Genomic DNA, 229,526 nt, shown 5'->3' on the forward strand with positions numbered 1-229,526 from the left:
TTGAGCTGCATTATTTGTATGAAAATGTGCTATAGAAATAAATGTTGTTGTTGACTGTGAGACGTGGGCAGGAGAGGTGTTGAGGGATACGCAATCCAATTTACGGTTTGTCAGAAGTGCGAGGATAAAATATGTATTGGAGTCAAGTGTAGTCAGCAGGTGGCAGGCGTGACTTTTTTTTGGTAAAAAGGGTGTGAAAGAGGTACAAAATGTTGGTGTTGCAAGTTTAAATTAGTTCTTAGCAATGAAGTTGTTTTGGAGAAAGTAGGGAAGTTTTGGAACTTGTTGAGGACAGATGGAGATGATAGCAAGGATGGGAAGGTGCATGGAAGACATTCTGGGAGCTGTCAGCCGTTCTGGTTTGTAAAGGATCCTGTCTCTCACTGAAGAATAAAGTTTATGAAAGCTGTGTGAGCAGCAATATGCTGTATGTAAGTGAGATGTAGCTGAAGGAGAAAAATGATGCAAAACACATGAATATGACTGATCAGAATTATGTCTGGAGTGTCATGAATTGAGAGCAAGATGAATATTGAATTAGGAGGAAGGTGTGTTGTGGAGGTGTTGCACTAAGTAGAAGCAAACTAAGTTAGTCTTGGGATGTGGAGTGTAAGTCAGAGGATGATTGGGTGAGCAGGTGCAGCAACACAGAGGTGGAGAGAATGAGGTTCAAGGAGGCCAATCAAGATTTGGCTGGAGGTGGCGCCAGATGATATGAAAAGAATTGGTCTCATCCTAAAGGTCTATGGGGAGAGGAAGAAAAGGTTTTGGGGGCAACCAGTAAAAGTTAAAAAAGTTAAAGGTCAGCTTTTTAAGATGGTGATATGTCCAGCCATGAAGCTGACACACGGACAGTAAAGGAAGTGCAGGAGAAAACATTAGATGTGGTAGAAATGCAAATGTTGAGATGGATATGTGGAGTTACAAAAATAAGAATAAGTCATGGGACAATCAGAGGTACAACAAGGAGAGATATTTAAGAAAGTATAGGAGAGTAGGTTACAGTGATAAAGAGAGACAATGAATACGTATGTTGGCAATTGTGAAATGGGAATGGAAGTACAGGGGAAGTGAAAGCAGAGGTGGATGAGTAAATTAAAAGAAGATCTAAAGGAAAAGGGCCTGACTCGGAAGGAGGTGCAGGACCGAGCTGTTTGGAGAATGAACTGTTTGTGATTAATCAAGCACATCAACCCCACATAAAAGCAGGAAAAGAGGAAGAAGAAGAAGTGATTTATCATGACAGCGCCATGGACATTTCAAGGTGGGATCCAGGCATCTATCTAGCATGCCCTCCACAAATTTGTTCAAGACAATCTGTAAATAATTATTTCAAAAATGAACTAAAAAACAATCTTTTCAGACCCGGGCATGTGTCATATGTCTGGGGATTTTCCTGTACCAATGCTGCACTAAATATATTGTATTAATAATGTAACAAGCAGGACATTACAATAGCAATATTATACAAACATACATGTACCCAACACACAACAGTGTCTCAAATAGCAGGAATGGGAGAAACAGAAATTGGTTAAGGACTTTTCTACTGTTTCTTGGACTGTTCCACTTGTTAAGGGATTATTCAGTAAATTAGCATACACAGCAATAAGGGGATATTTTCAGCAGAAACCTTTCAGCACGACACAGACATTCTGATATTAATTTTATAGTTATTTTATGCTGGTTATATTTAAGTTGAAGCATGATATAACATATCTGAAGTTGCCCCAGATACCTGGCATGGTATGTTCTAATTAATGGTTTTTGCATTGACTGTTTGTAGTGTCTTGACAACCAGTCATTTATGTTATTTTCTGTGGACAAAATTAACCAATATGACAGCATCCTCCCCATGTTGGCTGATCACAGTACAAAATCATCTTCAGTTTTTTGGCTTCACTTGCTGTATCATCTGTAGCCTTAAAAATGCCATGTATTTCATTAAGACACATTGTGCATTGTAATCACACAGTAGCAGAAGGAGCTGATTCGATCTCCACATGTATGTATGTGTATATCTAGATTTTTTTTATTTTCTCTCTTTGTTCTGTGCATTAGCCTATGCACTAATTAGTCATTATATATATATATATATATATATATATATATATATATAAAGCAGAGCCGATGTATGTATGTGTGTGTGTATGTATGTACAGTTAGGTCCATAAATATTTGGTCAGAGACTTTTTTCTAATTTTGGTTCTGTACACTACCACAATGAATTTTAAATGAAACAACTCAGATGCAGTTGAAGTGCAGACTTTCAGCTTTGATTCAGTAGGTTGAACAAAAAGATTGCATAAAAATGTGAGGCAACTAAAGCATTTTTTTTAACACAATCCCTTTATTTCAGAGGCTCAAAAGTACTTGGACAAATTAAATAACTGGAAATAAAATGTTTATTTCAAATACTTGGTTGAAAACCCTTTGCTGGCAATGACAGCCTGAAGTCTTGAACTCATGGACATCACCAGATGCTGAGTTTCCTCCTTTTTAATGCTCTGCCAGGCCTTTACTGCAGCGGCTTTCAGTTGCTATTTGTTTGTGGGCCTTTCTGTCCGAAGTTTAGTCTTCAACAAGTGAAATGCATGCTCAGTTGGTTTAAGATCAGGTGACTGACTTGGCCATTCAAGAATTTTCCACTTCTTTGCTTTAATAAACTCCTGGGTTGCTTTGGCTGTATGTTTTGGGTCATTGTCCATCTGTAGCATGAAATGCCACCCAATCAATTTGACTGCATTTAGCTGGATTTGAGCAGACAGTATGTCTCTGAACACCTCAGAATTCATTTGGCTGCTTCTGTCCTGTGTCACATCATCAATAAACACTGGTGTCCCAGTGCCACTGGCAACCATGCACACCCAAACCATCACACTGCGTCCACCGTGTTTTACAGATGATGTGGTATGCTTTGGATAATAAACTGTTCCACACCTTCTCCATACTTTTTTCTTGCCATCATTCTGGTAGAGGTTGATCTTGGTTTCATTTGTCCAAAGAATGTTTTTCCAGAACTGTGCTGGCTTTTTTAGATGTTCTTTAGCAAAGTCCAATCTAGCCTTTCTATTTTTGAGGCTTATGAGTGACTTGCACCTTGCAGAGCACCCTCTGCATTTACTTTCATGAAGTCTTCTCTTTATGGTAGACTTGGATATCGATACGCCTACCCCATGGAGAGTGTTGTTCACTTGGTTGGCTGTTGTGAAGAGGTTTCTCTTCACCATGGAAATGATTCTGCGATCATCCACCACTGTTGTCTTCCATGGACGTCCAGGTCTTTTTGCGTTGCTGAGTTCACCAGTGCTTGCTTTCTTTCTCAGGATTTACGAAACTGTAGATTTTGCCACTCGTATTATTGTAGCAATTTCTGGGATGGGTTTTTTCTGTTTTCTCAGCTTAAGGATGGCTTCTTTCACCTGCATGGAGAGCTCCTTTGACCGCATGTTGTCTGTTCACAGCAAAATCTTCCACATGCAAGCACCACACCTCAAATCAACTCCAGGCCTTTTATCTGCTTAATTGATAGTGACGTAATGATGGACTTGCCAACACCTGCCTCTGAAATAGCCTTTGAGTCAATTGTCCAATTACTTTTGAGCCCCTGAAATGAAGGGATTGTGTTACAAAAATGCTTTAGTTGCCTCACATTTTTATACAATCTTTTTGTTCAACCCACTGAATTAAAGCTGAAAGTCTGCACTTCAACTGCAGTTGTTTCATTTAAAATTCATTGTGGTAATGTACAGAACCAAAATTTGAAAAAAGTTGTTTCTGTCCAAATATTTATGGACCTAACTGTATGTTTGTTTGTCCACCATACAAATCTGCACAGGGCGTCCGATTACCACCAAACTGGGGATGGGGCTCCTTTGTGACCAGGAGGAGGTCATGGGGTATGTTTGGTTGGGAAAAATGTTCGTGGTGAAGCGCAGGGTACCTTTTCACTGACACAACGTTCAGCACACGGGTTGCAATAGATCTAGCGGCACGTTTGGTCCCTGTGTGTTGCTCTTTACCCATGTTTTTTTAAATTGCCAAGAGATGGCACAAGTGTTCTAGTATGAGAAGGCCGACTGGTTTGATCGGGTGAAGGGGAACTGCCATGTGAATGTAAAATGTGAACGATCCAGTGCGCGTGACCGGCTGACACACCTGCGTTTCCACGGTCACCCTCCCACACGCACTGATAGTGCTGTATTTCATTCGCCAACCTCCGTTATATCGCAACACGTTTGAACAGACACTCACCTTAAAAAGACACCATCCTTCCCCCACCATTTTCCCCAAACACAGCACCGGTTTTATATCAACACAGACACTCCTTACAAAGAGAGCGTCCCTCACCGCCATTTTTCCCAGTACAATTTCAGTGCTACTCTTTCTCACTGGCTTTCCAGATTGGTGGTGCTATTTGCTTGCTTTCCGACTGACAGTACAATTTCAGTGTTGCTCTTTCTGACTGACTGGTGCTATTTGTTCGCTTTCTGACACATTGTAAATAAATTCATCTCACTGTGGTGCTTATTCCATACGTAATACCATGTAACACATTATAATTGTCCTGCTTTTCGCTAACATACTCATGCCACCGAAAAAAAGATGTAGAATTAGAAGGTCCACTTCAGATACCACAACAAAGAATATTTCAAGGGTGTCTGAAACGCCACAGCACACAGAATCCAGAGTGGAGGAACTTACAATAAAATGTCAATCAGAAAAATGTTTGTTCTATTTCTATGTTCTGTTTCTTTCATTTGGGAAATTCACCAGTTATAGTATATATATATTAAGCTGACTAGATGGGTGAAGGGCTATACATAAGAGATGTATACTGTATGTTCTACCTCTGACCAGGGGAATCTTTGCCTGCTTTAATATAGTTATCACTACTATGTCATGGGTTTAGCATCATGTGTTTGAATTCTGTATGTGGTCATTATGTGTAGAGATTACAAATATTTTTCATCCTGTGTGGATTTTTTTTCTGGATTCTCTGTTTTTCTTTCCATCCCTGAAGATGTATGTATGTGTACATTAGGGGAACTGGCAAATCTATCTTGGTCCAGTGTTGGAACTAGTGTTCGTGTACATGTGTGAGAGAGTGCAATGATGGACTGGTAGCCTGCGCAAGGCTTAACTGTCCACTCAAACATGTCTTTGTAAATTTGGTGTCATTTTGTCTCTCACCTTTGATGCCCATGTTAAGCCTCTCAGTCATTGTTGTTTCTTCTATCTGAGAAACCTTTCTAGCCTTAGAGCTATGGTCACTAAGATGGAGACAGAAATGTTTGTCCATGCTTTTGTCTTGTCTCACCTAGACTATTGTAATTCATTGTTTACATGATTGAGTAAGAACCACCTTGAACCACCTGTAAATTGTACAAAATTCAGCTGATTATTATATATGTACAGTATATGAAGCCATAACAGAATTAATTATTAAACATAAGAAAAAGGATTGCATGTGAATTATGAATTGTTAAACATAAGGAAAAGGACTGCATGTACAGTACCTCAAGGGATAACTAAATGTAACTTAAAGCTAAGGTGTTTGCCTTGTTCTAGAGAAGCCACCAACATAATTTTCCAAGATTAGAATGAGGTAAATGAGTAACAAACACTCCACCAAAAAGCAGGGATATCGATGGTAAATCCTATACATCCTATGAAGCCGTGCAAATATATATATATATGGGATGATCTGCTGAACACCCCTCTTAATGAAGTGGTGTTCAGAATGGGACAATCGACATGAGTCAGAAATTACTGCTGGTGTTAGTTGATTAGAGGAGGTGATAAAGTTTTGCATTTGAAAAGTCAGATGATGTGATGTATTAAATGAGGTAATGGTAATCAGAAAAAAAAGTATAAAAGCAGAAGAATTGTTCAGTTGATTGCTCACTCAATGGACTGATATCTTTGTGCACACAGTATGGTGTTCTGCATTCTCATCTGGGCTTTGTGACTGCCTTCTTTGAAGATGTAGGAAAGTTTATTCTACAAAATCAGGCTTTTCACTAGATTCAACCAGAGGTCTCATATGACACCAGTCTTCTCTCCATTGGCTGCCAGTAGAATTTAGAATTCAAATTAAAATCTTGGTTCTTATTCGTAGAGCCTTCTATGTCCAGGCCCTCCAGTACATTAGTGACCTTGTGTATCATCATCATATTGCTGTCTGTGTTCTAAGATTTGGTGAACTGAGTTTCCTTTATGAACCACGCAGTGGACTGAAGCTACGCGATGATCATGCTATATATTCTGTTGTGCCGAAGTTATGGAATAATCTTCCCCTGGTTGTGCGCCAGGGTCATTCCATTGAGACGTTCAAAGCTCAGCTTCAGACACTGTTATTTAGGGAAGCCTTTGCATAGCATTTTTGGGAGTCATATTGTTTTAAAATTTGTATTGTCCACTTATTTGATTGTTTCACTTTTTTATGTATGAATTGTTTAAATAACTGTAAAGTGCTTTACCCCTGAAAGCCGCATTATAATAGATGGATGGATGGACTTGCTTTACAGAAGTTCTTTAAATAAATAAACACATAAATAGATACGGTATATAAGTAAGTGCTTAAGTTAAGGAGATGGAGATTTTACTACTTTTTGGCAGGGAAATGTGAATATTTTGCATCATTATTTTTCTTGGGGCTGGCTATCATGCTTTTTTTGCAGATACATACCCACATACCAAGTGTACCCTTGCTTTACTCACACAATTTTTTTTAAATCCATGTTTAACTCATCAGTTCCCCATTAATAAATAACACCACCACTAATTGTTAAATATCTAACCATACCTCTGTTGAAAGCCATATTGAAAAAGCAGCCGAGTGAAAGATTTGTGTATAGAAGAAGCCTCATTTTTTATTAGTGTCTAGTCCTCCATGGTGGAGTTCTATAAAACAGTCACCTTAGTATTGCCAAGCAGGTATGTATTGTTCTTAAGTTCTCAATATATAGCAATATATATAGCATATATATACAGTATATATGCTGGTAAATCACACTTTTCAGTATGAATGAGTGTGGGTGTGTGAGTGAGTAGCCCGACCATAAAGGGCTGACAAACACCTTGTGTTCCACAATATCGTGATGACTTGAACAGCATAATACTTTATAAGTGATCAGATGCACATATTGCGGGGAGTACTAGGTGTGAAGTGGGACTGCTTTCTTGATTGCCCATCAAAAACTCCAATGGGAAGTCAATTATTAAAATTTAGTTTCTTCTTCATTTTTGCCCTAGCTATTTCTGCACCTTTTTTTATCACAGATTACATTACTAATTATGGTTTTTAACACAGGAGGACCCAAGTTTAACTTTGATTTTCACCTCCCAGGGTTTTTCGTTAGGTTAGAATTGTTTCACGTCTTACCATGATGCCATTTTTTGGAAACTCCATGTACAGCTGCCAGGGTGTTGCTATCCCAGGATGTTGCGATTGTGCGGTATGTGACATCATCAGCGCTACTTTATAAAGGGTGGTGCCTTGAATTTCCCGATAAACAGAGATTGTGGACGGATATCCTTGAAGTTTAGGTTGTGTTTTTTTTTTTAAATGACTTTTGCACATTTGTGCTACAAACTTTCTACTACAATGTCAGCTTTCTAATCTTAGTTTAGACGAAAGATAGGACTTTGCTGTCAAACTTGCCTTATGTCCTCAAACACTTCTCACTGCCTCTTGTCATTGTGGCAGTACATCTGTATGGAGTCACCTTTAAGAATTGGCCTTCATTGCAAAACATGAAATCCTGCAGAACTGAGAGAATTAATAATTATCATTTTATCCTTTTGCTTATGTGTTATGTTTGTCTAAAATCTTAATACAGGGGGTACTCGGGTTACAATGCCTCAACTTACAATGTTTCGAGTTTACAATGCTCACTTACCATAAAAACTTAAAAAAATTGAGACGTAAGAGTTTCGGCTTATGCTGTTAGCGTCGTACTTACAGACTACATGGGCAAACTAGTTTGGTTGCATACAGCGGAAGAATACGCAGTAACGCGGCGTATGAGTGAGGGAGTTGGCGAATAGTTTAGTTGCACGCAGGGTAAGTGTTCTGTTTGTGTTGCTTTGTTTGCCGACTTTTTGGCCCCTATCATGGCTCCTAAACAAAAGTCTTCAGATGGTAGTGCTTCGAAGAAGAGGAAAGCCATCACAATGGAAGTGACATTGGACATTGTAAAGAGATCAGAAGGAATAACGGTAAGGAATTTTTTTACACTCATTTTTTGTCATTTTTTTCTGTCACCACAGTATGTCTGTAGGCATTTTAAGATCACTGAAATTCAGTTCAAGGTATCACAAAATAAAGTAGCTCATATTTTCAGTGGTACCGCTTGTCCATTTTAGGGTTTCTTGAAAAGAAGTTGAGATATTTCAAAACAAGCAAGAGCTTATTTCAGCATATCTTGAAATACATTTCAAATGTCAAATACACCTCACATACCACCTAAATGATCTGGGTGTTATTTTAATATATGTGGAAAATGTAATCAAGATATTTTAAAATGTATTTCTGATATCTTCACCTTGACTCATGCTTTACTCATTTTTACTTATCCGAAATTTATTTCATGACATCTTAAAGATGTGTCTCTGCTCTGTTTCCTATAATTAAAATATTCTTGAAGACATGAGGCGCAAGAACCAGACATAAAACAAGTTTGTGGTGTGTCTGTGACCCCTGCATAATGTAAATAAATCAAAAAAAGGAATGATCTTTTGACAAAGATAACATTAACATCTTTCCAGACAAGAGTCCGATGTAGAACTGACTCCAACATGGCCAACTTTCCAGTCATATGGGAACCAGGCAGGAAGGGGCATGTCCGGTGGTGGAATTGCTGTCAATCTTCCTTTCTGCAAAGGTGGAAAGAGAGAGAGAAGGCATTAGAACACAGCACCACCTCCTGGCTCTGCCGGTAATCACCATCACCAGAGCCCTTAAGCTGCCTCCCGAGTACACGCTTGTGACAAAAGCTAAATAAGAAAGTAAAGGCAATTTGAAAATTACTTGGTAGCCATAACAGATACATGCAACGTAAAACAACACATTCACAATGGCTTATGGGTTTTTCGGACATGCACAGCACTCTGCTGTTAGTGTAGCAGAAGCCAAAGTCAAATGAACATGGATGCACCATTGTTGAACAACGCGATGTAGTGAGAATAGTTTGGGCAGAGGGAGTGAAACCTTCTGAAATTTACAGAAGGATGTTAGCTTGTGCAGATCAGTAAGCTGTTTAGGTACCTTTGTTGGACAAACTTTATGGTACCCCAAGTCATCATGCACTATGGCACGTCCAGACCCATAACTGATATCCAAATGTGCAGCAACAGCAGACAATGTAATCCATTGGTCTTCTCTGATGAAGGCATTTGCCCTGTCAACGGGGGTTTGTGTGCGCGATGTTGATGGTCAAGCAGATTTAGCTTCATCGGTTACACTTGTTCTTCCCTCTTAAAACCTTTCAACCCCTTCATAAACTTTCTCTTGGGTCATACTGTTTTCACTTCACTACTTAGCTAACATCATTTGGTGAATTTCAGCAGGATTCACTCCCTCTGTGTTGTTCAATGGTACAAGCGTCCACAGCAAGCGTTCATGTTCATTTGACTTCAGCTTTAACTAGACTAACAGCAGAGTACTGTGCTGAGAATGTTGAAACCACCCAGAAGCCATCGTGAACGAATTGTGTTTAGCCACCTTCTACCTGTTGCAATGACTACGTAATTTTCAAATTGCCTTTACTTTTTCATTTCCCCACGTATCTCAAAGTTTGTTGTTTTGGACTCCATAAACAGAAAAGGCACTCATCTGTCTGATTTCTGGTGTTTTAAGTTTTAAGAAAAAGAACAAACAGGGCAGGGGTTTTAACTGAAGTTGCTGTACCTGTAAAGCCTTCACGTGGCCACCAGATCCACCATGTGGCATGTGAGAAGTTGTGTAATGTGACATTGGCCTTAGACTCACACTACATGGCTCAAGTTCATCCTCAACAATTGGAACTTAAAAGCCTTTATCACTGAAACAACCAGTGATTAGATTAGATTTGATTTGATAAACTTTATTTATCCTATGGGGAGATTCACATGTATACAGCAACTGAAACATAAAAATGATACAGACTCACAGGACAAATAATATTACCAATTAATCAATCGATCTATAAAGAAAAATAAATAAATGTATATTCAGATATTTCAAAATGGCATTTCAAAATAAACTTAAAAAGTGCTCTGGGAGGAAGCATTGAAATGCCTGACAACACTGGGCCAAAAAGACCCCCAGAGGCACTTCTCTTAGTATACCATGGTGGAATGAGCTTGTGGCTAAAACTATTCCAAGAGAGCACCTCCTGGAGGGGATGGAGGGGATTTTTTATGATGGCATCCAATTTTGCCACCATCTTCTTTTCTACAACAGCTTCCAATGTGTCCAGGTTTTGCCCTGGGATGGCGCAGACTTTCCTGGTAAGATTTTTCAGGCATTGTGCCTCTTTTGAGCTCAGGTTGCTTCCCCAGGAGACTGTGATGTAGAACACCACACTGGCTACTATAGGCTGATAGAACATTTCCAGCAGCTTGCTGCACACATCAAAAGACCTGAGTTTCCTTAATAAGTACAGTCTGCTCTGGCCCTTCTTGTCCAGAACCACTGTGTTCTCACATCAGTTCAGTTTATTGTTTATGTGAACCCCCAGGTACTTGCAGCTCTGCACCACTTCTGCATCCTCACCCTGAATGATGGCTGGTCTCAGGGACTAGATCCCTTGGCTCACCTGAAGTCCACCACCAGCTCTTTTGTCTTGCTGATGCTGACTTTCCTACTCTGACTTGTCTCCATTATTAATGTGGCCTATGATGGAGGAGTCATCTGAAAATTTCTGTAGATGGCAAGTGCTGGTGTTGTGTCGGATGGATGTCTGAGGGTGGTGAGGATGAACAGGAAGGGAGACAGCACAGTTCCCTGAAGTGTTCCAGTATTACACCCCACCATGTCTGACACACAGCTGTTTTTTCAGGTAGTCCGTGATTCTGGGGATTGTGGAGGCATCAAGATGCAAAGCCTTGAGCTTTTCTCCCAGTCAATAAGGCAGAATGGTGTTAAAGGCACTGGAAAAGTCAAAGACCATTATCCTGACTGTGGTGTTGGCTTTGTCCAAGTGGAGTATATTCTCTGTGGAGCATATAGATGAAAGCAACTACTACACCTATACTGCATGTGTCTGATAGACAACCTGCAGAGGATCCAGATTTTCTGAAACCAGGGGCCGTAGCTGTTTTAGGACCAGCCTCTCAAAGGTCTTCATGATGTATGAAGTAATATCAACTGGTCTTGGGATCACTGGAGTGACCTTTCTTTGGCACTGGGACCACACAGGATGTTTTCCACAGCTGGGGAACCTTCTGCAAATTCCGGGAAAGAGAGAAGTGAAGGACCCCACAGAGCTGGCTGGTACATTTTTTCAGCACTCTGGGGTTGATACCATCCAGTCCTGAAGACTTGTTTCCCAACTCTCTCCTCACTTGATCAGCAAAGACACACAATCCAGGGAGTGTGGGGGAGCTGGGGCTGGAGACCACAGGCGCGATGTCATTGTGGGGGAATGTCATGCAGGGTACAGATGGCAGTTGGAATTCTAGAACTTCCTCAGCTGGCACACAGATGCTAGCATTGTTGGGCGGTGGCCATACTGACAAGAATGAGTCAAACCTGTTGAGGAACTGGTTCAGTTCATTAGCTCTGCTGTTGTTTCCTTCTTCACCATGTTTTACAGCCTGCTCATAGCCAATGAGAGTCCTCAACCCATTCCACACTTCCTTCATGTTGGTTTGTTTTAATTTGTGCTCAAGTTTGTCTCTGTAGCGGGCTTTCCCCTTTCAGTGCTGCGTCTTCAGTTCTGACTGCACCTGCTTTATTTCATCTTTATCTCCAGACCCAAGCGCTCTCTTCTTCCTATTCAATGGGGCTTTCAAGTCTTTTGTGCTCCATGGTTTGTTGTTGGGGAAACTGTGTATACTGTATAACTATACTATAATGTTAAGGAAGGCTAATAAACTATGAGTATGCTTAATGTTTAATATTGGCAGGGAAACTATACAGTGTATAAAACATATATAGCATTTTAATAGTTCCATTTAAATTGCTACATTATTTCCTTATGTATGAAAATATCCATTAGTATAATTACACTGCATAATAATAAAAGGTATAAAATGAAAACATAGACCATAAAGCGGTTAGCACTGCTGCCTTACAGCTCCAGATATGCATGTTAGGGTGATTGGCACAGTGTGGGGGATCTGCATGAGGTGGTCATGCCTGAGGCTGCTGGGATAGACTCTGTGTCCCCCCAGACTCTGGCCTAGATTAAGTGGCTTTGTGACTGTCAAGTTAAATGAAAATGTGTGTGATGAACCCATTTAAAATATGTAGCTTGGAGGCACCCACCACACGATGAACCACCTAGATTGGCAGCGGGGGACACCTCGGCACCACACTAGACTAGACACTCTTTTTTTTTTTACAGTGGCTGGAGTGCCAATCCTGCCACCCTAAGTCATAAACCATCCTTTTTAAAATCCTCTGAAAGACTAAATTTTTCTGCTCTATCTTTTGAATGGTTACTAGGCATATTCATAATAATAATCTTTATATCAGATGCATTTAATTAGTTATAAAATGCATGCATCCTATTCTTCAAAAAAGGATGTGACTAAAGCATCCTAATGACACATAACTGTCACATTGTTTTTCCTTGTAACCATTTTAGAACTTATTTGTTATGCACAGAGAAGCAGGTTCATTACCATTCCCCAATAATGCTGGTGACTCTGTGCCCACTGTCGTGTTTTTAATCCTCTTCATGATGGCTGCTGCATGTTTACTGCACACAAGGGGTCAGTAAAAACCTGCAAAGACAGAAGAGCAATTGCTCCAGTATTTCTTCTTTTACAACCTTATCTTTAACAAAATATTCTTTAGTCTGGAAAAATAAGATCGGGGCAGTGCCTTAGTTTTTTTTCACCACTACCAACAAATACATTACTTATTACCATTTTTGAACAACAACAGAGCTTCGTACACACTTTATTCAGGTCAGTTTGTTATAAACCATAGACATCCTCCCCTTAACAACTTTATGTAATATGTAAAGTTCATTCATTATTTGCAATGCTGATTTACAATGACAACATAATATTACAACAATGACAATGCCAATAAAGGCTTTCTATTTCTGTTTAAAGAGAAATGCAGATATATTGTTTATGTTTCAGTATTTCTGTTTCCCATTAGACAGTCAAGAGTCACTGAAGTAATCCACCCATTTTCTGATGGCCACCAGAGGCCCACTCACTCACACAGCCACAGTTCAGTCACAAGCCGAGCCGCACATCTTTACACTGTGGGAGTAAATGACTGCATGTAAAGGAGACATGGGGAGAGCATGCAGACTCCACGAGGACAGTGACCCGGCCACAGTCTGCACAGGAGAAACAACAGCACCAGCTGGCACACATGACATGAACGTCAGACTTTACTGACACCTGGATGGCTGGAGCGTAGCCCGGTCAATGATGATAAGCCGTTTAGGTTTAAGTTGGATTTCTGGAGTTTTCACTTGTTTATTAAAATTATAGTAAGGACACTTGTTAAAATATTTGTGTTTTTCAGGTAATGTTTTACATTGAATTTCCAAGTGAATCATTGCTAGACTGGAATCACTGCTCATGTCATTTAGGCATTAGTGAGAGACACTCTCATCTTCCAGGTATCCACTTTCACATCTGCTTATTTCAGTTCTGAATCCTTCTTGAGTTTCCATGAAGAACAATGCATTCAGTCTGCCACAGGTGGACTCCAGTCAAGTTCTAGAAACATCTCCACTTTAATTAGTTTTCATTACAGAGGCTTCAACAGCAAACATGGCTTGGGCAGATTTGTGGCAGATGAAATTTAATGTCAGTAAATGTAAAGTATTACACATAGGAAGTAAAAATGTTAGGTTTGAATATACAATGGGAGGTCTGAAAATCGAGAGTACACCTTATAAGAAGAATTTAGCAGTCGTAGTGAACTCTATGATATCAACTTCTCGACAGTGTTCAGAAGCCATTAAGAAGGCTAACAGAATGTCAGGTTATATAGCACGATGTGTGGAGTACAAGTCCAAGGTGGTTCTGCTCAAGTTTTATAATGCACTGGTGAGGCCTTGTCTGAACTGCTGTTTGCAGTTGTGGTCTTCAGGCTACAAGAAGGACATAGCAGCTCTACAAATGTCCAGAGAAGAGCAACTAGGCTGACTCCAGGGCTACAGGGAAAGAATTATGAGGAAAGATTAAAAGAGCTGAGCCTTTTCAGTTTAAGCAAAAGAAGATTAAGAGGTGACATGATTGTTATTTTAGAATGAGCTCATTAAGAACATAGGGACAAAGTTGAAAACTTGTTAAGGAAGTTTTTCTTTACATAGAGAACCATAGACACTACCAAGTAGTGTGGTAGACAGCAGGACTTTAGGAACTTTCAAAACTCGACTTGATGTTATTTTGAAGGAATTAAATGGAATGGATTGGTCAACTTTGTTAGGCTGAATGGCCTGTTCTTGTTTAGATTGTTCAAATGATCTAATTAAAGCAAACAGGACACGCCTGACCACAATTTGGAGGGCCACATCAGAGGATCTGAATATTTATGGACATGAGAGATTTCAGTTTTTGATTTGTAATAAATTTACAAACCTTTCTCAAAACGTGTTTTTATTTTGTCATTAGGGGATTCTGAGTGTAGATTGATGGGGAGAAAATGGCAAATTTGTCCATTTAAAATTAAACCTACATCATGGTAAAGTGTGAAGAGAGTGACGGGGTTTGCCTACTTTCTGAATCAAGTACAGATATCTGAAATTTAAACTTTGACCATTAATAATATATTTTAGACATCCAAATTAAAAGACAAATATGGAAATTTGGAAGGTATTGTGTTTGGCTCTGCCGGTTCCATGTCCTGTAGTCCCAGTTGTTTTGTGAGTGGCTGTGCATGATTGTGTCCTATGATGGACTGGCTTCAATGACACTGTTTTGGACAAATTAGTTAATAATGGATTATTATTTGTATTTAAGCCAAAGGCAGCAGCAAAGCTAAGTGAAACAATCACAGAGTTCTAATGAGAGCGAGCGTGAAGAAGTTAGTATCATGGTGCAGAGAAATACGACTTCATTACTGAAGCGAGTCCACCCTGGAGAAGCAGAGCCTGAAGACTTGGCTCACGTCTGCTCCTTGGGAGTCGCCTCTTTACTGATGAGGAACTGAGTGATGAAATGAAAACAACTTTACTCAGACCACTTTGGGGTTAAGAGCCACACATAGGCAGAGGGCCACAGTACACGTTCTTGAGCAAGTTTAAAATTAAAAAGCCTGTTCCTTCGGTTAATAGAGCATCCTGCTTAGTTGGATACTTTGGTCTTTCTTTTGTTTTGTTGCACGTGTTTTAATTTCCTGAGAATTTAAAGAAACTGTGTATGGAATAAATTAGATAAGCAAAGAGACCCACCAACTCTGCCATTGGCACAGGGCAGGAACGACTTAAACAAACACTGAGCTGAAATCCCAATCATGGACACATTTTAAGTAGTCCTACTTTGGAAAGGACTTTAATGTTTTGTGAACTTGTAATCCTTCTCTATAAAAGAGGTCGGGATTGTCCTTCCATCCCGTGAGTGCTACGCAGGCGCGGAGTTTCACACACGCCCCGTCCATTTTGCAATGCATGATGGGATTTGTAGTTTCGTTTTTCCAGGTAAAAGATGATTTTCTACTCCAGACTGTGCGATGTCTTCTTCTTCTTTCTTACTATATAAAAGCGGTCGGGATTGTCCTTCCGTCCTGTGAGTGGAAAGCATAGCAGTACTCCGCTTATCACAGACTTACTACTTGCAGCTTGCGGTACGAAGCGACATGATGTGAGCAGAGTTCTGGTTCTCCCATCATTCCCTTTCTTTTGTGCGCGATGCGCTGGAAAAATAGACAAAATTATGTCTCTGGAAATAATTAATGTTGATGGAGTACAAATGCCTCACCGTGTAGTAAATATCAGGGGGGTTCAAAAGGGTGACCTCAATATAGAAAAAAAGTTTAAATTTCATCACAAAAATAACAAACTACGAGTATTAAAGTAATACCGCTCAAATGCAATATAACCAAATTAATGAGTTTGTATAAAATATCAAATTGATCTACATATTGAATTGCCTTAAGAAGTGGTCAACTTAAAAGTCGGTCGCCTTAAAAGGCGGGTCAGCCTAGTATTAATTTATTGGTTGTGATTATGTATATTTGTCTTTTGTGTTTATATATTTTGCATATAATGCTGTAGTCAAGATGGAGGTAAAGAATTTAGGGAGTAATTTATGACTGTGACCTGAATTTTAAATCACATATTAATCAGACCACTAGGACAGCATTTTTTCACTTAAGAAACATAGCAAAACTTAGACCTCTTATATCATTGTAAGATGCTGAGAAATTAGTTCACGCTTTTGTTTTCAGTCGGCTAGATTACTGTAACGCACTCCTCTCAGGACTACCCAAAAAAGATATAAATCATTTGCAACTAGTACAGAATGTAGCTGCTAGAATCCTAACTGGGAAAAGAAAATCCGAGCACATTACTCCAGTTTTGATGTCACTACACTGGTTACCTGTGTCATTCAGGATTGACTTTAAAATTCTGCTTATGGTTTATAAAGCCTTAAATAATCTCGCTCCATCTTATATATCGGAATGCCTGACACGTTATATTCCAAATCGTAACCTTAGATCCTCAAATGAGTGTCTCCTTACAATTCCAAAAGCTAAACTTAAAAGAAGTGGTGAGGCGGCTTTCTGCTGTTATTCACCTAAAATCTGGAATAGCCTGCCAATAGGAATTCGCCAGGCTAATACAGTGGAGCACTTTAAAACACTGCAGAAAACACATTACTCTAACATGGCTTTCCCATAACTTCATTTTAGTTTAATCCTGATGCTCTGTATATTCAATTAATTATCATTACTATTCATGGTGGCTCCAAAATCCGTACTAACCCCAACTCTCTCTTCTGTTCTTTTTCTGGTTTTCTGTGGTGGCGGCCTGCACCACCACCACCTAATCAAAGCACCGTGATGTCCCTACATTGATGGATTAAAGGCCAGAAGTCCACGTGACCGTCATCATCAAGTCCTTCCATGAGAACCCTGAATACAATGAGGACTGATCATTTATGTTAGGTAGAATGCCTAGCAGGGGCTGGTAGGTCTCATGGTCTGGAACCCCTGCAGATTTTATTTTTTCTCCAGCCATCTGGGTTTTTTTTTGTTTTTTCTGTCCTCCCTGGCCATCGGACCTTACTTTTATTCTATGTTAATTAACGTTGTCTTATTTTAATTCTTACTTTGTCTTTTTTTCTCTTTCTTCATCATATAAAGCACTTTGAGCTACATTATTTGTATGAAAATGTGCTATAGAAATAAAGGTTATTGTTGTTGTTGTTGTGGTCAGTATGTGCATTGATTATTTGATTTTGTAGCGGTATTGCCATGTAAAGTCCTAGAGGTTGTGCTTAATGACAACAAGGCTGTAGTTCAGATAAAGATACTCTGTGGACGCTGGTCCAAGGTGGCAGATGTTCTTGGATGTTGTTTTTTTTGTCTCCCAAGCCACATTAGCACAGTCACCAACACACTGCTTTGCTCTTTAACAGCTGAGTGAAGTATCTAAACCCACGCTCGCGTCTGCATCACCTACCATACAGCATGGCGAGGTACCTCCTGCAATGAAACTGGCCATTCCGAAGGAAAAAAAAGATCTGCTAAAGAAGAGGACTGGATTATAATATTAGATGATAATAATGCAAGAAACAATATTTATTACGCAAATTATATTTTATTGAAGTAAGCCATGTTACATATTTTTAATCCCCCATCACACATACTTACACAAAATAGTATCATTTTGCATAATTTTTATATTTTGGTTCATAGAGAATATCTCTAATCTCAAAGGACAGTTTCTTAAAATACTGCTTTAAAGAAAATAATTGTGCAAAATCAACAATCGTATTCAGTTTAATAGCAGTGCTTGTGTTACTCGTTCATTTGATTTGTGGCCTCTTGGACAGCATACATGGTGTAAATAGTCAGTCGGCCGCTGCATTCTGTGCTGTTGTATTAGTAAGCACATGAATGTAAAATGCTAATGTCATACCGCATAGATATATTTAGTTAGATACATGGCCTGTTTGGCACTTCTTAATTTATAATACATATATATGTAACAGATTTTTAAGCCTGTTCAGTTATCCTCTGCCCTCATTCAGAAATGAAACCCAGTGAAACACTCTGGAAAGTCCAATCATTACATCCATTCCATGGCGTGTTTTCTAAATTACAAAGTGGGCTCCGATTTTTGGGTCAAAATGACTTTCTGGAGTTGTGTACTGGTCTTTGTATAATTCTGGAATTGTGCTGAGCGTCTGAAGTTTGTGCACCTCTGACGTTTAAAACTGAAGTTGTTACTTATCATTAAATAACCTGCTGCAATATACATGCAGTGCCCTCCATAATGTCTGGGACAAAGTCTGCAATGTGCACTCTAATTATGATGTCTGAAGTTTTTGATTTGTAATTTTAAACTGTAAAGCAGAGGGGTAAATCAAGAAGAAATGTGCCTTTGTCCTAAATATTATGGAGGGAGCTGTATATTCTGTAGTTTACTTTTAGAAAATTAAGCAGCCGTAAGAAGAAGAAGAAGAAAAAGCATTCACAGTGCATCATTTGCAAAACTCCCACGTCAGCCCAGTTCTTTGTTTAAATATTTTTTTCAAACAATATTCACGTGGAACAATTTTTCTTTTCAAATTTCCTTTTAAGACCCTCAATCTCATCTCATCTCAATGAGATATTGGCACTAATAATAATGTTCTCTACAGAACTGTAGGATTCCGCCATTTTAATTGTATTAAATCGTGAAGAACTGGCACACACTCATGTGGAGCATTTGCTTGAAAAATGTCCTACAACAATAATTGTGATTATTTTAATGAGTGGGTAAACTAGAAAATAAATATGCTAAATGTAACTGTATATAGAAATCCCCATAGTGGTTCAGAGGTGCATGCTAATGAATAAATATTCGTAACAAAATAACAATAGTAAAAATCCCTGAACCAGGTAGCACGTTTTTAAAGTAAAATGCTAAAACAACAAAATAGTCCAAAAAAAAAATTAAGAAACGTAAAGTCCTTTTATCAGTGCAATAGAAGGAATGGCATCCTCAAACTCTGTTCAGTATACAACTTTAAAGTGAACAGCTGAAAAATCATTTTTTTTAAGAAAAATGTACAGCATTTATAGTCAGCAGATGTGATTCAAAAATCAGCACCTTTAATGTCAATTTGTTTTAACTTTTTTATTCCTTGACACATTGTCTATAGCAGCATACATTGAAACACCCGAGTCCACAAAATAAGGGAAGGTTTGTGCAAAATGCTTCGATCACCGAGAATAAGCAGACCAAGCAGGCTAGATGGAAGACACTGTGATGCTCTCGGTAGTCTTTGGTTCAAGTGACCTGTTAGACACAGAAAGCTATGTGATTCCACTTAGATGTTACCTGTAAAGCTGTTATGAATCCGTTCTCTAAACCCTTTCTCTTCACTGCAGAATGATGGGCAGCTTGGCTTTTTCCTGGCATCAAAACAGAACAGGCAGGATGGCACCCCATCGAAGGACCCATTTATACACACAAACACACATGGACTTTACAATGGAAATGGGGACCTGTAGGGGCATGCAGTGCACTGGCAAAGCCCACCTTCTAGCGTAGACAGTAATGCGACCCTTGCCCAAAAACGCTTGTTAGTCAAAAACAACTCAAAGCATAGTGCAATTTTAAGTGAATCTTTTTAAAATCATAATCCACTTGCCTCAGGTAACCAAACTATCCAGTTCATATTTTCTTTATTCTTACTGACCACTGTTTTACCCGTAATGGCTAAGGAACACATTCAATGTGATCTATGAGTTTCAATTCATGACATACAGAGCAGAATTTAGTGCAAATGTCAAAAGTGCTCCTATGAAAAAACTATTCAGATTACTGTGTAATCATGAGATTTCCATTAATATCAGCCCAGACAGAAGGTTCATGTCCAAAATCTTCAAATAAAAAGATGAACAAAAGACCCCTTTCTCTGTGGCTCTTCCTTTAGTGATTGCAGTTGTCACGTTTAGATCCACGTTTCTTTTCCACAGTAAAAAAATAAATAAATGAGACAATTGTCATCCTGCTCTTCTCTCCCCCACTGTCAAACTTTCTGGAAAACTCATCCTATTTTGTGTTTTGTGTGCAAATTTTGTGTTTTATTCTGCATTGCCTGCCCTTGTATTTAGAAACATGATGTTATCCTACTAAATGAGTGACTTGCTTCAGTGCAACTGGATTAGTAATAGAATTTCTCCATTTTGTTAAGCTCTCTAGTCCCTAAAGGACATGCAGGAGAGCAGTTGGTGACTATGAGGCAGCCAGCATGGGCACATTGTCAACCACAGGTGCTTTATTTGGCTCATTTATGTAGAATGTTTCTCCCCCCCCATTTTGATTTAGCACCCCATCTTACTTTTGCGCTTGTTACAGAAACTTAAATACCTAAAAGTCCACTTTTAATGACTTTCCAGTTACATTTTAGGCCCCTTTCCACAATTACCTGAGATGATCTACCTGAATTTTTATTCTGCATTCTGTTTATGTTGAGACAAACCCTTAATTAGCGGAATTTATCAATTCCTTGTAGTGCAGACCATGTTTAGAGAGCTTATAGTTCATCTTTTAAACAGATGTAGCTACTAAATCTAAAGTTTCAGGAATGAGGCTGTGCAATCCATCTTGGTCAATCCTGTCCTTCGGCAGCAACTAATATGGCTCGGAAATGTGAGTTTTCATTAGATAGGAGAGCAGAGGGGGTATCGAATTCAAGAACCTGCAATAAATGACAAAAAAAAAGGAGACACCTTGAGATTATCTGAAAAATGCATGTATTACAGTTTTTATTTTAGAAATTCTAAAGAGGAACAATAATACATATTGGTTTGTTTATTTGTTCATTCATCCATTACTGGCAATTGCTAAATCCAGCAGGGGGTTGTTGAGACCCGAGTGTGGAGGACTAATTGTATTCATTTTCACTGCTTTTTGGATGCAGAGAGTAAAACCTAAAGGGTTATATACATAGTACCATATGCAAGCTTATTGACCTTAATGGCAAAATGTTTTGCTACTAATCATTATTACATAGTTATGTTGTTATACTACTAAATAAGTTACTTGTTATGGTATGCTTGGGTTGTTAAATAAAATGATTCAATTGTGTTAAATATACTAATCTGTAAAGGGCAGATAAGGAGGGTATGTTGTACAAAAGAATTCTGTTTTTTTCTGGCCCTTTACTAGAGAGACCACCACTTCTAGGTTCTTGGAGAACACCTTCCATCTGGATCTGAATGTTGAGACAGATGGGGTCTCGCAAATAAAACTAGGAAGAGTGTTCCAGGGAATGCACTGCTATCGCCAAAACCTTAATTGGGCTTTATTCTTCACAGCCTCTCATTTTCTGGTTTAGCATACATTTAATGAATGCTTGAAGACTTTTATTTCTATAATTACAGGTTGTCTGTCCAATTTAAAATCTAATTTGCAAAACACATGTTTTGCATTGAAATTTCTAAATTGCCGGGGATGAAGGTCCAGCCCAAAATGAAGCAGACTGACCTGACCACTGAGTTAAATGGCTGGGAAGCAGCACATATGCATCACGTCTAGGGCCTGCCAAATCTTAGTGTCGTTTTTAATCAAATTCCACTTACAGCATATAAGGGAATGGTGTTCAACCAACATCATTCCAAACGTTTGGGACACAGCAGCCAGAATGCTGAAGGATCTGTAAGACACTTAAGGAGTTATTCAAGTCTAACTATCAGCTAATCTCATTTAATTTAGTAATAGCCTACACTGGCTAAAGGATTAAAGCACACAGTTCTTACCTCTGCACCAGCTTAGCAGACTTATTGGATTTGTGTAGATTGATATTTGGGCTTGGGTTTTTACTCATTGACAGCACCATGCAAACTGAATGAATTCTTTTTCTTTGGTTATATTCTTGAATAAAAGCGCACTTGTTTTGTTACACCTTTTCTGAAAGTGTTTATTTGATATTTTGACTTCAGTCTTCACGCATTATACACTTCATGTCGGTATTTTGTCATTATTAAAGTAAGATGATATATTTTAGTTGTGCTTAAAACTTCTTGCCTCACATTTTCTGTCTTCCTACATTTACCCAGATTGTTGTAGACATGGAACACACATGAAATGTATGTATTCCAAATAACAATATATTATTTACCCAATACACTTCTAGACCCCTCACACCCAGACGAACAGACTTCAGCGTCTGAGTTGACTTCAGCTGCCTCCATGGGAGGATGAGTGAGCAGGCTGCCTGCTGCCAATGCTAAACAACAGATTTGCAAGACAAAGATGCTGATGAGAAAGTGCAAAGGAATTTAAGGTGGCCCAGCATTACAACTTTTTTCGTAGGCTTCAGGGATTCTAGCGTTATACAATTGGTATTTCTGTTAAAAAAGAAAAAAAACTGAAGTGTCAAACCCAGAAACAGAATGAGAAATCCTTTTCCAAAATTAAATTGTTGGGTGTCAAAGAAATGTAATGTTAATTTATTTTAAATGATAAATTCACATAAAAAAATTATATTCTATTACATCCTGTTTCTGCGCTAATGGTAAACACAGATATTAGAACATTAGAACTGTCTAGACAAGAAATGGCCATTTAGCCCACCAAAACTGGCCATCCCTATCCACTTAATTCCTCCAAAATACCATCGGCTAGTTTTGAAAGTCCCTAATGTCCTACTGTCTACCACACTATTTCCTATATATGGTTCTCTGTGTAAAGAAAAAAGTCCTAATGTTTGTGTTTAATTTACCCTTAACATGTTTCCAACTGTGTCCCTGTATTCTTGATGAATTCATTTTAGAAATATTACTACATTAAATGACAATGGATGAGCCCTTAAGAGCTTAGGCTGACATAATATTCTCATGTCAAGAATGTCCGGAAGCAATAAAAAAACTAATATGCATGCTTGAACTAAAGGCCAAACCATAACCCAATAGGTTAAGAGAAGAAAGCCTTTTTAGTCTTGAAGAAATGCATCTGACAAGTTCATCAGCAGATTGACTCCACTTAAAAATGTAAAGCATAATAGAAAGAAATTCATACAGAAAAGGATTTGAGAAATAACTTAATTTTGTAGCTGAAGTAAATATCCTGAAGGATTTAAAAAACTGAATGGATGAAAGATTAGCTATCCAAAACAATGTGATGGACTGTGTGGTGTTCTCCTTATTTAATAAAGTTTCTTATTTTTTATGCTGTTAGACTGATTGATTGGATTTACATTTGCTGTGTGTGCATGTGTGTGTAGCAGTCACACAGTTTCTAGTATTCCATATCTTATTTTTTTTCTCTTGTAGGCTTGATTGTTTGAATAAAAAAGGTTAAACTGATAATGTGCAGTGCATTTATATAGAAAGAGAAATAGAGTGAGTGTACAATACAGAAGTGCTCTATTTGGAAGAGTTTTGTAATCAAGTAGCCACTGGCATGGTGTGGTTTACATTCATTTTAATTTTATTGCTATTAGAGGACTAGCATACTTCTTCATTCCACCGTGAACTCTGCACTGTAAAAAAAAATGAGCCTAAATGACAAACATACTATTTTTTAGAATACATGCAAAGTTCTGAAAATCAATCACTCATATGTTATTGTTTTCTTTACACAACCAGCAACCAGCTTAAGTCAAGAAGTGTCCTCATACAGTTATTTGCCTACAGTGAACAATTAAGATTAAAAAACATGTTATACAGTCATGTGGTAAAAAGAAATTCATCCTTTTGCTTCATGACATACCCCATTCTTATAAAAACATGGTTACATTCTTCATGGATGAGACAACTACAAAATAAGAATCAGCTTTCTCTAAGATTATAAATAACAATGCTAGTAATCCCAGAGTCTTATTCTCGACAATTGATCGTCTGCTAAACCCAGGTAACTCAAAGGAATGCCTCCTAAGTACTTCCAGTAAAAACTGTGAGGCTATTGCTGTATTTTTCAACCAAAAAATTAATGATATTAGAAATAACGTAGTATATCTCCCCAACACTAAGGATCCTCCTAAACCCCAGCATTCCATTATAAACAAGTTAAACTCCTTCACTAGGATAGATTTACCTGATTTACATAAAATTATTTCTCTGAAACCCTCCACCTGTGTCCTTGACCCAATACGAACAAATTTTTTCAAAGAAGTATCGGGCGTGCTAATTGATAATGTTCTTGACATAGTAAATTCGTCATTAGATACGGGGGTCTTCCCAGACTGTCTTAAGACTGCTGTAGTTAAACCCCTACTTAAGAAACATAATCTCAACCCCTCGGCTCTTGAAAATTTTAGACATATCTCTAACCTGCCTTTCTTAAGTAAAATTCTGGAAAAGGCAGTCATATTAACTACAAAGAGGCCTATTTCATTTATGTTAGGTAGAATGCCCAGAGGGGACTGGGCGGTCCCGTGGCCTGGAACCCCTGCAGATTTTTTTTTTTTTTCTCCAGCCGTCTGGAGTTTTTTTTTCTGTATTTTCTGTCCATCGGACCTTACTCTTTTCTATGTTAACTAATGTTGTCTTATTTTAATTTCTTATTTTGTCTTTTATTTTTCTTTTCTTCATTATGTAAAGCACTTTGAGCTACTTTTTGTATGAAAATGTGCTATATAAATAAATGTTGTTGTTGTAGAGGAATAGATTTTTATTCTCTGTTCTTGGACAAACCTGTACCAATTTTTTCATTAGATGTTTAACATCAAAAATGCATCAGTTACAGTGTAGGCCAAACCAGCATTATCCATTTTGTGTTATCTTAGCAAGCCACTATCAGACACTCTTATTGCCAGCTATAGTCTCCATGGCAGAGCCCCGCACTGAAATGTAGCTTTGTGCCTTATCTGATAAGATGATCAATACCAGACCTTGTAGCATCAGCAGGGACATCTCCCAAAGGCATCAGCCAGACAGCCACACTCTGAACAGAGGACCATAAATCAAGGATATTCAACATGACAGACAAAACTTTGCACCAGTATTAAAACAAGAGGATGGGCTTACCTGTTTGTGCATTCAAGAAGCTAATGGCAAGACCTCTCTATTTCTTCCTTTAAAAACATCAAACCCTAACAAACTGCTCTTCTCATTAAGGTGCAGATTAACCTTGCCGCAACTTTGGCTTCCCATAGCCAGAACTCATAGCTGACAGGGTGCGGCTGAAACAGAGAGTAAAGCAGTCTCTTTACTGAAGAGGGCAACTGTGCTAGACAGGAGGGGTCTTTATGACTGAACGAGTCATTTGAGATCTCCTTTCATATCTGTTCTTTCCTCATATAAGTAAATTAAAAAGAATACAAAGTTCTGATGCCTGTCATAAATGGAGTGAAACTCTGCTGCAAGCTTAAGGCTGTATGGTTATGCCCTAGCAAATGGCAGTTATTTTTATTGATACTGTCTCTAGCCTCATTTTTTTGACACAATTCTAGCAGAATCTAGAAAGCGTACTAGCAGATGTTTTAAGAATAACAACATAAGCCATAACAACATGTACATTTCCATTGCAAATGAATCAATATAATTTATTTTAAATCAGTTATACACTAGACATTTTAAAATAAAATAGTGCACAACAGCAAAGTTTAGAAGAGGTTAAACACCTACCTCCCCTTGATGTAACACCAAAATGCGATCGCAGTTCATAACTGTGTTCAGTCTGTGTGTGATGATCAGAGTTGTGCATTTACTAAAAGAATTATGGATTGTTTCTTGAATGAGCTTGTCTGTCTCCAGGTCCACTGCAGCTGTAGCTTCATCCAACAGTACAATCTAGAAACACACATTATATTCTGTTGCACACAGTACAGCTTTTCATACTTAAATTTAAGTGAAAATGACATTGTCCTTTCATAAAGTGTCAGGCACCTTCAAAGGTAACAAGTAATCAAAGACACCAAAGGTATGCATTTAGGATGCTTTTGATTTAAACTATTACTCTTTTGTTATAGGGAACACCATAGCCAAAGCCCTTTATAGAAACCATATGCAACTCCTTTATTTGTTTCATTGTTTGATTAGTGTAATTATTTTATTTTTGTCATTTATACATATTTATAAAATTTGTACAGCAGTATGCTAGGTGACTTAAGGTTTCACTGTTAGCCAGTCATAGTCACCTGCGAAAAAACTATACATTCTTACTATAAAGAAGTGTTGCTTTTGTAAAGATTCAAGTATAAAGATAAATATATATTTTATTTATCCCAAGGGGAAATTTAGATGTCTCAATTAAACTTAAAGGTTGCTAGGCTAAACCCAACCTTCCTTGACTGGCAAATGCAGTATAGAATGACAATGATAAATAAAATCTGCAGCTCTTTTAATATTAACATAAAATGATGTGTAAAGCCCATGCATTTATTCATCTTCTGTGTTGACAGCACAATGCCTCCCACATATCTGTGATTAGAGCTTCACCACCGATGATCTAGATACATAATCAGGCAATCCTTGAGAGGAACGTATCTTTTATTTTGACAGAAAAAGGCCATGAGATTATTTTGTTTACATTTGTTTACATACCCTGCTTAACGTGCAAACAGAATGCACAGTCATGAACTTCAAAACAAGCTCAGTGCTGGCCTCCCAGGTTGTGATCTCTATAATGCAGCTCTGCATTAATTTGCCATCCCTCTCAAGGACATGGCCTGTCTCTTCAACTTTCATCTGAACATCTTCAAGGCACACTTCTAACATACCCAGTGGGCATAAAACTAAACAAAAGAGGTGTAGAGAATGTGCAACCAGAATGCAGTAATTCTGCCATCTCTGCCAAGTTTTACTCTTTTGAGGAAAAAGGCAAATTGTTGAGTACATGAAACAAAAGCTAGACAATGGAGCATTTGGGAAATGAGACATGTAATACAGGGATAAGGAGTACATCACATTAGTTGGTATGTATTTTGTATTAAATATAATTTAGTTATGTATTTTAATATACTCTTGTTTATAATAGTGCTGGGGAGTGGTAACATGTTGGTCGGGCATTAAACTGTACTCTATACTCCGTACTACCAGTACCTACAACATATTATTCTCCACTCCTCTTAAACCTTTCACTCAGAGTGGTATCTGTTAAGATATAAAGGACTAGCTGCCTCTTACCTTGCTTTGCCGGAGCAGTGCTCTTGAAAGGCACAACAGCTGACGCTCCCCCACTGAGAAGTTCTCCCCATTCTCTAATACTTTTGACTCCAGCATCTGAGGTAGGTTTGCAACCTGTAGTGGTTAAAGTTGAGTATTTAGGAAAACAAATCACAATAATGACAATGAATAAGTATTCTACTAAAAGTTTAACAATGAATATTTTGATAGCCCTGCGGTGGGCTGGCACCCTGCCCAGGGTTTGTTTCCTGCCTTGCGCCCTGTGCTGGGTGGGATTGGGTCCGGCAGACCCCCGTGACCCTGTAGTTAGGATATAATGGGTTGCATAATGGTTGGATGGATGGATATTTTGATAACTGAAAAATAACAATTTGTTCATTCTGTTGCTTTAAAATAAGTTATACGTGTGATATTAGACAAAAGTCAGTATGATAGTGTATACAGTAATCCCTCCTCGATCGCGGGGGTTGCGTTCCAGAACCCCCCACGATAGATGAAAATCCGCGAAGTAGAAACCATATGTTTGTATAGTTATTTTTATATATTTTAAGCCCTTATAAACTCTCCCACACTGTTAACATTATTAGAGCCCTCTAGACATGAAATAACACCCTTTAGTCAAAAGTTTAAACTGTCCTCCATGACAAGACAGAGATGACAGTTCTTTCTCACAATTAAAAGAATGCAAATAGATCTTCTTCTCTTCAGGAGCAGAGAATTTCAGAGGGAGAGAGAGAGCTCGCGCTCGCAAAGAAAAGCAAACAATCAAAAAATCAATACTTGTGCTTTTAAGTTTGCCGCAGCATTTTTTAGAGGAGCGTTAGTATCTTCTAAGCAAACAGCCTCTGTGCAAACAGCCCCTCTGCTCACATCTCCTCCGTCAGGCGCAGAGAATGTCAGAGAGGGTGAGAGAGAGGCAGAGACAAGCAAACAATCAAGCACTGCGCGGGAAGCATATCTTACAGCATTGAGGAGTTTTAGTTAATATGTAATACATGCTCTGATTGGGTAGCTTTTAAGCCATCCGCCAATAGCGTCCCTTGTATGAAATCAACAGGGCAAACAAACTGAGGAAGCGTGTAGCATAAATTAAAAGACCCATTGTCCACAGAAATCTGCGAACCAGTGAAAAATCTGTGATATGTATTTAGATGTGCTTACATTTAAAATCTGCGATAGAGTGAAACCGCGAAAGTCGAAGCGCGATATAGCGAGGGATTACTGTAAACATTAACTGAACTAAAGAACTGCATGGTGGTCCTATGGATAGTGTTGCTGCCTTTTACCATGACTCGTCGCCTAGTCTCTTGATCTTTTAAGAACTAGAACCTTCCCTGCCATGTTTGTGTTCTCACATATCCTAGAGATATGCAGGTTAGGCTGCTTGGCTCCTCTGAATGGACCCAGTATGAGTGGTTAATTGTGTATCTATGAGTGTGCCTTGTGAAAGACTTGATGTGGAAAGGGCATTCCTAGTTTGTGCCTGATAGGGACAGATCCCAGTTCACTTAGGGATGCATATCTGATTAAACAAATGAAGAGGCTGGATCGATGAACCGAGTAATACCTCATACAACAGAATGATCTTAGTCATGCCAGAACTAAAGGACTTCTCATTCCAAACTGCTCTTACATTCTCCTTCATGTGCGCCTTCTCAAGTGCATCCCAGATCTGTGCATCTGTGCATTGACTCCAAGGGTCTAAATTTGATCTGTAACAGAATATACAGAAGGCTCTTTTGAGTTAACATAATATTCTTAGATTTGACTAATCTAATTCTGGAGCACAAGGAACTAACTACATTTTTTTTTTTTTCAAAAAAAGGAACTTACCTAATGGTCCCAATGAACATCACTGGCTCCTGAGGAATTACTGACAATTTCCTTCTGAGTTCTTCAAGACTAACCTGTGCAATATTGATTCCATCTATAGTGATGGAGCCATTAGAAAGCTCAACTAACCGAAAAAGGGCCGTGCCAAGAGAAGATTTACCTGTGCACAGAGAGAAGAGAAATCTGAGGAGATGCACTAGTGATGGTATACATTGCCAGACATTAAAAGGGAAATTTGTTAAAGATGTAGATGTTTTAGACATAAGAAGCATGCAGCTTAAAGCTGCAGCCTCTCAGATCCACAAGCCAGGTTAAAGTACATGTGAGAATTTTCCTTTCACATCTTAAATACTTAGATATTTGTTTAAACTGGCCTTGTACGAGTGAATATTAGCATATGTATCATTTTGCCTTCCAGTGCCTATTGTGTTTTATCTTGCTTTTGTTCCTTCTTTGTCTCCAGTTTCAAAGGGACAGGCACTGTCACCTTGCAACACCACGGACTGTGGTTACACTGACACAGTAGTTGGATGGGTTGATGTTTCAGTAATGGGTGGCATTGTTGTACAATGATTAGGGGCTTTGCAGCCCAGTCATTGAGATTGAGATTGTATGACCTCCTGGGGTCTACTTTGGGTATTTTAGTTTCAGGCCATAATTTAAAGACATGAATCCTGGGTTAAATGGGGTGTCTAATTTGGTCCCGCAGTATATCCCTTATTGTGTCCTGCTATGGACCAGTCTTACTGCTCAGACTCCTGACTAGTGCTGTTGATAAAGGTTCTGGCTACCTGTAACACTTTAATGGAACAGCTAAGTTTAGAAACTGTACAGAAGAAATGCTGATTTTTTAAATAAAGGGCCAACAAACCTTGCCAAAGAATAAAATATGAGGAACTGGGATATCAGCATTCTTTTTACTAAAACATTTGTTGATGCATATAAACAATCAAATACAAGTACGAGTTAATCATAATTAATACAATTTTGTCATCTATAATATTTAAAATATAAGTTTGGTATTTTTAAAGTCAAAGCTATTTATTTACCAACATGGTGTATATGCATTTGTCACATGAAACTGAGTTCTAAAGTTAATTGCTTTATAGAAATTCAAAAAACATTCTTGGTGCTTTGCAACAGTGGGCAAGGGGTAAGGATAAGGATACATTTCTATATTCACTTGTGAGAATTCTCACGTAAATAGAGAAGTAAATTAAAACAAAACCAGCCATTGCCTTTTTCTGTCAAAATAAAAGATATGTTCTAATGTGGCATGACAAGTTTACTGTGATTTGATCTGTCAGGAGGAAACTAACCCCAGGGAGTGAAAGATTATTGTGGAAGAAGCCAAACATTGAGATGGCATGCACAGCAGTCTCCTTTTAAAATGGCTGAATCTCATAATATTGGTCTTTTTTTTTTTTGTTCAAAAATAACATGTTTAAACTATTTTACAGTATGTGAGTATCAGAAGATATGGATCAATACTCGACAACTGTCGTGGCTTGACTTGGCTTCCATAGACTGCAATGTAAAAGGCCTGTGCGAGCAAGATATTTTTTTATAGAAAGCAATCAACTTTAGAACACAATTTTGCATGGCAAATGCATACAGTATATAGCGTGTTTGTGAAGAAATAATTTTGACTTGAAAAATACCAACCTTATCCTTTAACTGAAAAACAAATTCATAATTTTTAAGAAAAATAAATAAAAAAATTAAAAACTTGTAATACTATACATTAAAAACACAGCAATTGTGTTTAACAATAGCAACAAATATATGGTACATAACTATGAAACAGAATCTGATGTATAATAAAATCAATTATTATACAAATCCAAACATGCAGTATTAATTACACAGAACAAGTAACAATCAGACAGTACAAGGAACTTAGTGAGCAATGGCTGGTTGGTAGTATCATGGGCCCAATCCAAACAGATGACTCTATGTAAGTGAATATCCTGAAAGTAAATCTGTTCTGAATCTGCTGGTATGAAAGTAAATTTGTCAGTATCACCTGTTGGACAGAAGGAGGGGAAACAGTTTATCACTAGGACGTGGGGTCTGAGATGATGGAAAGTACTTTCTTCAGGTATCTCTTAATACTGATGTCTTGTATGAATGGAAACTTAGCTCCAGTGATGAAATGGGCCATTTGAAATACCCACTCCAGGACCTTGAGATCTAACTCAGTGATTTGGACTCCTAAGAAACTAAATGTGAGAGGTGATGAAGGCCGAAGTCATCTCAACAAATAAATTAGTGCTCTACTGCTTAACAAAATGCCTTAGAGTTAACTCAGTTAACATGGGGAAGCATTGTTGCTTTGTTGATGATGCATAGTGAGATGGCAGAAATTACATCCACATTGATTTTATGAGCAAAGAGAAATAGAAGCAAAACACAGCAGCAAGTCAGCAGTGTGCAAAGGCAAATGCACAATTGGGAAATAACTGAACACATGCTTTTCTAAGACTGACACCTTGTGACACTTGTTTCAAAATCAAACTCTGTTTTCAATGCCATTTTTAAAAATCACTTGACTATTATCTGCTGTGTAAACCTGTTTCTCTTACACAAAGAACACAAGATGGTGTAATCCATGACTTTTCACTTTCAATATTATTGAAGTACTTGGGGGCAGCACGGTGGCGCAGTGGGTAGCACTGCTGTCTCACAGTGAAGAGACCCGGGTTTGCTTCCCAGGTCCTTCCTGCGTGGAGTTTGCACATTCTCCCTGTGTCTGCGTGGGTTTCCTCCGGGTGCTCCAGTTTACTCCCACAGTCCCAAAGACATGCAGGTTAAGTGCATTGGCGATCCTAATTTGTCCCTAGTATGTTCTTGGTGTGTGTGTGTGTGTATGTGTGCCCTGCGGTGCACTAGCGCCCTGCCCGGGGTTTATTTCCTGCCTTGTGCCCTGTGTTGGCTGGGATTGGCTCCAGCAGACCCCTGTAACCCTGTGTTAGGATATAGCGGGTTGGATAATGGATGGATAGATGGATGAAGTACTTGATTTAAAACAAATTTGCAGAAAGTTATTGCCATCCATCATCAAACGTACTTATTTCAGTAGAGAGTCCCTATGACAAAAGTATTTTGTGTCAATAGTAAGTTTTAGGCAGGAACTTACCCTGTGAAGTATGCCACCTGCAATACATCCACACTTAACTCATAAGGGACGAATTTAGAGTTGCATGTTTTTGGAATGAGGGAAGGAAGTTTGTTGACACAAAGAAAAACAAATGCAGATAGTAACTGTGCCAGAATTTGAAGCAAGAGTTTTAAAGCTGTGAGGAAGCAGTGCTAATCAATGTCCCACTGTTCTATCTGCAAACAAAATGGCCAAAGATAAACACATTTTTTGTTTGAGACACCTACCTGAGCCAGTCCGCCCTACGATCCCAATTTTTTCCTCTGGTAAAATATTTAATGTCACTTTGTTGAGGACAAGTGGTAAATTTTGACGGTATTGCACTCCTACATCCTGAAACTGAATTGCTCCTTCATTGGGCCAGTTACTGGCAGGAACAGAGTCTGGGATTTGTCCTTGGGCTTCTGAATTGAGGTTCTATATAAAATAACATAAGACATACTATAAACAAGTGAAAACTATTATTCCATCGAGAAGGTTTGGATAAAAGATGCCCCAATTTTTTCTTTCTCATCCTGTGACTTTTAAAAAATGATCAGTGCCTCTGCTTTGGCTGAATAGTTTGAATGTCAGTTCCAACTTCATATGACCGTTCATTGAATGAGTGTGTTTCCTGGTTTTTGCCTTGAAATCACTTGTTCTTAGTTTATATCTATTCTAGTATGTCTAGATTGGAATATTTCTGCTGAATTAACATTAATGATATGTTCAACACTTATGCACTGCTGTTTAGTCCTTTTCGGGACTGAAGAAGTTAACTTAGACAGAACTTTATTTGTCCCCAGTGGGAAATTTGACGTTTTACTGACGCTCTTTAAATAAATGAAATGCATTAAACTTCCCACAGCCTGTCAGATTAGGACATGTCCTTTAGTTTTTAATTATTTTTACATTTTTTATAGACAGACATTGGTCATATTGCATTACCTGGAATTAATTATTATTATTATTTTTAAAGTCACACTTTGTTTTTGTCTGTATCAAATTTCATTCACTATACTGTATGTCTGACCAGCTTTTAAGATACCCTGTTTTTTTACAATTATTGTTCTCAGCTTTTGCTGACTCTCCAAACTTATTGATGACATTTGAGATGCTAATCTTTTTTTTTGCACTGATGTAACTAATATACTAATATAAGTCTGAAGCACAGATTCTCAAAATATTAATAGATGAGACATTCCTCTTAAGGACTCTTTGTTTTTGCATATGAAGCAGCAAATAATACATTAGGCTTTGGCATTATCTGCTGCATTATTTATCTGTTTAAAAAGTCAAATAACTTTGTATTTCAGGATCTTCCTTTTCTAAATGCACGACTGGCCTAATAAGAGCAGAAGGCATTTTCTTTCCGTCCTGTGGTTTGAAATTGCATTTGCTATTTTTCAGTCATTAGGTTCTTCTCTCGTCAAAACTTATTCCTGAAACAGACTTAACCAGCTCAGGCTTTTTATTTCCTTTACCATTACTGATAATCTTATTTATTGCAGTTTGCTACATTTATAAGATTGTTAAAATTATCATATTAATGCTGTAAATAAACCTTTTCAAATAACTGTTAATTATGTACTCATAAAAAATGAAAAAACTGTAAACTTCCTTTTCCAAAATATTTCTTTAAAGCAACAATTTAACACTGTCTAAAACTGATTATATCTTTTGGCAAAATAAACTGCATAGCCACATAGGCTGAATGATTATGCTCATGAAGTTAAACCTGGAAATTCATTATTTTTCTTTGGTGGTGTTTATCTTGATAAAATACATAATAGTTTTACATTTTCTACATAGGAATGTTGTTAAATAATAATACAAATGAAGGTTATACAGTTTTTATTTGACTTTTGATTTCACACTTTACTTCAGCTTTGCAGAATATAATAAAAAAATGAACATTTTAACACACTAACTTGGAGAGAGGACCATTAGAATTGTAATATTTATATTATACATACTATAGTAGTAGTAGTGGTAGCAGTGCTCTGCTGTGTACAGAGTACAGTGAAATTGTTACCTGCATGTCTGACCAATAAGCACCGCATCACTACTCGTACTTATCAATTAAAATAACACCGCAACCTAACAGCTTATGTCATTACTATGCCAGATCTTCGATTTCTCTGTTTATACTTGTGGCCTATCCATGATGCAATTACCAGGCATTTTAAAAACAGAATAAAGTAGGACTATACCTTTATGTAATGGTTGATCCTCTCTACTGATGTAAATCTTGCTTCTGTCTCAGCAAGCAGACGCACAGTGAACTGAAACAGTCCTGTCAACTAGAGAGAAAAGAAAATTAAAAAAACTCTGTTTAATTTTCTTTGTTGTTTAAATCATTTCTAAGAATAGAAGTGTAGCCAGTATTTCAAGGCCCTATTTTCTCCTTTAAGGAATGGCTTCCTTAGCGCCACTCGCCCTGTCAAACCTGCAGCATAACGTCTCCTCTTCACAGCAGAAACCAAGACTTGCTTTTTACAACCACTGTTAAGCTGTGCTTGAAGCTGTTGTGCTGTCAGGCACCTGTCACACAAACTTATCTTCTGATTGGGTTGTGACTTTGGGTTTATCAGATCTCTTCCTATCAAAGTTTCTTCCAGTTTCCAGTTGCTTTTGGATTGTGTAGGACACCGTTCACTTTGATTTGTTTTGTAATTTCTCTAAATGAAAGGCCTTTATATCTAAGGGTAATATAGTGCTCTGTCTCATTTCATTTGTTAACAACCACTGGAATTTACAACTTTCTACAGTGTAATATTGTCCAAGTAGTACTTCAGAGGGTGTATCAACAACAGTCCTTTGCAACTCTGCTTAAAGACAGACAGAGGGTTTTTAATTAATCAACTGAAGTCGGGATACCTGTACAAATTGTTTGCTTCAACTTGCAAGGCGTAATTTACTTTAATTGGTGCAGAACATCAATAGATTATAACCTGTTATTTGTTCCCTGAAGAAGATCCATTTGTAATATTGTGAAAATTCCTTTTTTTCAGTTTTTGCTAACCTAAACTTTAAATTTAAACCTCTGGTAGTTTACTGCTTACTTTTTCCTCATTCTAGGTCATTCATTGTATTTCAACTCAATAAATGTAAAGAAAAACTGGGGTGTTCTAAAAGTTTTGACTGGAGTGTGTGCGTGTATATGGCATGGTGGCACAGTGGTAGGGTAGCACTGCTGCCTTGCAGTAAGGGGACTGGGGGTTCGTGTCCCAGGTCCTCCCTGTGTGGAGTTTGCATGTTCTCTCCATGTCTGCATGGGTTTTCTCTGGGTGCTCTGGTTTCCTCCAACAGTTCAAAGGCATGAATTGGTGATCCTAAATTGGCCCTAGTGTGTGGTTGGGGTTTGTGTGTGGGTTTACCCTCCGATGGACTTGCACCCTGTCCAGGGTTTGTTTCTGCCTTGCTCCCTGTGATGACTGGGATAGGCTGCCACAACCCTGTTCAGGACTAGGCACTGTGCAAAAGTCTTACAGCACCAACGAAAATTACTTCTAAAGGTGATTCAGTGTTTGCAGTGTGTTTATGTCATTATTCTAAAAATGACATTTTTTGCAGATAAACTGCATTGTCCAAAGCTAGAGTATAATTAGTCAAAATGTTTATATTTCTCAGCAGTCATCATTCCATCAATTTTGACCAGATCCTCAACACTATTACCTGAAATGCCTCTCCAGATCATGATACAGCTGCCACTGGGCTTCAAAGAAACTACAGACTGGAATTAATGTACTTCTTTTATAATTTGGATTCATTACTCCATAATACTTTCTTGACATTAGTCAGCGCTCCCTGCTTTTTGTCTTTTTGTATCTCTTCTGTATACTGCCTTTTCTCAAGAATGGATTTTAGTTGCAACAGTCCTTACAAGACCATTTCTATTAATAAGTTTGGTATTTTTATAAGTTGAAGTTGTTTCTTCACAATCAGGGGTATCTAACCATATGAAACTGTGTTCTAAAATGAAGCATTTTTTTAATAAAGTGTACAAGGTCTTCTGGAGTCATGGTCAATTTTGACAGCAAGAGGTATAGGCAGGAACTAATTCTGGATAGGTTTGCAGTAAGTTGGAGGGCATGCTCACAACTGGTCAGCTGTGACATACCCAATAGAGCTGACAATATTCTTAGAACATTAGAGAAAGCCGGAGTCTCTAGAGAAATCCATGCATATTTGGAAAGAATGTGGACAGTAGATTCCATACACTCTATCCATGACTCAAGCTTGAAGATGTGGAGGTGCCACTCATTATATTCATGTGAGTTAATGATTTTAGAAAATACAGCAAAATCCAACTTTTCTATCTATCTATCTATCTATCTATCTATCTATCTATCTATCTATCTATCTATCTATCTATCTATCTATCTATAAACCAATAAGCAATAGGTTTAGGAAGTCATGCAAGAACTGAAAGAATAATTGATTATTTAATATATATGAAAAGCAGAGTAACTTGTTTACCTGTACAGCATATGAAATGGCCAGCCCTGCATAAGAGGGTGGTATCTGTCCATGCATGACAATGATGAATATGGAAACCAGGGTAATGATGAATATGCTAATGAGGTCCATGCGTAAAGCAAGCCAGCGCATTCCACAGGAGAACAGGTAGTGAGCTGCCATATTAGAGTCCAGTAGGTCCTGGTACCTGCCAAAAAGACCCACTTAGACAATATGACAAAATTCATTCTGAATTTAGCATCCCATTTAAAGGCATTTCTAAACTTTTCAGTTAATTACACACAATTTCTTCAAGCAAAACAACTATTGCATTTATTTTCTATATAAAGAAAAATACAGAGTGTAGATATTTTTTAATAAACAGTGCAATTACAATGCAAATTCCTTTGAATCCATCTCTGTATAAATCTCTGGACCAATCAAGAGTAACTCAGTACAGTATGTTCCTTCAAGCACACAGCAAACACCTTAAAATAAATAATATGCTTAGCATTTGCTGGTCCATGGTTTTATTTCAGGTAAAAACAAATCACTAAAAACAGTAGATGTAGTCATCAATAATTCTGTCACTTATACAGTGAAATATACAACTATCTGGTCAGTTAATCTATAATTCTAAAAAAACACTAAGGAGAATCTGACATGTGGCTGGAGCTCCAGAAAGAAAAGCCGTGGAAGATGTGTGTATATAGCACATAAACTGATGATTTATTATTTCTGCAAATATTAAAATGATTAGTCAATGAAAAGGCATAGACTAAATCATCCATACATTATCCAACCCGCTATATCCTAACTACAGGGTCACTGGGGTCTGCTGGAGCCAATCCCAGCCAACACAGGGCGCAAGGCAGGAAACAAACCCCGGGCAGGGTGCCAGCCCACCACAGGGCGCGCACACACACACACACACCAAGCACACACTAGGGACAATTTAGATTTGCCAATGCATCTAACCTGCATGTCTTTCGACTATGGGAGGAAACCCACGCAGACACGGGGAGAACATGCAAACTCCACGCAAGGAGGACCCGGGAAGCGAACCCAGGTATCCTACCTGCGAGGCAGCAGCACTATCCACTGCACAACCATGCTGCCCGCTTAAATCATGGCCCATAAATAATTTTTAGCATTGTTGTGTAGCTATATAGCTTCATTGAATAAGAAAATGAGAAACACCAAAAGTGGAAAATGTTCGACTTAAATTATTTAACTTCTTACTACATTCTTCACCACTCTTAAATATTTAGATATGCAATGAACCATTACATATGGATTAACCATAACTCAGCTCTAAACTTAACCAAAGTTTTAGGTTCTTCCTTAAACAGAAAATTTGGCCTATTCTAGTTTTAAGTAGAATTTGACACTATTTTCCTGATGAGTTATGGAGAATCGAATAACATCCTTTTAACCAAGTAAGATGACAACAAGCAAACAGGGTATTTTAAGATAGCACAAAAGATTTTATTAGCTATTTTTTATCCATATAATGCCATCAGGTGATCTGGAGTAAATGTTAAACCAAAACTATCAGACAAATAAGCTGTTTTTTTGCATTTGATTTGGGTGTAAGGCATTCCAAAAACAAAAACCTACTAAGACAGATGCTTTATAAAACCATTCTGAATACTGTATATATTTTGCATAACCATAATCAAAATCGATGCATTTAATATACCATTTTTAAAGAAATGGAATTATTGATATCTCTTGTTCTTATTAAAGCTAGGTCTCCATTGAAACCCATTTTATCTGGAATTTTATGATCTCTGTTCTCCATCAAAATGTAAGATAAAGTGTTTTTCTCAGCCATCACTAAAACCAACTCAGGGTGTAAACATATCAGTTTTTTGGTGGAGGAGGATTTCTCTAACTGAAGCAAATTGTGGTTACACAAATGAATGCAAAGTGCATCTTGTTGGTAGTTAATTTCTATTCATTATCTGAGATTCAAATTAAAAGGTTTCATTCCTGGGTCATCTAGGAGTGTACCCTCTCAGATAATCTGGAAAAGCTTGCAAGTGTTGCCTATATTTTCATCATTACTCAATAGTACAGTATAAACCAGGCATATAAACACAAGATGAAGACAGTCTGGCAGATGTCTTAGAACATTTTCCTACTTGCATACAGTAAAACTAGTGTATTGCTGAGATGTTGTATTTGAGATATAATTGTTCAAAGAATGCAAACCTATTGTCGAATATATATTGTCTGTATTGGTCTAAATACCAAGTAACTTCAATGAGTTAAACACTGTGTAGGTTAAGGATGGCTGCATTGACAGTGTACAAGGCACAAAGGAAAGATCTGGCAGGTGATAAAAAGATATTATAAACTGATACTGTAAACCAAGTTGTCAAACCTGGAAAGTCCAAAAGATTGTTACACTAAAACTGATAAAGTGCTAGCCAAACACAAAGTAAAAAAGTATGAAAATTCCTGGCTTCCTTGAAATATTGTCACACTAGTTATTGCATGCAAAGTTTTTTTAATCTTCTATTTTCTAGATACCATGGATTTATTTTTACCATTGGATTTATCTTTGCCACTCTTGTCTAATGCTGTGACTGGTATAGCACATGGGTGACATCTTTTGACAATCTTATTCACTGTAGCTTTGTAACTCCTTCACCATTATCACAAGTCTCTTGGTGGCCTCCATCACTAATCTTCTTCTTGCACAATCAATCAGTTTATTTTGGATAGTTTGCTTTAGGTAGAGTGACAGCAGTGCCATACTCTAATTCTGTGACTTCAAAATATAAAACGGCTGCAACAGTGATTTCGGTGTGTCATATTAAAAGGATGCATACTATTGCAGTCACGTATTTTATCTATACAGTATTTGTAATTCATTTAAACCACTTTGAAGAGATCTGTTTTTAATTTTGCATTAAGGAGTATTTTTCTTTTGATCAATGACAAAAAAGACTATATTAAATTTATAGTCAATCAATGTTGTATAACAATAAAATGTGGAGAATTCCAAGAGGGTGAATACCTTTTATAAGTACAGTTTAAATGCAAGCAGTCACAGGTCACATGACATGTACAGCACGTGCCTAGTAGCTACACTGCACTATAGAAAATGGCAGCCAAAATCTCTAAAAAATGATTTTGTGATCAGGATATGGGTTTTCTGTAATCAGAGTTAAATGCCAAGTGTTGGGGAAATTAGCAAAAGTTCAAAAAATAAAATAAGTAAACTTGGTCAAAAATGAAGGGCACAAAATGTTTTCAAAGAACAAAATAAAGCTTCTAAACTTGGTTTAAATCCCTTTCTCTACCTTTCTATGAACATTTTAAGATTTTATTTTAAGAATTGAATCCAAAAGTCTGGACACATGGCAATGCATGCCACCATTTTAAACAGCAGTGAAGCGATAAAATCGTAGTCACATCCTGCAGCACGGCCATGTGAGCGGCAATGGGAGTCATTTATCTATACAGTATTACTAAACGAAGGTTGTATATATATGCACTGATGCCAGACGAACTGAAAGCGCACGCGCACTGCGCCTCAACGGCCCAGAGTCAAACCCAGCGGCTTCCCAGAGTCAGTAGGTGGCGTCCAAACAACACAACACGACCTTTAAACTAAACTTGAGGTAAAGCGTGCACGCCAGGTTGTATATATGCACAGATGCCAGAGGCCACAAGCAGGCCGTACACACTACCAACGCCGCATATACCACCTTCGTTTAGTAATGTAGCCCTCCAAGCCCGGATCAGTCGCCGTCAGCAAATGACTTCTAGCTAACGACACGGCCATAGAAAAACCAAAACGAGACCGCAGGGATATAAACAATGGACGCAGGCTCCTACAACGCGCTTCTGAAACACCAGAACCAGATAAGTCACGGCTCCAAAAAGAAACCGCTTTACTACAAATATGTTTATTTAATTAAATGAAAACATTCCCAGGACGCACCCACCCTCCATGATTTTTCTTCCCTCCAAATATCGGAGGGAACAGAAAGTGATTGCCATTCTTGGATTTGCGATTTTTTCAAGAATCGCGGGTTTGCTGGTATTATAGAATATACAGGCAAGGTTGAGCAAAGCAATCTGGGAGGTGAAAGTGGAAGATGGAAAAACTAAGCGAAAGACTGTAACCAGGAAGACTACTTCTGCAAATTCTGGGAAAGTGCCCCCTAAATGACCATTAGTTAATATCTTATTTGATATTTTCCATTACAAAAAAACTGCGGTGGGCTAGCGCCCTGCCTGGCGTTTGTTTCCTGCCTTGCGCCCTGTGTGTCCAGCAGACCCCGTAGTTGGGATATAGCGGGTTGGATAATGGATGGATGGATTACAAAAAAAATGAATTTTTAGGTAAGTATAACTCACAGAGATGTGTACTGGTATTAGACAATCAAAGGAAAGTGAAGCAAGTTTAATCTAACATGAATGAATCTCAGCTGGGACAAATCTTGCAGCGTTTTGTCCTATAGCTGCAAGTTTACTGGGTTGATTTCAGTCACTAAATTACTGTGTGAACCTAAAAAAAGCCACTAAACTTGTCAGTTTAAAGTGATTGTAATAATTATCCTCTGGAGAGGTGCAATATAAATAAAACAATGTTTGATTTCTGAAAAAATATGAATTATAGAAATGCATTTCTCAATAATGGTTTTATATTGTGATCTTTAATGAGGCAGTATAATTCAATGGACTAATCCTATCCTGAGCCTAATTTAAGTCTGTTATTTGTTTAATTTTTTTATATACACATCCTATTTAGTTGTACCTTAATGAATACTGCTTTAGCATGCAGAAATTGTACAATTCAATGTTCTTAATTTTAAAGTGTACAGATGCTGTTATCACTCAGCTAATAATAATAATAATAATAATAAACCTGCTTAAAGTTCCAGTTTGGCTCAGTAAGGACCTACTGACCCACTTATATGGGCATGATAAATATTGATTAACATCCATTCAATGAAATATGAACTGAAATGAAAATATGCCACTTAATGTAAATCTTTAAATGATAAAGACTGTGTGTTTAAATCTTGAGGAACTCATTCTTGACAGGATTAAATGTTTTTTTTTCATCATTTTTTACTAACCTGTCCTGGAATTCCTTCTCTTTTCCATAAGCTTTAATAGTGTCGAGTCCTTGTAGACTACAAGTTACAAGAGAGACTAAAGGAGACAAGCTGATGTTATCCAGTCGTTTAACTTCTCGGATCATCACTCTAGTGGGAGAAAAAAGCAAAAGAGAAATCAGAACATTATGCATAATGAATATACACAGTATATATTTGGTTTTACATATAATATAAATCCAAAACAGATAAAGGATATTTTGTATGTTTGACTTAATGTGGTATTTTATACCTTTCCATTCTATATCTGCTCCAGAAAGGAATATATTTTATTTCTGTATGAAATCACAAGAAAAATGTAAACCTTCAAAGGGTTCTGTCTCAACTGATTCTTCTGTGATAGTACTGTATACAGGCAGACATTTTGAAAACATTGGATTAAGGAATAAAAATAAAACCTGTGCATTTTATTGGAAGTTCTTTGTTTCCTGCTTTGCCTTTAATGAAATTATGAAACTTAATAAGCAAGTTTTTTTCATTTATGCATCACCCACAAAGCTGGTGAATGTATCATCCAGTATAATAGACAAGAAATACCCAGAATGTTTTAACCTCCCATCAGACACCTCAAACATATAATTTATTTGGCAACATCTTGCATTTATGCTGAATTAAAAAGCTGTCATTCTTCAAAGTGTTTTATTCTTTGTCCTGTAGTAGTAGGGTGTTGTACCGTATTAGCCATTATGGATGAAATGAGAAGTCAAGCAAAGTGACACCTTTTATTGGCTAACTAAAAAATGACATCTTGCCTGAAAAAAGGGTCTGAGTTGCCTCGTAATCTTTTTAGTTATCCAATAAAATATGTCATTTTGCTTGACTTCTCATTTTATTCTTTGTCCTGTAGGTCAACTTCCTGTCAATTCTCTGCCCATCTGTAATTAACTTACTTCACTTAAAAAGTTTGGTTGATTTGTTTTTTCTCTGCATTCTCTGCTGAGACATACTCTAGCATCTTGAAACTCAGATCAGGATAATGGAATCAGAAAGTGTTTGGATGGATGGATGTTTAATTGCCTGAGGAAAATAAGTGTGTGTTGATGTACTTTGCGTGCTTTTCATTCTCTCAAGGAATGTATGTTGAATAACACAGAACAGAATACAAGAGTGATCTTGCATAATAACTTTATTTTACAGATTGAGGATAGAGTCTTTATAAAAGGGTGTAACAGATTATGACTTTGATGACAGAAATATGTTGACATCGTGTGGTGCTTTCTTTCTGACAATATGCTTTTCTCACTTCTCCCCACATCCTCTGCAGAAACTTAAGCGTCTGTAAAACCTGTTGAGCACCGAATGGATAATCTGCCTTCTCATTTATTCTCTGTGGGTAGCTACAGTTCATTAAACTTGGTACTCGAGTAATGGCAGTGAGATCAATTACTATTTCAAAGTTCCCAAAAGGCATCCACTTTCTGGTAAGCAGGCAAATGCACTCATCCATCACTACTGTATCTTCTTTTTTTCTGATAAATACATTAGAAAATGTAACATTGTTTACTCCTGGGTCTTCACATCAGTAATTTGCTAATATACATAATTTCTTCAGAAACTAAAATGGAGAAGAATACATGCATTTTTCACATATGTAAAAGAGTAACAATGAACAAGTGAGACGCTACCTCATGGAGGAAGACATTCTGCAAGATCATGTTAAAACTACATCATTCAGATAAAAACACAAACAAGTAAATTATATTTTACTCAGATAAACATAACACCTTATGCAATGCAAGTCCTCTGCCCTTCAGGATTATATCTGCTCATTCAATGTTAGGCTTCTGTGTGTCAAAGAGATCACGTGGTTGCATGTTCATGCCTAATTCAATACAGTGCCTATAAACTGTTGACTTTCAACTAATACACATTTGACTTTTTTGACACTAATCAGCCGAAAAAAGACTTTCCTAATGTCAAAGTGAAAACAGATGTCTGCCATGTGGTCTAAATGAGCTACAAATATAAAACACATAATAATTTATCACATAAATATACACCTGATTTAAGTCGGTATTTAGTAGATGCAATTTTGACAGCCATGATTGCGTCTGGACAGGACTCCATCGGCTTTGTTCATCTGGACACTGCAGTTTTTCCCCATTTTTCTCTGCAAAATTGCTCAAGCTCTGTCAGGTTACATGGAGAATATGAGTGAGCCATATTTTTCAAGACAAGCCACAGATTCACAATTGGATTGACATCTGGACTTTGAATCACCCACTCCTGTACATTAACATTATTGTTTATAAGCCATTCCTGTGCAGCTTTGACTTTATACTTGAGGTTGTTGTCTTACTGGAAAACAGATCGCCCAAGGTGCAGGTTTCCTGCAGGCTGCATTAGGTTTTCCTCCAAGAGTTCCCTGTATTTTGCTGCATTCATTTCCCCCTCTACTCTTAAAAGCCTTTACAGGCCTGTAGCCAAGAAGCAGGCCCACAGCAGGATGCTACAATCGCCATGCTTCATGGTAGGACAGATATGCTTCTGATAATGTGTGTGTTCAAGCATTGTTTTTAATCTGAGAACCAAAAAGCCTCCTGGCAAACTCTAACTGAGAAGCCATGTGCATTTTTTTAGTTTTTAGTTGGGCTACAGTAGTTGTTTGTGCGGTACAAGCCATTGTAGCTTGATTTAACTGAACAACAAAGGCCTATTCATGTATATATTTTGTGTCCATTCCCTGAATTGTGCTTTTTAACCATCCTTTTGACAGAGTTGCTTTGAGTGTTCTTTTATTTTCATTGTGTAGGTTCATTCACCTCGTACTGACTCACCACAATTTGGACCTTCTAGATAGGGTGCATTTATGACTATAATCATTTGAAACTCCAGACAAGAAATCTCCATTGAGATAATTATATGATGTCTGAAATCATTTGGCTGCATAAAGCAGAGGAGACTGCGTGGGGACCTAATCCAGGTATTTAAAATCCTCCAAGGCACTGATAACGTAGATCCAGTAACATTCTTTCAGCTTAAGGGTGAGTCACGTACTTGAGGACATCAGTTGAAATTAAGGGGAAAGTGTATTTAGGACTGAAGCCAGGAAGCATTTCTTTACACAAAAAATTGTGGGGCCATGGAACAAACTACTAAGACATGTAGTTGAGGGCAGAAACTCTGAGAAGATTTAAGAATATTCTGGATGTGATACTGGAACAGCTTAGCTATTAGCTAAATAAATGACTTGATGGACTGAATGGTCTCCTCTTGTTTGTCTGCTTTCTTGAGCTCATATGTTCTTATCATTGATGATATTAGGTGTGTCATAGTAAAGGGGGTGACTATTTATACATTCAGTTATTTTGTGTTTTATACTTTTAATTCGTTTAGACCACTTTGCAGAGATCTGTTTTCACTTTGACATTTCAGAGTCTTTGCTGTTGATCAGGGTCACACAGACCAAATGAAATTCACTGTAATTCATAGTTGTATAAAAATAAAATGCTAATACTTTTTATAGACACTGTTTTATTCACCCACCCTTTCATTGTTTAAACCCATTTAATCCAGTTACAGGGTCACACAGAATAAAGTGCTTCCCAGCAACATTGCATGTGAGGCCGGAACAAACCTTGGGGTGTGTGGCTGGTCCATCTTTTAAAAAATGTACAGTATTAGTAAGCCAGCAACAACATAACAACTACTTGTATAAATATGTTTTTGTAAACTCAAATCATCCTTTTCTTATAATTAATTTATAAAACATCTCATATCAACCAACATAACTGAAAGCAACAATGGTCACGGTAAACTGAACGGCTGTGTTACTGTTTTGATAGAATTTTACAGATATCCAAATAAACACCATTTTCCTCTCTCCGTTCTATTATCAAAGTTTTAGAAGGGAGTCTAATGTTTATCTCATTATCCTCAATGTATTCCATAAAATTTGGAACTGGACTAGAAATACTCAAACAAATGTCACATTTAATTATTAAGCAGCTATATCACATCTGATTAAAATGAAAAGTTTGCACCTTTCATAATTATCTCTTTCACATCTGACTGTTGACATGGCAGATATGCAATGATGTAAAATTGTGCTGCTGTTGCAGCCAGCCCCATGTGTTTCAGCTTCTGTGTTACAGCGTAACAGTAGTGAGACAGTTGTTGTAGTCAATCACTTAAACTGAAGGAGAATATCTTCAGCTCACTTGTTGAGACCAAGTAGATAACATCTGTTGTTTGATACATTTTAATATATGATTATTCCGATTCCTTTTTTGGGCCTTTATGTTAGGTCCATTGAACAGATGCTTTTATATTTATAATTTAAAAATGTAATTTGTACTTTGCCTGTATATTTGTGTACAGTAATTCTCGAAAATGACTTAAGGACTTCTTAGATTTTGTATTGTGCATTTATATACAGTTAGATCCATAAGTATTGGGGAAGTGATACAATTTTCATAATTTTGTCTCTATACACCATCACTATAGATTTCAAATGAAGAAATAATTATGTGACTGAAGTGTAGGCTTTCAGCATTAATTCAAAGGGTTTGGCAGAAATATCGTATGATCATTTAAGGAATGACAGACATTTTTATACATGGTCTCCATAATTTCAGGGGCTCAAAAGTATTTGTACAATTGACTGACAAGCTGTTCCATAGCCAGGTGTGAGCCGGTCCTTCATATTTCATTAACTGTTAAGCAGGTAGAAGGTCTGGAGTTGGTTCTAAGTGTGTTTGCATTTGGAAGCTGTCTCTGTTATCTCTCAATATGACGTCCAAAGAGCTGTCCATGCAAGTAAAAACAGACCACCATTAGGCTGAGAAAACAAGACAAACCCATCCAAAAGATAGCAGAAACACCAGGAGCGTCAAATCAACCATCTGGTACATTCTTAAAGAGAAGGAACACACTGGTGAATTCAGCAACACCAGAAAGCCTGGACAACTATGGAAGCCAAATGCGCAAGATGATCAGAATTCTTTTCTTAGTGAAGAAAAACACATTCCCGACATTTAGCCAAACCAAGAACACTCTCTGGGAGGTAAGCCCATCATTGCCAAAGTTTACTGTCAAGAGAAGACTTCATGAAAGTAAATACAGAAGGTTTATCACAAGTTGCAAACTATAACCCTTAAGCATAGGAAGGACAGATTAGACTTTGCCAGAAAATATATAAAAAAAAGACAGTCCAGTTTTAAAAGCAGTTTTTTTTGGACAAATAAAATTAAGATCAATATGTACCAGAATGATAGACAGAGAAGAATTTGGAGAAGAGAAGGAACAGCTCATGATCTGTAGCATACCAGATCATGTTTAAAACATGGTGTAGGCAGTGTTGTGGTATGGACATGCGTGACTGCCAATGGAAGTGGGTCATTGGTGTTTACTGATGGTATGACTGCTGGCAAAAGCTGTAGGACAAATTCTGAAAAACTGATAGGACGACACTTCACAATACAGGTGGACAATGTGCCAAAACATACTGTGACAGCAAACCAAGTGCTTTTCAAGGAAAAGAAGTTTAATATTCGTCAATGACCAAGTTAATCAACTGACCTCACCCCAATTGGACATTTCAATTGCTGAAGACAAAACTGAAGGCAGAAAGTCATATGAACAAGCAACACTTGAAGACAGCTGCAGTAAAGGCCTGGTAAAGCATCAGTAAGGTGAAAACCCAGCACTTGGAGAAGGTCATGGGTTGCAAACTTTTTTGACGGCAAAGGATTTTCAACCAAATATTGAAAATAATACAGTAGTTATATTCATGATTATGTTAATTTGTCCAAATACTTTTGAGCCCTTGAAAATGGGGGGACCATTACTGTATATATTTGTCAAACATAGGCAATAGTATATACTAGGCTCACCAGCCTTTTAAGGCGATCGACTTTTAAGTTGACCACTTCTTAAGGCAATTCAATATGTAGATCAATTTGATATTTTATACAAACTCATTAATTTGGTTATATTGCATTTAAGCGGTATTACTTTAATACTCGTAGTTTCTGTTATTTTTGTGATGAAATTTAAACTTTTTTTCTATATTGAGGTTGCCCTTTTGAACTCCCCTGATATTTACTACGCGGTGAGGCATTTGTACTCCATCAACATTAATTATTTCCAGAGACATAATTTTGTCTATTTTTCCTGCGCATCGCGCACAAAAGCAAGGGAACGATGGGAGCACCAGAACTCTGCTCACATCATGTCGTTTCGTACCGCAAGCTGCAAGTAGTAAGTCTGTGATAAGCGGAATACCACTACGCTTTGCACTCACAGGACGGAAGGACAAGCCCGACTGCTTTTATATAGTAAGAAAGAAGAAGAAGATATCGCACAGTCTGGAGTAGAAAATCATCTTTTATCTGGAAAAATGAAACTACAAATCCCATCGTGCATTGCAAAATGGACAGGGCGTGTGTGAAACTCCGCACCTGTGTAGCACTCATGTATAGGTTTAATTATTTTCATATTTGTAACTTTGTTAAATAATCAATATTAGCCTTCACTTTTGAAAAATAATCTTTTAGTAAAATTACACAAATGTGCAGAGCCTCTGTGTATTTAGTCAAATATTTTTAAGTATATGTAAGACCCGAAGATTAAATCTGCTTTTTGGTTACCTGAATATTTTATTAATAGGGTAAAGGAAAATGCCAACTGGTACCAAGGACACAAGGAACCATGGAAAGACAGCACTGATTGTTCCAAGGAAAAACACAAGAAGACTGATATTCTGAAGAAGTAACTCGGCCTGCATAGCCAGCTTCACATCCACTGTGGAGAGCACAAAGAACAGGAAAAAATATGTTATCAGTACATAGTATGTGCTAACAAAATAAAAAAAAAATATCAAATTGTCAAAATATATTTTATACCATTTTTTAAGTATTCTATTTAATAATGCTTTAAAAAAATGAAAGAGGCAAGAGAGGGAGAAGCATTCTAGTGTCAGCTTAATATCAGATCCATTAAAGTTAGTTACAGTAGCTGTCACTGTAACAATAATTATAAAATATTTTTTTAATAAAAAACTTTATATAGCAGTTAAAGTCCAAATTCAGTTTACTTGAATAATATGGGAAGTTATTATTAAATCTGTCAATTTCAGTTAATGCATTTTAGTTGAGGATACATTCATTTTTATAAATATTGAAACTTTTGTCTATGAAGTTGAGTCTGTATTGTTATTATTATTATTATTTACTATTCCAAATGCATTGCTACCGCTAAATTGGACCTAGGCCCAAGGTTTGGACAGTTTTTTGTGGTGTGTGTATATGTGTATAGGTTTTAGGGGATTGTGTTTGTGTTAAGGAATTTCCTCACTCTGCCACATAAATTTAAAATGCTTCTGCAGTTTTATATATATGTGTATTTGCTGATGACATTGTGTTGTGTAGTTCCAAAAAAGAAGAAATAGAGAAGTTGATAGAATGGAGAAGGGCTTTGGAACACACTGTTAAAGATAAATAGGAAGAAGACAGAATGTAAGAGGATTCATGATCAGAATTCAGAAGTTTGCCTGCAGGGAGAGCTATTGTAAAGAGTGGATACATTTAAATATCTAAGATCATTGGTAGCTCGAGATGGGAAGCTAGATGCAGAGATAACCTGTAGAGTGCATTGTGCCTGGAACAACTGCATGAAGGTATCAGGGGTATTGTGTATCTGAAGAATTAAGGCAGAGATTAAAGGTAAAGTCTTAAGGAATTGTTCTGTTCTGTGTATTGTATTGTATTGACCCCCTACTTTTGACACCCACTGCACGCCCAACCTACCTGGAAAGGGGTCTCTCTTAGAACTGCCTTTCCCGAGGTTTCTTCCATTTTTCCCTACAAGGTTTTTATTGGGAGTTTTTCCTTGTCTTCTCAGAGAGTCAAGGCTGGGAGGCTGTCAAAAGGCAGGGCCTTTGTGATTTTGGGCTATACAAAAATAAACTGTATTGTATATGGAATGACACCAGTAGTGGATACAACAATGGGCACAATGATCAACTTGTCCATTCCCCACATGTGTCATATTTCTTCTGTCAGTTCTGTGCACTTATTTGACTGTGTATTTTGTAAATTTTCTGTGTTTAGTATGGAAATGTCAATACTCTATGCAGTTTTATTTTGTTTGTCTACCTCTATTATGTCAGGTCTGTGATGGTGGATAGTTCTGTCCCAGTAAACTTTGTGTGTGGCATTATCTAGTACTGTGGTGGGGGTACAGTTATAATCTGGTCTGTATGTGTCTGCCTTTTGTGTTGCAGTGCCAGTTCAAGATGTCTCATGTTTGCTATCTGATTATGTCTCTGCATGTTGTCTGTCTGTGTCAGTAGTTTACAATATGATGCAAGGTGTTGGGCTGTTTCTTTCTGTTTGTGGTAGTATTTGCATGTATGTTCTGTAATGTTAGCATACTTAAGATTATATTTTCTGTAGTTTGTAGTGTTTTTAACTATGTCTGGATAGAGTAAACCCTTTTGTTCTGCCAAATATACAGCATCACCATAACTTAGCCAGTTATTTTATGCAATCTTATCCACACAAGGCCAATCAAGCTCAAAAGGATGTCTGCCAATAGAATGTTTTCTGGGTCTATGCTTGTGTTTTAGGCCATGTGGTTTTGTTCTCTGTGCTGTTGTCTGTAGTATGTAGGTTAAGTGGTGTTTAGTTGGCTTTTGTGAAAACTATTGCTTTGTGGAGTGTTGATGTATGCTTTTTTGTGTGGAAGAATTAAATTATTAATCTGCGTGTTTTGTAAATTAATTATAGCTATGACAGCCATTCCTTCCTTGGCATGTGGAAGAGTGACTTATTCTATGGCTGCTTTGGGGTGATGGTGTTTGTGTTCTGTGTGTAGTGTTTGTGTTTTTAGTGTTTGTGAAAGATGAGGTGTGTACTTTTGTGTAAGAGTATAATTAATGCGTTTTATGTGGTATATTTTTGTTTCTTGGAACTTGCCATTTTTGTTTAGTTCACCATCTACCATGGGTTCTATTTTGATGCATTTTCAAGGGTATACCCAAATTCTCTAACAATTCCTTTTTCTACATGAATTGTTTTACATTTGTCCTGTCCAAACCTTACATATATGTGTAGTGAATACATTTCAGTTTTTTCTAGTAATTGTTGCAATTGTTTGCTTGTCCCTGCATATATCTTTTTTTTTTTCAATATGAAACCAATGTAATAGGATGTATTGCTGTTGTTGGTTTTTGAGTTTGTATCCATATTATGTGTTGTTTAATCTTTTTCATAATGGGCTGTGAGCAAGACAGAACCAGAGAGGGAACTAAGAGAGATTCCATGGAAAATGCTGCATCTTTTTTGTACTGAGTCTGTTTGTATTAATGTGTAGTTGATACATACGTGTAGTGTTGTCTTCCATTGTCCCAATAGTGTTTGTAAGCAGTGTACGAGTATGGGGGAAAACCTTGTATAAGTTTATTATTTGTAATAGCCATGAGTGTGGGACACTGTCAGATTCTTTTTTTAGCCATTATTGTTATTATTATTATTATTATTATTATGGCTGCCATGGTATTTGTCTATAATGCTGTCTTTTTTTTATTCACATCTATTACATGGCGGTCACAAAGAGGCAAGTTTTGATTTTTAATTATGTGACATTGGAGTTAAGCTAAAGTTTTGATTATTGCAGATGGAATACAGTTAAGACAAACTTTACACTGGAATTCTAATGAATCTATTCAGCATCTCATGTAGTGATAACAAAGATAAATGCATTTTGTTCATTCAGACTGTTAAATGTTTTAAAACTAAGATGAATGTCAGCAATATACTGTATTAATATTATTATAATCTAACTGTTAAAAGATGACTGGTGTTGAAATATAAAGTTAAAATAAGTGCATGTCACATATTTTATGCCGATAATGAGATCTAACATTTATTTAAAACTCCGCATAGCCATACATTTTAAATATGCAATCAGATCTACATTTTCCAGATCATTACCACACACAGAATATCGAAAAGTGTTTAAGTGTTATAGTAGGTGTACAATCTCACATGGTTCCAGTTTTCATATGACTCTACCCTGGAAAGTGTAAAATTAACACTTTTGAAATTGGGTAGTTAAACTTTTCACACTACCAAAGTGTAACTTATTCAACACTTTATAGTGTATAAATAGCAATGAACAAGCACATTTTCAAAAGTACTTCATTGCATTTAGTGTTGCAGGTGGTCAGAGCAGAAGAGCCACCCTTGCCAGCACAGCATGTCTTTGGGAATTCGGTTATAAGAAGGAAGTGCAAATGCAGAGCAGGCAAAAAGTTGTAGGATTCAAGGCCAGGATGCTGGATCTGTAAAGTGTCATTCCTACTGAACATGCTGTCTTGCCATCTAAATTTCACTACTTAGTTTAGCAATAACTGCTAACTGTAGCACTTTTTGGTGTGCATTTAAAATGTGTTAATAGTCACTTTAGCTTCCTGTTAACTTAAAGAAGATATTTAACAAAATTTACTTAAAATGTCAAAAATATAATAGAAATCAATGCAATAACATCACTCTGCCTCCACACCTCACATAGGAGAAGCTGCTATTTCAGTGAACAATAAAATGTGATACTACTTTTTATTTTATAAAATACTTGATTTGCAATTAATCTAACACTGTATAAAGTATAGCAGGAAAGATTAATATGAAGATCACCATAAATGTCAATAAACAAATCAACACTAGGATTTTAACTCTTTGCAGTTTGCTGTGCTAAGATGCCATATCAGGTGATTCTGGCTGCTAAACATAAAATAACTACAGACACTTCATTTGATTATTTTTTTGTATATGTAAAATATTGCAGATATATTTTTCTTTTTCTTTTAATGATGTTTAGTTATTACAATCAAAAAACATGAACTATCCATCCATCCAACTAGCTTGATTTGCCCAAAATAGGATTTTGAGATATCAGGGACTATCCTAACAGCAACTGGCACAGGGCAACAATCTGAAAAAACTCTGAATAGGCCTGTCTGATACAGGACACACTTTAGAAAATCTAATTAATCTAACAAATATCTTTGGAATGTACCATTCTGTTGGTTTAAAAATTGATTGAGTTAAAAAAAATAGCACCAACTTTGCTATCACAATTACAAAGCCTTCTTTAATATCCAACTATCATTTAAACACAATTAATTAAGGAAGAGCAAAGAGAGTTTATCATTTGGACACAGGACTAATGGCTGCTGAACATTAGGCTTTCAGTCATATGTTAATAAGTTATAAATTAGGGCTAATGTACGATTAAAAAATTTATTTATGATTAATTAAACATAGATAAAAAGTATAGATTTTAAAACTCCACTCATGATGCCCACTGCAGTCAGACAAGCAAGCAACCTTTCTTCACAAAATAGTACCAGGAATCTGTGATAAAATGTGTTATTTCCAATTTACATTTGTTGTCAGAAGCATGCCTCAGAAACATGGAAGTCTCCTTTTCTTAAATCGAAATCTTTCCTGCTTCAAAGGGAACATATTCGGTAAGTTTTACATTAGAGAGAAATGTCCTTTTTAGAATTTCCATACCTTCATCCATGTCCTTAGAGAACCTGTTGAGAATGCGCCCAAGTGGAGTTGTTTCAAAAAAACTCATTGGACTGTGGAGTATCTTTTCAAAGAGTAAATCGTGTAGTCTGGAGGTGGCCTTCAGGGTACTCTGCAAGTCAAAGTAACACAAAACTGCCTATTTTAGCTGTAATAATAATAATTATAGGAAGGAACTTTTAATATACTTATTTGTATTTTGGACTGGATTCTTTCAATTTCATAAGCACATCTAATCTTTGCAACCTGGTAGGAGCTATACATGTGAAAGCTGTTGTAAGAAAGAGGATGTTTTCCTGGTCTAAGTCAAAGATAGGACAAAAAAGGATTTTATGTTATTATAAAGCATACATATACAGTGGATGTGTCAAACAGTTGGAAAATAAGAAGCTTGCAGGAATACACAAAATAAGGCCACCACTAGTCCTACATGCCTATCACCTCTTTCTTCTCTCTCTCTCCCTGTCATGACCATGGCCTATCCTTTACTTCACAGTAAGCCTTTGCTCCAACAATCTTCTGCCCTCTAGACTCAACTTAGTGCTGGCCAGAGGTGGCTTTAAAGTAACTCCCAATGTCAGTTCCATGTTAAGCTTCAGAATCAGTTCCTAGTTTAAGGTCTTGGGGTTTGCTAGGCTAGAACTACCCAATTTAAACTCTCCTTGTGTTTTAGAATCAATGAGTCATGTGAAGCTCTGAAATATCAAGCTTGTCTAGGTAGCCAACAGTCTATCTTCTCAAATGAACAACACAGTCCTGCTCTTTGTAGTTAGAGACATGTGTTACCCTACGGTGGCAAAGCAGGAGAGCAGGAAAGTACTGGCCCCTGGACCTTTATATCGTCCACTGTAACAAAGGTGCTATATAGGCACCGACCCGACACAGACTGACACCGGAGGCACATATAAAAGCCAATAAACTTTTATTTTTCTTCACCTGTAGGTCAAGTCTTCCCTGTGTCCCACAGGCAGCACACAGTCCCAAAAGCACCACAAGCACTACACAAAACACACTGGTCTCCACCACCATTCGTTGTCCCCCTCCTCCTAACTCAGGTTCCTGGAGTGGTGACTGCTGGCCCCTTTTATAGTTCGCCCGGAAGCGCTCCAGGTGCTTGACCATCTGCCTCCGATTGCACCTCCATTTGTGGCTGAACTACGGCCCAGACGGGCCCAGGAACCCCTTCAGCATCTGCTGGTGGCCACCCCTGGATCCCAACAGGGCTGTGGAGAACTCCATCTCCCATGGAACCCTGCGGGTATCTGAGGCACCACAGTCACCCAAAGGGGCTGCCACCAAGTGGTCCAGGGGAGGTTCTGTGCAGCCCATGGTTGCTCCCCTGGAACATACACAGAAGGGGCGTCCCGGCCGGGCATGAACCCCGGCCATCTGTTACACCACACTGTACTGTTTTCACTGTACCTGCACCTATAGGCCAGGAGATCTGTGTGGTCTCTTGTCTGCTCTTTAAGGCCCCTCTGGCTCTATGCTTTCCGTGTCTAAGATAGGGGTCAAGCAAACTTAGCCTTTGCTGTGGTGCTTGCACTCTTACATCCTAATGAACTCATTGTAAAATCCTTCAGAATTCCTGTTGTTGTAGCCCTGAAAATATTATTCTCCGGGCATAGATTGGAAGGACAGAATCAACCTTTCCCTGGTGGCCTCTGTTATCCTATATCACAAATTGTTTATATCTCCATGACCTTTGAAAGGCAGATCATATGATTCTTGCCAATCACAAATGGGAAAAGAACAACTTAAGAGTCCCTTTCAATGGAAAAAAGTGAACATACAGATAATATAGACAACTATACAGAATATGGAATAAAGTTGTTTTTTTTTTTAAGAAAACCATAGATACCCCATCTTAGACCTGAGAAGTGACTCATGAGCACATTTTTTTCTTTGTACAATAAAGAAACAAGACTTAACTGTAAAGACTGCCTATTTAAAAAGTGTGGCGAAACAATCTGACATTCAGAATTGACATCAAGTCATTTAAAAAAGACCATTATCCTCCTTGCAATCTAAGAAAAATAAACCAAATAAGACTCCAAATATGCTAATATCTCTCAGGAAGTCTGAGCCCACATTATGGAACTGCATTTCAGGTCAATTATGTTTGATGAGTGATATGATGTTTGTTAGAATTACATTGGATTAGACAGATAACCTGCATGTTACACAGGCCAACCAGGGTTGTTTTATTTAATTTTGTTTTGTTTAATTTTTTTGTAACTTTAAAAAAGCCAACCAGTAGACAGACCCAGGTGCTAAGAACTATATGGACACAAAAAACAACACCACGTGATGACAACAGTGATCGTACAGCACCATTTTACATTTTCAGAAGCATACTACAGGAGCAAATGAACATGCAAGCATCAAGGGCCTAGTGCAAAAATGTTTGGATATAGTTAACAAGAACTAGTGAAGAAAAAGAAAAAATAAAGTGTTAGAGATGGCTGGAGTGGTGACCCGGCCAGGACGACTAGGAAGACCGGAAGAGGGCTTACGTCCACCTCAGACTACGTGGGGGCGACCACCCTGGTTCTTTTGGGGGCCATGGGTACAGAGCTTTGAAGCTCTACTCTGTAGGGGCCCATGATCACCACCAGGGGTCACCCCTGTGCCTTGGGAGCCCTGGATCTCGGCACTTCCACCACACCCGGAAGTGCCAGAGGGAAGACAAGCAGGGACACCCGGAGTGCTTCCAGGTACGCAGGCGGCACTTCCACCACACTGTTCTTTTTGCTTAACAGTGGTTTGCGTCTTGGAAATCTGCCATGCAGGCCGTTTTTGCCCAGTCTCTTTCTTATGGTGGAGTCGTAAACACTGACCTTAATTGAGGCAAGTGAGGCCTGCAGTTCTTTAGACGTTGTCCTGGGGTCTTTTGTGACCGCTCGGATGAGTCGTCTCTGCGCTCTTTGGGTAATTTTGGTCGGCCGGCCACTCCAGGGAAGGTTCACCACTGTTCCATGTTTTTGCCATTTGTGGATAATGGCTCTCACTGTGGTTCGCTGGAGTCCCAAAGCTTTAGAAATGGTTTTATAACCTTTACCAGACTGATAGATCTCAATTACTTCTGTTCTCATTTGTTCCTGAATTTCTTTGGATCTTGGCATGATGTCTAGCTTTTGAGGTGCTTTTGGTCTACTTCTCTGTGTCAGGCAGTTCCTATTTAAGTGATTTCTTGATTGAAACAGGTGTGGCAGTAATCAGGCCTGGGGGTGGCTACGGAAATTGAACTCAGGTGTGATACACCACAGTTAGGTTATTTTTTAACAAGGGGTCAATTACTTTTTCACACAGGACCATGTAGGTTTGGATTTTTTTTTCTCCCTAAATAATAAAAACCATCATTTAAAAACTGCATTTTGTGTTTACTTGTGTTATATTTGACTAATGGTTAAATGTGTTTGATGATCAGAAACATTTTGTGTGACAAACATGCAAAAGAATAAGAAATCAGGAAGGGGGCAAATAGTTTTTCACACCACTGTAAATTACCAAGGGGAGACAGTTACTTTTTTGCATATTATCAGCTATGGCTCTGCCTCACTGGCCTTTAATGCAGAATTGCACTGATGGTGACTACTACATTTGACTACCTTACCTTTATGAAAACAAAGCCTCGAAGTGTTTTAAGCAGGATGATGGCACCCAAAGATAGGGCATAGACAATGATATAAAAATTCTTCTCTGGATTTTCTCTCATGTTGTTGTTCTTCAAAGTTCCATTTTCCATACTGATAGATGCATTCTGTAGAAGAAGAATGTGACTGCATTATAGTAACTGCTTGCGTAAATTTCAACTGCATAGTATAAAGCTAAAGGGAAAAAAATCTTTGGAAAGTGTTCCTTTTTGCTAGTGAATATTTGAAAATCTGCAGCAATCTATTTAGTAGAGAAAAAAGCGGACTTTCTAGTTTAATGTAAATAATGCACTTTTAAAGTATTGTGAACTATTATCTTTACTGCATTCATTTTTTAAATATCTGCTATAAATTTGCAAAGGAGTTTACCTAATTACTGGGCAGATTGCAGTTTTACCAGTTTAAAATTATGTGCCTAAATATAGATGCTTGCCACCCACAACCCTCTGTTGCATTAAGACGTTTTGGAAAATTGATGGGTGAATTTTTAGTTTAACTATATGATTTAGTAATGTAAGAGTTTTGAAGTATTTAATACATTTTTTTATTTGTTGAATAATGCTAATTTAGAAACCCTTTTGTTTGCATTGTCCATATTTTTTTTTCTTACTAAATAATTACTAAGTTTATAAGAAATGTAAATATTGTCAGTCAGTCAATGTCAATCACTGTCCAAGGTCTGCAGGTAAATATTGTTTGTTATGAAAATATCAACACTAACAGTCTTCATAGTGATTTTTATGTATATGAACATAAATTGAAAAATAAATCACAAAAACTTAATTGAGCCAAGATAACAAAATTAAGTTTGAGGGGACTTACTCCACCACCCTGCTTGATCCAGTAGCTCAGCCACCAGGTACTAAAAACAATGCTTCCCGTAGTCATCAGGAACACAATGACATTCAAGATGAAAACCAAGTAACCCCCTGCTGCCTGAATGTATGCTTTGTACACAGAAAATGGCACTGCTCCTTTCCCTTTGTCTTCATCTTTCATTAGATGATCTGCAAGAGGTAGGAAAAAAACTGTTAAACTTTCTGTTTATCATATTCCATTTTGCTTGTTTTAATTTTGCACATCAAGAATATTATGTAAATAAAAATTCTGAAACAGGCAAACTCTAAAGGAAGCAACAAAATCATCAGATACGGTACAAGAGTACGTTACTTGGACACCCTGGGTCATGAAGTGCAGTTTTACCACATTACCACAAAACGTCAGTGACTACTGAGATTTACTACTGTAGGCTCCACATACTCTTTAAAAACTTAGTAGATTCATACTATACCACTGCTCTGTTTGGAGTCATTTTGGAATACACCCATCTCAAATAGCTTAACTGTTTAACTAAAATCATTTAAAGCAATGATCTTTTATCAATAACTACAGTAATTCTTATATCTCATATAGGAGTCCAGAAGCCTTTGATTTTTAATAGAATATTTGGCATGAGATCAAGATTACATGTTCATTTGTATATTTGTTTCTTTTCTCTATCTGTTTCAAATATTTTTCATAATATGAGTTGTATGTACAAATTCAGGATATTTTCTTACATTAACTATGTGTAAGCTTTTAACATATACATTAAAATCCTTTATCAAATTAAGACATTATTTTAAAATGTTAAAAATATTTCATATTTGTGACTCAGGTCAACTCATAATTCGAATAATAAAGACATTATATTTGTGTTCTTTGATCAAATTGAAAAGCACTGCACATGCAAAATTTTAGTTGAATGTTCTCATTTTGAAACACACTGAATTTTTATGCATCTCTTTAATTTATCCATGATTTAATTACTTTGTGAATCCTGTTTTTTTTCACAGCAGTTATGTGGCCATGTGTGCCTTTGCTGGCAGCAAGGGAGCCATGGACAGTCAGAATAATTTCAAAGTGCATCCCCAATCATACATGTCAGGTCACGTCAGAGGGCATCCACTTGTACAACGCATTGCTGCACCTACCACACAATGAAACAGCTTGGGATGCTGTTTGGCAACCCCTGAGGTAGACATGCAGTCCAGTCCCATACTCCGGAAATGACCACCTATCTACCATAGCCTCTGATTTCTCTCATACACTTGCAACTCATTATTAACCTAAACTTAACAGTCAACCTATCAGAATAATGTAGGACTGTGTAAGAAAGACCCACAGAAAATATGCAGATCCCACATGGAAGATCCCTGACATAAATTGAATGCTACCTGCTGTCTGACCAGAATGGTCTCCTGCCCCTGCCATTACAACATCCTGGTTCTACATAAAGTGGGTTTGAGAATGGTGTTTTGTTACGCTAAAATTTAAATGTGTACTAGTGTGTTCAAGTATATTTGTATAGTACTGTACATCTTTAAAAGTAGCTATGGGACTTTGCACCCTGCTTGTGCTAGCCTCTGAGCGGTTCTGTCACTCGTATATTGGGATGCAGATGTACAATTTACTAACTATTTTACATTACAGCGAGTAATTAACCATATTAAAATGTAATAATTTGAATGTAAATTATGTTTCATGTTGTGTTAGAGTTATTTGTGGTGAAATACAATTTCGTTTTGTTTGGCTTTGAAATTAATACGCAAAAACATTTACTGTAAAACTTAAGTAAAAACAATTTTTGAAAACAATTTTCATCAATATCACATTGAATTGTGATTCTGTGTTTGGGCTTTCATCTTGACAGCACCACATATAACTGCACATGATTGGATTTTGTTTCTTTATCTCTATTAAATAAAACAACTTTTTTGAAAGTTTGTCTCTGAGATTTGTAAATTGTCTTTGCAAAAGCTATTCTAACAGGAAACTGTTAACGTTTTAATATGAATTGCTTATTAAGATTTTCTTTGTTGTCTAATATTATCCCCTGAAGATGTACTACATTACCTTTCTTGGATACATCCTTCTTTCTACAGTAATTTGTGTGGAGGAAGACACGACGGTGTTAACGGTTGATATTCTACGGAATATTGTAAGTTGATGTTTTCATCTTACGCACGATCACCACCAACTGTTTCACCATAGTCTATTGATACGCATTTAACCAACTTGCAATGTAACTGGCCATCATTTTTGGCATTAATTTGTTTGACTTCATCATTTCTCTGTGCTAGAATTGCCCATGTACTTTACTGTTGATAACCCTTTGTGATGAAATGTCTCATCTCGTCGGAGCAAAAACTTCGTCTGTCAAAAGCATTCACATGAATGAGAGGTGAGGGTACCGTGTGCATGGTTTTATATGGTTGGGAGGAGGGCGTAACTTTAAAACATCTCATGGTCAAAGTGTCAACTTGCGAGACTTGAAAAAATCTTCCAAAAAGTCTCATCTTCCAAAGAGTCTCATCTCGTTGCAGGAATTATATATATATATATATATATATATATATATATATATATATATATATATATACACTTTATATTTATACTAATAAAAGGCAAAGCCCTCACTGACTGACTGACTGACTGACTCACTCACTCATCACTAATTCTCCAACTTCCCGTGTAGGTAGAAGGCTGAAATTTGGCAGGCTCATTCCTTACAGCTTACTTACAAAAGTTAAGCAGGTTTCTTTTTGAAATTCTACTCGTAATGGTCATAACCGAATCCTACTTACGTACATATATACGGCCATAGCCTGCAGCTCGGTCGCTGTGTGAGGCGGAGTTGCGTCACCCATTACCACGTAGTTGGCTGCCTGCCTATGTTGCGTCCTCCATACCCACTCCTCCCACGTAATTGAGTGCCTGCCCAGATAAGGCCATCCATCAGCAGCAATCCAATAGACACGCTGCTGCTACGAGGCATTTGTCATGCCTAAGACGAATACGATATTCGCGAGATACAAGTTTAGTGAGAAGACGCAGGGTATAAACGAGACTTTTGATCACTTTGTTAACAACCCCCTCTGCTACTTAACTGACCAGATTAATATCCCATAAGTTTCATTGACTTTATGCTATACTCTGATTAAAAAGTGTTTCTTTAATTCTTTTGAGAAGTATATATATATATATATATATATATATATATATATATATATATATATATATATATATATATACACACAACCATAAAATAAAAATTTTGACATTGCGAGGAAGCACTGCTAACCAGTGTGTGAAAACCACTCTGAAAAGGTGTAACAAACCTGAAATATTATTTATACTCAAAAATGTTTTGATTTAAAAGGAATTTCTGCTGATTGCCAAAATGTTTTGTAAATGGTTAGCTGACTAACCTTGCTTTGACTGGCATTCAGTCCCCAGTGGATGCCAGTTTAAAAACCTGTTGTCAAAACAGGATCTGGAGACCTTAATAGGAGAATATTAAACCAAATATATTAAGCACTTAAATTTAATCTTAAAATTAATTTAATCCAACTCAGAGATGTGTGGGTGGCTAGAGCCTATCCTGGCAGTATTGTCATACAAACACCACCTTTGGGGGCACTTTTGAGTCACCAATTTTAACTTATCATGATTGTCTTTGAGATGTGGAAGGAATGCAAGAGTTATTGGAAGAAAATCTACACAGGCCTCAAGAGGACATGCAGAGCGAGTAAGAGTTAACCAAGGCACTGATTTGAATTCAGAATGTTGGATCAGTGAAGCAGCAGTGCTAATCACCTAACCAGTTTGCCACCCTCTGATATGTAAAAGCTCATGTTTCATCTTAATGTTCTAAAATAAAGCAGCTATAAAGATCACATTAGTACACAATGGTTCTCTAAACTTTTAGAATTTCTGCCTACTTCCAGGAAATCTTCAAATACAAAACATTCTGCACCAAACTGAAAACACTGTTAATAGTACAGTATATCATTTTCATCTTATAATATTTGAAATTTTACATCCAATAAAGCCTGTCTTCTCTGTTTTCAGAAAACTTTGATCAACTGTAATCTGAATGGACCTTCATCTTTCTAGAGTTCCTTCCTCTGGTGTTTGATCCTATCGTCCTTTTCTTACATTTAACAAATCATTTAAAGTTAAACTGACGGCATGTTGTTTGCATCCAAAAAAGGTGGAGTGGTGGCTCAGAGGCTAGGGTTCTGCACTGGCAATCGGAAGGTTGGCGGTTTGAATCCCGTAAATGCTAAAAGGGACTCTGCTCTGTTGGGCCCTTGACAAAGGCCCTTAACCTGCAATTGCTGAGTGCTTTGAGTAGTGAGAAAAGCGCTATATAAATGCAAAGAATTATTATTATTATTATAATGTCTTTTGCACTCAATCTTAGATTAGCATCTTCACTTCTTAATTCATTCAGCTTTAACAATTGCTTTTCACTCAAGTAAATACTGACATCTATTTTTTGCATTATGTGTTAGCATTTCTAACCATTATGCTACCACGCCGTCCATGTTGTGCTACATTACTTTGAGTATCTAAAACAAATCCTAATTTACTGTGTTTGTGAGTTCAGTTCTGAATAAAAGACAAAGCAATCAACAAATTAATTTATAAAATAAAATGTTTTATTATATCTATTAAATGAGTGAATACCCTTAAATGTATCTGTGCAAGCAACATAAGAGCACACTATGAAAGCCCTCTATATGGCAAAGAGAATAATAGAAGCAAAATAAAAAAAAAAAAATGGGATGCAAATATGAGAAAACACACCTTTTCATTGGTTAGTATCAACAGGAATTGTACCAGAAAAAATTAAAACAATGCTTTGACAATTTCTGCTGCTGCTTTCATATGACTTAAAAGTTCTTCTTCCAACCCATCTTTCTTTGGAAAAGATTTTCTAGGACACTGTAAGCTTAGTCACCATTCATGCTTTAAAACCCCGAAGTCAAAGCCCAAAAGTCGCTATAGTAATCAAATACTTGTCCGTCTATTTTCAAATCTCTCAGTTGGCTTATTTTGTGGGTGCTAAAATGCATTGTTCCAGTCAGGATTGATTAAAAGGCAGGAATAAGTTATGAATAGGACACCAATCTATTGCAGGGTTTACTTGCACCCTTCAGGATAACTTGGTGTGCGTAAAATGTAGATATAAGCTAGAGTTGCAGGAGGAAATCCACAAAGACAAAGGAGATCCTTAAGTCTCCACCGGTAAAAAAAAGCATAGCTGTGAAGTGGCTTAATACTGTGAGGAAGGAATACTGCCGAGTATGCCACTTTGCCACATGTAACAAGTTAACCAGCCACTACTCAGCACATGCTTCATATAAAGTGAAGCACACAGGGTATACTGTATAAAATGGTGTCAGGGTTTTATTTATAACTCTGAGGTATGTGTACAGTACAGAATAACCTTTATAGAACTGAATGCTAATCTACAGTCACTTGCAGTAATACTATCCATCCATCCATTTTCTAACACGCTGAATCCGAATACAGGGTCACGGGGGTCTGCTGGAGCCAATCCCAGCCAACACAGGGCACAAGGCAGGAACCAATCCTGGGCAGGGTGCCAACCCACCGCAGGGCACACACAAACACACCCACACACCAAGCAGACACTAGGGCCAATTTAGAATCACCAATCCACCTAACCTGCATGTCTTTGGATTGTGGGAGGAAACCGGAGCGCACGGAGGAAACCCATGCAGACACGGGGAGAACATGCAAACTCCACGCAGGGAGAACCCGGGAAGCGAACCCAGGTCTAACTGCGAGGCAGCATCGCTACCACTGCACCACCGTGCCGCCGCAGTAATACTATTTAATGTATATTTCTACAAGAGACAGCTGCCGTTTACTAAGTAGTATTTCATTTCTAATTTTTTTTCATAGTAGAACCTAGTAAGTTCTGATCATAACACTCACTTTTAAATCAACATGTAGTCAATGTAATTTAAAGCACCTGTATTTACATTCTGTCCAGAAATGCACACATTTAGTTAGATTACCATTTTGCACACTGAATAAGAAATACACTCTTTAAACAAAATGATTGTCATTTGTTGTGTTTGATTCAATGTTTAACAAAAAATACATGTAAAACATCTACCCCATTTGTTGGCGGCAATGTGCATTAAGAAGTGCACATGTAACATGTATAAACTGTACCATAAGCGTCTATTTTTTCATCTTCATAAAATGTAAGGTAGTAAAGATGGCAAAACATGCAATATGACCAGCACAGTTGCTTTACGGTGGCTATGAGGTTTCTCAGTATTACTGTTATGCCATCCTATCATAGTTAACACTTAGAGTCACACATAATCCATAATAACGATTGTCAAACACAATCTTATGAACTCTGCTATGGCAAAGGGTCAGGGTTATAGCTAACAGTGTCTTGTAGTAGTGTTAACAGTTAAAACTGGCTAGTCCTACAAAAGCTCACATGATAACTCGAGATATTCTGGGATTTGATCTTAGTGTTTGATCAAATTCAAACTGGTTTATCTTGAAACGTACAAGGAAGTGAGCATAGGCTCATCTTATTTTTAAAGAAATGATTAAAAGGCTGATTTGTTAGATAAGCTAGCAAATATGCTGTTTCAACTCACCTTCACCGTATGAAAATTCATTTACATTGATTTATTTTCATTCAAAATGATTAAGCCATTAATTACATTAGTACCTGCTTGATTATGCTTTAGCAAGATTTTGGTTGACGTCATACTACTTAACACATGGTCATCCACCTTCTTTGTTTTCTGCTTCATGTTTTGCTTGGCTTTCTGGATCAAGTCCTACAACATGATTTCACATGTAAAAAAATGGTTTATCTCCTACTTGCAATAAGACTTAATTTTAAAAATGTTAACTTTTAATAATAATAAAAAAAAAACTTGTTTATAGCTCATATATTGATTTTAGGTGTCTGTTATCTAAAGGCAGTTTCAGAGTGTCATGTTTGAAACATATGAAGTAATATGTTATTGATCTGTATCTGTATGGAGTTTTAAAGGTTTATTTACACTTGTGTGTGGCCGTAAAAATTAAAGGTTCTTGTTTTATGGGTTAATCCACAAAAATAGTCTCACCTTTTGTTGCATATTATGAAAAAGTGCAGCATATTCCCTTTGATGGCTCATCAGGTCCATGTGATTTCCTTGCTCTGCAATGCGGCCTTCTTTCATGAATATGACTTCATCACAATCCACTAGATACTGCAAAAAAATGATCTTATCAACAAGATATTCATGCAAGCATGTCTGCAGCTGGGCATTTATAGTTATTAGCTTAGGGAAAACAAATCTAGCACTCAAGCAGCTACTGTACTTCTATGATTTTGAACTAAAATATACTAAACACATCACTTGCACCAAATATAACATTTAGTTTGTTGAATGACATTACAACAGAAATTAAAGGTTTGGAAGTGTTTAGATATAAAGAGTCAACTTCACATTATTAGTACAATTATTTCTATGGTCTGCCAATAGACATTTGTCAGCTCTCTCTATGATAGGTTAAGTGCAGCCAGCAGTACAAGATATCTGTCTTCCCCAACTAATGTTTTATAATTACAAGATCTTTAGCTTGTTATTGTTATTTGATGGATAGAATTATTTAATTTTGTGTTAGTAGTGGTGTACCCTTGACACTTCCGATAACAAAAAGAAGATCAACTTGATATTAGGTGGGTGTACCCAAATGCTCAGAGAATTGAGTACAAAAGTGGATCAGTTAATTCAATGCCATTTTTATTTGTCTGCCCATTTGTAAGAACCACATCTTAATGAGCAGAGTAAAAATAGCAGTGAAGTTATTGGTCTCCTTAACCATTTAATGTTTTTTGCTCCTGCTTCTACACTGCTTATTGCTTAGGATTTAATGAAGGGAGTAAAGCGTAAATTAAAAAGAAAACAGAAAAAGAAATAAAAGCATTTAAATACTTGTAGGCCAGATAACTAAACAATTGGATCAAATAAAGAAGATCAGGGATAAACACACTGATTGATTGGAATAAAAATCACCAGGGGCCTCATGTATAAACGGTGCGTACGCACAGAAATGTTGCGTAAGAACTTTTCCACGTTCAAATCGCGATGTATAAAACCTACACTTGGCGTAAAGCCACGCACTTTTCCACAGTACCTCATGCCTTGTCGTACGCAAGTTCTCCGCTCGGTTTTGCAAACTGGCGGCACCCAGCGTCAAATCAATGGTACTGTTCTTGTGTGATTACTCATTATTTTCCTGACGCGGCTTTATAAATACACAGAAACTAACCGCATATTGTTTATTAGTGTAATGCATCTGATTGTAATTAACTCGTAACAATATAATGGTCCAGGGAACAGCCATAGTATTCCAAATACCATAACTGCTTTAGCGTTGTTACTCTCACTTCTTCTTCTTCTTCTTCTTCTTCTTTCAGCTCCTCCCGTTAGGAGTTGCCACAGCGGATCATCTTTTTCCATATTACTCTCACTGCACGACTCGGAGTATTTATATCACTGTATCTGAGTGTGAATCACAGCAGCAGCTGATCGGAAAGAGAATTATCGGTATACGGCATTAAGCACACGCTGTCTCAGCCACTGCAAAATGTTTTAAAGCCTTTCCTGTACGGACCTCACGGTTCAGAAACAGTTTAATCCCAAGAACTTTAAATGCACTCAATCAATTGCTCCTTGTAGAACGGTTTGTACTTATAAGTACAATCACCCACTGTAAACTTGCACTACAGTTATAATATCTCACAACCTGGGCCACTTTATAAAGCGCGTATTTACATATGATGACGATATCATTTTTAAGGTGAAATGCAGCAAAATATGTTTGTTAAATTATACACATAAAACTTTAACTTCATTTAAATAATCTATATTCTTCACTGGGAGTGTCGTGAAGGATAGAATAATTAAACATGTACTACGAAGATATTTCAATGTTCTTTAAGCGTTTTGAAGAATCGGCGCTAAGCTTACAGATGGCTTAACGTCTATTACAGAGCTGATTGTATGGCGATCGGTTACTTGGGAAAGAAAAGCAAGGACTCTTGGGGCTACGCCAATATATATTGAATATAAAACAGAAAGAAAATAACAACACAGCTAAAAAGCAGCGACAAATTTCGACAAAAGATAAATGCTTGTCATGAGCACGAGGCTCATGAAACACATGTTTAATAATGTGCTTTAGCTCCTATCATCATGAAAATGACATCACATATACATCTCAGTATTTTAGTTATTCAGAGAGCTGTAATATCACAAATGTAATGGACTCTGTGTCCAGTTGGAGGAAGAGAGCCAGTTTAAGAAGCAAGTAGTGATTCACACACATAGATCACATACGAGTAGAAGATCAAATACAAAACAAAGCATTTAACGTGCTACTTTAATTACGATGTAATTTTGAGAAACTGGTTAATTAAACGATTTTAAGATGAAGTTTATAATGTTCTACTAAATGACAAAATAAACTACGTGATTAAAGTGGAAAATTCGAGATTAAAGTTGACATTTAGTGCTTTTTCCCCACCGTGTGCCTTTTTCTCTGTACCCTAATAAACTTTCATATGACACTCAGACAGTGGGCTTACAACTCTTCTTTTCACGGCAACTTTGATATGTGACTTCTTTTTATTTCCGGCACTGTGCGATTTTGTGAATGTGAGCTTTCAAGTTTCTCCAACACGCTATGTCACTCGATCAACTTCATTTTGTTGATTATACCACGGTTTATTTGAACAAATAGTATGTTTTTCCTTTGCCTCCACTTGGTATTCGCTGAAATTCTTATATTTTCCCGTGCTTTTCCCATTGTCTTTTCACAGAAGGCTGCGCTTAAGGGCGATTTATATTGATTTGCATATTCAAATAGGCGTAATTCTGGGAGGATTTGGGGCGTTACATAATCTTGGCGTGCACGGCGTTAGTTTTCACGCTGATCGGGATTTATGTAGCGGAAGGCGTGGAAGTTGAGTACGCACAGATTCCTGCATCTGGATTTTTCTGTGCGTAAGCACATTTCGCTTTTGTGCTTACGCCATGTTATAGTGCGAGTTCTACGCGCGGCGTTATACATGAGGCCCCAGGGGAATACCAAGTGGAGGCAAAGGAAAAACATACTATTTGTTCAAATAAGCCGTGGTATAATCAACAAAAGGAAGTTGATCGAGTGGCATAGCGTGTTGGAGAAACTTGAAAGCTCACATCCACAAAATCGCACAGTGCCGGAAATAAAAAAGAAGTCGCATATCAAAGTCGCAGTGGAAAGCTGAGTTGTACTCCACTGTCTGAGTGTCATATGAAAGTTTATTAGGGTACAGAGAAAAAAGCCACACGGTGGGGAAAAGCACTAAATGTCCACTTCAATCTCGACATTTCCACTTTAATCACGTAGTTTATTTTGTCATTAAAGTAGAACATCATAAAATTCATCTTAAAATTGTTTAATTAACCAGTTTCTAAAATCACATCATAATTAAAGTAGCACGTTAAATGCTTTGTTTTGTATTTGATTTTCTATGTGCTCTATGTGTGTGAATCACTACTTGCTTCTTAAACCGGCTCTCTTTCTCCAACTGGACACAGAGTCCATTACATTCGTGATATTACATATCTCTGAATAACTAAAATACTGAGATGTATACGTGATATCATTTTCATGATGATAGGAGTTAAAGAACGTTTGTGCTCATGACACAAGCGCTTAACTTTTGCCAAATTTGTCGCATGCTTTTAGCTGTGTTGTTATTTTATCTTTCTGTTTTATATTCAATATATATTGGCGTAGCCGTCACTGCAGTCCTTGCTTTTCTTTCCCCAAATAACCGATCGCCATACAATCAGCTCTGTAATAGACGTTAAGCCATCTGTAAGCTTAGCGCCGATTCTTCAAAAGCGTAGTACATGTTTAATTAGTCTGTCCTTAAAGACGCTCCCAGTGAAGAATATAGATTATTTAAATGAAGTTAAAGTTTTATCTGTATAATTTAACAAACATATTTTGCTGCATTTCACCTTAAAAATGATATCGTCATCATATGTAAATACGCGCTTTATAAAGTGGCTCAGGTTGTGCGATATTATAACTATAGTGCAAGTTTACAGTGAGGTGATTGTACTTATAAGTACAAACAGTTCTACAAGGAGCAATTGATTGAGTGCATTTAAAGTTCTTGGGATTAAACTGTTTTAAACCGCGAGGTCCGTACAGGAAAGGCTTTGAAACGTTTTGCAGTGGCTGAGACAGCGTGTCCTTAATGCCGTATACGATAACACAGTGATATAAATACTATAAATACTCGAGTGGTGCAGTGAGAGAAATATGGAAAAAGATGATCCGCTGTGGCAACTCCTAACAAGAGGAGCTGAAAGAAGAAGAAGAAGAAGAAGTGAGAGTAACAACGCTAAAGCAGTTTCTTATATTTGGAATACTATGGCTATTCCCTGGACCATTATATTGTTACGAGTTAATTACAATCAGATGCATTACACTAATACACAATATGCGGTTAGTTTCTGTGTATTTATAAAGCCGCGTCAGGAAAATAATGAGTAATCACACAGGAACAGTAGCACTGCTTTGACGCTGGGTGCCGCCAGTTTGCAAAACCGAGCGGAGAACTTGCGTACGACAAGGCATGAGGTACCGTGGAAAAGTGCGTGGCTTTACGCCAAGTGTAGGTTTTATACATCGCGATTTGAACGTGGAAAAGTTCTTACGCAACATTTCTGTGTGTACGCAACGTTTATACATGAGGCCCCAGGACTGAACATTTAAAATGATTAATGTCGAAGAAAACGAAGATGGACTTTTATCTACATACAGATTTGTTAAAAAAAGCAGATTTATCGTAAAGGGATAACATTTTACAACAATCAATACAAATAAAACAAGCAAACAAAAAATCCACAGGTACAAAAGAAAAACAGATTACAATTACAAAAAAGGAGAATTAGATAAGCAAGGGTATATCTATAAGTACATAACACAAACAATAGAAAGAGCTTTGCAAAATGAACTCTTGTGAATATTTCAGTTTGAATACTGAATGCGATTTTCTACCTCAATCTGATGGGTTACAAACAGTACTGTCTTTTCCTTGGTAGCAGCACGGATAACATTGTAAAACAGTTGTGCCCCAACATGAATGTCTACAGCACTGAGGGGATCATCAAGAAGCAACAGACTTTGGCTGCTGTACACTGCTCTAGCCAGGCTGACCCGCTGGCGCTGGCCACCACTGAGGTTTGCTCCACGTTCTCCAACCTGAAACACATTTTCACATATAAAAAAAGAATAAAATAAGTAGACTTAACTATTTAAAGGCAACTTCATTTGAAATTTAACATTTCGGTTTTTAGATTAACGGTTACAGAGTGTTGCTTTTTACATTATGTAAGATTATTTGTTAAATTGCAACTTAAACAAACGCTCTACTACATGAAGTTAATTTTAAAATGTAAAAGACTGTTTCAGCCTCCAGAATGAACATCTGGAAAATCTTATGAAACTGTAAAATAGATTACTAATTCTAGGCAAAACTTTGTGTATATCAGTTTTGGCAGTATGAAAAAGCTATGTGTTTGTTAAATTATTTTTCTGCTTAACAGACTGCATTTTTAAAAATGATCAAGATACATTTTTGCAAAAACAAACTAGAATTAAAAAATATCAAATTAAAAGGTAGCATATTATTGATTATTTACCTCTGTCATGTCCCCATGGGGTAAGTTATCAATGTCAGGAATCAAACAGCAGCTCGCTAAAACAGCATTATACCTAAAGATGTAGATTATGAGACACGTTAACATTTCTAAGTGTAAGTAAATAAAACAAACAACATGAAAAATCTCTGGACACGGTAATGTTGGCATACAGCTACATCATTAAGCTTGAATTATATACTCAGCAAAAAAAGAAACGTCCTCTGACTTTCAACTGTTTTTACTTTCAGTAAACTTAATGTGTAAATATTTGTATGAACACTAAAAGAGTCAACACCATAAGACATAAACTAAAAATGTTTCACAATGTGTCCCTGAATGAAGGGAGGCTTAAAATCAAAAGTACCAGTCAGTATCTGGTGTGGCCACCAGCTGCTTGAAGTACTGCATTGCCTCTCCTCCTCATGGACTGGACCAGATTTGTCAGTTCTTGCTGTGAGATGTTACCCCACTCTTCCACCAAGGCACCTGCAAGTTCCTGGACATTTCTGGGGGGAATGGCCCTAGCCCTCACCCTGCGATCCAACAGGTCCCAGACGTGCTCAATTCCTTCGACGATAAACACGAATCCGTCCATCACCCCTGGTGAGACAAAACCGTGACTCATCAGTGAAGAGCAATTTTTGCCACTCCTGTCTGGTCCAGCGAAAGTGGGTTTGTGCCCATAGGCGGCGTTGTTGCTGGTGATGTCTGGTAAGGACCTGCCTTACAACAGGCCTACAAGCCCTCAGTCCAGCCTCTCTCATCCTATTGTGGACAGTCTGAGCACTGATGGAGGGATTGTGTGTTCCTGGTGTGACTCGGGCAGTTGTTGTGGCCATCCTGTACCTGTCACGCAGATGTGATATTCGGATGTACCGATCCTGTGCAGGTGTTGTTATACGTGGTCTTCCACTGCGAGGATGATCAGCTGTCCTTCCTGTCTCCCTGTAGCGCTGTCTTAGGCGTCTCACAGTGTGGACATGGCAATTTATTGCCCTAGCCACATCAGCAGTCCTCATGCCTCCCTGCAGCATGCCTAATGCACGTTCACGCAGATGAGCAGGGACCCTGGGCATCTTTCTTTAGGTGTTTTTCACAGTCGGTAGACAAGTCTCTTTAGTGTCCTGCATTTTTAGAACTGTGACCTTAAATGCCTACTTTCTGTAAGCTGTTAAGGTCTTAATGACCATTCCACAGGTGCATGTTAATTAATTGATTATGGTTAATTGAACATGCATGGAAAACATTGTTTAAACCCTTTACAATGAAGATCTGTAAAGTTATTTGGATTTTTAAAACATTAGTGTTGAAATACACAGTCCTGAAAAAGGGACGTTTCTTTTTTTGCTGAGTATAGATTTTAAAGACAGAAAAAACATTAGACTTAATAACATTTTTATACCTTGTACATAATTACAAGTAATATAAAATAGTATTTTAATAACATACTTTTAATAAAATTAAAATTATAAAGTAAACATTTGTTATGCATTGTGTCTGCATTTCAAGATATCTCAAATGAATTTTCAGATATCTTAAATTGACATTTCATGCATTTCAAGATATCTCAAAATCATTTCCTGTAAAATTGCCTATTATTTCAATGGGACTACTTGTTTATTATAAGATATCTTAAAATGTATTTGAGATATCTTGAAATGTGCAGGAAGTCATTTTAAGATATCTTGAAATGTATTTGAGATATCTGAAAATGGACAGGAAGCTGTTTTAAGATATCTGGAAATGTATTTGAGATATCTTAAATTGTATTGTAGATATCTGAAAATGCTATTGAGATATCTTGAAATAATTGAGTGTCCTTTTAAAGATATCTTAAAATGCATTTTAGATATCTTGAAATACAATTTGAGATATCTTGAAATACATTGTTAGATATCTGAAATGGAGCAGAGACCCATTTTAAGATATCATGAAATTAATTTTAGATATCTAAAATGTATTTCAGATATCTGAAAAAATGAATTTCAAGATATCTTGAATGCTTTTTAAGATATCTAAATTATATTTCGAGATATCTCAAAATAACTTCCTTCTCATTTTAAGATATCCCAAATTCATTTTGAGATATCTGAAATAGACAGGAAGTCCCATTGAAAGAATAGGAAATGTTACAGGAAGTGATTTTGAGATATCTCAAAATGTATTTGAGATATCTTGAAATGCACAGGAAGTTATTTTAAGATATCTCGAAATGTATTTGCGATATCTCAAAATGCACAGGAACGTATTTCAAGATATCTCGAATTGCATTAAAGATATCTTAAAATGCATTTCAGATATTTCAAAATGTACAGCATATCATTTCAAGATATCTTGAAATCTATTTAAGATATCATAAAATGCTTTTAGATATCTTAAAATAGATGCAACATTTGTAGTAGTGATAAGAGAAGCTATTTGCAGTAAAACGTGTGAAACAAATGGTGCTTTGCCACAAGTGAAATACGTGCCATTACCACATATTTTTTCATCTCACCTGCAACCTTTTCTCCACGTGCAAAAGCATGGCAAAACTTATTCCAGAGTGTAGAAAGAAAACCATAGCTAGAGAGCACTTATGTGCAAGCATTTCAGAAGTTCGGCCTGGGTATGTAGTTACCAGGGAGCCTCCAAAAGGATCCTGGCTTGGACTGCATTACAAAGTCTGAGATTTTGAGCGTAGGTCGTGTTACCTTTGACCACAAATGACTGGTGCAACGCAGAATCGGCAGTGTGAATGTGCAGTTACAGCCAGGGTGTGCTCCTTGTCTTATATTTATTTTCCCTTTCTGTTTATTCTTTGTTTATTTTAAACAATTATTTTTTATGTGCTTATTTTATTTATGTATATTTTGGTACTATTGTTCTGTTTATTTATTTTATATTATCTAGATATAATGTGTTCTCCTGTGGTGCTTGTGTTTTGTGGGTGGAGCCTCCTTGACATCACAGTTTCTGGGATCACCCTAATTCTTTATATTGAAGTGAAACAAGATTTGAAGCAATTCTACTGGAATGCCTAAAACAACTCATGTATTTTATGGTTAGTCTTTTGAAATGCAGGAAACAGGTAAAGTATTAAGATTTTAAACAATCAGCTTCAGAATATTTACATTTACACAATACAGCAACTTAAATCCTTTGACTATATTTTTAAGAGAAAAATTTTTCTGAGAAATGTGGACGCTGCCCTTCCGTGCTTAACGGGCAAGGTCCAAACAATTCCCAAGTCCAAAACTTAACATGAAGAGGTCGGTACATCTTCTTAGATGTAAACCCTCCATCGTCTTAAAAGAATTCATCACAAAAGCAACCTTGAATGTTGCAGGGTTTTAGTGACCTGAACTCACCTTAAGGGACAGTAAGTAGTCATGCAGTGCAATTTAAAAAGAGAGTTTTGCTTCGATGGCACTGATCACAATCATTCGCAAAGATTTCCACTCTACCATGAGCTGAGGGTTACTCGAAGTGTCACAAACAGTGCGAGAAGAGAGGACACCGCCAGAAACTGTGAAAATATCGACCCGGCAGAGCAGCCCAACATTCCGCGCCTCCGAGCGTCCACTTTGTTCTCATGACCCCTCACCGCTGAAGCCGGTGTTGTCTTTATATTGTTTACAGATTGGTGCAGTTAAAAAGTAGAAACACGCAAAGCTGTTTTCCTCATCTCTTCTACTATCAAGTATTGCCAATTAAAAAAAAGTTATAATGTGGCAGTTTCCGCGACAGTCACGTGGACGAATAAATAAAACTTCTCTGTCAGAACGCTCCTGGCTGAGGACGGCTCAGCTGGAGTCCAGAGAGGAGGGCTGGGAGAGGGCGACGTGGGGGCGCACTTCTATGGGATAGATCGGCATGTTTGTGTTTACTTCTTTTCAATATTAGTAAAATAACTCTCACACAAATAATAACAATTCGTAAAGACGATATAAAAATAGCGTCCACAAACGAAGTGATTAGTTCCTGTATTATGATATGTTCTGTGGTCATATGTAATTTCCGTTTTGCGTGGTCATACGTAATTTCCGTTTCAAAAGCGAAAAGAATTTTATATATATTGATTAGAGTGTAGTAATAAACTAACATTTATGAGTTACAATTAAAAGCATTAGTAGTGCAATAAGACCAGATCTGCAGGAATAAACACAATTATTCTCATTACCTCTCTTCATTAAAATCTTCTCCAAACAGGATATTGTCTTTGAGAGTTTCATTTAGAATCCATGGCTGCTGGGCTACATAAGATACCCTTTCATTTACTGCAAGTGTTCCTTCAATTAGGGTCATCTAGAAAAATTATAGAGAATCAGCCTAAAATTAGACATGGTAGCAAGAAAGACTTTCAGACAGGTAAATTGCAAAAGTCTGCGGACTGAAATCTTGGCAATCCAGAACCAGAAAACAATGAATGATTTTAAATATACTGTAAAGTACCTCATTTATCTTATTGTACAGTAGATTATCATTGTAGCACTACTACAGGCAAACAGACAGTGTAGAAAAATAGTTCCCTTATTTCTATACCCACAGACTAAGACAGGAACATAGTGAGTTGAGTTGAGGTAAAGGCTGAACCAGTAACCTTGTGACACACTTATCTGCATAACAAATCATAAACTTGCCCCTTTTGGCTCTAACTAGTACCATCAGAATCATCTGTCTGTGCCTGGTTTCTCCACCTCCATTATCAGTGTTGATCCATTCCTTCAGCTCTGTGAACTTGGAAGTGATGCCTGACTGCTCCATGTTCTACAGCTCATTCTTAGTATAGTAGTATAGTATAGTATAGTATACCAAAGTATAAATTTGGTATTTTTCAAGTCAAAGTTATTTCTTCACAAAATTGTGCTCAGAAGTAAGTGTTTTCTATACATTTTTAAAAATATCTTGCCCTTACTGGTGCTTTACAATAGAGGCTAATGGGGAATGGGGCATTACCGGAAAATAAAAGCTTAAAAATGTATAGAATACATCCAAGATAGTTGTCGAGTATTGATCCACATCTTGCAATTTCACACATATCTCCCTATTATAAAAGAAAATCTTGAGACGAGACTATTGCCAAGAGATTTTTTCAAGTCCTGCCCTCCTCTCGACCATTTTCAACCACTCCCATGGTCTTCCCACCTCTCATTCATGTGCATGATTTTGTCAGCCACAATTCCTGCACTCTCAGCTGTTATACATTTTTAGGATTTCCTCACTTTAAGTTCCCAATTAAAGAGGACTTATTATGTCCAAATCTTATTGAAGAATTTCATCCCAAAGGGTTATCAACAGAAGAAATGAGTACATGGGCAATCCTAGCATCAAGAAACGAATTAACATGAAAATTGTCGGTCGATTACATGGCAAATTGGTATCAATAGACTATGCCGAAACAGTTGGTGGTGATGTAGCGGAAGATGAAAAACATTAACTTACAAAATCCCCTAGAATATCTACAACCGCTAATACTGTCCAGTCTTCCAACGGCCAAATTACTGTTGAAAGAAGGATGTACAGTGAACAATCGTTTATCACGGTTAATCCGTTCCAGACTCTACCGTGATAAATGAATTTTTGTGAAGTAGGATTCTTTATTTATAAATCGAATATTTTCGCAGTTAGAGTATAGAAAACCTGTTTACGACCTTCTAAATACGCTTTTTATCATTATTAGAGCCCTCTAGACATGAAATAACACCCTTTAGTCACCATTACACTCTCATTACCCAATATATAAGACAAAATAAGAGAAAATAAGACATATTAGGTGTTACAAATATCATACAGTATTACTAGGCGCACTCACCTTTAAAGGTGACCGACTTTTATCCTCAATTTTTGTGCGCTCCATATGTACATCAGGCATGTAAGTGTAAGGAATGAGAACATCAAAGTGCCCATTCATAACATCTCCCGAAAACCTAAGTTTTTTATCCCCTCAAGTGCCTGTCCAAAGTCGTACAATGTCAGCCCGAATCTGTACCGCTAAAGACGGAGTTTCATGCACTAAATAAGCTATAGATGAGAATAAGCAAGCACCATCTCCCCTGATATTTACTACGCGGTGAGGCATTTGTACTCCATCAACATTAATTATTTCCAGAGACATAATTTTGTCTATTTTTCCAGCGCATCGCACACAAAAGCAAGGGAACGATGACAGCACCAGAACTCTGCTCACATCGCGTCGCTTCGTACCTCAAGCTGCAAGTAGTAAGTCTGTAATAAGCGGAATATCGCTATGCTTTGCACTCACGGGATGGAAGGAGAATCCCGAACGCTTTTATATAATAGATTATTATACTGTACATTTAATTGCACACAACCACTAACCTAAGAAGGCACGACCTCAGTAGGAGAGTCTACAGAGGTGGTGCAGTATCTTCAGCAGGTGCGTTATTGTCTTCAGTGAAGAAGTACTAGGCAGTGGGTGTCTGGGTGCGCGGCTGAAGAACATTTTGATAGGCAATTACTGGTGCTGTCTTTTCATATGCGTGAGGAGGCTTTTGTAGGGTATTGCCATCTTTAATCATATCCAAGAGTTTCACCTTCTCCTGGATAGTAAACATCTTCCTCCCGCGCTTAGTTTTATTGTCAGAAGGCTTAGAAAAAGCAACGCGTTTAGGAGCCATCATAGGGCTTAGATAAAAGTTCTCAGAAAGCGCATGCGTAGTGACGTAAGCGTGTATGAGAAAAAAATCGCAATAGAGTGAAGCCGCGAAAGTCGAAGCGTGATATAGCGAGGGATCACTGTATCGTAATGTTATTGTGTAATTCATGATTGAGTGATGGCCTATGCAATGGGGCAAGATTAATTGTATTCAAAATTGCTTAAACAATTCTGACATGTAAAATTTTAACAGGTGACAAGAAAGGTAATGTAGTACATCTTCCACAGATAACATTCGACACCAAAGGAGATCTTGATATGCCATTCGTATTAAAACGTTTACAGTTTCCTGTTAGAATAGCTTTTGCTATGACAATTAACAAATCACAGGGACAAACATTACAAAAAGCTGGTTTATTTATTAGAGAGAAAGAAATGATATTCACTCACTGGCAATTACTCGCTATAATGTAAAATAGTTAGTTCTATTATGCATATGTATCAATTCCCATGAAAATAATCTGTTTAAATTGTGCAACTGCTTCCCCATACGTGAGCGGCAGATCTGAGAAGTGGCTAGCGCGTAGCACCCGCCAGGAGGTTAGCGTGTGAAGCCAGCAGGGGACCGAGCCCTATAGTTTTATACATGTTATACTTGAACAAAAAAAAAATAATAATATTATGAGATTCAGCCATTTTAAAAGAAGACTGCTGTAATTGAAATCTCAGTGTTAGTCTTCTTCCACAATAATCTTTCACACACCCGGGGTATGATTTCCTTTTGAAAGATAAAATCCTAGTAAACGTTTCATGCATTATGGTTAGTGTTGTTTTGAGTTACCTCTGCATTTATGTGAGAACTCATAAAAGCGAGTAGAAAATTATTTTAATCGCAATAAAAATAGTACCAGGAAACGCAATAAAATGATTATTTTCAGGTCCTTTTTTGTTCTCACAAACAGGTCAGAAAAATGGAAGGCATGTTTTCTTATATCAAAATTTTCGCCAGTTCATCTGTAAGTTCTTAGGGCTTTTATTTTTCCGGTACTGCCCCATGCCCCAGTAGCTCTTGTTGTAAAGAGTCAGTGAGGGAAAGAATTTTTTAAATTTATAGAAAACACTTAACATTAGAACACAGTTTTGTATAACAAATGCATATATACCCTGTTTGTGAAGTAATCACTTTGGACTTGGATAAATGTCATTTAAGATCAAATTTAGAATTAAATTGGTGAGATTTGCATGAAACTTTCATGAGAACTCTATACAGCCCCATAAGTTGGTCATGCACTGCTACTTAGCCACCATTACATGTCATTCATAAAATGTCATTTAAGGAGCTGAGATTTAAGGTAAAACTTCGGTGGCTGCCTAAATATAACATCAACATATTCCTAACACGTTTATTTCACAAATTCAAAAGTGGAGAGGGACAAATGGGGGATATCAGGGAAGATCTGTAGCAATCTGCACTATATCCAGATTATTCCCTGACATTGAAAGGATACTTTTCCCACAGTGGCTTCTTCATGCCAGAACCTGTCATTAAAGATGTTCTCCACATGCGGTCTTTACACTAAGACCTTTGGATAGGATTGAATTATCCCTCATGGATCTCACAGCTAACCAAGGACCCTTTCACAATATTTTATTGATAAAAAGCATTGAAAGTAAAGTGTATTTGACCATGTGTGTCAAACAAACAATGTGTTTACCAAAAAGAATCACTATTTTTTTTTTTTTGTTGAGATGAACGCTATACTGGCTAAGTATGATTCTGGTAAGTGATGTAGATGAACAGAGACTAGCCAACACTCATTATTAAAGGTTCCTACATACCTGCCCCAGGATTGCAGAAAGTAACGAGCTCTTCCCACTTCCAACTGCTCCACAGACTCCAACTAATTTACCCTGAAATTACATGAAATTCCCATTTTATTTATTAACAGAGTGAAGCATAATTCCCATTTTGGGAGAAAAAGGTAATGAGACAGAGATCAAACATACACCTTAGATATAACGCCACAAAATTTTAAATTTGAAGAACTATATTTTATGAAATATGTTAAAGCAACATTAATATTTAAAGCATATGGAATTTTTGAAGTATCTCATTTAAGTTTTTTTTTTTTCCTAGCTTCTTTTCTGAATATTTAGTACTTCATGATGATGGTAGTGTAATGTCAGACTACTTTTGTTCAACGTTCATGTTGGTGCAAACATGCACATTGAAAGGAGGGGAAGTGTGATAAACAGTAATAGTTTTCTGCTAGGGGGCAAGGTGAGCTCTCTAGTTTTAAATGCTGGAGTGTTGTGTGAAGTGTTAAACTACTAGAGAATTCAAAGTGATGTGTGATTGTTAAGAGTCTGAATTTCAATTAGATTGTTTTGCTATCTGCATTGATTAAGCCTCCTCAGTTGTGGACTTTAATAAAATATACAAACTGTATATGAACTTGTCTATCACAGCTTTTCTATACACCTACAGACATGTAATAAAGCTCGCTTATGGTTTTGTCAAATCATTGCAAAAAAGTTGAAGTCTGAACTTTGACCTGGCATTCCAAAATCTTGACTGTTTTATCTTTCACTCATTTGCTTATAGATGTGCCGGTGTGCAGTTCCCGTGGCTGCAACACAACTCCAAATTATCACCTCTTCAACCATCACAGCTGACAGCCAGCAGAATGTTTTTGTGGTGATGTTCTCTCTTTGGTTTTCCGAATACATGACATTGTGCATAATAACCAAATAATTCCATATACTTCTGGCCTGTTCAAAAGATGTTGTTCCAGAAATTTTATGGGTCGTTTAGATGGGAAGATAGGTTTAAAGTTCTGCTGTTTCAGAATAGATGGATTTTCTCAATGTTTAAACTCCAAGTTATATTTTTGCATTATAACAAATAAATAAGTAACTTATTAAAAGAATTAAACTGATATCTTACATAACTAGTTTTGTCATTATTTGCTTTTGTCAACAAGATAGCTTTGTAACTATTAGGCAGCCTTGTTAGCTTCCTGCACTTAGCAATGACATTTGGGTCAAAAATCTTGCTGTTATTGTCACATTCTGCGCTGCATCTGTCAAGATACACGTGATGAACAAATATGATGTTTGTCCAGTTCTGATCTATATGCTAAATTTAAAGCATGCAATACAAAGCACTTCAAAGAGAAGTATTCAGCAGAATAGCAGGATGTATCCTTTGTGCAATTCAAGAATCTGGCACAGATTCCCAGCCAGATCATTGAGTGCATGGGGTTTGGATATTCTCCCAGAATCTCTTGGGTTTTTTGGATACCAGAGTTAGTTTTTTTTCACTGGCAGCTGTTCTAAAAACTTTATTTCATACAATTACCTACCAAAGAGGTAGGAATCAAGTAAGGCTTCATCGATGTTGATAGGCTTCAAAGTACCACCAGCACAACACAGTTCAATTCCTCTTATTTTTTTATAGCGTTCTTCACTGAGTGCAGGCTCGGGGGTGCTGTAACAAGTTCACAGTCAAATGCAATTACCAGGTTTACAAATTACTAATTACAGAATGCATATGCATGTAGAACAGATTTATTTTTAGATACAGGAAAACAAAGCAGTTATAAACTGATTAAAATAAATGGAACTTAACAATATCTGTCAATTGACAAAGAAGGAGAGCTGTAGGTTAGCTGCTTATATAGCATTTCTGTTTGTTAGTCATTCGTACAAAAATATAAATAATACATTAATCATTCTCTATACTGCTCCTCTTAATCCTGATACTCTATATGTTCAATTTCCTCACAATAACTATTCATGGTGGCTCCAAAATCGGTACTAACCCCTACTCTCTTTTCTGTTTCTGTTTCCGGTTTCTTTGTGGTGGTGGCCTGCGCCACCACCACCTACTCAAAGCTTCATGATGCTCCAACAATGATGGACGGATTAAAAGGCAAAAGTCTACGTGACCATCATCATCATCAAGCCCTTCCGTGAGAATCCTAAATCCAAAGAGGACTGTTTCACTTATGTTAGGTAGAATGCCCAGAGGAGACTGGGCGGTCTCATGGTCTGGAAACCCTACAGATTTTATTTTTTCTCCAGCCGTCTGGAGTTTTTTTGTTTTTTCTGTCCCCCCTGGCCATTGAACCTTACTCTTATTCGATGTTAATTAATGTTGATTTATTTTGTTTTATAATTGTGTCTTTCATTTTTCTATTCTTTAATATGTAAAGCACTTTGAGCTACTGTTTGTATGAAAATGTGCTATATAAATAAATGTTGTTGTTGTTGTTCTTCTTCTTCTTCTCTGTATCCTGCGGTGGCATTTGGTGCCACAGTTCTAGTTTCAAGGTGGTTTCTTGCCCTAATATACTGCCCAGTGGAATGTCCAGGAGTGGGTAAGCGGCTAGTTGGCCTAGGTCTCCATAACTGTGACTGTGGATGATGTTGATTACTGTTGTTGTTTCCCTCTCCTCTGGTTATATATCAGAAAAAAATATCAATTGACAGTACAGTTAGGATCCTTTTTCATTTAATCAAATTATATTGGTTTTGTTTATTGTACATAAACTAAACTGTGTCTTTATGTGTGTGCGTTTTGTAACTGTATTTTACCTGTGTTAGACTGCTCTGAGCCTGCAATCACTAAAAAGAACTATACATTGTAATGCTCCTTTTCGATTCAGCTTTACTTTAAAACACTGCTTTATGCCAGCATGACTATTGTCAGTCAGCACACAATATATGGTTATACAGTAAGTTGAGATAGCATGATCCCCCGTGTTTCCTCATACAGCCCAAAGATGTGCAGTGAGTTAGACTGATAAATTGGTCTGGCATAAATGAATGTGGAAGTGTACAGGGGAATCCTCCGCACCTTGTCAAGTGTTACCCTCGTGCTGCTAAGATAGGCTCCATCCCCTTGTGACTATGTGTAGACTACATGGATCAAAGTAGGGATGGAAATGATAACAGTAATCTCTAGTAGCTATCAAAAGAGTATTAAAGGAATTCCAGAAATATATGCAAATATATCCTACCTTTTTTAGGCAAAAGCTAACATTATTCAGTGTTGTGTTCAGCAGAAAATAATGCTGCATGTCGAAGGCTGTTGTAATCAGGGTGTTGTCCATTTCAGTGCTGGCTGCTGTGTTTGGTTTACTTTCCTCCTTCATTGCTTCATTTTCGTGAGTTGCTTGTATACACAATGCAAGCCTCTGTTTCTTCTGTGACATCTCAATGTCATTGATGTTTTCATGCTTCCATTTTTCGTTTACAAATCCCTGGTGCGATTGTCTTTCTGGTAGCAAACCCCAAATCAGTGTTACTTTGTGGAATTCAACAACATTTTCATCATCTTTCGTTTTGCCTGCGATAGCCTGCTGTTCTGGCATCAGCAATAACTTCTGTGTACAAGACAACCAGTGGAAGAGTTAAAGCTTGGACATGGGATGTGGTTTTGCTGATATTTTAAGTAGCAAAACATTTACAATATTTAGAATTTTTTCTTTTACTTGCTGACAATATCAAGACATTAGAAGAGTATCAGAGTGTCCGGTATACTGGTAAATTCAAGGTATCTGACACATTCTGTATTTCCCTTTAGTATGAATAAAGCCTCCCAAAATTTTATTGTCACTTTTCCAGTGTAATTCCAGATGTGGGGATTGTTCACAGTCATTAAGTTACACAGTAGTTTATGTCTATTCAGCAAAAAAACTTCACAAACGCTCAACAATTGTGAAGTTGCATGTAACTAATATAAAGCCATTACTAAGTGCCTTAAAAATGGGAAAGGTGCTATATAAATAAAATGTATTATTATTATTCAATGCTGACAAACACATTTTTCACCTCAAAAAGCTGAAATTGAGCTAATATGGTCTGACTTTCTTGGCCGGGGTGAACTTCACCATTAGGAAAAGTTACACAAATGCAGAGGGTTCCATTACAAAATGCATGAACTTATTTTTATTTATTCTTTCTGAGAATTTTCAAAAACAAACTTACTGTTATAGCTATCATTTTGAGTGTAATTCTGTCAGGGCAGCCCCCTTCTGCTTTAGGCTAAATGGACTGTTCCATGCTACAGCAAACATATCATGCAATGCAAATGAAGCCTCAAAGTGTAAACAACACATTGATGGAAGGAAGCTTGTACTATAACAGTCTGAATTTTAGAACTAGTACGCAGTACAATATGCAATTTAACTCTTTGAGGGCTGAATATTTTTTCCAAAAAACAGTTCCTGAAAAGCAATGGTTTCACACAGAAATCAACATAAAACATCTGTTGCTGCATGCTGTGGCAGCCAGTTTGACAAGAATGTGCGGCAGGCTTGCTGCCAAGCTGGCTTCACGTGGTTGAGGCTGCAGCAGCAGCGATCATAGTCGCAGTGCATTGCAGTCTGGTTTCTACCTCTTATCATTGTTAAGTGGCACTCCTCCCTCGTGAACATTCCCATAGGCGTATTGGCTACATGAAACCGTTGAGCACCATGATTAGCTGGGAACCAATCAACTGAAGCTGGAACCTCACATTCATTTTTGATCACTTGTATCAAAATCGGAGTCTGACAAGTCAATAGTCCAGTTCAGAGATAACAGGCAAAATGTCATCCACGCAGTAGTTTTCTTTATGCATTCACTTTGTTCTCTCGCAAGATGTCAGTGCCATTTTTGCTGTTGTTTTGCGCCTTGCTACTCACACGAGCGCAGGAAATCTTGGTCAAACCAATAAAGCTAACTTTTCTTCTAGCAACGACAGTCCAACTAAAACATAACAGCTGGTTTTGTCACAGTGTACCATCATCTACTCCTCCTTTTGACAAAAGTTAACATCAGCCCTGAAAGAGTTAATGAAAATAAAATAAAACTGAGCTGGTGAAGTGAAGCAGAGAAACAAAAAGAAGCAAAAGAAAGCAAAAGGTTTGTTGCCTAGCTTCCGAAGGTAACTTTTTATCTTTAAAGAACGACTGCTTGTGCTAGCTGTTTGAGTGGTTCGTAGTCCCGTTGTGATAAACGCAAAATCCAAGGAAAAAAAAAATCACCACATCTTACACTTCTGATCCTAAAGATAATAGTACAAACTTATTATCTACATTAATGCTGATTTTGACAAATCTGACAATCAGCAAACAGAAGTGATCTAATCTCAGTCTAACACTACCGGTGATTCCCAACACTGGAGGGCAATTTGATTTTTTAGGGGGCAATTCGAGAATTTAGGTACGTTAAACAATTTATAAAATGAAAAAATAGAAATTCACTGTTAAAAATGATAGAAAAAAACTAATTATTTTTATTTTTTACAGAGACATTTATATATTTATATAAACATAGAAGGGATGGTGAAGAACCCTTTAATTTATGATTTTACAACTGCCTTGGATTTTTCTACTTCGAAATTGTTTTTACCATTAAAATAATATGAATTGTAACAATGATTATAACATTTTGCAATATAACAAAAATATAAAATGATCAAAATATTACAGAAAAAGCTGTGATTGAAGTCATTTTATATTTATGAATATAACATCTCTTATTTTTTCAAAACTGTATTTGCTGTATTTTCATATTATATTATTTTTTAAACAATTTCTTAGTGATTTCTTTGTGAGTACTTCAATTATGCTTTCCCTCTTTTGTTTCCATGTTTTTTAGAAGCTTGCTTAGATCAAATTAATGACATTATGGGCTTCCTCCACGTGAGCAGGAGTTCACTATTTGAATAGGTAATAATAAGAATAAGGTATATGTTACAGTGGGGGACATCATGACTTTAGAGAGGCCTATGTGGGGCATGGCCAAAAAAAGGTTGGGAACCACTGCACTAGACGATGCCTCAGCGCTTTGCTCGATAGTTAGGAGAGGGCCAATTCATATCAAAGGCTTTTCCAAAAAATAATGAGGGGCATCTATTTACAAGCACCCACTATTACAGGCATATGAAAAATGTAGAGATTAGCAGATCATGGCCAGTACACAATAACAAAAATTATTGAGTGGTTTGGTTTTGTTGCTGGCTATTTGGAAACAGTGATATAAGCAGTCAGTTAAATGCAGATGGCTACAATAACTGGAGGAATGTATCAGCCCACTTAACTCTTATAATGTCTTCAGGTGAAAAACGTAGTTTTTGTCTTTGAAATCAGTAAAAGTCCCTTAAATTTCAAACCAAAAACACCCTAATTTTAATTTGTTCAGAATGAAACTCTGTGACATTTCCTATATTCCCCAAAATTAATGAACAGTAGAAAAATAATAAACATTCCATAATTTGCATATCTTCTAAAAATATTTAGCTTGCTATGTCTTTTGTGTCATTTTCAACCCACCATTGACTGGATTTTCTTCTGCATTTACGGTAGTTTAATTATCAACAACCAATAAAAACATCCTAAATGTCATTTCCACCTCAGGGTTGAGTGAGAGCATTTAGTAAAGAGCTCTTACTTTACAAAAAACAAAAAGTCGTGTCTCAAATGTCACATTTTTGTAGAGCTGGTATACATTTTGAAAACTGCCAAATCATTCAGGTCAAGTTTAACTCACCATATTTCCATACGGTATAAAAGCTTCATTTCTCCTTAGGACAAATAAAGTATTATCTATCTAACATTTAGTAGATTTTACTCTTTGTTTAGGGCACTGATTGTTTACATCTCATAAAAACTACTACAGGTTATGATTACCAATGAATATAAAATTGGTTTGCACCAACAGAGCCTAAGATGCACTATCTCTATATTATATAAAAAAAACTTGGGATGAGACGAGACATGTTCCGAGAGACGAGACGTGAGACACTTTCACGTCCCACAAGACAAGACTTTGTACCATGAGATTTAACCACGCTCGGGGCCGGAAAAAGACAAAGAGTAGATGACAAAGTAGAATGTCATAAAGAATTCAAAAATATTGGCACGATACACATGCAGCGCACGATAGAGATAATGGACGTAGGAAAATTCGAAAGTCTCAAAAAATGAGAGTAAAGATCACATTAGTGCAAACAAACGGAAAATATTACTTGGCAAAATAATGGAACAGTGAAAAGAGATCGAATAGTGTTTGAGGATGTCTGGGGGAGAAGAGAGACAAGGCAGTGAGACAAAAGGACAGCTGCTGTACAGGCTTTTAAACGTTCAAAGCACTGCACGAGATGTAGATCACGTGGCACAGCAGCAGCAGAAAGCCAGCAGCTGATCGAGCAAAGAGGAAGTAAAAAAAAAAACTATTTGCTTCTCATTGTATCACCGTTTAAGAGGGGTTTCGGAGGAGCAACTACGTCTCCTTGCAGTGCATTCATCCCCCCTCTTCACAACAGTGTGTAGCAAAGGTGTGGTTGGCAAGCGAAGTGAGCAGGGAGTGAAGCCCCCTAGTTTTTATTACTAAAATCTGCACTGCCATGGACCCCTAATGTGCAGCACCACAGTAACCTGATACTGAATTTTTAGCCCAATCACCAAACTTTCATTTGCATGGAAGTAAAACCAAACATTACATGTGATAGGATGTATAAATTTAATTCTTTAATCATTACCTGAAACCTGCTAATAGCCACAGAACCTTCAGAGACAGCCCTTGCTGCTGAGGGGGCAATTCGGAGTGCAAAGGACATGGAGTTGAAAACAGTGAAAACTGTGAATGCCTGCAACAGAAGAGCACAGAAGGATCAGGTAACATAATATTTCTGCCACTTTATATTTATGTACTGTATAGCCATTCAAATTAATATTTTAGTACTTAGTAGAAATATGTCAACAAGTCTTCTCTTTAAGGAATGTGATTTATAAGGACAAAGTCCTTTAAAAGAGTTGAAAAGAAACTGTATATATAAAACTTCATGCCAGTCCAAAGGTACACTTAAATGAACCGAGAAACAGTAAAAAAATAAGTTGTTCAATGTCAACAGCAAAAAGATTAACATTGCCTCTAGACAGATGTTACGTCAGTGATTTTTGAATAATTGTAAGAGGAATTTTTCAGTTCACATTAAGCAGTACAGAAGTACATAGGTAGGAGGGAGTTGTTTTTACCTGCGAGGCATTCAGATCGAAGTCCAAGCACATATGGAGAATGAAGGTGCTAACACTTGCCATCACAACAATGATAGGGGCCACACCTACTGTGATGCTATGAATGAAGCCTGCATTTTCCAGGATGCCTCGTTCTTTAACACGAATTTCTGCAAGGTAGAAAATGATATTGCTCAGAAATGTTACCAAAGATTTTTGTATTAAAGGCCTCAGTATACTATTCATAAAGTTACTGAAAATCAATCATATTGTGAAGAGCAAATAAATAATACCTGAATCATAAATTAATAGTGAGCATACCTCTTAGTTTTCATCATTAATTAATTATTTTATCTTATTACTGGCCCTAATTTCCCCTCATTCCAGCTATTTTTAGAATGTGATGCAGGTCTGAAATGCAGGAATGGATGTATATTAAAAAATAAAATGAAGTTGACCAGACAAAACATGACATATCTTGGGTTCATAGTGTCTGCAATGAAATAAAAGTGAAAGTAAATTTAAAAATCACTGCCATTTTTTTTTTATTTATTTGCATTTTCCATACCGCCCCAACTTTTTCTGATCTAGGGTTGTAATCATAACTCTCTCTCTGCTGGTTTAATGGCAATTTTCTGGGTTCACCTAGTTTGTTTAGTTGCTCCCAAAATGTTGGGGGTATTGGAGCAAAGGTATTTATGGTGGAGTGCCCTTGCTGATGTTAAGCTCATCTAGTCACATTTTATAGCATGCAAGAAGGACCTTATTCCAACCACAGGTCAAAGGGATATATAATCAATACTATTTAATTTCAAATAATGAGGAATTACATTCAAACTTATAATACACTAACGAGACCGTGTATTTTAGTAACTGTTCTGGCCACTGGACCCTTAAAAGATATATATGTAGAATTAGAAGCTGTCTAGAAAAGTACAAGTAACCACATCCTTTAGTGACTATGTGAATTGAATCTTTCTCCTAATCTAGAAGAGCTCTTGTAGTTAAATAGTGAAGGACCTACTTGACAATATTTACATATATTGAAGGGAAATGAACTGCAGACAGAAAGCAAGGAAAGTGTGATCTGAAACTGCAAGAAGCTTTTAAGTCATGTTGTCGAAAAATATAACCTGACAGTAGGAGAATCTGTTGTTTTGTTACATCCATATACCCATCCATCCATCCATTATCCAACCCGCTATATCCTAACTACTGGGTCACGGGGGTGTGCTGGAGCCAATCCCAGCCAACACAGGGCGCAAGGCAGGAAACAAACCCCGGGAAAGGCACCAGCCCACCGCAGCATCCATATACCTCATCATATTATCCTTTTCTACGCAGTGTTAATGCAACTAATCAAGATACATCACAATAAATATACAAGAATAATTTGGCCAAAAAAGTGCCTAGAAAAACCTGTATTTTTCATTTCTGAATTTGTAATATTATTTTTTTGCCTAGATAAGTTACACCTATTTTCCCATACCCAATAACTTTATGGTAGAAATAAGAGGGCTTACATATTTTACTTCATTTCACACCACATCCAAACATGTATTACTGAAATGCATATGCATGCAATTTTTCCTCCAGTAAATATTGTAATTTAATTTTGTGTGTGTTATTAATGTATTATTGTCAACTGTTTTGAGGAAACATGGAAGTAAGAACTTCATTGTACTTTATACAGATGGCAACTAAACATCAAACTATACTCCCATGAGCCGTTTTTATATCTCAAGACTTGATACACTTCTTTTAAGAGGACATTCAAAGCCTGCTAAGATAAAACGGGATTTCACCCGGTCATGCGGTTTTGCTACTCTAAGTGTATCTCATAAGCAGCCAATCAGACTGTTTATCTACTTCATTACTTTATGCCTAATTATTAAAAGCATAGTGTTGAAGACCTTTTATTTTTCCACAATTACTTCATTCATGTTACTGACTGAGAATATTTCTCTCTTCTGAGCTGTAGTGAAAAAAAATTAACCAAATGTCTTGAAAGAAAAGAGAGAGCCCTGGACTTTGACAGAGAGGGTTTGACTTGGATAAAGTTTCACTTCACAAGAGCATTATTAGACATGAATTTAGGAGATAGCCTCATCTGTTATTTAAGTATAAAAGTTTTGGTGTTTTATGACATGGCATCTTTACATTCATTTATTGATCCATTTTCTGGGTTTGCTTTATTCAGTATAGCATGTGGCTTGAGAGCATTCTATAACCCACATGAGGCTAAGGAAGCCAAAGCCAAAGAATGTACAAGAATATTTATTTAAAATAAACAATAATTAGAAGGATACAGGTTTTAAAAGATACATGAAATAATGATAAAATAAAACACCTATATTGGCTCACCCCTATGTATTGGGAGCTGTGTCTACTACACTTCCCTAAAAAGGTGTATCTCCTCCTTTTCACTCTTTTCAACATTTAGCTTCCCTCTCTGGCCTCTCTTCTTCCCACCATGTGCATTGTTACTGGTCATCCTCCTCCCAGATCGAAGTTTTACTTAAATCCTGGAAATGACTTCCAAGAAAATCTCAGCTATCACTTCAGGAATCGGGAAAGATCTGAGAAAGTCCTCATCTCTTTTGTAGCTGAAATGCTGAACTCTGGCCTTGTATTAAATGGCCAGACATCGACAGCCCAGACCCCCAAGCTACCAGTATATCATAGTAGGAAGCAACAAGGCATACACTGTACAGCAGTTCTCTCTGCTGCCACCTAATTGCATATGGGATTCTTTGCATGGCTCCTGCCATTCTTCACGGTTCTGGACTTGCATTGGTTCTCCCATAAGTAATTATCTTCAAAGCTGCATATGCAGAAATGAGGTATTGCAGCCTCTATCAATGTTGACCTGTTGTAACTCCTCTCGTGTGCTATGGCAGATTCATTGTAATTACAGTCCCTTCCAGCCCTCTTTTACAAACTCCTATCCTCAATTGGGCCACATAGGCTGAATCAAGAAAATCTATGGGGTGTTTAGTGAATTGAGGGGCTGGTCCTGTCCTGTTTTATAAGCACTTTCAGTAACCAGAGCCCACTGTGTATTGACTATGCCCTCTGCAACACAAGAACCAGTTGTTAAAGGGATCTGTAACTATTGCTGGGCATTTGTGCATACACAGGCATAGTCAGAATAATTCCTACAAGACCAAACTTCCACCTCTATAAAATTTAATGTGCATGTCTTTGGGATGTGTTTGGAAAATTGAAGTACAGTATGTAGAGGAAAAAGAGGAGATAGCAAATCCTGCACACAAAAAGAGATCAAGATTCAACCCCAAATCCATGACGCGAAGAGGAGCTTAATCTCCTGTTTTACATTTAAAGGTGAAAAAATAATTAATTTAATATTGGCAAAATGTAATCATACTTAAAGCATATGTCTTGACATTAAAATCTGATAAAATGGCAAATATTGGATAATACATTTTAAAATAGCCTCTGCAGTCATTCAGTTACTAAGACAATGTTTGACTGTGGCAAAAAAAGATAAAATTAAAAATGTAATGTTGAGTTCAATTGGTTTTAGTTTATGTTTTCAATAATGGTACATGGTTGTAGAGTTTAGAGCCTTTACCTCAAGAATGCAGCATCCTGGGTTTGAATAACGGTACCTGTGTCTATAAGGAATGCTTCTGCTTTCCCCCCATGTTAAGTTGATTGTTGATTCCCTATGTGTTTGTTCATGTGTGAGTGGGCTCTGTGATGGATTGATATCCCAACCAGGGTTAGTTACTACCTTGCATTCACAACCGCTATGATAGGCACCATGTTTGACAGCATCATAAACTGTGCTGTGTCTGTCATGTAGTCAGTAATCCTGGAGTCTGAGGTGGTTGACTAAAAAGGCTCTCAGTTCACGGAGGGTTACCTTTCTTTGGCATCAGGCTGGGCAAGATGTCTTCCATAGCAGTGGAACCCTTTCTAGAGGTGGAATGTCTAGAGTTTGGAGTATTAAGCTGATGTGGAAGTGTAAAGAAAACTCTCGAGTCGAAGATGTTTCACTCATTAGTACAAATGTGCTTCCGCTGGTAACCAACCTACAGTAGGTGCTTATAGTTAATAATTCCAACTATACAAATCCAAATATCATTCTCTTTATTCCTTTGCAATTTGTCCTCCGCCTCCTTCTGTAAGCATGTTTATCCCTCTCAGAAGTACTAATTGAAACACTGTAACTCTTCCCCTGATCTGATGGCTGTTTATTGATGTTTCACAGAACCCTTAAATCACTAGTGTTCCCAGGTTTACTGATAGGAAGCCATTTCACTCACATAGCAGGTATGGCATTATCAGTGCAGGAGCTGATGTAGTCAGTTTTCTTCTTCTTCGTCTTTTGGCTGCTCCAATTAAGGCACGGGTGTCAAACTCTGGGCCTGGAGGGCCGCAGTGGCTGCAGGTTTTCATTCTAATCCTTTTCTTAATCTGTGACCAGTTTAAACTGCTAATTAACTTCTTTTCCCTTCATTTTAATAGCCTTGTTTTTAAGGATTTAGTTCTCTGAATTTATTCTTTTTTTCATTAAATGACAGCCAAACAGAAATGAGATTTGAAGTGAGCCAATAAATGACAAGCTGAGTCTGGCCTCAAACTTCACTTCATTTTAGCAGATGACCAGCTAAACTGGGATTTCAAACTCAACCAATTTCACTCCAACCAATCTCTTAGAAGTTGATTCTTGCTGGTAATTAAATTCGTTATTTAATTCCATGGCTTGTTGCTGCTGTCATTCTGCTACAGCAGACATTTCCAAAACGGATGATTTTCTGTTTTCTAAGAACGGCATCAAGATGTTTTGGTGACCCGAGAGATCAGCCTTACTGAGACCTTCATCTTTCTTTATTTTCAGATATTGTGTGATAGGCACAGGTGAGCTGATCATGTGTCCATTATTGTTTGGCTGCTAGTTAAGGAAAAAGAAACAACTAAGTGGCCAAGTTAATTAAAACTAAGGCAAAATAAATTAATTAGCAGCAAAAATTGGTCACTAATTAAGAAGATGGTTAGAATGAAAACCTGCAGCCACTGCGGCCCTCCAGGACCAGAGTTTGACACCCCTGAGTTAGGGGTTGCCACAGTGGATCATTTTTTTCATTATCTTCCTGTCTTCTGCATCTTGCTGTTACACAATGATTAAAACCTTCAAGGTTCTACCTGAGTGATTCACATAAAAATGTTCTAATCTTTTGCCTCTTTTTAGCTGTATAGCGCCAAATTAGCCTCCCATGTCCACCTCTTCACTGTCCTAGTATTCATTTCTTCTTTCTGCATTATGAGTTTATAAAAAAACATAACAAACACCAAACTGTGATCTGACCCATTTACAAGATGTAGTGCTGTGAAGTTATATGCATTCTTAATGCCAGCATATTGCAGATATAAAGTCTCAAGTGATCTAGCTGAGCATTTAACACACACAAAAAGAGGCCTGACTAAATCCACCAGAGACAGCCATATGTGCAGCAAAGTGAGTGTATGATGCCACATGCTGCTGCACTGACAAAGAAGGGTGGAGTGTACTGTGTGTAGTAACAACAATAACTATTTTATATATATTTCCTGGAATTATTCTAATATAGATATAACTCTATTAATGTGCAAATTCTGCAATTGTTGTATAGGCCTCTTAGTTATTTAACTTATTTTTTTCTGATAGTGCCCAAATTGTCCTTTTGTGTCAGAGGATGAGAGTTCCAAGGTCTTCCATACAATATCCACTTATTAAAAGAAGATAAATTTGAAGAAAGTCAATAATTCATAAGTTTTAGTTTAGCCATATGTCAGAGAACAAGGTTGTTTATTGTTAGGAAACCAAGGTCAGATTTATGAATGCCAAGAGAATCACTGCTCAAAAAGGTTCACCAAAACGTACTGTAAATTATTAACCCCTGCGCCTACTGTCAAATCACAGCCCAGCAAAATACAGGGTCATTAGTCTGAATCTTCACTAGCATGTTTCCAAGATGAAGTTCTCTTGTCCATATACTGTAGGTTTCTCCCAGAAATTCATGCTTTTTTCTCATGTTAAAAACATGTGAGTTTAACAGTTAAAAGTAAATTATGGATGTGAAAGGGCTAGAATTCTGTTCAGAGAGTGAACCCCATGGCTGCCAAGTATGACTCCATCTTCTCAAAGTCAGACTTTTACAAAGTTGTCTTGTAGCCCGTTAACTTTGGTGGCCTTCATTATAACTAAGCCATGGCAAAACCATACAAAACAGCATTTTATGAAAACAAAAACATAGAATAGATATACTTACTTTGCAAGTTGTGAGCAAATGGAATTTCCCAGGAGTACATCTTAAGGAACTTGATACAGCTGAGGATTTCATTCATTAGCCGAACTCGACTATCTGTGACAGTCACACACTTCTTGCGATAATGGGCTGTCACCTTGGTCACAGCCATCTAGGGATTATGAACATGAATACATTGATAGGTAAATATCTGGATAAACAGTCTAAGAAAATCATTACCATATGATCAGGTCAAAGGGCTCTGTAACTCACAGTGCAGTCCTACTTAACGTTTCCTTAAATGTTACAGTGGTGCTTGAAAGTTTGTAAGCCCTTTAAAATTTTTTGTATTTCTGCATAAATATGACCTAAAACATCATCAGATTTTCGCTCAAGACCAAAAAGTAGATAAAGAGAAACCAGTTAAACAAATGAGACAAAAATATACTTGGTCATTTATTTATTAAGAAAAATGATCAAATATTACATATTTGTGAGTGGCAAAAGTATGTGAACCTTTGCTTTCAGTATCTGGTATGACCCCCCTTTGCAGCAATAACTGCAACTAACTTTTGATCATTCCTGTACACCAGCTTGGAGGAATTTTAGCCCATTCCTCCGTAGAAAACAGCTTCAACTCTGTGATGTTGGTGGGTTTCCTCACATTAACTGCTCACTTCAGGTCCTTCCACAACATTTCAATTGGATTAAGGTCAGGACTTTGACTTGGCCATTCCAAAACATTAACTTTATTCTTCTTTAACCATTCTTTGGTAGAATGACTTGTGTGCTTAGGGTCTTTGTCTTGCTGCATGACCCACCTTCTCTTGAGATTCAGTTCTTGGACAGATGTCCTGACATTTTCCTTTAGAATTCTCTGATATAATTCAGAATTCATTGTTCCATCAATTAAGGCAAGCCGTCCTGGCCCAGATGCAGCAAAACAGGCCCAAACCATGATACTACCACCACCATGTTTCACAGATGGGATAAGGTTCTTATGCTGGAATGAAGTGTTTTCTTTTCTCCAAACATAACACTTTTCATTTAAACCAAAAAGTTCTATTTTGGTCTCATCCGTCCACCAAACATTCTTCCAATAGCCTTCTGGTTTGTCCACGTGATCTTTAGCAAACTGCAGACAAGCAGCAATGTTTTTTGGAGAGCAGTGGCTTTCTCCTTGCAACCCTGCCATGCACACCATTGTTGTTCAGTGTTCTCCTGATGGTGGACTCATGAACATGAACATTAGCCAATGTGAGAGAGGCCTTCAGTTGCTTAGAAGTTACCCTGGGGTCCTTTGTGACCTCGCCGACTATTACACACCTTGCTCTTGGAGTGATCTTAGTTGGTCGACCACTCCTGGGGAGGGTAACAATGGTCTTGAATTTCCTCCATTTGTACACAATCTGTCTGACTGTGGATTGGTGGAGTCCAAACTCTTTAGAGATGGTTTTGTAACCTTTTCCAGCCTGATGAGCATCAACAACTCTTTTTCTGAGGTCCTCAGAAATCTCCTTTCTTAGTGCCATGATACACTTCCACAAACATGTGTTGTGAAGAGCAGACTTTGATAGATCCCTGTTCTTTAAATAACACAGGGTGCCCACACACACCTGATTGTCATCCCATTGATTGGAAACACCTGACTCTAATTTCACCTTCAAACTAACTGCTAATCCTAGAGGTTCACATACTTTTGCCACTCACAAATAAGTAATATTCTATCATTTTCCTCAATAAATAAATGACCAAGTGAAATATTTTGTCTCATTTGTTTAACTGGTTTCTCTTTATCTACTTTTAGGACTTGAGTGAAAATCTTATAATGTTTTAGGTCATATTTATGCAGAAATATAGAAAATTCTAAAGGGTTCACAAACTTTCAAGCACCACTGTAAATCTCAGGTATCAGCTAAACTCACATTTTGTCATATTCTGTCAACCCTACCTCAAAGATAGACTCTCTCATGCAGTATGATTTAATGCAACAGACTGGTAAAAGTTTCTGTTCAATTGTCCAATAAAGTACTTAAAGACTATAGAATGTTCAAAATGAATTTGTTTAAAATCACAGGCAGCAACCTTGTTAACTGTCAAGTATTCCAGTTTCCTGTCTGCTGCAGAATTATCATACAAGTATAAATTTTGTTACTACCTTACAAACGCAATTGCAATTTCTAGCTCACCCAGCACGGCTTATAACATAACTGAAACTGTCTAACACTAGCTTTCTCATTCTCCCAAAACCCTGCTGTGCTCATTTAGCTCAGAGCTTTACATTTCCTTGAACTTTCTCTCCTTGTCTGTTGTCACAGCTGTGTCAGTCCTCACTTTCCAATTAAGGTTAGAAAACCGCTTTTCTTCTATTGAGAGTTTGGATACCTATTCCTGCATTTCTTTACTTTGAAAATTAATGTACAGTACTAAAGTAGGCCTTAATATTAAATTTTAAGATTTACATTTTTAATTCTTTTTAATTTTAGATGTTTAAAAATTCATGAGGCATCAGGGTATAATAGGTAGTGCAGGTGTCTCATGGACCCAGCATCCTAGACTCAAATCCTAGTGCCCATTGTCTGCATGGGCTTTGCAGTTTTCATGTTCTCCCTCTGTCTACATGGGTGTCCTCCCATATCCCCTAAGACATGCATGTTAAGCTAATTAACAACATCCAGTGAGTCCTGTTTAAGTGTAATGTGGGCAAGGACATGACTGAGACCAACACATTACAAGTTATTAAAATGTTAATTCTTGCATACAATAAAGTGAACCTTTTTTGGGACTAAAAGTGAGGACATTTGCAATTTTGACAGAATTACATTTTTGCTTGTGTGAAGGACAGCCGGGTCCCATGCCCGGTAGGGACGCCCCTGCTACTTATGTTCCGGGGGAGCCGCCATTGGCAGTCCAATACCTCCCCCGGTACACTTGGTGGCAGCCTCCCTGGCTGACGGTGACTCCCCAGCCGCCCGCAGGGCTCCATGGAAGATGGAGTCCTCCACATCTTGGTTGGGGCCCGGCGTGGCCGCTAGGGGGAGCTGCCTGCTTCCCACAGCCCGGCTGGACGAGCTTTCAGCCCCACCCGGAAGTGCAATTAGGACCAGGTGGTTAATCACCTGGAACGCTTCCGGGTGGGCTATAAAAGGGCCCAGCCACCACCACTCGGTGCGCCAGAGTTGGGAGGAAGGAGACGAAGCTTGTCTGGGAGGAGTGGTGGAGCGAGGTGGAGAATTGTGGTTTGTTTTGTTTTGTGCTTTGGGACTGTGTGTTTTTGTACACGTGCCTCTGCGTGGTCTGTGCCGGGTCAGGCGCTATATAGCGCCTTTTACACTTGTTATTTACCTTGTATGATGCTCATTTTGTAGTTTTTGTAACTTTCACTACCACCAAGTATATATTCATTTGAGTATTGTTTACTTAATAAAGTGAAGGTAATAGGGGTTGCTGAGAAAGGCACAATTATAAAATACAAATTGATATTCACCAGTTATATGTGCAATCAAAATGCACTGACAGTTTGAAATGAAATTAATATTTCATTAATTACTGTGAAATATACACTGCCAAAAATTTAAGGGAACATTTAATTATCACAGTCTGACACCAAGTCAGTTTAGCTTCAGGGTTATCAATCTGTCCAGTTAGGATGCATAAGCAATTGTGAATTAACTTCACCTGCTTTGGTGCAAATGAAAGTGACAACATATGCACTGCAGAGACAACAGCAAGACAAACCCCAAAAACAGAATGGCTATGCAGGTGGTGGCCATAGACAATTGTTCTCGCCTTATCTTTCCTGACTGATTCTTCTCTAGTTTTGTATTTTGTTAGTGTCCTTGTCACTACTGGTAGCATAACAACTTTCAGTCCTCTGAGAGAAATACACTGTTTACCTGAGAGTACAAAGGAGGGCAATCATGTATCTATACATGTCTTGTCTGAGACACCTTTTAGGTTTCATGAGCAAACGATTCATGGTCACGCTAAAAAAAATAGTAAAACCTTCAATATACCCACAAAATGTTAAGAAGAAAAAATTACCAAAAGTGGATAGACGAAGATAAAGATGGCTGTACCCAGCAGGGCAGATGGCCCCAGGAATAATGAAGTGTAGATGAGACCTATGATGACAACAAGAGGCCCACCAGCAAGTTGGATTCCCATCGTGGCAAAGTCATAGAGGCGTTGGCCGTCATTCACACACATATTCACAAGCTGCAAGACACAACACGCCCAATCTGTTAATCAGATATTTATTTGCAATGCCTGTAACAACATCTTTTCTTTAGCTATAGTTTTTTCAGTTAAAAAAAAAAACAAACAGCTGTACAGTTTGTGGTTTAGTAGTTAATGTATTTGAGGTGACGTTTTGTACACTAAACATGTTATTACAGTATTTTAAATAATATAAGATTACATATTATTTCTATATTTTGGTGCATGAGATTCGTGTTAGATTTGCTAATACCAATTTAAATGCTAACACAGAAAACAAAGCAAAGAATAAACAAGTAGTGGGCTATAGCCATGGCAGACTCAGGCAGACTCAGTTCCGAGTGGTCACCACACCTTATTAGTAGAGCAGCAAAAACAACACCACCATTTGAGCTAAATGAGCTATTAGAGCTTTTGACAGTGAGGTAGAGAATCACTTGGTATACTATATAGCTCATTTGTAACATACAATCTTTTTACGAGTGAACAATTTGGTGCATGCTATATTTTACCATACTTTAAAGTCGTAAGTATGGCTTATTAATGCATTTTATAATATAACAAAGGCTATACTGTACTCACAGTTATCCATAGCTTTTTAAGATCATTCAGTTCTAACGTGAGACTTTCAGATGAAAGTTACAGAAGTATAAAATATTTATAATCCAAAGATTTACTGTAAATTTAGATGAATATAATTATAACATTTACAGTGTAGCACTATCAAGCTTCCTATGACATTATGAACATATTGCAATCATTTTTTATAACTCTAAATTCATCTCTCTACTGCACAATATTTATGAAACAGATACAGTGCATTGCTAAAGTATTTGTCCCTTTCACCGTCTGTCCTGTTATCTCACATTACAATCTGGAATTAAAATGGATTTTTATTTGGATTTTATGTAAAGGACTTCACAAAATAGTCCAAATTGTTGAAGTGGAATGAAAAAATAATACCTGGTTATATATAGCAAAGAACAAGTACAAACTGAAATGTTGGGAGTGCATCTGTAATCATCCCACTTACTATGAAACCCTTAAAGAAGATCTGGCCCAACCAATTAACTTCCGGAATCACATAATTAGTTGATTAGGGTCCACCTGCGTGCAGTGAAATAGTCACATGATGTCTGTATAAATAGACCTGTTCTGAAAGACCCCTGACTTGGCAACACCACTAAGCAAGCAATAGCAAGACCAAGGAGCACTCCAAACAGGTCAGAGACAAAGATGTGGCGAAGTATACAGCAGATCAGGGTTGGGTTATAAAAATATCCCAAACTTTGAATATCTAGCGGAGCACCTTTCTGACAAAAGGGAAAGAACATGGCACTACTACAAACCTGACAAGGCTGCCAATAAAACAAAACTCACATGCAACAAAGATAACAATGAAGGGGCTGCTAAAATCCACAGCAGTGATGGGAGTCTCAGTCCATAGGACCACTTTAAGATGTACGCTCCACAGAGCTGGGTTTATGAAAGCATTTGCAGAAAAAGCCATTGGTTATAAAAATAAAACACATTTGGAATCCCCAAACACATGAAAAAGGTTCTCTGGTCAGATGAGACTAAATCTGAACTTTTTGGCCATCATGGGAAACACCACAGACCAAATACTTTCCATCACTCCAAAAACACAATTCCCACAGTGAAGCATAGTGCTGGCAGCATTCCTGCTGTGAGGATGATTTTAATCAGCCGGGACAGAAAAACTGGTCATGGATCAAAGGAAAGGTGGATGACACTAAATACAAGGCAGAAAACCTGTTTCAGTCTGCCAGAAATTTAACAGTGGGATGAAGGTTAACCTTCCAGCTGAATAATGATCCTAAACATACTGCTAAAGCTACACTGGAGTGGTTTAAAGGAAAACAATTAAATGTCATTGAATGGCCTAATCAAAGTCCAGACCTTAATCCAACTGAGAATCTGTAGCATGACTTGAAGATTCTTGTACACTAACACAACCCATTCAACTTGATGGAGTTGGAGCTGTTTTTCCTTGAGGAATGGCTGAAAATCCCACTGGCTAGATGTGTTAAGCAAATCGAGACTTTCGATAAAAGACTTGCAGGTGTAATCGCAGTAAAAGGTGGCTCTACAAAGTACTGATGATTTCTGTTTTTTTTTTGTCTTAATTATTGTTTGCGCCACAATAAAAAAATCTTTTACAACTTGTTATATATTGCATTCCAAGTTGTAAAACAACAAAACAGTGCAAACACCAATACTTTCACAAGGCATTGTGCAATGTTGCGTTTGAGACTACTGAGGAGGACCAATTTCTAATGTGCTCTTTGGGACTGCTTTTATTTTGAAGTGCTCTGTATTGTGAGTCATGAGGGGTTCAGTTAAGATGCTGTCCTTAGATGCAATTCTTAGCTATTTGGGCAGTTCTGTTTTGTGAGTAATGGAAGAAAACAAGGACTTCCATGCATCCTCTGTTGTCAGGTGTGCCACCAAGCATAGACGCTATAACAGTATCGGTTTCTTTTTTAAATGTTATGATACCCAGGACATAACACTATGCTGTAGGGTACTGCTTACATTAGAAATACATTACAAAATGGTGAAATGGAAACACAGGAAATGCAGAAATGCAAATAAGAACTGAGAAAAGCAATTATACTGGCTAAACATTTGGCAAGGAATAAACTAGTGGTAGAATTTAGGAACCGCAACAGTTTGCTCAAACTTTGGCTGGGATTAGGGATTCTTATTGACTACAAACTAAAAACGTGTCCAATATCCAATATCAACTTCATTTTCTCTACCAAGCCAATTTTCTTTTTGCGCATTATGCTTTGTAAAGCAAGAAGGCATTTGACTGCCTGCAGCACCACATGATTCCTTTTTTTCTGTAAATGATGTAAGGAGGACTTGTAAATGAATTAAGGTACACATGGTATCTTATTCGAAGTATTCTGAGAAATGCTGTTTAAACGCGCTATGAGAAGTAAACTGCAATTCTGAGTAAAACATTTCAAGATAAAGTACTGTGTTTCTTTCAGTTGAATTAATATTTTCATGGTGTAGTCGGCATATAAAAAACAGTTAAGGACAATAAAAGAAATCTTTAAACTTATGGTGTATTTTTAATGCGCAGTATCTATGGTCTGTCTTCATTGGGTGCATCACATCCTGGCACAACACCTGCTCAGCTCAAGAACGTAAACCAAATACAGAGGGTAGTGAAGGCAGCACAGAATATCACTGACAACAGGCTGCCTTGTCTTCAGGACACATACGTTTACTGCCTTGGAAAGGTAAACAGGTTCAAAAAAGACATCAGCCGTTCTCGGTACATCTGTTTTTTTCACTGTTCCCTTCTGATTATCAGTACAAGGCTATTGGTAATCACACCAGTGACTTCAGGGACATCTGATATCCATAAGGCCTAAGGTTGCATAACAGTCGATTATAAAAACAAAAATACTGTAAAATGACAAGCAGTGAGCATAGATATATAATACTTGCAAGTACATATCAAACACATTGTATATGATTGTATATATGCATACGTATACATATTTCTATAATATATGTTGCATGCTAAGTATAGTTTGTATTAATTTCTTTTTTTTTGTATATTTGTCAACAGTTCTGAGGAGACATACAAGTACGGATTTCATTTTACTACATAGAAACCACAATAAACTTGATGATTTATTTAAGTGATACAAATAAATATCTCCTAAAGTAAGATTAGGCTGTAGATTTTTAATAATCTTCTCCTTCCCCTCTTTCAGCAATAACATGCAGTCTGTAGAAAAATTGGAGCACGACGAACATATCATGAAGATCATTGACGGGTTGTCCTTTGATATGAATGTAGAACAAATCAGTGAGAAGCTTTGGAAAAGACTATTCTTTCTTATAAAACTGATATAAATATGTTTCTGTTTTACAAGTCTTTTATATTTTATTTTGGGAATCGCAAACAGGTTAAAAAGAAGGCCAGCACGACCCTGTCACACATCAGCCATCATTTGTTGCTGAAGCTTCAGCTTTTGTTATCAGGCTGCAGCTTAAGACTCTGACATCTCAAAAGCAATAGATGTAGGAGTTCTCTTATCCCCAGTGCTACTGTATACTGTATAAACATTTTGAATTCCAGTAGCAACACAGACTGTGATATACTTTTGTTGTTTACAGTGACCTGTTATAATTCAGTATCCTTTGACACAAAAATTCAAGCTGTGTATTTTGATTGTAAAAAATGTATATAATTTCTTGCCCCTTGACTTATTTCATTCATCTGTGAAATCATGTTTTATGTGTATATACCTGCAAATTTCCCTCTGTGATAATAAAGCCTACCTGTTGTGCCTTAGGATAAAATGGCAGAATGATGTGTATGCTATTTTATAGCAAGTATTTCTATCACAAACAACATCTCAAGGTGCTCTTTAAATTATTTCAATTGTTTCCACTGTTGGAGCAAAGTCAGGTTAAGTAACACCATGTCAGGGGTGACATTTACAGGTGTACAGTGTCTTAGCCAATAGGAACGCATATATTTATACATAATTATTTTTACTATTCACATGTACTGTATAAAAACACAAATCCTTGTTTTGGTTTTGGTTCATATTAAAATATATATTTATATGTTTAGTAATTTTAGGAGTATTGCCGTTTTTCAACTTTATTTAAATCTAGCAAAATACCCGCGCTTCGCAGCGCAGTAGTGTGTTAAAGAAGTTATGAAAAAGAAAAGGAAAAATTTTTAAAATAACGTAACATGATTGTCAGTGTAATTGTTTTGTGACTGTTATGAGTGTTGCTGTCATCAAGGATTTGATTATCATTATTTCTTTCAATCCGGTTCGTATTTGGAGGACGTGTTATGTTAAAGTTACATTCCGTGTCTGTCAACTGTTGTAAAGATAACAGGTTTCATTCATCGAAGTGTTCACTACCCAAATCGCTACTCATGAATCTAAGATGTTTAACAGGCATTCCCGGTATTAACTTATGGATTTGCCTGCGAATATTTAGTATTTAGCGGCAGCGTGTCTATGAACTTGTGGAATTGCTTGCGAGTATTTAGCGGCAGCGTCTCTATTAATTTGTGGATTTGCCTGCAAGTATTTAGCGACAGCGTGTTGTGAACGCTGGCCCGGACACACGCAGACGGACAACATATTTTGCCCAACACACTGTTTATTTACACTTATTTACAATATAAAAGTCCAGTGCACACTCACACGACCCCAGTGCCTCTGCACCGATTTCCCCAAAGTCCAGGGTCCACAGTCCTTGTGCCTTTCTGGCCGCCTCCCGTCCTCTCTCTCCAGTTCAGTCTTTCTGCCTCCCGACTTCCACCGCTGACTGGAGGGAGGCGGCCCCTTTTATGGGGAGCCGGATGGGCTCCAGCTGCTTCCCGGCACTTAACGGTGGCCACACCCCTGTGTGGCGGAAGTGCCGGCTGCGCACCCGGAAGCCGTCCGTGTCTCCCCAGTCGCCCCGCACTTCCTGGTGTGGCGGAAGTGCCGGGCTCCCGGAATAAACAGGCACTGGGGCGCCGCCTGGCGGTGGCCACGGGTCCCTACAGGGCTGGGCTTCCAAGCACTGTACCCGAGGCCCCCTGTCTAACCAGGACGGACGCCCCCACTCGGTCTGGAGGAGGCATACGCCCTCCTCCGGTCCTCTAAGGCGTCCCAGCCGGGCTCCATCCCCGGCCAAGGGCCACACGGGATGAACCGGCATCGGGGCGCCGCCTGGCGGTAACCACGGGCCCCTACAGGGTAGGGCTTCCATGCCCTCGACCCGTGGCTCCCAATAGAACCAGGACGGACGCCCCCTCGCGGTCTGGAGGAGGCACAAGCCCTCCTCACGTCCTCCTGCGCCCCGCGCTCCCGGCCGGGACCACAGTGTCTATTAACTTGTGGATTTTTCTGCGAGTATGTAGCTACAGTGTCTCTATGAACTTGTGGATTTGCCTGCAAGTATTTAGCGATAGCGTCTCTATGAACTTGTGGATTTGCCGGCAAGTATTTAGCAGCAGCGTGTCTATTAACTTGTGGATTTTTCTGCGAGTATTTGGCGGCAGCGTCACAAAGTTGTTTTCGTCTACCTGCATCAGAAAATATACCACAACGTCTGCCACGCCTCCTTTTTACTGTTTTTGCACAGCTTGGATTGCTGCTGTCATAATCGGTTTGAGTCTCATGGTTTGTTTCAATTACGTTAGTATCTGCAGGACTTGTGTTGAAGTGACATTCGGCATCTGTCAAGATCTGTCGATAACTTCGCATCCACCTTTTGAGAGTTGAAACATTCATAAACATCAAAGTGTCCACTACTCAAATCGTCACCTGTGAATCGAAGATGTTTAAGAGGCATTGGCGGTTGTCGAAAGGTGTAAAATATTTGGCCATTTCGGTACACTTGAAAGCGACAACTGAACAATTCAGCGGCAGCCATCAACTCACATGCAGAACCATAGGTGAAGGGCTTAAGCATTTCACTCTTATAGTGCTCCTGTGTAGTATAATTATCTCCTGTACTGTCATCAGTCCACACCTTGAACCTGTCCCAATCATTCAATACATAAGACACAATGTTCCTCCGGACATCAAGAGTGAGCCTGATATGGCCGTGCAATATGTAACAAAGAGAATGGAAAAGATAGGTCCCATCTCCAGGCATGGAAACCACTCGGTAAGTGACAGTTCTTTGATCAATGGTGATCACCTCAATAGACATGTTAATGGGGGTACGGTTGGAACGGTAAAAGAAATGGGTACCTGAACAATGTAAACTTAAGTCTAAAATACCTACACAATAACTATAATCATAATAAATGAACAATAAAACAGCGGAGAAGCCGTGGATTAAAAAAAAGGCTGCAGTTATCAGCATAATAAAACAGTGGAGAAGCCGTGGATTAAATAAAAAGGCTGCAGTTATTAGCAGGGAGACATGAATCCCGTGGCGAAGCAAGGAAGGGAATGAAGAGGCCGGAGCGACGGACGGCCTTATATGGGCAGGCAGCCAATTACGTGGAAGGCGTGGGGATGGGGGACACATCACCGCCTCACACGGTGACCGAGCTGAAGGCTATGGACGTATGTATGTACGTAAGTAGGATTCAGTTATGACCGTTACACATAAAATTTCGAACTAAAACCTGCTTAACTTTTGTGAATAACCTGTAAGGAATGAACCTGCCAAATTTCAGCCTTCTACCTATTATTCTTAGAGCAGAAGTTGCAGAATTAGTGATGTGTGAGTCAGTGAGGTCTTTGCCTTTTAGTAAAGGAAAATATTCATGCATATTAATGTGACATTTTAAAGTGCAGCTTGTACTATAGGTGTATTTGGTAACAAACTTTTTAGAAAAGCAGTTTCATTGAAAAGCTTCTGCAAAACATACTCTAAAGTTTTAAGTGGCAGAAATGCAAAATGTCTTCTAATTTTTGTTGAAATTTTGACACTTTTACATAGGGAGTTTGTATCATATAATAAATTTGCATTACAAAATACAACACTAACATTTGTGGGCTCTTTCTTGCACTATGAACTTTTTCCTACCACTAATACATTTTTTTTTCCTATAATTTTACATTTACAGACTATCTTCCAAATAATTTTTGGCTGTAAAACTATATCCAAGTTTCAGATACCCTAATGTGTGAGGAGTGCTGATTAATTGGATTGTTTGCTGCACTATTGTTGTTATTTTATATCCTAACTGTGGATGTCAGCTTACTAACCACAGATGCAGTGGTTTTCAAAAAAATGAACAGCAAATATGTTCGTCATTGATCAGCAAGCTAATAAATCTTATACTGTAAGCTCACTGTGCTGCTGGGTTACTTGTGTGACATGGCATTTATTTATTCAGTTTTCTACTTACCATTACTACAATATAACAAATTAAAATGGTTTAATAGGTACAGTAACTTTAACACTTTATTCAAACCGTGAATTTGACACTTTAAAACTTCTACAGAACCAGAGGCATTCATTTCTAAGGAATAAATTGTAAGAATGAAGCTATCAAGAACTACAGTCCTTCTCTCTACTCCTCAAAGAAGACTTCAGAGTATAGAAGAAATCAAAATGAATTTCATCACATAAAAGCCTGATGATATTCACTGTAAAAGTGAGCTTTACGTACACATTAAAAAATAAAATCCACAACAATTCCATTACACCATACAAGAAAAACAGTTTAGTTAAGGAACCGTCATTTTCATCTCTTACACAAAGACCATCAACCCTCCAAAACACAATCAATACTACACACATATAATTTGGATTTTAAATCAATTCCCGTTAAAGTGCTATTTCCTATTCCCCAATATTCACAAGCCCTTCCAACTCTCTTTAGCTGCTGTTAAACCCCACTTCTCAGGAGCTCTCTTAATTTTCCTTTCTAGCTCCTCTTCCCAAATCTTTTTTACCCTCTGCATATCTCTGTTCACAAACCTCTTTATCAGGATACACCTGGCATCCCATATGGACTTCTTTGCCAGGATAATAGTAAGCCATATCAAACAGGCTTCTCTTGAACTTCTGCCATTTCCAGCTAGACTCTCTCCTTTTAAAATTAAACCATAGGACAAAACATCCAAATCTTTTAACATTATCAATAATCCTTTCACATTCACAGATGCTCCCCTGTCTTTAGTTCCCCTTTCTTATCTCTCATTGCTTTCAGAACTGTATTATTACGCATCCCCTTACCAATCTTAAAAGAGCCAGATGATATTCACCTTTGTCTCAGCCACCCTGACAGACACAAATACCAGTACCTGCATAAGCCAGCTTTTTCAACTGCTCTTCTCTGACTCAACAGCACTGTTTGGGAGGTGTTATCAACAATTTTGCTGAACTCTAGCTCATATTGTTACAGAAGAAAAGAGCTTCACAATCTGTTCGGCAGTTGATTAAGAAAGCATTTATACTGATGTATGCAGTACCAGCTCTGCTAGAGTAGTTGGATAACAGCCTTTTATGTCTTTATGCATTGAGTATGCAAATCAAATAACTAACTATAAGCACTCAGAAGACTTCCTAAGAAGTGAAAAATAGCAGTGTGTCCTAAAATGAACACTCTACTTGTGCACAAGGACAGGTAATATGACAACAAAATGCTCTATTGGCAGAATTTAGAATAACAAACTACCTTAAATGAGGCTTTTACTATAATTTAACATTACCAAGCGAGCCATGTAACCTTGAAAATGCTGCTGCATGCCGTTAGTAGTGAAAAGTTCTCAGCTCAGTAGGGCTGGGATTGGTGACCTGACTGACTGCAGTTAGTTTGTAAAATCAGGATATATTAAAATCGCAGTTCCTACCAGGGATGCTTCTGGACTAGGCAGTCAAAGATACAAATTGTATAATTTAAAGATAACCTTGAAATCTATTTTAGATATCTTACAATCTCTAAATGTTAATTTTGCTTACCATACAAACACTCCAAAAATGACTATAGATCATTACACAAGGCTTCACAAAAATGATGCTATATTATACTATAGCAAAAGCTCAGTTTCTTAGCTACTTAGAATAATAAAGTGCAAAATACACCAGAGCAGACCTTGTCAGACATAGGCCTGATTTCACAAATAATTAACACAGCAAGGCATCTCTTCGGTGTTGAGATTTGTTTGCTTTTTGTTTTGCTACTAAATTATAAAAAATGTGTATTGAAATGTACCGAACAGAAGATAGAATTTTAAGGTAAGGTTCATCTACTTAGGAAACAATTTACCGAAGAGTACTGATGTACTGTATATTGTATGTTGATTAGCACATGCAAGCAAGAATATCAATTTACTTTCTACACGTGACAGTATTGACCCTATAAAATAAAACTCTAGATGGTCTTAAGTGATCAGTGTTACTGCTCCAGCAGATAGATTAAACACTGGCATGGGCACTGTCTTTTTGGAGTTTGCATGTTAATAAATTTATCAGTGTGTGCTTGCCTTTGGATGCTCTGTTTTTCCTCTCATACAAAAAATGTACAGGTTAGTTTGATGGCTGACGCTAAATTGGCTGTAAATGTGACCTACAATGGACTGGCATCCCATTCTGGGCCGTTCCCTACCCTGTCTGCAATGCTGGTGGGGTCAGCTCTGTCCACTGCTACACTTAGCTAGATCATGCTGGTGTAAAAAAAGATGGATGTGTTTAGAAAATGGCTTGTACAAATTGCTTTTATGTCTGTTAGTTTTGATATTTAAACATTAACATAAATAATATTTTTACTATTTAATAAATTGGTTATGTAAATTATAAAAGGGGTAAATAGACCACACTGTCATAGCTGATGCAGGATTTTTTTCATAACAGTTTCATCTGGGCCCAGCACCTGCCAGAAACTGATTATATATGTGTGTATATATATATATATATATATATATATATATATATATATATATATATATATACAGTAATCTCTCGATCGGGGTCTGGAACGCGTTCCAGACCCCCGATAGGTGAAAATCCGCGAAGTAGAAACCATATGTTTGTATGGTTATTTTTATATATTTTAAGCCCTTATAAACTCTCCCACCCTGTTAACATTATTAGAGCCCTCTAGACATGAAATAACACCCTTTAGTCAAACGTTTAAACTGTGCTCCATGACAAGACGGAGATGACAGTTCTTTCTCACAATTAAAAGAAAGCAAACATATCTTATCTTCAAAGGAGCGCCGTCATAAAGGAGCGCGTCAGGAGCAGAGAATGTCAGAGAGAGCGCTCGCAAAGAAAAGCAAACAATCAAAAAATCAATACATGCTTTTAAGTATACAGAAGCACCGCGATAAAGCGGCATTTTGTAGAGGAGCGTCCGTGTCCTCTGTGCAAACAGCCCCTCTGCTCACACCCCCTCCGTCAGGCAGAGAGAGCGAGAAAGATAGAGAGAAGCAAACAAGTACAGCGCGGGAAGCATATCTTATAGCATTGCGGAGTTTTAGTTAATATGCAATACATGCTCTGATTGGGTAGCTTCTAAGCCATCCGCCAATAGCGTCCCTTGTATGAAATCAACTGGACAATCAAACTGAGGAAGCATGTAACCTAAATTAAAAGACCCATTGTCCGCAGAAAGTGGCAAACCAGCGAAAAATCTGTGATATATGTTTAGATGTGCTTACATTTAAAATCCACGATAGAGTGAAACCGCGAAATATATATATAATTTTAATATTTGGCTTGCCTTACTTCTCAGTCCGTAATCTCAGGCAGCTCACCTGTAAAAAAAATATAGGAGGAGGGTTTTAGACGCACAGTCACAGATAATGAGTGAAATGTGACATTTCTCCTCAAGCTGAACCACATAAGGATTAGTATCATTTAAATTGCTATACTGTGTAAATATCTGTAAGCTTTGGATCTCACCAAGCTCCTTTTCCAATGTGCTTTGCTTTGGTTTTTGACTCGGCTTCTGTTAGGTATCTGCAGTTGACTGTGGGGTTGTGTCCCTGTAAGATATCCATTGACATGTTTAAACAGTTACTGAACAGTGTGCCCATCCTCATTCCAGTGTAATTATCTCTGTTACGAGGCTAGCTCTGTCTAAATGTAAAGGCCCTCTTTCCAACTCTGCTTTGTAATGTTTTAGGGAGGAGTTACTCTATCAAAAATAATCAAAAGCTACAGAATATGGCTGCCCTTATTGGCTACAGCACTTCTTTTTCAAATGGAGAGCATTTTGGAATCTTGGACCTTTCTCTTTCTCTCTTATCTATGTATTTAATGGTTTTAGTAGGCTAATGGGGATGAGAAGAATGAATGAGCATACTGAAAAGAGAAAAAGATTTAATACTGTATATTATAATAATCTGCTTTAGAAGAACACAAAGCAGAGAACAATGCTAAGTTTCACTCTACCTTCCATGATTAGTCCCTGTCTCGTGCCCAGTGCTGTCAGGATAGGCTATGACTCTTATCATCCTGAAATTGTCTAAGCAGGTTTAAGAAGTGCAAGTAGAATCTCAGAAATTGTCAGATGTATAAATTGTAATCCTCTTGTCTTCGATCCCTTTGTTGCACAAAGAACTTTTTCCCCACTTTTTATTAGTACTTCACTTTCTTGTTAAAATTCAGAGCTCTTATTTTAGTTTTTCTCACCCAGTAGCCAACTGTCAATGAAGCGTACACAGAAAGATTTCTAAAAGCTAACATAGTACTGTTTGAACCAAATCAAGGTGAAGCAACATGGTTCTCTATCAAAGAACTGAGAATGATTGATGAACCAGTCCTGTTGTACATTTTAGCTAAAGGTCAGATTGTGCTGGGGACTATATTGTGCAATGTTAAACAGCCTGTCCATCCAGACTGTGTAATTACAGAATAACTATACATCTCAAATTCCACCCAAAAGCAGGGCTATAAAATTAAAAGGCTACAATGGCCAGAAGACAGTGTGGTAGTGGAAATACCTGATATGTAAATCAGTCTGGAAAAGAAAGACTGAAAACTGCTAAAGAGAGCACGAAGAAAACTTCAAGATCCATGTGTGTAAATTGCACATAAAAATTAGAAAACAAATTCACAAGTAAGCATTGGTGATTCCTCCTAAAATTCATACTAACATTACTTCACAGACAGTCTCTTCTATCATATACTACAATAGCTTTTTAAATGATTTTTTTTAAATAGTATAGTAGTAAATAGCCTCATGAACCCATGTTTGCTTTTCCCCTGCCTAGCTTGTTGGATCAGAGCGTCCACACTACAGTCCTTACTTGAAGAAGCAGGTGGAAAGTGAGTGAGAAATTTCATTATGAGTAACTTTTAAGACACAAAATACAAATAAATTAAATAAATAATCCATCCATTTTTAAAAGCCACATTTTCCATTTGAAGATCACAGTGAACCAATGCCAATCCAGACAGAATCCGACACAAAGCATGAATGATATCCGAATGGAGCTCCAGTGATCACTGAGTGCGCCCACAGTTACTCGTAATGTGCCAGGGGGCAGCAATACCTACATGGCTAGAAGTAAGAGTGATGATGCCCATTTCCTTGGCTTCATGGCTTTGTGTTATCAATTTTCTGACTCTGATTATTCCAAAGTCTGTAGTTGCTTAGAATATTGCATTTTAGTTGTTAGCAGGAAGGAGTCTGGAATTTCACTCTATACTTTTAATTAAAGTCTAAGTCTTACTATGATTGATCACTTTGAATGACACTAATGGAAATAATACATTTCAAGATGCAAACCCATTTTTATTATTCCAATAAAATACAACCTCAGATTCCTAGACTTGACTCCACCAGTCAAACGTGTTTTTCTCTTTGAATGCTAGGCCTTACTTGCTATCCAAAGATAGTGAAATAATAAAAAAATATACTATCATTAATCTGTCATTCTCACAGCACTCTTTTAAAGGTTCCTCATTGATTTACAGTGTATAATGCTAAGGAAGAATAGTTAAAAAGTTATTTCTATTCTGAAAACAGCGTGCAAATAAACATATACCTTTTTTCCATTACAGATACATGTTGCACTTCCATATATAATGCTATTAGAGTTGTCAAAAGTTTAAAAATATCAATAGGTATCTGTTTTTATCATTTTTAAAATTGTCTCATTTTTTATGTTATTGATTCTACAGCCTACATTACAAATACACTTATAGTTCCTTCTGGCTTTTGACAATTGATCCTTATAGACTACCAATGGACATGGCATTGCAGTCACATTTTTTTATAGTATCTTATTTCTAAATTATGGAAAGTATAGGCTTGTAAACTGTTGCGTTTGAAGTAGGGATGTAATATTTGCTGTTTTTCTAGAGATTAAAGTGTTTCTTTTTGTAGACAATTAAATGTTTAGCACATTAAGAAGGGGACTGCAATTATTTTTCTCAGCAGGCCAGTTTTATTCTGCACTGTTCAATTGGGGTAACACTCTTGAGCATTAGAGCTCTGTTGAACCCTCACTGTGAAGTGTGCTTTACTTTCTTTTGTTTTATTATGGGCCATTTTAAAATTATATTCCTTTACATTTACTACGTAATCTAATGCAATATAAATTTTCAGTGCTCAATTGCAGAAGCAGTGGCGCTACTCCTCCATGTGCTCATATACTCAATGTATTATAGTAGAAATAGAATTATGGGATGGTGACTAAAATGAAAGTTGATTGGATTTGGCTGGCTGTAACGGCTACCTCATGGATGGGGCCTACATTTGTGCAGCAGCGTGCTGCATCTTCTTTTGAGTTGTATCAATAAAAGCTTTGGCTAGCATAGCAATGGTTGTGATTTGATCATTTTTTTTCCTCTGGTGATGGCCCTGTTTTGCTGAAGTTTCTTCATACTGTGAGAGAAACTAGCTCAAAATTCAAATCTGCCTATATAAGATTATGACTGTGGGTGGATGAGAATTGTAGTTTAGAGGATGGGCTCTAATCCACTTTAAGGTTAACGCCAAGTCTGTTGACTACTACTGTAATTAATTATTCCTATGCTTTAATGATGAAATTTTCAGTTATATGTTTTTGCAAAAATTTTAATGCATACAGAATTGTAATTTATTTATATACATGTTTACTGAGTTATATTATATACTGTATTAGGTATTGAAAATGATAGCAAATTTCAATACTTAGTTTTCTTAGTACTGAATTTTAAAATGTTTGTATTGTGACAACCCTAAATGCCATTACATTAAATGAAGTTATGACTTGCTCAGTTGGAGGTTGAATTTTGTTTTGTTAAGTTCGCCTTCAATGTATACAATGTTATTTTCTACATTGTACAAGTTTGATTTGATTGTATAGAATCTTCAAATCTCTCTATTATATAAAAAAATCTTGGGCTGAGACGTGATTTTCTTAGTGACACTTTAATGTCCGCGAAACAAGGAGGTCAGCTGCTGTACAGGCTTTTAAATGTTCAAAGCACACAGCACAAGCAGCAGCAGCAGCAAACCAGCTGATCGAGCATAGAGGAGGTAAACAGAATGTATTTGTTTCCCATTGTATCACTGTTTAAGAGGGGGATTTGTAGGAGCGAGGCAAGTACATTATTGTTTATCATGGCACTAGAGAATGGAAATGTGTTGGTCAGACGAGAATTTCATTGTACCGTCTACATATGACAATACTACTACTACGAACAACTGCTGCTATTCTCCCATTTTCTAAAATTAAGGTAGCGAAATTGTCCCACTCTGGGGAACTGAATATAACCTCTGATGGACTGGCTTTCTATTGAGGGATTTTTTCTGCTTTGTTTCCAACGCTGGCAGGATAGGCTCCTGCTTCTTATGACCATGAATTGTCAAAGTAGAAAATGGATAACTAGTTCCTAATTTTTTCCTTGGAATTTCAAAATAAAATGTATTATTGCTATTATTATTATTAGTAGTAGTAGTAGTAGTACAAAGCCAACCGTAAACTTACAGCCTAGTTCTTTACAAGAATTTAGTTACTGTTTGATTGATATATTTAATTGTTTTACTCATAACTTTTCATTTTGTGGCTATTTCAATTTACTATACAAGAGTATGTGTAAATAAATTTTCATATAAATTTCAAAGCAGTATATATCACAGTCAATAGTAAATGCACAGTGAAAAGATTATTATATTTTTAAAAAGGCCATATGTTACCCATGGTAGGTACTGTGGAGCCCCTTTTAAGTCTCAGCATGTTTGTACTTCTAGGATAACTTCTTACTGTGGTGGGCTGGCTCCCTGCCCGGGGTTTGTTTCCTGCCTTGCGCCCTGTTTTGGCTGGGATTGGCTCCAGCAGACCCCCGTGACCATGTAGTTAGGATATAGCGGGTTGGATAATGGATGTATGGATGGATAACTTCTTATTCCCTCAGAAACACTTCCAAGCCATAAGTTAGCTTGTCCCTTGATAAGGAAAACTGGGTCAGAGTTTCCTTCTAATGAAACCTGCTGTTTCTGCAAGCCTACTGCAGTCTGTCCACAATATGCAGCAGAGTGCCCAGCACCATGTAAGTCTCCTCACTGTCCCAACTATCAATCACATTATATATGCTCATTTCATTCTGACTTGTCATTTTCTAGATCATCATTTTCAAGGGTTTAAAAATAAAAGAACACTTCATTGAAAAGCTACTTGTTAGAAATAAAATCAGTATAATACTGACCTCTCCAACACTGATGTCTCTGGTGTTACGCATTTTCATGATTTTCTTATAGGCAGACATTAGTAAAGCTCCTTTTAATCGTGTCCCAGTACGATAATTGAGAGCCCACATGAGAGTGAAAGACAAAGAACGTGTTAGCTCCACTAGACATACTGAAGCAGCCAGAAAGAGGCCATATAGGAGATGCGATTCAGACCTTTGAGAATATTCCAGCAAACTACGGATCACAACAGCCTGAAAAAAACAAAAACAAAAGATCTGATGATAAGTCCAAGGAAATGCAAGCATGAAATACTGATAATACAGGAAAAAAAACAAGAAAATGTAGTGGTTGTTCCCAAAAAGGCCCAAGGTTTCTGCTAGAGTAAATATAAAATGTCCTTCTACCAGGACAGTAGATGGTTGTAGTAAATCAGCAGTGAATCAAGTACATTTTGTCCTTTTTTAGCAGAGGTTTATGCAGTGATGGTGATGAGAGGGTAGTGCTGAGTGCATTTTTGAAAAAGAGAAGTGTGGAGTAAACCTGACAATTGAACAACTCCACAAAACACAAACTGTTTTCTTGAACATCACACATCATTTTCTACATTGCTGTTCTTGTTTCTTGACATGCTTCTGCTGAATAATTTGTTGGCTAAAAGTCCTCAGTGTGAGTGTGTCAGAGAGAGGATGAACAGCATTGTTCATAATGGCACTCAATTTTGTTTTAATTCTCTCCAATGCTATGAGTTCCAGGGGGTCTAGACTGTGTCCACCACTGAGCCTGCCCTTTTAATCAGCTTGTTGATTCAGTGGGCCTCCTTTGAAATGATGTTACTAGCCCAGAACACCAGAGCATAGACAATCACACCAGCCATACAGTAGAAGATGTAAAAGATATCGCTTCCCATATTAAAGGAACATAGTCTCCTAAGGAAAAAGAGACTGCACTGTTCTTTCTTATATAGCTCCTCTGTGTTCCGAGACTAGTCCAATCTGTCATTAACGTGGACCCTCAAGTACTTGCAGGAGGACATCTCCTCTACATCAACTCTCTGAATAGTGAACGGACATAGATACTTGTTTGGCGCAGTGAAAGTCGATAACCAGTTCCTTGGTTTTGCTGATGTTAAGATACAGATAATTCTTTTTGCACCATGAAACAAACTCCTGTACTTTGTCTCATCCCCATTATCAATAACATCATACCGCAAGTGCAGAATCATCTGAGAATTTCTGCAATTCACACAGTGTTGTACCAGTGTTGCTCACATCCTTATCAGAGACACAGTCTCTAAGCCTCACAAACTGCAGTCTACCTGACAGATAGTACATTATCCAGGGCACCACAGGCTCATCCACCTGCTTATCTCTGAGTTTACAACTTAGCAGAGATGGTTGGATTGTATTGAAGACACTGAGGAAATCCAAAAACATAATCCTCACAGTGCTGCCGGCTTTGTCCAGGTAAGAATAAGCCTTGCAAAGCAAATAGATAATTGCATCCTCCACTCTAATCTTTGTTCGACAGGCAAACTGCAGTGGGTCCAGATGGTCTACCATAAGAGGACTCATAGTCCAGAACAAGTCTCTCAAAGGTCTTCATGGTATGAGGTGTAAGTGCCACTGGCCTGTAGTCATCAGGTGAATAGGTGCCTCCCTTCTTTGGAACAGGAACAATGCAGGAGGTTTTCCACAGCAGTGGCACTTTCTGTAGACTCAGGGACAGACTGAACAGGTGACAGAGGACACCCCAAAGTTGGTCAGCACAGGCCTTAAGAACTTGAGGACTGACTCCATCTGGTCCTGTGTGTAGCTTCTTCAGTTTTCTCCATTTTAGGTCTCATTTATGGACAGTCCACACTGATGGACAGAGGTGGACTTGTCACTGGCCATTCCAGTTGATGTGCTAGGAAGTTGTTGTTGTAGTGAGGATGGTGTGGGAGACTAGTAATTGGAAAAAGGTGGCTGGTTGGACTGTTAAAAAATTGGTTCAGGGCATTAGCCTTGTCCACATCCCCTTCTATCACCTGAGCCCTGGATTGCTTGAGTTCAGTAATTATGCCCAGTCTATTCCAAGCATCCTTCATGTTAATCTGTGTGAGTTTGTTTTCTATTTTAGCTTTGTAAGCTTTCTTTCCTTCAGGTTTTTCTTTAGCACGCACCACACGTCCTTCAGAGCCTCTTTGTTACCGGATTTGAATGCACTCTTTTAAACTATGAAAAAGTAGGAAAACAATAATATTTGTACTATATAATACTGTGTCTTTCACTGCTACTGCAGTATTGGAATATCTTTTGGCATTTTGTTTTATTGCACCAATTCTAGGTTGAAGCATAAAAAATAATTTGAGATAAATTCTTAAACCACTGCATCTTACAAAACACAGACAGAACCAATGCCATGTATCAAATCTGGATTTTCAATCAGTCAGTGAATGTTTATTTTAGAAAGAAGCAGCAACAGCCCCGTGACCCAAGTGAATTAAGCAACTTTCATAATGGGTTGACCAATCATTAACAGTATACACCATCACATTGTAGTACTAATACAAGTACACTCAGGAGTTGTCCCATGGGGTCTGCAGCATAAACAAATAATTTGAAATATTGCTCATAGATTTGTTAGTGAATAGTACGGCCTTATTGGTGATTCAGTATCTGCCCCAAAGTAAGTGTAGATGAGCCTCCAGATTTGAGGTGACCATCATTTTCAGTTTTAATTGTAACTAAAACACTTTGCTAGCAACATTCCATGAAGGAAGAGATCCAAATGATAAATGCAGGACTTTCACATTAGACAAGAAGAATGAAACATGGACTTGTGTGCATTAAATGAATTGATGCTCAAAATGAAGGTGCACAATCCTAAGGATGATTACCAATTTGATTTGATTAGTAAGATTACTTGACAATAAGTGAGTCAAACACCTTGTAGCATGATGGCACTCACATTAGATATGGTTTGTTATTATTAAAGAATATCAGCAAGAAGTTAGCTTTAAGTCAAGCGCTACAGGGATGAGCTTCATACCTGACTCACTTTAATGTAGAGATGAATATGATAAGCATAAGAGAGGCAAATTAACATTGTTGAAAGCCCAATGAAAAGGTAGAGATTTTAAGAAGCAGAACCTTCACAAGGCTTCTTAGTGACAGGCAGTAGAGGACTGCACTCTTCATCAAACATGATGGATTTATGTTGTGGAGCTCTATTAGCATTTCAAAATATTTTTATGAATATATGTTTCGTGACATAGTGTGCCTAAGGATATCCAGGATCAGCATTCATGAGCAGGTCATTTAGGATACAAACGAGTGTCACAATTTAATCATAAACCTTTCATCTTATGAAGTTATTCTTTAAATTGTTGCATTTAACTATGTTGGCATCACAAGTTGATGTCATCAGCTTCACCATTGTGTGGGCTGGCTGATGTCATTGTCACATCTTGCTACAGACATATCCCATAGCATTTGTGTGCCTGTGGTGTCATGTTTTGCTTAATCTGGGAAAACGTGTTTCTCTGATAGTTTTTTTGTTCAAGCTCAACTTTGATCTTGTCTGTTGTCTTCTGGCACCTTATGTATCAACCATTGCTCTGTCCAGAGTGCTTTACTTGTTTTGAAGCATAAAACACTTATGTCACACTCTAGCAAAAAGTCTATTTTTTTAAACATTGAAACAGTTGTAATGTAGGTGAGGTAAAAATCCCAAATCAAAAGGTTTAAAGATATGATTATAAGGGAAGAAATGTTATGTTGCAGCATTTCTGGACAGAACCGTTTAAAGAGAGCTGATGAGTTAAGAGGAGGCTGCCACAAGTGAAGAGCCAGACTGATACTAAGCTTAAATAAAAGAGCAGTATCTCCTCCCCACTGGCTACAGATATACTGTATTATTGGCTAATATCACTGAAGGCTACAGAAAACTTTTAAATCTGAAATTATAGCAACAGGTTCAGTGGTTTTGTGAATGTGATAACAATTCTGTAGAAAACCACTTACCGAATTGATAAAGCCAGCAACTGTACACAACATCAAGGAAAATATGGCAATCAGAAACCGAGTTCTACAGAAACGCCATATCACACGAGTCAGCGAGGCTCCTTCTTTTCCTTTCTTGTTCACCTCTTTATTCCACAGAAGCTCAAACCTGTCAAAAAGGAGACATAATGAGTTTCTTTGCTATATTAATCATTTTCACCAAGATATTATTCCTTTTAGGTGATAGCAGTTACATTATTTCACCATCATGGATAGAATTTTAAAATGTCAACTCCAGGGTCAAGTATTATTTAAAAAAAATTAAAAGAAAGTAGTTTCTCCTCTTAGATATATTTAGCATTAATGAAGGTTTCTGTTTAATGGGAGTATTGTTTGACTAGGATGCTCTCTCTACTTCTTAGTCCATTATGGACATTGCACTAAAGGCCACCTACTTTAACTTGAAAACATCTCTCACCATTGGTGTCATAGGGGAATCATTTTTTGGTTCTACAAGTCCAATTTATATGAAGGTTCCAGAAAGAACCATTATTTGTTTATATCTGTAATAGGATCCATGAATAATCATAAATAGATATTAATCGATTTGTGATGCACACTTAATGGATACCATAACACAGGCCTTGCTCAAATTGTCTTGATCTGTCAGTATCCTGCTCTGTAGTCTACTACACATTCAAGGTTTCTGTTATGTCTATATATTAGGAACCATTTCAAAGCAAAAAAAAAATAAAAAATTCACACGCAAGGAACCCTTCCTGGGCGGCACGGTGGCACAGTGGTAGCACTGCTGCCTCGCAGTTAGGAGACTTCCCGGGTCCTCCCTGCGTGGAGTTTACATGTTCTCCCCGTGTCTGCGTGGGTTTCCTCCGGGTACTCCAGTTTCCTCCCACAGTCCAAAGACATGCAGCTTAGGTGCATTGGTGATCCTAAATTGTCCCTAGTGTGTGCTTGGTGTGTGGGTGTGTGTGTGCGCCCTGCGGTGGGCTGGTGCCCTGCCCAGGGTTTGGTTCCTGCCTTGTGCCCTGTGTTGGCTGGGATTGGCTCCAGCAGACCCCCGTGACCCTGTAGTTAGGATATAGCGGGTTGGATAATAGATGGATGGATGGATGGAACCCTTCCCAGAAAAAAATGGTTCTTTTTCAAGTAATGGTTCAATGAGGAACCACACAACCTAGTAAAGTGCCTTTATAGGACCAATATTTTTAAGAGTGTACCAAGAGGCAGTAGCATTGTCATCACAAAACACAACTACCACTTTTCATCTGTGGTACATTTCCTTGAAGTTGCCTCCATTACTGATGTCTTGAGCAGGATGTGTTCACGCTATCACTTGCCATTCATACTTGCAGGGCAGGCATCCTCTTACTACTCTCAGTTCACCTACACTCCATGTTTAGATCTTTTATGTCTGTTCAGCTGACTCTCTGTCTAAATCAGCTTACCCATACATGGTAACCAGTTTACAGCAGGCTACTTTTATTTACTTGATTGCACATAACATGCACAACTACAAAGATAATTTTGCACCAAGATACTTTGTTATCAGATATACTTATGAACAGCATCTAATTTAAACATAGTGCTTTTTATGGGTAAGACATCTAGCACAGATGTTTAACAACTATTTCCTATTCAACTTCACACTAAGTACGCCTGGCCTTCCAGTCATACCCACCCAGCTTTTTCTGGAATTCCAAACTTGAGTGGTAAAGTCTCTCATTGGGACTACTGAGTCAGCACCATATTCACTCTCTTTTGAGTACTATATCCAAATCTGTCCAAAAATACTCAGATTACCTCTTAGGTATATGATTGTAGCACAAACACATTTTTTTTTTCTTCACAACTGAAAGTGGCATACAGGTAATTCTTTTTTCCACCAATTCAAATTACACTTGTAAAGCACCATGGCAGCATCAAGAGACTTGACTGGGGTTTCTACTGCGGGGAAACTGCAGCAAAATGGTTAGAAAATTTTCAGCCAAGAGGTAAGGTGTAGAGAATTGAGTGTGACTATATCTATCCTATCCAATATTTTTCTGCCACATGAGTTTATGCTACTTCTGGACCAGAGGAATTATGTTGCATGCCCTAAGAGATTGTTTCTGTTGTAAACATCTTGCATTTCTGGGTCCGTTTCACCAATTGCTCTCACTCAGTGGGCATCACACCTGATCACCACCCATCATTTTGTGACTGGAAGCCCACATGACTGCCTCTTAAAAGAGAATGTTGAAAATCAAAGCTTAAACAGCCAGAAACAAAGCTGCACTTGTATTGGACTGAAAGTGTTGAATAGATTTCAAAAGGCCTGAGGTAAATATTAACAAAACCTTAATTAGAACCATTTTTAACTAGAAAGATAACATAGTTGAATAGCCTGGCAAAAATCCACCTAAGGGCAGCAGGGATTTCTTTATAAATTCTTTTAATAGCAAACCACACTGCATGTGCTTGCAAAATGAGCTGTACGTTTTCAAACCAATACAACTACATAATAACATATCCCCCTGTGGACACCTTCTCAATAAGTATAAATTAATGATCAAACATGACGTTTTACAGTTGATTTCTAATCTAAATACTGCTTAAAAAGTTAATTTTGCCACAGTTGCACAGTCCATATTTTGTCAAAATGAATGCCACTTTAATGATTACTTTGTCAAATGATTGCCACTTTAATGATCATGTCAAGTCCACGCCAGTTGAAGGAAAACCTCAAGTATTCTCTCAAGGAGTCTAAACAGACTTCTTGGCCATCCTTCCAGATACTTTCCTTTCCAATCTAGAATTTATAATTTTAAAAAGGTTTATGCTTTCACACATGTCATTCATTCATTCATTCATTCATTCAGAACAGAGCAACATGATCATGATAGGAAGATCCAAACTCAACGCTGTGAATTGTTGTTTAATTATAAAACCTGAAGAGTTCAGAGCAGCACTAGGGTAGCACAGTGCATGGTTTTTTTTTATAAAACAGACAGAGAAAACATGCAACACTGGAAAAAGGAAAGGACCTGTAGAGCAGAAAGTCACCAGTCACCAGAGGAAGTTCAATTCTAAATACATTAGGAATGCAACGGGTAGGTGTGACAGTTTAGGTGAGGCAGGGCTGTAATATATGATGAACTACATGATGTTCCACCAGGATGCTATAGGAAGGAGAATCGGCAGGTCCTGGGGTGACTGACCTATTTTCTTATTAGGAAAAGAGGAACACCTGTTTGCTCTCCCTAAGACTCTTACTTGCAGGAGAAGCTGGGATTAGATTGCTTTCCTATCTAACCAGTAGGCCACAGCTCATGAGATGAACAAAGGCAGTGGAGATGCTTGCTTGGAGACTCAACCATTGTACTAAATGCTCACAGATGATGAAACACAAGAAGCCTCAAGGAAGAGTTCTATCTTAGGTACCCAGTACCAAAAGATACCAACAGGAGGTTTACAGCCACCTTGAGCCAGAGGTGTAATTGTGTCTGCAATGAGGAGGAGAGTTTGTGGTGAAAACAGTATGATCAGAGTCAAAAGAGGGAGAGAAGGACAGAGAGAGAAATTGAGAGAGATTCTGGGCGGCATAGGGGTGCTTTGTGAGAATTAGTGTGGTGCCTTGTTCAGTATGGATTGGTTCATGGTATCAAAACTGTATTATATTAAAGTCATAAAAAGTGCTAATACACCCAGACACACTGGAGAATCACAGCTGCTGACCAGTTCAAGCCTTGAGTTTAGTCCTCCATAACATTCCACACTCCAAACTTCTGGAGGGTCTGACATCTTCTGGAGAAGACAACAGCAGTGAGAGCACCACAGCCAACTGCTGCTTTCACTTGTATCAACTTTTATAGTGGGTCTCCCTGAAAAGCCTGATTGAGAATTGCACTTATGTTGTATAGTTGAAATAAATGTACCATGCAATCTTGTTAGTTTTTCCTGTTTTCCTTTATTCTCCTTCTTTCTCTCCTCATTATCCTCACCTCTCCTCACAGCACCCTCTAACTCCTGACTGATTACATCAATATCCCACAACTTAATGTTTCATTAATGCAAGGTATGTATACAATTATTATTTGTGTTGTGATTGTTATTATGGTGGGGAATTTGTCACCATTGTGGCTGTGACGCAGCATTCTAATTGCATTCCCAGCATTGAACCTGGTATCATCTGTGGAGACGATGCACCTTGCTTCTCACACTATGTATTCTCTTTGTTTATCCATCCCTTGTGTGCTTAACTTTGTATACCATACAGTATATTACTTTGTTTGATACCTTTGGCCCCATACAACCATTTTCAGTACAGTCAGAAAGCCATAAGAATTCTCTTTCCAATTATATATCTTACAATAATACACTGTAATATTTCTTTCTGTTATCCATACTGACCTTCAAAAGATCATTTCTGCAAAGAATTTCTATTTTGTATCTAAATTCATCTAATTCATGGGCAGTGCTGTGGTAGTGCTGCTGCCTCACAGTAAGATGACTGGTGTTTGCGTTCCAGGTCCTCTCTTTGTCCAGTTTGCATGTTCTCCCCAAGTCTTTGTGGGTTTTCCAAGTGAGTGTTCCAAGTTCCTCCCACTGTCCAATGCCATGCAGGTTTGGTGAATTGGAGATGTTAAATTGGCCCTTGTGTGTGTTTGTTGTGTATGTGTGTGCGTGTTTCCATTATGATGTACTGGTGCCCTGTCCAGAGTTTGTTCCTGCCTTGTTCACCAGCACAGGTTCCAGGTTCCATGTGCAAACCTGGTCTTGATAAAATGGGTTAGAAATTGACATAACATTTCCTTCATCCTTTATGAACCAGCTTTTTTCATTACTGGGTGACTGGGGCCCATAGATCATCACAGAAGTATCAGGCAAAAGGCAGGAGCCAACCTCAGATGTCAGTCTGTTACAGGGAATGTTCACATATACTGTATGTTCGTTTTTGTGGGCTCAGTTTAGGCTGATTAACCTGACATGTATATGTTTGGGAAGTGAGAAAAAACTCAAGCACTTAGACAAAAACCTACACAGACACCGAACGAACACAATGGAATGACACCGTTAAGGGTTAGATCCGGCTCCCTGAAACAGTAATGACCACTGTACCATCATATTAATTATTTTTTTCTTTAATACATCATTTTTAATAGTTTTGGACATCTTCACTGCACATTAAGTGATAAGGAAAGATTAATGCCTTAAACTAACAGTTTCCCAGAAATTACTGGGAATTGAAGCCAAGTGCACAGGGCCTGGATTTCCCTTCATGCACAACCGGCAGCTGCAAAGGATGCAGTGGGGGTCAGAAGAAGGATAACAGAACACAAGTTAGAGAGGCCGAGCAGGCTGAGGATGGAGCTCATCTTACTTTTTACAAGGACACTAAAGCCTAACAACAACATGATAACCTCATGCTTTTGCATGACATACAATGGTATAGTATTTTTTTCTTATTATTTTATAAGTAGCCTGCTTTATGTATTCTTTTCATCATTCACATTTTGCTAATTGTTATTATATAGCATACACTTTAGAAACTTCCTAAAGGTTGTTAAGGTTTCTGCTTCAACTACATGTCTCTGTAGTTTGTTCCAGAAGTGCTTTCTGGCGTCAGTCCTATATACACCTCTCTTTGATTTTGACTGATGTCCTCAAGTATGTGAATCACCCTTAAACAGAAAGAATTCTGATGGACCTGCTTTATCAATGCCTTTAAAGATTTTGAAGATCTAGATTAAATCCCCCACACATTCTCCTCTGTTTGAGACTAACTAGGTTTAATTCACTGAGTCAGAGTACAACATCTCCTTAATTCCTGGGGTCAGGTTTATAAAAGTTGATCACACACAAAAAGAGGCTTGAAATGTGATTACACAGCTTTCCATGAAAAAGTCAGGACTTATAAAATAAAACTTGTCATGAAAGCTTGTGTATGTTTACAGCACTCTGAAGTATCCAATCACAGCATTTCGGAGCAAATGGGAAATGATGACACCCTTGATCAAGTTAGGAAAAGAAGCCAAACAAGCTAAATGACAACTCATGCATATGACGATTCACTTTAGCAAGCTGTTCTTGTAATGTGTGCAGCCGTGACACAGGCCCGGCCTTAGGCATAGGCGAAGTAGGCGACCGCCTAGTGCCCCGGCGTCCGGGGAGCCCCGGATCGACAGCGGCCAGGCCCCCGGCCCGCCCCTTCCCTCGCATGTTTAAATCACGTGGGCCAACGGGGGCGTGTCCAGGTGGGCGGCTGTCTATAAAAGCGGAGCGGTTTGAGTCAAGATCTATATGGGTCAAACGGGCGAAAAAGGGACGCAGGGTGATGACCTCGTAACGTTACAAGAAAACGTCTCCTTGGTCTAATTTTCACGCATTTCGCAGAGCTTCCAGGGGGGCTCTGGACCCCCCTTTCGCCTAGGGCCCCATAATACCTAAGACCGGGCCTGCGTGACAAATATATTAAACCTCAAAGTGATGAATATTATGTACATTCTCTGTTTTAGTACCCTTACCCTAACCAATGCTGTGTATTTTCACTAAAGAACTTTGCTGTTTTTTGTCAGTTTACATAGGTTACTTGTTCACACTTCCACGAATTTGAAGCCAAAGCACAGTAAAGACAGATGTGGTTCATACCCTTCTTACAGAAAGATATAAATGTCGTTGCCTACAGCCTATATAATGTTTAGACTAATGCTTTGACAAAACATTGTTTGTTTGGCACTGCTTGAAGACTATGCAAGTGGTCATATATGAAGGGAATGGACCAGTCAGATTTTTTTTGCTCATGATGATTATTGGCTTATGATCTGGTTTAGACTTTCAAGAGACCTTCTTTCTGAACTATGTGCTGAGTTGGTCCTGGCATTTGAAAGACTCGCTGGCAATCTGGGAACAGGAACTTTCCTGAGGGAACTGGCCAATAGGCCAGGAGTATCTCAGCCAAGCTTCAGCTTCATCATGCCCGCTGTGCTGGAAGCCATAAACGACTGATGAGGTGCTCCATTCAGTTTTCGTATGGATTGGTTGTTCATGCCAACATAAGAAGGCAATTTGCAACAGTGTGCAGTTTGTAATGTAATCATGGCAGTTGACAGCACTCATATTGCAATAAGGATGCTTTACAAAAATGCTGTTGTTAACTGTAAGTAGCTACGTTCCATTAACAAGTCATCCGACTGGCAAACACTGTGGCTCAGTGACCTGGTGCAACACAGGATTCAGTTACTTTGTGGCAAGGTACCATTAATCAGGCAACTTGTTCATATTGTTGTCTGTGATGGCTGGCTTGTTGGTAAGGTAACTAGCTCAACCCTTAGTTTTTTATATGGCTTGTACTATTCATTGTAGCAGCATTAATGGCATTACGTGCCTAGGTGATTGTGGCTACTGCTCAGAACCTTATGTCACGAGAGGAAACTCTACCAGCCAATGGACGTCTACACATTTGTGCGAAGTTCATTAGCATACAGTAGTTCATATATGGTTGTTTTAGTGTAGCCACTTGTGTGTGTTTCAAGTTGTGTTCACATAAATATATTTACAGGATGGTTGTGTGTGTGTGTGTGTGTTTTAGGTAAATTATACAGAAGAGTGCTAATACCAGTTTTTACAAATCATATATTTTTTTGGGATATGCATTTTCCTCTTTTTTAGGGTATGCATATTTTCACCCTCTATTCAACACAAAGTTTTATGAATGAAACCCCTGGGGGAGCTGTGCTGCTGCAGTATGTTTTTCACGTAGAATAGATCGATTTACCTGAATTACATAGTATAATCTCTCAACTGAAACCCTCTACCTGCGACCTTGACCCAATACCAACAAGGTTTTTCAAAGAAGTATCAGGCGTGCTAACTGACAATATTCTTGACATAGTAAATTCGTCATTAGATATCGGGGGTCTTCCCAGACTGTCTTAAGACTGCTGTATTTAAACCCCTACTCAAGAAAAATAATCTTGACCCCTCTGCTTTTGAAAATTTTAGACCCATCTCTAGCCTGCCCTTCTTAAGTAAAATTCTAGAAAAGGCAGTCATTATGCAGTTAAATGACCATCTCAATAAACATGCTATTCTTGATAAATTTCAGTCAGGTTTCAGAACAAATCACAGCACAGAAACTGCACTTGTTAAAGTAGTAAATGACATGCGGGTAAATGCAGACAGAGGCCATTTATCTGTTCTCATCCTCTTAGATCTGAGTGCTGCATTTGACACCATTGATCACAATATTCTTAGAAATCGCCTTAGTCAATTGGTGGGCCTCTCTGGCAGTGTCTTAAATTAGTTTGAATCCTACCTGGCAGGTAGAAAATTCTTTGTGAGTTGTGGTAATCACATCTCAAAGACACATGATATTCTATATGGTGTACCACAAGGCTCTATCCTGGGTCCGCTGCTCTTCTCAATCTACATGCTTCCGTTAGGTCAGATTATCTCAGGTTACAACGTGAGCTACCACAACTATGCTGATGACACACAGCTGTACTTATCAATAGCACCTGATGACTTTGACTCTTTCGATACACTAACACAATGTCTTACTGGTATTTCTGAATGGATGAATAGTAATTTTCTCAAACTAAATAAAGAGAAAACTGAAATTTTAGTAATTGGCAATAATGGATTCAATGAGGTTATCAGAAATAAACTTAATGCACTAGGATTAAAAGTTAAGACGGAAGTAAAAAACTTAGGGGTAACCATTGACTGTAATCTGAATTTTAAGTCGCATATTCATCAGACCACTAGGACAACATTTTTTCACTTAAGAAACATAGCTAAAGTTAGACCTCTTATATCATTGAAAGGTGCTGAGAAATTAGTTCACACTTTTGTTTTCAGGAGACTAGATTACTGTAACGCACTCCTCTGAGGACTACCCAAAAAAGACATAAATCACTTGCAACAAGTGCAGAATGCAGCTGCTAGAATCCTAACTGGGAAAAGAAAATCCGAACACATCTCTCCAGTTTTGATGTCACTACACTGGTTACCTGTGTCATTCAGGATTGACTTTAAAATACTGCTTATGGTTTATAAAGCCTTAAATAATCTCGCCCCATTTTATATATCGGAATGTCTAACACCTTATATTCCAAATTGTAACCTTAGATCCTCAAATGAGTGTCTCCTTAGAATTCCAAAAGCTAAACTTAAAACAAGTGGTGAGGCGGCCTTCTGCTGTTATGCACCTAAAATCTGGAGTAGCCTGCCAATAGGAATTCGCCAGGCTAATACAGTAGAGCACTTTAAAAAACTGCTGAAAACACATTACTTTAACATGGCTTTCTTCTAACTTCACTTTAACTTAATACTGATACTCTGTATGTTCAATTCATCATAATAACTATTCATAGTGGCTCTAAAATCCGTACTGACCCCTACTCTCTTCTGTTTCTTTTTCCGGTTTCTTTTTGGTGGCGGCCTGCGCCACCTCCACCTACTCAAAGCATCATGATGCACCAACATTGATGGATTGAAAGCCAGAAGTCTACGCGACCATCATCATCAAGTCCTTCCATGAAAACCAATCCAAAGATGACTGTTTCATTTATGTTAGGTAGATTGCCCAGAGGGGACTGGGCGGACTCTTGGTCTGGAATCCCTGCAGATTTTATTTTTTTTTCTCCAGCCTCTGGAGTTTTCTTTTTGTTTTTTCTGTTCACCCTGGCCATCGGACCTTACTTATTCTATGTTAATTAATGTTGACTTATTTTTATTTTTCATTGTGTCTTCTATTTTTCTATTCTTCATTTTGTAAAGCACTTTGAGCTACATTTTTTTTTGTATGAAAATGTGCTATATAAATAAATGTTGTTGTAGTGTGGTGCACACAATACTACAGAAGCCATTTCACTAGTGCATTATATAGTCTAAGCACAACATCCCTCAATTTATAATCAGCTGGTTTTGTCATATAACCTAACATTTTATTTGCCTTTTCTTAATTGCTTCTGCACATTGCTTAGACAATAAAAACACTGTATCACTATATACCCCTAAATCTTTTACAGAGGTTGCTTCCAGTATGACAGTGTCTCACATCTAATTTATAATTGACGCTCCTTTTGTCCATGTGCAGCACTTTGCACTTTTCTACATTATGCTGTATTTTCCAAGTATTAGTCCAGTTCTTTTTAAATTCGTTTTGCTGCCTCCTTAGCGTCTTGTATTCCTCTAATTTTTTTTTCCTTTTAATTAATTTTATTGCAATCCATACAAAGCAATCAAGTTTTTACAAAAGAAAAATTAAGTTAAGAACAGGTCGATCCCCACCCCTGAGAGAGAGAGCAAGCCAAACAGCGTGAAATTTAAGGCTTGTAAACATACCTAAATTAATAAATTCTCTGTGCTTTATGAACTTATTTTAAAATATTACTGATTAGATCCTGCCATGTTTTGAAAAAAGTCTGTACAGATCCTCTAACTGAGTATTTGATTTTTTCCAATTTCAAATAGTATAACACATTTTATTATCATCTGCAAGGTTACTAACTATACCAGAATCAGATGCAGGGTAGACTTATTTGTAACCTGCCTTTTTAAAGTAAAATTCTAGTAAAAATAGTTATTGAGCAATTAAATGGCTATTTAAATAAATATTCTATTCTTGACGAACGTCAGTCAGGTTTTAGAACAAATCATATTACAGAAACTGCACAGGTTAAAGCAGTAAATGACTTACAGGTTGATGCAGACAGAGGCCATGTATCACTTTTTGTCCTACTAGGCCGAAGTGCAGTGTTTGACACCATAGACCGCAGTATTCTAATCAATCATCTCAGACAATGGGTGGGCCACTTGGGTAGTCTCTTGCTTAAAGTCTTATTTAATAAGTAGAGAATTATTTGTTAGTTGTGGCAATTGTAGTTCAGCTCTCCATGATATTGTACATGGCATACCGTAAGGATCTAATTTGTTATTTACAACGCTTACATGTTTCTATTAGGCCAGATTATTTTAATGCACAAAGTGAACTACCACAGCTATGCAGATGACACACAGCTTTACTGTTCTAAAGTCCCAGATGAATCAGACACTCTAGGCTGTCTGACCCAATATCTGTCTTGTATTTATGAATAGATAAGTAGTCATTTCCCCAAGCTAAATAAAATAAAAACTGAAACCTTACTTTTTAGTAAAAATGGAAATAATGACGGTATTAGAAATAAACTTGATCCCTTAGCAAAAAAGTGACTGCGGAAGTAAAAAATGTAGGTATAATCATGGAGGCCTGCATTTTTCCTTTTAAGGAACATTGAAAAAGCTAGACCTCTTAATAGTGCAAGATGCTAAGAATTTAAACCATACTGTTTTTAGTTGACTAGATTACTATAATGCACTCCTAGCTTGTCTACCTAAGAAAAATACATTTAGGCCAGAATGCAGCAAGAATTCTTGCTAGATAAAGAAAACCTGAGCCCATCTCACCAGTTTTAGCGTAGTTACACTGGTTACTTGTGTCTTTTAGAATTGACTTTAAAATACCACTAATGATATATAAAGCTGTAAATAATCTTGCCCCCTTCCTGTACTTTGGAGTGCTTTTCCCCCTACATTACAAGTCATAACTTTAGATCTTCTAATAGCAGTCTGCTTATTAGTTCAACAGCCAAGCATGATAGAAGTGGTGCGGTAGCCTTCTGCTGTTTTGCACCAAAAATCTGGAATACTTTACCAATAGAGATACGCCAGGGTAACACTGTAGATCATTTTAAAAACTCGTAAAAAACACACTTGGTAAATTTGCCCTTCTTGTAACTACAGTTACGTGCTGTGCTTAAAAAACAAGATATTCTTAGAATTATCATACTCTTCAATGAATCTGCAATCTTTTTTAATCTTTACTTTTCTCTGTTTTCTTTTCTGGTTTTTCTGTGGTGGCATTCTGTGCTTGTGCAGCCATTTGTGATATTTGAATTAGAGCAGATACCCCACCCTGCTATGATACCCTAAGACCTGCTAACAGGCCCTGTTCAAGGTTTGTAATAAACTAGTAGGACGAGAAGTGGTGCTATCACTAACATCGTCATCTCTTTCTCTCCTCGCAGCACTGAGAAACCACCCAGTTAAGGCTCACTCTGCCCCTTTCTGGTTCCCCGTCCATAAGAGACCCAGATTCATGAAAGGAGGCATCATTTGCTATATGGACGAACCAGTAGATAGAGCTCCTATTAAAGTGACCAACAAAGTTTCTGTTTCAATTTTTGGTCCAAAAACCTGGGCATTTCACACCAACATGAGAATGTTTATTTTTCTCCTAGTATTAAATGGGGCAACCTGGTTGCTGCCACAAATTTTGATCCAGCTGTCTGTCATTCCTGCATCCAGCCACAACCCACTGCGTCGAATCCTCCATGACATACTAAATTTACTGCTACTTAAGAACATGCCCACTGGGAGCTGGGGATGGGTAGTCTTTTGGCCTGGATCCCCTACTGATTTTGGTTTTTCTCAAGCTTAACTTTTTTTTTGCTTTTTCTGTCCACACTGGACAACTAATCAACATCATTAAGAGACCTAAAAAATGCATACAGTATTTAAGGACTCTCTCTTAATTGTATATCTATCTAATACATGTGTGCATTACTTTTGTCTACTATCTATTTTAAATGTTTTTCTTTGCATGTAACTACTTTTTTGACATCTTGTAAAGCACTTTGTACAACATCCTTTGTATGAAAATGTGTTATAGAAATAAATGTCATGGTTGTTAATTAATATCAATTTGGAAAAAGTAAGCACAGACCCCTAAAGGACTGCACTGATGCCAGCGTTAGATATCAATTATTTTCTCACACTGAATTATTTGTAGCTTACTCATACATGTAACAGTCATTCTTTTTATCTGTGTCATTAATAATTAAAGCTGTTTTTGTAGGTCTTAGTCTAAAGACAAATGCTCTTGTAGCATGTCAATGCAACTGTGGCCTAGCAGAGAAGCACTGGACTGGTTCAGTCTAACAGTGTTCTCTCCAGACTGAGGAGCAGCTTCAGCGACAGACTGCTGTCACCGTCCTGCTCCACTGACAGACTGAGGAGATCGTTCCTCCCCCACACTATGCGACTCTTCAATTCCACCCGGGGGGTAAACGTTAATATTATACAAAGTTATTGTCTGTTTTACCTGCATTTTTATCACTCTTTAATTTAATATTGTTTTTTATCAGTATGCTGCTGCTGGAGTATGTGAATTTCCCCTTGGGATTAATAAAGTATTTATCTATCTATTGTGCACTATGGCCGTGTGACGATGTGGGTTCTGGCTCCACGCTCCCATCGCTATTTGGAAGCCCTTGAACCCAACACCATCGGTAATGTCACCGATGAGCTAGTCAGTGAAGGCAACAATTAAGCAAGGGGAATGGTAAAAATGTGCAAAAGTGCTTTTATTAAAACAGTCCATCAAAACAAAAACAGGTGTTCAAATAAAGTGTAGTGCTTTCAAGTTCTTCAATAAATAAATAAATAATCTATTAAAAGGAACGTGGAGGTTAAAAACAGCAAACAAAAGCAATCCTTTAAAATCGAAGGTTAAAATGTTTCTTTGAAAGCAGTTTTAAAACAACAACAACAACTCTGGTGCTTCTTTTCTGTATGCGTCTCACCTGCTAATCCCATTTGGGCTTAGCAACAGGCAAGACGCTCTCTGCTGCTGCTTTCCTCTACACACACACACACGAGACTGGAGACCTCCCGATCCCTGGCTTCTGTCTGGCTCTAATCCCCGTCCCTGAGACTTGATGTCCACCAACGGCCAGGTCGCCCACGTTGGGGACTCCACCACCAAGCCTCCCGACTTCCGCTGCCTTTCCGCGGCCTTCTGCAGCTCGTCGCTTTCCTCTGGTCACTCCCGCTACGTGGTCGCTCAGCAGGAGCAACATCAACTCAAACACCTGGGTGTCGGCCTAATACCCAGCTTCCTCGCAGCTGCCCTCGAGCGCTCATACACATGCCTACCACACGCTCCGCGTGTCTGTCTCTCCTGCACTGCCTGCTTCCTCACTCGCTCCCTACAACCTCCGTCTTTTTCTCTTCCTTTCTTTTTTCCTGATCTCCATTCCCGACCGACCCGCGCTTCTTTTAAAGAGCGAGGGGCCGTAGCAGCTGTAACAAATTTGCCCTGGGAATAATTACGGATGTGGGCAGTTCCTCACCTGTGCACTTGGCGAGAAACGCCCACACCGCTGATCATCCTGCGGCTTGCGATGGCCCAACGCCCCCTCGCTAAGCTGCTGCGAGAGAGGTGATTATTTAAAATAGGCCCTTACTGAGAACGCTGTGAACTCGCTATACCACAGGCCGGACATTCATCCCGGCCAATACCCCCAGGCCGCCTGAGGGTGCCATCCCTGCTGGGCATTCTGAATCAATGCCCAGCAGGGCATCATGGACATTGGAGTTTTCCTGTACAGCCCTGCTGGATAATGTCAGACCCATCAGGGGACGCTGCAGGGAGGCTCGGAGACCTCTATGTCACCTCTAACCTGGAAGTACGTCTTAATTACAGTGACAGAAGAAATGACGTACTTCCGGGATGAAAAGAAGAATTTTGATCTGACTCGGAAGTGCTAGGAAGTCACATGGACTGCGGGTTCAGAAGCACTTCTGGGTCATGGACAATAAAGGACTGGGAGAGATACCAGACGGACGAGCTAAGCTGGGTGGCAGGGTGGCAATGCGTCTGGGAGAGTGGAGGATTATTGATTTATTATTAGAGTATTGTGTTTATGAATATTGTGGAGTGGAGGGTCCTTTGTGCCCATTATTGTAATAATAAAGTCGATTATTGGACTTTTACCTGGTGTCTGGCGTCTGATCTGAGGGTTCAAAGGGAAGACAGTGCCCGCTATCTATCTATCTATCTATCTATCTATCTATCTATCTATCTATCTATCTATCTATCTATCTATCTATCTATCTATCTATCTATCTAAACCACTGACTCCCTGTGAGATTCCAGGCAACTTTTTCACAGATGAAAGAGTGTGCAAAAATTATGAAAAAAAAACGATAATATTGTAAGCTTTTATTTGTGAAGCAGCTTGTATGGTTTTCTAAATTAAAAAGCACTTTATAAAATAAAGTGCAACTATACATATGGAAGAGTGTCAGATGATGGGCACTCAACAGTATGTCTAAAATACACTTTTCTACTGATGGCGTTTCTGTTATTATACCCAGTCATAAATTTCAAATATTTTCCAACATTTTAACTTAAAAAAAAAATAATGATTCATTTTTGACAAACCATATGGCTGCAGTGTGGATAAAAGCACTGGCCAATGCACAGTTGTCACCCAGCCTTTTGAATGTTGCATGAAAGGCAAGTACCTAAATGTAGATTGCAGTAGTAGCCACCGGTGTTAAAAGTCAGGGACTAGGGAGTGTCTTGCAGTTATTGAGAGTTTCACATTTCTTAGCCTCTCTGATAAACCATGACCAGTGGGCAGCGCCAGAGTCTCTGTCCTACAGTTAGACTTCATAAGGCACAAGCCTCTTGACTTACAGGTTTTTTTATTCATACACAACTGGCAGTTGAAAACTCACAGGGGGTGAAAGACAAGAAATCCATACAAGCAGCTATAGAGATTTAAAAAATAAATTATTATCATCATCGATATCAGAACAAGATTCTCTGGTACAATAGCAACACAACCAAGCTCTTGTCTGTTGCCAGGTTTGTGGTTCTTCAACTGTGCCCAAGAGGCTTAATTCAGAGAAAAAACATTCAATAGCTGAATTAAACTTTCTGAATCGCAATCTAAAGTTAAAACATGGAGACAAACAGATGGGCTACTCTTTTTAATCATTTTATTTGAATATTATTTACATAAATAAGTACTCCTTCTGCCTTTTTGTTGCTCATCCTTATCATTCTTTCCTTCTTTAACTAAAATTCTGGTAAGTTCTTATAAAAGAGTTTTAACTTATCTTGTTTTTTAGTTTGTCTCTGAATATCCATGTAGCACGTAGTCGCTTAACTTAAAATGATCCACACATAGTATCTGTAATAGGTAATATATATATGTATATATTGTAGGTGCCATGGAGGAAGGATAGGCATCCTGGCTGGGATAAATGAGGGATTCTTGCCCTGCCAGAGGCTCATAATGAATGGACAGGGCAAAAGGACATACCGGGAGCAGTTCATTTCCCCAAATGAAAAGTGCCAGTGTTCCTCAGGGCTGAACCCAAAGACAGGGTGGCATGGGAGTTGGAGTCTGGAAGTGCAGCCCTGTCATCATCTTTGGATGCTGCCAGAGGGCGCTGCTAGGGGAGGACTGCACTGGTTTCTGCATGAGCCAAAAGTGACCCAGACAACCTGGGCATGACACCTGAAGTAGTGTCTGGCACAGATTTAAAAGAGAGTCCACTGCCTCACATAACTGAGTCAGAGTTGGGAGGCAGCAGGCAACACTCAACTAGAGGCAGAAGGAGAGATTCTGTCTATGTATTGTGTCTCGTGTTTGTGGAAAATAAATATTGGAAGCAAACAAAAACCTGAAATTGTGCTGGGCATTACTGTGTCTGCGGTTTTGGACTCAGTAGTGCCCCCTTGAGGTTACAACATATATAATGCAAAGCTGACTGACTCATTCACTCATTCACACGGTGATCAACAAAGACTCCATTTCGCATTTAGCTGAAAAACAGAAATTTGGCAGGATGGTATGTCTACGATTCTTAGTATCTGCTTAGAAAGGGCATTTCTGACTATCAGTATTTAGGGGTAAAAACTTGACTACAACAAAAAAACTAAATACAGTACTCTAAAATCTCAAAAACAAGCCTTGATGGATTTGATTGAAATTTGGTGACATCATAGAAAAGAGCAAATTAGCCAACATGGTTTTTTGTTTGTTGATATTGATTGACATTATTTTAACTTACATGCTCTGACAGGAAAAAGCAGATGTAATCACATTTGCCACATACAGTAAATTGTGAAATGAAAAAGAGAAAGTTTGGTGAAACTTAATGATTTACAGGCTCTATAAAGTTTGAATGCCGATGATGGATGCTGTGGCTGTGAGTGTTTGTGTTGCTTTTCCTAAAGCAAAAACACAGTGAGAGGAAGATAGAGTTAGAAGAAGCATCCTCAGATCCAAGACCCAGAAGACAGATAGTTTAAACTTAATGGGTCCACCATGAGGTGCTCCAATGTAATATCATTTGCATCTATGGACTTTGAAAGGGGACTGTGGTAAAGTGAGTAAGGGGTCAGTGGCAGTGCTAGGTTTTAAATAAAAATTGTGCAACTGAGGCTTCATGGGTGTGGTCATGTAGCCCTGGGGTGTTTAGGGGGTAGATTAGGGCATTGCAACCATGGAAGTATAAAGGAGTGAGGGAAGGCTAGAAAGTGGAAGACAGAAAGAAATTGAGAAGAGCAGAATCAAGAGTGTGATCCAGCACTATGGTGAGAAGGCAGGCAGTCAGTGGCCCCGAGATGCTCCTGGGATGGATCATCCCCTGTTGAACACTATGGAAGAGCGGCAAAAGATCAGGATGATCCTGTAGACACTGAGAAGGGTGTAGGGAAAATGAAGGCTTGGCTCCAAGAGAACCATCGGATGTTGAAGGATGGTGATCAGAATGAGAGCTGAAGAAGGGGACCACAGCTCTTAGAGTCTCGGCCCATCTGCAAGACCTGACAATTGAGTTGGAGAGACGGAGGGAGAAAGAAAAAAAGAAAAAAACAACCTTCTGTCTACATGGTTTCATTCCTAATGTTTAACCTATTTATTTGGATTTATTTATTCATTGGTTTTGTCTCCCACAGAAAGAGCACTAGTTTTTACAGAATATTTATTTATTTATCTGAAGGAGCAACACACTTTAATTATTTGATTTATGGAAAACTTTATTTATTATGAAAAACCACAGAGCACTATTTTGCTGTCCTCATTCACCCTAGTCCACCTCGGTTTCATGACTATCAATTACCTAGGTTGAAGGGGTGGGCAACCTGAGCATCACAGGAACCACAAACCCTGCCCTTGTTGTATTTATATGCTCGTATGCATACTCTGAATGAGGATGTCCCACACCCACCACCGCACTTCAAAACTCTTTACATGTGGAATTTAAATGGGAATTCCCAATCATTTAAGAAGCTTCCAAAATATAGTACTAGCAGTTATTTCCTTCTACTTGAGGCACTAGAGAAAACAACCAGTTCAGTATATGTGCCCCCTAAACATGCAGACTGTAAACATCATTGCTGTAATCAGTTAAAGTACAACATGATTGATTAGCACTTTATTGTCTGTCTGTCTGCCTATGGCTATGGCAAAAAAAAAAATACAAGCTTGAACATACCAGTGATGAAAAACACAAAAGAGAGACTTGAGTTAAGGATATGAACAAGTCAAAATCGTAAATGATAATACAGTATGTACTCAATTTATCCAAAGCCTTAACCACTACATCACACTGTCTGCCTCAAAATTTAGTCTTTGATTAAAAAAAAAAAAGAGAGAGAAATACTGTGTACAGAAAAGTACTCAGTTACCTACACTTCTGAGACATCTGATTCACTAATGGCACTTTTGCTAAGGCCCAATGGCTTATGACATTTCTCAGATAAAGACAGGTAACGCAGCAAGTACTTGTATAACTGGCAACCTAAATCTGTGTGTAATCAGGTAAATATCTTTTTTGTTTATTATGTGAATCACTATAGGTGAATCATACAGTATTATCCAGGAGAAAGTAGGGTGAAATGACACCTTTTGTTGACTAACTAAATAGATTACAAATGCTAGCTTTCAAGACAGCTAAGGCCCCTTCATCAGGCAAGTATTTTCGATGCTGAATTCAAATATCTAATTAGACTTTCTCTATTACAAAATAATTTTAAGTGACACACAATTGTAATTTTCATTAAATGTATAGTTATACTATATACATTCTGGAAGCATATCACCTAAAAGTTGATATGTTCAATCATCAGCTGTATGTACTGGCATTAGGAATATCCCTCTTAAGGGTCCAGCAGTAGTGAGCAAGTATACTGAGAGTTCACTTGCCTTGATATGGATTTTCCATTTCAGAAATGTCCTAATGAAACCATTCACCATGCTTGTCGCTGACCGGGAAAAAGTCAAGATGACAATCCAAGAAATTAATTTTTAAAGATGTAAACATATTAATGTTTGAACATTGACATCTGATCACAAACTGGCATGGTTCTGTGTCTCAGTAAGGGAGCAGGCTCCTGACTGAACAAGTTCAAATGTGCTAAAACCTGCAAACTGTGGCACAACAGACTTATTTCCTTTCCATCTGGAAAGTTACAAAATGGCTACTAACAGCAAAAAAATTTTAATCCTGAATATAACCCAGAAAAACCCATACACTGTAATATGGGTTTATATACTAAATGTTCAACCTAAATAAAAAAAGATTCAAAACTCAAAAACTATGAATGACAGAAAGAACTGTGTATATTTCTGAGATTAGCATGACAAGTACTTGTAAAGACATCCCTAAGTTGTGACAGAATCTTTGTTGGCTAATGTTATTTATGATATTTGCTACAACACATAATACAATTATATATATATATATAGCAAAATACCCACGCTTCACAGCGGAGAAGTAATTGTTTTGTGTATTTGGCAGCAGCGTTACAAAGTTGTTTCAGTCTAGCTGCATCAGAAAATGTACCACGATGTCTGACACGCCTCCTTTTTAGTGTTTTCTCACAGCTTGGATTGCAGCTGTCATAATCGGTTTGAGTGTAAATATACATACATATATATACATACATACATACATATATATATATACTAGCAGAATACCCGCGCTTCGCAGCGGAGAAGTAGTGTGTTAAAGAAGGTTCGAAAAGAAAAGGAAAAATTTGAAAAACAACGTAACCTGATTGTTAATGTAATTGTTTTGTCATTGATATGAGTGTTGTTCTCATGTCTATCTATATATATATATATATATATATATATATCTATATATATATATGTTGTTTTCATATCTATCTATATATATATCTATCTATCTATCTATCTATCTATCTATATATATATATATATATATATATATATATATATATATATATATATATATATACCAGCTTGGCAGTGGAGAAGTAGTGTGTTAAAGAAGGAAAGAGAAAGAAAAGGAAACATTTTGAAAATAACGTAACATGATTGTCAATGTAATTGTTTTGTCACTGTTATGAGTGTCGCTGTGATATATATATATATAGCAAAATACCCGCGCTTCGCAGCGATGTCATGTGTTAAAGAAGTTATGAAAAAGAAAAGGAAACATTTTAAAAATAATGTAACATGATTGTCAAAGTAATTGTTTTGTGTATTTGGCGGCAGCGTCACAAAGTTTTTTCGCCTAGCTGCATCAGAAAATGTACCACAACGTCTGACATGCCTCCTTTTTAGTGTTTTCTCACAGCTTGGATTGCTGCTGTCATATATATATACACACACACACACACACACACACACACACACATACATACATATATATACACATACATATCTTCATATCTACATATCTATATACATATCTACATATACACATATATATATATATATATACATACCTATCTACATCATATATACACATACATACATACATACACACACACAAATTATATATATGTGTGTATGTATGTATGTGTGTGTGTGTGTGTGTGTATGTATATATATATATATATATAATGTAGATAGGGGTGTGTGTGTGTTTATATATATATATACATACATACATATATATACACATACATATACTTGTGTGTATGTTTGTATGTGTCTATATGTGTGTGTATAGCTTTGGTCACTGAGTGCAAGGGAAAAATAATAAAATATAGTCTATAAGTTATTAAACAGTAAAACATTAACGTTTTAAGAAGTACAGGTACATTGAGCACTACTGGAGTGGTTTCAGGTAAACTACATTTTAAAGACTGTGTAACACAACAGGTAAGTAACTAACAGCAGCTAAAATGTATATGGATCATCTCTCGGTAGTAGATCCCTTTTGAAAGGCGCTACACGATGGCTGTGGTATAGAAATTACATTTTCTATGTGAACATTCAAATTTGTGCCTCTGGTAATGTGCCTTACCGGCATTTAAAGAAAATTAGTTTTGTGTCCTCTGCAGTGTTAAGAGAAAGGCTTTGGTTTGGGATAAAAGGAAAAAAGGTGTAAAGAAAGGAAAGTTGCCTTTTTCTTTTATATAGTATAGAGAGATGTGTTCGCTGACGTTATGATCGCCTTGTGTAGACTGGTGAGACGTCCCGCCATTAATCGGCTGTGATGGCACTGTCAGTCCTCCACTCGTGCGTGTTTCATAATCCGAGGTGAGGACCTCATAATCGTATACGTGCAAAAGAAAGAGTGAATCGCCTTAATATTATTTTTCCGTGGTGTAGAAAAGGGGTCCGTGTTTGCACTTGTCTGGGCTATAGCGCGGGGGAGGATGAAAAAAATTAAAAGTGCTCACTTTGACTTAAAGCAGAAGCGCAGTCAGCGTCTCAAAGGCCGGCACAGCTATGCGCGCACGCTGGCTGCTCGACTTTTGCTGGGCAGGAGACCACAGTTTTGCAGACACGTTCATGATATCAAAAGTCTCAGCGCTCTTTGGAGGTCATTCATATATTATATATATAGCAAAATCCCGCGTCTCAGCGGAGAAGTAGTGTGTTAAAGAAGTAATGAAAAGAAAAGGAAACATTTTAATAATAACGTAACATGATTGACATTGTCATGAGTGTTGCTGTCATATATATGCCTGCCTAAATAAGTCACCCTCGCTTTGCTCTTACTTTATTTACCGTTCATTTAATCATGGCTATTGGCGGAAAAATTATAAAATGGAAGGAGGATGGCTTTACCAAAACAATTATTGATGGCGAATCGATTATTCATAAAGCTTGAATTGGTGATGTTTTTCTGTGTTAACCTCATATTTTTCAGACTTCTTCTCAAACTAAGGTGGTGCGAGGGTAAAATGAATCGGGATGCGCTGATCAATGTAATCGTGTACAGTACCAGGAAATCATGCATTGACAAAAGCTCCCTTTGCTTGTAATGCAAAGTGTGATTAAATGCATTATTTTTTAACGCGTTATGGAGCACATGCATCGAAGCTTCTCAGCTGTGCTTGTGCTAAGAAAAGGAAAGATTTTAAAAATAACGTAACACGATTGTCAATGTGACCTTTTGTAAGTAGTGCCTGGAGGATTCAGTGTGGAGAAACTCTATAGAGACAGCGTGTGTATTAACTTGTGGATTTTTCTGTGAGTATTTGGTGGCAGTCTGACGAAGTTGCTTCGAAAGACGGCATTAGCCGCGGAGCTCAGCTCAGACCGAAATTAGATGAATGGGAGGGAGATGATGACGTGACTCCCCCACCCGCCTTAACTGTCAATCCCCCACAAACACAGTCTCGGAATTTGCATAAGCACACCCCTTCACCTACAATTTTAACTTAGTTATAAAGTGATCAAAACTCGTTTATATCCTGCGTCCTCTCATTAAACTTGTATCCCGCATTACCTGTGGGCATGTGAAACGCCAGCGGTAGCCTGTCTATGAACTTAATTTAAAGTTTAGGTTTACACCTTGCTTTCTTTCCGAGGCAGCAACACTCATGAATATGGTAGTATATGTCACTCGCTCGCTTCTTATTGTTTTTCGCTGCGTTCTCAATTATATAATGCATGTTTTCTTAAGCGCTTTTTGCAGGTCTTCCTGGTTTTCTACGCACTGCGTTGACAATCAGTTCGCGTGATTACGTGGGAGGCGTGATGATGTCACACGAAACTCCGCCCTTCCAGCTCAACTCCATTACAGTTAATGGAGAAAAATACCTTCCAGTTATGACCATTAGGCATAGAATTTCGAAATGAAACCTGCCCAACTTTTGTAAGTAAGCTGTAAGGAATGAGCCTGCCAAATTTCAGCCTTCTACCTACACGGGAAGTTGGAGAATTAGTGATGAGTGAGTGAGTGAGTGAGTGAGTGAGTGAGTGAGTGAGTGAGGGCTTTGCCTTTTATTAGTATAGATATACATACATATACACAAATATATATATATACACATATAGATATACACATATATATACATATACATATACACATATATACATATATATATATACATATATATATATACATACACTTATACACATATATACACACATATATATATACACACACACACAAATTATATATGTATATATATATGTATATGTCTATATGTGTGTGTATAGCTGTGGTGACTGAGTGCAAGGGGAAATAAAATGTAGTCTATAAGTTATCAAAGAGTAAAACATTAACGTTTTAAGAAGTAAAGAAACATTGAGCACTACTGGAGTGGTTTCGGGTAAAGTACATTTTAAAGACGGTATAATACAACAGGTAAGTAGTACTAACAGCAGCTAAAATGTATATGGATCATCTCTCGGTAGTAGATCCCTTTTGGACGGTTGTGGTATAGAAATCACATTTTCTATGTGAACGTCCAAATTTCTGCCTCTGGTAATGTGCCTTACTAGCATCACCAGCAATTAAAGAAAATTAGTTTTGTGTCCTCTGCAGTGTTAAGAGTAGACGTGCAATGCCGGCTGCTTGACTTTAATAGTATTTTTCCAGGGCAGGAGACGCCACTTTTTGCAGACACGTTCACATGATCAAAAGTCTCCGCGCTCTTTGGAGGTTATTCATATATATATATAAGTGATCACCCATTGGCCTCGCTCACAGAGTGGAAGGGAAAAAAAAAAATGTAGTCTATAAGTTATTAAAAGTAAAACATTAACATTTTAAGGAGTAAAGATACATTGAGCACCACTAGAGTGGTTTCGGGTAAGCTACATTTTAAAGACGGTAATCACCAGCAATTAAAGAAAATTAGTTTTGTGTCCTCTGCAGTGTTAAGAGTATACGTGCAAAAGAAAGTGCGAAGTGCCATGCCGGCACAGCTATGCGCGCACGCCGGCTGCTTGACTTTAATAGTATTTTTGCAGGTCAGGAGACGCCACTTTTTGCAGACACGTTGACGTGATCAAAAGTCTCCGCTCTTTGAGGTCATATATATATATATATATATATATATATATATATATATATATATATATATATATATATATATATATATATATATATATTTATATATATATATATAACTGATCACCCATTGGCCTCGCTCACTGAGTGCAAGGGAAAAAAATAAAATGTAGTCTATAAGTTATTAAAAGTAAAACATTAACGTTTCATTCAGCTTCTTGCTACAGCAATTTTAACTCCATTACAAAGTGATCCAAAGTCTCGTTTATACCTCGTGTCTTCTCAGTAAACTTGAATCTTGCGAATACCGTCATTCGTCGTAGGCATGACAAACGGCAGTGGGAGTGTGTCTATAAACTTAATGTAAACTTACGGTTCACGCCGTGCTTTGTTTCCGCAGTAGCTGCACTTATGAATATGCTTGTATGCATCACTCAGTTCATAATCTTTTTCTGCCTTCTCAATTGTCAAATGGCGTTTTTTATTCAGCGGTCTTTGGAGGTCTTCCTTGTTCTCTACGTACTTACGTAGGAGGCGTGATGACCTGACACGCAACTCCGTCCCCCACGGCCATCAAACTGATGTCCATTACAGTATATGGAGAAACATACGTTCCAGTTATGACCATTACGCGTAGAATTTCTAAATGAAACCTGCCCAACTTTTGTAAGAAAGCTGTAAGAAATGAGCCTGCCAAATTTCAGCCTTCTACCTACAAGGGAAGTTGGAGAATTAGTGATGAGACAGTGAGTGAGTGAGTGAGTAAGTGAGGGGTTTGCCTTTTATTAGTATAGACTAGCAAAATACCCGCGCTTCGCAGCGGAGAAGTAGTGTGTTAAAGAGGCAATGAAAAAGAAAAGGAAACATTTTGAAAATAACACGATGATTGTCAATGTAATTGTTTTGTCACTGTTGTGAGTGATGAGTGTTGCTGTCATATATATATATATATATATATATATATATATATATATTTACACACACACACAAACATATATATATACATATCTATACATATACATATATATACACACACACATATATACATACATATATATATCTACATATATACATACACACACATATATAAACATATATATACATATACATACATATCTACATATATACACACACAGCTATTTCAGTATCAGTGCAATACGCTGCTTGTTAAAACGGATAACTCCGCTCTTACGTGCAAGTCTGCGTGGATATTATGAACTATCGTATTTGTTCAAGTTCTATTTAAATTTTAAATAGAAGGAATTTTATTTAGTCGACAGAAATATCTTTGGTAGGAATGGTAAAAACAGACAGGAATATTATTCCTGAATAAATCAACTCAAACCTTAAACAACTTATAATATTTTGCTCTCCATAAAAATATATCCTGTCTAAATTATACAAGTTAGAAATAAAGTAAACGTTAAAAGAACAAACATTCAAATTTCTTTACTCTTATGTAATTTTATATAAAAATAAACTTAGATTTTAAATATCCCAAAAGATTTTGCTCTCCATAAAAATATATCCTGTCAAAATTATACAAATTCAAATATGAACATGCTGCATAACAAAACCTGGAAATATAAATAAAATGTGTTCCTTTCAGCAATAACAAATCAAATCATTCAGTTGTCTTTGCTCATATGTCATTTTAGAGCTGGACGCCTGGCATCTTTTTGGCACAGGTTCGTTTCTGTTTGGTGTGAGGTTCTGTGTTGTGGAGATTCTCAGGATGGATTGCAGGTGCTCATCAGTGAGGCGACTCCTGTGTGCTGTTTTGTTAGTCTTTATCACTGAGAAGAGCTTCTCACACAGATATGTGCTACCAAACATGCACAAGGTTCGAGCCGCATGTAGACGGACTTTTTTTGTTCTTCAAAGTCACCAAAGCGCCGTGCAAACTCAGTGCGCTCAGTTTATCAGCAAAGTGCGATTTGGGAACACCGTAGTGACGACTTGGTTTAACATTACTTGGCAACAGGGAAAGTGGGGCAAGTTGCACTGGTGCATTTGTGTCTCCCATAAAAGCAGCTTCACTTGAAATCACTTTGTGATTGTGCACGGGTAAAAACGTCCGCTGAAGTGTCAGATTCTTATTTAATTCTTCTGCTTTCTGTATCTTCTGCATTGCATTCAGTTCTTTCAGGTTACCCTGATGTTTTGTCTCATAGTGCCGTCTTAGATTAAATTCTGTAATTACAGCCACATTAGCTCCACAAATGAGACACACGGGTTCAGTAAACATATACTCAGCCTCCCATCGGTTTTAAAGGCTCTATTTTCAGAATCAACTTTTCTCTTCAGCATCGTGTGAGCTAGCCGCAATAACTTGCAGCATCATAAGCTAGACTTGATTAACGCGGTAAGTGTTGGCAAGGCAGCTGAAGCGCTGCATAATGGGATCAGTAGTTTATTGTGTTACCAGCGCTTCATATACCCGGGCCATTAATAACAATAATACAGTATATAAAATGATCTCGCGGGCGGATATAATTACGCGGGGCGGATGTGGCCCTGCCCTTGAGTTTGACACATATGGACTAAATAGAACTTGAAAAGATATATTTTTCAAATGTGATCGCAATTCAGATAGAGTTGACGCACTACAGCCTGCATGCCTCAATAAGTCATCCTCCCTCGCTCTTACTTTTTACCGTTCATCTAATGAATACACTGAGTATGGCTTTACCAAAACAATCATTGATGGCGAATAAAGTATCCATTATTCGAGTATGTAGATCGGGATATATATATACATATATATATATATACCTGCGTATCGCAGTGGAGAAGTAGTGTGTTAAAAAGCTAGAAAAAGAAAAGGGAACATTTTAAAAATAACGTAACATGACTGTCAATATACAGTATTTGTTTTGTGAGTGTTACTGAGTGTTGCTGTCATCAAGGATTTGATTATCATTATTTCTTTCAATCAGGTTCGTATTTGTAGGATGTGTTGTGTTCAAGTTACATTCCGTGTTTGTCAATCGTTGTAAAGATGACAGGTTTCATTCATCGATTCGTTTCTTACTGCATCAATAAACAGCTCGTCTTCTTCTTTATCTGAGACCTGACACACTGCATGCACGGGTTTTTTACACTGTCTTCCTTTAGCGGGACATTGACTTTTTCCACCGTGTGCTTTGTTTCCACAGTAGCTGGATTTATGAATATGCTTGTATGTATCATTTTTGCTGCCTTTTCAATTGTGTAATTCGGTTTTGTTCAGCTCTTTGGAACTGTTGCTTTTATCTGTGCACTGCGTCAGTTCACGTGAGCCGCTCGGTGTACATGCATCGAAGGTTCCCAGCTGTGCTGGTGCCATCTCGTGCTATGTCCATGGCTGTATTTAATGTTACCTTAGTCCTGGCACTTAAAACTTTCTCGCAGTTTAGCTGAGTTTGTGTCAAACACCACCCTGACCATCTCATCTTCCTCTGCATAAGAACAGTCCTTCACCAGTGAATATTTAGTGGGAGTTTGCTATTGGATTGCCACTGACGGACGGCCTTATATGGGCAGGCACTAAATTACAACGCCAGCGCAGCCTGTCTATGAACTTAATTTAAAGTGTAGGTTTACATGTGCTTTGTTTCAGTAGCAGAACTCATGAATATGGTTGTATATGTCACTTTCGCTCGCTTCTAATTGTTTCGCTGCCTTCTCAATTATATAATGCATGTTTTCTTCAGCGCTTTTTGGAGGTCTTCCTGGTTTTCTACGTACTGCGTGATTACGTGGGAGGAGTGATGATGTCACACGAAACTCCGCCCCCACGGCGTTCAAGCTCATCTCCATTACAGTAAATGGAGAAAAACAGCTTCCAGTTATGACCATTACGTAGAATTTCGAATGAAACCTGCCCAACTTTTGTAAGGAAGCTGTAAGGAATGAACCTGCCAAATTTCAGCCTTCCACCCACACGGGAAGTTGAAGAATTAGTGATGAGTGAGTGAGTGAGTGAGTGAGGGCTTTGCCTTTTATTAGTATAGATTATAATATATAACTTATCCCCACCTTCCCTTCTATATCTATAACCTCTGGCAATTAGGTATAATAAAGACAAACAGGAGTTAAATTACAATTTAAACACTGTATTATTGGTAATATTCATAAATAATAACAATATGCAAAGTACATTTGAATACTGGCAACCATGTAACCTGATTAAATGGTGATGTGTAGTTTCAGGCGGCACACAGACTTGTAGTTATTTAAAATGTCTCTAGTTAAGGCATCATTTGTACTCAGCTTTTAGCCACATGTCTGTTCAATATGGCTGAAGCCGAGCAGTGCTCTCCATTGTGTTGCCCTTTCAGTTCATGGTGTGATGGTCTTCTTCATCAGATCAGTAAGAGAGATACTTCTTAATCATCAGAGGTTAGTAAGAGAGAGAGTGTGAGGTTAAACAAGTAAATGTTATAGATTCTCTGTCATACCCCTAAAGCCAATAGGACGTCATGGTACTTAAAAGCTTTTGGTACAAGCCAATTCCAAACAGTCATACCTCAGACCAATGGGGGAATAGAACATCTTAACACCTGCCACCCCCACCAAGACCATATGTTAAGGTATCCTGGCTTCCTTGTGGGGGTTGAAAGACTTTAGCAGAGAAATACTTGCCAAACTGGTTTAAGGCACATCCCCCCAACTCTGTTGTAATATTACAAACAGACTCAGTTGTAAATTGGGTGTAAAACTGAATGCGTCTCACTAAAGTAACACTAAATTACATTGCTATGCCTAAATTACAAATAAAGACATACAAAATATTTATCAAGTTATATGCAAAATCTCACATCACAACACTTATAATTATAAGAATTTCCATTTTAGAGTCAAATATGGTTCAAACCTTCTTCTTGGTCATTTCAACACAAGCCACATAAACATGGAAAAATAATTTGTCTCTAGGACCCAAATACTGAAATAGTAAAACAAGAAAGGCAAAACAACATTTCCTCAATTGTACAGAATTAAATATCAAGCATGCTTCATGATGACTTTTCATTGTTGAACATTTTCCATCTATCTGACCTTTTGAGTATTCCAGACCAAACTCTCATGAAGACTAGATTAAACACTTAACTGGACTGCACGTTTTCATAGGACACAACTCCATATACACGGCAAACACACTGCATTTCCATTCTTAATTCAGTAGTAAACACAATTCCAAGTATGCAGTAGAACTGTAGTCCACTTGTTTACATCCAGCTGGATTAAGTGAATCAGAGGTAGGGACGGAACAAGCAACTTTGTACTTTAAAGTTCAGTGCCTTAGCCACTATGTCATATTATGTGTCCACTGAAAAAAATTAAAACAAGAAGAGCATACATGCCTTAGACAGAATGCATTTCAGGGTCTGAATTAAGGAGACGAGGTGCTATGAGGCAGCAGAAAGGTCATCAACATATTGTGTTACTCCAGTTGTCAATGATGGTGCATGGATCAAGGAGTTCAAGGTTTCTTTCTCACAAATGAACACACACACACACTGTGGCTTGAATTTCACTGTATATGCATTATGTTCAGATTCGTTCCTAAAAATGTTTTCAGTGCATGGTATACGTCATTGTGAGCTCAACTGTTTTCTCCATTTGTTTTTTATTCCGTCTTCCCCAGCAAAACACGCAAGAACCTCTGAGGTCAGCATTTTGTAAACTTGAGAAAGCAAGCTTTGTTTTGAGTTTGTCAGCTGAAATTAATAAACTTCAGTAAATATAATATAGTCAATTAGAATATTCATTACTTAAGAAACCAGCTGCTCATCATCAAAGTGCAGTCTAAACATTAATAGTACTGTACTTTGGTTCAAATAGTATTTGCTCTTGCCGTACTACCTATCAGGGTTAAATTTAAAACAAGTCTTCAACATGTTAGTAATCTAATCAGGAGAACATTGCACAGATTTACTTACGATAACAATACAATACAAATAATTTGCATATGTCAGCCTTTGACCACAACTTCTGACATTAAAATTATTTTACCATTTGCACTACATTATTCATTTCACATGTTTAAGGGTAAACTCTTCTGATCATATCTCTATCCCACAAAATAAAGTACAGAAATCATGGCTACCTCAATGTTATTGCATGATCAGATGTGGGCTGAAGAAATGTATGTGTTTGTCCACTCTGTGTGTATGTGAGTGTGTTTTATTTATTTTTCTTTCCACGTTTGTCTTCATCAGATAACATTTAGTATTGCATTGTCAGTAAGAAGAGTTATTGACAAAAGTCTGGACAAAAAAAAAAAGACTGACATGTTTCTTGAGAAAGCCGTTTCATTTTGACCATATTTATTTCCAGAAATGTACTTCAGGAATGCCAGTACCTTGCAAGCTAAATGAACAGAATAACAGGAATCAGCAGTGCTAATGCATTTGCAAAGGTTTCTCTAATAACGCATTAGTATGTAAATGAGACAAATTAAGAATCAGCTAAGGGAGATGACCATTAAGACACTGAAGGAATGGCTGCTGAAAATGGGGCTTTGCAGTCTTTGCTACAAAAACAACTTAATTAATTAATTTAATGGCATATTGATTTAAAAAAGTATCAATTTATATCAGAAACATGAAAATGTCTGGGTGTGTCCAGACTTTTGTCTAGTACTGTATATTATTACAGCGGATTTCTACAAAGTTAAGATTTATAGCCCTGTTTTCCCTGTTGTGACTTTATTTTGCATTGTGGGAGAACTGAAAATATAAACAGAGAGTTCTCAGTTGATAAGTATAGTTGTGCAAAAATGGTGATACATCTCTATTTATGTAATTGGCTGTAATATGTTCCAAAAGATGGACCAATCTTCCACAGAAAGCAACACCTTTAATAAACATTTAGCACAAAATAATTAAAACCCACAAATATCTTACCTCTGACAGTTAATCTTTGTGGCATCGTGGCAGGATAGACCCCAGATATCACACATCTCTAATGAGCCTTTCCTATAGGCTTTCCAGGCCATGGAAGACATCCAGTTGAAAGTCATGAAGGAGAAGAGTCCTGCATTGTCTACTGGGTGCTGATGTCTAGTAGAAAGATTATTTAGAGAAAATCGTTAATAGTTAACACAGAATACATTTTACATTCAAAAGAATTGTATAATACATTAAAAGGTTTAAGGATGCACTATAAAAGTCATCTTTGATTTAAGATTTAAATGAACTGACTTCTTCAGATATTTTTTGCATAAAGTTTAGATGCTAACATTTCAACTTCCTGAAACAGTCAACCTATTCCACTTGTCTATAAAATCAACTATTAATTCTTCTATAGCATTGCTTTGATTTCTTTCATGCATAAAGGACTCACATGAATCATTAATTTATTTGTCCATCTATGCCTAACATACATAACTCAATTCAGAGTCAAGCAACGCTGAGTTTGAGTTTGTCAGTGCCAAATGCAAAGCAGGAATGAACCCTGGGTGGGCTGCTAAACTAAAAAACACCCACACTAAAACTCTTAGTCACAACGCATGCATTTTGGAATACTAATAAATCTGACTGGAAACCTTTGAACTGTGCCAAGAGGCTACAACAGATCACATATAAACTTCATGAACATACACCCTTAAGTATAATTTTTACTTGAAATGCAATATCCCTATATATATTTCTCTGTCAGAATAATGAATTTGAACAATCACCAAGAATTTATCACAATAGCTATGCTGAACATGACACAAAATATAACACAGTTAATGATTTGCTTTAATTAGCACCCAATTTATGTTCATTCAAATGAAAAACGGACACTGCAAATAAAGTTGATATTTCCCCACCTAAAAATACAGCAAAGAATTACAAGAATGCTAATTTGAAAGTGAGCCAATTAGTATAAAAGACAGATGAAATTTAAATAAATCTTATTGGCGCACTCAAAAACAGAAGTATATTAACTGTATATATATTGTCACACACGCATGATTAGGGGACAACTAAAGGGCCTGAATAGATGTAATTCCACGCTGGACCAGAGGATGGCGAAGTACACTGATTCTTTCTCTCAATTCCTTGCAGACCATTCTCGGGAAATCCCGCCTGGTTCTGAGTTAACCAATAACGTCACTTCCAGGTTCTGGTCCTGATGACATCACATCCTCTGCGAGCACTTAAAAGCCGCCATCTTAAGAAAATAGTCAGTTCTGTTTTGGACTCAGTCATGTGAACATGTCTGTTCTTTTTGATAGATTTTGCAGCCAGGAGGCTGCACCAAACCTTCCCAATATCTCTTGGTCATTCTTATTACAATATATATGTTACCAGCAAAGTTTGAAATCCGGCATTCTATAGAATGCCTAGGTATTGTATATAATGCCCAAAACTAGCTGGCAATGTATGAAACGATTCATATTTCACACATTTCCTTGGCATTCTATAGAATGCCAAATGAGAAACCGGCAAAATATGAAATACATCTCCGATTCGTTTCGAATATCAAGTGGCAAGGCACGTAACTTTTAACGCGCGCCTCAGGCTTAGAATTTGTCAGTTGCACTTTGCGTTTTATTCGGAAGTGTCAAAATACATACTTTTACTTACATTTGTTCAACAAAAAATTAGTTTTTTTTACTGTGCTCCATGAAGGTGATTCGCGCAATATATTGGCAGTTGTAATGAGTGTGACAGAGGATGGTTTCTACAGACTGGGAACTTCTGAAGGAATTTTAAAACAAGTATATGCGAGATCACAATTCACTTTATGCCCTAAGAACTTGCTTAGAATTGAACGTATTCCTGACCATGAAATTCCTCTCCGGTCAGTTGCAATTGCTCAGTCCAGTGGAAGCAGCCAAGGATTCGTCAAATGTATGTGTAAAACAAAGTGCCAAAATATGAAATGTCTTTGTGTGAAAAATGTAATGAAATGTATTTCAAAATGTTATTCAAGACTGCTATGTTGCAATAAGTAGGTTAATTTTAATTTCTTATTTTTTATATGAAAATTTTGTTTCCCTTAATAAGAAAGGCATACATTTTGTTTTGTACAACTTTAATTTTTCTTTACGTATTTTGAATATTTTTTTTTTAATGGCACTCTCATTATTTTTTTTAAGAATAACATTCATATTTTTGAAGAATGCACGTCATTTATATAATAGTCTTATCAGAACCTTTTTTCATACTTTGCCTAAATAGCATTTGTCATTCTATAGAATGCCTAGGTATTATATACAATGCCTAGGGAAAGTGTGTAATAATTCTCATATTTCATACATTGCCTAAAAACGCCGGGCATTATATACAATGCCTAGGTATTCTATAGAATGCCGGCTTTTCATACTTTGCTGGTAACATATACAGTATATATAGTTTCACATGTGCGCATGGGAGGCAGCTGAAGGCCTTGAATGAGAGTAATTCCGTGCCAGACCAGGGGATGGCAGAGTGCATTAACCCTTTCTCTCACTTCTCTGCAGACAAGTTACAGGTGATTCCACCTGGCTCCAATGATGCCAATTCTGGTTCTGGGCTCAATGATGTCACTTCCAGTCACAGCCTCTATAACATCACTTCTGGTTCCAGCCCCAATGATGATGTCACCTCCACAACTCTCCTTTAAAGCCACTGTCTTTCTGCCAGAGAATCAGTTCTGTATTGGTCTCAAACCTTTACACACTGTACATCCTTTAAACTAATTTTGCAGCCAGGAAATATAATAATATGTGGGTGGATGCCCCAAACCTTTTTCATGTCTCCAGTCTATTCTTGTGACATAATACATATATTATTATAATAATACTAGCCAACCCGTGGTGTACCATACACCGCATAATCAGGCCGGTTTTTTAATGATTTTTAAGCACAGGGAGAAAATTAACATTTGAAAAATTGGTAATGTAATAAATCAGCAAGAAAAGCAACATTGTAACAATGCACGGAACGAACCAACACACAATCATCCATGACTGAAAACTGGCGGACTGCCATTGCACCGTGCCTGCTCATGTGCCCACCTCCAACTCGTCACTTGAGTCGTTGTCGTCTTTGCACAGTCTACATGCACCTGTGACTCACGTAGACTTTTCATTGCTCTGTGCGGTTTTGGCTGCTTTTCTATATATAATCCACCAAGACACCCGACCACGGTAGTAGCGTGAATTGCTGTATGTAGCGTGTATAACAGTTTGCTGTGGTGCACACGGTCGTGCGTCGTAACCGAAAACTCGTTTTTTAAAGACTGCTTACTTCATTGTGTTTTAACTTCAGTTGTAAAGGATTGTTTTAAGGATCCCATGGGATACCCCTTGCAAACTGTTTTACACGCTGCATATGGCGATTCACCTCCACGAGAAACATGCCTCTATGAACAGTCAACGTGGCTCGGAGATGCATGTGGCCTCTATGACAGACAAATATAAATGATGCCGTTTTTTCTGTGTCGCGTCCGAGTTGGTGGGCGTGGCTCTGCGAGTTGTCGTCATATCCAATGGTCTTGGAGTTGGTGGGCGTGGCTCCTTCCTGCATGTGCCATAGGTGTCTTACTTGTTGGCGGCTTAGTGAATCCACGCCCCTTCCGGCGTGCTTTCCATGGGTGTCTTGCCTTAGTGAATTATATATATAGATATTATAATACTATATGTATCATACTATATATATATATGCATATATATATATATATATATATGCATATATATATATATATATATATATATATATACTGGCTGGCGGGGGGCACACCAGACGCCCAACCTGATACAGACAGACACAAGGCACAAGTTTCAGCACAACACATGTTTATTTGCAGTGGGAACACTTCTCAAACCATTCCTACAAGCAGCACAGTACAATACACAGCATAAGTGCAGTCCCCAGTACTCTATTGCTCCTTGGCTCTCTTTCTTTCTGTCTTCCTCTCTTGTTCAACTTGACTCCCCCTATGGTAAGTTTCATTTCTTTCCCTCCCAACTCTGGCTCTCAGAATAAAGACAGGCAGGTGGCTTGCTAGGGAGGTCTAGAATCACTACCCAGGTGTGGCAGAAGGCTGACATAATATGGCTCGGCAGCTTCCGCATCCCCCCCGGCCGCACCTACAGAGCTTAGCTTGGCTGTAGCGAACTGTATCTCCCAATGTGCCCTATGGGAGTCTATGATGCCAGAAAAACCCAGGGGGACTGCCCTCTAGCGCCCCAGGGGAAATAATGCCCTGACAATGCTCTCTCCTCTGGTCATTCCACAATGCTGGTGTCCCTGTTGGGTAGGGCCCATAGCCGCATCATATATATTAGTGTTGTAGAGCCCCAGTGGTCAGTGGTCTTATATACACACAACAAGAGACTCGATATGCGCCCACCCAACTTCCACCACAAATGTCAGAATTTATAAAAGCAAATCTAATAGGGAAACATATGTATGTTTATGGCTACTCTGACCCATGCTTATGCAACATTTCAAATAAACTGAGAATTCACGACACCTGTGATTAAGTAGGGAAATGCAGCTAAATGATTAATCACAGTATAATCATTCATACTTTATCACCAAGCTGTTATTATAATGTGCATTGCTGTGGCAAACATATTACACCTCAAAAGTGATGAATAAGTTGCATAGACTGTGTTTTTCCCCCTTTTAACAGGGCTCATGTTGCATATTTAAAATGAAGAACTGTATTTGGTTATTTGTCAGTTTATATCAACTACCTGTTGTCTCTTCTCAAAATATGGCCTGACACGTCAAGAGTATCTCAGCCAAGTTTCACTTGGTCATGCTACCTGTGCTAGAAATTATCAACCAAGCAGCAAGGTGCCTAATCTAGTTTTCATGTGATGTGGGTGTACAAACATAAAACATAACATGTTTTTGCCAACATAAAAAAGCAATCTGCAGCAGTGTCCAGTTTTTCTAATGTAATCAGAGAAACTGATTGCACTGATATTGCAATAAGTGCACCTAATAAGAATGAGAGTTCATCGTGACCAGTGACCTTCCATTAGCATACAAGTCATCTGTATACCAAGGAAAGACTGACAAATGTCATGGCTCAGTGGTTTGGATGATTCATTAGTTTTGTGGCAAAGTAGCTTTGACAGATGTAATGGTACTGTATATGGTGGCTGACTTATTAGTAAAGTAACTGTCTGAACCCTCAGTGTTTCATATGCCCTGTACAATTCATTGTTAACAGCAATCATGTCATTACATGAGCCAGGCAATAGCAGCTAGAGGTGTTATAACGCTGTACATGTTGTGATGTGCCGCCAGATATTCTTGAATGCAGATTTTGTGTCATGTAGGAGACTGCTCTTCCAGCCAATGAAGCTCTGCAGCATTCTGACTGCATACGTATGCGACTGATTGGCTTGCTCCATATATGAATGTTTCAGGCAGCATTCGAATCACGTTAGCTTTCTGAAGCAAAAATTACACAGAAATGTGTGTACACCAGGTTTTGTAAATATATGATTTTTTTTAGTGTACACAGTTTCCTGTTGTTTTTCATGTTCACATACTTTCACGTTCAGATTTATGCAAAGATTTATAAATGAGTTCCCCAATTCAATATTTTTTTTATTTTACAAAATCTGGATGACCTCATTGCAAAGTATATATCTGCATACATGATAATACTGACTTTATAGACCTAAACTCTGTATGTATGTATATATATATATATATGTACTGTATATGTATGTGCATATATATTGTGAAGTCCAGGGAGTGTACCAGCCACCCTACCAACACAGACAGAAACATGGACACAAATACTGTCAAGCACAAATATTTGAATCCAAGTGAGGCAGCACATTCTCTTTGCTCTCCACTACATAGTACAATAAAGCACAACAAACACATTCCTTTCTTCTCTCTCTTTCTCAGCTGCCTCCACTCCTCTCCCAGCAAGTTTCCTCCAGCTCCTCCCAACTCTGGCTATCCGAAAGGAGAGAGGTGGCTCCTTTTATTCAAGTCCAGAGTGTGTTCCAGATGGCTCATCAAGATTACCTGGAATCAGTCCCAGGTGTGGTAGAAGTGCACTATAGGGTTCTGCAGCTCCCCCTGGTGGCCTCCACAGAACCCAGCAGGGCTGTACCAAACTCCAGCTCCCAGCCTGACCTGTGGGAATCCATGGTGCCACAGCCAGCCAGAAGCGCTGTCCACTAGCATCCCAGGGGAGGGTGAGGAGTTGGTATTGCCCTACCAGTGCCCTCTTCCCCGGTTCTACCATTCTGTTGGCATTCTGGCAAAGTAATGGCCATAGCTGCCCGTCACTAACTAAATATATATATATATATATATATATTTTTTTTTTTTAAAGTTAAATAGCTATTTTCCCATGACCTTGAAATGGATTATGCAGATGGAGTACACCAAGATAAAGTTAAGTGCGAAACAATGTGTGGCTGCTGAAATAACTTTTATCAACTCTTTTGTTGCATAAATCAAACAACGTTTTTTATTTTATCAATCCACACACAAACCTACAATACTTCTGAGTTCCCATTAACCCTTGCAACCCAGCACCTTTTCTTAAAGAATCAATACCCCATTAAAACTGAATCATTACCTACCCCAATTCTTAATACATAAACTAATCTTGATCTACAAAATAAATGTAACATATCTTCAAATTAACAGAATTAAAAAAATGTTAAATCAAAACACAATAAGCAAGAATGTATTAAAATACTTAGCTGTTCAAGTGTCATTTATATATTCAAAGATGTACTCTGTCATTAATAAAGAGGTTCAGAGCAGATAGCTGTAAAGTATTTGTAGACAGCTGTAGTACAGCCAGACAACAGCATCAGTACATTGTAATGTCGAGCTGTGGTGTTCGCAGTGATTACAGTGGATTAATGGCAAACTTCCTTTGAAAACTTCTTCTATTACAAGTGTGATATTAAACAACTCATTGAGGTAAATGTGAATGGTATAACTAAAGCATGAAAGAAAGAAAGAAAGAAAGAAAGAAAGAAAGAAAGAAAGAAAGAAAGAAAGAAAGAAAGAGGGTTAGAGTTAGGGTTAAAAGGCCTCAAAAACATTGACCTTGAATACAATCAAATGTTAATACATACTATTTGAGCAAGCTGTTTGTTTAAGTCCCGGCTATTATATAAAAGATCAGTATATTTATTGTTCTTGAGATGGTAATATAAAGAACATACTACTTATTCTTAACAGTTCAGTTCATACTGAACTTGAACTTTATCTGTGAGTAATAATGTGGTATATTGTTTTGCCAGCACATTTGTATTTGGCAAATGCTGAAACACCTTTAGACAACACATTAATCTAATGCTATTAATTTTATAAGAAATCAATTAGAATAAATTGAGCTAAATGAAAATGTAGAACAGGGTAACATCATTGCTGAATCTCTTCTTCAATTTTTTGATCCCATGCCAAGTTTACATAGTGCTATGCCAGTCCTGAATATGGTGCCCTTCAGCGTAGCCACACTTGCTCATTCAAGTCCAATTTAAACTAACCATCGAACAGAATGTACATGTCTTAGAGAGACTGGGAGGGGTAAGGAAAACTTTCTTAAATTACCTGCTTGTTTCTGTTGTTTTGTGAAACTTTACATTAACATTGTGTGTATTGTTCAAAGGAGCAAATTGATGTGAAAAGGAGACATTGACATAAATCAAATGTAAACTAGAAAATATCATTTTATGCAATCTTGAATGTGGCTCTCCAAAAATGTAATGCTTATTAATAAAAGCTGAAGTTTCTATTTTGTAAAAGACATGAGAATAAGTGGAATTAAAATAATAATAATAATAGTAATACAGTAATGTTTAGTTATGAAGAATTAAAAGGCATTAGTATGGCATTGCAGTATATGCTGGAGCTACAAATCCTTTACTAGTCGGCAAAACAAATGCAGTGTGTGAGAAATACTGTTTTACAAGACAAGGTCATAAGGTGCCTGGTCGAAGTTTCAGAAATGGATTGATGAAAATACACGTGGTTTCCAGTGCATGTTGTTTAAATATTTATCGGATAATAAAACCAAAAGCCGTTTAATGAAGACTTTTCCTGCTGTTGGCAATTAACTAAAAAAAAAAGAAAAACTAACCTTGGCCTTGGCAGACTTAGATGCCTTAAAGGTTCGCTTGAATATAATTAATAATTCATATAAAAAAAACAGCGCAGGTTTAACTATGCAATGATAAAGATCTGCAGTGGATTGTAACTGTGAGCCAAGATGAAATCGTCACCAGAATGCTGTACTGAGGGTGTGTCAAAAATGTATACATGCCAAATATCCCCTCAGGGAAAAACAGTTATTTCTTTCTTTCTTTCTTTCTTTCTTTCTTTCTTTCTTTCTTTCTTTCTTTCTTTCTTTCTTTCTTTCTTTCTTTCTATATCTAGAAACACAAAGTTTCACACATATTCATTCAATTCAGTGCAATACAGTTTTAACCAATTCAGATATCTAATAACATACTGTGAGCAAATAATGTGTTTTTTACTGGTGTAAAAAGCATTTAATGGATAATATTAGTAACCATTAGAGCTGCAGTAACTCACATTTGATTCAAAGCATAATATTCAGTGCCATTGGTTTGCTGGATTTTCAAATGTATCTATATGCATAATATAAAATGTATGTTTAATTCTTACATTATACAGCTTTCAGAAGTATAGGCCTTCAACCTATATAGCACTGGTTAACCTTTTACAGTGATTTAATTTCCCATAAATATTCATGATAATGATTAATTTCCTTTATTGTTACCCACCTTCTACTTTTGCAGATTTTCTGAGGTAGCAATCGATAAGTCCATTCTTATTATGAGCAGCCTGAGGATGGTGGAGTTATCGGAGAGCCATACAGAAAGCATAAGCACTACACCATTCTTACATAAAAATGTACTTGTTGTAGTGTTACTAAATGTGTTTCTATTTAGAAAATAGTAAAATAAAAAAGACACACAGTAGAGCGACTATACAGTAGATTATAGCATTCTATGAATGGTTTAAACACTAATGAGCTCATTAAATGTTTTTCATATATTTTTCACACTGTTTATATGGAGTTTATTTTTAATAAAATGCATATAATATTTATGCACATATTTATTTCTACAGTTCATCACAGTGGTTGTTATAGTGTTGTTTTGATGGTCATTCATGAGCTCAGGTATGCTTCTCAAGGTATCGGAAATCTGAAATGGACATTTTAAACCACCACTCTAACATTATTGGTTAAATGCAGTTTTTTGACTTGTACTCATGCTAAAGGTAGTGAATGTTGCGAAATGCATATTGCATCAAATGACTCAATCCTGTAATGTTTTTCTTCATAATATTTAGAAGATTAGACCGTTCCTCACTAACTATGCCACTGAACTCCTAATTCAGACACTGGTTCTCTCTCGGCTGGACTATCGTAACTCTGTGCAGGCAGGGCATCCTTCAACCAGTGTTCAGTCTCTCCAGTTCCTCCAGAATTCAGCTGTTCCTTGTTCTTTGATTCACTCCTACTGCTCTTTTTCTTTGGTCTCATCATAGGTTTCCTGTTGCTGCAACTATCCAGTTCTTAAACTCTTAAACAGTGCACTCAATGATTCTGCTCCTCAGTATCTCCAATCTTTAGTCTTTCTATATGTCTCTTCAAGAAGTCTCTGTTTGTCTGCTGACTGTCCCTCCTCTTGCCAGATGTGCCGAGGCTACACAATACTTGCCCGTTCTTGCTCCAAAGCTGTGGAATGCTCCCTTTTATCTCTTCAAACTACGGCGAATTTATTCAGGTTTAAGTGGTTTTTGAAAACACACCTTTTCATTAAATATGTTGCAACTGCCTAGCTTCTTTTGTACAGCATAGCCACTATTGACCTGCTAAAGAGCTTAGGATACTGACGTGTGCCATAGTCTAGCTGTAGGTATAATTATACAGCAGTAGTTTTACTCCCTCTCATTTGTTTTTTTTTTTTTTTATCTTCTTCTTTGTTACTTTAATGCTTGCACCTTCTAATCATTCTTGTATGAACTATAACTAGATTTGTTAGTCCACTCTGATAAAGGCATCCTGAAAGTTCATATTTGCATTTCAACTTATGTTTATAGGTAGGCAAAGTATAACATCCATCCATTCATTCATTCATCAGTCTTTTAAACCCACTTTATCCTGAGCAGAATTATGAGGAATTTGGAACCTATCACAACAAGCAGAATACATAAAGTCTGAACGATCTCTGGACACACACACTCACACACACACATATACACTTGGGCCAGTTTAGCACCACCAAACCACCCAACTGGCATGTCTTTGGACTTTTGTAGGAAACCTGAGCATACAGAAGAGACACAAAGGGAGAACACGCAAAACATAAGTAACTGTCTCAAAGCAGCCTAACAAAATTCAGGGTCTCAGAATTGAGAAACTACCCACATGAGATGGACTATCAGTTGCTGAGCAGGTGCCAGCCTGGGATCCTGGATGAGATGCCAGTGTGGCAGACATTCAAACTCACTTATATGGGGGAGGTTTAGAGTTGCCAGTAAACTTAATTTGCAGATGTGTAGGATATAAGAACAATTTCAAAGTTTTCTGAGACAAAATCCCTGGGGAACAGGAGGAGAAAAGGCAAAATCCACGAAGACAGTGAACCAGTAAATTTTGAGCTGGGTGGCACCAGCATTTACAACTTAGCTACTGTGCCATGCTTTACTTTCAGGCAGAATATATAAGTTCATGCACATAGAGGTTTGACTACATTGCATGTAATATTTAAATATACAGTACGTTAGACATATACATTATATCATCAAATGCAAGACAAGTTTCAAATTTTTTCAAATTGTTAACTCTTTGTAACAGCAGTAACAGAACTCACCACTAGAGAATACTTCTCAGAACAGTAGATGAGGTTTATTGGCTTGTTTAAATACAAACAGCTGCTGTTCTCAAACTTCTTTTCTGCAAAATCATAATGAATTACACACCAAAGAATACTGGAGGAAATTAAAGGGTACACACAACAGAGAAGCCAGAAATCACTTCTTCACATGTGAAAACAGAACACATTACTGAGCTATGTAGTCAAATGAGAAACCCTGGCAACTTTTGAAAAATATCTGGATGAGCATCTGGGGCAAATACTAGCCAATGCATGAGCAAGGACAACAATGACTCCATGTGTGGGCAATTGGGACCACTGAGGGACCGCTACAAGACTACACAAGTCTAGCATTTACGTAATCAGTGGAGGTCCTGTTAATGTGTTAGCAGTTACCCAAGACACTAAGAGAACAGTAGAGTCCCCCTCGAGTATGTTGGACTCCCATGAGTCACTGGACTGGACCATCCTACTGGACTTCCTTTGGTCCTGTCTAAGGTATGGCGCTCTGACAGTAAAACCATAGAAATGACTGTTGGGGTATACCCAGTAGTGGTTCTGGGCTTAAAAATCCCACCCACCCTGTAGAGTGTTGAGCTGGTAGCTCAGTGATGAGCATTTGGCAAGAGCTCAACTGGCAGAATGAAATACGAAAAGGCTGCCAGGCCATTCAGGAGGTGGAGAAGGTTTTTGTAGTTCACTTAAATGAAGCAGAGCACTTGAGCATTGTGAGATGTGCTTAGGAATGTGAAGCACCCCCCACACAAGACAGTCATGGTTTTCGGTCTTTCATTGCTTTGTTTTTTGGTATACTTTGTGTTCTTAATGTTTATTTATGTTTCTTTTATAATAACCCCTTCTTATTTTAACAGCTTTGGCTTTCCTGGGGTTTCTTTGGGTTTCAGGATGTCCTGAGAATGCCCATGAGCATGCTAACTGAATAAACTTGATGGACTAAATGATCCCCTCCTGTTTATCAAACTTCTATGTGTTATTCATCCATCAACACCACTTAATCCGATTCAGGTTGAGGGATCATGGAGGCAGCGTCAGGCACAACACAGGAATCAGGCATGAATGAAGTGCTGCCCGTGCACATATTTACATTCCCTCATATGCAGTCATCAAGTAACCTAACATTGTATGTCTTTGGGATATGGCAAAAATGCTAAAATGCCCATAGAAGAACCCTAACAGATATGTGGAGACTGTGCTAACTGGTCACACAGTGTACATCTGAACATTTAAGACTTTAGAAAAGGATGGAAGGTTAGGAGCTACAGTATGTATTATTTATTCCTGACAGTGCTTGGACAGTTCATTTCACAGCTTGGTCTCAAATAGAAGAATATTTGTGACCCCATCGTAATTTAGAATTCTTCAAACAACTGACAAGTTTCTCTCAGATGATTGTACCATAGCAGCCATGTTACATCACTGCAAAGCCACATGTGGAATTCTTTACAGATTTACACAGTAAAAGATTTGGACTGGCGCATCTTACGGCCATATGGTTCTTCTTTTCCTTGTTTTATTACTGACATTTTTTTTTTTTAGTTGCCTGAAGCTCCTTAAGGCTATAGTCATCACAAAGTATTTGGCATGTGATCTTTTTTCCCTGTATGAAAAACATGGAAAACAGTCAAAAGACTGCAAATACAAGTAAACTGTGTACATAAGGCATAAATAATTTAGCAACAACAAAGCAGCCTATTCTCTTCTGTATTTCCATTCTGATGTTGAAAGAATTACTCATTTGGGCCATTACTTATTTATTTTATGAAACCAACAAGGCATTAAGCAAACTGTAAATAGATAGCAGGTCATAGTCATGATGCATTTCACAGATCTCCTGAAATGTCTTCTTTTGAATGGATTTATGTACCAGTCAAAAATGCAGTGCAAAAAAATTGCCTAAAGAGAATGATATTAATTACTTGAGCAGTTGCAAAAACAAAGTTAATATATTTTAGTTTAGTTGTTTGGTTTATTTTTTTTTTTTTTGTCTTTAATTACATGTCATGTGTGGTGTGATCACAAGATCATACTCACAGTTTTCACTAAAATGTACTTATCAGTGAAATTAGCAATTAAGCTGACTCCAGGAGGACTGTAAGGTATGAGCTATAAGAAAACACTGAAGGAGGCAAATCTTTCTAGCTAAGGCAAATGGAGACTAAGGATTGATATGACTGAACTGTTTAAAAATCTGAAGAGCTTTACCTTCCAGTGATTCCATAGCCTTCACTTACATAATCTTAGTGAGTCACTCCAACTAGTCCATGACACATTCTGATAAAATCAAACAGGTTTGATTTTGTCTTTAGTCATACAGACAATTAGCTCATTTGGTGTGCTTAAAAAAACAAAAAAAAGAGTATTTAATCAAAGCAAAACCATAACGGTTTGGGGAATCTGTGTACTCGGACATGGAAACAATTTTGAGGTGCACATTTACTCACGTGTGCTGTGATCGAGAGTTCACAAACTACTAGGACACACCACTAGCAACACGGCTGCTGTCCAAAAAAAAAAAGTGTTGAAAACAGTACAAATAAATATTTATGAAAAAGAAATAAAGAACTAAGCCAATAAACAAAAAACTGGGTAATCACCAGAATTATTGGGATAGAAAACCTTTAAATACACAACAAATTAAAACAGGGACCATTCAAAGTCCCATAATAAAGTAACAGATGCTGAGGATCCTGACAGCATGAGAACTGACACCAAATGAGAGCTTATCCATGTGTACAATGCATTGAATGCATTGACGAGGAGTAGGGAATGTGTATTTTGGACCTCAAAAAACAGAACAGAAACTCATTTCTCTGACAACTAAATGTAAAAAGAAAAAGAAGGGCAGATATTGTGGCTGAACTTGCCATAGCTGTTAACCTTTTGTACAGTGATGGTGGCATCAGGCTGCTCGCTATTGGCTGTCTGAAAAAGGGGAGAAGAGGACAGCACTGGAAGACCAGCACTCAGTCGGTAATTAGGAGATGGGCAGCAGTTTTCAGACATTTGAACTGACATGGTCTGTGTGGAAAAAACCAAGCTTTGTGTGTTATAACATTTCGGTTGTGCATAATGTGTTACAAGCAGGTGAACTACAAATCCCTGTTTGAACTTTTGAGGCACAGAACAGGAGTCTGGTCAAAAAAAGATAGATGCTGCACACACGCAGAGCTCCAAACAGCTCAGGATAGCAAGTAGGCTATGAATCTCATACACATAGACTTCCGCTGTGTGTGCCTCTGTGAGGTTCTTTTCAACCTACCAGCTAAACCTGCGAAGGATTGGGGGCTCAGTAAGGGGAATTGATTTTAACCAAATAGAATAAAGGAGATAAAGTGTACAGCCTGTGATTTTTGTGGTTTAACAAATCAGGGAAGCCTTATACTGTGTGATCAAGGTGCCTTATATTTTATAGCCAATAAGATGTATTCTTTCATATTATAACTGAGACATGCAAATCTGTTATGTAAGCCAAGTGTATAAATAAGGACTGCGCCTTTTGTTCAGTAACAAGGCTTCTGCTAATCTGTTAGCTGCCGGAATCTCCTTTTTCACAAAGAGAAATGAAAGAGAGAAATGACAGGCTTCCTCCTGCCTGGTTCTTCAGGATGATTATTTGTATGGATTAAATTTCTACCACATATGGCAACATGATCGACAACTACAGTCATGCAAATCTGACATACAACACGACTAGAAGTTGCGCTATGTGACATCGGCTTTAGTACAATGGATTCTGGCTGTTACTTTAAAATTAACTCTTTTACAAGATCATGAGAACACAAAATGTCACACAAACATTTTTCTTCATACAGAGAACTGTAGACACATGAAGTAAGTTACTAAGTAGGTGATTTGGATTAAGCTTGTTAGGCTGATTGGCCTGATCTTGTCAGAATTATTCTGCTGTCGTAGTGAAGCAGGTAACAAAACTAGCTGCGTCTTTTACATATCTTTGGGGACAGAGAAGACAGACTGGAGTAAAGCCACCCCATGGACATGAAGAGAACATGCAAACTCCACATGAACAATGACAAGGCTGAGGATCTGAACCCAAGACATTAGACAGTAGCACTAACCATTGTGCCACGGTGCCTCTTAAAGTAGTCATTAAATATATGGCCCATGTCAGAATCACAAGGTACAGAGCACTTCTCATCAGATAATCAGAAAATCTACACAGCAAAGACACTGAAAATCTTGGTGATTGTATAGCACATTAATGCATTGTTTCCAGTTTCTTCCTTTTCTTGCTAAAACAGGTCATGGATTATTCAGCATACAATCCAAAAGACAAAGCATCTGCATATGAAAGTGTTCAAGCTGATTCAGCACTGAAGCATGTTTATGAGGCCAGGCTTTGTTAAAAACAGAAGTAGCTGAAGCCAAACACATGTTACAGCACAACTGTTTCCAAACACATTGGATTTTTTAATGAAATCCATCAGCATCCGTTATTTGAAAACTCTGATATTTGCACATTTGCTCCATCTCTGCACTTGAGAACCTTTCAAAGTTAAGTATCTCTGCTGCCTTCGCTGTGAGTGAATGTTATATGAAATTAGATTTGTAAATTTTGATGTGTGAAATCAGGCAATTTACAATTCAGACAAGTGAAAGCCACTGCTAGATACTGTGAAGCCTCAAATGCAACCACCAAGACATAGCCAGACAATATAAATGATAAAAGCCACCTGAGCCAATGGCCAAGATACTATTAGGCCCAATACAGTAGACAAAGGAAGTGACAAATATTAAAATACCCCAGCTTGCTATGTGACTGTATAATCTGGATTTTGCATAAGGGGAATTATTTTGAATAATGGTTTTCAAAAAGTTCCATCTAATTTAGTATAATAACAGGCACACAACACACAAATTCAAATTTTGAATTGAATAACATCTTTAAATTCCACCCACTCATCCACCCAGCCATTTCTAACCTGCCAGTCCAGTTTCAGAGCTGTAGACATTGATGCCTGTCCCAAAGCAAGGCATACACATGGCCTTTGAAAGCTGTTTTCCCACACTGTCATTTGGCAGTGCATAAGGTTCAGTCACCAGTGTGGGCTAGTCTTTTGAAATACAGATCCTGTCAGGCCCATCTCCCATCATACCTCAGCCTAATGCCACTTTCACCAACTCTTTAGCAGCCAGGCAACCCGTCTCACTGCAATTCTGAATACATCCAGACTGGACACATTTAGGGACATCAAATCTATTTCTATCTTAGAGCAACCAGATTGGCTTCTGCCATAATTCAAGTGCTTTGTCAAGAGAGGACAAGCCAGGATTTCTGCAAATGTATAATTAGTCATTGTCCAGAAGAACAAAGGTTACAGGTTAAAGACTATAAAATGCAAAACGTGCAGCATATTTTAAGGTAGGTGACACTTATGGAACTCTGAGGTATACTGTATATACAGGAGTATTGTTATGTCACAGTGTTAAAGGACTTGAATATTGCTGTTATTACTGATCAGTGTATGAAAATATGTATCATTGTATTACATGACATAGAACAAAAAATGAACATATTTATTGAGTAATTCCTAACATACACTAGACAAAACAAATGTTTATTTACTAAGTGGTGCATTGTATGAATATCAGACTTCCATTTATATGTGGGAAGCTGTAGCATACCCTGGCAGCATGAGGATCCTGGCAGAAACCCAGCTGGGACAGGACAGCAGTCCATCACTGAGCTTACACATACCCCTCAGATAGCCTGCAGGTCTTTGAGATGTAAGGAGAAAAACCAGCAGCATCACTGGCATTGAGTGAAAGTGCTGCCCTGCAACAAATGGCAAAGTTAAATAAGTTCTGATGTGGATTCTATAGGAGGCAAAAGTTGATTTTCACATGAAACATAAAGTTTTTGTTTTTTGTTGATGAAATGATGGTGTAAATCACAGTTTTGTTCCAATGGAACTTTCCATAAAGTCCAGGTGGGTGGAATTTTATTAATTGAGTGGCAGACACTTACAGTGACATTATAAATGGGGACACCACTACCTAACATATCTTTTGTGAGCACCGCGAATTATGTTTAGCTTATGAGACTTTTCAGTTAAGGAACACAAAAGTTTCGAGGTAAGTTTGCTTTACTCACTAATCACGGCACTTGAGAGTGGTGACATGTTGCATGTTGATCAGCACACACAAGTAAGAATTTCAATGTGACAATAATGTCACTATTATGACCCTATAGAACTGAAGCGAGGAAAAGTAAAAAAAATAGAAGGCCAATAGACTATTCTTTATTAGATTGTTACCTTAAAGCTGTTGACCACACTACTGTAGATACAAAAACTTAACATTTTAACCAAAGTAGTTTTCAAAAAACAAAGGTTTTCACAAAAGCTTTCAGATATGACTTTACCCAATCTTATATAATGTGACTGCCATGATGCCATTGGTCACATGGTATATGCATCATGTGCCTAACAACTGAGCGGCGTCATAGTGACCAAGCACAAAAAAGACAACACGCTTAAAAACTACACACACAAAAGGCACCACCAAGAAAAAAAAATTTAAGATATTGAAAGACAAAGACACCGCAATAAAAAATTGGAAATGGTCTCCCCTAGACTTTCTCATATACTCAGATAAGTGAGGAGTAAACCGCAAGACAATGATTATGTTTTTATATTATGTACATTAAAGAACCATCAACAACAAATCAAATTAATAATATATTGAACAATTATTATAAAAGTAAAGTTGAATAAATTGGACTTTGCCGATACATGACTAAAAGGTAAAGCACCACTTCCGGTTAGTAGAAATAGCCCACAAGTTGACAGAAATCTACGTTTTGTACCTAACACTTGTATGCAAAATTTGGTTGACCTAATTGAAAGTGTACTCAGGTTATTGTGTTTACATACACACACGCACGCACACACATACAAACACAGACATTATTCCAGAAATTGTATTTTCGGACTCAGGGAGGTCTAAAACGTCAAGATTCATCAAAATCTCAACATCAAATTTTTTAACAATTATAATACTTTCCCTATACTTTGTATACACAAAAGTAAAAGGAAAAAAGTGACATATTTCTGACACACTTTTCTACTATGTCTTTCCTTTGATGCCTATGACTGCCTATCTATATACTCAGTTATTCTTTAATACTCTAATAGCTTTTGAAGATAAAATGTAGGTGGTTTTCAATGTACTATCTACAATACATCATTGTACTACTGATGTACACTTACAGGATTACCACTGATTTGACCATTTGGGTATTTGACTGTTAGGGTGTACTATGTGTTTATTCATTGTTTGATATAAACAAAGTATTCCTACTAAAAAATAAAGACTGACTGACTGGAGAATAAAAGCATACAAACTTATAAAGATGTGCCAGTCTGATGGCACCACATGTCTCACTGCTGCTGTTTTTCCTAGCACTTCATGTCTGCTTGTCTGTATTGCAGCTTCTAAGACTTTGGATTTCTGCACAAAGGTACACCTTATGGAAATAATGCACCATACTGGATGATCCAGTTTAACAAGTAACTAAATAAGTAAGTCAGGATGCTGTTTTTGCATATTTGCACAACCTTGGGTGTGATTGGTAGTGCATTACTCAGCTAAGTTCAGCATTCTTCACTGTAATTCTTTAATTACACTCCACTGATTCAGCCATAGTAAATAAAGGACATTTTTTTGTATTCTTCCCTTGTTTTGTCATTTTCTTAAAGAAAACCTTTATGAATGTGAGATGTCACCATTCTGCTTTAGTAAGGTCTGGAGTTTGTTTCAAACATTTCCCTAATGCCAGCTGGTCTTCACTGTAAGGGAAACTTTTAAAAATGTTTTTATATATCCACCTTATCTGCACCCTGCCATTGTGGCAACCTAGCTTTTGCTTTCATCAATTTTATTTTTGAATTGATTCCCATCTTACAGTATATTGAACTAAGACTGTGTGGTTAGACATAGCTCTAGCTCCATCATTAAACTTGCTGACAACACCTCCGCCATTGGCATGATCACCAACAATGATGAGACAGCTTACAGACAAGAGGGCTACCTGCTGACTCAGTGGTGCCAGGTCAGTAAGCTCATTCTTAATGTCAGCAAAACCAAGCAGCTGGTCATTGATGTCAGTAAGCAGAAAGCAGACCACACTTCTATCTACATAGAAGGGAATGCTGTGGAGAGGTTGAGCAGATTTACATTTCTTAGAGTGACCATAACTAACAAACTGAAGGCACAACACATTTCAGCTCTTGACAAAAACACTCAACAATGCCCTTTCTTCTCCAGATGTCTAAGGAAAGTTCATATTTCTCCATTTGCTATCACAACATCCAGGGGTGCACAGTGGAGTCCATCCCAATCTGTTTCATTACATCCTGATACAGTACCTGATTGACTCAAGGTCATAAAGCACTGCAGTGGGTGGTGAAGTGGGCACAGAAGGTGGCATCCGGCTGCCTTTTGCTCATGACATATGCTGTATAACACTCACTGCTTTAGAAAGGCAGACAGGATTATTAAAGACTTCAGCTATCCAGCACAGCCGATTTTCTTATTTCCTTTTGTCAGATGGTACACTCCCATCAGTAGAATCAGGGATAGTTTTTATCCACAGGTTATATGATTACTAAACAACCACTCATATGGGAAAGTAATTATATATATATATATATATATATATATATATATATATATATATATATATATATATATATATATATATATATATATATATATATATATATATATATATATATATATATATATATATATATATATATATATATATATATATAGGGGCGGCATGGTGGTGCAGTGGCGCAGTGGGTAGCGCTGCTGCCTCGTAGTTAGGAGACCTGGGTTCACTTCCCGGGTCCTCCCTGCGTGGAGTAAGCATGTTCTCCCCGTGTCCTACACCGGGTACTCCGGTTTCCTCTCACAGTCCAAAGACATGCAGGTTGGATGCATTGGCGATCTTAAATTGTCCTGTGTGTGTGTGTTCCCTGCGGTGGGATGGTGCCCTGCCCAGGGTTTGGTTCCTGCCTTGTGCCCTGGGATTGGCTCCGGCAGACCTTGTAGTTAGGATATAGCGGGTTGGATAATGGATGGATGGATATATGTGTGTGTGTGTGCCAGATGATTATCAGGAATGTCTCAACTTGTTCACCACATGCTCAACACATGTACCATGTGTGGCACATAAATGATGTTATACTGTATATACATAGTAGTAGCACTAGTGTTAACATAATTTTTAATCACCCTATATATGTATGTGTATATAATGTATATATGTATTACAGTACTATATATATACAGTATATATATACAGCACTAATATGAATAGTATACAGTAATAGTATATAATTGTATATATGATGCACTCTGTATATACTGTCTATGGAGTGCACACATTCTCTCTGTCTTTGGGCTCTCTGGATTCTTCCCACAAAGCTGGAATGGGGAATACAGGCTGATTTGCCTAGAAAGTGTAAGTTTGCCATTGATGGACTGCTACCCTTCCAAGCTTTTCTACATTTGTTCTGTAAATAAGTGGGTCCAGAAAATGGATGCTTGTGGATTAGTTGTGAATAAACCACAATAAATTTAGAAGGTGGCACAATGCTTACAACTGTTTAAGAGCTTCAGAGACCTCAGATTGATTCCCAAACAGGATGCTGTTTCTGTGGTGCGTGCTTATTTTTTATGACCGATATTTATTGTCTTCAGTGTACTTCAGATTCCTCCCACAATTACAGCAATGGCCATGTTAGGTAAATCAGCGCCGAGTGTATGATTGATCCCAGCAATGAAGCAGAAGTTTGTCCAGGGACGGTTCCTCTATCCATCTGAAGCTGTGGTCCCACCATTGAGTGCTGTTGTCATCAGGACTACCGAGACCACAGTCATCTTTCTACTAGATATGAATCATATCTTTTAAGATAATAATCTATTTCTAAAGGCTACAAGGAGGTTGATTGACTATTTCTGTGATAGCCAATTATCCCAGAAACGATTGACCAATTCAGTTCAAACTATGTAAGGCATTATATAAAATTTAGATTAACAAATAATTTGAAACAAAGCAAAAACTGAACAAATGCAGTAAAGAGTATATTTTACCCAAGCTTTTAACTTTCAGTTTTCATTTGGATTCACCAAATTCAATTAAAAAAACCTCTGAGGATAGCCCTAAAATTAACATCAGGAGAACATGCATATAATGACAAATCTCTTTAAAATAGTCCTTAAATATATGAGCCCTGTCACTCCATAGTGCCCAACATACTTTTCTATGCTGGGGTTTGTTGGGAGAGTAAAAGAAACCTGTGATGCCCGGGTTGTCCGCAGCTGGCGTTACCTCCTCTTGTGCTTGGAATTCAAGAGGCATGTTTTGAAATGGACCTGAGTGAATGAGAACACGTAACACAGCAAGAGTTGGTACAAAAGTGTGCAGGGTTTTTGATTTTCCAAACAAATCCGTGTTCAAAGCAAAAGTGCATTGCAGGATTCATGAAAGAAATAGATAAATACTGTTCAATGAAAACCAGAACTCTGTGAGAATTAAAATCTGCCATCAATAAAGAAATAATCCAAACAAAGGAGTAGGAAGTTAAAATCGGGTACTCCTCTTTCCCTCGGAGCATCAGAGCCTCTCCTCATGCTCTCAGCCCCTGCTCACCTGAGACAACAGCACACGTGGTCAGCCTTTAAAAAGGGCTTGTTTCTAAAGCCCAGGTCCAACGTCCCTCCACCATTCTGAGTTGTCTGCAGGACGACTGCCAGAGCCCTTTGGCCTCTCTTTCTTCTCCTATGTCTGACAAGAGTGCTGTCCACACACAGGGCCAACTTCTGGCCGCTATACCTCCTGCCCTCCTCACCATTTTCTCTCTGATTTTCTTTCTTTCATAACTTCCTGATTCCTCCTCCTCCTCCTCTAACCCAATCAGATTCATCGTGGGTGTGGCGCCCCAATTAAGACCCATGGGGTGCTGACCTCACCTTTATGTTGACATGAAAATGGCTTACCTCCACACCCCCACAGCCCCCCAGCTCTACTGAGACACTTACAGAGACCCAAGATGTACTGTTTTTTTCCTTTAAAAACCCTAACGCCATGGACCACCAACTCGCTGTACCACAAAAGTAAATACACTGATCAGGAGGGTCAGCTAGATTACAGAACTGACCCTGGACTCATGGGAGTCAGTGGTGGAACAGACAATAATGGCTAAATTAGAGGATATACTGGCTAATGTTGCCTACCCCTGCATGATGCATTGTCCTGGAGCTCCTTTAGCCTTTGGTATGCTGAGAGGCTCCCATCATGACTGCCTCCACATAATGATTGTATAATAAGTGCACAGGCACTTTATATTATTAAATCATTATTACTTTACTGTGTGTGCAGTTCTGAGTTTTGTGATAGTTTGCAATTTGTTTTTACTGCTTTGCACAATGATTATACTGCTGCTGGACTACGTAAATTTCCTTTTGAAGGTCAATAAATGAAGTGAGTTAATTTGTTCATTCTTTCACTCGCTTATACATTAACTCTCTATTTATCTTTCTGAATTACAAATTATGTTTCAAAGGTGGCTCCATACATAAAACAAGTCGCATTAGAGAGACAGAGTTGAAAAATTCTTCTAAAGGGTGAGCTTAATTGCTTTCTAAGTAACAAATAAACCTTTACTTTTGGAGTGTGTGTTTCTAAATTCTCTGCACTGTCTTTTTTCTCTATTCCGGCTTTTACAGTGGATTGATTTTTCTGCTACGTTGTATTTCTCCACTGACAATGCCTTGCTTTCTCTCCCTGACTGCAAACAGTTTATATTAAATAGTAAGACATCTGCAAGAGAAAAATAAATGTAGCCATTGTACAAATGTAGCGGTAAAAGAAATTTTAGATTGTATATTTATGAAAAAGTCTTTAACATCCATTTTTTAAGTAAGATAGGGTTCATACAATCTGCTCCATCTATATCCATTTCCCTTTATGATCCTTCTTTTCAGCCATATTGTTAGCACTCTGTGACCCCCATCAGGATTTCATGGTCCACTTACTTGTGAGTTAATCTGAAGGGTTTAAAAAGATGCAAGCTAGCGTGGTACTTCTGTTCTTTCTGACTTGTCTGTTCCTCCTCTTCAAGGAAGTACACACCAGAGTGGAAGGAAGCTTCAAAGGGAAGACCTTCAACATGTCCAATGACATCCAGTGCATCAGGAAAAGAATAGGAAGCAGATTTCTAAAAAGAGAAAGAACATCACCTAAATCAAATAAATCACAGTCAGTGCTTCTCCCACTAGGACAAATACTGACCCATACAATGCAATACAATACAATTTATTTTTGTATAGCCCAAAATCACACAAGAAGTGTCGCAATAGGCCTCTTGACAGCCCCTCAGCCTTGACTCTCTAAGAAGACAAGAAAAAACTCCCAAAAAAAACCCAGTAGAGAATAAATGGAAGAAAACTTGGGAAAGGCAGTTCACAGAGAGACCCCTTTCCAGGTAGGTTCGGCATGCAGTACGTGTCAAAAAGAAGGGTGTCAATACAATACAATACAATACAATACACAGAACAGAACAAATCCTCAATACAGTATACAAATAAAAATTTTACAAGTACGGACCAGAATTTAACAGTAGATAATATCACATAATATGATTTGTAACAGGTAAGACAAACTTACCAAACTGATTAAAACGCTAAAGACTCTTCAGGCAAATTTAACATGAAGCTAATTAAGCTTCTCTCCATTAAGAGGTTTGTTCACAGTTTTCCTGTGATTTGCCTATCAGTCAGTGTTTGTTGTCACACACGTGCACATGGGAGGCAGCTAAAGGGCTCAAATGAAGGTAATTCCACGCCACACTAGGGGATGGCAGGGTGCACTGATCCTTTCTCTTTTTTCTTTGGCAGACCACAGGAAAGTTCGCCTGGATTTGATGACGACATTTCCAGTTCCGACCCCAATTACATCACTTCCGGTTCAGGCCCCGATGACATCACTTTCCCTGCCTGACTTTAAAGCTGCTTTGTTTGCCCACTTTTTTGTTCTTGTTTTGAACAACAACCTCCATTTATGGCAGCCTATTTCCATTATATGGCCGGCTGCCTCAATGCGCACATTTGTGACATTATCTAATTTGGAAACTGAAGTGCCATTTTCATCCATTGGTTAGAAAGGTATAGAGAGGTCATATATGCAGAAGGTCACTTCCATCTGTTCTTTACACTTCAAAATTATGCCCAGTCATTACAGGGCATGCATGGGAGCTACTTGAAGGTACATCAGGGTTCACAGTGACCCTGCTAAATACCTGGGTGGCAAATGGTGACAATCAAGACTAAAAAACATGTAATTTGACACAACTTTCTTTCTGGATCTATGTTAGGAGCTCTTTTAGTCTTGGTTGTTACAACAAGACTCTTCTTTTATCACTGGCTATTTAATTATTGTCACTAAATTTGTAAATTTCATCAGTCCCAGACAGCTTCCAAGATAGTGCTATCCCAAACATGCTACACACTAGACTAACAAAATCTGGCAGCTGTGAGAAATTTGCCCACATTAATTAATTGATTCTTTTTAGTTTGTCTGTCACTGTAATGGTTACAAAGCACTTTTCAAAGTAGTTTTTTTGTGCTGCTCTGTTACATAATCCCTGTTAACAATCTTTCAGGTTGGCATTCCACCAGTGCTGGCTGAAGGCCACTTAGAACCCTAGGCTGGGTAAACCTAGTTGTTAATATTATTGGACGTCGAGGACTTGTGGGGGTATCTGGAGCATGCACCCTCTTCATAAATGGAACCCCAAATTTTTTAGTGTGGGCGCCCTGTGCCGTACCCAGCAAGATGGCACCCTGTGTGACTTCCAAAGGGGTGGGGGCACTTTTGATCCAGGATTGGTCGCAGCCCACTTTCAATGCCACAGCATATGAATTTCTTCATTACTCCACTTTTGGTTTAGATGCCAAAATGAATTGTCCTCTTTACACACCAATGATTGTCTGTTGAAGTGCCTTTTGGTATTGAAAATATCTCGTCATTTTCCTTAGCACCTGGACCATTAATTCCAGATGTAACCATCATTATTAGAAGTGCTATTGAACTGGTAAAATAATTACTGTAACGGTAAGGCCAAGGATGTAACCTGCAGTATATCAGAAACTATCACAAAAAATAATGTAAAATAAAGTTTCATAGTTCCTCTGATGGTGGATCTCTGACAGAGACCTCAAAAACACAAAAGGCTCATTCATTTTCTGTGAAGACTTGGCATGTATTGTATGTTTAAGCAAGGGGTTTTGTCCCATAGATAAACTAAGTTAATTGGTAAACTTGAATATGCCTTGTGATTGACTGGCGTGCCATGAATGGTTAGCCACAGCTGCCAGAACAGTCTCTGGCTCCAGTTGTCTTTATAACAGAGAATGACAGCAGGCAGTAATAGAAAATGCTGATTCACACAATGGGTAGACTTTTGTTCTTTTAATTTTAATGCACTGGGTATTTTATTTTCCCTTCTTTTTATTTTTATGAACGACTATAATCTTGTAACCCTTATTTTACCCTTCATCTCAGGTGCCTAATTTCAATTTTTAAAAACATTAATAATGACTTATTCTGACCCTGTGATTGGCTCTAGCCCCGTGTGACCCTCAGCTGGGTTAAGATGGCTTGAACAAGGTTAAATAGGTGGGCTACTCATTCCACATGTTGGCAAAGTCTCCTAATCGCTTCAATAAAAGTTTCAGCTCAAGAGATTTCTTTCTTAGGTAATTAAGGTTTTATTTTTATTAGCAAAGCCAAACATAGTAATAAATGAAACTTCCTCTGTTGTATAATCTTTACAATAGACAGTCTAAACACAGATGGCTTGAAGTTAAGTCATGAGACAGTTATTCGATATATCTGCATACTTTGATGGGATGGTTTCAAAAAGGGCAGAGTAAAGTCACCAGCGTCTGTCTCCTTACTCTGTGAGAAGGCTTTAGAGCTAAGACTCTAAAGATAGAGCACCTTGTTTTAACCCCTTTAAAAATAGCGCTCCCGCAACAAAATTAAATTACGCCATGAGTGCATCAGGTAACAGTATTAACAAATTACAGCGGTAAGCTTCAGCAAATCAAAGAAGCACAAATCCCCCCAGCTAATAGGGTTCTTCACAAATAACATCGGCATCTCAGACTCGCCAGATTACATACGTTCTTAGACTGAATTGGATTAAGTGAATTAAAAATTCACAGACTATTTACAAAAACATATTTTTGACAAAAATGATGAGATCACTAGTGAATTGGCACAATGGGTGCAGCAAAACAATGCTCACTGACAGGATCCTGAGCATTAGATAGATAGATAGATAGATAGATAGATAGATAGATAGATAGATAGATAGATAGATAGATAGATAGATAGATAGATAGATAGATAGATAGATAGATAGATAGATAGATAGAATTAGACAAGTGATTAGGATTCTGGGAGAACTGCAAACATATCTGGTACAGGAGAACAAAGAAAATAGACGCACAAAAAACAAAGTTGAAAGAACAGTCATGTTAAAAGGGTGCTTGTAAAATTGTTTCATTTTAGCGAGGTGTTTTGAAACTTGTAAACTTCAATCATTTAAGGATGTATGACAGAGTCACATATAGCTAGCCGTGCAGAGTGAACTTCCCCTTTACAAGGACAGGCTCCACTATATAAGTCATCTTTAAATAGCCTAAGCAAGATGATATCAGCTGTCTGCAGGTCTCGCACGAGGCTTCCAGGAACCCAAGCAGAATGTCAAAGGCTCGCATTTCCAAAAGAGAAGTGAAGCTGGGCCAGTTATGGCTTGCAGAAACAAGTTAATGGCCAGAGACGCTTTCACAGTACTTACACTGAAATAAAGAACACTTTTTACGTTTTTACTGCAAGATTATAACTTTCTTGAAACTCAATAAGTAAAAGAGCTACAAAGTTCAGTAGATCTGCTGCGTTATTCATCTTGATTTATCTGAGACTGGGGCTGTTACAGTTTGTGTGGTGAAAATGAGCGCTGGAAGAACATAAACAGGAGAGAGAAAACTGGGAGAAGAAATAAACAAAAGGAGCAGGCCATTATGGCCTTGTTCAGAATGTGTGACTGATTGTAGATGTTTCCTAATTAAGTGAAATGACCATGAGATAGAGGCACTGATAAGTGGCAAGTACAATCACAAACAAGGGCAAGATAGGTGCTGCTCAGACATGAAAAGAACATGGAAATAATCAATCAACAAATCCCAATGCACAAAACAACGTCAAGAAAACAAAGCAGAAACGTCTTAATTAATGGTTCTTAATTCCAAGCACCCCTGAAACTAAAAAGAGACAGCAATTGGGTTCAAGTGTAGCTTATTTTCCCATCTTATATAGAAGGAGCTTAAGGACATAACATGTCATGTGACTTCCTTGACACTTTATAGTGCCAGGCTTAACAATGGCAAACGATATGGCGTCACCTATGACAAAAAACAAGAATGGTAGTCTCTTGCCATGCATAACAGTCTCGTGCTAATATAATTTCTATAATTACTAAAAATAAAAATGGACAGGCAAGAATATTCTAGGATGCTCTGGACCAACTTTGACAAGGGCCCAATACAAGGAACTGTACCACCTTCTTATCACAATCTTCTGCTATGCTATTTTGTTTCATACACAAGTCTGACTGTCCACTTATGGGGAAATATTTCAGAGAAAATTAAATAAACACATGAATGTATAGTAAAATGTGTCCATAAATAAATAAAAACACAATTATATGTGCACAGAAATAATTCACCTTTGACAGGTAAAAGTAGTGGCAGTTTTCATTTCACTGCATATTTCATGTTGCATGTGGTGACGTAGAAATAAATAACTGAAGAAATAATGAAATGCATGAAGGAGTAAGCAGCAAAAATATATTTCATGAAACATTATTTCTGCTATCATTGTGTTTAATTTATTTATTGTCACACTTTGTTTCCGTATTGATTTCTTTCTTTCTTTCATTTTGTCAGAAATATTCCTCTGTATGCTTCAGCCTTCTTGAGAGACTCCTTCCAGCAGCTACACCTCTAGAGAGACACCTCCTCAGTGACGCTCACGCGGTCTGGAGCGATTCCTGCATCTGTTCATTATGTTTGCTTTTCTTCTTATACTCTACATTGTTTGTGGTCTTACTTACTTACTTTTTAGTCTTTGTGTTGGTAGTACTGCGGTGGGCTGGCACCCTGCCCGGGGTTTGTTTCCTGCCTTGCGCCTGTGTTGGTTGGGATTGGCTCCGGCAGACTCCCGTGACCCTATAGTTAGGATATAGCGGGTTGGATAATGGATGGATGGATAGATGTGTTGCTAGTATCATTGGACTGCTATTGTTTGTGTTTGTTTTTTCATGGGCATCACCATTGTGTGTGTCAAGATTTCCTGGGCACTGCTTTTCTACTTATATGGTGGCGATAATGCTTGAGGTGTGATGTATGTGCTGTGCGTCATGCAGCAGCCATGATATGTAACATGGCTGCTCACATTAAAACTACTTATTGAGGTCTAAAGTTAAAGCATTCAAGGAAAGCTTCTGGTTACGATTGTAGTTGTGTTTTGACTTTGAATTATCATAGTGTTTCAGTTTTGATGAAGGATTTTATGACTTTTTATGTCTTCCATTCATTTCACATGCTTTTGCTTTTATGTCAAACATGAATAAATCTCTGCTGTATTGTAAAAAAAAATGCGTTCGTTTGTCCACAAGAACCAAAATAAACAGTATGCACTCAAATAAAATGAATGGGCTGTGTTATAGTTGAAGTGAATGGGAATAAAAATAGCCAGGAGTGGACACCAGTTGTAACAAATGAAGTACTGCTTGACTGAACTCAGTAAGAGGCAGAGGCTGGATCCCAGTGTAAACCAGTCGGGCCAGCATGCAGAGATAGTAAGTAATGGGGACACAAACAGTGATGATTTATGAAAGGAAGCAAGAGAAGGAGTTATATGGAGATGATGTCTCAGAGAGGGAGGGGGTGGGTATCTTTTTGGCACTAGTTTCAAAGCATGTGCCACACTGCCAGATTCCAAGTACCGCGGGCACAAACTGTTTTCACATCTGTGGTCTGGCACAGAGTATGGGCAGCAGAAAAATGCAGACCACAACTTTCAAAAACGGTTTTACCTCAAGAAAAGCTGGAGGACTCTGAAAGCTGTTCATTAATATCACATTTATGCTGTTGCACTGCATATTACAATTTTTTTGGGTTAATTGTATTGCTTTTCTATGCTGTTTGTAGTTTATTACACTGTCGTATGGTTTGCATGTATTTCCTTTCTACTATCTTCCATAATGCGTGCCACAGTGGTGCATAGGGGGCACAGATGTCCCTCAGGTCCTGTTTCCAGAGCTCCTTTGAGGTTTGCTTTTACACTTTCAGTTTCCTGTTTCTGCTTGCTTGGCTGCATATGACTGACCGCGAGTGTGTTCTGTGATGGGCTGGTCTTCTATGACTTGTCCACAACACTACTAGGAGAGCTCAGAGGCTCTGCTACTCCGGCATCGATCAGAAAATGAGGCTCACAGAGTAAGGGAATTAAAAAGAGCACTGGACACAAATGTGAATGAGCGCATTTCGCTGTTCTATCCAGAGTCTGCCCCTAACACTCTAATGTAATGAGCTGAGCAGACCTGAGAAACAAATGAATACATTCAGACACACTTTTCTTCTTATTAAGAAATATTAATACAAATTTGAGTGTGCTCACTTTAGCTGGTTATAAATAAAACTTAAATGTGACAGCACAACACATTCAGCCAGTAAAATTGGAAACTTAATGGATATTCATGATGTGTTTATTGGCCTATGTGCATTTAAGTGGAGTATTAAAATGAAGTAGAAAATGAAAGAAGGCAGTTCAGTTCATCTGATTTGTCGAGTTAAGTTGTCCCAACATCCCACTCAGTTGCGCTACTGAAAGATGCAAGGGATTTATTTAAACAGCGAGCTAACTACACTTTTCAAAATAAAGGTGCTAGAGTGGCCTATCACAGCGATTTCCCCTAAGATTCCCTCAACTATCCACGTGAAGGTTCAAGAGGGAACTTTTAGATATGTAACAGGTTTCACAAATAGTAATGAAAAGATGATAACAGATTTCTGATTTTAACAGGACTATTCTTGCATACAATAGCACACGCTAACTGTATGTTTCCTTGATCTGCTGTATTCTGTTAGTCAGCCTACTGTATTTTAATGTTATCAGTTTTGTCCACATATTAGGACCCGTTTCAAAATCCCAAAACTAACTTCATATACGAAGAACCTTTTGCAGAATGAACAGTTCTTTGTCAAGCAATGGTGCTAATGAAGAACCACACAACTCAGTAAAGTGCCATTAAAGGACCGGTATTTCTAAGAGTGTAGATTGCTCATTCCACTTTTCCAAACCTCTCTTAACTAATTCAGTTTAATTTGTTGTCATTATATCTTACAATATACTGAGTAGTAGCTGTATGTCTTGTTTTTATCTTTGTGATATGTTGTTTTAAAGAACATACATCTAGCTATACAGTAGCTCAAGGCTGTGAGTTTCAGATAAGATGAACATCTGTCTGTGTGGGTACATAAATGAGAGTTACCCATATCTTATTCATGAGGCGTGAAACAGTTAGTTTTTTGGCATATTTAGTGTCAAGTATATACAGTAGAGTAGTGTAAGCTCACCACATTACTCAAATAGAATGAAAAGAAGTAGCAGTAGGGGCCTTTATTTTTTGCGAACATTCAGCAAGCACTTGCTTAGCCCGAGTTCTCACACAGGCCTAAAATGAAACAAAACAGGTGCCTGTTCTCTGTGTTGTACCTTCCTAAATGACCTCTGCCAGCAGGAGTCTATAAAAGCACACAGGCCAACTTTCAACATGTGCCTGGTGGGAAAAAACAGGTGAAAAGAGAATGGAGTGATTATTATACTGCACTAATGACAAATATTTAAATAATCCAAAAATCTAAGCAAATAATGCAGCTAGCAAGCCACAGTCAAGGTGGCATTGTAAATGAAAGAGACTGCAGCCAGAGCAGCACAACTGCGAGGGACTAAACATCCATCCATTGAATGAACCCGTGTAAGTCAGTTTTAGGGTACAGCCAAAGAGACGTGCTTTCTGATCACACCCTGGTTTTACTTTTAAGGTGCTGCGCTGTCCTTCTAGCAACACAGTGGAACTTATCTGTGGCTCCACGTCAGAATAAGAGACAAATCAATATTAGTGAATGTGACAGTCTAGTTAAGGAAAGCATCAAATGTCAAAAATAATGAATACATGGCACAATCTTCAATGCCAAAAATTAAAATGAATATAAACTTTAGGTGAGGAAAACTAGTGTAGAACCACATGACTGTGAGCAAATATTTCCAGGATATTTTAAAACATAATTCTCAACAGTTCCTCATAGTAGGACTTGGTAGATGTTTTGAGTGAATGTTAAAACATTTGTACTAAATATTTTTACCAAGATAATAACCTCGCCAAGAAATTAATAAGAAGAAGTTCATCTGACATCCAAACTGTCATTTGCAATATCTCCCTAGGTGACACTATGTGAAGAGCAAAGGACATTTAATTCAGAAGTCTAAAAATGTTTAGGAAATGTAATTTATCTACATAATGAACTGAGCTTTACACAATTAACTCCAAGTTTTCTTGATAAGTAAAAAAATGTGTGCTGCTTATCATGTCATTCATTTGAAACCAAGTTTTCAGAGTAACACTGAAGAAGCAGTGATGTTTTAATGCACAAAAACACTTTTAAAATATTCAGCCAGCTTTAAACACAAATATATTGAGTAAACCCATAGATAGATAGATAGATAGATAGATAGATAGATAGATAGATAGATAGATAGATAGATAGATAGATAGATAGATAGATCAGTAAAAAGGAAAAGGCAGTTTATACAGTCCTGTCAATACCTTCATTGCATAGAAAAACATGGGCGCTGAAAATGAAAGAACTGAAATAATTTTAATTTTGGTTTAACAAAAAGCATTGGGCTTAATAAAGCAGCAAAAGGAGGAAAGAGAAATTTTAACATGAAAATCAAGTTCAATAAAATGTGAGTTTTAGCACAAGATTTGAAGGTATCCAAAGACATACTGTATTGCTAAAATACCTGACTAAGACAGCAATGTGAGCAGCTGTGCTCCTTGTAAAGATTTAAAGAATTTCGGCAATTCATTTTTTACACTGACCCAGGCAAACTTGTGTTTTTTTTAAAGTAGGATTTCGGACTCATTTTTTTTTTCTCTATAGTAAAATCTACTTGGATTGCTTTAGTTTGCCTTACAGTTGCTTCGGGCTCATCACAGGCTTAGATTGATTTCCTTTAATGAGTAGTGATTCAAGAAACTGTTGCCGGAAGAGATTCATTACACTAAAACAACACCCACCATAAACATTATGCCAGTTTGTGGCAGTCGCTGAAAGGCATAAGAGAACTGAAAAGACTCACTTTGTCGTCTTTGTCGACTGAGTCCTTATATTTCCTCATTCTCGAAGGCAGACAGCACAGCCCAATAACAAACTCCTTTTCCTTTCTTCCCCACTCAGAAATGGAGATCGTTTTTCTGCAGTGAAGACGGAGGTTTACTTTTGACAGTCAGAAACATCCAACTAGTCACGGAAATCACTTAGCATTGGTGGTGCTCAGGCGTCCCATAGTGAGCCCACTCCTCAGTTTGAAAAGTTTACCTCTGATATTCCTTATGTCAGCAGCAGCTATTCTATGCCATTCAGAAATAGCCATTTAAACCTTTAATAACCCTGACAAATTGTGGAGCATTATTTTCTTCTTTTCAGTGCACTGTAAGGACAGACACCGCTGTGTCCTCCGCCTTCTGTCACCGTCAGGTTTACGGAATCCCCTGGTGACGTCACAGAATGGGTCTCCACCCACCTATTCGACTGAGCCAATTATAGAGTGGCTTTCCCGTTACCCCTGCAACACGAAGTTGTCGTTTCTTGTACCTGCGGCGTACTGAACATTAAAGAACCAGTTTAACTTCGATAACAACACGACTGTCACCACCCCATACATATTTCAGTGCGGGGAACTAGTATGTCAAATCGCGAAATTAGGTGGACAGTACTTGTTGCAGTTGTTTTAAGGACACTCCTCTCGCCGCGCCCTGGCAAGCTCTTCCTTCCTGATTTTTTGTTACATTCATTTAAATATCAGTCTAGAAAGCTTGTTTGGATTGATTTGTTAATTTTTTATTTGTTCATTTGATAATTATGTGCATTGCAAGGGTTGTGAGATCAGATTGCTAGCTTGATATCTTATTGTCAGACGAATCGTATCGATTTTGACCGTCTAAACTCACATTTCTGCAGCGCGACTTGGCTCACTCTTGTCACCTGTTAACTCGCACAACACCAGCAAGCGCAACGGTCTAGTCCGCCCCAAAATCAGCTATATATTAAAGTGGTAGAGATCTCTTTTTAAAGCGATGTTACTTGGCTTTACTCAACTATTTTTCTTATTGTACACGATCAAGACGACAGGTTAATATGTGAATTATCCCAATGAGAGCGATGTAGTGACCACCCTACTTTCAAAGTAACTTGTATGGCTTATTTGCTCCATTGTGTATTTTATTTGGCCAATTACCTCTTTTCTGTAGCTCTGGTGCATACACAAACCAAAAGGCACTTTAAATTAATTATTAATTATTTCCGCTTTTGACATAGTCCAATGTCTTCATGCTGACTTTTAAACGTGTTGAATAACAATGCCAATTTATATATAGAGCACATTTAAAACAACATCAGAAATGCTGTAGCAAATGTGCTTTACATTAAATTATACAATGAACCTAAATAAAATAAACAGAAATAATGTACAATAAAACGAAATACAGCCAGCAGTGACTTAAAGAAAAGAAAGAAGATGATTAAGAGCGGGGCAACCATCAGTATCAGTGAAGGTCACTAAAATCTAGAGAATAGAAATGCGTCTTCAGTCTAGTTTTGAACAGTTCAATTGAAGGTGACTCCTTAATGTAATGAGGTGAAGAGTTCCACAGATGAGGTGCAGCAGCTGCAAAGATACTCTCCCCCTTAGTTTAGTACATTTAGTGCGAGGGACCATTAGAGACAACTGACCGATAGACCTAAGCTCTCTGGGTGGCTGGTGTAAAACACACAATTCAGATAAATAGGCAGGAGCAGTCAGGGCGGCTGATAAAATGGTCTTTACAGATAACACTGCAGTTGTGACCTGCTGGGCTGGCTACTTTGAGTAGCTGTTTAAAGCTGATCCTCCGGCTAGGACATTGGACATCCTTGGTTCTTGAGGTTCTTGAGCTGTGAACCACCCAACGTGAGATTGCACAGGTGGTGAACCAGCTGAGGATAGGAAAGGCTGCAGGGATCTGTGGTATCCGGGGTGAAATTCTCCAGGCTGGTGGTAAAGCTGTCCTCCTGGCATTGTAAGCAATCTATGCTTCCATTTGGAAGACTGGTGAAATCCCAACTGACTGGAAAATGTCACTTGTCATCCCTATCTGTAAAGGGAAGGGTGATCGCCTGGATTGTGGCAACTACAGGGGGATAATACTGCTCTTGGTGCCGGGTAAGTTCCTTGCTAGGGTCATCCTCAATAGGTTCTGTGATCACTTGATTACCAGCGACGGGAGCAGTCTGGTTTTGTGCCTAATAAGTCTACCATTGACCGCATCCTGGCACTGAGGGTGCTCATGGAGCACAAACACGAATATCGGCAAAGTTTCTTTGCAGCCTTTGTCGATTTTCATAAAGCGTTTGACTCAGTTGATCGAGCTGGCCTGTGGGACATCCTTTGACTTCGCGGGATCCCCTCAAGGTTGCTGGATATCATGGCTGGCTTGTACACTGGTACTGTGAGTGCTGTGCAGAGTGGAGGCAGAACCTCTGCATTTTCCCCAGTCGATTCTGGGGTTTGTCAGGGGTGTGTTTTTGCTCCTATTCTGTTCAATGCTTGCATGAACTGGGTGTTAGGCAAGGTCTTGGGGTCCAGCAGCTGTGGGACATGTGTTGATGAAGAGAGATTCATGGATCTTGACTTTGCTGACGATGCTGTGATCTTTACGGAGTCAATGAAGGCTCTGATCGGGGCGCTCGAGAGACTGAGCGAGGAGTCTGAGTGTCTGGGCTTGCGAGTGTCCTGGATAAAAACCAAGATCCAGGCCTTTAATGACCTCTTGGGCACAGCCATCAGCAGTGTGTCTATCTGTGGAGAGAGTGTCAAACATGTTGATAGGTTTACTTACCTCGGCAATGACATTCATGTCTCTGGTGACTCTTCATGTGAAGTCAGTAGATGGATTGGGAGAGCATGGGAGGTCATGAGGTTGCTGGAAAACGGTGTGTATTGTGCTCCAGATATCTATGCAAAAGGATGAAGGTCCAAGTCTTTAGAGTCCTGGTGCTTCCTGTTTTTGCTGTATGGTTGCGAGACATGGACACTATCCAGCAACCTGAGACAAAGACTGGACTCTTTCTGTACTGTGTCTCTTCAGATGGGTACTACTGGTTTGACTTTGTGTCAAATGAGCAGTTGCTCATGGAGTCCCGAATGAGGCATATTACCTGCATTGTGAGGGAGCACTACTGCCGTATGGCGCGATTCCCAGAGGGTGATCTGGCTTGCAGGATCTGAGTGGCTGAGGACCTGATTGGCTAGAGCAGGCCAAGGGGATGCCCACATAAAGCGGCAGATAGGTGGTCATTTCCAGAGTGTGAGACTGGACCGTGTGTCTACCTGGGGGGTTACCAACCAGGATCCCAAGCTGTTTTGCTGTGTGGTGCGTCCAGTAATATGTTGTACCAGTGCATGATCCCCAATCGGACCTGACCATTACCATTGTAATGATTTAAAAACTAGCAGCAAAATTTTAAAGTCAATTCTGAAACTAACAGGCAGCCAGTATAAAGAAGCTAATATTAGAGGAAGAGAATCTAACTTTCTTGCCCCAACCAAAAATAGGGCAGCAGCATTCTGAACCAACTGCAGCCTACATATCAGGGATTTGCTGATCTCAGAATACAACAAGTTGCAGTAATCAAGCCAAGAAAAAAAACATGAGTAGCTTTCTCAAGATCCCTAGGAGCTAAAAAGGGTTGACCTTAGCTAAAGGATGAAGCTGGAAAAAGCAACTCTTGAAAACAGAGTTAATGTGTTTCACAAAAGAGAGGTTACTGTCAAAAATGACACTAAGATTATGGACATGTGTGTCAGTGAAAGAGCTGAGAAGTTCAAAAGCAATTTGAGCTTTGGCTGAAGAACCAGTTATCAGCACTTCTGTTTTATTTTTATTGAGATCAAGAAAATTGTCAGCCATCCAGGATCTTACAATTGTGCAGCCAATTAATTGCAGAATTACAAACAGGAATATAAACCTGTGAATCATCAGCATGGCAGTGAAAAGAAATATTACATTTCCTGAAAATAGCTCCTATAGGATGAAAATATATTGAAAATAAAATAGGACCCAAAATGGATCCCTGAGGAACACCACATTTAACAGGAGGAGTAGAGAAGAAAGAGGAATTGAAAGACACTGGAAAAGTGGCTACCAGTAAGATTTGACCTGAACCAGTTAAGCACAGCCCTTTTAAGCCCCACCAGATGTTCAAGCAGCAAGATCTCATGGTCAATAGTACCACTTGCAAAATGTGGATAACAACAACAACAACATTTATTTATATAGCACATTTTCATACAAACAGTAGCTCAAAGTGCTTTACATATTAAAGAATAGAAAAATGAAAGACATAATTATAAAAAATAAATCAACATTAACATCGAATAAGAGTAAGGTTCAATGGCCAGGGGGACAGAAAAACAAAAAACTCCAGACGGCTGGAGAAAAAATAAAATCTGTAGGGATTCCAGACCATGAGACCGCCCAGTCCCCTCTGGGCATTCTACCTAACATAAATGAAACAGTCCTCTTTGGCTTTAGGATTCTCACGGAAGGGCTTGATGATGATGATGGTCACGTAGACTTCTTCCTTTTAATCCGTCCATCATTGTTGGAGCATCATGAAGCTTTGAGTAGGTGGAGGTGGCGCAGGCCACCACCACAAAGAAACCGGAAAAAGAAACAGAAAAGAGAGTAGGGGTCAGTACCGATTTTAGAGCCACCATGAATAGTTGTTATGATGAATTGAACATACAGAGTATCAGGATTAAGTTAATTTACGATTAAAATGAAGTTATAAAAAGGCCATGTTAAAGTAAAGTGTTTTCAGCAGTGTTTTAAAGTGCTCTACTGTATCAGCCTGGCGAATTCCTATTGGCAGGCTATTCCAGATTTTAGGTGCATAACAGCAGAAGGCCGCCTCACCACTTGATATTGATGTGACCTCATTAAAATATACTTTTTAATGCAAAAATAACAGATTTCTTTCCTTAGGTCTTAAGGAGTGTCCTTTTTAAGGGACCCTTTCTAATCCTATTGGTTCTAATGGACACCTTCACTAAGCTATTTAAATATATCAAAATATGAAAATGTCTACCAAAATATCTGAAAAAGTCATTTAAAATCAAAACAGTCATACTGTGACAGTCATTTAGTTAATTTTGTTTTTTTTTTATAAACGTCAGCACTTCTTGTGAGATCACTACTTGAACACAGAATTACTGAGGTCTTCTATTGATGCACCCTTAAAGTAACCACGATAGCAGGATATCTTATCATTTTGGAAAGCACAGCTCTGAAACTGTTTTATTCCTTCTGTCTCACTGACTCATTGACATGGTCTATAGGACCATTAAAGTCAAGGAGACCAAATAGAAAAGAGGAGGATTTATAATAACGAAAACATAATAAACAGAAGGTTACAGAGTTTAAGAGATAAGAGTACACAAATACTAAACCTTACAGAACCAACCAAATAAAGGACAATTGTGGTCTAGAAGGTAAAATGGCCGCCCCAAACACCTACCTTGCTGTACCTTTATTTGTCCCTTCCTTCCAACTCCTTCTGCTTTCTCCTTTTCACTCTGTCCTGTCTTCTGCCTGCCAATTATATATGAGCAGCGACATATTGCATGTTTGTTTGACATGAAATTAAGAATTTCACTGTACTCTGTACTATTACTACTATACCACCACTTGACCTCCTGAGTCCAGGTACAAATGGCGTTTGGTCTGAAGAGCATTGTAGGTCTTTTCAGGGGGCTGCTTCCACTGAAAGCCCAGCTACCACTTCCAGGGTCAGGAAATGGCTTGGTAGCTTCTAGAGTTGGCCTGACAGAACATCTTGTAGTGGTCCCAAATGTCCCTGCATTATTGATTCAGGCAATTTCCTGATTACCTGACCATCATACACCAGAGTAGTGAGACATATGTTAGATAAAAATTTCTTCTGGAGCCCTGTAGTTGCATGCTCTGCGGTTCGGCATACAATTTTAGGGCTTATTAATCCTAATGGATGTTCCCTTTTGTTAATGAGAGTGTGCCTGCCACCTCGACATCTTACAGCCTGACTCCTGCTCTGCTCTATGCCAGCATTATTGAGTTTACAATCCATTCTGGGCACCCTTTATCAATTCATTGCTTAATAGTTTTGCTCCTGTTTTATTATCTAGACAACTGATTTGTTTGCTGCTCTGAGCCTGTAAAATATTATGTATTTGTATAGCATCCTTAAGAAATAATAACTTTTTTGCACAGGCTTACAGAACTGATCCGTTATTGAGAATAGATCCTTTCAGCAAGCCCTTCTCCATGTTCTATCTGAAAGCACCTGTTGGTTTTGTTCTGTGTAGACAACTAGCAAGCGCAATGCTTGACACCTGTACACTTGAACAAATTAATTTTAAGTAATAAATTAGAATTTGCTATTAATTAATAGCCACTAATGAAATAAAGAGGGTTTTGTTACATGGCACTTTATCCTGCTAGAAGTACTGTACACATTTGAAAAAGATAGATTGTAGCCATAAGGAGATAAAAATTTTCAGTGGCAACACTAAATAGAAATGTCATTGCATCCAAATGACGCTAAACTCATATTAAGAGCCCCACACCATTGCACTATCACCATTAGCCAGTACCATTGACACAAGGCAGTTCATATGCTGTTCACATCATATTTTGACCCAGCCATCTGCATGTCTTCTTGTTTTTAGTTGATGGAAGTGGCGGTCCCTTACTGTTATAGCCCATCTACTTCAAAGTCTGACCAGCAATTCCCTGTTGATGTACAGAGCTTTTCTTTAAGTATTCCTGGCCGTGGAGTTAGCTTGATCAAGTCTGACTATTGTCCTCTGGCTCCTGTCATCAACACAGAAGTGCCACTCACAGGATGTTTTTCTTAAATTTTTTTCTTTGCTTAATGCATCAACCTATTTAAATGGAAGGCAGCTGCTTCTAAGATGCTGGAACCACCACATTTAGCACCAATAACTGGTAAATATCCTTTAGATCACACATAATGATTGGTCAAATATCAACTGAGAAAAGCTCAGAATTCTTCACCTGTTCTCATTGTCTTCTACAGGTGGTCAGCTGAGTCCATCCTCACTCAGCTGAACAACGTAAAGCACTGAATGCTACCACACTGAGCTGCCTTCTGTCCAGGAGATATACAACACTCACAGCCTTGGAAAGGTAAACAGTGTAATTAAAGACCTTGACCATCCTGCACAGCCGGTTTTCACATTCCTTCCTTCTGGCAAAGAGTACAGAGCCATTAACACTCCCACCTGTAGATTCAGGGGAGTTTGTGTCTGCAAGTCATAAGACTGCTGAACAGTCAATCCTAAAAAGCAATCATATACTGTAAGTGTTCTTGTATATACAGTACATATTGCACTCTCTTTATCTTGATTTTTATGTGAGCTTGTGTGTGTGGCTAGAAAAACATGAAAATAGTAAAAAAAAAAACCAAAAAAAACAAACTAGGAATACGACCAGGAGTTGAGAGAGAAAAAAACCTGTAGTGTCAAATGGGCCAAGGACAAAGCAAAAAGACCAACTAACCAGAACACTAAAGCCCAATTCAGAAACAAAAATTCATAGTCAGGAACTTGTGCTAATTACAAAGTCTTTCAAACCTGACAAAAACCACCAAGTACCACAAAACACATCAGAGATTTATGCAGAAACCTGGACAGCATCTTCAACAGCAGCATCTCATTGGCATCACACAATGTAACTTTGGGAGACATGTGGCAGCAATGGGAGCCATTGTTAACAAAATAAGGCCATGAACAGTGCCACATGGTGGCACCCATCATTGGGAAGAAACCAGGAATGACAGCATGGCAAATAAAAAAAATATAATACTATGAACACCATGAAACACCATGAAAGTAATACTCTAAAATAAGAGCAAAATTTCATTCTGTTGGGCCCAAAACCATAAAGTTATGCCAGTTGTGTAGAAAACAGTGAAAAACAAGGTGAAGTGTTAGGGTCTCCCCGAGGACCCCATTTTCAAGTTTTTAACTTCTGTCCCATGGCACATTTCTTTGTTTTGATTTATCTGACACAGCCACAAACACTATAAGTATAATTATAATTCAGACAACACAACATGTGTGATTTAAGTGCTGCATTTGACATAATAGGCCATGCTGTTAATAAAGCAGAGGCTTACAATATATTACACCAATTTTGTGGCGTTAGGATTCTGTTACAGCTATGCTTGTACTTGTCTGAATTCTTTCTGTGTAGAGTCGATTACTGTTTTTGCTGCCAATTTACACTTTGGTCTTTAGAGCCGTCTCCATATTGTTTACAGTAACAAGCCCATCTGCTTGTCTGAAGGTACTGACAATTTGCCAGCTATGATATGCACCTTCTGTATAGGAGGATGTATAACCTTGCATCTAAACTTGAATAAAATAGGAGGAAGAGTCTTCAGAATAAAACTAACAAGGTAATTGGCAGTGCAGTAGTTTATTTTGGATTGTGAACTTGGTTTCAGTCCTGTTATGTGATTTTGATTTAACATTCTTACTTTGGCATTTTGGCAATCCCCTTATCTGTAGATTGATCATTAATATATTTGACAATTATACTCACTTTTTACTTAATATCAAACCTAATAGTTGGTTTGCATTCTGTTTATCAAATAATCATTATTTTGAATTTGGCAAGGTTTTGCCTATGGATAGACTATTTTCTCAATTGTATGTCTCTTGTGTAGAAGTGAAATCATGCTATCCTAATACTGACGTTCATTTGTATGAAGATGACATTCAGTTTTATTCTTTTACAAAAACTAATGATAATTTTCCATTCACATACTAATTATTTTAATGAAGTGAAACAGTGTAAACAGCTATTCCCGAAAATCAAAAAAACTAAACTTTATTAGAGTGATCAATAATTCAATTCTTTGTCTCTTCTTTCCACTTTCTAGCTGTTATTTCTGGTGACAGTCATCCTGGACAGACAGGCTATCATATCCTCTGCAACCTTTTCTGTTTTTTCCTGGTAAATTGCCAGACATTTCCAGACCAGTCCAGAGACATAATCCCTCCGTATTTGCATCTTTCCTGCATCTTCTGTCGGGCATATCTTATCTTAATGCAAAAAAGTCAGCAGTTCTACTCTGAGCACCTAATGTGTTGCCTCACTCCTCACCCTATACTAATATAAGTCAGCATTTTCCATATCAGATTCAGGACATATGAAAATTATATTCTGTTGAATCTAGCAGAAACCTTTGCGCTGTTTTTCAATCAGGTTTCCCCATTAAACATTAGCATCATTCATAATGTAAAATATTTGCTTTACCTACTTTAAAATCTCTGAATTACAGGTATGAGTTGGGATGTTGAAATCTATCTTGTATGGTACATTATATTGGGAAAAAAAATCGTTAATGTCATCCTTTATTTTCAGGTAAAAAAAATTCCCATGTCACCATATAATAAAGTCAAAATCTGGTGGGAATAACCTTAACAACTGCCATTGAATATTATATTTTATTTTTATTCTTAAGTATATTCAGTTTAAGCTTAGAACACATTTGTAAAATCTTCCAGTTTGTCAAGCCACAAATCATTCAGATACAATTTGCCTAAGTTAGAAAAAATTATATAGCTGTTCGGATTCTCTGAAAAGAGAAATCTTCCTGACTGAAAAGTAAACCCAAAATCTCAAGATCTCATCTGACCTGTGAACCCACCCCATCCCCTGTATGTCTGTGTTTCTGTCTTCTCAATGGCTTAGGTCTATGAAGAAAAACCAAGAGCTAGGAGATACATGACTGCACTAATTAAACAGAACTTATTAAACAATTACATGATTTTGTTAGAACAGATGTTTGTTAACTCTTCTGGTACACAACTTTTACTAGTAAGAGCTACATCAATACAAATATCATGAAAAAATGTGATTATGGTGGAAACAAGTTAAAGTGACATTATATCATGTTAAAGGTAACTGAAATCTGTGTAAGAGATTCAACTTTTAGTTCTAGTGAACGTCAAATCTAATATTTAAAGTCAATTGAAATTTCTTTTTTGAGGCTGGCTTGGCTCAGTGGTAGATGAAATAAAAATAATATATTTTATTTAATTTATTTAATTCCTAGATGCTCAAGAACACATTTGAAGATAAAAACCATAAACCAGCAATAAGTAAATGAAATAATTAAGTAAATAAATAAAACACACATTCAATAAAAAAACTCAATAAAACAAGTAATCAGAATAATTCAAAAGAATCAATGGCGCTGAACAGGCAATTTTTAAAAGGTCAGTTTTAAGGGGGTTTTTAAATAAAGAAAGAGAATCAAGACTACAGATATAATGAAGGATGGTGTTCCAGAGCCGAGGAGCAGCATAACTGAAAGCTCGACCTCCTATTGAAGATAAGCAGACTGAAGGGACAGTATAAAGGCCAGAACTAGAAGAGTGCATTGAACAGGTCAAAAGATCATGGAGTGTTTTGGAAGTGAGGACAAGAATCTTAGTTAACTGGAGGTGTAATGTGACTATGAGCCATAGTTTGACTCAGCACAAATCTGAACTAACTGTAGCAGATGACTAATCTATCTATCTATCTATCTATCTATCTATCTATCTATCTATCTATCTATCTATCTATCTATCTATCTATCTATCTATCTATCTACCTTGTCATTCTATAAATCTCCTCACTCAGCCTTTGTCTATGTGGAGTCGGTACATTATCTTTATATTTGCAGGGGGTTTCCTCCCACTTGGCCACACACATGCAGGTTTAGGTTAACGGATGACTCTAAATTGACTACAGTATAAGAGTTAGTGTGTTTGTGCAGGAGTGTGCCGTGCCATGGACTGGCATCTGGTCCAATGCTGATATGGTGCATTCCAGCCCCACAAAACACTGAACCCGGATTAAGCGGGAATGAGAATATTATTTATTCATATTGACCTTCAGAGTAGCTTTGGAACCATTCAGCTATCATTCTTTATCAGTTTTTGAGTGTGTTCACATATAATGCTAAAAGCACCTACTGCAATAGCCATCTGTGTCTGCCTGTCTGTCCACAAGAAGCAACTCGGCTCCCAGTGGACAGATATTGTTGAAATGTGGCATGCTTGTTCTTCAAAGATGTTTGTCAAGACAGTGCAATTTTTGTTGAGATATCCTAGATACAGCATGTTGTGCACAATTTTGAAACTTCAGAATCTTCATTTGAAAAACATTGGCAAATTTGTAAACTCTTCTGTTTTAAACATTCTTTGTGACTTCAGCTACACATTGCCTTACTGTTTCCATTTTACAACAACAACAACAACATTTATTTATATAGCACATTTTCATACAAACAGTAGCTCAAAGTGCTTTACATATTAAAGAATAGAAAAATGAAAGACATAATTATAAAAAAATAAATCAACATTAACATCGAATAAGAGTAAGGTTCAATGGCCAGGGGACAGAAAAACAAAAACTCCAGGCGGCTGGAGAAAAAATAAAATCTGTAGGGATTCCAGACCATGAGACCGCCCAGTCCCCTCTGGGCATTCTACCTAACATAAATGAAACAGTCCTCTTTGGATTTAGGGTTCTCACGGAAGGGCTTGATGATGATGATGGTCACGTAGACTTCTTCCTTTTAATCCGTCCATCATTGTTGGAGCATCATGAAGCTTTGAGTAGGTGGAGGTGGCGCAGGCCACCACCACAAAGAAACGGAAAAGAAACAGAAAGAGAGTAGGGGTCAGTACGATTTTAGAGCCACCATGAATAGTTGTTATGATGAATTGAACATACAGAGTATCAGGATTAAGTTAAATTACGATTAAAATGAAGTTATAAAAGGCCATGTTAAAGTAATGTGTTTTCAGCAGTGTTTTAAAGTGCTCTACTGTATCAGCCTGGCGAATTCCTATTGGCAGGCTATTCCAGATTTTAGGTGCATAACAGCAGAAGGCCGCCTCACCACTTCTTTTAAGTTTTGTTCTTGGAATTCTAAGGAGACACTCATTTGAGGATCTGAGGTTACGATTTGGAATATAAGGTGTCAGACATTCCGATATATAAGATGGGGGAGATTATTTAAGGCTTTATAAACCATAAGCAGAATTTTAAAGTCAATTCTGAATGACACAGGTAACCAGTGTAGTGACGCTAAGACTGGTGTGATGTGTTCTGATTTTCTTTTCCTAGTTAGGATTCTAGCAGCTGCATTCTGCACTAGTTGCAAACGATTTATATCTCTTTTGGGTAGTCCTGAGAGGAGTGCATTACAGTAATCTAGTCGACTGAAAACAAGCGCGTGAACTAATTTCTCAGCATCTTTCAGTGATAAAGAGGTCTAACTTTACTTATGTTTCTTAAGTGAAAAATGCTGTCTAATGATCTGATTAATATGTGATTTAAAATTCAGATTACAGTCAACAATCACCCCTAAGCTTTTTACCTCCGTCTTGACTTTTAATCCTAATGTATCCAGTTTATTTCTAATAGCTTCATTGTATCCATTATTGCTGATCACTAAAATTTCAGTTTTCTCTTTATTTAACTTGAGAAAATTACTATTCATCCATTCTGAGATACTAGTCAGACATTCTGTTAGTGAATCAATAGAATGGGGTCATCAGGTGCTATTGATAAGTACAGCTGTGTGTCATCAGCATAGCTGTGGTAGCTCACGTTGTGCCCTGAGATAATCTGACCTAACGGAAGCATGTAGATTGAGAATAACAGCGGACCCAGGATAGAGCCTTGTGGAACACCATATCGGATATCATGTGTCTTCGAGTTGTAATTCCCACAACTAACAAAATATTTTCTCCCTGTCAGGTAGGATTCAAACCAATTTAAGACACTGCCAGAGAGGCCCACCCATTGACTAAGGCGATTTCTAAGAATGTTGTGATCAATGGTGTCAAATGCAGCACTCAGATCTAAGAGGATGAGAACAGATAAATGGCCTCTGTCTGCATTTACCCGCAAGTCATTTACTACTTTAACGAGTGCCGTTTCTGTGCTGTGATTTGTTCTAAAACCTGACTGAAATTTATCTTGAATAGCATGTTTATTTAGGTGGTCATTTAACTGCATAATGACTGCCTTCTCTAGAACTTTACTTAAGAAGGGCAAGTTAGAGATGGGTCTAAAATTTTCAATTTTACCTCTAGTGTGGTTCTTTCAACTTGTATATATTTTATATATTGTTTTCTTTTACTCGTTCAAGAGTCACTCCTTATAGCAAAAGAGTGAAGCATTTACAGTCGTGCACCTTGAAGAAAGTGCACCTCACTACAGGACACCTGAGTAGGTGAAGTCAGACGTGGATTTGGTGGATGACAAAGTATTACCATGTAAGAATGGTATGATGGTAGAAGTCTGTTTAGCTATTCCATTTACTCATAATTATATAATTTACTTATGATATTGTTTATTTATTCATCACTGTATAAGGTAAGTATAGTCTTTACTGTGCTATAATGCGTCTCCTAAGATCCTGTCCTCTGCCTGCACCTCTTCTTGTGCTAGTCTCTGCAGCAGTGTGTGCGAAACTCAGTTGATCTGGGTAAGTGACATGATGTTCATAAAAGCATCTTAACGTATATAGAAATGTATGAAAAATGGCTTAGTGACACTTTATGCTACAGTGACTAAATGTGTACTCAGTTACACTGAAATCATCCTCACCGCTGCATTGTCTAAAGATTGCAATGATTCACTATTTGTTTGACACTATAATTTATTAAAAAAGCACCACAATGACCTCATGTTTGGATGCAACCAAGAATTTTAGCAAGAGATTTCTATACAGATTTTACTTCTTTAAAAATGTTCATGCTTATGGAATTTGAAGTACAATTCATCCAAGCTCCACATTGAACAACAACTAACTAACTAGCACATGAATCTTTCCATCACTTGAGCTGGAATCTGCTGTCTTTTAAAGAAATTTCAGCCACAATATTAAAAATATATTTTATGTACACTACTAGTATATGTAATTACATTTTACTATCACTGTAACTATTGAATATGACTTTCTATTACAAAAAATATGTAATAAGTGTCACAGCTGGATGGAGATGGTACCCAGCCGGGACGCCTGAGAAGACAGGAGGAGGGCTGGTACCTCCTCCAGACCTCGAGGGGGCGACTGCCCTGGAGGCCTCGGGTAAAGAGCTGGGAAGCTCGACCCTGTAGGGACCTGGGATTACCGCCAGGGGGACCCCAATACCTGGAAGACCCTAGACCTCAGCACTTCCGCCACACCAAGAAGTGCTGGGGGGAAGAGAAAATAGGGACACCCGGAGTACTTCTGGAGAGACAGCCAGCACTTCTGCCACACTGGGGCGTGTCGGTGGGAGATTGCCGGGAACACACCTGGAGCACATCCGGGTGCTTATTTAAAGGGGCCGCCTCCCTCCAGTCGATGACAAGAGTCGGGTGGAAGAGTGACAAGGTCTGGAGGAGGCGGTCCGAAGAAAAAAGAGAAGAAAAGAGAGAAGAGAAGAAGAAAGAGAAGGCATTGGATTGGCCTGGACTGAGGGGTATTGGGGGTTGGTGAGCAGAACTGTAAATAGAAATGGAAAATAAACGTGTGTTTGTGGGTGACATGAACGTGTCTGCCTGTCTGTGTCCGGGGCAAAGTTCACATAAACAAAACTGTACAATCAAACTCTTTGATGAAGTGAAAAGTCAAGCAAAATGACACCTTTTATTGGCTAACTAAAAAGATTACAATATGCAATGTATGTAATCTTGCCTGAAGAATGGGCCTGAGTTGCCTCGAAAGCTTGCATATTATAATCTTTTAGTTAGCCAATAAAAGGTGTCATTTTGCTTGACTTTTCACTACATTCATAATGGCTAACACAGTACAACACCCAAGTACTATGAACTGGATGAAAAATTCAAAATGCTCCAACTGATAATAAAATAAGCTAACCAAGTGTTTGAATGCCCCGCATGTTACACCATGCATTCATTTCCTTACTTGTTTAAAGCAGTAATATAACACACCATACATGCAGCATGGCTGCCGAAGTCACAGAATATAAGGTAGACATGTCGTCACCTTCTGTAACCAACATACACTTCTGATCATTTGAAATATGTGTTGTTAGTGTTCTTCTACACTGAGCGAAAGAGGCTGGACATTTTAAACTAAATCAGACACATATTCATGAGGCAGCCAAGTCATAACCCTTAAGTTCTTAGAAATTATTTTTAAATTCCTGAATGAGGACACATTTTTTTATATAAATTCAAAGTTTAGAGAAGGGAAGCATTTTGATCCCTTAATCTTAACTAAGATGGCGAGTGCCACCACACTAATAAATGCAAAAGGAAAGCATCCTTGGAAACTGGTATGGCATAAATACTGATGAGGTCATCAAGGATGTGGCAAAAATAACTTTAACATAAAGACAAATAACATGAAAACGTATTCCTAAAGATATGTCTAGCTCCCGACACTTTCCAATCTTTATATATAATACGCTACCGTGGCTGTCCATTTATCTGTCCAGGGTTTTAAATCACTTGTAGCTCGCAAATCGTTTGAACTATTGACCTGAAATTTGATACACATATACTCTGTGACATCTATTGTCCGCTTTCAGGGTGATGATTGAATTCCAAGGTTATTACTCTTTTTATTTTTATTTTATTTTATTGTAGAATCAACTCTGGGCAGCGGCCAATAGGGCGGCCGTGCGGCGCATGTGTACAGTTGCCATTCTCTATCTCTACCACCTACGCCATCACTTCTCCTACCGCTTCATATCTTAAATCATTCTTGAGGCAGATTGAAGACTTAAGTGCCAGCTTAAGTGAAAAATTAAGGAAAAGTACTAAGTAATTGAAACACAAACACTGACTTAATCAGTTTTAATGCAATAAGATGCTGACGAAAGAAGAGAAGAAGCAGGCTGCTAGGGTGGAGAAAAGAAGAGCTGCTCAGGAAGCAGCAAGCGCATCTGCCTCTGAGCAAATGAATGCTAAATGTACAGAGAAAGAGTAAGAAAACTATGAATGCTCAAGTCAAGTGTAACGTACAGTGTGCCGTTACTGGTAAATCATAAAACAGATCAGATTTTCATTAGAAAGCTTTAATACTCCATTTTGTTTATTTTTCAGGAATTATTTCCCAAACATACTCTCAGGAACGCGTGTAACAAAGAAATGCACTTAGATGGTGGAAGGATATCCTTGCAGCATGGAGCACAAGGCAGGAAAGTACTGTGGAGATGATGGAGGCAATTTACTGAAGAGGCAGAAGCGATGGTGTCACTGGCTATGGACAGTATGGCAATGCAATTTCTTCAGTCAAGCATGACTCTGAATGGGCAAGAGTAGAGTAAATGTTTTCATTGTTGATTTCAAGCCTCCCTGCATCTTTGGTGTCACATTACATTGGCTGGATTAGCAGACTGGCAACATAGCAGAGATGCACAGTAGGGTGCCAAGAAGAGAAACAGAATAGAGGAAGTTCAGGAAAAGTTTATAATGATTGCTGTGCTGGGAGTTTTGTGCAAATGTCGAACAGACTGAGTTGTAGTATAAACAGCATCTCTAATCAGGGTATGAGTGACTAAAGGAGTAGAATTTTAATGCTGAAACTGATGGACGATAACAAGTATTCACATTGTTCGACAGCTTTAGGGCCCTGTAGCTGAAGTTCAGCCTCTCACAGTAGTTTGTCATTGTATCTTTAAGGGCACCAGTATCCTGAAATTGCAATGTACATTCTGATGTATGCAGTCATTAGTTTTGCTGAGTTGCTGTAGTAGGGTTCATGACATTTAAAGTTTTAGCGCTAAACATAACCCGGAAGCCATTGCAAAGACTCACGAAGAGCTGGAGACAATACTGGCTGCAAAGCAGGAATTGACCATGGATGGAGCACTAGTCCCTTGTGGAAGACAAAGCCACACTCTCTGGGCTAACATGGTGGTGACAGTTAGTCTAACGTCATTGTGAAGTGGAAGAAAAAACCAAGAAGGACAATAATAAAATAAGGACACAGACATAATGAGAATGTGCAGACTCCATACAAGGAGCCCCGTGTTTTGAACACAGGCTGTGAGGCAGCTGCTCATGCCACCTTCTTGTTGCACTTTCTAAATTTAAAATACCTTCTGGTTTATTATTCATCCAGCACTTAAAATGGAACTGAAGTCTTTAATTTCACACAAAGCAGCTCAATTCTGATCACTATAATGAGGTGACCATGATAATACATCTTAAGGAGGGATTTTTATGTCTTAATTTACTTTTTGTTCTGCTTTTTATTAATGCAGCAGTTTTCTTACTAAAGATTGTTCATCAGATGAGGGCCTATTTTAGTGTATTTCTATGAAATGAAAACTCACCTTAGCATATTTTTACACTTTAGACAGAGATGAGAAATCTAATTAGGCGAGGAACCAGGGTGTATAATTAAGATTAATGGAATGGCATTTGTCTCTGATCTGTGGGCACAGCCAGCTTGTCAGGTTACTGCTCTCGGTTTCTCACATGTGCCAGTTTGTTCATTTCTATGGAGCTCATTAAATAACGCACTGCCAACTGAAAGACGATCGCTCCCTTTTTATAAATGATGCTAAACAACAGTAGACTCTGAAAGCATATTCTGAGCAACCTCAATATTGTGACACTGGATTTGAAAACTGAAAAGTGCATTGTTGTAATCGAATCCCAAGTTTGTTGATTTTCTTTTATTAATTTGTTCTCTCTCTTGGGTATTAGACAATAAAATGTAAGAGAACAAACAAAAGAATACACTGGACTTGAATGGGCTTGTAATTCAGGATGGCATGCACAGGCAATAGTATCCAGTCCCTTAATGTCTGCGGACAGAGGGTGACAATAGGCTATGATGTATCATCAAGTGTCACTGCTGGGTATGCCATTGTGGGATGACTAGTTTTGAGAGAAGCAGTGAGCCACTACACAGGAACCCTCCAGATTGCATGGGCACGATAACGTGACTGCCAATGTGCTTGGAAATGCCAGGCTGGAGAATAGGTCTAAGAGGCAAAAAGGAAAGATGATGCATGGAAAAAGCAGAACAAAGGCTTGAATCAACAGAGAAAGAGTTCATGAGAGAAAACATGGGAAGCAGTTTTCATTTTTTCCTAATTGATTTCTGACAACTACAAAGCATGAAGGGCAGTGTAAGCTAAGTGTGCCAGACTCAGTGCCTGAGGGACCACTGTAGTTGCTGGTAGTCGCTCTAACAAATTTCTTAATTTGAGACAAATTGTATTAAGAAATTAATTGAATTAACCTTATTAATTCTGGAACAAAAACCTACTTCTGGTGGGCTTTCAGAAACTGAGCTTGAACTGTCCAAATCACAAGTAAAGTAAAGAATAGAATGAACACTTAGGACAGATTTTTTAAATTTAGTTCTAGTCTACCATTGAATGCAATGGATTTTACTGCAGGAACTATTACTACCTGCAACTAGAAAGCTTAATTATTTATATCTGTTAGTGTTGTTTTGACCATGAATCACCAAAATGAACAATTCTATATCAGAGCTAAGGAATTAATCAAATATTTTTGGTGCTTTTCACAAGAATGGAAGTTTGGTTTGTTTCACACTAAATCCATCCATTTACTGAATTTACTAAACTCAAGTCTGAGGCTATGGAGGACTGAAGTCTTTCCTAACAGCATCACATGCAGGTGATGTACCATCTTCAGATGGAAACCAATTCCACCACAGGGTACACTGGGTCAAGTTCAGTGTCACCAGCCAATCTAACCTGCACTCCTTTGCCAACACAGGGAGAGTGAGCAAGCTCCGCAGATAGTGAGTGGGGCAGCAGAGAACACGAGCTGTAATAATTAGACATAATGGGAGGCAAAGGCTCATTCATTTACCTCAGTTTCTTGAAATATGCACATGCAAACAAGAAATAATTATGAAAAATCCTTTTTTATATTAAGAAATGAAAAATAGCAAAATAGCAAAAGATGATTACAATGAATGCCCTAAGTATGCTATGCTAAACCTGAAGCTTAATCTTTTACCTTGAATGTTGAGATTTAATTTTTGAATGGATAAATTTGCCATTTTTGCCCATCAATCTACTACACTCGATAACAGAAATGACAAAGTTTGCAAAATCAATAAAAATTAAAAACTGAATTCTCTCATTCATATAAGTATTCAGGCACTTAATTCAGTACTTTGAAGAAGCCCCTTTCATAGCAATTGCAGCTTCGGATATTCTTGGGGAAGATTATACAAGCCTTGCACACCTGGATTTCAGCAGTTTATCCCATTGTTCTTGGCAGATCCTCTTAAGCTCCATTTGACTGGATGTGAAGCATCTGTAAACTGCCATCTGTAGGTCTCTCCACTCATGTTCTATGGTTCTATCCTAGTAGAGGACGTCTGAAGCTGTCTTAGGGCGACCACTGCCCTGACCAAGGCCCTATTTACTCAGTTTGGTCAAGTGGCCAACTCTATTTGTGGTGGTTCCATTCTTCTTCAATGTCACAATTATTGAGGCCACTGAACTCCTGGGAACACTCAAAGATTTAGAAATGGATTTATACTCATGTCCTGATTTATGTCTCATTATAATTTGATCGCAGAGGTCTGTAGAGAGTTCCTTGGACTTCAAAGCTTGTTTTTTGTTCTGACATACAGCGTGAACTGTTGGACTTTAAACATGCATAGATGTGCACCTTTTTACGTTTAAGTTCTATTAACATCTCAGGGATAATTAAAGAAAACAGGATATACCTGACCACAATTTGGACTGTGACAGCAAATGGTCTGTATACTTACTTATATAAATAAGAGCTTTCAGTTTTTGATTTGTAATCAATTTTCAAACTTTTCTGAAAACATGTTTTCACTTTGTCATTACGAGTTATTGAGTTTAGATTAATAGCCAAAAACTGCAAATGTATTAATTTAAAATTAATTCTGCAACACAACACAGGGTTCTGAAAGTGAATGGGTCTGAATACTTTCGGAATCCACTGTGCATACATCCTGTATTGTTAGATGTACCTTGCTCATCTGTAATGCTCCTTTATTGGAAAGACAGCTAGTGGGGGTCTGTTGGTTTTTTGCCTGTCGTATGCTAGGAAGAAACTCTCCTTTGGCAAGGAAGTACAAGTAAATAGATCTGAAAATGTCTCTGTAATTTCATTTCAACTTTATTTATCCTTGTAGTTTTATAAAGGCTGGCATGGCAGTGAACACTCTGCACTGTTATATCTTACTAATTCTGTAATGTAGAGAAAAGCTAAGCAAAATGACACCTTATATTGGCTAACTAAAAAGATTACAATATGCAAGCTTTCGAGGCAACTCAGGCCCTTCTTCAGGCAAGATGTAATCAAGAAGAAAGGGCCTGAGTTGCCTCGAAAGCTTGCATATTGTAATCTTTTTAGTTAGCCAATAAAAGGAGTTATTTTGCGTTGCTTTTCTCTACATTCATAATGGCTAATATGGTACAGCACCCTAGTAATTCTGTAATGCAAAGCAATACAACAGTTAATACTGTCAAAAAGAGGATTTTAAAAGTCTCTAAAGCTAACAGGAAATCAATGTAGATCATTAAGAATTGCAGTTGTATGGCTGTTTTTCCAGGTTTTAGCATTTTGAACTGACAGTAAATTAGAAATGGAAAGCTCTGATCTGATGATGACGCATTATCCCGCAAGTCATTTCTGTTCGACATAAATGAGTCATTCTGTTTGTATCTCTGTGGCTTTTTCACCTACATCCCAATGATACTGTAAATACTGCATTAAGTCAGCAGCGTGATTTCATGGCATATTACTTATATAACATACTGTTGCCTGCTTGATCTGATTTGGGGCTGTGGTGGGCCAGAGCCTGTTCGTATAGCACTAAGCACATGGAAGATCCCACTACTTACACATTTGCAAGGGTCAATTTGGAATGAACAGTCAATCCAGCATGTTAATTTACAGATTAATATATAGATTATAGATCATTTATAGCAAATGTTTCTACTTACTCAAATTGCTCATAGACTGATAATTCAGTAATTACTGCTTCAGGTGTCCCAGCTTCAGTCCTAAGTCAGAGTATATGCTGACTTTAAGGATTTTTTTTGGCTCAGCATCCATTTTGACTTTTTTCTGTGTATTATTGTTTCTTCTCTGTTGATGATATTTTGTTTTTTTCTAAATTTGCCAAGCGTTGGTATGGGCATTAGCGCACACATCAATAGACTGGTATCCTATTTAGGTTTGATTTTTGCCTGTTCTCACCATGAACAAAAGAACAGGCAGCTGAAAACAAAAATTGTGTCTTTATCCCCACCCACACCACCAAAGAAAAAAACACTTTTTGGTACTAACTATATATATATATATTTTAAATAATAATAATCATAACATTTAAAACATATTTATATAAATATAAAAATATCAGGTCAGGTTGGGGACCATGCATTGGTACTGGTCGTTGCCGCACCCACCATATGATGAAACAGCTTGGGATCCTGATTGGCAACCCCCCACAGGCAGACACGCGTTCCAGTCTCACCCTCCGGCAATAACCATCTATCTGTTGCAGCCAGGTGTTATGTCGGCGTCCCCTTGGCCTGGTCCAGCCACTCGGTCCTCAACAATGAGGATCCTACAAGCCGGATCGCCCTCAGGGAATCGTGTCACATGGCCATAGTGCTGTGACTGACTCTACCTCACAATGCAGGTAATGTGCTTCATTTGGGAGTCTGTGAGCAACTGCTCATTTAACACAACATCAAACCAGTGGTACCCCTCCAAAGAGAGACTGTACCAAACAAGTCCAGTCTTTGTCTCAGGTCACTGGATAGTGTCCATGTCTCAGAACCATATAGCAAAACAAGAAGAACCAGGATTCTAAAGACTTGGACATTCGTCCTTTTGTAGAGATAATGGGAGCACCACACACCCCTTTCCAGGGACCTCATGAAACCCCATGCTCTCCCAATCTATCTACTGAATTCATAGGAAGAGTCACCAGAGACATGAATGTCACTGCTAAGGTAAGTAAACCTCTCGACAAGGTCGACACTCTCTCTGCAGACAGACACACTGCTGATGGTTGTGCCATTAAAGGCCTGGATCTTGGTTTTTATCCAGAACACTCACAAGCCCAGACACTCAGACTTCTCGCTCAGTCTCTCGAGAGCCCTGATCAGACCCTCCATTGACTCCGCAAAGATCGCAGCGTTATCAGCAAAGTCAAATTCAGTGAATCTTTCTTCACCAACAGATGCCCCACAGTTGCTGGACCCCACAAACTTGCTTAAACCCAAGTCCATAAAAGCGCTGAAAAGAGCAGGATCAAGAACTCACCCCTGACAAACCCCAGAATCAACTGGGAAGAATGCAGAGGTTCTGCCTCCACTCTGCACAGCACTCACAGTACCAGTGTGCAGGCCAGCCATGATATCTAGCAACCTTGAGGGGAACCCGCGAACCCTCAGGATGTCCCACAGGGCAACTCGATCAACTGAATCAAATACTTTACGAAAATCGACAAAGGCTGCAAAGAAACTCTGCCAAAATTTGTGTTTGTGCTCCATGAGGACCCTCTCTGCCAGGATGCAGTCGATGGTAGACTTCTGAAGCATAAAACCAGACTGCTCCGGTTATTGGTAGGTGAGCAATTGATCACAGATACCACTGAAGATGACCCTAGCAAGAATCTCACCCGGCACCGAGAGCAGTGTTATCCCCCTGTAGGGGTCACAATCCATGCAATCACCCTTCCCTAGGGATGACAAATCCAAGACCCATTTTCCAGTCAGTTGGAATGACGTCTGTCTCCTAAATGGAAGCAAAGATTGCTTGCAATGTCAGAAGAACAGCATAACCACCAGCCTGTAGAAGTTCCACAGATCCTTGCAGCCTACTCTACCCTCACCTGGCTCACCACCTGGGCAATCTCAGTGAGACTGTTTGGTTCACAGCTAATTGGAGAATAAATAGAAAATTAAATTGCAAAATCCTATATCACATAAACACACAAATAGAATAACACACTTATGAAGAACAGAACCTTACACTACTGTACAAATAAGAAACACACAAACTAAATCACACACCTGCAAGCTACATCCTCACCTATGTTAATCTCCTTGATACAATGTCATCAATTACGTCATCAACACAAGAAATCTGCATTTAAATGTCATTATACACAACTTAGCAAACTTTCAGAACCATAACCAAATAAATCATACAACTTCCTTGGCTAATTCTAGACTCAATACAGTATATCAAAACACATACGAAATATCAGCATCATGTGGACATCTGGAAATTCCACTTGCTCAGCTCAGGACCGAATCAATACAATCACAGAAAACCTTGATGATGTCACCTCAGCGAAAGTTAAACAAATTAATTATCTGCTAATTAGGGTGTAATCATTTTGCAGCAGGTTGAACACATTATCGTTACAAAACAGAAAATGTAATATTTTCGTCCTGTGTGTAATAGCATAACAAGCAACATGGCAATGTAGGCTAACAAATATGTGTTATACTAACCTGCTTCATTCGATGTATAATATTATATTTATTCAACCAGTGTGCCACGGTCCAGTGGTGCACCACAGAAATAACAGTGTAGCACACCAGTGTCTGAACCTGAGAGTGATAAGCTCTGCAGGAGGTCGAGACCTGTGTGAGGATGACAGGACTACCAGGAGGAACTTCCATAGAGGCAGCTCCGTGATCGCTACTGTATGTTACAGCACTTCGGATGTGTCTCCTGGCTGCCAGAATCCACCTGCCTGGATGTGTGGTCACCAGCAAATCTCACAGGGCCAGTGGATAGCGGGCATACTGTGCAAGTTGCCTCTGAAGAAGAGAGGCCGGCAAAGGGGACGAAGCAGCCGAGACATGCCGCAGAAGTGCTCGCTAAGTGCTGTGTCTGTGAACTCTGCTTTTTAACTGGCTTTTCCAGTAGCCCCGCCCCTTCGGGTAGTTGAGCACATCTATTGAGTTTGTAGTTAGTAAAATAGTGGTGTGTCTTGGAACGTTTTTGGTTACAGAAAGTGTGCCACCACAGAAAAACAAAAGGTTGGGAAACGCTGTTAAAAAGAAATATCATAACTGAATATCTTTATCTTATGGGCGTTTCTCGCCTTCTTATTTCCTCTTTTTTCTATACTGGACACCTAATGGCTTTGACTTTTTCTTCTCCATTTGTGTTTATATGGCACTCCAGCATCAATACATTGCCCATCCCACAAAACTGTCAAAACTAAACCAATTTACCAATTCAACGATTATGCACAAACCAGAAACAAATGCTGAAAGTAAATGTTCACATTATTATGAGGGAATTGTGGTTTATTGAGTAGCATTTCGTGTGACTGATTTTAATAACTGCACTAGTATGGTACAAAGTTAGGGATGCACTATTGGTTGACTCCCCCTAACACGGGCTTCCAGTGAAGAGACCTGAGTAAGCTTGACCAATCCCCTCGTACCCATCCACCATACCCCCAACCCCATCTCGTACTTGTGAGGCTGCGCCTCGGAGATTGTTTTTGTTTTGGTGCCCGTAACAGATGACAGTGTGAGCGGCACCATATTTTAAAATGCTGTAGAATGCGGGTGATGTGCTGCTCACGCTGCCTGTGTGATTGTTGTAATGACCACTCTGATGTTTTCGGGGCAGTGCCTAGTGCCACTCCTGCCAAGATACTGCCTAAACCGGCTGCCCATGTCATCCATTCCTACATTCCTAACTCTGACACTGCCTAGGGAGATCAGTTCAGACCAAACCAAAACAAGCAAACAAACGAGGTCAGACCAAGAGAAAGCGAGCAGGATTCAGGTGACCGCAGACTGCTTTACAGGTAGGTGAGCAGTTATTCGTGTTCTGCCAGGGCATGCCAGTTTTTTTTTTTTTTAGGTTAGAGAAAGCAGACAAAGAAGGAATTTTTTTAAACTTAAGGCCAAACCACCTTGAGGGATACATGAGGCTGAATTTTTTTGACCTCTTATATGAAGTAACTTATGCCCTGTGTTTTAATCACAGATGTGATGTAATTGTGTTGTAGTAGTAGTGGCAGTACTATTGTCACATATTCAGAGTACAGTGACATTCTGCCGTGCACCTCCATGAATTTATTGACTTATGCTTCTTCCTGACAAATAAGAAGGTCGGCCTCTGGAAGAAATGAGTTTAGATATCATTTTTGAACAGTCATATATCTGCCAGTGAAGGAAGGAAGCTGTGGAGTATAAATAACAAACGGGCTTGATGGACTGAAAGGTCTCTTATTTGTCAAATTTCTTATGTTCTATGTTCTAAAATCTCTTGGTGTGAGTTATAATAGACTCTGTCCAACTACATCTGTCTGTGATGTCCTCCCCTGTCAATCCAAATTCATATGTAAAGGCCAAACCAGAAATCCAGCATATCCCTAATGTGCTAAGAAAGGAGCACTGGAGCACATCCTCAGCTGCAGACCTACTGTGATGGGTGAAGGCCACTACTGTGGACTGAAGTCCTGAAGCCAAAAGTCTGTAGTGCCACCTCTAAGTAGAGGCACCTGTGTATAAACTGCATACAAAGTCAATTGTAGGACTCCACAAAACAGTGACAGGACAGCTGTTAGAAGCTGACCTGAGCAATCAGCTGAGATTTTCTGGATGCATCACCATGACCATTGTGCTGCCATCAAAAACACGTAAGACCTGACAGTGTCCTGGAAAAGCACAATAGAGGAGGTCTATAAGAATAGAGAGTCAAGGTGAAGGGTTTAGTATCTGATTTTAAATTCAGATGCAGGGCTTTGCTGATTAGTGCCTCCATAAGTCATTCAGTCTCCTGCAGCATGTAAGGGGAATGCCACTGGATCTGTCACAGCAAGAGCAGAGTGGTCCTCATGGTGGCTATGGATGAAGAGGAGCAATCCATTGACAAATGCTACTTAGATGCAAGCTGGCGTCATCTGGATGAGACTGTACAGTATGTTGTTGAGGGGCCAGAAACATCCAATGACCCGGGTGACTGATGATGTGTCCAGTTGCCACAGCAGATGCAATCTCATTCAGACAAGCTGGTGAAAATTAAGCATTCTAGCAGTTACAGTGCACTTGAGAATACCTAAACTAAAATTCTATAATAAATTAGGGCAATATACCCTCATTTTTTTTGTCATAAACATTTTATTCTGATTTTTGAAAAATCCTAATATTTGGTTTACATAAAAGTCTTGGTATACTATTGTGTGTTGCACTTTAAATGATTTTATTACTGTTTTTGAACAGTTTGTTCAGATTTTCATTTCTAAAATATGGCCCCACTAGCCTAGCTTACAGGCATTGGTCTTTTCGAAGGGCAGAACTTTCTTTGATTTCTGGCAGGCACTCCAACTTCATCTCTTCTGTTAGTGCTTGTTACTGGCTCCCATCATCAGAGTGAAGGGTGGTGTTCTGTCTTTTACAGGAATTTCATAGATGCAAGTTGGGTTGGAGCTACAGAGAAAGTGGCTGTCAGTGCAAGTGAGTCCTCAAGTGGTCAGAAGTAATATGGCAGTACAGCGCTGTCTAAAACACACACTCTGGGTGCCTGGAATGCATGTGAGCCATAAATATATTTCCATCTGCAGTGTTTGTGGTATTAGGCGTCACTTTACTTTATATATTCCATGATACTGGATTCTTAGTCTTCGTCTGGAGAAATGCTAAAATGGAGACAAGCCTTCTTGTACATTCAGAGCTTTTTCAGACATTGGCGGGGCTTCATTTAAGCACTCTACTACAGCAGTTGTAGTTGTTGATTATGATTTAATGCATTCAAACTCTCTTTCAGAAGTGTTGCTTATTTAGCCTTATCATTAGATTGTTTACATCACATTATGATGTGATCTTCAGGCTCACTATAATGCTGTAACTGTCCCCATTACTTTTTCATTACACATAAATGCTAATTCTTGAGTCAAGCATGCTAATTGCTAAACTTTCATTTCATTTATCCTGTGTTGCTAATATAAATGGTACAACTTTCAAGGTTCTTAAAAGGGGTGTAAAGTTCTTAATTAAACACAGATTTGTTTATTTCCCTAAAATATTATGTTAAAGTTATAAGACATGTTACCTCACCCTGGCACTTCAAAGAACAAAAACAGCTTGACCCTTGATGTGACTACCAACCTGCTCAGTCCACAGACTTTTGAATTGTAGTTGCCCATAACCTTCCACGCTGCAAAGTTTGAGTGCCCTGACAGAAAAGATAAAGGAGGCAACACTAGTGAGGCCTCACTTGGAGGAACGTGTACAGTTTAGGTCTCCATATTGCAAATACAGTGCATCCAGAAAGTATTCACAGCGCATCACTTTTTCCACATTTTGTTATGTTACAGCCTTATTCCAAAATGGATTAAACTCATTTTTTTCCTCAGAATTCAACACACAACACCCCATAATGACACCATGAAAAAAGTTTACTTGAGGTTTTTGCAAATTTATTAAAAATAAAAAAACCGAGAAAGCACATGTACATAAGTATTTACAGCCTTTGCCATGAAGCTCAAAATTGAGCTCTGGTGCATCCTGTTTCCCCTGATCATCCTTGAGATGTTTCTGCAGCTTAATTGGAGTCCACCTGTGGTAAATTCATTTGATTGGACATGATTTGGAAAGGCACACACCTGTCTATATAAGGTCCCACAGTTGACAGTTCATGTCAGAGCACAAACCAAACATGAAGTGAAAGGAATTGTTTGTAGACCTCTGAGACAGGATTGTCTCGAGGCACAAATCTGGGGAAGGTTACAGAAAAATATCTGCTGCTTTGAAGGTCCCAATAAGCACAGTGGCCTCCATCATCCGTAAGTGGAAGAAGTTCGAAACCACCAGGACTCTTCCTAGAGCTGGCCAGCTATCTAAACTGAGTGATCGGGGGAGAAGGGCCTTAGTCAGGAAGGTGATCAAGAACCCGATGGTCACTCTGTGGAGAGAGGAGAACCTTCCAGAAGGACAACCATCTCTGCAGCAATCCACCAATCAGGCCTGTATGGTAGAGTGGCCAGACGGAAGCCACTCCTTAATAAAAGGCACATGTCAGCCCACCTGGAGTTTGCCAAAAGGCACTTGAAGGACTCTCAGACCATGAGAAACAAAATTCTCTGGTCTGATGAGACAAAGATTGAACTCTTTGTTATGAATGCCAGGTGTCACGTTTGGAGGAAACCAGGTACCACTCATCACCAGGCCAATACCATCCCTACAGTGAAGCATGGTGGTGGCAGCATCATGCTGTGTGGATGTTTTTCAGAGGCAGGAACTGGGAGACTAGTCAGGATAAAGGGGAAATCTGGATGAATAGGTATAAATTACAAATTATACATAGAGATTATAAATAGAGATTGAAGGATTTGAACCATTACAGTTAAATCAAGCAGAGATTAAGAGAAGACATGAACAAAGTGTTTAAATTTGCAAAGGAAATTATTAAATAGATCCAAACTGTTAGTTTACAATAAACTCTGTAACGAAAACATGGTTGGAAATTTGTTAAGGGTGGATTTCACTTAACTTTTACAGAGTAAAAAAAAGGTAGACAGTAGAACTTGAGGGATCTTCAGATCTCAACTTGATGTTATTTTGGAGGAATCAGGTAGATATGATTTATCAAAATTTTTCTAATGAGAGCACCTCCACTAACAAGAAAGAAAGAAAGAAAGAAAGAAGTCTTAACTACTGTAGCAGCATCCATTCTGCTGAATTTCAGTTGGGGTTTGCATGGCGGATACTGACAAAGGTTGTATGATTCTTCAATACTGTTATTTATTACCCAGGGTTGTTGCCCTGGCTTGGATTTATTTTTTATGAGGTTTTTATGTAGTCTTTCTGTTGTTGTTTATAAATAATTTTGCATATTAAGTTATTAATTCTGGTTTTGGTTTTGTTTTGTCTTTTTGTAAGTCTATAACTTTCTTTGTTATTTTGTTTCTATTTAGTGTTTTTGTGCTCTGCCCTGCCTCCTGTATGTACAGCCTAAGGAAGCAGTGCCTCTTAATTATCTTTTTCTTCATCTGCAAGTGTTCTGCTTGGTCAACTATCAAACATTAAAGATTCTGGGTTTCTTCCATATATTAGGATTTATTTCAAAGCACAAAGAACCCTTCCCAGAATGAAATATTAACCAAAGGTGCTACAAGGAACCACACACCCCATTAAAGAACTATACAAGGTCATTAAAAACCATTATTTTGAAGAGTGTTAGGTGAGGAGGTTAGGGAAGTAGATGTGGACCCAGCTGTTTCACTCACTAAGTTTTTTGTTTTTATGTTTCCTTTTCCTTCAACAAGAATAGGTTGGCAGGTGATGGGCATCACAAGGATGGGGCAAAGCAAAATAGAAAGAGTCACTCTGAAAACAGAAGAGATTTTGCTACTTCCATTAAGAGAGTGCAAGGGGCTGCTGTGGGTTGGAGCGATAGATGGGCAACAGTATAGAAAAGAGGGAGGGAGCCGTGTACCAGGCAGGACTGTGTAATTTTGCCTTGGAATGTTACAGGAAAGGTGAATCAATAGATATTGAAACACCTGATCCTTTTTCTTATATAGAGGATGAGGCTGGAGGGCAGACGAAAAGCTACAAAATAACAGAAATGGTTTCCTTTTCACAAATGGAGGGGACAAATTACCTTCAGGGAGAAAAAATAAACTCCTTTAAAGGCAAATGAAGGTTCAAAGGCACAGGAACACTAAGAGCATCTACGAGGACTTCTAGTATAGAGTTCCTGTAGGAAAAGGAGGCTTAGTCGGAAGTGTGATACCAACACAGTCTTCAAAGCCATTTTATGACCAGTGACACTAAGTTCCAGGACAGGTAGAAGAGTTTGGATCAAAATCTCAAGTGCCAGAAGGAAAAGGCCACAGTGGAAACAGCAACTGAAGGTTAATCATGTAAGGTTTGATAGGAGATAGGCCACCCAACCAAACAGTCTCAAAGGGTTTTGTTTCCTTTCTGTTTGACTTGCTACATTGTGTTTTCGCCTTTCTGCACCCCACTCTTGATTATTAAGTCAATAAAAGTGCCCGTGCTATTTAATTACATAAGAATGTGAGAAATTTGACATACGATAGGAGACCATTCAGTCTACCAAGTTTGCTTGTTTAGCTAATAGTTAAGCTGTTCCAGTATCTCGGCTGTCAAGGGTTCTGCTTTAACCACATGTCTTGGTAGTTTATTCCAGATTCTCACAACTCTTTGTGTAAAGAAGTGCTTCTTGGCTTCACTCCTAAATACAATTTCCTTTTAAGTTCCACTGGTGTCCTCGAGTACGTTACTCACCATTACATTGAAAGAACTCTACTGGATCAACTTTAACAATGCCTTTGAGGATTTTGAAGACCTGGATTAGGCCTTGTGTTGCTCTCCTCTGCTCGAGACTAAACAGGTTTAATTCTCCAAGTCTGTCAAAGTAGGACATGTTATTAAGTCCTGGGATGCACCTGGTTGCTCTTCTCCATACAGCTTGAAGTGCTGCTATGTCTTTCTTTTAGCATGGTGAGCTTGAAGCACATCTGACTTTTACGTTTTAAAATTTAGGAACTCAGAGTTTGTTTTTACTTCTGCATAGGGCATTCCACTTGCTTCCACCTTTACAAATACTTTGGTGGGATATTTGTCCTGTTATCACAATACACACCCATACCATGTGTAGATGGTAGATACTATATAAATTATTTAACCTTCTTCAAATAGTCTGGCATCTGTGTTGGTTTCAGTTTGTTCTTAATTCAAAGTTCTGTTTTACTTACTGGTCTGCTTTTGGAAAGTAATTAAGACATACAAAAATTAATACATTCCTTATTCTGGTATGGTCACACAATCTGCCAGCATCCTGGAGCTACTATTAAAAATGAGGAAAGAAACACAAGGAGCAGCTGAGAGAAAAGGAAAGTAGAAAGAGTATATGAAAACAAAGTCGATTTTAATTAATTACAACTTTAGTGTGGACGATTCATTTCTCAAAGCAGTCAGAAATTGCCGATAATGTGGCCCACTGGCTTAATCTTGGCTGACGCTCGGAGTGAAGAACTGTGTATCAGAATCCAGGGAATACCTGAGCATCTGAGCTGCTGGTGCAAGGAAATAATGAATAGCTTCCCAAGGGCATTGCTCACTTTATTAAAATAAATATTAACCCTATCAGGCAAAATTTTGATATTTATTTATTTTATGTTCTTTATGCTGCAAACCATGACATATATAATTATATTGTTAGGAGATAAACAGAGAGAACTGAGCAGATAGGCTAATTATGAAAGAAACTTCCCACAGTACAATTTAATATTATATTATACATATATGACAGCTTATCATTTTCTGCTGCTAAATTTGGTTTCCATTTTGATAATTAGTGTTTGCTGTGAAAAGTACTAGAATACATTTTGTGACAACAGTTTTTTTTTTCATTAAACGTTAATGAACATATGAAATTACTTAAGCAGAAGATCTTAGAAGTTCCAGATCTGACATGTTATTATTATTATGATATTGCTCAGCATTATGACTTTTAAATGAACTGGGCATAGGCACAGCATGATGGCAGTGTAATCACACCAGCCTCTGTGCCAAGGGCTCAGTACCCTGTTCTGGTGACCACCATGTTCACTGGTTTCTCTGTGTGATGCCCCATGTCTCAGACTCTGGAGCCACATCTGAGCGGAGCAGTGGACATGGACAACTAAAGAGTGAAAAATCAGTGGTCCTTTATTAACAGTGATGAGAAAACCAAAGCAAAGTCAGAGTGGTGCCATCAGAACAGGAAAAATTAAGAATAAAAAGAAAACATCAAGTGCTGATGACACTACAAGGACAGAAACAATCAAAAACAACAAAGACTTATTTGCAAATAATTCTTTCCAAGTGAAAAGGTTTTAGATATTTACAAATTGCTAAATCCCATCTCTATATTCATCTGAGTTTCTTATTTTGCCTCTCTAGCAAATACAGGCAGAATGCCTCCCTGTAGCACTTAACACACCGTATTTATACACCTTAGGGACCACCATGACCAATCCCCTTTCCCTCCAAAGAGGGCTACACGCTCCCTTCTTTTGGAACTCTATTCTGCAAGAGAGTTCCTCTCACCCACTCCGCAACGGGTGCCAGCAGAGCTGTGAGATGCCAGCTTACCGAAGATCCTAAGGCTGCATTTCTTCCAATGATAAACACAAAAATGGCAATAAATGGTTACATTATTCTGCTCGTCACAATCCGTTTTTCTCCCACACATTTCAAAGAAGTGCATATTTAGTGAGTGAGGTTGTGGGCCTCAACAGTCCCTTCCATTAACAGGTATCTGAATTTATTATGGTCACTGCTCCTTTTTATTTGTCAAATCTACAACCTTTTAAGAGCCTGACGCTTCCTCCCATGTAGCAAGATATACCAGATAACTGTTGATGGCCATCAGAGTGGGTGGTCAGCCAGTTACAGCCAAATTTGTCCTTTAAAATTAGTTATGAGGAGACGTACAACAAATAAGGAGAAGTAGTAAACTTTATTACAAGAAATAATGTTTCAGTTTCCTTAGTGTGAAAATGACCAGTCAACTAGGATGGAAACATGATTTCCAGTGCTGAGGACATGGCCTGAGTGTCAGTGTAATGGTGGTCTGTATACAGGCACCTGCCTGAACTCTTAATTCTTATTTCTCCATTTCTCTGTATTTTCCGGCATTGCAATTACAGGATGACACAGTCCATCTTTTAAATTTGAAATTATGTTTTTTCTTGACCTTGTTCAGGGTACTTATAAAATGCTTTTCCCCTTTGGAAGTTTTCACGTTTTAATTTTATACAACATTCACATGCAGAGGATTCATTTGGTATTTATGACACTGATGAACAGAAAAAGACTCTTTAATATGAAAGTGAAAATACAGACGGCAAGCAGGCCAGAAACCAAACTGACAGCTCTGACCAGCTAAGTGCTGAGCCATCATGTCACACTGTCTGTGCGGCTCTGTCATGTTGTAGAACACCTCAAGGACATGACCTGGTGGCTCGAAACTGACCTGACATGAGTGGTTGTGCGAGTGGTAGGCCTCCCATCCTGAGATGTTTTCTGCCTGACCCTAGTTAGAAACTATTGCACCTGGGGTGGTCTGTCAGTCTGAGTGTCTGCTCTCCACAGAAATTCACTTAGGCTACACTATTTAGTCCTGTTTTGTTCCAAATAAATAATGTGCTGTATGGTTCTTTTTACTGTCTGCCTATTTAACACTTGATTTCATTTAGAATGTCTCATTTGAACCTCTTAAAGCAAGCAAATGCTGAGTCTTCAGGCTCTCCATAAGCCCTAAAACTGCAGTGCTTCGTGTCAAGAACACCTCTCGATTTAACGCTGACATTGTCCCACCCCATTCAATTTCATCAAGCGTCTCAAAGAATTCCTCTTTTTGTCACGGATAACAAATAGCTGTAATACAAGTGAGAAAAATGAGCTGCTCCCCATCCCCAAGGATGTGAGTCAAAGGACAGGATCCTTCAAGTGGGAAGTGCGTGACATTGTAACAGATTTGTAATGACAAATATCACCAGTTTGACCTTTGTCTCTATAAAAAGGACACTAAAAATGAAAAAAAAAAGGCCATGCAGAATTATTCAGAATATTGATTTTGGGTCAAATAAACATTTCTGTGTACCTCCCTAATTATTAGTTTAGGACAGATAACATTTTGCAAAAATGACAAATAGGGAGGATGCTAAACAAGCTTACGCCAAATGCTATCTGGTACTTTCACTGTAATGCTTCCAATGCACAGCAGGGGGCAGCAAAAGTGTTAAGTTAAAAAAAAAGCAGTGGCCCTCTCAGCCCAGAGCTTTAATAAAAACTGTGCAATGCTGCAGAAAATATCATCCCTGGCAATTTATTTTTCATTTTCTATTTTATCGAATGTATTGTTTATTTCAAAATAAATTACTCCCCCACTACCGCCATGCCAAGCTGACCAATTTACTTTTAATAATAAAATAATGCTAGTCAAAAAAAGAAACAAAATCTCATTTCTCATGTTTTACAGGGCACTCTTCTTAATGAACACAGCCACTCAGCTTTTTGGGACAATAAGAACAGAACCTCAAAGCAATTCATGCAGAGAAGGGCAAGGATGAAGCAGCAGGACAACAATCCACTCAGAGACACGACTTCACTTGTTTAATCAGCCAGACAAAGCCCGAGTGACAGCCAGTGTCTGCAGTGAAAAGGGAGACCACCTCAAGGATAAAAGGGCGTGAAGGCTGTGAGGAAATATTACAGCTAAATGACCAGCCGTCACTTTGAGTGACTGTGGGGCAGCAGAAAGCCAAGGAGAGAAGGTGAATCTTCAGCGTTACCTTGACCACTGAGACTGATGGAGTCGTTAAGAGAGACGGAGAGAGAGGTAGAAGGACAGCATCACACCAGACTGACTGGCCCCTTCATGTTGGGCCTGAGGAATGAGGGCAGGACGGCAAGGCAGCAGGGGCCTAAAGAGTTCAGCAGGACAGACATGTAAATATTCCAAGATGGTTATGCACTTGTTGCAATAAGTGGTAGAGTTGATAAGACTGGACGGGTGGGGTGTAAGCAACGCGGAGTAACGTGTGCGACTGAGATGGTCAGTGAGCTGGGGCTACACAGTCCTGAGAAAGGCCAAGACTGTGTAGCTAATGACCTGACAGATATGACAGTCTCAGCGTTCACTCCAGCATGGAACGAAGAATCTGCAACTGCACCTCGTGAATATCACAACATAAGAATGGTGCCAGACACTGGGAGGCATCTGGCGCTGTAGGCTCTGAGCTGTGGACCTCATTTTATGGGGTTAAAAATAGAAGATGGAAGTGCTTTACAACATGGTAAATTTGAGAAATCTTACTTTACACAAATAACTATATAACTGAAGCAAGACATTCAGATTTACCAAGAGAGAGACATCAATAGAATGGCATAGGAGAAGTTGACATCCCATCATGAGTGTCCGGAGAAGACAGACAGACAGAGAGAGAAGTAGAATTTCCAATACCCAGGGCCGACTTAACAGCATTATAGAACCTTGGGCAAAGCAGTGCACTCAGGCCCCTACCTACACAACCACTCACAGGAATAAAAATGTAAATGGTCTATAAAACTAATTTATTGTATTGGTACTCCCAAACAAATTAGTGTTTAAACATTAAAAAACATGCTGTACAGCAAAGATTAATCAACACAAATGTTTGAACAATATAACATGAGCCTTGAAAAACACAATAATATAAACGACCAGTAACGGCATACTGCACGATAACGTGCAGTGAGTACACTAGACTTGAGTATTCCTAGTTTTCATCCTCTTTCTCTGTACGTTTACCATTCATTTGCTCAGAGGTTGAAGCTTTTCATCTTCCTGAGCAGCTCTTTTTTTCTCCACCCTAGCAGCCCGCTTGCTTCTCTTCTTTCGTCAGCATCTTTTCGTGTTAAAACTGATTTAGATAGCTTTTGTGTTTCAATTACTTAGTACATTTTCTTTAATTTTTCACTTAAGCTGGCACTTAAGTCTTCAATCTGCCCCAAGAATGATTAAAGATATGAAGAGGTAGGGGAAGTGACCGCGAAGGTGGTAGGGAATGAGAACAGCACTGATACGCATTTGCCATATGGCCACCCTTCTGCGCGCTGCCAAGAGTTGATTAATCAATAAAATAAAATAAAAATAAAAAGAGTAATTAAAATAATTACACCGAAATTGAATAGTAGACGTCACGTAGTATATGTGTACCAAATTTCAAGCCAATAGGTGAAACGGTTTGCGAGCTACAGGTGATTTTTTAAAATCTTGGACAGACAAAAGAACAGCCACGGTAGCGTATTATCTTAGAAGATACTCAATTGGTAAACCATACAGAAGGAGATGGCACAGTATGAAATTACTATGAATTATTTACTATTATAAATAATTGTTCAATGCAAACATTTGCAACATTTCTTTGCAGAGAATTGAGTTGAAGTGATGGTAACATACGCTTTTACGTTATGTAGTGCGTGAGATCCGTACACATACATGCACATGAGGTTACAGAGGTGACCATGATACTATATCAATGTCCACTTGTAACACAATAACAAATATTTATAGTTTAGTATAGTACAGTATTCATTTATTGACAGCCAGTCACAACATACATAGATTAGCATGGGGCCCCGGGGTAACTGCCCAGCATGCCCATGAGTTAAGATGGCTCTGCCCATACCAGTGTGGAATGGCAGGAGCCACTGGAGGGCAGTGTCAGTGTGACAATCTGGGGATAAGCTGGAAGCACAGTAGATGCCATAAAGCCTAACACTCTACTGACATGGACTGACAACAAAAAGTCATAAGATCTTCATTGCTTCACAAGGTTAAGGAGGCCATGTTCTCTCGTGCATACTGAGGAGCCATTTACCATTTTAACTGAATGAGCACCCACTGAGCTAGAGGTGTGGTGCTTTACGGGCAAAAGTGAGCTCAAGATCTCCATCTACTGATGGACCAAGCAGGTGTGATTGTGAGAAAGGACTTTAAGCCACTTTCTCAAGCCCCAGGGTTACATGAATAGTCAACATAAAGGTTCACCATGGGAAAGTAGCAGCCAGGATCATAAAGAATTGGGACTTAAGGGGAAAAAATGAACTGTTCAGCTCATAGTACAAAAAGTGGCCCAGTCAAGGAGTGAGAGTGTTCCCTGATCCTTACTTATTTATTTGTGCTTCCTTCTCCACTTCATCTTGTTAGCACAAATGCATCATTTTTATGCCTGTGCTTTACCTGGCTTTACTCTTGGTGTGGAGACACCACAAGGGGACCTATTCCTTGTTAAATCACCTATCCATCAGTTTTCTGAAGTGGCTTTTTCTATTCCAGGCCCCTGGGAAGCTGTAGCTTATCCTAATTTTATAAGGCTGTCAGCATCTGCCGTAGCAGCAAGAAACTGTTAAGCCGATTTTTACATAAAAGACACCTGCTGTGAAGGGGTGATTGATGTTTGATGGTTCAGTCAGAAGGACAAGAACACACGCAAAATGCCAATGCCACTTCATAGCTTAGTTATCTACCTGTTCCATCATAGGCTGGTCTAGTTCTGATGTTGGTGGTGGTGCTGTAAACTTCAGACATGGTCCTGGAACAGTTGTAATGGGAAGGAGTTCCATTAAGGAACCATGTACTGTATTGCATATCATTATTATCATCTCAAATTTTTTATCAGCCATTTTCTGGATGTACTCAGTTTAGCCAGTTGCCCCGCAGATCATTTTCCTCCAACCTCCACAGTCCGTGGCATGCATTGGGGTGAGACTCATTCTTTACACCTCCAACTCTTAGAGCTCCATCTTGGCCTCATTCCTTCTGCCTCCATCTTGGTGCAACTATTCATTCATTCATTCCCTGTCTTCTGATCCATTTGCCAAAACCTCCTTAGGCTGCTCCTTCTCAGCACAACACATTTCACCTCCACACTAAGTCTTTCTCTTACTTCGGCATCTGTATTTCTCTCACTCAGTGACACTTCACACATTGATCTGATTATTCCCATCTCTTTTCTTTCCAACTCTGCTTCATGTTGTGCCTTCATTGGCCAGGTCTCCCTCCATACTGCATGTCTTCCATGTACTTCTCCTGCTTGCATATCATTGCTGCATCTCATCTCCATCTGCATTCAACACCACATCTAGATAGAAAAACTTTGTAATTTTCCCCAAAACAGCTCCATTGCTGATATGTGAAAGCACATATCAACATTCTGCACCTTTCATACACTTTCTTCTCATTTTCTACAAGCTACCTTGCATGTAGAATTTAAAACTGCTCAGACACGGTTATTTGCCAAATCATTTATTCTGAATTCTGTGTCAAGGGTGTGATGATGTGTCAGAGCTCACCAGAGATAAGCATAGGAGTGGTCACATGTCAGTCTGATTCCTTAACCGTTCTGCTGACCAATAGGACCAGGAGCCACTAAAGGCCCCGTCCATCTGTGATCTCTGTTGCTCACACCTCTGGCTCAGTTTACAAACTCCTTGGCAGTGAGCAGGTCTAGTCTGATAGATGGAAGAAGATGATTGTGACGTTCAGCTCAGTACAAAAGGAAGCACCAGCTGTATCCACATGCACCCAACCCAGAATCCATGTCTTTCCTGGAGTGCTCCTTTGTCTCCATTGTGTTGGTTAGACCAACATACTGACTCGCCACAAGTTGGACCTTCCAGATAAGGAGCATTTAGACAACAGTCCATGTAAACCCCACACAGTTGATTTCAAGTTATCCAATTTATGAGACTTATAAAACTAATCAGCTGCCCCACCGATGATTTACATTTGTTATTATAAAGGGGATGACTGCTCTGTGGTCAAGCATTTTGTGTTTTATATTTGTAGTTAATTTAGAGTGCTTTACAGAGATCTACTTTCACTTTGGCATACAGAAGTCTTTTTCTGTTGATTGGTGTCAAAATGCTAGATCTCTCTTCTGTCTTTGACACAGTCAACCACGACATCCTTCTTGCTACCCACTCTGACACTGATATCACTGGAAATGGTGGTTTGAGTCCTACATCTCAGGCAGATTTTATAGTGTGTCCTGGGAAGGAGAGATGTCAAAGGCACGTCAGACATGCACAGGTATACCCCAAGGATCAGTCCTGGGTCTTCTACTTTTCTCTCTGTACACCACCTTGCTGGGCTTCATCATCCAATCCCAAGGTTTCTCTTATCAGTGCTATGCTGATGATATACAGCTTTACCTGACATTCCATCCAGAGGACAATACAGTAGAGCAGCTAGAGTCTCTGCATGTCTTACTAATATCTCAAACTGGATGAAGGACCACCATCTACAGCTCCACCTGGAAAAACTAAACTTCTAGTTATCACGTCCTGCCAGTCTGTTCAACTCCCCATCTATGTACAGCTTGGCTCATTGTTGCAAACACCTGCCAAGACAATATGATTGATGAGCAGCTAGCTTTTTCTGACGACATTTCTAATGTTTCTCATTAACGCAGGTTCACGCTGCACAACATCTGAAAGATCAGACCTTATCTGACTGTCTGCAGCACAACTGCTGGTCCAGACTTTGGTCTTGTTGCATCTGGACTATTGCATCCCGCTCCTAACAGGAGTACCCGCATATGCTATCAAGCTGCTGCAGATGGTTCAGAATGTAGTGGCCCATTTTGTATATAACCAGATGAGATGGGCACATGCCACTTCTCTCTTCAGGTTGCTACAATGACTACCTGTAGCAGCATACATTAAGTTCAAATCCCTGATGGCTGCCTACAGAGTAGGCTAATACAGTGGAGCACTTTAAAAACTGCTAAAAAGTCTTTACTTTTAACATACAGTAGCCTTCTCATAACTTCATTTTAATTTAATCCTGATACTCTGTATATTCAATTTATTATCATAACTATTCATGGTGGCTATAAAATCCATACTAACCCCTACTGTTTCTTTTCCCGGTTTTCTGTGGTGGCGACCTGCACCACCACCACCTAATCAAAGCACCATGATGATCCTACATTGATGGATTAAAAGCTGGAAATCTACATGACCATCATCATCAAGTCCTTCCATGAGAACTCTAAATACAAAGAGGACTGTTTTATTTATGTTAGGTAGAATGCCCAGAGGGGACTGGGCGGTCTCATGGTCTGGAATCCCTGCAAATTTTATTTTTTTCTCTCCAGCCGTCTGAAGTTTTTTTGTTGTTGTTTTTTCTGTCCTCCCTGGCCATCAGGCCTTACTCTTATTCTATGTTAATTAGTGGTCTTATTTTAATTCTTACTTTGTCTTTTTTTCTCTCTTTTCTTCATCATGTAAAGCACTTTCAGCTACATTATTTGCATGAAAATGTGCTATACAAATAAATGTTGTTGTTGTTATGGGTCAGCACCTGAGTTTAAGGAGACACTGGTGAAGTGCTATGGTCATTCTCGCACACTCAGATCTGCCAATGAACAGTGTATGGTGATGCCACCTCTGTGTGGTATCAAGTATCAATCAAGACTCTTTTTCTGTGTAGTTACCAGTTGGTGGAATGAGCTACCAACCTCCATCCATACTGCTAACTCCCTCAATGCATTCAAGAAGTGATTGAAGACCCATCTGTTCTGTGAATATCTTGTCTAGTTGATGGAAGAGAAAGAAAAAAAACATCTGCTTTGTGTTCTTTTATATTAAACCTGTTGACCTGAAATTTGGTACACATATGCTATGTGAAGTCTACTATCTGCTTCGGGGTGATGATTGACCTCCAAGGTAATTACTCTTTTTATATTTATTTTATTTTATTTTATTTTATTGTAGAATCAACCCTCGGCAGCGGCCAGCAGGGCGGCCATGTGGCCATGCATAAGGGAGGCGTTCTCATCCCTACCACCTTCGCCGTCACTTCCCGCACCTCTTCATATCTTAAATCATTCTCGGGGCAGATTAAAGGGCCAGCTTAAGTGAAAAATGAAGGAAAACATACTAAGTAATTGCAACATAAACACTGACTTAATCAGTTTTACCGCGAAAAGATGCAGATGAAAGAAGAAGCCGTCCGCTAGGGTGGAGGAAAGAAGAGCTGCTCAGGAAGCAGCAAGCGCATCAACCTCTGAGCAAACAAATGCTAAACGTACAGAGAAAGAGGATGAAAACTATGAATGCTCAAGTCAAGTGTATTCACTGCACGTTATCATGCAGTGTGCTGTTACTGGTCAATTATAATCTATGATGATAAATTATTACTTATTACATCGTCTCATTTGTGGCAATAAACATTTGTTTCCTGTCATCTTACACTTGCTGAACAAACAGGTCCTAGCCTAATGTTACTCGATTAAGCTTATCTCTTTGTAAGTCGTTTTGGATGAAAGTGTCTGCCAAGCAAATAAGTGTAGATGTAAAAGCCAAATTAAACTGATATTCAATACTGTATAAAAAATAAAACATGAAATATTCCAAGGGTGTGAAGAATTTTTATAGGCACTCCAATATCAGCTGATGGTTCAGCACTCAGATTTAAATGCTAGACTGATAGTTCACAATTTATCATGGACTGAGCTGGCAAGTCCGAAATATTAAAGACAAATGCATTCCTATTGATCACAGTGACAGACAATGGCAACGTGCTCCATGTTGTTCAGATGTTCATGTAAGAATTCTCTTCACACATGGCAGTACCACTATTACTGTTGGTAATCCCGCAGACTTGTTAGCATTTCCTTAATTTTCCTCCTTTAGAGTTCCCTTATATGTTTTTGTAGACTCTAATTCACTTAAGCATTACTGTTTGAATATTTAGTTTGATGGCACATTTCAGTGTTGGAAGATAAGATTATTGTGAGCACCTACACCAGGAAATGCTAAAGCAAGAACACAAAAAATGGAAGAAAAATCAAAAAGACAGATTCTTTTACTTGAACGTATCCTCTGAGGGATACTGGATTTTCAGCATAGTGGCCCCTGGGTTGACTGACCCCAGATTGACTTGTGAAGCAGAGAAACCTGACCAATCAGAAAGCATGGCACACTAAGGCACTGCTGAAACCAATGATCGTATTAAAGCCCAGCCTTGGCCGAGGGCCTTGTGATCACATGATGAATAATGCGATGAAAAAAAACAAACTAAAATCCGCAACATACAACAAAGTTAAGCTTTTGTTAACTAATTATTATCAGACAGATTCATTGGTTTAATTAATCAGGATTTTCTTTTCTGTTAATGATATTTTTATTACTTAATTAAGAAATGACTTACTTGAATTGCTCCTTTGAGTTGCTGGGGGGACTTGTTTCAGTTTTGGCCTTTCTGTCGGGTCACATCACAAATGCTCCACTCTTCCCATAATGCTACACTTCTGCCTGTTTTGGGTGTTGCTGGTGATTACCTTGACAGCCCTGGCTGACTGACTGACTCATTGATTCTTTTATTTCTCAAAGTCCCCTCATTCCGATATGAGGTTATGGAGGTGCTGAAGCCTATTATGGCAGGAACAAGATCAAATGAAGACATAAGATGGTCATAAATGTCCTTGTTAAAATGATTTGAGGCATAATTAGCAGGAAACTTGAAGTCACAATCATCTCCATTGTCTTTCCTTTCAAGGAGTGAAGACTGAAGAGATTCTCTGTTGTTACGTCTTCTGGTCCAGTGCTCTCTTCTCCAGGTGTCATTCTTTGTGGCTTTCACCCCAGGATGTTAGCGCCACTTGGCTTCATTGTTGTCTCATCCTGCAGTAGACCAGTAATAATATGTTCACAGATTACAAGCCTGCAAGTTGGCACTGCTCATGGAGGATTTCTTTCCCCTCCTGACAGGTGCTTTCCTGTACAGCTGGTTAAGCATCAAAGTGGACTGGCAATTCCAGAACCCCATGGACTACTGCAGTGGAAAAATCAGCTGGAGCACTGTGGCCTGAATCTTCACACCTTCACGAGAAAGCTGACATTGCACTCCATGATACTCTTGTAAGCCTAAACTCAGTGTGGGGCCTCTGGAGATCTGGGCCTGGCATTGGCATTAAAGTGTTGAATAGCCCAGAAGAGCTGAACTAGATCTTTACTGAAACCATTTGCCCTCAAAGACGCAGCTGGAACCTGGAATGAGCCATTCCAGTGCTTCTCTTTCATTCGGGTGCCTTGCATATTAATGGCACAGTTTTACTGAACAGTGCATCGAATATTTCAGAGGGCACACACTCAAAAGCTCTTCAAAGCCACTTGTCATTTCTGAAGTTAAGAGGTTTAAGGTCAATATCTTCAATCAGAAAGAAGTAGGAAAGAGACTCACAATACCCATTAATACTAAACACAGAGGGGTGTTTTCTGAACAACAGTTCAAGCTGTACAATTTCTGCTTGTCTTCTGAGTCTATGCAGTCACCAGAGTCCAACAAAGCTGGTTAAGAAAACCTACTGCTATTTTAAACAACTTCAACATGGCGGCACAGCCCCAGAGACCTCCGTTCCAGTCCCAGCCTGGTCCCTGTCTGTGTGGAGACTCCATGCTCTCTACTGCCATTTATTTTGGTCTTCCAGTTTTCATAACGCATTCCAAAAGTATGCAGTTGACACTTGCCTGTGGATGGGCCTGGTCCTGGTCTGAGGTTTTTTTCTAGCCCTTGTACTCTGACCTCCAGAACCCTGAACTGAACTGAGGATGCCTGATACCCTGTGGACGGCCAAGATGATGATTAGTGTGGGAAAAAGCAGGAATACTAACTAAAGTGCTGCTACCACCTAATCATATTAGGCTTGGTTTAATGAAGCAGTTCGTCAAAGCCTATCAAAAGATGGAGCCTGTTTGATGGGCTTATGCTGAAAGGTTCCATGTTTGTCCGAGGCTAATTTCAAAGAGGGTATTTTTGCTGGACCTGATATTAGAAAGTGGATTTCTGGTTTAGAATGTGATGGTGAACTGATTGAATGACAAAGTCAAAGGCTAAGAATTTGTCTGCTTTAATGCAGGCTTCTGACTAGAAGTTATACAAATGACAGAAGATGACAACTCAAAGGTAAAAAAGCAATGATCTCACCAACTTGAAATACAAAATGGCTGAAGGAAAACTAAAGCTAAACAGAGCTAAGGATATACCAATACACAGCATATAAGAGGGGGAAACAGGAATAAACCAAGATGTCCAACAATAATATTGACACAGACTGATGTGGCAGCACAAGGAGTGAGGCCTTTGAGGTGAAGTGACTGGTATCAGATGAAATGAAAGTGAAGTGACCGGTTGAAGGCAGGAGTTCATGATTCTCAGGTCCTTGTTGTTCACATTGGCTGAAAACTTTTTAAGCTTGGCATTTTATAGCTAGTAACAGACTGGAGGTCTCTCTTTACTGTGGAGCAATTCTATGCTGAGATGTGAAGCTCCAGTTTGCTTTGGTGTTTCCGTTTAGCGTATCTGTTTGCACTGGTAGGCTAATTCCAGGCCTGTTTGTAGGCTTTCTTAATCATTACCTACTTATATACAATATATATTTTATTTTATGTATTACTAGGTGGCTTTGCCCCCTGCTAGGTTTGCTCACCAACCCCCTGGTCTGCGCTACGCACCAGCCACTTCGCGTCTCTGCCACTCGCGTATGTGGATTTCACTTTCACCAAACAACAAATCTTTTAAGTCTCATGGATACGCCTCTTTATTGAGAAGAAACACTACTTTTCCCTGATGGCAACACAAATTAGACAAGGTGGCTTTGAGGTGATCTGAAAATGGTGAACCATTGCCCTTTCCACCATTCATTTCTCAATTTTGAAACTGGTCCCTTTGCGGATCTCATCCCTCCCTGCTTGGCACTTCATTACAGGGTCCTAGGGAAGCCTGGCACAACCAGCCCTGGACAAAATGCCAGTCTATGGTGCAGTCAGCTTGCACGTGTTTGGGCAGTTGAAGGAGATGGAAGCTGACATAGGAAATTCTCCTAGATGTCACCCCAAGCAGAAATCAAACTGGGTGACTCAGAGATTTGTGTTGACAACACGAGCTGCTCTGTCACCATGCTGTCTCCCTAATTAAATTGTGTGTATTATTGGCAGCTCTGGGTCCAGGGATTTCAAAAGTGAGACTAATTCAGCCATCACAGAAAGAATTCATTAACTGAACTGGTACTACAGTCATAAACTTAGACCTTTAACAACTTAAACTGTGGTTTCAGGAGACACGGCTCTGGTAATTTGGCTTGAACATGAACTGTAAAGATAGAAGGATACAGCAGATCAAAGGGAAGACTTCATCACAGGATATACAGCTGCAGAGCCATTTTAAAAGAACTCCTAATCTGCCTCCTTGCCCCCTTTTCTGTTCTTAATAACTCCACTCAGGGCCTACTGACATCAGAGAAGAAGTGGCTTTCTTCACTGCTGTCTGAAATTTAATTTGTTGCTCTTTTTTCTTGTAAAGAGTTAATAAGCAGAGGCTCTCTGTTTCTTTTACACTACATGGTATTTTCATGCCTGTTCATACTTAAGGGTTACATGTGTGACCAGATTTTCCTTTGCAGTTTAGAAGTTAAAGAGGACACTTTAGTATCTACACACGGTCAGATCTACCATTAGCTTGCATAGGACCTTCGATTATGTGAGAGAAAACAATGCATAACAACACGGAAAGGCCACGTTATCACCGACAGACCCACCAGCACACACCTTTACCTCACTTTGACCCCCAGCATCACAAACCATTCTAGCCACACCTATATAAAATGCTTTTAAATGGAAAAAACAGGATTCCTAGTTCTGCGGTGGGCTGGTGCCCTGCCCGGGGTTTGTTTTCTACCTTGCACCCTGTGTTGGATGGGATTGGCTCCAGCAGACCCCTGTGACCCTGTAGTTAGGATATAGCGGGGATAAATAATGGAGGGATGGATGGATGGATGGATGGATTCCTAGTTGTGACATAATCAGAGCAGGGGGCTAACAGGTCACTTTTATGAGATCCACATGGACGGTTATTCAAAACAAGAGCACAATGGTGTAGTTAAAATAAATAAAAGTCAATGACGCCATTTTGATTCAATCCATACTTATCATTTTCAAAATATAAATCAAAATGGTGATTTGAGTAAGCTATAAATACAGCAATTGAGATGGACGTGACTGACCTCAAAGATAGTCAGGAGAAGGGTAGGTATCAGCGATTCTTGCCGCATTATTTGGAATGTCCAGCCTAGTGAATTCGGTGAAGTCCCATAACACCAGCTTAGATGAGAACAGCAGTATGGAAGACAACAAGGCCACTGAGGAGACGGGACGTACCAAACAACGGCAAGCCCATCAGAAGGATCCCTGTTTCAGTTGTCGTACTTTTGCGCATGGGGCTCTGCTGATAGAAATTACCATCCAAACCAGTGGTTGGCACTGTTGTTTAATGCTTTTCTTTTCCTCCCTCTGCAGAACAGAAAATTGGCAGCCATACCACCTCTGACATCACTTCCATCATCCGCCCTCCTGGACTTGCCCCTTCCTACCTGGGGCCATATAAAACCGGCTACACCACCATCTTGAGCCAATCCCTTTTCTGGGGAAGAGTACTTGCAAGTTCTTTGATTGTTTAAATTTCAGGCAATTACATGGAATACACCACGGTGCCCCAGATCTCTTACTTAGCTCAAATACGCAACCCCAAAACACTCCAGAATCCTACTTCGCGAAAATTCATTTATCACCGTAGAGTCTGGAACGGATTAACCGTGATAAATGAATTTTCGCGAAGTAGGATTCTTTATTTATAAATCGAATATTTTTGCAGTTAGAGTATAGAAAACCTGTTTACGACCTTCTAAATATGTTTTTTAACATTATTAGAGCCCTCTAGACATGAAATAACACACTTTAGTCACCATTACACTCGTATTACCCAATATATTAGACAAAATAAGAGAAAATAAGACATATTAGACGGTACAAATATCATATTATTACTAGGCTCACCCGCCTTTTAAGGCGACTGACTTTTATCCTCAATTTTTGTGCGCTCCATGTGTACATCAGGCATGTAAGTGTAGGAAATGAGAACATTAAAGTGCCCATTCATAACATCTCCCGAAAACCTACGTTTTTTTATCCACTTGAGTGCCTGTCCAAAGTCGTACAATGTCAGCCCGATTTTGTACTGTTAAAGACGGAGTTTCATGCACTAAATAAGCTATAGATGAGAATAAGCAAGCACCATCTCCCGTGATATTTACTACGCGGTGAGGCATTTGTACTCCATCAACATTAATTATTTCCAGAGACATAATTTTGTCTATTTTTCCAGTGCATCACGCACAAAAGCAAGGGAACGATGGGAGCACCAGAACTCTGCTCACATTGCGTCGCTTCGTACCGCAATCCGCAAGTAGTAAGTCTGTAATAAGCAGAATACCGTTACGCTTTGCACTCACAGGACGAAAGGACAATCCCGATCACTTTTATATAGTAGATTATTGTACTGTACATTTAATTACACACACACACAGTTCTTACACACAACCACTAACCAGTAGGAGAGTCTTGAGGTGGTGCAGTATCTTCAGTAGGTGCATCATTGTCTTCAGTGAAGAAGTACTAGGAGTAGGCAGTGGGTATCTGGGTGCGCGGCTGAAGAACATCTTGATAGGCAGTTGCTGGCACTGTCTTTTCATATGCGTGAGGAGGCTTTTGTAGGGTATTGCCATCTTTGATCATATCGAAGAGTTTCACCTTCTCCTGGATAGTAAGCATCTTCCTCCGGCACTTAGTTTTATTGTCAGAAGGCTTAGAAAAAGCAACATGTTTAGGAGCCATCGTGGGGCTTAGATAAAAGTTCTCAGAAAGCGCATGCAGAGTGACGTAAGCGTGTATGAGAAAAAATCGCGATAGAGTGACGCCGCGAAAGTCGAAGCGTGATATAGCGAGGGATCACTGTAGCTGGTTTTGTTCTGGCAATAGGCAATAGTTATTTAAAAAAAGAATAGTTATTTTCATTAGGAAATAATAACATTATATTTGTTTCCAGATATTATACATTAGGTTTATGTGTGTTTTTGGCTTATTGTTATTTTTGAATTATTATTTTTCTTATTCTCATGCAATTTCTCTTTCTGTTTGTTCGTGATTTCACATTTTTGTACTGTGTCTTTAAATGTTTAGATGCCCCCTGTGCTTTGTGGGTGGAACCCCAAGGGGTGGGCCGCCCTGACCTCCCTCTGCAGAACTATATGTTGCATCACAGGGAGAACCACAGCAGCAGGCCACTGAGATTTTTAGGAGTCTTTCTGGAAGTGTTGTCTTATTTTTGATTTCTGGTTCATGCACTTCTCACTTCTGGTTTTGGATTTTGCTTGTGGATTGTGTTTTGTGACTTGGTTGCTGTGAATTGCCTTAGTAGGTAAATCCCATTTTTGCTTTTTTCCTCTTTTGAGCATTTATTTATTTTTTCATATTTTTGCTAATAAATGATTCATTTATAAAGTCTGTACAAGCCAGAATTTGTATGGTTTCTATCAATTGTAAGGCATTATTGTTAAGGTTGGGTACATATGTTAAACTTCTAAAGTCAGCACCCCATTTTTAAGCCTGTGTAGTCTGCAGCCTGCAGGTTGCACTTCTGGGCAGGCTGACTTTAGGTGAGTATCTTCTGGGTAGGCCCATTAGGCCCTGGTCTTATTAATGTTCTTGTGGAGGCCTCACCCCCTCTTGTTATATTTCTGACTTCAATATATGACAACAAAGAGA

General features: G+C 38.3%; 1 protein-coding gene across 4 annotated transcripts; it reads right to left on the reverse strand.

Moving 5' to 3' along the window:
- Positions 1-17,925: 17,925 nt before the first annotated feature.
- On the reverse strand, positions 17,926-181,730 carry LOC120537216 (multidrug resistance-associated protein 5-like). Of its 4 annotated transcripts, XM_039765978.1 has the most exons (29): positions 181,347-181,730; positions 171,887-172,068; positions 148,878-149,033; positions 117,940-118,087; positions 113,953-114,186; positions 97,666-97,839; positions 93,646-93,793; positions 87,389-87,537; positions 86,893-87,000; positions 82,385-82,750; positions 79,200-79,271; positions 74,925-75,049; positions 70,763-70,835; positions 70,119-70,322; positions 65,138-65,263; positions 64,732-64,843; positions 57,999-58,183; positions 57,137-57,283; positions 53,503-53,632; positions 48,574-48,727; positions 41,945-42,073; positions 36,864-37,050; positions 34,595-34,684; positions 32,630-32,819; positions 29,243-29,402; positions 29,043-29,121; positions 27,410-27,523; positions 25,910-26,074; positions 17,926-21,039 (listed from the first exon to the last, which is right to left on the reverse strand). In XM_039765978.1, exons 1-29 carry the CDS (start codon positions 181,383-181,385, stop codon positions 20,950-20,952), a joined length of 4,236 nt encoding a protein of 1,411 aa, XP_039621912.1. In that variant the 5' UTR covers positions 181,386-181,730; the 3' UTR covers positions 17,926-20,949. The 4 variants fall into 4 exon arrangements, with proteins under 4 accessions (XP_039621912.1, XP_039621914.1, XP_039621913.1 ...); XM_039765980.1 differs by lacking the exon at positions 82,385-82,750; XM_039765979.1 differs by lacking the exons at positions 171,887-172,068; positions 181,347-181,730 and adding an exon at positions 157,697-157,991.
- Positions 181,731-229,526: the final 47,796 nt, after the last annotated feature.

This window comes from Polypterus senegalus, chromosome 10, assembly GCF_016835505.1.
Source record: "Polypterus senegalus isolate Bchr_013 chromosome 10, ASM1683550v1, whole genome shotgun sequence".
NCBI lineage: Eukaryota > Metazoa > Chordata > Cladistia > Polypteriformes > Polypteridae > Polypterus > Polypterus senegalus.

Coding starts and splice junctions, on each gene's coding strand:
- LOC120537216 (XM_039765978.1), bottom strand. CDS start 181,385: ATGAGGAAATATAAGGACTCAGTCGACAAAGACGACAAA. Junction 87,538..93,645: donor ATTTGCTCACAACTTGCAAA/GTAAGTATATCT, acceptor TCTACCTTGCAG/AAATTCGTGTTAAAGAACGA. Junction 70,323..70,762: donor CCCATGGGGACATGACAGAG/GTAAATAATCAA, acceptor AATGTGTTTCAG/GTTGGAGAACGTGGAGCAAA.